General features: G+C 39.9%; 1 protein-coding gene across 1 annotated transcript; it reads left to right on the plus strand.

Annotated features, from left to right (window-relative positions):
• The first annotated feature begins 69,997 nt into the window (after positions 1–69,997).
• Positions 69,998–182,213, plus strand: LOC136864442 (organic cation transporter protein). Its single transcript, XM_068225764.1, has 11 exons — positions 69,998–70,089; positions 70,401–70,550; positions 82,016–82,259; positions 101,776–101,882; positions 113,554–113,708; positions 117,203–117,371; positions 121,951–122,107; positions 127,187–127,281; positions 147,706–147,920; positions 179,080–179,261; positions 181,740–182,213. Exons 1-11 carry the CDS (start codon positions 69,998–70,000, stop codon positions 181,893–181,895), a joined length of 1,722 nt encoding a protein of 573 aa, XP_068081865.1. The 3' UTR covers positions 181,896–182,213.
• Positions 182,214–288,358: the final 106,145 nt, after the last annotated feature.

Here is a 288,358-nt window from a genome sequence, read left to right on the forward strand (position 1 = left end):
ATGTCTCGAATGGACTCAAAAACTACTGGACCTATTTCGCTGAAAATTTCACAATTTGTTCTTATTACCCCTGGGAGGTTTGGGAAGTGGTTTGAACGAAATCTGATTGGTAGTTCGGCATAGGGGGTGAGAAGGGTGAAGAAAAATAGGGGATGGTAAGTAAACCGCATTACAAGTCTGATCAGCGGTTTGCCTAATCAACAGTGTGTAAAGATTATGACGTATTTCTTAAAAGTGATCTTTCTTCTCCTTCTTCTTTTATAAACGGTATATGAAAATGAAACGTCCAAGTTCAGTCCCCATTGTATAGGGGGTGAGAAGGAGTGAAGAAAGAAAATGTCGAATATGGCAGAGATTACGGGTGAATGTGTGTGTATGTTTCAGCATAGCTCTCAACCAAACTAGATACACATATAACTTAATACCTGAAAAAATTACAGGGGCAAGAAACCCCTAGCACCCGTACAAGAAGGGGTGAAATGTAAAAATTCGAAAAATGAACGATATTAGTGGCGAGTTCATAGTCTTTGGGGTAGCTGAGATGAACCGTGACACTCTGGATTCCGTTTGAGCCAAAGTTCATTCCCAATCGGGATGAGGGTTAGAAGGGGTGAAAGGAATGTCCAAATTGACCGAGATAATGGATTTACGAGTGCATATTTCAGCATAGCTCTAAACCAAACGTGATACTCCTATGACTTACTGTTTGGGAAATAAAACTGTAGGATAAGACACCTCTAGGGGCGAAGGTTGAAAGGGGAGACATATTAAAATAATAGAAAACGACCAATATTAAAAGTGAAAACGATGTATGCTAATAAATAGTTTTTCTTTTGCATTTAATTAAACGGTTTAGAAAAATGCGGGCGAAACCGCGGGCACCTGCTAGTCTCCTATATTTCTGGGATAGACTTAGTGAGAAACATTAAATAGGGCGAAATTTGGGTACAGTTTCACACCTTATTTTATTTTTCCGATACTTATGTGGCAGCTGGAATCCTAACATTTGGCTAACACATGACCACTGGTCGTGTCAATATGCGAACCGAATTTGATGATTCTATCTTTCCTATAAGTGCGTCAAACGATAAGATATACGTGTAAAAAGTACAAAATTAACTTAAAAATGAGAAATGCAGATCTATCTAACTTATAAGGTATTGAGATACGACAATGCCAAAGTTGTACATCTCTCCAAATTGAAAACTGAATGTACTCTCTTTTTTGTGATACGACTTACCGTTTAGCCACCAATTACTCCGAAACGAATGTCATAACCGTCATTGAAATTGCCTCCATATTTCGATATGTTCCGGGACCAAAATGTTATACATTTGAACAGCTTGGGATTTTTCATCAAAGGAAAGAGAGTCCAGGTTTCTGGATTAGCACTCGCATATATTCGGAGTAATTAAGGAAGAAAGTATTATAGTTAAGAAGGCTGAAATTAGTAGAAAATAGGTTTATAACTGAGGACAGTAACACAGGAGAAATTTAGGTGCAGGGATTCTTAGGTAAACAGATAAGAAGATGACTTATGGTGTTATTACTTAAGCCTAAAGAGACAAAGCATAGGCAAAAAATTAAAGCGGAAAACAAAAGTAGAAGAGAAATACAGTAAAAATTATGGCAAATGCCAGAGAAAACCTTACTGTGTGAAATCGTAGGCTATATTCCGCATTGCTGTTCAAATATTAACAGCCCCTTTAGGGCTATTCGAAGACGATTGTAACCTCCAACGGAATTCCGCAAATATCCCGCAGAATGGCAACATGGCGTCTCTCTCGCCTTCTACGCAACGAACAACCACGAGTTTACAGGAGTATTGACGAAGATGACATGTTGGTTCCCTGCTGGCAAGCAGCCAGAGACGTTGGCGTGGTAACCGATAGGTTCATCGTCGGTCGCTCAATGCAGAGCACGAAACCTGCAGAAAGTAGTAATTTTCTCGTCATTTGAGGAGTAAGAAAAATTATGCTCATAACAAAAGTTGTTTAAAATGAAAGGACGGTCCACACATAGTCCAAGGATTTTACAGAAAATCGACAGTATAAGAGAAAATGGAAGGAAACTCTTGTGGTTTCGTCATAAACCCCCAGTCTATTCAGTGATTTTACATCTTATGCTATTCTAAACCTTACCCTGGATGAGTATACCCTAAATATGAAGTTTGGTCGAGATCCAGCCGTTTCTCCGCGATGGTTGAACAGAGGGACAAACGAAAAGACGGACAGACACGGAAGCTAAAAGGCCACTGATAGGGACTTGAGTTGACCTAAATCGGATAAATATCTGAAAAATGTGCAATACAAACGAAATTACAGACAGAGGAACCCCTATAAGCTTATTTATATGGATATTAGGTACACAAAGTCGAAAATTGGTTGAGTTCAGTTTTCTCTGTTTGTTTGCGTGTTTACTTTTGTATATGCTTGTATCCATATCACGGAATAATTGACTGATCAGTATTTCCGGAAACTTGGACAAAAATAGGTTTAGGGATAGCCGGTGTGTATATTAGGATATATATTATTTGATTAGTATACAGTGACGTAGTAGCCGTGCGGGTAGGCCGTGGGGTTAGCGTCGCATAGATTGCATTCGGGAGATGGTAGGCTTGAATCCCACCGTCGGCAGTTCTGAAGATGGTTTTCCGTGGTTTCCCATTTTCATGCCGGGCAAATGCTGGGGCTGTACCTTAATTTAAGATACGGCCACTACCTTCCCAATCCTAGCACTTTCCCATACTTGCGTCGCCTTCCATGTGTTAATGCGATGTTAAACCACAAGCAAAAGAAATAATTTAAAGAAATGGCGTAGCAATATTAAGGGGAAAAGTAGAAAATGCCAAATTTTCCGTTAATATTAGACGTAGTAAAAACCCGAAATAAAATGTAACTCTTAGGCTTCATGAGTTTTTAGCGCGAGAAGAATAATAACGGAGATATTCGCGATTATTTTTTCATGAATTTTCAAATATTTCGGAAAAATATTAGTTCTCTTTAAATCGTTTGCATAGCACTTCTGCTGCCACTTATCTCTGTTAGATAGCTTTAATGCTGGAATTGCGAAGCGAAGCCCCTACGACGGGTACAGACTATGATATTTTTTGTTTGTACAAGTGTGCATCGACCGTGTGTCTGACAGAGGTACTCTTTCTTGTATCGTTTCAGTTACTGATCATCCTGCCAGTCAGCGCTTGTCCACCTGGATTCTTTGGTCTAGGGAAGGATTACATAAAATCACGTTTTCGAACAAAGTAGATATTAGAGAATAATGCCTGAACATGTAAGACAGGTGATCGGATAATAAAAGTGTACTGAGAACTGTCGATTATTGGAGTCTCTGGTTCTAAGAAGTCATAAGATGGCTCAGTTGCGTTAGAATCCTGCAATCGAACCTGGGACGTTCTGAGCCGAAGGCACTGACTATTCAGCCAAGGACCCGGACTGAATTGCACATTGCTGAATCAACCAGTCAAATTATATTATTGCAATTTTGATTAAATTGCTATCAATCCGTGAAATGTCTGATTTCCATGGCTGAGTTGTAACTGCTTTGGATTTCGTGGCTCAGTTTCGATTCCCACCTGGGTTCTGGGATTTTATTCGCAAATAATTAATTCCTTTTCTCAGAAATGGTGTTTGTACTGTTCCCTACATTCCTGAAACTCACACAACACTATCCTCCACTACAAGAACACGCAGTTTCTCATACACAGCAAATACCACCCACTTTCAACGGAGCGTTTGCCTTATGAGAGCTGCACCTGGCTGTAATACCCACACGGCATAATAATAATAATAATAATAATAATAATAATAATAATAATAATAATAATAATAATAATAATAATCTAAATTGGCAAACCTAATACGTGAAACCCTTACTGACACAATTTCAAAGGTGAAATTTATGGGTGAGATATCCAAACCTATTAAGATAAATACAGGGGTACGGCAAAGTGACGGTCTGTCACTCCTTCTATTCGACTATGTTCTAGAGAAAATTGTAAGATTTTGGAACGTAAAGCTTAAAGAGCATAACATTTTTCCGGTATATTTGGTGAGAAGAAACAAAGGCATTGAAATAAAATGCCTAGCATTTGCAGACATTTCGCTATATTATCAGAAAACGTAACAAGTGCAACACAAATCAGTCTCTTGGAAGAAATAGCCAACAAGACAGGTTTGAGATTGTCCGTAGAAAAAAACAAAATATATTACTAACATCAAGAATGCTCCAAAATTTTTGGCAACAGATATTGGTCCAGTGGAAAGAGTAACGAAATTCAAATATCTGGGTTAAATAAGGAAATGGTTTAGACAAATCTGCAGTAGAAGAAAGGGTACATAAGATGGAAGGAGCATATGGTATCACAAAGAATTTTTATAACGAAAAGTGTCTATCTAAAAATCTTAAAATAAGACACTGCACTACAGTGGTGAAACCGGAATGCTTATATGAAAGTGAATGCTTGGTACTAAACTATAGATTAGATAAACTTGAGGTACTAGAAAGGAGAATCATGATAAAAATCTTAGACCCTGTGAAAACAACAGAAGTATGGAAATTAAGATCTAATGATGAAATATAAAGGAACATAGAAAACATAACAGGAACCATAAGAAAAAGGAGATTGCAATTTTTCGGACATATTTACAGAATGGATGTTTCCAGATTAACAAAAAGGATTTTCAAGTACCTTTGGGACAAAAAGGCAACAACTAGCTGGATTCAAGAAGTAAAGAGAGATTTAGAAAGAAATAATATAAGAGAAGAAGAAAGTATGGACAGAGACATTTTTAGAAAGAGGGTACTAACTATGGAAAGATTCCAACGAAGATTGAACAAGAACGGCGTAGTGAAAGGATGAAAGAATATGGAAGAAGCGGAAGAGAAAAGAACAACGCACGAAGAACTTAACTGAAATTGGCATATGGTCCTTAGCAGGCCTCATCGGAAAGAAGAAGAAGAATAATGGTCGATAAATCAAAAAGATCCGCATCCCTTATAGAAATTGCTTGTCCAAACACTTCCAGTCTGCAAACAAAAATAGCCACAAGATATCAAAATACACAGAGCTGGCAATAGAAACTAGAATCAGTCACCACAGTTCCAACAGTAATATGTACCGGTGTTATTCCAGAAAACTTGCACAGCTCTCTGGACGCATTAGACCTGCATCGTCACACATACGTTGAACTACAGAAAGCCACCCTCCTGAGCACCTGCCATATTGTAAGGAAGTGTCTAGGAACGGCGTTTCCTCTGACTTATGCCAAACAGCATGAAGTTCCAGGCCGCAGTTCCAATAATACTGAAGAACAGATTCCCAAAACGGGGAGATAAGAAGTTGTTTAACGACAACACCTGTGCATATTTATTGTATAAATGTATATGTTATAATTATTCCTGTTGTAAATATTTGTAGATATATGTACCTATAGTTTCATAATCAAGAGGCCAAGTCAGCCCATTATGTTACTGGCACAAGCCGAGCCTTCCTAAATCGAAATATTAATAATATTAATAATAATAATAATAATAATAATAATAATAATAATAATAATAATAATAATAATAATAATAAAAGGATCATAGAGCAATGCTATGAAACTGGAAACTTGCTAGATGATTTTGTAGAAAGCACAGCAGTGCTGTTAGACAAAAGAAGGAGACATAACAGAAGGCTCGAATTATGTAACATTAATTCTTAATAATAATAATAATAATAATAATAATAATAAAAAACAGAATCAAGAGGAAAACTGACCAAGACTTGGAGGCTGACCAGTACGGATTCAGACCAGGTTTGGGAATCAGAAAAGCCATCATTGCACTGAAAACCATCTTGGAGAGAAGATTAGAGTTAAACAGAAATACCTACGTAGCTTTCGATGATTTGGAAATAGTGTCTGACAATGTCCAATGGAAAAAAAAAAACAAAAAAAAAAGAAACAAACTGTTCAGCATTATGAAACATGTCAACTTGCACTGGAAAGACAAAAGAGCAATACTAAACCTCTACATTAACCAGAGGATAAACATTGAGAATAATGAAACAATCTACAACATAAAAACCAGGAAAGGAGTGCGGCAGGGCTGTTCCTTTTCACCTTTTCTGTTTTAATCTTTGCATTGAAGCTGCCATTAAAATATTCAAAGTCATAAAATCGTGGAATATAACTAAACGGAGTAACAATACATTGTATTATGTAGATTTACAGATGAAATGAAATGAAATGGCGTATGGCGTATGCCAGGAGATTCCAGGACGGGTTCGGCTCGCCAGGTGCAGACCTTTTGATTTGACACCCGTAGGCGACCTGCGCGTCGTGATGAGGATCAAATGATGATGAAGACAACACATACACCCAGCCCCCGTGCCAGGAAAAGTAACCAATGGTGGTTAAAATTCCCGACCCTGCCGGAAATCGAATCCGGGACCCCTGTGATCAAAGGCCAGCACGCTAACCATTTAGCCATGGAGCCGGACATTTTACAGATGATAATACACTTTTAGCTTACAGCCAAAAGAATATGCAGATTATTCTGAATAAACTAACAATCTATACTATATATAAAAATGGATGTATGTATGTGTGTAAATGACCCATCTCCTCCTAAACCACTGGAGTAATTTAAATCAAATGTTGAACACTTATTATTTGCTATCTGGAGACGAGCACTATGGGGGTAAGCCACTTCTAGCCCCCTTAGGGTTGGGGGGTTAGGGGCGTCAGTTAAAAAATAATCGAAAATAATGTCGAATCCATAGTTTTTGGGATCGCTGAGGTGAATAGTGACACTTCCGGTTTTTTAAAAGTCAAAGTTCAGCTCCCATTTGGGTGGGGGCGAGGGGTAGTGATATATAAAATTAAAAGAAAATAGTGTCGAATACATAGTTTTCGGGGTCGTCGAGGTGAATTGTACACTCCGGATTTTTAGTATCAGGAGACAAACCACGTGGGGGTAAGACAGCCCAGGAAACCTTAAGGGGGGCGGGGGGGGAGGTGTCAGATACACAAATCAACGAAAATAGTGTCGAATCCATACTTCGGGGTCGCTGAGATGAATAGTGACACTCCGGATTTTTTAAAGTCCAAGTTCAGCCCTCTTCGTGGTGGGGGCGAGGGGGGAGTGATACATAAAATAAAACGAAAATAGAGTCGAGTACATAGTTTTCTGGGCCGCCGAGGTGAATTGTACACTTCGGATTTTTAGTATTAGGAGACAAACCACGTGGGGGTAAGGCAGCACAGGAACCCTTACGGGTAGGGGGGGGGGTGAGGGAGTCAGATATACAAATAAACGAAAATAGTATCGAATCCATACTTTTGGGGGTCGCTGAGATGAATAGTGACACTCTGGATTTTTTAAAAGTCTAAGTTCAGTCCCCTTTCGAGTGGGGGCGAGGGGCGAGTGATATATAAAATTAAACGAAAATAATGTCGAATAGGCCTACATAGTTTTCTGGTTCGCCGAGGTGAATTGTATACTCCGGATTTTTATTATCAAGAGACAAACCACGTGGGGGTAAGACAGCCCAGGAAACCTAAGGGGAGGGGGGGAGCGAGGGAGGGCGAGGGGGTGAGATATTAAAATAATCGAAAGTAGTGTCGAATCTATACTTTTCGGGCTCGCTGAAATGAATAGTGACACTCCGGAATTTTTAAATGTCCAAGTTCAGCCCCTTTCGGGGTGAGGGGCGATGGGAGAGTAATATATAAAAATAATAGAAAATAGTGTCGAGTCCACAGTTTTCGAGGTCGCTGAGATGAATAGTGACACTCCGGATTTTTAGTATCAGGAGACAAACCACGTGGGGGAAATACACCCCAAGAACCCTTAGGGGCAGTGGGGGGCAACGGGGCTGAGATACAAAAATCATCAAAAGTAGTGTTGAATCCATACTTTTCGTGGTCGCTGAGATGAATAGTGACACTCCGGAATTTTTTAAGTCCAAGTTCAGCCCCCTTCGTGGTAGGGGACGATTGGGGAGTGATATAAAAATAATCGAAAAGAGTGTCGAATCCATAATTGTCGGGGTCGCTGAGATAAACAGTGGGACTCCGGATAGTTTGTAAGTCCAAGTTCATGCCCCTTTGGGGTGGGAGGATGGGGGAGTGATATATAGAAATAATAGAAAATAGTGTCGAATACGTAGTTTTCGGGGTCGCTGAGATGAATAGTGACACTCCGGATTTTTAGTATCAGGAGACAAACCACGTGGGGGTAATACACCCCAGGAACCCTTAGGGGCAGGTGGTGAGGGGGCTGAGATATACAAATCATCGAATGTAGTGTCGAATCCATACTTTTTTGGGTCGCTGAGAAGAATGGTGACACTCCGGAATTTTTTAAAGTCCAATTTCAGCCCCCTTCGTGGTGGGGGAGATGGGAGAGTGATATATATATAAATCATCGAAAATAGTGTCGAATCCATAGTTGTCGGGGTCGCTGAGATGAATAGTGATACTCCGGTTATTTTATAAGTCCAATTTCATCCCCCTTTGGTATCGAGGGCTAGTGTCGAATACATAGTTTTCGGGGTCGCCGAGGTGAATTGTACACTTCGAACTTTTAGTATCAGGAGACAAACCACGTGGGGATAAGACACCCCAGGAACCCTTAGGAGCGGGAGGGGGCGAGGGGGCTGAGATATAAAAAGCATCGAAAGTAGTGTCAAATCCATACATTTTGGGGTCGCTGAGATTAATAATGACATTCCTGAATTTTTAAAAGTTCAGCCCCCCTTGTGGTGGGTGGCAATGGGAGACTGATATATAAAAATAAACGAAAATAATGTTGAATCCATAGTTGTCGGGGTCGCTGAGTTCATCCCCCTTTGTGGTGGTGGGCGACGGGGATTGAGATATAAAAATAATCGAAAATAGTGTCGAATTCATAGTTTTCGAGGTCGCTGAGAATAGTAACACTCCCGATTTTAAAAATCAAAGTTTAACCCCCTTTAGGATGGGGGTAGTGAGATATAATAATAATTGAATATACTGCCTAATCCATAGTTTGCCGGGTCTCTGAGATGAATAGTAACATTACGGATTTTTAAATTCCAACTTCAGACCCCTTTGGCATAAGGGGTGAGAAAGGGTGAAAAAATAAATTGTCAAAAATGACCAAGATAATAGACGTGTGTATGTTCCAGTATGGCTTTCAAGTATGACTTACTACCTGGAAAACATACTGTGGGAGTAAGTCGCCCCTAGAACCACTACGGAAGCGGGTGAAATATAATCCATATTAATAAATAGAAGCCAGTTTGGCGCGATCTATGTATACTGTACTATATATATAAATTAAGGCATAAAAATGAAAAGAGACGTGAATTAATGAGACCATTCTAAGCATCCCAGAAACTTAAAACTTGGTACCAGACAAGCTGATAACTTCAGGATCCCTAGAAAAATCTAAAATTCTCAAAGTTCTATGAGGGGGGCACGCTGGGAGTTTCAAATCTGCATAAGAACACAGTCGGTGATATTTATCCAGAATGATAACCTATAGGTTTCATGGGCTTAAAAGTTTCCTGAAAGTCCTAATTTTTAACCCCCTCCCCCATATCCAGATGGCAGCACAATCTCCCAGACGTGTTAGAAAATTGAAATTTGGAAAAATTATAGCTTTTAGCCTGTAACCGATGGACAATTTACGAGTTGTTTAAACATTTTATTTTTTACCCCCGGAAAATATCGAAATATGGATGCAATTTTAATGATGGTGCAGACCTTCCTTTCGGGGTATTTGATGGCTAAACGGTAATGAGCCCTTGACTTACCATTCCATCGTTGGTCAGCCACAGCTGCTACTCTTAAATCTTGGGGTCGTTGCGGGAAGAAATTCGGTCACGATCTTAACCAAACGATGGGGTTCAGAAGAGAGCTTAACTACTTGAAATGAGGAGCAAATATGTGCTTACTAACTTTTATTGAATTCTTAATGGCATAAAAAATTTTATTTGTATAAATTCTTGACAAAAATTAATTATTAATTATTAAATGTTTCAGACGCAGTCACATTGCATAGCGTTAATTTATTTCTTACAATATCGAAGAGTTTTCTTTGGAGAAAGTAGGAATCTCATAAATTAGTGGACAGCGAAACTGAAAAAGTGAAAAGAAAACCTGAAAAATCGGGCAACTATTAATCCAAACGATAACTGAAAATTAATCCACACGATCTGTGGAAAATCTGACCTTCAACAAGTAGAACGCCTGATTTACTCTCAATTAAGGTTATCCACCAGTCGAATACCCTTTCGGATATGGAACACTCGCCGAATGGGCCCTTAATCGAACCAAATTGACTATCAGTTGCTTTGGATAGGTTGCGAAATATTATTGTAAAGCATGGCGTTCGCTACAAGTTACCAGCAGCATTCACAATTGAAACAAAATTCCACCATGTATTTGTCATTTCCTGACACCCTTAAGTGATAAAATACTCCCGATGCTAAACGTGTATCACCCAAACAGCTGTTCAGAAGGAACCAACAACAACACGGTCCAGGGGGATCTTACGTTACGTCGTTCTGAAGGAACAAAACTGCGAAATGCAGGAAACACTTATTCATCATGCATTTAGAAGAAATGCCAAACACTGAAGTTAATTAAAAAGTGGTAAATCACTTGAAAAATATTATTATAAAACCGACTTTCAGGTTATGAACGGTTACGTTACGCTTAATAAAATTACAAGTCCACATGGTAACATAAAACAAAATTAAAGAATTCTTTTCTACTTAACAATGACTACCATCACAGATCCATCTACTTATTGTTTGTCCCAACACACTACCTACAAAGTTATCAATTGATCAAATTCAACTACATATAAAAATTGAAAGAACGACAAAGATTGAAAATAAAATATATTACCGGCTGATGAATCGAATCCGCATTCGTAACTCAAGTCTCATATTAATACGCTGAGTGTCAACATGCACACTGCCAAAGCAAAAATGGACATCATAACGACAAAACAATTAGGTCCGTAAAATAAAATAAAATAAAATAAAATAAAATAAAATAAAATAAAATAAAATAAAATAAAATAAAATAAAATAAAATAAAATAAAATAAAATAAAATAAAATACCGTATTTGGACTCAAACACGCATGGAGAACTGCAGTAAAATATTCAATCACCGTTAGCTCAGTACCCAATGTTGGACAACCCTCATATTAATACGCTTAGTGTCAGTGATCCCATAATCTTGAGTAAACACCTTCCAGCTGTTGAGGGCTGCGCGCAAGTTTGGCCTCGTTATTACCGAGCTAACACTCTTCACATTGCGTATACCACTGCAGACACTACCCTCGATCAGGTCACTTCGCAAAAACATCTAATCCAAGACTTGAGTATGTACAGCTGACATCCCAGACCTATCGTCGGGCCTACTTAACGTCTGACCGGGCGAGTTGGCCGTGCGCGTAGAGGCGCGCGGCTGTGAGCTTGCATCCGGGAGATAGTAGGTTCGAATCCCACTATCGGCAGTCCTGAAAATGGTTTTCCGTGGTTTCCCATTTTCACACCAGGCAAATGCTGGGGCTGTACCTTAATTAAGGCCACGGCCGCTTCCTTCCAACTCCTTGTCCTTTCCTATCCCATCGTCGCCATAAGACCTATCTGTGTCGGTGCGACGTAAAGCCCCTAGCAAAAAAAAAAAAAAACACTTAACGTCTGTACACCCTAACACTAACCTGTATGTACACGTACCTTCCTAATTCTATCGTTGAGCGTGAACTAGGACGTCTCATTATCAGTATACTCCTAGGATAACATGTGACGTCCTAAATCTATTGTCGGGCGGAAACATGGGTCGTATACGCTTCCCCTAGCCTGTCAGGCGAAATCGTAATTTCAAACACACTCTTAAATATTTCGGCTGAAAATCTGGTCGAAACTAATAACACACAACGAAACAACTCTTGCCACAGAACGAACGCAAGCCGGAAATGCAATAACTCTATCCTATTACTAAACGTGAACTTGAAAATAAATATCGCGTGGCGAACAATCCACGACTCAAACACGATCTCAGCATGCGCAATGAAGTTTAGGAAAGAATAACAGCTTCCAACACATGTCTAACATTTAGTGGATGTCGTAAAAATAATAATCATCACCAGCGCAGAAATCTATACTATAATTTTAGGGTGAGGCCCTCAAATCGCCTACCATCATTTTTCCAAATATTAATATCGATGACTATCCAGTGAAACGAAATTCAATAAATTTACACAGCCAAACATATTGCTTTAAAAACGTCCAATATCTCATCCCACAATGTTTCCGATTTAATGATAAATTACCGCCTCGTAATTTGTGTACTTTACTGATTGGAAACTTGTCATTACAGTCAAATAACACCAACCGTGTATTCGAAATGCTCTTCTATCCTTGAGGTCCTATTATTCTAATATTCATTATATTGACTTACGTAACTAGTCACTTGAATTTTTACTACCAAGAGTTACCATCTTCACCAAATCGTTTTTCACTTGGGATCTTATTTGAAATTTATTGTGCTTCACACAATAATTATCTCGAACCAACCTTCTCCAGGTCCCAGCTTTCGGATTGTTAGCGGAATATACTACAGCCTGCCTCATAAATCTCACATTTAATATACAGCCTGACTGAAAAATTCTTCCTCGGCAAATATAGCCTGTCTCAGAAATTCATTCTCCTCGCCTTCTCATGGCGGTATTACGTAAAATCCAGGCTCCCTTTTGCCTTCAACATTTCTACAACTCTTATCTCCACATATATAAATTCTTCGCTCTCAATCCATTTTCTTATATCTCAAGACTTTTTCAAACCTCCCTCTCGTGACAAACGACTTTTATAAAAGTACACCTTTTAATTTTACTGTTACTACAACTTTCGGACCTCGAGAATAAAACAACACACCGTGATTTTCCATATCATCAACATACACGATGTCTCAAATTTTTACTTACCATGAATAAAACATAACTTTATCAGATTTCACTGGACATTTTCTAGACGCCCTCAAACCTTGTAGAACATACTTGTTAAATCCACTCTTAACATAGGAAAATTTTATCCCGCGGTAGACATTATTATTATTATTATTATTATTATTATTATTATCACAAAAATTTTCTGAATTCAAACGATATTCTAAATTAAGACATTCACCACGACTACGTTACCGTTATCATCTTCCTAATTTTTCTCAATTCGGACAATATCTCAAAGAATATTAACACAAGATTTAAACGTCGCATTTTATAGTTCCTTGACGTGAATTTTACAACCTTAAAGATTTTCACGCGCTAACCAGAAATATAATACATTCGCCCGATCATTATTAAATACCAACCCGACACACGCCTTGAAATTTGGTTGGGACAAACAACATTCTAACTACAACATTGATTAAAAGGTTACAGACCTGTGATCTTAGCCGTCATCCTGGAGTTCTGGCTGCATTTAGCCAGCATTCCATGGCTAACGTATACATCTCCTTATATATATAACTTAAATTATACAGTACAACACTTTATAACGCACTTTCGACATGGTCGCCCTTGTGACGAGCTCGCTCCTCAAATGACGACTGACTTGTTCACCCTACTAAAAAGTCCAGGTGTTCCAACACATAAGAAACCAGACACTGTAGCTCTCATCCAGACTCTAAAAAATATTATACGCACGCACTGAATACAAAGAGGAACTCAATTACTTATTCACCAAATATCTAAACCTTCAAAGTTCCTATTAGCGGCAGCTCAGAAAATTTCTATCATCTTCCATTCTGACAGTATATTTGAACCATAGCCACGAACATGTAATAAGTTATTTGGAGATCAAATTTTCACACTATTCTGCCGACGAGGGACGTGGGCTCCGCCGCTCCAGAAACCAGACAGACACTGAGAAATATCCGGAGGGAGATTTCTTTTATACTCTATGGGATGACGCTACTCACACCATGAAGCTTGGTTTTGCAATACGGTATGTTAATTCCGCATCCAATAGACCGATTTTCCTGAAATTTGTTCCATAACTTCGGATAGACTTACGATTTATTTCTGTGTTAATTTCATAATTTTCCCATACTCGCAACAGGCGAAATAAATTATCTCTGTCCGGGCGTTTCGCGGGTTTTCTTCATTCATTGACCTTGGCACGTGTCGCTAGTCCGCGGTCGGACGCGGATTTGTCTCAAGGCTTAACTGCATTTATATTTACCCTGGGGGTTCTGTCTTCACGTAGGGTTTAAGAATAATTTAGATTCTTTATTTCAGGTTTTACTGTGTTGCCAAAATCTCTCGTTACGAAGAATTCCTTGAATTTGAAAAATTGTTGAATATTCTATTTTGCTATTTGCTTTACGTCGCACCGACATAGATATGTCTTATGGCGACGATGGGATAGGAAATGCCTACGAAGTGGAAGGAAGCGGCCGTGGCCTTAATTAAGGTACAGCCCCGGCATTTGCCTGGTGTGAAAGTGGGAAACCACGGAAAACCATCTTCAGGGCTGCCGACAGTGGGGCTCAAACCCACTACCTCTGTTGAATATTCGAAGTCCACCGAAGTGTCACGGTATTTCACGAGCTTGCGGCTCGGCTCGACACGGGGAGCTCGTTCCCACGAGACAGCCAGACTCATGAAATGCAAACATGGCCGCTCTCAAACAAGTAACTTTTATTTGAAATAAATATTGAGAAAATAAAAAAAATATAATTGTTTCCTCGTAAAATTATGGGTTCAGTAAGTCGTATCACAGGACGGATCGCACAATCTCCGTTCAATTTGGAGTGATCTACAACTTTCGTCCTATAAATATATAATTTCGTGTGGCTATTTCTAGCCGGGTGCAGCCCTTGTAAGGCAGACTCTCCGATGAGTGTGGGCGGCATCTGCCATGTGTAGGTAACTGCGTGTTATTGTGGTGGAGGGTAGTGCTATGTGTGGTGTGTGAGTTGCAGGAATGTTGAGGACAGCACAAACACCCAGCCCCCGGGCCATTGGAATTAACCAATTAAGGTTAAAATCCCCGACCCGGCCGGGAATCGAACCCGGGACCCTCTGAACCGAAGGCCAGTACGCTGACCATTCAGTCAACGAGTCGGACACTTTCGTCCTATGACTTTTTGTCGTATCTCTATCCCTTATGTTAAATTTGGCTCTATTTCTGGATTTACCTAAATTTTGCACTTTGTACACGTATAATTGATGGTTTGATTCACTTATAGGAAGATGTGATCATCAAATTCTACACGAATATTGGCCCACCCAGCCAAATTCTATGTTTAAAACTGTCGCATAAGTATCTGAAAAGTAATTCACTGTGTGAAAACCTTACACAAATTTCACCCTATCCAACGTTTCAAAAAGAAATCTTATCTTTAAATAGATGAGATACGAGGAAATATCATAGGGCCAGCCATTTAGATCGCTAAATGAGACCAGAGGTATCTTTTCTTACAATCCGTTTTTCAATATGAATGCACAGTTTAGCCGCAGTTATTCTGTAAATGAAGGTGAACATGCATATACTTCCGTATGTCGATCTACATTTATTAATTTTATCGATTAATAGCGATCTAGAAGGGGTGTGTCTGGCATTGTAATTAATACTTTACAAATCAATAGTGACTGTCAGCCGGGTGTCTGCTGTTGTAATCAGTACTCCTCACATCCACTTTAACTAGCAATAGGAATGGCGTCCTTCTCCCACGCCTGTGTACCATTGTAGTGTATAATTCCCTTCTTCATTTGACTAGCAGAAGGCAAGGGAGTGTGCATTTTTTTCAAAACTCTTTTACCTGATTCTCTTTGTCAATAGGTATATGTGCCCCCTTGCAAGTGTGCCTCCGATTATAAACAAATTTACCAATAAAAATGTGACTGACGTTACGCATAGTGAATTGCGTTAGATAAGTGGACCTGTCGTTATCATCACAACTCTGCAACTCGCACTTTACATTGTAAACTACGCCTGCGGACCTCCCTATGCTTTTTTTCGGATAACGCGAAGGGACATGCAATTAAACAATTCTTATTCACTTCATGTACAGTAATTTACTTCGATATCCGTATACAATGTAGAATACCGTAGCGAAGCACGGGTACAATTGCTAGTCATGTTATAAAAATTTCAAATCAATATTAATGTGAAAAAGTAATGTTATGGTTGTAAGCAAATCAAAAGAAAAGCAAACAACGTAATTAAAAATGGGAAAAAGCACAATACAGGAGGTGCATAAGTTCAGCTACCTAGGGTCAGTTATGACGAATGATAACAGATGTACTGCAGAAATACATTCTTTAAAAGGGCCTCTTAAGACAAGAAACTGTTCATAGTGAAAAAATAATTGTTCACTGAACAAACGAAAAATTTATTATCACATTCATTTGGGATGTGCTACTCTGCGGCTGTGAAAGCTGGACTCTCTTGAAAGAGGATGAGAAACGGCTACAGGCGGTAGAAATGTGGCTATGGAGAAGGACGAAGAGAACCAGTTGGATCGATCGTAAAACCAATGATGAAGTGCTTAAAGAAATAAACACTCCGAGGATTCTTCTGGCAACATTAAAGATGAAAACATCGGTATTTGGTTATATTCTCCGGCACAACAATTTCCTGCAGAATATATCTGAAGGTAAAGTACTGGGTAAGAAGCGTAAAGGAAAACCACGCAAGAAGATCATTAGAAGAGGTAGCGGAGATCATGAGAAGCCAAGGTTAAGGCCAAATGAAACGAGCTGCAGAGGGAAGAGATCAATGGTTGCAGCGACAAGTCGTAGCTATTAGGATAATAATAATAATAATAATAATAATAATAATAATAATAATAATAATAATAATAATAATATAATAGAGCCCTAGGATTGATTCTCGGTAACTCCTCATTCAGCAAAACTCGACATCTACAGGAGTTTCTTTCCTTCCGTAGTGGATAAAAATGTAATTAGTCGTATTCTTTTATTTCTGTACATACAATGGTCGAGCAGTAAACTAAGGGCATTACTTTTCAACATACTGTACTACATATCAACGTTTTTGATGACAAATTGCTAGTACGCGGAAATTACTTCCTACTTTCATCTGTATTCTATACCTTTTCTAGTCTTTATATGAGACGAATTTTCCACTGCAAAATGAATTATTGTAAAGATTGAATTTCTTTCAGTTAAACTTTCCGTGGACTGGTCTTGCCGTTTTTAAGTACACAGTTGTACGGGGAATTATCAAGTTGAGCGTTGTTTTGTTTAACTAATGGAAACGTCGAGTGAGAAGAAGAGGAAGCAACGCAAGGTGACTTTGGAAATGAAACAGTATTCATTAGCGACAAAGAAAAATTGTAAATAAAATTGCAATGGACTTAGTTGGACGAATCCTTAAAACCACATTTTCGGAACTGGTTACCATTTCAGTCCACATTAGTTCGAGTTTATGAGACTCTGTTATTATTATTATTATTATTATTATTATTATTATTATTATTATTATTATTATTATTATTATTATTATTATTATTATTATTATTATTATTATTATTATTATTATATTTCATTAATTTTTAAACGGAAAGCTCTGTTTGAAATAAATTTTCCTCCAAGTGTACTTGTGTTTATAAATACTGTTTTGGCCAGGAATACGGAGAAAATTTTGATTTGGTATTTCAACTGGACAAGGGAAACATTTTAAAGAACATCGTATGTCCACGGCTGATAGAAAGCAAGATTTTTGAGTTGATACTGAGAAAGGACGCCAATTTTTGCGTTCTACTTTTGCAAACAGGTTACTCCTAGTAACGAAGTCGATCCTGATATTGTACCCTTACTGGGCAATTTAGGGCAATATTACTTAATTTGGTTTCACAAACAGATGTATAGATGGAATAGTTGGATGAGAACCGCCAGAAGTCACTTACCAGGCTTGAAGTCTCGTCCTCCCTACCTTCATTGCGTCACCGGCTGAACTCATGTAGCATACGGGCAATGGAATGTTCGAAAAAGAAAAATAGGCACTACTAAAATATAATGAAAGTAGGATTCTATAATATGAGAGGAATACACTATTATTATTAAATGAGAAGAATCCTCGTTTAAATATTATTTTTCTAAACATTTATTATACTGATAGAAACCACACGAGATGATGGCGTATTTCAACACATGAGCAAAAAGAACAATTAAGACTGATACAAAATTATATACATGGTATGCCTTCATGTCCTTGTAGTTTGTCCTCGGCATAGTTGATCCTTGGCGTACCTCAAGTCATTTGATTAACACACACTAATACGTGATTTTATTTATTTATAACAATGATATTAAATGGCATCTATTGTTTTAATAAGTTGATCAAAAATTGATATAAATGGTATCCATTCTGGTGATTAATTAATTATTAATCCTCATTAATTAATCACATCCTTAATTAATTATTAATCATCATGATTTGGAATGAAAATCAAGTACATCTACTCTACACACGAGATTACATCGCCGCGTATCAAACACGTGGTCCATTTGACCACGACAATTATATATTTACCCTGAACTCATACGCATATCCTGGGTTTACCTAACAAAAAATATTCACAGAAAAATCAGCCAAAGCTGGAACCGAACCCATCACCATAGAACACTTTGGGAAATAATAAAACACGTAAACACATTACATAGAAAAATATCAACATATTTTACACAATACATCTTGAAGATATGGCTTAACCAAGCCCTAGTATCTGGTTAAATCCTTCGCTCCAACATCATCTGAACACACGGACTCCAGCTTCCAAGGTAAAAATTTTTAACTCCAATCAAAGGCTAATTTAATGCCTAAGCATAAGAAGGGATCTATCCTTCGCAAACTCAGAAAATTATCCGCATTACACATAATGTATCATTAGAATGGGATTGAGACTGCTTTGGCGAATGAAAGGGAACTCGCCAGAAACATTGAGCTTTGCTGGAAACTACAAAATCTCTCTCTCGACCCTCAGTCGGCTAGTAATATACCTGTCAATCATGACAACAGCTGTGTGACCAGCCTTGTGGCTACGGACACTTTGAAATCGTCGTTCTTCCTTTCTCTCTCGTTCTTTCCTTCATATATCATCGCAGCTTATTCTCAAGTACGTATTCATGTGAGAGCCGTCACTTATTATTCATTATCTGGCTATATACTCAGCCTAATTCAACATATCACAACAGCCATAATTATTATTATTTATCATTTCAACAACATGACATGTTACAGCTTCGCCCTTCCATATCATACCACCGCATCTCAATCCGTTCATTTAATTTACAGAGAAGACTCCATTCTTCCAGGTTATTTAATTCTTCTCACGTATTTATATAATTCATATTAATACCTCGGTTTTGAACATCATCCGTTCATCTAATATCATCCGGGATTTACAAATTCCTGAATCACCTTAAAGCAAACGTATAATTTGTATTCAAACTACTATGAAAATCTTTACCAGATTAAACATTACGAAGAAATATAAGTTTAGCTAAATCGCCAATCTTCCCAAATATGTGCTTCATATAAGCTAAGAATTTCTGTGATCTATATAATAATTTATACAACTGATCCAATTAAATATCAATGATTATCTTGAAATCATTTGATAATCCTAACTAAATAATAAATCTTTTCCCAGTCATACGCGCATAATGTTCCCTACATTTTTAATTATTAATTATAACATTATGATATTTACAAAATAAAAATTGCTACTGGCATGCAAATCTCGTGGTGACATATATTTAAATCATGTGTACTTATCAAATGATGGGTATGGTTTGCTGTCATCTCTGGGTACATCTTAGGTTTTTACACGACCATGATTAATGTTCTTCTCTCTGGCAGTCCTCGGTTCCTCTTCATACTACCACGATCGATGTCTCGAACTGTGGTCTTCTCAGTTGAGTCTCCGGACGCTCCCTGTAGAACTGATCGCAGGCACTTAGGCGCGATTCTTGTAGACTCTAGATCTCGGGTTCGATGACCACTCACGAACATACAGGAAAATGGGAAATCAGTTATTAAACACTGTTTATGTACTTTCAAAGGGAATCTACTTGTGACGAGATCCACTCTTAACTTCAAATAGATTAGTGCAAATAGTGGCAAGTATATAGAAATCACTGTTCATTTCCCCAGTAATCACATAGTCTATCACCACGAGGTCCATGGAGTATGCAAACGTTAATTTTATCAGGAACAGTTATTTAATTTTTCCTGAACGTCACTCGCTCTTAAATGCTTTGGATCGGTGATTATTAATAATTGCTGAACATAATTAACTGTCTCACCATTTCTAAATAACCTGACGCGTCTGCCCTTTCTTTGGTGATTACACCATGAGCCGCAACTGACTGTCTTTAACAATTGAAATGTTAAATGCTAAAATAAGGCTTCTATTCGGCAATTGTGTATATTAACTTGTACCACACAGCTCATTCTGCGATATATTTACATCACACTGATGTGTTTTTCTTCTATGGCACACCACTTCGTACACTGATATCCAAGTTCACTCCAAAGGTGTTAGTACTGCAGCTACACAGATGACAATGATATACTGTATCTAGGTCCTGGCTCTACTTATAGCATCCGGACAAAATGGTTAGGGGGGAGATGAATTATGCCCCTGCTGAAAATGAAGGTCCGGTAATCGGAGTCTTTCAGCGACGTGATAACAATCAAATTATAGCTTGTGACCTCTACTTTTTACTGAAGACATATAAAACTAAAGCGATCAGTAGGTCATTCATAATCTCAAAAGCGTCCTTTCAGAAAATCACGCGTTATGGTTCATCACGCAAGATCTCCCACTTTTTTCCACACGTTGTCAGATTTCAGCAGTCGTCTTTACTCTGCGTACTGCTATATGACAAGCGTCATTACCGATCCACTATTCAAGTATTGCATTTATATGCATCAACAATTAGCATTAAATACATCGGTTCGAATGAGACCTGACTCATAAATTTCCAAAAATTATTTCAGATGAAGGTGTTCTTCTTCTTCCTCTTTTTGGTAAGTTATAGTGAAGTGGCACCAGTGAATGCGGTGTTGAATTAGTAGAGGGCATTTATTTCTCAGGGGTTAACACACCTTAACTCAGCCCACTCTCCGACAACCTGCATCTCCATGCTTAGCGTCATCTCTTCTTCTCGCTCGCTCGAAAAGAGAGCGCGATTTCAAGGTTTAGCAATATTGCGCTATCCTTCTCTTGTTACAGCGCAGAAAACTGCTCCCTTCGGGTTGGGGTATCGCAAATAACACCCCGGTTCGGCATGTAGACTGCTAATTACTGCATTATATGTAACAGAATGTTGCGGAAAACGGCATATATAATTGACTAGACCTCCCAACATGCCTATGGCATGGTGATGAACGGTTACAATATAGACGGATGATTATGCCGAGATAATGTTACCGAAGTATGTAGCTGTGGCCATACAACAATAAATAATAATAATAATAATAATAATAATAATAATAATAATAATAATAATAATAATAATAATAATAATAATAATAATAATAATAATAATAATAATAATAATAATAATAATAATGTGTATTAAGTGCACATCTGGTGATTGTAAGTTAAAATGGTAAACGAGCAAGATTATTAATCCACATGTTATTATTATTATTATTTTGCTAGTGGCTTTACGTTGCACCGACACAGATAGGTCTTATAGCGACGGAATCCACATGTTATACAAAATATAGGCTACTATTAAGGTGTACGCAAATATAAAGTTTGTGAATATTATCAAGGCTATCGGTGTTTTCCTTGATCAAATTGCTCGGAGTGCAAATTCCCTCTGTGAATTTGTAGTAGAGTGTCGCCCTTTCAATATCAAAAATTCAAATCCGGCAGAAGTACTTGGATTTTTCAAGGGAAAAAAGATTGTAATATTTGCATTCCATGTCGTACGATGACTGCATGTAAAAGATATATTGTGACACATTCGGTGTTTATCCTACGAAATTAACTCAACCCATCAATAGGCCATCCAATAATGTGCTAGTTCTTCTGCCATCTTATAAAGTACTACCTTAAAATTACACGCATGCGGTGGCTTTTAAACGGTGTCATATGGCAATGTCTGCACATGGTAGCTGTGGCCATACAACAACAACAACAACAACAACAACAACAACAACAACAACAACAACAACAACAACAACAACAACAACAAATAATAATAATAATAATAATAATAATAATAATAATAATAATAATAATAATAATAATAATAATAATAATAATAATCACGTTTCCAGTATTAAATACATTCATCGATTCCTAACCAAGGGGAAATTATGTGAAACTTTCGGTAATAACTTAGAAAGGCTTGGACAAGCAGCGGGGAAACCTTTCTGGGCGGAAATAAAGTATCTTAGAAAGGAAGGAGCGAGGACAATGAATAGCGTATTGGGTTAATCTGACGAACTCAACGTAGTTCCTACGGATTAACTGGGCAGACGAAAGGAATATTTCTTGAATCTTCTCAACGTAAAGCAAATTTTTCTGTTGAAGTCACGACCAATGAAGTTCACGGGTAGAACGACGATAGCAGTGAAATTATATTGTGAGAAGTGGAAAGGATGGTAGTAATATTATAAACTACGGTGTCATAAAACAACAGGAATAGATCTGAAATGGTGAAATATAATATGAAATGGCTTCATACAGTGAATTGGCATGGAATGTGACTGTCTTCTCATGGATGAAAGCAGTAATTGCTAGTTGCTTTACGTCGCACCGACATAGATAGGTCTTATGGCGACGATGGGACAGGAAAGGCCTAGGAATGGGAAGTAAGCGGCCGTGGCCTTAATTAAGGTACAGCCCCAGCATTTGCCTGGTGTGAAAATGGGAAACCACGGAAAACCATCTTCAGGTCTGCCGACAGTGCGGTTCGAACGCACTATCTCACAGCTGCGCGCTCCTAACCGTACGGTCAACTCGCCCGGTAGCAGTAATTGCACACATCTACAAGCAAGGAAATAATTATTTTCGAGGTATTTCAGTGATGAGTTTACCAAGCAAAGTTTTCACAGATATTTTGGAAAGGATGGTGCGTCGAATGGCGGAGAGAATGTTGGGTAACAACCGGTGTAGTTTACGATTACAGATGGGGTGTCAGGACCAGATTTTCAGTGTGGGTCGAGGAACTGAAAAATGCTGCGAGAAGAATATAAAGTTATGTTTTGTAGATTTAGAGAAGTCATAAGACAGGGTACAAAGGGTAAAAACTGTTATCTTTACTGACCGCTATTTCCTGGGTAAGCTCAGCCGGTGAACGAGAGTCTCAATGCTGGAATGTTCGATTACTGGCTTCGCTTATTTTAGGGGAAGTTTAAAGGACAAGGACTGACGACAATGGATAAACAGTTTTAAACAAAATTCTGACGTTTATTTACATTAACATTCCAGTGAATAACAATAAAACAAAATTTGCAAATAAACTCTTGATGTGTTTTTAAAATTTCCTCTCATAAGACTGTGATAACATTCTGACTCCTTGGTCCTTCCACAACGAAGCCTGAACTACACTGAAAAGTGAATAAAAATAACAATTAGCCTTCACATGGCTCGAGGAGAAAAATCATAATTAGTGAGAATGAAGCTCATCTTAACAAAAATTGACTATCGCATAGTCCGTTTACAATTTAAGTATTAAAAAATGTATCTGAATCACAAAAGAATTGAAATAGTAATGGCGTGGTCCGCCTCTGTGGTGTAGTGGTTAGTGTGATTAGCTGCCACCCCTGGAGGCCCGGTTCGATTCCCAGCTCTGGCACGAAATTTGAAAAGTGGTACGAGGGGTGGAACGGGGTCCACTCAGCCTCGGGAGGTCAACTGAGTAGAGGGGGTTCGATTCCCTCCTCAGCCATCCTGGAAGTGGTTTTCCGTGGTTTCCCACTTCTCCTCCGGGCAAATGCCGGGAGGGTACCTAACTTAAGGCCACGGCCGCTTCCTTCCCTCTTCCTTGTCTATCCCTTCCAAACTTAGTAGGTGAGGCCGCTTGGGCGAGGTACTGGTCATCTTCCCCAGTTGTATCCCAGACCCAGTGTCTAAAGCTCCAGGACACTGCCCTTGACGCGGTAGAGGTGGGATCCCTCGCTGAGTCCGAGGGAAAAACCGACCCTGGAGGGAAAACAGATTACGAACGAATGGCGTGGTGAAAATCACACAAATAATGCCGAGGTATTTACATTATCAGTTATTCCTAATTGCTGGAAAATTCCTCTGATATTGAAATAATTTTGTTCAAAAGACTTGAATAGATTACTTTCTCAAAATATTAATTAACGTTATTTCAACAATTACGACTATTTAAGACGTCACCAACATTATTATGAAAGAAGCATGTTTTCCATGAAAATTCTTCAAAATGAAATTGAAAATAATTTAAGACATTAATGAATTAACGTTACACACGCCTTGGAATTTTTACAATATTTACATATATTTTCCTTAAAACATTGTTCGTACGAGGTTGAAACAATACGAGCCCATTCATTTTTAATAGCAAGTCTATGTACAGCTTTAGTTAAATATATAATAAAATTCACTAAACACCATTAATTCTGCACGCGAAATCAGCACAAAGAACGCCGAAATAACCTGAGCCCACCGTGGTGAACACGCGGTCAGGTTAGAACCGCATTTCAATAAATCACAGAAAATGATTTCGCTAACAACTGCATTCATTCACATTCACACCCATGATACATGACATTTATTTACATTATTTACAAACGAATCCTAGAATTTGATTTTTAGATTTAGATTTTTATCATAATCCTAGAAATGGATTGGTCAGATGACAGTGTCGGGTAAATCGTTATGTCCGACATTCAGTGACACGTGATTGAAGATTGGCACTCACTTATTATAGAAAATAACATGAATACTGCAACGTCGATCAGGTAGAAATTCATCACTGTGATATTTAGAAGAACTGGCTAACAATATCACGCACTATTATCATGGTTAAACATCAATGTCACCGGACACATGGTCAATGAGTCATGATAAATTTATTATTATCCTTAAATCTCATAAATATTACATAACACGTGCTCCAAAAATTCATGTAGCGGATGGTAATCCAATACACATGCATCTCCAAATAATCCATAAATTAATCCTACAGGATTGCCGCATTCCAGGCTCATAATTCATCAACAGAGCACATATTAACTATCTCGCAAAAACATCAAATATTATTTATAACTCATGATTTGTTTAACCCGGTCTTAAAATTTATTATTAATGTTAGTGGTGATGTTTAGTTCTAGATAAAACTGAATTTAGCTTTGAATTCGAAAACGCTATCCTGCATACATCCACAGACATGCTTAAGATGAAATGCACACTGAAATTCATCACATCAAACGCAATGCAAATTCTGTCCCACACGAGTTCCTAAATCTGAAATCGATTTAATTTAATTATCTTTTATCTGAGAGGTCTATTACTTTTAAATGTTCAGTTTAAGCACCCGAATGGGACTTGGAATAATCTCAGAAGACATTCGAGAACAAACAACACTAATAGAATCCGAAATTACATTCACACACAATGTACCAACAGTACCATGACACCAGAAGAATGAGGTATGAAAATATTGCAGTATTGCACTAGTCTAATAGAAATATTAATGTTAATGAAGAGGGTCGTACTACTTCTACTTGGGATGAGACTCGATCTCCTCCTGGATGGTGGTATCAGCTCACATGTTGATAGTCGTCCTGGTCACTTTCTCCCTCGTGCTAGAATGTGCCTACATTTAGCACGCCATGATAAGAGCAAAGTCCATTTCCTAAGCTGAATTATTTACTCCTCTTGAAAGTAGGCGAAGCATTCTGGTGTAGACGATGACTATGAATTGTAGAGGCCCTCTCTAACTTGAAGTTCGATGGTAGCTGAAACTGACACAAATGGCGTTAGAACATTTATCAGGTTAATCACGTCGTATAAATATCGTGGTGAAGATATGTAACTTGAGCTTACGAAAACAACAGTTGATCACTATTAGGTTACTGTTAATCAGTTTCAGAGGATAAGAATATCGCAGGGAAACACATTTCTTTTTCTTCCGGCTTGGCAATATCAGAGCATCCGAGGTCCAGGTCAGGCAGCCTCAACTAAGGAAAAGCAGGCAGAGGGCTATGCCAGCTCTTCTGGGCCGGGGAGGTAGAATATATGCACAGTAATTCCTGCTTGTTTGTTCGAGAGCGTGAGGTAGTAACCACAGGGTCCCTAGCGGAGTCTGGCTTTGTTTTCACTTACTTGTTCCCAACTCTCCTCTTTCATCTTTCCTATCCGTCCTCCCTTATTCAACTCTTGTTGTCTTTCGGACCCGATGGTATGAGGATTGTAAGGCCTATTAAATATTTAATTTGCCCTTCGTGGTTCTTCAACTTCATTTACCGACATCCTCCTTCTTCAAAGAGTCGGATCTGCTATATTTCTTCCTCTTATTGATGTGATATCCTCCTTCAAAAAGTCGGACCTGCTATATTTCTTCCTCTTATTAATGTCATATCCTCCTTCTTCAAAGAGTCGGATCTGCTATATTTCTTCCTATTATTAATGTCATATCCTCCTTATTCAAAGAGTCGGATCTGCTATATTTCTTCCTATTATTAATGTCATATCCTCCTTATTCAAAGAGTCGGATCTGCTATATTTCTTCCTCTGATTAATGTCATATCCTCTTCAAAAAATCGGACCTGCTATATTTCTTCCTCTTATTAATGTCATATCCTCCTTCTTCAAAGAGTCGGATCTGCTGTATTTCTTCCTCTTATTAATGTCATATTCTCCTTCTTAAAAGAGTCGGATCTGCTATATTTCTTCCTCTTATTAATGTCATATCCTCCTTCTTCAAAGAGTCGGGCCTGCTATATTTCTTCCTCTTATTAATATCATATTCTCCTTGTTCAAAGAGTCGGATCTGCTATATTTCTTCCTCTGATTAATGTCATATCCTCCTTATTCAAAGAGTCGGATCTGCTATATTTCTTCCTCTTATTAATGTCATATTCTCCTTCTTAAAAGAGTCGGATCTGCTATATTTCTTCCTCTTATTAATGTCATATCCTCCTTCTTCAAAGAGTCGGGCCTGCTATATTTCTTTCTCTTATTAATATCATATTCTCCTTGTTCAAAGAGTCGGATCTGCTATATTTCTTCCTCTGATTAATGTCATATCCTCCTTATTCAAAGAGTCGGATCTGCTATATTTCTTCCTCTTATTAATGTCATATTCTCCTTCTTAAAAGAGTCGGATCTGCTATATTTCTTCCTCTTATTAATGTCATATCCTCCTTCTTCAAAGAGTCGGGCCTGCTATATTTCTTCCTCTTATTAATATCATATTCTCCTTGTTCAAAGAGTTGGACCTGCTATATTTCTTCCTCTTATTAATGCCGTGTCCTCCTTCTTCAATTAGTCGGACCTGCTATATTTCTTCCTCTTATTAATGTCATATCGTCCTTCTTCAAAGAGTCGGATCTGCTATATATCTTCCTCTTATTAATGTCATATCCTCCTTCTTCAAAGAGTCGGACCTGCTATATTTCTTCCTCATATTAATGTCAATAGATGTTAGTTGCCCGATCGAACTCCCTCTTAAAACGATTATGATAACCACCACAGACACGGAGTTGATGTATTTAAACGCGCTCGAATGTCACCGACTTCAGTCAGGATCTAACCCGCAACCTTGGGTACAGAAAGACTCAAGGACGGTACCACTAACGTTGACAGTCAAACATTTTCACTCAAAAAATAAAATGCCGGAGTCGTAGCTTAAGTAAGCTTTCTTCCTCGTCGTCATCTCTCGCTGGGCTGAGAGGATCACACGATAGAAGCTCGCTCAGTCTGATGATATTTGAAGGTGCTCAAATACGCTAGTCTCGTATCATTAGATTCAATGGCACATAGAAGAACTCCCGCGGGTTAGAATTGCGGTACTTCGGCATCTCCGAAAACCGTATAGATAGTTAGTGGGACGTAAAACCAATAATATAATTACTTCAGAAATCACGTTGGGAATTTAATTGTTGATATAAAAGCTGTCTGTCTGTTAGGTCATCGGCTTAGTGGCTGGTTGGATCCTCAAATAGCACTACCGAAGGTTATGTGGTTACCGGGAAACCACAACAACCGATGGCGGCACCCAAATGAGGCATACTAGGCAAGATGCGGATTGAGGTAATTTGCCATTGCTTTCCTCACTGGGTCAGAAGGTTCCACTGCACCACGACCGACCCTTTCATAAAAATCAGACGCACTGGTCGTACTTTGAATGTCATTACTCAGCACCAATAGCTTCCATATTGTCACAGCCATGAATGAGACTGGGACTTCGGTGGAAGCTACACTTTGCTCTGGCCTGCGCCAAGAGACAGATGCAAAAGTACTGCATGCATCAGAAATGTCACTAGGTGGAATATAAAAGCTAAAGACAGGCATTTATACAATTGAAAGTAGAATCAAGAATCATTGACATTTTGATGTAAGGTCACTATTGTAGTGATGTACTCACATATCCAGTGAACTCCGTTTGTTTCGTGCGGTTGAAAGAGGTGCATGAAGGCCGGGCATGTGACGTGACTTGTACGTGATAAGGGCGAGGCAAGAAGTGGAGCAAGGAGGGGACTAGGATAAGAAAGTCGCCTGAAAGGCAGTCATTTGGGGCAGAACGTAAAACACCTACTTCTCTTTTTCCGGAACTCATAAATGCCGTCAGTGTAAAAAATATACAATGCTCAAAATACAGTGCGATTTACGCGCACTATACAGTTGTGATGGCAGTAGCCCTGGACCTGTAGCCAGAGTTGGAAAGTAATTGAGTAAAAATCGAATTACTTGTAACGATTACAGTGTTAGGCAAATCCTAATTTACGTTCTAGTGCAACGGTCGGCAGGAATGTCGCACTGATATGCTGTGCGATGGGCTGGCCCCATGCTTGGACATTCACTTTACAACGGTCGGTAGATGCAGAGGGGGGGCTGTGGTCCAACAGCTCTGCACTCTGATCGGCCGACCGAGCAGAGGAGGGGTGGCCACGACTCTACCGTGGCTCTACGCCTCTGCATTCGGGAGACGGGACAGGGCTGGACCTTACGGCTGGCCCCAATCGCCGGCTGCCCTGAGAATGATTTTCCGTGGTTTTCATTCTCCTGCACTAAGGCGAATGCTCGGACAGGTCCAAGTATAGGCCACGGTCGCCAACAGCCTCATCTTCTCCGTGCATCTCCTTCACCTTAACACATCTCCCGGCCTGAGAGACGGCGTTACCGTCTAAGAGGCCCGCCTGCCCCCTCAGGGGAGGAATGAAAATATTTTTGTAGTAGTAGTAGTTACCAACCCTCTGGGACTGCTCCTCCCAACGTGACCGACTCGACTTGCCACTCGGATGGGCAATACTGCTCTCCATCCCCACCGATTAACAGCAGTACGACACCCCAGCCATCTAGTCATAACAGTCATCCTTTCCGAGTCCGAAAATTTCACACCGCAAATTATTTTATTATTATATTTTTTATATTATTTTACTGTGATTTATACGTCATATACAATAAACAAATAAAAATCCATACGATATGTCCTTGTTTGAGTAAACTTGTGTCAATACATTATATTTAACAAAATATCAGTTACGAAATGCTATTGTATCTTATCAACGCTTTGTCGAAGAAATGATGAAACCAATGTCCGGCACAAATGTACGACACACAGACAAGCACAAACTGTTTCGCAAGTTTTCGTCAGATAATCTCGCACGCAATCGTGGCTTGTGAAGTTGCATTACAGAGAAAAACCTCTCACAAACATATGTTGAACCAAATATGGAGGGAGTTTCAGCAGCCTCGTAATGGAAGCGTGGCAAGTCTACTCGCTGGAAGTTTTCGTAAAATTCTTTTGTGCTTTTGACAAGGGAGAACATATCTCGAAGGCGTGCGGTAGACGGGAGGTCGGTAAGTTCCATCTGAAAATGAACAGGAGCATCATAGACTGAAATAGTGAATGACTTCGCAAATGTTTGTAGAAGAAGAGAAAGAATATTAATATACTGGAATCGTTCTGCAAATTGTTTCTTGATGTCTACGATTACTGAAACATACTCTTCAAATGCAACACATTCACGAACAGAGTTCAGCGTTGGAAAATGCGCTACGTTTCCACTCTAGGACTGGCTTCCCCAAAGTACAAATTTTCTATTGAACGGTTCGAATTTCTCAAGCATGTCAGATATTACATTGTTTCCACCTTGCATAGCAACGTTGAGAGCATTCATATGGTTGGCAATATCAACTAGGAATACAAGATGTGCTGTCCACTGGGGATGCTCTAATACTGACTCATGTTTGTTTTTCTCATTTAAGAAGTTAACTATCGGGAGTCTCAACTCAAAGAACCTGCTTAAAAACTTACCGCGGCTAAGCCAACGGACGCTACTGTGGTATATAGTGTCATCATACTCTTCGTTTCTTTCTTTCAGAAATTTCATAAACTGTTGGTGTGTCATACTGTGGGACCTTAGGTAGTTTACAGTGTGTGCAACAACTTCCATGACAACTTGGCTGAATCCGCACAAAGCGCTTGTTGGTGCACAATGCAGTGAGCGCCTGGCAACATGGTCACGTTGTGCCCAAGTTCATTTCGTAACAAGGCAATGAATCTCTTCGTTGTCTCGCATTGCAGGTGCACCATCCGTCGTAACCGATACCAGTTTTTTCCAATCCAAACCGACTGCATCGATGACGTCTTCTACGGCTCTAAGGATGTCTATTCCGATGGTAGTGTTGTTAAGGGACACCATATCTAAAAGGTCCTCAGTAAGGTAGAGGTTACTGTTCACTACCCGGAAAAAAATAACTAACTGTGCAGTAGCTGATATATCTGTGGACTCAACCAAGGCGATTGGAAAGGCGACGAAATCCTTCACCACATTAATTCATTTTTGACGCACATCACTAGCAATGGCATAGATGCGACGTGTCACTATTTGGCGGGAAAGACAAACATTTTCAAACTTGGTGGTTTCTGTGGGCCGCAGAAGTTTTGATGTGTCAACCAAGCACTCTTTCACCATTTCGCCATCCGCAAATGGTTGTCCCAATCTCGCTATTTTCAGCGCTATGTTGTAACCAGCTCTTAATGCCGGCGTGTCGAGATCATCTTCCTGAAATTAGGAGAAAAAGACACTATTGAATATACTGCGGTTGTGTGCCACAGAAGACTCGATTTTAAAATTCGTGTCATATTCGTCTTTGTGGACAGCGTGGCAGTGACACTCAACAGTAAATTTCCGGTGTCGGCCGGTAGTCCGATGGCATAATTAGCATTTAGAATTGTTTCCATCGGGCGTGAAAAGGAACTGCAATTTCCAGTCCCTTTCAAAGGATTGAAGATTTTTGCCACTTCTTTTCTTTTTTATGTGCTTTCCATAACGCAAGGCGTTTGCAACAGCACTTTCAAGGAACCGCCGTCCAGAACACGCCAACCAAGTTCTTCACGTGTGCGAAGACAGTGAGGGGTAGCTGTACACACTGTGAACTGTGCAGCGTTGTGGCACCGCTGTTCTGGTATCTGGTACATCACAAGGAAGCGTAAACGGGAAGGCATAAATGATGAAGGTAACTTTTTCAGTTCTACTACCAGAACCAGTAACCTCACGAGTTGTGGATGATGTATTTCCTTACCTCTCCAGTACTTGCAATGACATAGTATTTGTACCAACGAGTTTTTTAAAATTCAACGCAGGCATCTCTTGAAGTGCCCCGGGTGTCGTTTTAATAAATCTTAAGATGTACTTTCCCCCAAAGATTTTGAGGTTTAGCAATGAGAAAAGGACAAATTCATTTATTTGAAAAGTAAATGACAAATCAACTTGAAACGATAGAAGTCACTAACTGAAATAAAAACGATCGGAAACGATCATATCCAAGGCATCACGTTTTGTCTCACCTAGTGATAACCACTTTATGTCTCTACGCTAAATTAAAAAATGTAAAGGTCAACAGCACAAAATGAAGTAAAATCTTCTCCGTGACAACTTTGTGTTTCGACCTCGTTCGGACTGGTTCCTGAGAGCACGTAGTGCTAGAAACCACTTTCCGGTTCAAAAACATAGTAGGATGAAAAGTATTGAACTCTACATGCACTGGACACACGTGTACGTTATAATAATCCGCATAACACAGCTAACGGAATTGTTTCGTTATTTCCTTATCGTGTCCGCGCAACACATTCGATAGTTGTATGTCAGTGGTTGAACAGAGAGCCACTGTATTGATGCGGCAACATTTCCTTGGATAGTTAGGAAAGGGGATGGTCGCCCTGCCTCGGGAGTGGTCGGTCTCCTTCGTGCGATCATGTGGCCGAGCCCAGGCATGTCAGAAATCACACAAATTAATACAGCCATCTCTATCTTATTATCGTGCAAATACTCTTTAAAATTAGACTGCATTGCTACCCACGATTAATATACCAATCCAGGCATCTTAGATGATCCTACTATCATGCCTTTAGAAATATAAAGTTAATATTCCAATATAAGGAAAATATTAATTATACTGTTTGAAATCTTAAAAGAAACAAATCTACTCTTTACCCTCTTGATCTAAAGCACTCTCAACCATAGAATATTTAATCCTGAAATCATGGGCGTGCTTTGCTTTCGATTAAAAATTCTATATGCTAGAAATTATTTATCTCCATTATTTCCATTCCCATCTAGATTAACTTTACTTAATAAAACACGAAGACCACTATAAAGTTGCTCCCTAGATTAAAACAAATGCATTTTACTCTTATATTCTATCCTACATAATTTACATATTTACACAAAATTAACCCGCATTTACAAGAATACATAATATTTCAAATCAGTGTACTCATCGTAATGTTGGGAGATCCATGGCTCGAGCCTCGGAGAGGCCCCTGGTAGAGTTTAAACCATCATGGAGCTGGCGTGGATCACTGGTTCAAATCCTCTTGCGGTCATCCTGGGCACCTTCATCGTCCTGGCATCGCATCCACTGGAAAAAGGCTAGTGTAAATGACGTTCAATTAAATCCCGTCTTCCTTCGACACAGTTTATGAAACTCCAACTATGGTGGATTCAACTTACAATTTCCCCGACACAGTTTATGAAACTACACGTAGTGAAATCTAAATCACTTTTCACCCGCACAGTTTACAAAGGCGATACAGCCCCGCGGTCGTCTTTACAGCGATACGATCATCTGTTAGTCGAATTTTCACGTATTTTCAGTATTCTTGCTATATCTTTAAACTCGAAAATAGAGTACCAACCGAATACACACTTGTACTTCGCACAAAGAAAAGGCTGAGACACCAACGGACCGTGTGTCTGCCTCCAATACTTCACGACAAGTCATTCCTTCCTCAACATGACGGCCTCTTATATAATTTCACCCCGACACGAAGAACGGATGGTGGGTAGTCCCCACCACATTTTGCATATCACCCGTTCTACGAGTCCTCCGACTTCGGTGATGCGATCAAACGTGTAACTCAGAATTCTAAGTAACTTGGTTATGCTCGCAAAACAAATCGATCGGCGATTTATCTGATATTTACAATCAAATACGATGCCTTTTCAGGGATTCCCCGTCCGGAGTCTGTGTTCACTGCTAGCGTGGGTACGATACTGATGCTTATATAACCTTCTAGTGGCGTAGTTTTACACACGTTGGAATTCTATAATCAATTATAATTTTGGCAGATGTCTACTATTTGAACATATGAAATGCCGAGGTCCCCTTACTAATTAATGCGCTTTTCTAGAAATACAGTATTACGACTCAAATCAAGATCGCTCGTAGGCGTTACCGTGTTGCGGCCATTTTTAGTGGGTGGAGTAATCAACATGTGTTTTCCTTCCTTGTCCTTTTCATAGCTAGCGTTCTCTCTCTGGGGGTTCTTTCAGCTATGACGGACTTGTGTCGGCGCCACCAAATCGGAAGTGTTGTGCAATCATATACAACTTAACTTCGACATGGACAAAGAAGCTCGACAAAGGTCTCCATTCCCTTAACTAATTGCCAATTAATTATATGTATGACCGATACCGTTACAGTATGTATGTATGTATGCCTATGTATGTATTGTACTGGATTTGACCGTACATCAAGTATTTCATAAACGAAAATCCATAAAGTATTTATAAACTATTGGCGTGTGTATTCTTCAAGCGCTCATACGATCAAAGCCTCACATGGGCAAGTAGTCAGCCCGCATAACGCTACTTGCATCATCACCTAGCCAGCGCTGTGTCAAGGACAGGTTGCGTCATACGGTCTCGAAACATCCATCCAAGAAATTTCTCTTTATCCTAAACCAATTGAGGTATGGATTCAGAAACAATGGCATCTTGTAGTGCACATTTCAAATATCTCCTCATGTTAATTTCTCCAAAATCGATCCAGGGATTACGGAGATATTACAGATTTTATAAAACATTATGTCAGAGCTAGGTCTATATACAAAGGTCGCTATTCTGCGTACTGGAACAGCAGTTCAAAACATCAGTTCACACCGGGAAGATGGCGATGTTGGTTCGCTGCACGATAAGAAGCCTGCAGGGCGACGTTACGCCTAAATTGAGTGTGGAACATAGAATAATTCCGGTGTTTCGGTACTTATAAACTTTCAGTAAGTTGAACCTCGTTGAGGGACTTAACAAATATTGTAGAAGGTGATACTAAGACTTGTATAACTAACAGTTACGTGTGTGTTGGAAGCCATAATATTGATTTCACAAGTGAACTTGACTTAAACTTTAATATTATGGTGTAAATAACGGAATATTCAGAGACTTTACTTTTCGTACAACAAGCGTTTAACCATTCACTTAGACATTTTATCGAATGTGATAGTGAAAGTGATATGTTTTCATAGAATGCAGTAGTTAGGAATGGTAAGGATTTACGCGACATAGACACAAGTGCACACATAGACATTCATGAAATGCAAGTGAAATTTCCAATTGAACTGTGCTTCTAGTAGGTCACTACAAACATTCAGTTTCTTTAGAATTATAAATCTGATAGTTCAGTTATTCCATCAAACTTTCTATTTTCTCGACGTGAAAAGTAATAAACTGTGTGATGAGTTGCAATATAAGTGCAAGTATTAATTTGGAAAAGGACTCTAAGCGAGTGACAGAAGTCAAACTTTAGTTTTCTTTCATTCTTGTGGAAGGGCACCACAGGTTTCACAAATGCAAATAATTTTTGTAATTTTACTTTTGGGTTCTAAGCTAGAACCAAGTCAACAATTATCATTCACCGAGTACTGTGGTTTATGTGAATCATTCCGATATTCAGAGGACAGTTAAATGTGGACATTCGCGTAACATAATCAGTGGTTACCCCGCGCCGGGACCTTCAAGATTCAACGACGACCCATTGCTGCTTACAACAGATCGTGGTCCCATTGTTTGATTGCTGAACACGAGGGATCTTGTTTCCATGGTTTGGTTGCTGCCTGTAAGGGATCGTGGTTCCGTGATTTGGTTGCCGAAGACGAATGATCGTGTTTTCATGGTTTGGTTGCTGCCAATAAGGGATCGTGGTTCCATGTTTAGGTTGTTGCACACTAGGGATCGTGTTTCCATGGTTTGTTTGCTGCCAATAAGGGATCTTAGTTCCATGGTTTGGTTGTTGCACACGAGGGATCGTGTTTCCATGGTTGGGTCGCTGTTGATCAAGGATAATCTATGGAGACAACTTCACTGTAACCAGCACAGCTGTAAGGTGAACCTTACGTGAATAAATTCAGCTTAAATATATTGGAACTCATTGTAGTTAGGACCTCTCTCTGTACCCAGCTCCAGGTCTACACCCAGTGTTCCCTGTGATTAAGATATCTTTAATTCTCCGAAGTATCTAGTCTGGCTTATTATTAAACAATTTCCTGATACAGTATGTAGGCCTATGAATGTGTACAGGCCTATGTATGTGTATGTATGTATGTTAGTATGTATGTATTGAACCCTTTGGGCCACAAAGGTCATGGGTTCACAATGTATGTATATGTGTGTGTGTGTGTTCGTCAAACGCCGCACTCATGTAGGTAGGTTTTCCAGAAGAATTAATAATATTAAGGTTGTCATACAACACGGTAGTTCGATCGTCTCGTAATAAACGTGTACGTTTGTACCGGATAGCCGGACGCAGATGCAGTTCCAGAAATAGGCAACAGTAGTAACCATTTATGGTTTGTCCCTCAGGTACATCCGTAACAATAACACCCTCGTAGTCATATGCCACAATCAGCATTAGCTTCACCCGACTGGGTTCCTGTCGAAATGTGTGTGGACGTGGCGAACCTGGGTGATGCCATTCATTTCACTGACGCTTTAATTCCGTCTCGTAGGTTCGTGCCCACGTCTCATCAATGACGACAATACGCTGCAGAAATTCGTCTCCTTCGTTGCGGTATCTGTCCAGATGGAGGGGCCGAGCTCGATAGCTGTTGTCCCTCAAGTGCATTCAGTATCCAGTATTCGGGAGATAGTGTGTTCGAGCCTCACTGTCGGCAACCCTGAAAATGGTTTCCCATTTTCACACCAGGAAAATGCTGGAACTGTACCTTAAATAAAACCACGGCCGCCTCCTTTCCACTCCTAGCCCTTTCCTATCCTATGGTCGCCATAATACCTATCTGCGTCGGTGCGACGTGAAACAACTTGCAAATTGTCCAGATGGATGTTAGTGCCAGCCAGTGCATACGACTGCCATTTCTGTACGTCGGCGTGTTGATGTGGAACCCAACAGGACGCAATTTTCCTCATGTTAAGATATTTCATCAGTATGTGTCACACCGTTGATGACGGAGACCAACCTCTACGGATAATTCTTTCACAGTCCATCTATGGTCTACGGAAACGAGACCACTCACGATGTCGATCTGATCTTGAGGAATGGACGGCCGACCTGTGCGGTGCAAATCCGTACTTTCATTACGATCCGCATGATACGCCTGGACCAATCGTGCGACCGTTCTATACGATAATGCATTCTCGCTACAGGCTTCACGTAATCCTCGATGAAACTCTGATGCATTATTGCCACATCAAACCGCGATTTTAATCCTTGAACGCAAATCAAGTTTTGAAAAGAAGCTTTACAGCGGTGAAATCGACACTCTTCACTTCAACGCCACACAACAACAACAACAACGCTCCCAACTGGATGCCCGTCAAACACACACTGAACATCGACAACAGCGCCAGATGACCGCCTCAATATTATATTTACGCATGCAAACATTACAATAGAAACTAACTGGATAGCGTGCGTGAATGGACTGATTTTTAGGCTTAGTGTAAACACCGATTCAACTTAAGAAACCCTAGGGTTATTGAAAATGTTCCGCCAAGTGCCGAAGACTCACTGAGTTTTCGCGCCATTCATTTGTTAATGAAAATGATGAGCGCACCTGGACGCTTCGTCATTAATTGTGGACAGCGGAGGCTGCGTCAGCGACAGTTCGTGCCAGAGTTGCATCTGTCGGGAAGTCGGCACTTAAAAGTTTTCAACAGTGCTTGTTAGAACTCTACATTCTTCGTAAGATGTGGACAGGGGCTTAGCCGAATTTTCAAGAAGGGCTGTGAAGACTTATAATAATCATAATTGATGTGAGATTATGAACTCAATATTTTTCCTCAAGAGCGAGAAAAGACATAGGCAGATTTGTGTTGGTGTCCCAATGGACTTGTGAGATTTTTGCTTGCATATGATTGTGAAGTCTAACTTTCTCCATGAATTGAAAATAATTTGACTATGATTTATGTTGAGGTTTGGAAATAGAGCATTTTAGTTGTACGCAATTGTTTCATACAGAGGGTCAGTCTGTAGCCAGCGGAAATCAGTGTCAGTGTCTCGTGAGAACGAGGCGATATTGTTTCAAAGGAGAAAGCTTTATGTGATTGAGTATCTCACACATTTGCTGGCAGTGTATGGATATGTTTGTTTAAAAGAGTTGCGTGTGTTACAATCGCGGGAAGTGTCGTGAGTTCATTGTGCAAGAAGACGTTGTTTAACACCGACGAGTGTATGAAGTGTTGCGTGTTCTTTATGTGCTGTGTATGAAAATGTGAATCATTGTAATTATCCTCACGATGGATCTAAGGAACATATAAAAAGTATATTTCAAGGATAGTCATTAATACTGGAGTAAGCACTCCAGGATGGTCGGCGAGTTTGGGGAAAGGAAGTTTGATTCCTATATCAAGGTCTGTAACCCAATAAATATTGCATTTGAGTGTTGAATTTCATTGTAAGTGATGTTCTGTGTCATGGATCCAGCCAGGACTTTGTGGTGGCTTCTTCTGAGGCCATACAATGGCTAGAGAACTTAGATCTAACTCTTTGAACTCTTTTGCTTGCACGATTGTTTTCAATGTTATGTGTTTATCTTGTAATTATGTATATAATATTTTGTGCTGTATATTTAATCTTTGTATTGTTTTGTGTACGTTACCATACGCTAATAATAATAACGTCATATTTCAAGTAGTATAAATACGTAGATTCCTTTTAAGGGATAAAGATGCATTTGGTTGCTAGGAAAATGTTCCGGGCTTATCTGTGGAACGCAGATGTGAAAGGTGTGGGCTGGAATGGGTCTATCTGCAAAAGTCAAAGATGCTTTTAAAAGTTTAAAATAAAGGTTATATTTCTTTTCAGATCTCAAATTTTAACAAAATTCTCCACTTGGTGAAAGAACAAAATTTCAGGTACAGAGCAATTTTGGTACAAAAATAGAAAACACAAGGATTAGTAATTTACAAATTTTGAGCTTCATGCTACTAATTCACAAGTTTCCAAAGTAGCAAATGTTGCGTTTAGATAGATAAGGAGAGAAATCTCCCGAAACAAAATTTTCAAGAGCACTTTGCTCCAACGGTTACAAATACGGCCTTCCAAAGGCCCCACTCAATAGTACACAGAAATCTCTTACAGAACTTCTCTATTGCTCTACAATTTCTACCAACGAGACTGCGCTCCCAAACTCTTACGGCCTACGCAAGGCAACTTTGCACAATACCTTACAATTTCTGGCCTCTCTAGGCACAACCTACTATTTACAATACCTTTTAGTTTACACAGGCGTATCTAGTACCCATCCTACTCGGCCTTCGTGAAAACGAACAGGTTAAATTACTGTCCCAAACTCAAAAATGTATGGAGTCGTACACTTGCGCTCCTTGAAAACCAAGTTTAAAACCCTACTTGGGCTTGTGGCCCGATGATGCAGAGGCTAATCCCACACTACTGAGGTGACTAGGAGGATCAGTTAATTTGTAATTTACAGGCGAAAAACAATTACAAAATCGTTGTCACCTCAAGATGATCTGAAGGGGAATTCGAGAAGGTAACGCAGTCTCTATCACCGATAAGTTTAAGTTTCTAGGACTTGCACGAAATTTTACAAGAGAAAGAAGAAAATTTACATTTTTAGAAACTTGACGGTCACATAGTAAAAGATTAGAACCTTCCCCTCGGGTCAGTTTGCGGAGATAGCCACAGAGGTAGAAAACTGGTGGCCATTACCTGGGCAGATGTTCTGTCTGTCGAAGAATGAGGAATCTAACCTCCTTTCTTAACCCACACACTCAGAATTTCGACGATCTATCAGACAAGTTGAAAAAGCCGCAGTTTTTGTACCCAAGCGGAAGTTTCGAGAAGGCTCTGGACTAAATCCGGACACACCCTCTCACTTTATTGGATAATCAAAAGTTACAAGAAGCCTATGATTGGCTGAAAAATAAATATCGAAAATTTGTGATTGGTTAAATCCAACGCTAGCGGGATGAGAAGGAAGTGTTGCAAACCTTGAAGTATCAAAATAATGAAATTCAATTCAGTTGAGAAAACCTATAAATACAAAACTTCTTCAAATGTCTAATTATTCCATTTTGCACCAGAGTGCATGACCTCAGTTTTTTAGTAGAGACATCTATGGAGAAAAGTGCGAACTTCCCGTGATACACCAAAACAAAACAAGGAAATTCAGTCAGTTTAAGAAACTTTAAAATAACATATTACTCTGTCATTCAATAGTGACCTCTTCTGATCAATGTTCCAACTTCATGCACTAGCTGTTTCAAGTTTTGTGTGATAGATAGCGTTCCTTAAGGCGCTTCGTTTAAATGCACGGGGATGACGTGTTCCTCCTGGTACAGAAAATATTGGTAGTTGTAGCATGATAGTCATTTCGAAGTCAACTGTTTCCAAGAAGTGATTTTTTTGCTAATGTTAAGCATACTCCGAAAATTAATAATAAAGCGTAAAAAAAACAACGATAATTTTCACCCCGTAATAAAAGTGAATTTATCTTACGGAATGGCATAACGACAAATTTAGAGGAATATTGGAGTGTAAAAAGTGTATTTGATGAGTAAGGATAGATTTGAGGGCAGAGCATAAGCAGATATTTTTGGAATTTATATTCATCAGTACTGGACTGAGTTGTAGGTTGTTGGACGGTGGGACAGTCATTCAGGCGATTGGTGTTTTGTTCTACTGAGTGAAATGTGTCCAAAGTGCAGCCGAATGTTCCCCTTGTGGATTTAGTGATGAGATAATGATATGTTGATCATATGTTTTGGTCCAAGGATGTATCCAGAGCTAGCCCCTGATATTTTATGTGCTACGCGCAGTTTGTAATTTTGTCCAGGTGATGACGTTTCTTCTGTGTATTTTATAGATGTTTAAAGTGATGTTTGTTAAGAGTAATTTGGTTTCTTGATTCGGATTAAGTGGAGTTGTATATCCTGAGTTAAGTGGTATTTCCACTGTATCCAAGTGAAGTTTTCGAGTGTTAGGCATTCATTCGCCTGGAATATACTGGAATTTAGAAATGTGTTAAGGAAAGGATTATAAGGAGAGTCTGTCAATTTACAGTGTCATTATCGTGTCGAGTTATTTTATGCTAGAATGTCAGGTTTGGTTAAGGCAAGTGATTCCAACTGAGGTGCTCCCACGGCCCGGCCGGCCCCTGCAGCTGCCCCGGTGCTGTGCTATAGCACCGTTGAGGTGGTGGGGGAAGAAGGGGAAGTGGCAGAGGCAGAACCACAGGTCGTCAAGTCAGCGCGCAGCTTATGAAAACAATATTATATATGACAGTTCTGTGAACATATAAACACACAATTTATTCTGTACATACTTTGCGTTTGCCTTAATGTACATTTAACGTTTAAGTCGTTTGTTGACATCGTTTTGCGGCAACGAATTTACCAATAATGGGTACAAACGGTACAATGGGAAATTCTAAGTACAGCCTCTAAGTCCGCATCAGACAGAGAAGTCTTAGTTCTCCATTTACTTAAATTCCGAATTGAAAACATCTGTTCGCATGCATACGTTGTATCGAACATTGACGTAAATTTTTAAGGCAACTGTTTGAAGTTTTGGAAATTCTTATGGTTGAACACCTTTGTAAAAGGATATTAAACCACCGCTATAGTGGTAGTACCTGTTCTTTAGGATTGCGCCGCAATCTAGTCTTACCGCTCTGTTTGGAAATATGATGGTGATTTTTCAAGACGTGCTGAAAATGGGGTCATAAATATTTCAAGCTGAGGTGCCATATCATTCATTTCTTTGAATAGGGCATTAAGTTCAGAGTGCAAAGTCTGTAACGACGTCTGATAGTCTCCAAGATTTTCATAAGTAGACAATCCTAAGTTCCTGTACATGACGAGAGATGGTTTGTTTTGACAAGCTTATCGCCGCAATGTGAGCCACAGCGCGTGGACGCAGTACTTCCGAGCACTATTAAACATTCTTTTACAAATTCATCATCAGTAAAGGTCGCCCACTTTTTGCAATTTTCAGAACAACAATAGCCCATAACGTGCTCGAAATGCGCCTTCCAAATTGTTGGGTTCAAGTATCTGTGGAACAGGGAGATAATATAATTAAAATAATTATATTTGTGGTTTCTTTTGTCAATAGGTTTTATGGCGACGATGGGATAGGAAAGGCTAGGAATGGGAAGGAAGTGGCCGTGGCCTTAATTAAGGAACAGCCCCAACATTTTATTGGTTTGAAAATGGAAAACCACGGAAAACCATCTTCAGCGCTGCCGACATTGGGGTTCGAACCCATTATCTGCCGGATGCAAGTTCACAGATGAACGCCCCTAACCGCGCTGCCAACTCGCCCGGTGTTTTTTCTTAGCAGAAGATCTAAGTCTAAACAGTTCTTAATAACACAAAACCAAAAACGAAAACAGATCTCCTAAATTGCATGTAAAACAATTCCTAATCAGTAAGTTATTTCGTATCTCTGAAGAACTTGGCAATTCCGATTTTAACTTAGCAATTTGTTCGGTTTATTGTGGTAGTGTCGTCGAAAGGTTAAAGACTTTACGCTTAAAATGACACGACAAATTAAACATTGAACTTTCCCTTCGGTATTGAGAACAAAATATGAATCCACCCATGAAGGATTAAACCAACTGCTCCGCTGTCTGTTCTATCGAATAGATTCTACTGAGAATGACACACACACACACACACACACACACACACACACACACACACACACACACACACACACGCACACATACAGAGAGAGAGAGAGAGAGAGAGAATGATAATAAATGTACTTTCTCTTACGTACACATGTACCGACCACTGCGTGAAGTAGGTGGGGAAGGAGGGGAACGGTGCTGCTGAGTGCAGCGCTGGTGCGCCCCAGCACTAAGTGCTCGAGTTGGAAAGGCCTGGGTTAAGGTATCCGTGTGAGACGTCAGCATTGAATTTGAGTGAGGTTAAGACAATTTTTGTTAAATCATCCAGCAGAGTTTGCTTTTTAGTGATGGATTTTCCTGGGACTAGATTATGTGTGTGAGGCAGGTTGTTTTGGATCCCCGATTATGAACATCAATAGTGTGGATGATTCTAACAATTCACTATTTGACGTTGTTAAGCGGTTGAACATAGGGTTGTGAACATGACCTGGTGGGGAAAGCGGATCTCTGTGGCTTACTGCTATTCCTGAAGCGACGCACTATTTTTTCCTCGGCCGGGTGACTACTCATCTCTATCTTATCACTTCGCCGAGCCCAAGAAAGCAAAATTGGCTGGCACCGCGAAGGAGGTCGGCCTTCCCATCATGCTCTTTACCTGCGTCGCTCGTTCTGTCCCTCTTGAGCTGACAAACGACGCCATCGCCACGGCCCTCAGTCGATCCGAAGTCTCTCCTGCTCTTCGGCTTCTCAACAGCTCCAACTTCCACCCGTCTGGCGATGTCCTGCTTTCCTGCCGCACATCTTCTGATGTCTCTACCCTTCTGCAACATGGCGCCCGTATCGGTGATTTCGACTACTACGTAGAACCCACTTCGGATAGTCTTCGTGCACAGCTTCTGGATGACGAATCGCCTTTACCTATCACCACTGCTAGCCATACCGCGACATCACCACTTCCCCACCCTTCAACCCCGCCAAACGTGTCCTGCACACCTACTAGTACTACTCCTACCACTGCCATCAACAACTTCGCCCATACCTCCTCCCCGTCCCTAGTTACTACGACTATGTCTAATCCCTCCTCTCTCATGACGTCGTCTCTTCCTTTCCTTCCCTCCACTCATCTTACCGCAACTTTGAATACTGCACTTCCATTATCCACCGAGGGACATACATCTCCAACTCCGGCTGAGAACTTGGACACACCACCATCTAACGGCACTTCTACCTACAGCTGCGTAGTCTGTGGTGTGGCCCCAGCATAACACCAACTACCATCATCCATGACCTTCGCCGGACAGGGATTCCCGTGTAACGCGTCTTCCGGATATTCAACGAGGATGGTCCAACCTATCTAAACGGATTCATCTGCCTACGCTGGAAGATACAGAACGCCTCATTGCCAACGGAATCAACCTCCATGGCCGACACCATAGAATCGAACCCTCCCGCTCACCTCCTCGCACTTCTCCCCATCCCCCACCACATCGTAGTCGTCCGCGGCCTACCCCACCTGCCTCCCCACCTAGTTTTTCATTTCCGTATTTTCCACCTCCCCCTAGCTTCTTCACACTCCCACCGTCCTTTGACATCCTTCGCCTCATCCTTACCTCCCTGGTTCACTTCTCCTCCTTCTACCATACCATAGCCCTTCACCTCTTTCCCTCTAACTTAGGCTAAAACCATTATTGTCATTGCTATTTGTAGTTATGCCTTGTTATTCTTAATAAAGCATTTCATATTAATCAGCCCAGAGGTCGTCTTCCCCCCCACTTCTCCTTATTTCAACACAGCTTCAGCCCTCTCCTTCCTTGCACACTTCTCCTCATCCCCGTCATCTCTCCTGGCCAGAGAGAGGGCGTAACCCTCTATGTGGCCCGCCCCACCCCTTCAGGGCGGGGAATGAACCCTTTTCACGCACGCACGCACGCACGCACGCATGACCTGGTGATATTTTACGGTTTGTGAATATTTCACATTAGTTTTGAGTTTCGACTAGTGGGAAGGAGTTACTCTCACCGTGTAGTTTTATTTGTGGAAGTGTCTTTAACTCTGAGGTAATATGTTAATGGGGTCACTTGTTATGTCACTGTTGGCGTGTTGGCAGATCGGCTGGGTTACTCATGCCGATTATCATATCGTAACCTGGTTCGAGGTAGATAGCTTCGCCATGTGGTTTCAACAGTCCGTGGTTTTGACAACCCGCTCACGTTTGTGTAAGAATTCATTCTTATAATTCTTTGTTGTTTTTATTTTTCAGGTCATTGAGGTTTGTGACTGTCGTGTGTTTAGTACCTACTATCTCATAGGGTTTTGCATATTTCTGTAATTTGCATTTCTTGTTGTTTTATGAGTGTCAGTTGGACGCATTGGCAATGAAGGTGTTGTTTTAATTAGGAAACCACATGTAATAGAGATAAAGTTTGAGTTTATTTTATTACAGTTTTGGCAAAGATAAGGCAATAAGATAAAATATAATGTTAAATATTTTACATATGAACAAGTATTAAATGTGATTCAAATAAAGAGAAAGCTCAATTGCATACTTGTAGGTTAATTGTCAATTAACTTTTCTCGAATGACATGCCTTCGTTAACACTATTTAAAGATAACTTGTCAATGAACTAACTTATCACATTTATTAAACTTTGCTTGAGAATAATTTAGAGTATTTTCTATTTCTTTCTTTCTTTCTTTCTTTCTTTCTTTCTTTCGTGTCAACAAATTTATCATTATTGATAATATACCGAAGGATGGTAAGGAATCGTGAAAATTCTGTCCCAAAGAAACGTCATGTATAGAGAATATGATCGTTGAATGATCAGAAGCACTGAAATGAAACGGCGTATGGCTTTTAGTGCCGGGAGTGTCCGAAGACATGTTCGGCTCGCCAGGTGCAGGTCTTTCAAGTTGACTCCCGTAGGCGACCTGCGCGTCGTGATGAGGATGACATGATGATGAAGACAACACATACACCCAGCCCCCGTGCCATTGAAATTAACCAATTAAGGTTAAAATCCCCGACCCGGCCGGGAATCGAACCCGGGACCCTCTGAACCGAAGGCCAGTACGCTGACCGTTCAGCCAACAAGTCGGACTATCAGAAGCACTACTGACATAACAGCGGTATATGACAACTCGTGATAGCGAAGCGTACTGAATGTTAAAGAAGGAAACCGGTGGTCGTCGATCGGAGGTTTGAGTCCGCTCTAGGAAGAATATTTTCATTTCGTTGTTTCGTTGTTAATGTTCGTGTGAGTCGCGTTGTTGAAGACAAATATAAATCATTATCATTCCCCACATTGCAGGTACTCAGCAATGTCCGTTTTTAAGTAGCTCTTAAAAGAGCTATTTGCAGTAAAGTAAGCTATTAACGACAATGTCTGGTCTTACATTGCTGTGAGTAGCCAAGCTTAATATTTTTAGTTAGACAATAATCTGCGGGTTGCATAAAACTGAGTGAATAGGGGCATATGCACCAATCGGTATAACAGTACTAAAATACCTATAAAGTGTAAAACGGGTAGAAAGAGTAAAATGGGTAGAAAACATCGCTCACATCCAATTAAAATTTATCCTCTAGCAATAGGTACAAATAAAATAAGGATTATTATAAAATGCATGTATCCAAACAATTTCGGTTACAGTAAACCTATAAACTTTCTTCGCTCTCTGGTGTTTTCAAACAAGCAGAAGAGAGTATTGTATTAATTTATATACATATATTAGTGATTATGCTTTGGCCCTTTAATGTGAAGAATTCGGCGAACCTGGTTCACGCATTTAATATTGTTACGTAATAGGTCGAATACGTTGGTAATACTGGATTTACGTTGAAATATTAAAATGGATTGCCATTTTGCAGGCGTATCAACATGCACGGGTTTGCTGGTTGTTTGTAAATCCTAAACGAAACTAAGCAGTCGTAATAAAGTGGTAAGGTACGGGACCAGCAGATATACGTGGAAAACCGACAACTGCGACACGAAATTTTATTTTAAAAAATCTCACATCCTAATGCTCGGAATTTGAATTGCATTCACCCCTCACTTCATTCACTTCCTCAAGTTTTCTCTTGATTAGAGTAAGCCTTGTTTATTCCAGTATTTAGCACAAAATCCCCGCTCTTATCATTAGAGTAGGGACATCCTTGAAGTGCTTGGCAACCTTCGTGAGAACTTCCGTGGCACTTGCATGTTCTCGTTGCACCATTAAGATAATGGCTCGTGTTGTTCCACCAGCACTGATATTGACCAGTTGTCCACACGCGTTCTTACCACCAGTAGGGTCTTCAGAGGTATGTTCCTAGTTACGGTATTTGTGGTATGTCCATGTGCTTGAAGAGGGAGTGTTAGGCTACCATGTATTTGTGAGAACTATAGAAAGACATTAGTTATAAATAGGAACTAAGCTAACCCTGTCGACATTCGAAATATGTTTTCTTAAATGTTGTAGAAATAAGCCATAGTTGCGAAAATGGAGGCAGTTTTCCAGTAGCCATGCGGTTGGGGGCGCACAGCTGTGAGCTTGCATTCGGGAGGTAGTGGGTTCGAACCCCACTGTTGGCAGCCCTGAAGATGGATTTCCGTGGTTTCCAACTTTAACACCAGGCAAATGCTGAGCTTGAGCCACGGCCGCTTCCCTCCCACTACTAGCCCTTTCCTATCCCTTCGTCGCCATAAAACCCATCTGTGTCGTAGCGACGTAAATCAGTTCGAAAAAAATGAAAGTAAAAATTAAAATATCTGCAAATGATAATGAAGTGAGCCCACAACAATTGCGTTCAATGGTATTCTGTAAGGAACAAGTCAGCTCCTTGGACGAAACTATGTTTATACCGGTCTGGTTTCAGACCGTCTTTGCTGTACAGGATTGAAAGCAAGATAGACTCAGCATATCTTATTTATACGTTAGCAATAGCAAACATGAAAGTGGCGAAAATGATTGCTGGTACAAACCGGTAGGAACAATGGCAGGAGGGTGGTCGGAATGAGCAGATTAAGCCGAAGGTAGAAATGAACTCGATGTATGACTATACACAAATGATGTGAATGGAGCAGGGTAGGTTACCTAGGAGAATAATGGACTCGGGCATCGGGGTTAAGAGAAGTAGAGGGAGACTAAGGCAACCATGGTTAGATTTAGTTTTCAGTGATTTAAAAAGAGGTGGAGAACTAGACGCGGCCACAGAGATAGTTACAAATAAAGGATTGTCGAGGTGTTTAGTAAATTCACAGAAGATTGTAGACTGAACGCTAAAAGGAATGAGGCTATAGTGAAGATGTATTTGTGAGAACGAATTTTGTATTTATTGCAATCAATTCTATCTTTAAGGCATTTCTTTGTAATTATACTACAAAGGGAGTAGTATGACCTTTAGGTACTATTTGCAATTTTAAAAGGAATGCCCTCGATGAATGCAACATATAACTGGCCGTGAGTAAATGCTGGCCGTAATTGATAGATACCAGTACGAGTTTAAGTTTGTCGCTGAGCTTTGTTAATCGACATACAAAAGGAAGACGAAGGGAAAAGTTTCGTCTTTTGGATCAAAAGGGAAGTTAAATGTCTGATAGTGTTAGTTCGATTCTTGGAACCAGAGTCATTTGACGTTTTCTTTACACCAGTAATGATTTTCTGAAAATGAAATGGCGTATGGCTTTTAGTGCCTGGAGTGTCCGAGGACAAGTTCAGCTCACCAGGTGTAGGTCTTCTGATTTGACTCCCGTAGGCGACCTGCGCGCCATGATGGGGAAGAAATGATGATGACGACATATACACCCAGCCCCGTGCCAGCAAAATTAACCGGTGATGGTAAAAATTCCCGACCCTGCCGGGAATGGAGCCCGGGATCCCTGTGACTAAAGGCCAGCACGCTAACCATTTAGCCATGGAGGCGGACAATGATTTTCTGATCTAGTGAGTTTCTACAAACGTTTCATACAATTAATCGGGTCACATTTAAAAGATTTTAAGAGACATTTACACTTCTTTATAAAATTACATAGCACCGGTTTTTAATAATAATAATAATAATAATAATAATAATAATAATAATAATAATAATAATAATAATAATAATAATAATAATAATAATAATAATATTGACTTTACGTCCCACTAACTACTTTTACGGATTTACAAACGCCGAGGTGCCGAACTTTTGTCCCGTGAAAGTTCCTTTCACTGTCGGTGAATGTACCGGTAGGGGCTGACGTATTAAAGCACCTTCAAATACCACCAGACTGAGCAAGGATCGAACCTGTCAACTTGCGCTCCGAACGCCAGCGCTTTGACCGTCTGAACCACTCAGCCTTTGCATTAGTTTTTAATGCGACTTTATGTGATAGCAAACCGATTATTTCCAGACTGTTGGAAAATTCTTTTGGAAACGGATGGATATTTTTTGGGTAATTGAATTGTTCGTCCGCCTCTGTGGTGTAGTGGTTGGTATGATTAGCTGCCACCACCGTAGGCCCGGGTTCGATTCCCGGCTCTGCCACGAAATTTGAAAACTGGTACGAGGGCTGGAACGGGGTCCACTTTGCCTCGGGAGGTCAACTGAGTAGAGGTGGGTTCGATTTTCACCTCAGCCATCCTAGAAATGGTTTTCCGTGGTTTCCCACTTCTCCTCCAGGCAAACGCCGGGATGGTACCTAACTTCAGGCCATGGCCGCTTCCTTCCCTCTTCCTTGTCTATCCCTTCCAATCTTCCCATCCCCCCGCAAGGCCCCTGTTCAGCATAGTAGGTGAGGCCGCCTGGGCTATGTACTGGTCATCCTCCCCAGTTGTATCTCCCGGCCCAGAGTCTGAAGCTCCAGGACATTGCCCTGGAGGTGGTAGAGGTGGGATCCCTCGCTGAGTGCGAGGGAAAAACCGACCTTGGATGGTAAACAGATAAAGAAGCGGCCATGGCTTTAATTAAGGTACAGCCCCAGCATTTGCCTTGTGTGAAAATGGGAAACCACGGAAACCATCTTCAGGGCTGCTGACAGTGGGATTCAAACCCCGGTATTGGTAGACCAAGATATGAATATAACAAGCAGATTAGAGCAGGTGTAGGATGCAGCAGTTACGTAGAAACTCAAACAACATTTTCATAAGAGAATTTCTCCACTTTCCCGGATGCAAGCTCACAGCTACGCACCTCTAACCGCATGGGAAACTCGCCTGGTACATGTATATCAAATTCTAACTTATTGGCAAGTGTCTGGCAGCAAACCTTCTTCAGCTTATCCCAGTTATTTCCGGGTTACTGAGGCCACCTAGGCTCGTTTTGCTTTTGGTATGGTGTTTAAGGCCGGAAGCCCTTCCTGACGCCACTTATATTTTGAGATGAAAATCTCAACCCAAGATTGACTGGAATTGACCGGGATTCGAAACTCAACCTTCTGAGTGTACAGCCAGCACCTCAGCTACTGAGCTAATCACTATCTCCTGGGCTTGGCAATAATTTTTCTCTAAATATTTAGAGAAAGTATTAATACTGCCCCCATGAGCAACTTTTAAATAAAATTATATTACATTAATGTGTAACTTCGGCACGTCGTGTGAGTACAAGTATAAGTGTAACCCTGTCTATTTAGAGAGAGATTTAAATGATGTTCCAAATGGGAGGCATTCCACTCTGAATTGCAATTTGTAGTAATATTTTTACAATTTGCTTTACGTCGCACCGACACAGATAGGTGTTATGTCGAGGACGGATTAAGATAGGGAAAAGAGTGGGAAGGAAGCGACCGTGGCCTTCGTTAAAGTACTGCCCCGGAATGTGCCTAGTATGAAGTTGGGAAACCACCGAAAACCATCCTAGGCGTCTGAAATGTATGTGGCTTCCAGAACATTTGTGTTTCGTTAGTCTATACAAGTCTGTCAAGGTGTTAATATGTTTGTGCAGCATATTCAAAGGGTACATTTAAAATAAAATAAATTGATTTCGATAAATCATTTTTAATTAATTCAGTATTTTCACGAGTGAATTTTATTAAAATTAGATATTTAGCGCTTTAAATTGAAACATATGGACATGCAAATTAAATTTAAAATCTCCATGAATAGATTTGTTTCATTATTCCTTACTGATGAAATGACGAATGTGACACTGCAATTTACACAACCTTTAAGACTGCGAACACTGAATCTTAATCTCCGATAAATTTTGAGTCCCTTCTATCCACACTTACAGCCTCTAAAAAAGAGATAACGACTATAACTGGTGCGAATTTCAACTGTTTGAAACATTCTCATCTTTTCATTATCGCTGTGAATGACAGACAGAATAGGGGTTATATAGAATAGATCATAATCCAGCACCTCACACCTTACATAATGACTCACATATCCATTTAACAAGCAGAATTTGTTGCAGGAAAGGGAACGCAGCAACAAATCTTTAATGCGATGCAGATAATTGAAAAATCTTATGAGTTCTGTGTCCCTGTCCTAATTTGCTTCCTTCACTTGTAACACCCCTCGTGTATTTGGGCACCAGGAAACTAGGTTCGTGGTATATTGCTTACACTTAGAAGAAGATATACAGTAAATCTTTCCAACAAACATAAAAGGCTAGACACTTAACCACAAGGTTAAGGAAAGGATAACGCATGTATTCATGGGCCCCTTATGGAAAATCCACAAACATTTCAAGTTTCTTCCAGTTTAACACTGCTAAATAGGGCTGCCGGGTGCGAGCAAACATGAGGTTTGTCTATCGATAGGGAAGTCTGTGAGATATTTTGTTCCCTTTGCACATATTATATATTTCCCGCAGCTCTGTCCACATAGCACACACTTTCATTCTTTGCTCGGTTCATGAAGGCTCTTGTTATCGCATATTTTGTGGTGGAACCCATGGATTACTGTTCTTGTTGTAACGTGTCTCTAGACGATTTTAATGCCATATGTTGCGACGGGCGCCACGACCATTTTGAATAACTGCATTGCTGTTTTTTTTTAATAGAGTGGTAATGTTCGGGATATTGTATGAGGCTCTGATGGCTGCTGTTGCCCTGTCCTGGATATGCATACCAGAAGATTGTTGTCTGAAGCTTAACTCAAAGACGTGTATAGTGTCCTACTACCTGTAGAGTCTCATTGTATATATACCACCTTAAGACGTTGTTTTTCCACTGTTCATAAATGTCATTTGTACTGTCTTCTCTTTGTTTATCTGTCTGTCTGTTAGGTCATCAGCCCAGAGGCTGGTTGGATCCTCAAATAGCACCACCAAAGGCTATGCAGTTATAGGGAAACTGCAAAAACCAATGGCAGAGCCGAAATGAGGCGTACTAGGTAAGATGAGGAGTGAGGTAGTTTGCCATTGCTTTCCTCACTGGACCAGAATGCGCCACTGCAGCACGACTCAGACACTAGTGTGCTCCAAATGTCATTACTCAGCACCACCCATACCCCAGCAGCTTCCATATTGTCACAGCCATGGATGAGACTGGGACATCGATGGAAGCTACACTTTGCTCTAGCCTGTGCCAAGAGACGGATACAAAAATACTGCATCCATCAAGAAATGGCAACAGGCGGTCTTTGTTTATATCCATGTCATTTACTCTTGCCCAAGTCTGTAATTTGTGTAGTGCATTTTGAACATCCACTTTCTTCTTCCATCCTATCACCCTATCGTCTTCATATAGAAATATTTCTGCTGTTGAGGTTTTTCTATGATGTTTGTTACATCAGCTGTACAGATTTTAAGCAGTGTGGGGCTCAAAGAGACACCTTGCAGGACTCCGTTCGTTTGCAAGATTTTCTCGGAGATTTAAACATTCTTGTTTATCTGGATGAGGTTTCGTTGGAGGCAGGATTCAATAGTTTTCAGTATAGGATTTCTCTCGTCAGTCATTTGCTTCAGTTTTCCAATCAGTTTTTCTCTGTTCACCGAGTCAAACATTTTCTTGAATTCAACAAACACTGCGTAGTATTTTCCTACTGGGTGTCTCAGGATGTCTTCTGTTTGATCCAGTAAATATTTAACAGCTTGTAGGGTGCTCCTTCCCTCCATGAAACCAAACTGGCATTCCGGGATGCTTCCTTCAACGGTTGCTAGTCGTGAAGACTTTAAAGGAGATGTTTTCCAGCACCACTCTTCTGAATGAGTCCGGGGATGTCTTGTATCCTTTACCTTTGTAGATAATCTTGAGCGTTGCTGTTTTCCAACTTACCGTCTGCAAACACTTGTTCATCAGGTCTGTACATAGTTCCTCCATGATATCGAGGGAGTCTTTGAGATGTTCCATGTATATATTATGTGGGTCTGTCGCTTTCTTATTTTTTCTTCCGTTGATTGCTTGTCTGAGTTCCGTAGTAGTTATTAATTCAAAATTATGTATGGGCTCTTATCTCTTCCATGTCAAATGCTTGGTTTTTGTTTTGTTTATTCAGTGTCTTCGAGAAGTGTGTTTCTCAGTACTTCAAATGTATTTCTCCTGCTGTATGTGTGATTTTCTTCCTCATCGCTGTAAAAGGGTCTGTTTTTGCATCCTCCTCTAGTTTCTTGGCTTCTCTGTCAGTGTACTCCGCTCTTTTTCTTTTAAGCGTAGATTTTTACTCTTTTCTTTTCCTTGCGTAGGTTTATAGGTCTGTTTTGCCTCTGTATTTTTTGATATGCATAGTGCTCTCAGCGTTTCTTTCCTTTCTTTGTAGCATTCTCGATCGAACTATACTTGGGCTTGTCTTCTGTTTCTGATTTTTGTGTCTTTTAGCATTATATCCTTAGTAAGTCTCGTGCTTCTTCCAGTTTGTACTCTCCTATTAGGATCCTCACGTCTTTGTTCTGTTTGATTATTTCTTGGTCTATTTTCCTAGTGTACACAATTGGTCCATTTGCCTCTTTTCTCAGTTGTGGTATTTCAATGTCAAAACTTGTCATCATGAGGATATGTTTCCTTTTTGGGGCTGCCGATGAGGACCATAGTCCTTCTTGTTTTGTAGCTTTAGGTCTCCTTCCGTATAGAAGACTAGGTCTGTTATACTGGATTCATTATATAGTGTAGGTTGGTATTAGCGGATTGTTTGTTAGTCGGAAACCCCCTTCTTCTAGAGCCTCTAGGAGTTTGTGTGTTTTGGCGTTATGCTTGTCAAGTCTGCAGTTTACATCTCCTGCTAGTATTATATTTTTGTCTTTCTTTGTTTGTTCTATGGCTTTGTATACAGTGTCTATTATATTTTCAACGGGTATATGTGGTTGAATATATATACCTATCAGCGTTACTGCAGCGGTGTTGACTATTATCATATTTTCTTCCTTGATGATTTTTTCGAAGTTCCCTGTTGTTCCCTTTAGAAAACAAGTGACTCCTCCTGTTGGTCTTTCCGATGTTGATCATTAATGCTAAACCGTTATCAATCAAAGAGAAGGGATAGGAAACATATAAGGATTATGACTTTAAAAATACCACAGAGGATGAAATCCTTCAAAATAAGAAAACATATTGTTAACTTACCTTAGATACTGTTATTTATAATCAAACAAAATCCTTTGGAGGAAACCATATCACAAATATTTTAACGTTCTATTCCGGGTTATGTGAAGGTATTTCAGAAATTTGAAGAAGTTACTTGCAATTCTAGGCCCCAAAGAAGGAGGCGCAAAGTATAAAATTCATTAATTTACACCTAGTTTAATAAGGCTTTACGACCAGCGCTTCAGAATATATCACTAAAATACTAATAAAAATTTCCCTGGAAACCTAATATACATGGAAAGGAGGAGAAAGGGGACGGAAGTGATGGGTGACCAACTTATTTATACGATGCATATTTCCTAGTCTAGAAACGACTAGAAGCAAGGCTTCTTAAACTAAAATACTAGCATATAGAGCCAATTGCGACAAAAATAGCTGACAATTTCATGCCTTTGGCAATTCTAAGTAAGGCAGCGAACAGTACTGCATGTTAAAAACATTTAAGCTCTTTAAGTCTTTAGACTTTTTCAATCGTGAAATTATCAGCGTTTCGCTCCAGTGTAGCAGTGGACTCATCAGTTGGAATGCTACACCTTCCCGTTATTCAAAACGGCAAAACCAGTGAAAGACACCATGAAATAGCTTGGACGGGACATACTTCCGCACCCGCCGTACTGCCCCGACCTGGCGCCATCTAACTATCACGTCTTCGCATCAATGGGGCACGCGCTCGCAATTTCGGGGAAGTTTGAAAATAGCTCGACGAATGGTTTGCCGCAAAAGACAAGCAGTTTTTCTGGCGTGGTATTCATAACTAACCTGAAAGATGAGCGAAGTGTGTAGAAGTCGATGGTCAATATCTAGAATAAACAAAAAACGAATTTCCATTGAAAATGACATGTTTTCTTTACCACAAAAACCGGCAAAAACTTATGTATACACCTGGTATGACATTCCTTGTACTTTATTTCTTAACAATTTTCTTTACGTTGCACCGACACAGGTAGGTCTTATGGCGACGATGGAATAGGAAATGGCTAGAAGTGCGAAGGAAGTGACCATGGCCTTAATTGAGGTACATCCCCAGCACTTGCCTGGTATGAACATGGGAAACCACGGAAAACCATCTTCAAGGCTGCTGACAGTGGTGTTCGAATCCACTATCTTCCGAATGCAAGTTGATAGGTACGTGCGCAGCCAATTGCTCGGTGAATTCCTTGTACGATCACCATTTGGCACTACAGCAACTTTGAAATTTCACTCCCTTGACATTGCAAATTTAACTGGCCATGGCTGAAAACTGGCTGAGGTAAACTGAGACTTTCAAGCCCCTCAAGGAGTATTGATTGTGTTACAAAAAGTCAAGCGAGCTGCGAATTAATGCCTCTTGAAAAAAGTGGAAGTATTTTATTGGGTGTTGTTAAGTCAATTCAAGGGATTAGAGCTCCCTGTCCAGTGTTATCTCCGCTCATTATTTCCAAATCTAAACCATGTTCGTACATACTTCTTACAATTAGGCCCAAATCCGGTTCCGTTTAGGAGCCGTTTGGAAACGTTCAGATATCTAAGGAGCATAACTGTGGCTCCAGCTTTTAGAATTGAGAATATGTGGAGACAAACCATTAATTCCAAAGAATTCAAGGATTATATAGAACACTTAAGTTGCTAGCTTTCATCTTCAGTATTAATCTGTTGACGCTATGGTATCGTTTTTAACTACTGGGTATAAGCCTAATGACTTTCAAATTAATTAATTGCCATTATTAATTAATTAATTAATAATGGCAACGTTTGAGAAAATTATGAAATCCTTAGCAGAAGCAAACGTTTTGCTGTAAATTTCAATGACGATATCATCACGTGTTAATATTCTGGCTGGCATTTCAATGACAGTTGATCCACCACCATCTACAGGGAGGCAGACAAGTTCCCGCTTTCTCACAAAAAATCAGCGAATTCCAATTTTTTGTGTGGGTTTGCCCTCATATATGTAAGAACAATAATTTTTCCACCAGAAGGAATGGAATATCTCTATCTATTATATATATATATATATATATATATATATTGCTAGTTGCTTTACGTCGCACCGACACAGATAGGTCCTACGGCGACGATGGGACAGGAAAGGGCTAGGAGTGGGAAGGAAGCGGCCGTGGCCTTAATTAAGGTACAGCCCCAGCATTTTCCTGGTGTGAAAATGGGAAACCACGGAAAACCATCTTCAGGGCTGCCGATAGTGGGATTCGAACCTACAATCTCCCGAATACTGGATACTGGCCGCACTTAAGCGACTGCAGCTATCGAGCTGGGTCCAGTTATATATTTTAGAGTAAGATTCACGCACATAAATGAATGACTGTTTACCAATGGGGCTTTTACTGCGCAGTGCTAATCGACTATCGCCAGCTGATTTGAAATTTAATTTAATTCCAGACACCGAATTCTCATTAAAACTTAGAGGAATTTAGGATGTAATATGCACTGGTCAACCTGCGTGAACGTGATCTCACGAATATAAATGTCACATGAGAATTGGGCCAGATATTCAGGCAGTGTCTTTGGCAAATTTGAAGGGCCTTATATCAACTGTACGTTAGCGAAGTGGCAATGGACCTTGTGGTTCGGGGAGTAGCAACCGAGTCTTTTAATAAGGACATCGCTGGTTCAAGTCCGGCTTTCAGCCACATATAGCTGAAATGAAATTCCTACCCCTTCCTTCATTCATCGCGAATAGGGAAAGCTATACTGAAATACTACGCAGGCTACTCTGAAATTTGCTGAAAAATTAAATATGTGTAAAACAACAGAAACCAAAGCGTCATTTATTACAATCACACGTTTACAGTGAATCTGTAGTGTCGTAAGATGGTGGCGAGATATCACTTGCGAAATGCTATTGTATCTTATCAACGCTTTGTTGAAGTAATAATGAAACCTATATCAGGTACAAAAGTATGCCACACAGACAAGAGCAAGTTGTTTCAAAAGCTTTCGTCAGATAATTTCACACGCAACCGTGGCTTGTGAAGTTGCATTACAGAGAAATACCTCTCACAAACATACTGTATGTTGAACGAAATATTAAGAGAGCTTTAGCAGCCTCGTAATGGAGGCATGGAAAGTCTACTCGCGGGAAATGTTCGTAAAATTCATTCATGATTTTGACAAGGGAGAACTTATCTCGAAGGCGTGCGGTAGACTGGAGATCGATAAGTTCCATCTGCAAGTGAACAGGAGGAGATAGAATATTCATATCTTGGAATCGTTCTGCAAATTGTTTCTTGATGTCTACGAATACTGGAACATACCCTTCAAATGCAGCACATTCACGAACAGAGTCCAGCGTTGGAAAATTGCGCTGCATTCCCGCTCTTGAGCTGGCTTTCCAAAGTATAAATGTTCTATTGAACGCTTCCACTTTCTCGACCATATCAGATATTACATTGTTTTCACCTTGTATAGCAACGTTGAGAGCATTCATACGATTAGTAATATCAACTAGGAACGCAAACTGTGCTATCCATTGAGGATCTTTTAATTTTGTCTCATATTTGCTTTTCTCATTTAAGAAGTTAACTTTCGCGAGTGTCAACTCAAAAACGCTGCTTAAAAACTTAGCGCGGGTAAGCCAACGGACGTCACTGTGGCACATAGTGTCATCATAGTCTTCGTCTCCACCTCTCAGAATTTTTTTTAAACTGCCGGTGCGGTAGTTTACAATGCGTGCTACAAGTTCCATGTCGTCGCCATAAGACCTATCTGTGTCGGTGCGACGTAAAGCAACTAGTAATAATAATAATAATAACAAGTTCCATGATATCACCTAACTTGGTTTATTCACACAAAGCGCTTGTTGGTGCAAAATGCAATGAATGCCTGGCAAGGTGGTCTCACTGCGCCCAAGTTCATTTCGTAATAAGGCAATGCATCTCTTTTTGTTGCCTCGTAACCTGTACTCATTTTTTCCAGTCCAAACTGACTGCATCGATGACGTCTTCTACGGCTCTAAGGATGTCTATACTTGTGGTGGTGGTGTTAATAGACACCATATCTAGAAGGTCCTCTGTAAAGCTGAGTTTACCGTCCATTCTTCGGAAAGATATAACTAACTGTGAAGTATCCGATATTTCTGTAGACTTATCCAAGGCGACGAAATCCTTCACCGCATTAATTAATTGTCGACGTACATCACTAGTCATGGCATCGATGCGACGTATCACTGTTTGGCGGGAATGACGAACATTTTCAAAATTGCTTTCTTCTGTGTGCAGAGAAGGTTTGATGTGTCAACCAAACACTCTTTCAGTTTTTCGTCACCCGCAAATGTCTTTCCCAATCTCGCTATTTTCAGCGCTATGTTGTAACTAGCTCTTAACGCCGGCGTGTCGAGATCATATTCCTGAAAGTAGGAGAGAAGGACACTATTGAATAGCCTATAGTGCGGTTGTGGGCCACAGAAGATTGGATCTTAAAATATCTTTTTAAATTTTTAACTTACGTCGGAATCTGCCTGCTGACTGCGATTACGTGTATTCAGGTCACTAACCCCTGCTTCGCGTTCTTCGCCTACAAACGTGTCATATTCTTCTTTGTGGACAACGTTATAGGGACGTTCGGCACTAAATTTACGGTGTCCGCCGATAGTCCGATGGCATAATAAGCGTTTAGAATTGTTTCCGTCGGCGTGAAAAAGAATTGCAATTCCCAGTCCGTTTTAAAGGATTACACATTTTCGCCACTTCTTGCCTTTTTTGATGTGCTTTCCATAATGCAATGCGTTTGCGACATTTCCAAGGAACCGCCGTCCTGAAGCGTGTATGCTATGTTCACTAGCCGTCAAACTCATACGGCAGAGCTGGCCAACTCTACGGCCAGTGCTCCCCACCACCTTACGTGTCTCTCTCCTCGAGAGCGGACACGCCTACCAAGCTCTTCACGCGTGCGAAGTCAGTGTGCGGTAACTGTACACACCGTGAACTGTGCGGCGATTGGGCACCGCTGCTATAGATTTCTGGTGGCGCACTTAGTTCTTCTTCTTCTTCTGCCGATCTTTCCACACTTGTGGGGTCGCGTCTGCCGCTCTTCCAACACCTGTGGGGTCGCGAGTGCGACGGGGCGTAACAATAGGTTTTGCCCTGTTTTACAGCCGGATGCCCTTCCTGACGTCAATCCTATGTGGACGGATATAGCCATTATTGCATGTTTCTGTGATGGTTGGTGGTGAGGTGTGTTGTCTGAATATGAAGAGGAGAGCGCTGGGACGAACACAAGCAGCCAGTCCCCGAGATAGAAGAATGAATCAAATGCGATTAAAATTCTCGACCCGGCCGGAAATCGAACCAGGTACCCTCTGACAGTTCACCTAGGGAGTCGGACAGTTATTCTTATTCTTATTCTTATTCTTATTCTTATTTAGATACTTAATGCATAACTAAGAACTGGGTTTGGATTTTGGAAAAATATTTCTTCTTTTCTTCCCAGTATCTCTTCATTCATTCGCCAAGTGCCTTTCCGTGTTCTTCGTCCATCTTGTAGATTATCTTTTAGGTTTCTGTGCAAATTTATGTTTGCTTACTAAGCTTCTAAATTTAATTCTATCTTGAATGGTTTCCTAGATCTTCGTGTATTTCCACGTCTAACCAATTGTTGTGTTTCTTCAGCGATAGTGCTACGTTTAGACGTTTCTTTGTCAGCCTGTTGCTATCTGTTCTGTCAGGAGAACAATTATTTTCTAATTATATCTGTGATTTTTTGTGTGACTTGTCAAATTCCCTGTGGTTTCTTTTATATTCGAATTCCATTTTCGTATTTTGGTCCTAGGACTTTTCTGAAAAGTTTCCCCCTCTTGTTTTCCTATGTTTTTTGTGACCTTCCACCATTTAGTAGGGTTTTGGATGCATAAAGTACCTTTGATTTGATTACTCTGTTGTAATGTCTTAGTTTCCATATTTTGATGTAGAGATTTCGAGGAATGTTGTATCTGTTCCAGGTGATTTTATAAACTCTGTTCAGCTCCATGGCTAAATATTTAGCGTGCTAGCCTTTGGTCACAGGGGTCCCGCGTTCGATTCCAGGCAGGGTCGGGAATTTTAAACCTCATTGGTCAATTAGGATAGCTCGGGGACTGGGTGTATGTGTCGTCTTCATCATAATTTCATCCTCATCAAGACGCGCAGGTCACCTACGGGAGTCAAATCAAAAGACCTGCACCTGGCGAGCCGAATATGTCCCCGGACACTCCCAGTACTTAAAGCCATACGCAATTTCATAGTAAGATATTTGTAGTTGCTTCATCTTCACCAAAGCAAATGTGCTTGTTTATAAACAGATCCACGTGGTTTGTATACGCATGGCGGAACATAGTCCTGTATCGTGTAACCCACACATACTGATAACATTCACACCGCCCCCCCCCCCTCACCCTACTAGCCATATAAGGTATTCATTACCTTATTATTATTATTATTATTATTATTATTATTATTGTTCCGGGGTATGTGTGGAATGCAGAGAGGTGTAAGAAGGTACGGGTTTGAATGGGTATAAATACAATATCAAGAATTGAATTAAAATTTTGACAAAGGTTATATTTCTTTCAGTATCAAAAAACAAACTTAACAAATTTCCACTAAGTGAAATAACAATCAGGTACAATGCTAATCTTGAAAAGAGATTTGAAAAAATCCAAGATTCAGAACTTTAACAATTTTGGGCTTCAAGCCCCTAGTTTTACGATTTCTGAGCTACGAGCTCAACTTTACAACATTTCAATTCAAAATGAGGAACAATTTAGTCAAGGGCAGAAATCCCCTAATTCAAGAGCACTTGCTCCCTAAATACAATATCTAGACTTCCAGAGGCACGCTTTACTGTTACAAAACCTTGAAAAAGAGCTAACAGGCTCTCAGTTTCTTACAGCCCGCTCAAGGCAATATTACATGAAAATGTTACACTCTCTGGCCTCACAAGGCACGAATTACAAATAGAAATAGTTTTATACAGGGGTATCTAGTACCCAACCTAAAGGGCCTTTGCGAAAAAGAACAGGTTAAATAAACGGCCCGAACTCAACCAGAACGGAGGCATACACTGCGCTCCCAGATGATGAAATATTAAAACCTACAGGGCTCTCGGCCGATGAAACTGGAACTAGTCCCAAACTACTGAGGTGGCGCGCATGGAAATAACTGTAATACATTACAGGAAAGAAAGGTTGCAAAATCGTAGTCACCTCGAACCAAGATGAAGGGGAGCTCAAGAGGGTAACTCACTCTCTATCCCTGATTTACAGTTAAAGATTTAATGAAGTTTTACATTAGCCGATAGAAAATTAACATTTTAAAAATAATGTTATTTGCTTTACATCTCACTAACTACTTTTACGGTTTTTGGAGATGCCGAGGTGCCGGAATTTAGTCCCGCAGGAGTTCTTTCGAGGAAGTGGAAAAGGTGGTAAATAAACTCCATTGTCATAAAACAGCAGGAATAGATGAAATTAGACCTGAAATGGAGAAGTATAGAGGGAAGGCAGGGATGAAATGGCTTCATAGAGTAATAAAATTAGCATGGAGTGTTGGTAAGCTACATTCAGATTGGACAAAAGCAGTAACTGCACCTATCTATAAGCAAGGGAACAGAAAGGATTGCAACAACTATCGAGGTATCGGATGATTAGTATACCAGGCCAAGTATTCTCTGGCATCTTGGAAGGAAGGGTGCGATCAGTCGTTGAGAAGAAGTTGGATGAAAACCAGTGTGGTTTCAGACCACAGAGAGGCTATCAGGATCAGATTTTCAGTATGCGCCAGGCAATTGAAAACTGCTACGAGAGGAATAGACAGTTATCTTTATATTTAGTAGATCTAGAGAAAGCATATGACAGGGTACCGAGGGAAAAGATGTTCGCCATACTGGGGGACTATGGGATTAAGTGTAGATTATTAAAATCAATCAAAGGCGTTTATGTTGACAATTGGGCTGCAGTGAGAATTGATGGTAGAATGAGTTCTTGGTTCAATGTACTTACAAGGGTTAGACAAGGCTGCAATCCTTCAGCTTTGTTGTTAATAGTTCACATGGTAAATTTGCTGAAAGGTATAAAGTGTTATGAGGGGGGGAGGGGTGGAAGTGGAAATGTAGTAAGCGGTCTAGCCTAAGCTGACGACTTGCTCTTAATGGCAGATTGTTCCGAAAGCCCGCAGTCTAATATTTTGGAACTTGAAAATAGGTGCAATGAGCCTTTCGAAGACTAAATTGATGTCAGTAGGTAAGAAATCCAAGAGAAATGAATATCATATTGGAGATACAAATCTGGAACAAGTAGATAGTAATATAGTAAGTGAAATTTAATCAAGGTGCAGTAAAGATAATGCAGTGAGCTCACAGTTGCAATCAACAGTATTCTGTAAGAAGGAAGTTAGCTCCCGAACGAAACTATTTTTACATCGGTCTGTTTTCAGACCAACTTTGCTTTACGGGAGCGAAAGCTGGTTGGACTCAAGATATCTTATTCATAAGTTAGAAGTAACAGACATGAAAGTAGCGAGAAAGATTGCTGGTACAAACAAGTGGGAACAATGGCAGGAGGGTATTCGTAATGAGGAGATAAAGGCTAAGTTAGGAATGAACTTGATGGATGCAGCTGTAAGCATAAACCGGATTCTGTGGTGGGGTTATGTGAGGCGAATGGAGGAGGACAGTTTACCTAGGAGAATAATTGACTCTGTTATGAAGGGTAAGAGGAGTCGAGGGAGAACATGACGGCGATGGTTGGCCTCAGTTTCTAACGGTTTAAAATAAAAGGTATAGAACTAAATGTGGCCACAGCACTAGTTGCAAATTGACAGTTGTGGTGACGTTTGGTAAATTCACAGATCTGGCAGACTAAACGCTGAAAGGCATAATAGTCTATAATGATGTATGTATGTATGTATGTATGTATGTATGTATGTATGTATGTATGTATGTATGTATGTATGTATGTATGTATGTACGTTACTACGAAAAAGCAACTGCAAAGATTGTCCGCCTTTTAAATCTTCAATACTCCTGCAAATATTTTATTTACTATCACTCTTGGTACACTCATTGCCACTACATCTGCTTCATGGTTGGGGGTATGAATAGGATTATAAATCAATTTACTATCCTTCATCTCCTTGATAACCAACACAAAAAATATTATGTCGACACTAAGCTTTAAAGAAATACCGGAGCCGATGACCTAGATGTTAGGCCCCTTTAAACAACAAGCATCATCATCATCATCATCATCATCAAAGCAAGACCATTTTTGTATGTATGATATTTTAACTTAATTTGATCTTCGGTATGTACTTTGCGGGAATTCATAGTTTTGTTTCGATATTTTAGGAAGTGCGGTGCGTAACCTCTCGTTACGCTTGTTGCTATGACGAATCACTTTTAAAATACGTGGTTTCATTTCGCAGCATATTCATTTAAGATAAGGGTGTATTCTGCCCGAAGGCAGGTCCGAACCGCTGCAGAGGCGTGCCTGAGCCGGAGTTTACGTACGGAAGGGTGGCCAGTTCCAACAGAGCGTGGCAACCCATCCACTTCTTGACCACACCCAATGTTGCTTAACTTCGGAGATCTCACGGGATGCGGTGTGTCAGCATGGCTGCGGCCGTTGGCTATATTCATTTAAAACCAGTTAATATTAGTCTTTTTAGAAAAGTTCACTTTTTAATCCACTATTTTGAGAAGGTAACTGTAATATTAACCAAGAAATTAAAGTTTACATTTACAAACGTATTATGAAATAATAACGTTTAACCTCAATCTCAATGTCATCAACCAGCCAGTCAGATCTTAGTCCCGCCTTGACGCAATGCCCCCACTGTGACGGACGGATACTTCTGTGTTCAGAGATGAACTGTAGGAAACGGATCACAAACAACGCAAACATAAGATCAATGTTTTCATTCCCTCCCATGGATATAACGGAGCAAAGTCCACATCATCTAAACACAAATTTAAAGGAGTCTAAGCTCAATATTACAAGAAATAAAACATAAACTCGAAGATGATGCTGATAATATCACTTTCTCAAACTTTGTTCACAATTTCGGAAGATATTTGGCGATCGCAATAGATTCATTCCCCGGACCGAAGCATCCTGCCGGGTGATTCTAGGATGTACGGAAAAGCAAAAAGAACTTTAATATCCAGCGAAAGTGCTCACAGTCCGCAAACCCTGATCGGCATAAAGAGAGGGATAGGGAAAATAAGAAAGCAAATTACTTATATCAACTTAATCAGTTCTTTTACTATAATCAAAGGAGGAAAGCAATTCGCACTGTCTGAAGTAACAACCAACCGCAATGTAAAATTCCAATCCGAGACCTTGAAGAATATTTTTCTTACCAATACTCAACCAGTAATGACTGCGTACGGAATCAATATCCTACAGTAATTGCCGATCTCGAGAGAATTGCCCCAGATGACTCTTATCCATCCATCATTTCCTCCAAACCCCACGGCACTTAACGCCCTTGAAAGGGCTTTGGCCTGCCCAGCGACCGCTGTTCAGCCCGAAGGCCTGCAGATTACGAGAGGCCGTGTGGTCAGCACGACAAATCCTCTCGGCCGTTATTCTGGGCTTTCGAGACCGGGGCCGCCATCTCACTGTCAGATAGCTCCTCAATTCTAATCACGTAGGCTGAGTGGACCTCGAACCAGCCATTAGGTCGAGAGAAAAATCTCTGACCAGACCGGGAATCGAACCCGGGACCTCCGGGTGAGAGGCAGGCAAACTACCCCTACACCACGGGGCCGGATCCATCCATCATTACCAAGCAAGGAATAAGTTCAACAATATTGAAAAGATTGCAGTTGATACATCCCCCGGTCCTGACCACGTCTTAATGCGAGTTATGAGAGAGGACTCAGTCGCTGACGTCTTAGCTTTAATTTCTACGAGAATGTTGAAAACATTACAAGAAAGAAATGAGACACAAATCGAGGTTAATCATTCTGCAACGAAGGCCATTAAATAACTGAAAGGTGTAATGTAAGGTTCACCCCTTTCGCCCGCTCTATAAATTTTTGTTACAGACCATATTCTCAACGTGCTCCCCGAAGAAACTCTAGTAAACAAGTACGGGTTTTCACTAGCAGCTGGTCTGAAACCGTTGAGAGTCCTCGAATTTACTGACGACACAGTAATTATCAGAAAGGACAAGGATTCTGCCATGGAATTGACAAGAACGGCCTTACAAGGATTTAATGAGATTGGACTTGAAATCAATACATTAAAATCCGGATATATACACATTGTTAACGGATAGCTCATTGAAGACCATCTGTCAACTTACCAAGGTGACATCAAAAGCATATCTTCAGAGGAATCCATAAAATATCTCGGAGTTAACTTTCATAATGTAATCTCTTTTAATCCTCAAAGCACAATGCAGAAATTGCGCAGTAAGAGGAATTACTTACTTCATCCCCTCTGTTGCATGACGATCGGAAATTTTGCACTATCAACACTTCTATTTGTCCAGCGCTCGTGTACCGTTTCCAAACTGTTCCTATAAATGTAATCCCTGTGAAATTCCATGTCGACCTAGATAAATTGATAAAATCGAATTTGAAGGAAATCTTTCAGTTACCAGCCGATTTCCCAGATGGCATGATATACTGTCAGAGCAAATTTGAGGAACTTGGCCTATTCTGTTCACAATGGGAGGCATTCCTACAGCAAATAAACGGTTCGCGGATTCTCAAAAGATATTGGAACCCCTACATCCTCAGTACAAGAAACGTAGAAGAAGAACGCAAAACTTGCCTAACAAGACTCAACCTGGTGAACCCCGAAGATGGTTTTCTAAACTCTCAGAAGATCAGGGAGATATTAAGAGACCTGGAATTTGAAAAGTGGTGCGATCTCCTTCACAAAGGTAAAGGAGTTATCCTTTTCAGGGAAAATACAGCTTCTAATAAATGGGTCAGCCACCCCAAGGTTTATCGCACAGCGAATGGAGAGACGCCCCGAAGATGACGGGGAATGTAGCAGCAGTTCGTGTTGTGCCTGGCAGATCCATAGACAGTAACCGTTGCCTCAACGAGATTGAAACACTTGCACACGTTCTTGGTACCTGCCAGCACGGTGAGAAACTCTGCGCATCGCTAGGCATCATCAAATAAGAATTACCCAGGTCCTCAGAAGAACCGGATTCACTGTCCATGACGAGATCCATGGTTTGGCAGAGAATGGAAGCACTCGAAAGATCGATATAATTGCTTACAAAGACAACAATGTAGGATATATTATCGATCCAACCGTCCGCTTCGAATCCACCGCGAGTCAACCTGACGATGTTATCGCGAGAAGAAGAAAATATACGAGCCCACAGTTCCGTTTTACAAGGAAGAATACCAGATAAAAAAGATCGAAGTCATGGGCTTGCTAATTGGGAGTAGGGGCACGATACCTAGAAAATTCCTTGAGCATTGATATTTGACTTTCTGCCTTAACATCATCAATACGTATTTTAAGAAACCACCTTCAGAGATTTGCTTTAACATTCAATAGGCTTCTATGTATTTTTCTCTGTTACACAATATCAGTTGGTATTAAGTATACTTTGTCTTTTAGACAATCTATAAATTGAGGAAGTGTTACTATGTAATAAATATATATTGCATATCTAATAAGTAAGTCCGTGCCACCCTTGTAAGGTTAAGGTTAGAGTCGAGTAAGGCTAAGCTTGCGGCATCACACTTGAGCCTATACGTTTGGCACCTCATTGTCATGTTAAGCGACGTCCACATTTCACATCTCACACACTGTCATTCATACCTCCAACAATTCCCGCACATGTGCACTCTTTGCCCACAGGGGTGACACACTTGTAACACTTGTAACACTTGTAACACACTTGTAACACACCTGTAACACACTTGTACGCCTGGAGTCGAGTAAGGTTAAGCCTGCACTCTTCTAAGCATCTGTCAGGTCGGCAAGCCTTGCTCAGTTCCCGCGCTGTCGCCACCCTACTTTTCACATCGTCCGCCAGGTAGCATCACCATCGCCCCAGCCACGTTGCACCACACCTATAGTACCTCGGGCCGCCACTTTTCAAATGTCCCTTGCTGTGACGTCACAGTCACGTGACCGGCAACAGGCAACCATCGCTTGAGCAATCTGGAATATTAGACCCCTACTGGTAACTATTGCTTTTTTAAGAGCGTAAACGTGATTATCTGCCACTCTTAACAAATTTAATAGAAACTAAAATAAAATAAACATCAAGTTCAAGTTAAACGTTTCGCGGTCATGAATATTGAGAGATAACGGCTGAGAAATTTCATTGAATGAACCCTTATTTTACTGTAAAGCGTAGAATCTAAAGACACTGAGAAAAATAGTATTCATAGGATTGCCGACGTCAATTTTCCCAAAAGATTTTCTTCTTTTCCTGCGCTTAGAAGTTTTAGTGTCCTCAGATAGGAACCATGCTACAGCTGAAGCGTTGTCTGAATGACTATCTGGTTCCATGATACTCCACTATACTGCACCGTTCACCGTTATTCTAAGGTCCTCCTCTAAGAACCGTGTGGTAGCTGAAGTGAAATCTAATGGAGAGAAGCGCAATTCCGTAGAGAAGTTGTTAACAGCTTGAAGCTTGTTTATTACTAAGTTATCATATTGATCTAAAAATATATTACCATGACAGCTTAGGGACGTCCGTGGAGACTCGGCCGATCATACAGGGATACGTTTGGTGCTTGTGTTCGTGTTTATTGTTTTCAATGTACCATCGTATCGTAACATTTATCAGAAATGGAGGAGGTCCGATACGTCGAAGAATGATGGCATCGGTAAAAGAACGGGAAAAGCCACGAACGGTGTGATTATGGAAAACTACCTAATTTACGTAAATGTAATACCGCTTGGGCTGGAAGAGAACAAGAATTGACCAAGGGAAGCCGTATAGGAAAGATAAAAGATAGGAGCCTGACGTAAGTCGAAGCAATGTCAGACTTAGCTACGGAAAGCGTGGTCACTAACCTACGCTCCCAAGTTGAAAGCCTCTGGTGTTCATTTAAGTCGCCTCTAACGACGGAAAGAGGATACCGTAGATGTAGTCTACCACCCCCAACCTAAGGATCAAGAGATTCATTGGAGAGAAATAGAGCACAGGGGGTTTAAATTGCTGCATATATCACCATAAAGAAAGGGATTGCACCACCCTGGTTTTTTCCAGGCAGTAACCCGCATGATTTGTTACAGATCGCTGCATGACACTCGACAGAGTGTACAGTAAAGAAACATAATGTATCGCAAATATAAACATACAGAACGGAAAATAAAGCTAATCTCTCTGGAAGCAGCTCTCTTGCAACTAATACTGAAATCTCAATACCGAGTTTCACCTCCTCTGGCATTAATGCAGGTCCACAGCCCTCGAGGCATGCTGTCCACCAATTCATCTAGGCGTCCTTGGTCCAGTCTGTCCCATTCTTTAACGTAATTCCTACGGATGTCCGACAGTGTATGTGGAGGGTTTGTGTGGCCCCTTATAGTCCGTTTCAACTGGTCCCAAGCCTACTTAATGGGATTCTGATCCGGGAACATGCACGCCACTCCATCTGAGTGATCCTGACCTCCTGGGCATTGCCAGTTGCCAGGCTTGCACTGTGCACTCTGGAGTTTTCGTCCTGTGGGCGGAACCAGTCATCAACCTGTTGGTGGGAATGCAGCACAAATGGTTTGAGGATGGTTTTCCTATACGTTTCTGCCCGCAGGTTGCCCTGAGCAGTAATGGGTGGCGTCCGGTGGCCATACATGATTACGGTCCAAACGACGAGAAATCCTCTTCTCTGTAAGACCCGTGAGGCAGGGTGACGGAGGCATTCGGTTTTCCAGGCCGTCTCCATACACTACTCCTATGATTTTTATGGTTGAGGGTGATCCTACACTCATCCGTGAAGAGCACATATCACCATTGATTCAGGGCCCAACCATCGTGCTCCCTCGCTTACTTGTCCTGGGTGCCATGGTGCTTCGGGGTGACTGGAAGTGATCGCCATGGCTGCCTAATATTCAGATTCACATCCTAAAGACGATTGCGAATGGATTGTGCTGTAATAGCCGTGCCAGTGACCACCAGAAGGTCGTTGCTTAGCTGCGTTGCGTTGGCACCAGGGTTACTGAGAGCTCTACTCTGAAGCTATCGGTCCTGGACGGTTGTCATTGACCGTTGTCATTCTAGAAGAGGAAAACTGTCGATACACCCAGTTTTTTGGAAGCGATTCCAGATATGATGACATCAGAATGGTTCACCCCGAATACTTGGGTTACGTTCCGCATGGACAGCCCTTGCTCACGCAGAGTTACAACATAGGTCCGGTCGAATGGTGTAATCGTCGTACGAGGCATGCTGACACACTGACGGGATCATCCAGTTCGACGTGTACTTCCAACCTTCGGCGCGCAAGAGTGCGCTAGTGTTTGCATGAAATATCCAAGAGATGGCGGTGCCACCTGCAGCCCTGCTTCCTTGCACGAGAGTTGTATATGCAGTTGCATGAGGAAAAACTATAAAGGAACCCCAACGTTATGGGCATTCGTGAGAGGGTGGTGGTGAAAAACTTGTTTGACGTGTGTATACCAGAAAGAGCTAGCACAATTTCGTTCGTAGAAAACCATACGAATTAAAGATTCAGAGGTCAGCCCGTTAAAAGAGGAATTCCCAATAGCATTTCACTGAGCGAGGTTATTAACTTGACACTTTTTTCAATGTGTTTCGTTATTCCGTAACAAAAAAGTAGCATTCGCTACACGGGACACTAAACATTCAGAAATGAATTATACAGCAGCAGTTCAGAGGGAAACATGATTCTTGAAACTTGGAAATCCTGAATCAGATCACTTTCAATCATAGAGAGAATGACAAGATCAACAGGAATGTGCCATCGACTAATGCGAGATCGAGTATATACAGTAGGTTAAGGCTTCGTCCGATGTTAGAGAAATTCACGCAAGCAGTGAGGCAAGTGATCACGGTGAAACTGGCTCCACGAGGACACACTGGAGAGTCTTTCCTCCTCAGAATGTAAGAGTGCGTTGATCTTTCATGACCTATTCTCAACCTGCATAATACTGTATAATGGCCTTCCTCCGAGAAGGCTGAAATGAGGACCGCACCACAACACTTGTCCTTTTAATTGCTCACAATTTGCTGTATGCGTATCTCAACATAAGAAATATTCTACTTTGCACCTGCTAAATCGTAGAAGAATTATTTTCATCACTACTCTGTAAGACATTGATCAAACTTCACTAATACAATATTATATGCTCAGTTTTATGGCAATGTAATGTAATTAGTTTATATTCTGAGGTTCTGATTTTGATTTCTTTTAGCATGGCAATCGACTACGATGTTATCCTTCAAGAGCTGGGGCAGTTCGGCACCTACCAGAAGTACATCTACATCTTATTCGGATACATGGGATTCGTACTATCCCTGAATGCCATGAGTTACGTTTTTACAGCTGGTGACCTCCGCTACAGGTAAGTGGCTACAGAAATTCTAACAGTTGCAGTGACGTGGCATATCACAAAACTCCACGTATATCACAATCAGTTTTCTGTCATGGTTATTCCCAGTTACTTGATGCAATCCTGAGAGTCCACTAAAATCTAAAGCCACTCCAATACCATTCACAGTGTTCTTAACCAATTGCTGATACAGTATATCATAAACCAAGTGTCTGAAAAACACGTTACTTAATAATATAATTAAATGCCGAATAACTTTGACAGTATTTCACGTATCGCTTTTGACAAATAGTAGAATTTATAGTTTTATCGAGTCAGAGTATGCACCCTTCGAATTCAATTTAACCCTTAAATGCATATCATTGCATACGTGCAAAGTAGAATATAGTTGCTTGTTATATCTGCTTTATGATTTTACAGGTGTCCATTTACTTCTGCCTTGCAGACGAACTCGCTAGGGGTCACTGTGTATTAAGAAAGAACAATCTTTTATATTAATGACTTTTTCTTGCTGATAAGCTGAAGTGGTGTGAACTTTAAACAAATAATATAAAACACATAAAATGCTGTTTACCACAGAGAATTCGTGAGCCAGTACATCCCTAAGACTGAAGTCTGGCAGTAGCTACACTAATCGCACAGCTTTTCGTATACCGGTGCAAAAAACACACAAAAATCTTAATATTTTGACTGATCCAAATAAATAAAAATATATTAATTCTGCCAAATATTTTTTAAAATATTTTTCTGGTAACAATCTATTACTTTTTGAATGAAAAACCGTCGTATTTAAAATAAATAATAAATTGCGCATTTAAGGGTTAAACTACAATTTTTCAACGAGCTGTTCTATGATACAAATGTATGGGCACATTTCTCTTAGATGAATCCATTCGAAAGCTGTCAAATTCAGTCCTTGGATTTAGAGACGAGATTATCAAACTGTCTTTCGTGAAGGTAGTGATGTCATGCAGCTGAATAAACTATAGTTGGCGAAATCACTCTACTGTATGCTAGATGAAGAAGATATCCGATTCCACCTAATTCCTTGACTTCTTCGTAGCGTTTGTCGTTCTCAATGTGTAAGGAGCGTTGTCTTGCTGAAGTATAACGTGATTTATGGTAGGACTGGATAGTGTCGCCTCGAAATATTTAAAACCCGATCCAGTTAAGAATAAAACTCAACGTCAACCGTATGATTATGTGGGACTGATTCGATGTGAACATCAATTAACAGAACGCTGGGTAGACCTCGACGAACTACTGACTGAGGTTCTCTTTTACTGGGTATCTAATGACTTCTCTTCTCAAGATTTCAGGAAAGGAGCAATTTTTCACCTCATATTTCCAGAATCAGTCACGTAGGGTTTTCTGGAGATAGTTTGCACATATCGGCTCGTATTGGACATAGCTACAGTATATTCATATGCATGCATTCTTTGACATTCTTTTGAGAATTGTGGCAAATATGGCTTTGGAAATGTCAAGGTTCTCAGATCGTTAAGGGTGCTGACAAGCGGCTGTTCATTTTGTACGATGCCCAGACTTTCATTCTATACAACTAAAGGTCATCCTAACCGAATCTTGTCTTCAAGGCATCTATGTGAATCTTCTGAAATAATTAGTTGTTTTTCTAATGCTAATCTTTCTTTCATCTTCTGCTTCATATACCAGGCGTCGCGAGCGCCGTACTTTCAGCTTATAAATGTCCCGTATGCACTGGTGATGAATGGGATATATACTAACTGATTTCCACAGGGGCACTATTGCCAGCAGGCTGGTTACGTCAGAATATGAAGAAATAACAACCGGACGGTCGCTCTCAGCATGTTTCTCAGCGCTACTCGTCTAATGCAAACCCTTGCTTTAGCAAGCCTCGTTTTCGACAGCATAGTGCTAGTCTGTATATGGTACAGCAGCACTACATTTGCTGTCTACATATCGTCAATGGCTACTATGTTCATCAACGACGAATACATAGACATAATTTTAATCTATGGAGAATCTGGTCGGAATGCAGCCGAAGATGCACAGGAGTTTCCAGACTACCTTCTATACAGGTATTTGGCCGAACAAAGCTGCAGTTAACAGCTAATGGATCGTGCAAGGCACATACCAGCAGCCGGGACAGACCCGTCTATGGCAATGCTGACGTTATGCAGAATGTACTGCAAGACTTTGAACGCAATCCTTCACACGGTAAGCTGAACTTAACCTATGTGATGAAATACTACTACTAATACTAATACTAATACTACTACTACTACTAATAATAATATAAACTATAATTGTTACAATGTATACGCGTTGAATGTTACTTAGAGCAAAGACGAGCTGCAGATGGGCCGGAATTATCACGAACGTCAATACAAGGTTACTGAAGGAGAGGAAATGGCACCCATGTAAGGTGCACCTAGCCTACATCCGCAACTCTATGGAGACGATTTTGATCGCAGGGTAACATATTGCAAAGAATGGCCGCGGCATTACAGCACCATCCAGTGATAGATGTTACTTTCCGAATGATTCCATCGTCGAAATGTCCATTATTGGGCTCCAGCAAACCCTCACTGGGTTCAAGCAGAGCATATGCAGCTCCAGCAGGGGAGTTTATATGTATTGCGGTATTATAAAAGACTACGTCATTGGACCCATTTTTATTGCCCTTAGGCTCAACAGTAGGCATTATCTGAAATTTTAGAGATCGATGTGTCTCTAGGAAACCTTATAGAAGATATTTCACTGCAGCTAGTACTGCAACATTGGTTCCAGCATGATGGTGCACCATCTCACTACTTTCGAGCCGTTACGGAATATTTTAACGCAAGATATCCTGAACGGTGGATAGGACGGGGTGAACCCTGTCAGTGGCCACCACGATCGCCTGATTTCACCCCACTGGACGTTTTTCTGTGGGGATATGTCAAATTCATTCATTAATTCATTATTTATTTATTTACCACAAACCATAACAGTATCTATGTAAGACCCTACACGTAGTGACCCTTGACCTTTGAAATACCTAAATCCTAAACTAAAACAGTTATATACACTATTTACTGATAAAGTAACAAAGTATACCTTAATGTATACATATTCTCATTTACACAACCTTTCACTCCCTGTTCATTCTTCCACATATTCGCATGCATTTTCTCATCGCATGTGATTCCTAACACAACCTTTAACTATATTTACATTTCTACATTTAATGTTGGCGGGGATATCGTTTCAAAGCCGCGCTGAGCGAGCAAAGAAACCTAGTTTGTAGAACTTAGGTCGTGCAAAGGGGGCTATAAGACACAGCCCTTTGCCTCTACGGACGGAGCTGTAGGATAAGGAGAGTCGAGGGAATGGTGAAAGGTGAATGGCCCCTGTGAGGGACTTGTATAAGAAGGTAACGTCGCTTTGTTTACACAAGGATGGAAGGCAGGCAGCTGTTCTTGTTAGTGCGTTTGCATTTATCTCTACGCACCAAAGTACATTTTCAACATTTGTTTTCCATCTTACATAAGTGATACTGAAATCGAACTCTTCAAGCTTAATTTTCCAACGATAAATCTGAAACTTGGGTCCTTCAGAGTGATGGGACACTGTAGTGGTCTATGATCAAATTCTGGTAGGAAATGTCCGTAAAATAAGTACGGTTTGAAATGCTTGCAACTATCTACTATAACGAGCAATTCTCTTTCGATATGAATTATATAGAGATTTTACACAATTTCTTCCTACGTTAAAATGTCGAAAATTATCAACACCCGAAGAAACTGAAGGGACATTCGCATCAATTCGATGATCTCTTGACTTGAATGTGTGTGTATATTATAACGTTGGATCAGACGATAAACAAACAAGCAAGAAAACAAACAAATAGAGAAACTAACAAACAATTTGGGAGGTATAAATATAAACTGAGAGTACCATATCTAGCCCTGTAGCATTATACATTTAAAACCAATAGGGCTCACTCAAACATGCCTCTACGTTAAGTATGGTTGGGAGATATCTGCATTTTTTACATGTTTTAAAATGTTCTGATGATCACTTTGAAAGCAAGTACAGACTGGGAAGACAGTTCCTACCTACTTAGGAATATTTATAACACAATGTTTCTTTTTCTAGTTTCCCTTATATATGAATCCAAAACTTAGAGATTCATCCTAGTTTCAGATAGGTGTGTCTCTTTCAATTGTAAGAAGGGTCATCAAGCACTTTCCTGTCAGTCTCGTATCAAGTGTTAAATGATTGGTAATTAGAATATCTTCAATTTCTATTCATTTACTTTGATGCCCTCAGGTTGGTAGTAAAAATTCTCATAGCTGGAGGAGGACCAGTATGCTCTGCGTTATAGAACAAAAGTGAACTCCCATCCCAGTGGGTGATATCACTGCGGGATACGGTATGGGTGTTGTTCCACTCATTATCTGAACGTCACTGCGTGACACGTTAGGGACGTTCTAGATTGAAGGTTGTAATGCCCAGACCCATCTCTGCTGCCACTGGAAACAGAAGGCTGAAATCGAGAAAACCTCCTACTGCAACATCACAACAATTCATAGACACAATTTCCTATTTACCATAAAGTGGACAAAAAAATGGAAAGCAGAAACAATGCCTGCACTTCACAACTTCCTAGATACGAAGAAGAAGCCCCGGAATTTGAGCAACATTGAAGAAATTGGACAACTCTAAACAGCGTGAGGATAACTCTTGGAAGATTTGGCGTTCTTCTACGTAAGTTGGGCAAAATACATTCATCGGAATGCAATTTTGATGCAGCTCGGCTGACTATCTGACAAACAGTGACCGAATACCAACAAAGTTTATACCATGGAGATGCGGGTGACTTTCTGATGGCTATAACAACTGAATTATAAATTTTAGTGTAACAATTAAAGTAATTAATAATAGTAATAATATTAATATTGCTCAGAGGGCGCACTTTCAGAAATGAATAAGACAGAGCTTTATGTGTGAATTAAGACAGATGTGATGATCCAATGGGCTTTAAACTAGAGGAATAAACCCAAATATGCCTATCAAGCACATGTGGTAAAACATTGAGGACAGGAGAATATTACAACATACAGAACTTTTGTTGTCCTCGAGACATGCCACATAGTATGACGCTTCATGAACAACTCAAAGGACATGATGATGATGATACTTTTTGTTGAAAGGGGTCTAACATCTAAGGTCATCCGCCCATTTTAAGGACAGATATACTTGATTATTAATGTGTACTTCATGACACAAACCATCTATATGAAATGAGGAAAGGATTGTTTATAATAATAATAATAATAATAATAATAATAATAATAATAATAATAATAATAATAATAATAATAATAATAGTGCGTACAAAAAACTTCAAGAAATAGGAATCACACTCGAAGACATCCAGAAACATGCTCCTCTCCAGGAAAAGCTCCAGGGATATAAGAGGTTCCAAGAAAGGCCAAAGTTGAAAACAGGCAAGCAGTGGACTGATGAAAGAAAGGAAGCTCACAGAACGAGAATTCGTGAGTACTGGGGAAGAATTAAAGCTCAAGGATGCAAACGGTTGAAATAACGTGGTCCACAGCAGGCCGAAACGAAGGAAGAAAGAAGAAGAATAGTGCGTAAAAAACTCACATTTACAACCTCCTCTGTTCAACCTTGTGATGGGCATTGTTGCGGCAGACCAGCAACATTATACCGTGGGATTTTCTCTACGTTGACGATGCCATACCTTCCACCCAAATAAACTTGTGCCCCAACACAAAACCCGAGAGCGAAATAATTAATTGGCACAGTAGAGAGAATTGGACAGTTCGACGGAGTCTACAGTGTAGATCGGTGTAGATCGCTCGGCTACGTTAAGCTAAGCTTACCTCACACATTGGTTAAGCTAAGCTAACCTCACATTAGGCGTAACCTCACTCTGGGGCCTAACCTCACACCCAGTCAGGGGCTGAACCTCACACTTTGGCGGGGTCTTAACCTCACAGTTAGGTAAGAGCAGTGGTTTAACCTCACACTCTTGCTAAGAGTAGGGGTCTAACCTCACACCTTGGCAAAGACTGCAGGCTTAACGTCACGCTTACCACGCGTTAACCTAATCCACCCAACCCAACCCAACCCAACCCAACCCAACCCAACCCAACCCAACCCAACCCAACCCAACCTCGTTTAACACTAACTAAAAGTGCAGGCTTATCGTCACGCTGACCATGTGTTAATCTAACCGGCTGCCCGTCAGCTTATTGTTGGAGCTTTGCAACATCGCGCTTATCAGCGCAGATAACCTGTGCTATTTCGATAGTGTATTAAAATATACTAGTATTAGGGAGGAGCGTGAAAACAAACCTTAACTAAAAAATTCAATATCTCCTGAACCGATGGTGCTAGAAAATGGATTTTTAGCTTAAAATTTAACAACATTTATCCTCTAACGTTAGTGTAGATTTATTTATCCTCGGCTGTTTCTTTCTATGGTTTTGGAGTAAAAATAACTTTTGACGTTGAAGAAGTGTAGGAGGATACTTTAAATGACATCTACAGCAGTAAAAAGTATGTTGGGGTGAAAACAACCCTTAACGTAAAAAAATTAATAACTTCTAAACCGATGGTCCCAGAAAATTTAATTTTAGTTTAAAATTGATCAAAAATGAACCTCGAATGGGTGAAGATGACATACAATTGTTAATGTTAAACTGTAGAAGTATTTTAAGAAAGCAATAAAATTAAGTAATTTAGTATGTATACCGACTGGTTCACCAGCCCCTTATGTGTAGGAGATGGGCAACCCAAATAACATAACCGAAAGATCCTTATACTTTAGTTTATGAACACCAAATAACTTGAAATTTATGCTAATGGTCGAGAGGGCTTTCCCTACCTGTGTGTCATCACTGTAAATTGATCCATGGACCTAGCAAAGGAAAAACTACAATACACAATTCCAGGCCAAATACTAAGATCCATTCCGCAAACATGTAATTAATTGCGACTTGAAATAACACCGGTACCCGTGATGCGATCGAATAAATAGATTATGCTACGTGCTATGCAATGTAAAGAAGTTAAATTAACACTGTAAACCATAATTAAAGTTTAAGTAATAGAAATAACACTGCCGCTAATGATTTCTACAATATTAGGGAGCATTATATAAACGGTATAGAGTTGAACTTAGGCCATAAAGAAGCATGTACTAATATTTTTAGGATGCCTATGATATAAGCATTAGTTAGGTTACTTACCTCCGAAGAAAATAAGGGGCTGGTGAACCACCCTGTATATACCAGGCGGCTCGCGGTCGCCGTACTTTCTACTAACAACTGTCCCGCGTGCACTGCTGATGCATGGGATGCATAATCACTTGATTTCGAAGGAGTGCTACAATGTGCTGTATTGTGGATGGTGTCGTTTTACTACACACGTTACATAACAAGAGTGCATTTGTAAATACGCCAAAGGTGCAGAAAAGAAAATGTAATAACTTATTAATTTATACATGTGTAGACATTCCACTCTATAAAAGAGTTGTTTGTATGAGACAAAAAAAAAATACGGTCCGGCGAAATACATGTGTAGAAGACAGACCTCTGTTTGGAGATTCGGCTGCATTTTCACCAAGTTCTCCACAGATTAAAATTATGTCTGTGTATTCATCGTTGCTGAACACACTAGCCGTTGCCGATATGCAGACAGCAAATGTAGTGCTGCACACTAGTACATACACCAGTCTAGTACTATGTGGTCGTAAATGAGGATTACTAATCCGAGGGGTTGCATTAGACGGGTAGTGCTGAGGAACATGCTGCGAGCGACCGTCCAGTTGCCATCTCTTCATATTCTGACGTAACCTGACTGCTGGCAGTAGTGAAAACCAGTTAGTAGACATCCCACTAATCATTCGTACGTGTGGGACATTTACGGGTAGAAAGTACGGCGCTCGCGATCAACCTGGTATATATATTTACAATCTGCTTTACGTCGCACCGACACAGATAGGTCTTATGGTGACGATGGGATAGGAGAGGGCTAGGATTGGGAAGGAATTGACCGTGGCCTTAATTAAGGAACAGTCCCAGGGCTGCCGACAGTGGAGTTCGAACCCACTATTTCCAGAAGTTTAATAAATATACATTTACCAGATATTGTAACAGATATTGTGGATGTGGGCATTTTCTCAAGGAACTGGAGTATTTATCGTAGTGACAGGATGGAAACGGTAGGGGGGAGAAGTATTCATACCGGTGGGAGAGGAATTTGTAAGGATGGTAAACACGAAATTCTAGGTGTCAAGCTCATCTCTAAGGATGATAGGCAACTTGATGTTTTTTGGGGGTGTACAGAGCTGTGAATGGTTGCACTGGCGTTGATGTGGAATTGTAATCAGCTGTGTTTCGAAAGACACAGAAAGGAATGTGGTTGTAACAGGTGATCTCAATTTAACAAACGTTAACAGGGAAGGTGAGGCAAAGGACAGAAATAATGACCAATAAATGGTAAATGAGTTAATCTGAGAAGGAAAGCTGAATCAGAAAGTGATGGAACCAACTAGAGGGAAAATATACCAGTCGTGATGCTAACAAAACCAGACACACTGAACTGATAGATGATATAAGTAATCCCGAAGCTGTTTTTGTCGTAGTTTAAAATAAATGCAATAGAAGGGAAGGGTGTAAAAGTAGGACTATTAGAAAATACCATTATTTGATAAGCGAGGCACTGGGGGAGATTTTAAAAATCAATTATGGTCAACAGAAAAGATAAATAAAAATGTAAACACCCCGTGGGATTGTTTAAAGCAGTTGTTGAAGAGTGAGAAAAAAGGTAATTACTATTAAATATGGTAGGGAATGAGGTAGACCCACTCTATTATAACAGAGAAATAACGATATTAAGAAGGAGGTGACAAAAGCATGATGGCAAACATAATTGTCAGTCATACCAGTTTTAGGAAAAATATAATGTATAGATACTTTAAGGCAGAGAAAGGTTGTAAGAAGGAAATTTTGGGAATCATTAATGAACGAGGGGAGTGTACATGCGAGGATTTAGAAAACGCGTAAGTATTCAGTCAGCAGTATGTTAAGATAGTTGGATATAAGGAAAATATCTAGGTAGAGGAGGTTAAAGGTGTTGGCGACATACTGAAATAACTGACAGTGAAGTTATTTGTAAAAGGATACAAAAGTTAAAAGCTAGCAAAGCAGCTGGGATTGATATGACTTATTGAGATGTACTAAAGGCATTGGTTTGGGATACAGTACTGTATGTGATTACTGTTTACGTGTAGCAGGTATACCAAATGAATGGAGAGTTGCTATGTTAGGCCCAGTGTACACGGGAAAAGGTGATAAACATAAAACGGACAATTACAGCCCAGTCATCTTGACATGTGTTGCATATAAGCTCTGAGAAGTCATTCTTTCTGATTATATCAGACACGCTTGCAAATGACCAACCAGTTTCATGGAAGGAATTTCGGGTATCGGAAAGGCTATTCCAGCGAGGCTCAGCTTCTACATGTAGGAGATATTTTAGATTCAGGAGATCAAATGGTCTGTATCATTAGTGACATTTCCGTGGCTTTTGATAGGGTAGACAATGGGAGACTATTGACGAAAGTGTGGGCATTGTACTAAACAAATGCGTAGTTAATGGGGGGCTACATTCCTAGAAAATAGAATTCCGGTAATTAGAGTAGGTAAAACATTATCAGACATTATATGACCCTGTAACGATTAAGAGGGCTGTCCTGCAAGGCAGTATTATTAGACCTGCATATTTTCTTTCGTATATAAATTATACGAATCAGGAACTGAAATCACAGATGAGGCTTTTCGTGGATGATGTTATGTTGTATATAAATTAGTTACAAGATTGTGAGCGCCTGCAAACGACCTCGACGGTGTTCTGAGTGAGATGGAAAACCGACAATAGTATGAGATTAAAGATCAGGTTGTATGTTTCACTAAGAGGACAAGTTCTCTCAGAGTTAATTAGTGTTGATGGGTTGAAAGTACTTCACGGGGATCACTTTAGGTGTTTTATAATAAATTACCTTAATAACTCCACTTTCCCCAACTGTTTGCGCCATAGATCAAAGAGGTTTTAAACAATGTTTAAAGGCCTCTTCATATGATTATGAGAGTATTTGTTAGTTGTAGAAAGGATGTAAAGGAGTAGTTTTATAAGTCTCCGGCAAGAACCCAATTAGTGTGGTTCCAGTGTATGGGAGTCACGCCAGGATTGCTTGATACATGAACTGGAAAAAGTCCAAGGAAAAGCAGCTCGATTTGTTCTGGGTGATTTCCGATAAAAGAGTAGCGTTGCAAAAATGTTACGAAGTTTGGGCTGGGGAGACTTAAGAGTAAAGAGACGAGCTGCTTCACTACGCAGGATGTTCCGAGCGGTCATTGGAGAATGGCATGGAAAGACTTTAGGAGGCAAACAAGCTTGAGTGGAGCTTTTAAATGTAGGAGAGATCATGATATGAAAATAAAGTTGAAATTCAATTGGTGCAAATATTCATTTATAGGAAGAGGAATTAGAAAATGGAGTACTTATCAATTTATAAATTTCCAAGTTCTTTAAAATCATTTAAGAAAAGACAAGCTAACAACTGATAGTGAATCTGCGGACAGTCCAAAATGCTGATCAATGATGACTGTTGATTGATTGATTGATTGATTGATTGATTGATTGATTGATTGATTGATTGATTGATTGATTGGCTGATTGACTGGTTGGTTGGTTGATTGTTTGATTGATTGATTGATTGATTGATTGATTGATTGATCGAGTTCATTCCTGAGTTTTTACTAATTCATTCCTGCCATTTTCTCCATTTGTTTGTGCCATGTTTGAAAGATAATCAAAACAGAAAATACCAAGTTATATATCATATTAGGCAAAGAGTGGTGGGAGCTGTATTACGTCCATTGAAACGATCTATATCCACTCGCCTTTTATAAAATTACACCATTGATAGTTAATAATAGAGCTCATTCAATGTATTAATGTACTATTTAAGAATAAGTACGTGGTGTGCTAAAACTAGTTTATGTAATTCATTGTTATCCTAATATACTTATAGAAATATTCAAGTAATATCAATTAACAGTATTAGCAGAGTCTAGCATATCATTATGTGATAGCGCATTCATACGAAGGAAGAAAACCTATCGTATTTGCTAATTGATACAGATTTGAATGTCTTACAAATCAGGTTCTTACCTATATGAAGAAATTTAAAGTAGAAAGATAATATCTACATTTATTTTAACAGTACAGAGAAATGTTGAATTTTCGTAACTTAATTTATTATTTCATCAATTTTTGTTTTGTGCTCCATATAAAACATTTAATAATTTTTTTGGTTGGCTGTCGGTAGACGAGGTCACAAATGTCTCTCAGATACATTGTTACCGGTACGTTCATATACTGTACATGTGTAAATTGTTATATTTTGTTAACAGATGTCACATCGAAGAGTGCGACAAACCTGGAACAGAGTTCCAGCCTGCCTGGCTGAAGAATGCGGTACCTATGGAGTACCAGAAGGAGGAAGTGGTTCCTAGCAGATGTTACAGGTATCAGCAGGCAAACTCCACCCTTATGGAACATGACAACAGCTCCTGTCCGTCAGCGTGGTTCCTCAACTCCACCGAACGGTGCTACCACTGGGTGTACGAAGGACCTGAGGAGACAATTCTCAGCGAGGTAAATTAAATTCTTTGTTCAGGTACATTGGGTACGTTCATTAGCAACTTGCTAGAAAATGTATTCGCTACAACCAAATTCGCTCTCCACCATAATCAGGAATTTGGTATACTCTTGGGGCCATTCAAGCGCACTAGCCATAGAAGTGAAAATTTATCTGGATAGAGTGTTTACATTATTTATAATAAGGTATGTTTAGTACGTGTATGATTGCTTAACGATTAATATTGTCTGGCGCAAAGGTCATGGGACCCCAGGATGCAGATGTTTTAAGGGGAATTACAACTGGGCAGCCATCCTCACGTAACACTAATTCCAGGAAACATGAACAGTTCCGACCCTTTGAAGAATGAGGAGGTCGGCAAAAGAAAGAGAAGGTCCAAGAAAGGTGTGAAATTGAAATACGCCCTAAGCCTGTCTGGTTGTCAACCCACGCTCGCAGAATGAAGAACCCTGAAGTTTTCCCTTTTAGCCACAGCTTACGATAGGCAGGGACATCATGGATGAATTCTACCGTCCCCACGCACAGTGGAGCCTCAGGATCTCACAAGGCACTTTAATATGTGAACCCCTTCCAGGGACCGTTCATTTACGTAACAAAACGAATATATTAATGGATACACAAACTTCACGTAGCTTCAATCTATAGGATTTGTTTATTTGTGGGAATACTATAATTAATTGTATTTGCTCAGATCTTGTTTGCAGTGAGTATGTATACAAATAAAATATAGTTTGGTCTGTACACTTTGAATGCAGTATTTGCCTCATGCTTCGTTTTTTTAAATATCTCGGATTGGATATACAAATGTCCAAAGTTGGCTCAGTTTTGTTTGTTTGTGTCGACATCACGGGGAAACGCCTGAACGGAATTTCTCGAAACTTGGTAAGGAGGGCCGGGGCGTGCACTAGGCTGTGTATCATTTGAGTAGTATAAAGCGGTGCAGCTAGGCCTATATTAAAGAGACAAAGACAGGAAATGTCAAATTAATCAGTTAATATAATTTGTATCGGAAACCTGTTGATAATAAAAATTGTTAAAAATATAATCTCCATTATGTATTTTGGGCTTTTTGTAGCGTACGAGGAATAATAACGAGATATTCGAGTTTATTATATTTTCACAAACTTCTACATTTCTTCGGAAATATTAGCTCTATCTAAATGGGCTACTTAACAATAATGATAGAAAATCCAATTCACAACGTCTTATGTCTAATATCATTTTATAAGTCGAGCAATAATAATGCAGATATTTATGAATATAGATTTTTGGATCATTAATGGCGAGCAATGTTGATGTTGAAATATAGTGTTCATTCATCATGATTGTGAACTAATTGGTGTTGGTGAAATTTGTTGTCGTGTTTGTTTTTCTCATCTGCAAAAACACGTGGTTATTAGCTCCTAATGATCGGAAAGATAGTGAGGATATGTATCGAAATGTGAAGAAAGACGGGAAGGGCCATTACTCGAAGAATGAGGGCAAAAGGAATCATAAAGGAGGGGTGGGGAGAGTGGTGGTGGAAGGCCAGTCCTCGAATGCCCTACCATCGCAGAGCCTAAAGAAAAGAAATATATGGTGGCCTACTACTTATGTATTAATCCTCAAAAATTTATCAACAATAACTCTCTGACTATTGTTATAATATACTTCTTATCTTGAGGGATCATTAGGGCACTTTCTTCAGAAACTTTAATTTGTGTGTGTGATGGGTATAGCACGTCTAAAATATTAAGCATTAGAATTTAACTTGGATGGAATGGCACTTCATCACTGGCATGCGGTGAGCATAAAAAATCCAATATTGCAACTTAATTATGGAAATGTATAAGACTTTATTGGTGACACCGAGAAAGTGGCTGAGTGGTTTGAGTCACGTAGCTGTCACCTTGCATTCAGGAGATAGTGGGTTCGAACCCCACTGTGGGTTTCCCATTTCACGTCTGGCAGATATCGGGCCTCTACCTTGATTAACAACACGGTCACTTCCTTTCCTCTCTTAGCCATTCTCTATCCCATCGTCGCCGTAATACCGACATGTGTCGGCGCGAAGTAAAACAAATTATTATGTCCGGCTTGAATGTGTAATATAATAAATATGAACATGTTGAGAATTAACAGAGATATTTATTGGCGGTTTGTTTCTACAAGTACAGAAAATTGGAATTTTTTGCATACCTAATATACCTCTATATGCGCACCATTAATGGCGCGACAGAAATCCACATTTTATTCCACCTCTCTCCATGTTTTTTGCAGCATTGCAGATCAATAGCTGTTCGGATGCTGCATTTAAATGTGAAAATTACATTTAACGTGTGAATTTTGATTAAGTAAGTATCCCAACACACAGCTGGCCTCCGAGGTAAATGTCCCATTTGTCTGTCTTCTTTGAAGTTTAGGCAGCTCAGACGGCTGAGCAACACAGCTCGCGACCCACTGGCTGTCTATTAGGCTTGTTCAATGTTGTTTTCCGTTGAAACATCAACGGCAACTAAGTGAACATGTTCCTCACATACATATCAATCGGAAAATAGCACAGACGCCTTCGGGAAATTGGCAGATCGCTTTCGATATCGGGCCAAAACACCAAGCACCCTGGCGGGCGGGGGGAGTGCAATAGAGATCCGGCGTCTGTCGTACCACTAATACTGCTCATGTCGAGGTGTATTATGTATATAAAGAACCATTTTGAGTTTTTTTCTACTTGTACAACTAAACCGTTCTATTACTTCTCAATATATTGATTTTTATTTTATTATACATTCAAGCCGGACACACTGTATGTTGATGACAATGTATCCTTACAAGTTTTCCGTATGATTTATTAAATGTAATTGGGAATAAATTGTAGAAAATAATCACGAAGGACATTTTCATTCTTAAATATATTAACAGAAAATAGCCCTATAAGAAAATCAAAAATATTTAACTGAATAGTACAAAAGTAAATTGGAAGCATTCTAGTGTATTATTTGAAAATAATTAGGAATCGAATTTTAAAAATCACTTCTGATTGTTACCGATGCTAAAGGTAAAGGAAGCGGAAATTGTTATCAGTGGAATACTATGTAGGAGAGATACTGACTGGAAGGTGATTGGGAACATAATTACTTACTGAGACTATGCAGTGGGTATGTGTGAAACTGGGAGTGATATTTCTAGATCCTAAAGGTGCGTAGGAGGTAGGGATCTACCCTCAGATGGTTTTCACTTAAAAGGCAATGGTACGTATAAGTTACGAAATTTGCTTTTTTAAATTTGCTTCACGTCGCACCGATACAGATAGGTCTTATTGTGACGATGGGATAGGAAAGGGCTATGAGTGGGAAGAAAGTGGCCGTGGCCTTCATTAAGGTACAAGTCTGTACATCTAAAGATGGTAAGGAATAATAAACAAAAGTAAAGAGACTAAGAAGGAAGTGCAGGCTGGAAAGAAATGGATTGAGAATTGGCTGTGGAAGTAAGGAGAAATTGAAGGAACTCTTGAGTTAGTGTTGTATAATGTTAAATAATTAATGAGTGGAAATGAGATTAATGTAAAACCGACTTTAACATAATTCAAACAAATGATGCATTTGTGCTCAGTTGAACAATAAGATTTGGAAGATGTAACGGAATGATTAAATAAAAGAATGGATGCGTAAGTGGAACTTTCATGTCAATTGACCCTGTGATATTAGCAATGACTTTTTTTAATATATAGTGCTTTATTTTCTGTTGTACTGCCAAAGTTTTAAATAAACTTAATTTTGCAAAGAGTTCTCATTCATAACATTTTTACTTTTTTTACTCTTTGTCTTTCCTTGCCCATTAATTTAGGTTTTATTTTCATTTTTAAATATCACCTGGGTTCACCAGTATTCGACCCTGTGATGAGAAGGCTGGAAGAGTAGATTAGTAAGACCATTCCTAATTCGGCCAGTCCCTGTTATAAATGGTGTGAAAATGCCGGTCATAGGGTCGGTTGGTGCATGAATTTCAGTGGTTTTGGCAGACTGGTATGTAATAGCAACTTCTGGCTCAGTGAGAAAAGTAATGGGAAACCACGTCACTCCTTATTCCCTAACACGTGACGCCTGGGCCACCTAAGACGCCGAGCACTCAGGGCTTAAATTAACACTTTACCCTTCGCAGTACATTCACTTCCACAGAATTCACTAAATAAATGTACAATGAAGCGTTCCATAATGAAATTAAATGAAACTTATCCCGATCCAGTGATAATACCATAATGAAAACACACTTGGGATAGTAAATTACAAGAGCAGAACGCACATCTTAGAATGTAACAATCTCGAACGGACCTTTCGTAGAAAAAAATAAACTTTGTTACAGAAGATTTTCAAAATGTACACCATTATCAACAATACAATGCCTCAGCACCATCAGAGAAAATTCTCTTCGACCGGGTTCAGTACCTGCTGGCTTGGACTGAGGGCGTGAGCACCTGCAAATGTTTCAACTGTATTATCAGGTGAGGGATTTTTTTGTCAGGTTCATACTGAAGATCAGACATCGTTTTCGCTGTAGTACAGTATGTTGGAATAATGGCTTTACCTCCAACAACGTGCGGTACCGTAGGCACATTGTGAAGACTGTGATGTAATACGTACATTGGTCCATGCAGTGTGCGGTAAGGTAATTCATTGCTCATGTGCGGTAAAATAACTATTACCTCACAGTGTCCAGAAAGGCCTACTTTTCAAATGCAATTCTGTTTAGATAAAACGTAGTTTTGTTGTGGTAGTAGACAAAATTAGTATCAGTTCTGCTGGTAGAGAAATATTGGAGGCTACTGTACACAAGAATACAGTACACCCATTTGTGTCGTATTATGTTCCGAAGTACATGTTATTGACTACCCTTTTGCGATTATTTCACATACAAGATAGATACACACTTGAGCTTTATCGGAGGTTTTAGACTTGTTATACAAACTAGTCTGTATTTTCCCCTTTTTTAGAATTTATTTGGAACAGTACACACTTTTTCCTTGCACGCCACTGTTACTTATAGGCATATGACGCAATAACTTACCTGGCACCGTACAATTACACTGACTGACAGAGCAAATGCAACACCAAGAAGGAGTGGTTCGAAAGGGATGAAAGTTGGGGAAAAAACAGAGACGGCACGGACGAATAATTGATGTTTATTTCAAACCGATATGCAGGTTACACAATGCGCACGGCATCGACTCAGTAGGATGTAGGACCACCGCGAGCGGCGATGCACGCAGAAACACGTCGAGGTACAGAGTCAATAAGAGTGCGGATGGTGTCCTGAGGGATGGTTCTCCATTCTCTGTCAACCATTTGCCACAGTTGGTCGTCCGTACGAGGCTGGGGCAGAGTTTGCAAACGGCGTCCAATGAGATCCCACACGTGTTCGATTGGTGAGATAATCCGGAGAGTACGCTGGCCACGGAAGCATCTGTACACCTCGTAGAGCCTGTTGGGAGATGCGAGCAGTGTGTGAGCGGGCATTATCCTGCTGAAACAGAGCATTGGGCAGCCCCTGAAGGTACGGGAGTGCCACCGGCCGCAGCACATGCTGCACATAGCGGTGGGCATTTAACGTGCCTTGAATACGCACTAGAGGTAACGTGGAATCATACGCAATAGCGCCCCAAACCATGATGCCGCGTTGTCTAGCGGTAGGGCGCTCCACAGTTACTGCCGGATTTGACCTTTCTCCACGCCGACGCCACACTCGTCTGCGGTGACTATCACTGACAGAACAGAAGCGTGACTCATCGGAGAACACGACGTTCCGCCATTCCCTCATCCAAGTCGCTCTAGCCCGGCACCATGACAGGCGTGCACGTCTATGCTGTGGAGTCAATGGTAGTCTTCTGAGCGGACGCCGGGAGTAAAGGCCTCCTTCAACCAATCGACGGGAAATTGTTCTGGTCGATATTGGAACAGCCAGGGTGTCTTGCACATGCTGAAGAATGGCGGTTGACGTGGCGTGCGGGGCTGCCACCGCTTGGCGGCAGATGCGCCGATCCTCGCGTGTTGACGTCACTCGGGCTGCGCCTGGACCCCTCGCACGTGCCACATGTCCCTGCGCCAACCATCTTCGCCAAAGGCGTTGCACCGTGGACACATCCCTATGGGTATCGGCTGCGATTTGACGAAGCGACCAACCTGCCCTTCTCAGCCCGATCACCATACCCCTCGTAAAGTCGTCTGTCTGCTGGAAATGCCTCCGTTGACGTCGGCCTAGCATTCTTAGCTATACACAGTCCTGTGGCACACGACAACACGTTCTACAATGACTGTCGGCTGAGAAATCACGGTACGAAGTGGGCCATTCGCCAACGCCGTGTCCCATTTATCGTTCGCTACGTGCGCAGCACAGCGGCGCATTTCACATCATGAGCATACCTCAGTGACGTCAGTCTACCCTGCAATTGGCATAAAGTTCTGACCACTCCTTCTTGGTGTTGCATTTGCTCTGTCAGTCAGTGTATAAGAGAGTATTTCTTCACAAATTAAAAACCAAGCTAGTTGGCCGTGGGGTTAGCAGCGCGCAGCTATGAGCTTGCATTCGGGAGATCGTGGATTTGAACACCATTGTCGGTAGCCATGAAGATGGTTTTCCGTGGTTTCCCGTTTGCACACCAGGCAAATGCTGAGGCTGTACGTACCCACTCCTAGCCTTTTCCCATCCCATCGTCGCATCGTCGCCATAAGACCTATCTGTGTCGGTGCAACGTAAAGCCAATTGTTAAAAAAATAAAAATTAAAAACTGTTCGTTCGTTCGTTCCTCGCCACACTATGTGAAACCCATTTTAAAATATAACTCGTTACACAGTCGCACTTAAAAATAATTGACGTTTTTTATGTTGAATTGTCACGGGAAACAAACTGAAAATTCAGATATGTGTCCATTTAATTGTTGATCTGCATTTCCTGTTTCATTCTCGTCTTAATACACCTAAGATCGTTTTCTGACTACAAATAATTTCTTCTTTTCTGCTGTTTTCCTCGCGTTAACAATAGTGCATGTACCTGAGGGACAACACAGCTGGAGGAAAACAAGTGAACAACTCTGTTGCTCGGGCTACTGAAGCATTCGTTGAGTGCTCATTCGGAATGGGGAAGATTCGAGAAGTTTAATAATAACTAGCAAATGTACCCGTGCTTCGCTACGGTATTCTACATTGTATTCGAATATCGAAGTAAATACTGTACATACAGTAAATAAGATTGTTTTAAAATGGCATGTCTCTTAGCGTTATCCGAGAAACAGCATAGGGAGGTTCCCAATACGGTGTTTCCAATGTAAAGTGCTTGTTACGGATTTGTGATAATAACGGCAGGCTCACTTGCCTACTGCCATTCACAATTGAGTGTGGACGTTTTCATTATAATTGCAGGCCCCATCGCCTACTGCGCTGTCACAATCGATTTGGGAGTTTTCGTTACAATGGCAGGCCCCCTTTCCTACTTCCAGAGAGATTACAGTTTTCATTAGAATGTTTGGCAACTTCCCTACTACCAGTCGAAATTGAGTTGTGCAGTTATAATTATAATGACAGGCATCTTTTCCTACAGCCAGCCAGCTTACTACCAGTCACACCAAGTTGGTGAGTTTCCATCAAAATAACAGGCCACTATGCCTAATACCAGTCACATTTTAGATGGATACATTTGTTTATAAGGGCGGGTACCCTTGCCTACAGCCAAACACAATCGGGAAGGGGACTTTTAAACAACAATGCATGCTCCCTTGCCTTCTGCAAGTCAAATCGAGAAGTGAATTATTCACTACAATGGTAGGCCCTCCTTACTAATGCCAGTTACACAGGTGTTGGAGAAGGACCCCATTCCTACTGCCAGTCAAAGTCGGTGTGGGGTGTACTGATTACAATAGCAGACACACCCTTTCTCGATCGCTACAACACGACATCAGTGAATATACATAGGTCGACATACGAAAGTATATGCATGTTTAAAATATTGCAGACCTTCATTTACAGATTGACTGCTGCAAAACGGACGTCATATCGAGAAACGATTGTACCATAAGACGTCAGATTTAGCGGCCTAAATGGCTGGTCGTATGATATCTGATCTATTCATGGGTCAGATTGAGTTTGAAACGTTGAATAGGGTAAAATTTTTGTAAGATTATCTCACATTGCATTACTTTTCAGATAATTATGTGACAGCTACATACATAGCACTTGGCTCACATATGGCTACTGGGTGGGCCAATTTTCGTGTAGGGTTTCATGATTCTATCTTTCTTATAAGTGATTGAAAGTATGGATTATGCATGTGAAAAGTCCAAATTTACTTAACATCGAGAAATAGACAAAAATCAAACGTAAAAGAGATACAGATACAACAAAAAGTCATAAGACCAAGGTTGTAGATCACTCCAAATTTAACGGAGATTGTGTCTACCCTTATGTGATAGGACTTCGCGAAGATCTGCACCATCATTAAAATTGCCTCCATATTTCGATATTCTTTGAGGAAAAAAGTGAAAAATTTAAAGCTCTTGGAAATGTTCTGTCCGTTACAGGCTAAAACGTATAATTTTGCCAAATTTCTGTTTTCTTGTTCGTCTGGCAGATTATGCCGCAATGTGGATTTAGGGCGAGGAGGCTTAAAATTAGGACTTTCAGGAAACTAAACCAAAAAATTGTGCAGATGGTTGTTATTATTACCCCTTAAACGCGTAGCTGTGCGAACATTTCGCCATAATAGTCAATGTACAGGCACACAGTCGTTAGGATTTTACTTATATAGATAAATAAGGAATCTGCTCCACGTACAATACCTTTTGGTCTATGTCTGCTGGACTTACCCTGCAAAACCGATCATTCATGATATCTCCCTTATTAATCTTTCTGTCGAGAAAATACACATGAAAAAAGTTTTAGAAATGGATTTCCAACAAATTTGGTCGATTTCCAGTCAGGTTGGTCATGTACTGTATATATTGTGGAAGAGTGAATTCACCATTTCGGTTCCCTATAAACCGCCAGTCCATTCCAGGAACAGGAAATGTTATTGACCTTTAAAATCTACCTTTGAAAAGGTTAATGCTAAATATAAAGTTTGGTTCAAATATCTTCAATAGTTTTCAAGTTGTAAGAAATACGCTCAACACGCGCCCGTTCTTAAGTTAAGTCCGGTTAATAATATCTCCCTTATAAATCCTCTTACCGAAATGATGCACATGAGAAAAAAGGTTTAAAAATTAATTTACATTAAGGCAGGTAGATTTCTATTAAGTTTGGTTGTGTACATTTTGTGGGAGTGCAAAATCACGGTTTCGGTTTCGTATAAACCTCCCAGTCATTTCATGGATTTAGAAACAGTATTTGCCCTGAAACCTACCCAAGGACAGGTGGATTCTAAATATGAATTTTGCTGGAAATATATCCAGTAGTTTCCAAATTATAGACAAAAAAACCCACAGAAAAACAGACACCAAAGCTAAAAGTATGCAGATGGTCATTATTACACCTGAAACGGATAACTGTACAGAAATGTCGCCAATATAGTCAATGTACAGACACACTCTAGAAGTGCAGACCTTTATTTCGATAGTTACTGCTTTGAAGCTCTGTGACATATCTGCAAACGGACCTCACCATCAGACGCCTCTTTCAGTGTTCTACATGGATGGTCCCATGACATCTTCTCGTATCTCCTATATTTATGGGTTAGATTGAGTTAGAATCATTGGGTGTGAAATTTTGTACAGTTTTCGCATACTACTTTATATTTGTGATACTCATGTGACAGATAGAATCATAAAATTTGGCTATCACATTGCCACTGGTCATGCCAATGTGCGTGCCGAATGTCATGATTCTATCTTTTCCATAAGTGTGCCAAATTAATGTTAACAAATACGTGTGAAAGTACAAAATTAACTTGAAATCGAGAAATACAGCTCTATTTAACGCATTAAGAATAGAAATACGATAAAAAGTCATAGGACCAAAGTTGTGGATCTCTCCAAAATGAAAGGCGATTGTGCTTTCTGATTTGTGATAAGACTTACAGATTAGCCACCAATTATCCCGAAACGAAGGTGTGCACCGTCGTTAAAATTGCATCCATATTTCGATATTTTCCGGGGCCGAAATTTATACATTTGCATAGCTTAGAATATTTCCTCAAAGGAAAGAGTGTCAAGCTTTCGGGATTAGCACTCGCATACATACGGTGTAATTAAGGAAGAAAATAATTCAGTGAAGAAAGTTGAAATTAATAGAAAATGGATTAAAACTGAGGACAGCCGGATGACGACAAATATGTAAATACCAAGTGAATGTATTGGAAAATCAAATGCCCCTCAATAAAATATGCTGGTGTGAGTTATAGATATAAGAAAGAGGTAACAGGGGAGAAATTTAGGCGCAGGCATTCTTAGGTCAACAGATAAGATGACTAATGGTGTTATTACTTAAGCTACTCGAGGACGGTTATAAACTCCAACGATATTCCGCCAATATCCCGCAGAATGGCCGATTGACGCCCTCTCTTGCCTTCTACCCAAGGAACAACCATGAATTTAACGGTATGATGAGGAAAATGGCAATACGTTACTTCCCTGCTGGCAAGCAGTCAGAGACGTTGCCATGGCAACCTGTACGTTCGTTGTCGGTCTGTCGGTCACACACGCAGACCATGATACCCGCAGAAAATAGTAAATTTCTCCGTCATTTGAATAGTAAGGTAAATTATGAACATAAATAAAGTTGTTTATAATGAAGAGACGTTTCACATACGGTCCACGGAGTTTACAGGAAATCAATAGTATAAGAGAAAATGGAGGAAAACCGTTCTGGTTTTCCTATAAATCCCCATCTAATCAAAGATTTGAAAATGAAATGCATATAAAAACCTTCCTCGGGGTGAGTATACTCCAAATATGAAGTTTGGTTGAAATCTATCCAGCCGTTTTGCCGTGATGGTGGAACAAACAAACAAACAAACAGACACGAAAAGTAAAAACCACCGATTCGGTCTTGAGTTGACCTAAAACGGATAAATATCTGAAAAATTGGCAAAACAAACGAAATTACAGACAGAGGACCCCCTACAACTTTATTTATAAGACTAGAATGGCGCCACTACATAGCCACTGCATGCTTTAGGCCTACATATGGGTATAAAATGACTGCGAGCAGGTAGATCAGTTTATCTATATACAGTAGAGTCCCGTTAATCCGAACCCCGTTAATCCGAAAGTCCGGTTAATCCGAACTGAAATATTCATTTTTTTTTTAAGTTGTCCTTATTGAAATGAAAGACCCTATTATAGAATGAAGATTTACTTGCACTTTTAGTCATATTTTACTAGAATAACTTAATGTAAACATAATTACACATCATAAACCATCAATCACTGGACGTTCATCTTTATAAAGTCTGTTAGTTTCTTTTGCCGTGGTGATTGGAACCTACTCGAAGATGCAGTGTTAAACCAGAATCTCATAAACATCACATCAATGGGCGTAGTAGCGGAGTGTTGCTCGACGTAGCGTACGGCAAGTTCTAGGCGGTCGCGGCATCTGAATATGAGACTAGTGTAAACCGTTACCGTATTTTAGCAGTTTTAGGAGACAACTTTTAACCTAGTTTTAGTCGTTTTCTCCTCTATGTGTTCTTAACTACCCTACTGTAATTTTATACAGCTTTTTTTATTAATGTAGCTGCTAAATAATGGGCTTTTCAAATTACAGTATATACTGTACTGTATTATATAGAATATTTTCCTCACACGGTTGAGGCGCTGGCCTTCTGACCCCAACTTGGCAGGTTCGATCCTGGCTCAGTCTGGTGGTATTTGAAGGTGCTCAAATACGTCAGCCTCGTGTAAGAAGATTTACTGGCACGTAAAAGAACACCTTCGGGAGAAAATCCCGGCACCTAGGCGTCTCCGGAAACCGTAGGAGTAGTTAGTGGGACGTAAAAACAATAACATTATTATTGGAAAATATTTTCCGGTTAATCCGAAAATTTTGTAATCCGAACAGACTCCGGTCCCAATTAGTTCGGATTAACGAGACTCTACTGTATATATATATAAAATAACTTGTCCTGACTGACTGACTGACTGACTGACTGACTGACTGACTGACTGACTGACTGACTGACTGACTGACTGACTGACTGACTGACTGACTGATTCATCACCGCCGAGCCGAGATGGCAAATTTTGGGGATACATTCATATTAACATGCAGGTGCTCGCTAAGAGACGATTTTTGGATATTCCGTCGCTAAGGGGTGAAAAGGGGGGGTGAAATTTTAAAATGAGTGTATCTATATCTCAAAACTTTAAAAGTTTACAGATGTAAAAATTGGTACTTAGAATCATCTTTAAAAATGAGGAAATACATTTTTTTGTTTTCGGAAAATCCCAATAGGAGGGGGTGAAAAAGGGGTTGGATGTCTTTAATGATCATACTTATGTCTCAGAAACTGCAGATATTACAGACCTGAAAATTGGTATTTGGGATCTCCTTTAAAAATAAAGAAACACGAATTTTTTGTTTTTGGATTATCCAATTAATGGGAGGGTGAAAATGGGGGTGAATTTTTAAAATGAGCGTATCTATATCTAAAAACTTTGGAAGTTTACAGATGTGAAAATTGATATTTAAAATCTCCTTTAAAAATAAAGAAACACGTACTTTTGTTTTCGGAAAATCCCAATAGGAGAGGGTGAAAAGGGGTGAAAAAGGGGTTGAATGCCTTTAATGAAGATACTTATATCTCAGAAACTGAAGATATTACAGACCTAAAAATTGGTATTTGGGATCTCCTTTAAAAATAAAGAAACACGTATTTTTTGGTTCTTGGAAAATCCAATTAATGGGATGTGAAAAGGTGGTGAACTTTTAAAATGAGTGTATCTATACTCAAAACTTTTAAAGTTTACTGTTGTAAAAATTGGTATTTAGAATCTCCTTTGAAAATAAGGATACACGTATTTTTTGTTTTCGGAAAATTCCAATAGCAAGGGTGCAAACGGTTAAAAAGGGGTTGAATGACTTTAATGAGGATAGTTATATCTCAGAAACTAAAGATATTACGGACCTGAAAATTGGTATTTGGGATCTCCTTAAAAAATAAAGAAACACGTACTTTTTTGTTTTTGGAAATCCAATTAGGGGGGGGGGAGGTGAAAACGGGAGGGAATTTTTAAAATGAGTGTATGTATATCTCAAAACTTTTAGTGTACAGATATAAAAATTGGTATTTAGAATCTCCTTTAAAAATAAAGAAACACGTATGTTTTGTTTTCGGAAAATCCCAATAGGAGGGGTGAAAAGGGTGAAAAAGGAGTTGAATAGCTTAAATGAGGATACTTATATCTCAGAAACAGAAGATATTACAGACCTGAAAATTGGTATTTGGGATCTCCTTTGAAGACAAAGAACACGTAATTTTTGTTTTTGGAAAATCCAATTAATGGGGGTTAAACAGGAGTGAGAAATTGGGGGTGAATTTTTAGAAATAATATATCTACAGTATACCTCAGAAACGTAAAATATTACAGACGTAAAAACTGGTATTTGGAATCTCCTGTAAAAGTAAAGAAACATAGGTGATTGTTTTTTGGAAGCTCCACTTAAGGGGAACTGAAAGGGTGGGGGGTGTGGTGACATTTTAAAATGAGCATTTCTACAGCATATCTCAAAATCTTAACATGTTACCGAAGTGAAAAATATAGTTTTTATCTCTATTGAAAATAAAGAAACATGTATTTTTTGTTTTCTGATAAACCACTTGGGTGGAGGGGTAAAAGTGACTGAAAATGGGGTTGAATTAGGATACCAAACGTATATTACAGACGTGAAATTTGGTATTTGGAATTTCCTTTAAAAATAAAGGAGTACGTATTTCTTTTCGGAAATCCACCTAAGGGGGGAGGGAAATTGAAAAATTAAATGAATTATTTGTATGAGGATACTATTATCTCAAAAACGAAAGATTTTGCAGACGTGAAAATTGGTATTTGGAATCTGCATTAAAATTAAAGAAACACGTATTCTCGGAAAATCCCATGAAGGGTGGGGGAGATGAAAGAATTGAAAAAATTAATTGAATTAATTATATGCGGATACTTACATCTAATGAAAACTAAAGTTGTTACAGGCGTGAAAATTGGTAATTGGATCTCCTTTAAAAACAAAGAAAAAACCGTTTTTGGGGGGAAATCATCTTGGGGGACAGGTGTGAAAAGGAGTTGAATTCCTTTTATGAGGACACATATCTCAAAACCTGAAGATGTTAGGGTCGTAATAATTGGTATTTAGAAGATCCATTATTATTAAAGAAACAAATGTTTTTAACGTGAAATTCACTTAATGGGACTGGAGGGGGGGGGGGAGTGAAAGGAAGTGAAAAAAGTGAATTCTTTTTATGGGGGATACTTATATCTCAGAACTGAATGTAGCAGACGTGAACATTGGTATTTGGAATCTCCTTTAAACATAAAGAAATACCCCTTCTTTTTTGGTGGGGGGCGGTGCGTAAGGGGGAATCAACTTAACGGCGGTGGGGTGAAAAAGGAGTTGAGACCAATTTATTTTACTGTTCATAATGTACTTATTCTGATCATAAACTGATCATTATTAATCTTTCCTGGGTTCGTTTTCAAGAACCATCTTTTCCTTTGGAGAACATAAAGTTAGATTACAGTAGATTCTACTGGCATATAAATAAAAATTTAAACACATTTGGAATAAACGATAGGAATGACATTGACCGTGCAATTGTTCACCTCTATAATAAGGTCAATAATGCACGGAAGTATATCATTCGTATCGCCAGAAATCTCGCGCACTTGCCTGCGAGGGACGATGGTGCTGGTCACATTTTCAGCAATGACAATGGTAGCAGATGTAATTTACCGCCAAGTAGCGGTCTTGCATCTTGGTGTGGGTTCCAGACCATCAATAATAATAATAATAATAATAATAATAATAATAATAATAATAATAATAATAATATTCTGGACCGTCGTCAAAATGTGCGGACCGCGCTGGAAACGGGTCGTGGCCGGGTAATGACTAAGATTACAGTCCGGCCGCGGGCTCAGTACCGCCAAGGCACCCAAGACGACACCACGCCGGATCTCCTCAAGGATTTGATCCATATTAAAAATGTTTATAGGAAAAGATGGCAAAGATTTAGGGACCCAGCTGGCCGGGTAGAATATCTGGACTTAGCCCGGGAAGTACGAAATCGATTGCTGGAAAGAAAGATTGAAAAATGGGAGGAACTTTGCCGTAATCTCTCAGAAAACAAGTCAGATCACGAATTTTGGCGGATTCTCTCAGAAATCGAGTTAGATCGCGAATTTCGGCTGATTATATGTAAAACGTTAAGCATTCAATTATAAATTTCATTATAATACCGTAGCGAAGCACGGGTATCTTGCTAGTTATTCATATTACAAGCGTCAAGGAAGTTTACTATTATTACCTCTGTTAAATTTATATCGAGTTACTGGCGCCCTTGGCATTACAAAACGGCACCCCTGAGTTTCATTAGGCACATTTTATAAAGCTCTGGTGCAGAGGATCAGAAATACCATGATGTACTTCATCGAATTGTTCATTTTCTTTAGTACAAGGCCTGTTCAAAATTAAAATTATGTACAAAATACATTAAAATTGTTGAAATATTTTCCTTAATGTCATAGAAATAAAAACTGTCAAATTTATATTTACAACTTTTACAACTGATCTGCATTTAGAGCTGTCGCCCAGGTTACAGATTTCCTATCAATTTTTTATCTAGTATCTTCCTAAATATTTATCGAACATCTCCCTTTGTAAATTATTCAAATACCTAATTCCTCTTCCTATGAACGAATAATTGCCCGAATTAGTCCTTTTGAATTCCAAATTTACCTTCATAATGCTCTTTCCTACTTTTTAAAAACCCCAGTCAGTCTTAGGCGAGTACGAATGTTATTCAAGGTCTTCTCTTCACTGACATCTGACAGTCTAGCATCTTCGAAATCTGTGGGGAAGCGCGGACGAACTGTGTTGCACTTGTGGATTTGGCCCTCTTTTATGGCCGGATGCCTTTCCTGACTCCAAGCGTATATGGTGGGATATAATCACTATTGCGTGTTCCTGTGGTAGATGGTGGTGTAATGTGTAGTCTGAATATGAAGAGGAAAGTGTCGGGACAAGAACAAACACCCAGTCCCCGATCCACAAGAATTAATCAGACGCGAATAAAATCCCCGACCCGGCCGGTAATCGAACAACAGGCTCTTTGAACCGAAGGTCTCAATGTTGACCATTCAGCCAATGAGTCGGACGAAAGATTGTAACATACGTTTGTCTGAAAATGTCCGGAACAAATCGTGCTACTTTCCGTTAGATCTTTTCAGTTCTCGAATCAAGTACTGGAAACATACCCTAATTGTAATCTTACCAGTCGTTAATTCAAACCCTGAATACCCTCACATTCATATGAATAGACCTGTAACCCTTACTTACAACCTCATTGATGTGACTACCCCAATGGAGATCTTTCCTTATGTTCTTACTATTTGCTTTACGCCGCACTAACACGAACAGATCCTATGTTGACGATAGGCTATGAGTAGGAAGGAATCAACCGGGGCCGAAATTAATGTACAGCCCCGACATTTACCTAGCGTGAAACTGGGAAACCATCTTCAGGGCTGGCACTATCTCCCGAATGCAAGCTGACATGTACGTAATTCAAACCCTGCAGCCACCTGCTCGGTTTTCCTTATGTTCTTACAGCAGTCTCCATGAGATTCATTGACTCCATCAACATAGTAATTAAAACTGAAGAGACTTTTCCTCTTGATGAAATCATGACGAAAATAAGAACAAGTGCGAGGACTCCTCGAGTTCAAGCGCGCCCCGCCAGGCAGCGCTAGAGTAGGCAAGCTCCACAGTTCCACAGAACCGATCGGCTGGTCTTAGGGATGAAGCCAGAGGAAAAGTATTACTCCGTAACTGGTAAGTATATACACTGTCTTTTATAAAACAATGATAGATCGCAATTAAATACCACGGCAGGGTACAATGAAAAAAAGTCATTCGTGTAAATAAGAGCTACGGCCTTCATCACATGTTGCGGACAGCACAGGTTACTGGAGTGTACATATACAGGTAAATAGGACATAACTCCCAGCTACAACAAACACCCATAAACTATTTAAAGGCAGTACTCTACTTACCAACTCAATTTGTCGGTTACTGGACCTCCGAAAGATTGCGTGAAAATTTTGCGGATGTACGAGATTGTAAATCTCGCCGGATTTACTTCGTTGTGAAGAAAAATCGGCACTTCAGATAATGATACACAAGTCTGAGGATTATACCCATGACATGTTGAAGACAACAGCCAGCTCCTGAAGGATCAACTGAATTTTTTATATGGAATCCCCACACATCGATTTTGAGTTCAGTTTTCCATTAATTACTTTCTCGGCCTGGAAGAGAATATCACATGCACTTTTCGAAGGACGTGTTAAAAACACTTCATTGTTGCTTAAATCATAGTCTTGTAAATCGGTGGTAACTGAAAATTTACTTTGATTATTCTCACGTAGAAAATGGGCACAGGGTGAGAACTAGAAAGTAGACTAGAATGACCCAAATTTTGATCAACCTTAGACTGAAATTTAAATACCACATTCACTGCTGCACTCTCGTCTTCAATCTTCTTTTCCTGATTGTGTCTAGGTTCCAGTTGGGAGTTTCACGAGACTTAATCTCACTTGAAGGGTATGTCGGCAAATTAGGGAAAATATGAGGCACTGCTCCTGGACATAATTTCCATCTCACACGAGAGACAACCACTTTTTCACCAATCACTATAAAATTATCTGATTTTATCATCAAATCGTCAGAGAAATGAACATGACAAATTCTGCTATTACGTGTTAACTCAGTATTATTGCATGGAATAGCTTTGGTCCATTTTTCGAATTGATTTCTATCCTTCGGAGGTGAAAAAGTCGCATATCATCAACTACTCTTCCATAGTCTGACTTACAGCTAGGCACAAAACTGTACGGTATGATGAACTATTAAATTAATCAAAGCCATATAAGATACAAGCTTGAAGTACAAAATACACAATGAACTGAGTTTAGGAACTGAAAGCAAAGAAAATCCAATTTATTTACTAAAATATCTCGCACAGTAACGTCTCCCGCATTTTTCTATACCCGGCTTGCCGGAACTGCTGGAGCACGTGTTGGATAAAACCGCTTGCAGTGGCGGGACCACGAACTACCATGGCTGAGTCCTCACACTTGGTCTTATATTTCGTCATGGTGAAACTTTAAACTCGACTTTTTACTCCGTTTATAAGCATTTCATTGTTTACCATCCATCACAGAACTTTCTCGAGGTCTTTATGAAGTTGCTCACAAATCTGTAACTTATTTACTGCTCTACATATAACATCATCCATTAAAAGCTTTATCTGAGATTCCAGTTCCTTATATATATATAAGGAAAACGAAGGTCTAAAATACTGCCTTATGGAACCTTCCTCTTAACGATTACAGGATCAGATAACGCTTCACCTAGTATAACTCTCTGAGTTATAGTTTCTAGATATGTAGCTACCCATTTCATCACTCTTTTGTCTGGACCTCATTTTCGTCAGTAGTGTTCCATGATCTACCTTATCAGATGCTTTGTATATGCCAATAGCATTACAGGCCATTAGACCACGTGACTCTAAAATATCTGCTTTGTCGGAATCCTGTAAGTTGAGCCTCACTGGAATAACCTTTCCTAAACCCGAACTGCCTTCTATCAAGCCAGCTGGTTTTTTTTTTTTTGCTAGTGGCTTTACGTCGCACCGACACACATAGGTCTTACGGCGGCGGTGGGATAGGAAAGGCCTAGGATTTGGAAGGAAGCGGCCGTGGCCGTAGGTACAGCCCCAGAATTTGCCTGTTGTGAAAATGGGAAACCACGGAAAACTATCTTCAGGGCTGCCGACAGTGGGATTCGAACCCGCTATCTCCCGGATGCAAGCTCACAGCCGCGCGCCCCTAATCGCACGACCAACTCGCCCAGTGTTGGTAATTTGACAAACGCATTAAATACAATCAGATATAATAATACAGAATAATATATAAATTTTTCTTTGTATTTGAACGGAACGATATCACCAATTTCATGATGTAGACACACTGTGAAGGCCGTGGATCATGGATCATGAAGTGTGTGGTGAAGTTATTTCATCCCACATAAACGGTAAAATAACTATTATTTTACAGTGTCTAGAAAGGTCTACTTTTCAAATTCAAAACTATTTAGAAAAAAGTTTTTGTTGTGATACTAAATGAAGTTGTTCGTATTGCAGGTATTGGTTCTGCTGGCAGAGAAATGCTTTAAACATTTCCAACGAAATAATGGAAGCTATTATACAAAGAATGCAGTTTACCAATTTGTGTTGTATCTCCGAAGGTATGCACATGTAAATACTGCTATTTCTTTGCAGTGGGACCTGGCATGTGACGAAGTGGGATGGCGACTGAGCCTTGTTGGAACTGTACACGCTATAGCCTATCTACTGAGCGTGCCAATTGTCGGCTACATCTCGGACAGGTGAGTGCAATCTTTTCCGAATTAACAAATATTGAGAATAAAATATCTAAAAGGAAAGGAATAAGACACTTGTAAATAGAAAGTGAAGGAAACATGACTGCACAAAATAATACAGGTTATTCACTGGTACCTTAATTCAAGAGTATATATAACCATTATTATTTTTGTTTTTCTCTTTATTAATCACATTCTTTTGTTTTTATAATTTGACCTTACATGGAACAGACTGTAAAGGAAATGAAAGAGGATTTTTTTTTTAAAGAATCACAGTCGAAATTGAAACTTCGAGATTTGTCGACGATATTTGATATTATCCGAGTCTGCAAAACGTCAGGAAAACGAAGTCAAGGGGTGCAGGCAAAATGAAATATTAAATGAAGCAAATGAATATTGTTTCTTAGAAGAATAACAGTAATGACCGCATAATGTCACATGGACAGATGCCTGTGCCAGGTCTTTCCAGGTATGATATGATTTACGCAGGGGTGTAGTCAGAGTGGGGGTGGGGGTGGGGAATTGCTGGGGTTTAGAAACCCCCTTGGAATTTATACAAAAAGAAAATGAACAGAAACTGACAATAAACTAAATAAACATTCAGAGACATAATTTTAGAACCAACAGATCTATAATTCACTTATATCAGTGTCCTTGTAATGACAAGTCATGCATGCACCTTCATGGTGTTCTACCATCATTTTGTAACTATAACCCACCCGCAATACCCATCGGCCGACCCTGGCTACGCTACTGGATTTACGCTGAATCTCCATGGCTAAATGGTTAGCGTGCTGGCCTTTGATCACAGGGGTTCCGGGTTCGATTCCTGCCAGGGTCGAGAATTTTAACCACAATTGGGTAATTTCTCTGGCACGGAGGCTGGATGTATGTGTCGTCTTCATAATAATTTCATCCTCACCACGACGCACAGGTCGCCTATGGGCATCACATCAAAATACCTACATCTGGCGAGCCGAACTTGTCCTCGAATATTCCCGGCACTAAAAGCCATACCCCATTTCATTTCCACCACTTGAAGTGTCCGAAATACAAGGCTAAGATAATCACATACACAGATTTCAAAAATTTGAACGAAGAGGCCCTTACTGAGGACGCTTTGAGCACACCATGGCACATAATTCAGTACACAAAAGACACTGACGGAAAAGTATCTCATTTTAATGAACTTCTCTTTATTCGACAGACATACCCCATTACGTACTGGTCGAGTAAAGCGAGCCTCTAACCATGGGCTCAATCAGGAAATTCGAGACCAAATGACGCAGCCTATAAATATTATGCGAAACATCCAACATAGGGCAATGCTCATAAATATAAAAGACTCCAAAATAAAGTAACGTAGCTGAAAACAAACGCTCAAACACTAGTCGTACGAAATGTTAAATACACAGAACTCTATTATTGTATGGAAAACTCTCCGCGATATGGATTTAAGCAAAACAAAGACAAACGATAGTAACTTTAATGTACCTTTGGACGACGTCAATTCTTATTTTACCTCAAGAACCATCCAAACGAACGGATCTATCAAGAGTGCTATTATTGACAGAATATCTTCAATGACTGAGAAACTTTCTACTTCTCTCATGTGACTCCGGGTGATGTAAACAGCGCCTTCAGTGACATATAATCGGGGTCTGCTGGACACAATGGAATATACCTGTCCATTCTTCCTAACATAACGCACCATATTAACACCTCTGTTATGACAGGAGTCTTTCCCGGCAATTGAGAAAATATCATCATCCGAACCCTGCAGAAAAATAGTACACCCCGCCCCCTTCGCGCAACCCTTGACGATTACCGCTCAGTTAGTACCCTCCATACACTAAGAAAAGTACTGGAGAAAGTGGTACACAAACAAATGACACACTATCTTTTACATCTTAATTTACTTGACAGATATCGTTCGATCTGTAGTACAAATTGCAGTACCACCACAGCATTAGTAAAAGTAACAAACGACATACAGATATCAGTGGATTCTAATTCTTTTTTTTTTGCTAGGGGCTTTACGTCGCACCGACACAGATAGGTCTTATGGCGATGATGGGATAGGAAAGGCCTAGGAGTTGGAAGGAAGCGGCCGTGGCCTTAATTAAGGTACAGCCCCAGCATTTGCCTGGTGTGAAAATGGGAAAGCACGGAAAACCATCTTCAGGGCTGCCGATAGTGGGATTCGAACCTACTATCTCCCGGATGCAAGCTCACAGCCGCGCGCCTCTACGCGCACAGCCAACTCGCCCGGTATTCTAATTCTTCTCCACCTTAAAATGCTGTGTAAACGGAGACATTTTACTAGCCAAATTAGAAAAGATGACATTTCCTATCTCAGTGGATGTCAAGAATGTGTGTCAGTGGGAGATAATATGTCTAGATACCGAGCTCGATAGCTGCAGTCGCTTAATTGCGGCCAGTATCCAGTAATCGGGAGATCGTGGGTTCGAGTCCCACTGTCGGCAGCCTTGAAGATGGTTTTCCGTGGTTTCCCATTTTCACACCAGGCAAATGCCGGGACTGTACCATAATTAAGGCCACGGCCGCTTCCTTCCAACTCCTAGGCCTTTCCTATCCCATCGTCGCCATAAGACCTGTCTGTGTCAGTGCGACGTAAAGCAAATAGCGAAAAAAATAAAAATGTCTAGATGGTGAGACCCTGTGATGGAGGTAGCACAATGTGGAGTTTTTATCACCCCTTCTGTTATCCCCAGACATGAATGACCTATGAGAACAACTGACGAACTGTACACATCACTTATACACAGACGTAATATTATTGTATATTCATACCAAGCCGAATGGCATGCAAGAGGCAACCATGAAATTAAGCGAAGACCTAATGAACATTAACCAATGGACTAGTAGCCACTGCTTGAGCGTAAACTCTTTAAAATCACAAGCAATCAAAATAGGATCTAACAAAGTGCATGTCCGATTAGGAAACATCAATATACCACCTATCAAGATCAATGGAACATCCAACACTGAAGGACTCCGTTAAGAACCTTGAAATAATTTTTGATAAGTATTTAACTTGGTCAGACCACGTAACAAACATTTGTCAACGTGCCTTCGGTTTATTACACTCACTATAAAAATGAGGGAATTCCTATCTGTCAAGACCAGGAATTTGCAGGTTCATGGAATAATACTACTAATATTTGATTGTGGTCATGTAGTCTATAATACCATAAGTTGTTCACTTGGCTCTAAAATTCAACGGGCACATAATGACTGAATTCGAGTCATTCTATGTTCCACTTCATTTCAGCATCAGCCCATTTCTCCACCAGCCATCCTGGTTTAGTTTATAGACGTAAGTACCATGCTGTTTCTCTTCTCCATAAAGTACTGCCAACAGGCAAACCAGACTACCACACAGTAGATTTCAGCTACCACTCCCCCTCAGGTAGCGCACCCTCAAGGTCATCTTTGCTGTCCATCACAGCAGTACGTGCAACAAACAATGCAATTTCACCAGGGAGCATACGTTACTGGAATTCTATTCCGGCTGAAATTAGGGACATAAGTAACCTAAAGCTAATCAAAAGAAAGTGTTGGAACTTGTACCTACACTGAGATTAATGAAACCAAGAAGCATTCTCAAAAGAGGTTATTAAATAAATATTGTGTAAATGGACGGTTAGTAATACTACAGTTTAAATTTATAAAGAGTTTTTAATCATAGTTAATACTGTATATTCATTTTCATAATTTTAAAAGGAGTTTCTATGATAATTTAAATGTAAATTAAATTCCTTTTTACGTTAACTTTTAATTGTATCAGATTTAATTTTGAATAGTTATATTGCTCAGTAAACTCTGTTTATACAGTTGTATAATTATACGGTTTGGCATAGCAGCAGGCTTTATAGCCTGAGCTCTGCCATGTACAGAAATAAATAAATAAATAAATAAATAAATAAATAAATAAATAAATAAATAAATAAATAAATAAATAAATAAATAAATAAATAAATAAATAAATAAATAAATAAATAAACTGCGTCCGGTCCTTCTACGATAACGTTAGTTTGCATATTTTTTAATTGTGTGTTCCCCTTACAACATGAAGATAAAATTTGAATTTCACAACATAACTACGTCTATGATTCGTCCGAGTACCTCATGCGCCGTTGTGTAAATTCTGGAAGTAATCGGTGGAGGCGTGTAGATTTGTATAATGAACAAACAAAATTTTGATTTTATAGATATTGTGTCATGTACACTAAAGCACTTAACATGATTTTTCAGGTTATAAGTAATCATCGTAACTGAATTTGATACCTAATATTATTTTTTGAATGAATTTCTAAAAGATCACTTAGACTAGACACATACACGTTTGAGATATTGATACATATACTGACGAAACACTTTCTAAAGTTAAGTCATTACTAATTCTAAAATATTTCCTACGCACGTTTCACATATTTCTTTCGAAACAAGGAACATTATATCAAGCACGCATCGTTACGCGTCAGTAAATATAGTATACAATCATGAAACATCACAATAATGAATACATGGTTTTAAATAATTTAAAACACGAAATTCTTCACATCCCATTTAAAAACATGTTCACAAACATTTAGAAAGGACACAAATATAAACAAAATAAAATGCAGAAGCCTAATCCAATTAAATCCCTATATTTCACATATTTACATAAACAATGTTATAAAGAAAGGAAATTTCAGGTAAATACAGTACAACAGAGGAGCCAGAGAGAAGATCAGGAAAAAACTCGAAGGAAACAATGAAGCTAAGTTATGTAAGAAATATCTTGTATTCCATTGAACTAAATACAAATAAATGATCATTACGAATGTGCTATGATAGAATAATTTATTTGCATTGCATGTCTTCTACTACTACTATTGGATCCTCGGCTGTCACGTAGACGATTTACTGTTTATTCTCTGCAACTCGTCACAAGGTACAGTAGAAGAGCTGGTTCCATAACAGTCACGTAGAATATTTTTAACCAATACATTTTTGTTCGTCCGCAGCCTCTTCTGCCTTCAGTTCTAGTTTGTATGATAATCTGGGAGTAGTTGATATTTGTTGTTTCTCATCCCGTGGCCTAAGTAAATTTTTTAAAGTGTGCATGACCTTCAGTTTTTCGTATAACAGTACCAATCATTTTTACAAGCCTCCACTAAGTGCTCTGCAGCAGAGAACTGCCACTTCCACTGCGAGTTCGAATCTCAAGGTGCTATTTGCTACCAAATATTCGTATTGAGTCGAGTCCTAGACGTTGATTAAAGCCAGCATGAAGAAAATTTGAAATGTGGGGCTACCGTTACATGCTTTGAATCAGTTGGGTGGACAGAATGCTAAATGAGGGCATTGACCAGAATAAAGGACTCTGTAAGGCTGTTAAGCTCAAGAGGCTCCCTTACTACGGGTAAATCATCCGGAGAACTACAGCCTGCTGCAGTTTATAATACACGATAGATCGAGGGGAAGAGAGGTCCTGACAGATCCGACACTTCTTAGCTTGAGAACCTGAGGCAGTGGTTCGTACAAACGGCCATCTCTATACCCCGCAGCCACCAATAAGACTATGGTAGGCAGAATGGTCGCCAACGTTCGATGACGGACACGGCTCTAAAAGAAGAAAAAGAACTGAGTAAGATTGAAAGCATCGTCTTCCGTGTTGACGATTCCCTAATTTCAATAACAGGCCTTATGGGGATGTTCCACCTAATAAACACTGTACAAGTTATGTTAAAACTCCTATTTTATTATTAGGACTGTTTTTTGTCCTTTCTGGATGGTATGTATGTTGGGTATTCAGCCCGAAGACTGGTTTAATCCTCAACAGCTCCATCAACAGCTGCCATAGATAGCCTACGTGTTACTGGGGAGCCATACTAGGGAAATGAGGAGTAAGGAAGTTTCCTGTTTCTTTCATCACCGGGCCAGTAGTTGCTAGTACATCTCAGTCTGCCAAGACCACTGAAATGCATGCACCAACCGACCCTATGAGCGATATTTTCACATTATTCATAACAGGGACTAGCTGCAAAAGGAATGGTATTACTAGCATCGCTCATAACTCGGTCACTGTCATATTGTCAAAGCCAAGGATGAGACTGATACAAGTCAATGAAAATAACAAATTTATTCTACCCCATACCAGAATACGTAGTACACTGCAAACACTCAGTCTCGTCAGCAAATCTTCAGCTAATCACACTTCAAATATCAGTGAAGTGTAATTTTTAACAAATTTAATTTTTTTTTGTATGTGCCTATACTGTTCATAAGTTTTTAAGTTCAATGTATTGCTCTAGGTGAAGATGGTCCAAAAAGAATCTAAACTTGTCCTATGATAATAAAATAGGAGTTTTAACTTAATTTATACATTGTTGATTAGGTGGAATATCCCTATAAGGCCTGGTATTTAAATTAAGATCGAAAGTTCAGTAATGTTGTAAATAGAGCCTATTGTTCATATTCATAAAATAAATCTTGAAAATGTACAAAACAATAAACACACTGCATGAATCACTGATTTGTGCAGTTGGGAGCAGAGCAACTCGAAACTTCAACCTTCAAAATAACATTAACAGGAGCATCAAAAATGCAATATTTTTCTGGTGTGTGGCACCATATTATTTAACTAACAGTTACCCGCGGCTTCGTTCGCATGGATTTCGTAATTTGATAAAAGTAATCGTTCCTCGGTACTGTACTATGACATTATCTGAAAAATCTAAAGTATAAAAACTCACAGAAAAATTGAATTTCATTTACCCCAGAAACTCTTTGTAAACTACGTTTGTAGTACTGCCGTTTGGGGCTAAGATGACCATGTGACATAGAACTGTACACGTGAGAAACAGTCTTCTCTCAAGACGAAAATAACATGTTTCTTTATTTTTAATGAAAATTACAAATACCTGTTTCCACGTCTGTAACATCTTGAGTGTTTAAGATATAAGTATCCCCACAAAAAGAATTCAACCCATTTATCAGTCCTCGTCCCACCATCACCTACGTGGATTTTTCGAAAACAAAAATACACGTTTCTTTATTCTTAAAGTAGATTCCATATACCAATTTTCACGTCTGTAACATCTTAAGGTTTTTGTACCACTGGCATTACCAAACAGATGCACGGGCATTAAAAAAGTAGTATTTTAAACAGATCAATAGGAAACTGGGAATATTAAGATTTGCAATACCGTGGAACTGAACTGCTTTTAAATGCTGGAGCAACGTTGTGTGCTTTTAAATGCTGGAACAATATTGTGTATGTGCAAGTTTTAACTCCGCGAAACTGTATGAAACTGTTGGACGAAACCTTTCCCTTGCTGAGTTAAGGAGCATGATCAATCAGTTTTTTTTAGGACCACACTCACAAAAACCTACCAGTATATGACTCAATTCACTAAGGCAGATCAGCAAATGATGCTGATTTACTACTGATGGACATATTGAGTACAAGCTTTCATTCGAAGAGGATTTTTGGCAACTTCTATGAAGACCACGCCCTGTCAGTGTTGGATTTGAGGCTCTTCATTTGTTTAAAAAGCCCCTCAAAATAACATTGATGAAATATCAACAATTTGAGGGTCGTCAGGCCCAGGTTTGTCATGTCAACTTTATGTCTACCTGTTGTCATTCTTTTGTACCGGCAAGGCCATATTGCCCTGTATACTACCGTAATAAATTAGTGTGTTACGATATTTCACAGCTATTCATTGTCCACACATGTAGTTAACACCTAGGCCTTTCGTCTGTATATGTCACATTTTCCAACCGGACTGGTTTCTTCAAGAGAAAATATTTGCCATGACTTCTGCCGCAACACTCGTATATTATTACTACACTTACTAATTGGATAAGATATAGAACGGACACGCCATCATTTCAGCTGCGTCAGAAAAGGAAAAATAGTTGCCGAGATAAACGAAATACGCAAATATTACCCGTTCTAAAAATACGGCATAATACCCGTCATACAACGTAAAAGAGAGGAATCTCGACGTAAAATAAGCAAAATTTGAATAAAGTACGTTCCCCAGTTGGACCGACAAGGAGCCAATACGACACGTCGAAAATTCATAAAAATAGAGCTTGGAGGACAGAAAAATAGTCAAGAATCAATTCCAAGAAGAGAAATTAAGAAATTCATAAGCCTTTTTTCGTAAAAAGTATAGATTAAAATAATAAGGCAAAGTTAAAATCGAAGATACACTGAACACAGTGTAAAATATTTGGCAGAAATCATATTAAAAAGGAAAACACGAGAGTACTGACATGATATTTTAATTTTAAGAAGCTCCAAAATGAACTTTTACTCGGAATTATTTTCTGTTAATACTAGTTCAAGCAAGAAGATGACCATGACTTGCTAATTTCAAGGTGGACCAACCTGGAGATCAATATGTAACCAACCAGCTGACCAGACCTGATGAAGGAGAGTACTTCAGCTAACCCATAGATCCAGCCAGCTGAGGACCAGAGATGTAGCACGGTGAGCTACAAAAATTCTCCATACCCGCTGAATGACAACCTAAGTTTGCTAAATTATTGTTCTTAAGTAAGGTAGATGTTTTAATCTCTCAAAATTAATAAGTGTGAAGTATTTAAGATAGCAAGTGACGCTGTGAAGTGCAATGTTTTGAATTATATCTTACAAGTTTAGTTGAGACAAGATCTATATATCTCGAAGAAGTGAATATACATATGTTGACCATATTAAGATAGCTAATGTAATTATGATTATTTGTGAGGAGGAGTGTAGATTTCACACATCAGAATGAGAGTATTTGCGTGCATTAGATTTCCTAAATGGGTTTTGAAGCCGAATATGCTTATTAAGCGTCATTATGTAATGATATAAAAAGGAAGTGTAATTTATATGGGTGATTCCTTGTCGAGGTACGTCATGATGCGGTATTGCGTAATGCTAGAGATTAAATATTATTCTCTGTGAAGAATTATGATCCAATGAAGAGAATATAGTTGCAACGAAGTTTAATACGTCGTGGGAATTGTGTTAAATATGAAGAGGTTATGATATGAAGAAAAATGATTATGTTGTTGTTATAATTGATTGAATTGAGAGCGATATATAGAAGTGAATGGAGTTATATGAAGGAATTGAAATGAAGTTTTAGGAAGGTAGTTGCAATCAAGACGTAATGAAGGATGTTAAATGTTAATATTCAGATTATGGATCGAACATGAGAAACAAGTACATTGAGTAAATAATACTTCGAGGGAATAACGTGAAACAAGGTATGCATGACAGACCCAAATGAGTATATTAGAGTAGATGGTTTCTGATATATCGAAATACAGCTGTGTTGTAAGGAAATATTAATAGCAAATATTATACAGAGGTAATGCATGAATTGAAGGATGAAATGAGTGTGTAGCTATGTAGAATAACACCGATGTCAGAGATAATATTGAGCTATCATATTTAAAGTTGAGAGGCGACAGTTCAACTTCTCACTGCGAATAAGACTTCATGTAAAGTCAAACACGTAATGAGAGGATATCAGCAAGATTAATTAAGAACTACTTTAGTTAGTAATGAGGTTTAGATTATTTTTATTTTTGAAAGTTACTATATGATTTTACAAATACGTTAATATAGTAAGATTAGGATGGTAGGTGCCAAGATTATAGATGGCAATAGGGATTAGTAACGTTAGCATGTCATTCAACAAAAATATGAAAGAAGATGCGACATACATGAAACAGTTTAGATTACGAGGCTTAAAAGAAAACATTTAAAGATGAATTAAGTACATATTAATCAGTGATATGATTGATTTTTATCTTATTGGCTGCGTGTACAGTATTTTACTTCGATATCCTTATACAAAGTAGAATACTGTAGCGAAGTACGGGTACATTTGCTAGTTTTATATCTATATAGTTGTTCGAGGGCTGAACGTGTTACGGACAATGGCTTCATGGTAGCGTTACGACTTTGCTGGTTGATGTCAATGTTGTCAAGGTAATCGAAAAAGCTTTAATCGAATATTTCTCACAGATAAAAGAAGTAGAGTGTATCTGCGGCTGAACAATAATTTTAGTAGAGGAACCCACTCCCGGAGACACTTTGTGTAGTAGTTAAGAGCCATAACGAAACATGTCATTCTTTGTGTAATAGTGTGTATTTACAGGTAAGTTATAATGTTATAGTGAGATTTTTAGACCGACTGAAAACTTTAACTAAGTCGACACTGGAAAATATGGCCCCTTTCTTATCAAAATGTCTAGATTTGGTCAGAGAACAGGACTGACCACGTCATGTATGTACGAAGCACACTCATCATTGTCCTTTGAGTGAACATTCAGTGTGTCTAGTTTATTGTCCCGTACACATAATTCTGAGTATGGTTGATTAACGACATATGCGAACATGCGAAAGATTTCTCCGCTCATACGCACGTTTATAGGCACAAAAGGAAACGCTGCCCAGAAAAGAAACGACTCTCATCTCTGAATACACTACTTTCCATTGACTACTATAATAGTCTTTCCGGACATGAATGAATACTCGTAAGTTCTTTAAGGTGGCACTACGGGAACACGTCAGTCGTGGGAACCGTCTGCCTCTCATCGCCTCCACCACAGATCTACCTTCAAAAAATCAGTGCTTTCTGACCGTGTAGATGCTGGGAGTTACCATTCGCCCTCATTGCCTGTCAGGGTGGCCTTATCGATTTCTCTTTCCAGATGTTCGTCAGTGTTTCGAGGTGGCAATACGGGAGTATGTCACTCGTGGGAACCGTCTGCCTCCCATCTTATCCGCAACAGATCGAATTCGATACATCAGGATCCACCTGAAATACAATTCTGTGTAACGCCAAGCCGGCCTCGCGTAGAAAGTAACTTAATTTGTTCAATATGTGTTTACTGTCATCTTCTTGTCACTGTAGATACACACCGTGATTCACACCATGGAGTCTCAAACTGAACTTCACATTTCTTATTGACAGACGACCTTCTACAAGTTACTCTATCACGTAGCTAAAGGCAGTTACGAATGTGTTATGACGTTCAGAATACAGTCAAAACAAACAAACAAACAAACAAACAAACAAACAAACAAACAAACAAACAAACAAACAAAAACAAACAAATAAACAAACAAAAACAAACACACACACTACCTCTGTGCTCTGAAACCCGTTCCGATTGGTGTCCTTGAAAGCACTTGCACCAGTGTTATTTGTCATGAGGTTATACAGATCTCATTTTGTGAATTGATCAGTTTCCGTCTTACTTAATATGAAGCAGAGTCATGTATCCCAATGGCCATCACAAAACAAGTATTGATCATATTCGGCGAAGAGTATGCAAGGCAATCAGAGCAAAAGTAAGATCATATATGTTGCCTAACTTGCTGTTACCATAGTACACAATGCCTCCTTTCACAAAAGTAAATTACCGAAAGCCTTGAAACACTCCGTCATAAAGGGATCAAAATGGGATATGCTAGTAAAGAATGAAGCGTTAACCAATAAATTGAAAGAAAAGGGATGTTAAATGTGTGCTATCTTGTGGGTTATGAACTGTTATCAACGCTGTTCATTTTCTTTGCTGAATAATATTAAAAATACACTCTGATTGTAACACAGCTGTACAATACAGATGACTCATGCTTGTGCTGCAGGTTCGGAAGGCGGAATGCACTGCTGGTAACGCTGATACTGTCCACGGTGGTCGGGGTTGCCCGCTCCTTTGCCCAGAGTTACGTTCAGTTCATCATCCTTGAAGGGCTGAGCGTGCTGATAGGATCAGGCGCTTATGCTACCACCTTCATTCTAGGTCTGTATCTAGCAGAAAACATTCACAAAGTGTCTCTACAGATATTAATGTAATATATTGCTATTATAAAGAAAGAAAGTTGGAGTTTGTTTGCGAACCACTCAACCGATGTCAGAAATTATTTGCCGTTAGATAGCCTATTTGTTCAGGATTGCCTTAGACTACATGGTAGTTTATCAAGAGTTAGTCGGAAAAATATTCCGGGACCATTTAACGTGAATACATTTCCTGATCTATTAGTTCTATTGTCCTTAAAACTCGAGGTAAGAACTGTACGTAGAATTATATTTTCTACAAAAGGGTTTTGCATTTCTTTCCTTAGTTCAGAATTTCTCTAGAAAATCTTTTCTGTGTTTTGACGCATGATTCATCCGATAAAGTTGAAATAACGGGTAAACTATCAATCTTTCAAACATAAGGAGCACACTTACAGGATTTAGAATTACATTACCCGTAAAAATGTTCATAAGCAGCTTTTTTTGGAATTCTATTTACCAGAAAATTGTATTATACCTTTTACAGGAGGATTTATGGCATGCAGCCCATTGTGCTGAATCGTCCAGCGGCGAATCGGAACATATTTAGCTATAATGCATGGACCAATGTAGTAAGAGCCTCCAAAATCTTCTGAAAGTGAACTTCAGGGTAAGGATTTAATAAGGGTTAACAATACATGTTTCAGCATGTACTTTCTGTTAGTAGAATCGCTTTAGGAAATGTTTAGGGGACACATGCACGGGGGATTCAGGTCGCCTGCATGGGGCTAAGGAGGCAAGGAGCGAAATAAAATTTGCCCCTACCCCTTACTTGCATGGTGAGAGAAGTACAGAGTTCGGAAGGTAACCCTCGAACTTCATGCACTTCTTTCGGCTGTCCGCTTGAGTGGCAGTCATTGCCCACAACTAGTCATCCTGAGTAAGAGGTTACTTGTGGAAGGGTGGCCAGTACATCTCAATTACGCCAATAGCACCTGGGCTACCCATCCAACTTGTTATCAAGCCCAATATTGCTCAACTTCGGATATATCACGGGATATGGTGTTTATACATATCTACGATTTTGGGGGAGAATACTATACGATTCTAAAAGTTACAGAATGGTGCCAGAAGAGGATGATCTTAAGGTATTAGCGAAATTCAAAAGAATATTATGATTAAGGGGAGAATTTACGTGACAGAGAATCACCCAGAGTGTTGCTTGTGATGGTAGTGGTGGTTGTTTTAAGGAGTGAGCAATAGATTCTCACTAGTGCAACCTAATGGAATGGAAACGTTCATGTTCTGCAGGTACCAGCTAAAGAAGAGGAAAGTTAATTATAGGCAGAAGAATAAAACAATCTTTAGACTTTCCAGTTCTAATACATTCGGCGTAGTAAAATAATAAGGTGACGTGACTTTTATGACACTTGCATGGCAGTTGGGGTTAATGATAGTTGATAGATATGACGGTAATTTCAGAGAGTGTCACTTGCACTGTTGGTAAGGTCCGAAGTTGATGGAGTTTTGGAACCTTTAACCCATTCTGAGAACTCTCCTACTCATCTTTATTGCTATGTCTATTCTAGTTAGTTTACAACGATGGAAGACGGAACTATAGCATCTGATACACGAAAATTTATTAATATCAGATAGAAAAAATGACACTTTCTATTGAAGAAAATACGAAACAGTTCAGAAAGTGAAAATTGTGGGGATTATATTGACAATTGATGAACTTCCTAAACTCTATAAATGTTTGAGGGCTGTCGTTCTCTAGAAAATACATAGTGTTGGCAAAGGTTTTCTGAAAATAGAATTAATAATAATAACAATATGTTTCATTTATTCTGGCAAAGATAGGGACGTACTCCATTTTTTACACTTAACCAGTCTTAATATAGAACACTCTTAATAATAACTACTGATGGCAATAATATGAAAACCATATTAACAATACATCCTTTATCAACTTCCGTTCCGAAGGGAACTTTGACCTTGCAATGCCTAATACTCCAAGAGTAACATATAATTTCATTTAGCTATTCCGGGAAAATATTGGCAATACTAAACCATAATTTATATTCTTGTCATTAGATAACAATATTACATTTCTATTATCCTTGTTTTCACCCGCAATTGCGAACGGATGCCTCTTTTATTGATAATAGATAAAATAAACGAAGTTTATGAGTCAAGATCATTATCTGAGGAACTGGTCTTTGTACAAGTATAATTCCGACATCTGTCACTTCGTGCAAGTGTTCCAAACCCGGAGACATGAGGGGGAGTATGCCGTCTGTAAGGCTTCTCATCAAGACAGCGGTGCTTCAAATCGCAGCCGATGAACTTGGAATTTTTAAAATCTAAAGTCAGTACACTCTGATTCGTATTTCGTGTGACGAAATTCACATTTATGTAGAACTATAATATTGTTTGTTTCCTTTCATTGTGATGTTGGTATTTAATATCTTAAGGGGATTTCCTTGGTCCATGCCAGTTCTGAGACGATTGTTGAATTGTTGCTGATGCTAGCGGCTGCAATATCCGGGGAACGACTGTAAAGTTCCAACGCACATCAATTGACATTAACAGATCAATTGACATTAACTCGCATTGATTATTCCGTATACATTATGAGATAACAGTACCGTCTTAACTGCAATCCAGAAGAAAGACGAAGAAGTATTACCATTCGAAGAATTACGATATAGCTAAAGAAAGGGGAAGGGGAATAAAAACCAGAAAAATTAAAGACTCTCACCTCCTCGCAAATCTAATACCGTCAGGGTCGGACCTAGAGATAGATGAAAATGCTGAGACCGGCACATTTCAAGGGAAGCTATACCGAAATCAGCTACGTGTGCCGTGGTCGCCAACTCATGTTTCTAACTTGAGAACCCCTGGAAGCTTGCCAGTATGCTCGTGAAAAGCCAATGTGACTTCGTACTTGACATATTCAATCAAAAATCTTGGCACAAATATATGTTTGATTTTGAACCCGAAGGCTGGTTATTTCCCCAATAGCTCTATTATTAGTTGTCATAAAGAGACTAGGGGTCACTGAAGAGGCGTACAAGGGAAATGAAGGGTAAGAGTTTCCCACGGCTTTCCTCATTGGTCCAGGCTTTCCTATTACATATCAGTTCACCAAGGCCACTAAATCGCACATATAAACCGATCCTACAGTCGAAACCTTCATACCATTCATAACAGGAGCTGGCTGCATAAGGGATGATTTAACTCCCATCTCTCACATATCAGTCACCTTCATATTCTCAAAGATAAACATGAGACTGAGAGAGGTGAATGAAACTAATCTGTTCTTTCACAAGTAATAGGAGGGAATGTTATGTTGATACGGAGTCCTATGATCACCTCAGATGTGACAAATTATGTTCTGTACACCAGTAAAGCAACAAAGACTTGAAGGCTGTAGAGTTTAAAAATAGCTTTTAATTTATTATTTTAGCGTACAATTCTCTAAAGGTATGTCATATTTCGTTGCATATGTTATAGCTCTGGAGATGGTCGGAGCTGACAAACGAGTGATGGGAGGGACGATCATCCATTTAATGGACGCTTTAGGCTTTGCGTCTCTCGGTGTACTGGCCTGGCTAATACCGAACTGGAGAACGCTCATTCAAGTGATGCACATAACTGGGATATTCTTCGTTGCCTACTTCTGGTAAGGACTTTAACTGGTAGACACTACTCCACTTCAGCTCTTATAGTGTGGATTACTACCGGTGTGAACTGTAATATAAGTGAAGCTGGGTATCAATCCGTGAATCTGCAGACTCAGTTCATTCATTTGAAGACTATTTCATTCATTCTTCTTCTTCTTCTTCTTCTTAGCATTCATCCCGCTTAATTGCAGGGTCTGTGTCCTACACTTCCTTTTCCACTTGATGCAGTTTTGTGCATCTTCAGGAGAGACTTTCGCCACATGCATGTCCTTCCGCAGAGTGTAGAGCCAGCGCTTCCTTGGTCGCTCTCGTGGTCTGCGGCCTTCAGGACTTACGTTTAATGCCATTCTCGCAACTGAAGAACCATTTCTGTGTAGCAGGTGACCATATCATCGCAAACAATTATCTCGCATTTTCTCAGGGATTGCGACCACACCAGATGCCAGATGCCATCCGAACATCCTCATTTCTGATGCGATCCAGTCTAGTGAGTCCCGTTGGCCAGCGAAGCAGCTGTTGTTCGTGTCTCTTTGTGAGTGGCCAACACTCGTCTCCATATTGTGCCACTGGTCTAATGATGGCTCCATATATATATGGGATTTCAGATACATTGGCACCCTCCGATCGAAAATGACCCCTGTGACTTGGTGACACTTCATCCGGACAGCATTGATTCTGCTTCGAACATCAGGGAGCATGTCACATTCTGATTGGATAAGTGATCCCAGATATTTATATTGAGAGTGTTGGAAATCTCAGCGACGTCGATGTTAATTGACCAATCACTTGGTACTCAGTCCTCCCGACGTTTAGTCACAGGCCGTATCTGTCCATGGAGTTTTCCGACGTTCGAATCGCTGTTGCAAATCTTGACGAGATTCATAGGCAACTATAACATCATCGGCATAGAGTAGAGTCCACGGGTGTGGTATTAATACTTCCGTGCTGATGTTGTCGAGACAGAGGATGAAGAAAAGTGGAGATAGAGCCGATCCCTGACGAACACCAACTTGAAAGCGAAATGGTATAGACATTCCAGCAGCACATCGGACAGAGCTGGTAGCATTCCGATACAGAAGTTGGATACATCGAATATATACTCTGATACACCACGCAGCCTTAGTGCATGCAAATGTCTCATGCCACACGCCAAAGCAAAACTTATCTATCACTAAATTCTATCTCATTTATGGTTGGAAGGTGGTGGATGGTGTTTCATAACGACATTCAGAGCACTGATATTGTGTACGAATACTGCGAAAAGTGTTACTCATAGGTCGAAAGTGCTGCAACAGCACGTTCGGGCTCATTGCGGAAAGCAATTGCAAGTTACTTCACTCCTCGACTTGCCTGCCACTCTTGATTACCTTTCTCCCAACTGAAAAAAATATTTTGTTGATTTTTACTTCAAAAATACATCTTTGGGATATGGTGAAGGTCTGGTAAAGAGAAACAATACTAAAAACTTCTTTCTGTCATACCTGAGACAATCGTGATGGTTATGTGCTTACTGAGCACGTTTTCCCACTATTTGATGCAAAATTATTGTAAAGAATTTTAAATGGCTTGTAACTACTTATTTGATGAGAAACTTACAAATAACGACAACAAATAATACTGCTGGTCATTTTAACATAATTGGAATACTTTATATGAGAGAGATTCTGTGAAATGTTCCATTTAATCTGTTTCTACCCGGTCATTTTTTAACATTACCCACGGGTGTGGAACATTTTAAAACTGCCATATTACTTGAAGAGGCACGGGTAGACATTACACTTCACACGGCGAGTTTTGGTTCTACATTTCCACCGAAACATTATAGGACTGGCACTCGCTGGCCAACCACAGCAAACAGCGAACACAATAATTGTAGTTCGGGTTGACGCGATAAAAGCGACTCATTAACACATCAGGACTTTTGAAAGGAAACCTATCACGTGGGAAAGTGTTTTTGCGCCCTCAGCAATTTTTGTGGTTTTTCGATAACAGTGTAACCTTCGGAGATGCTCCTTGAGGATCCAACCGGTCTTCGAGCTGATGACTTACTAGACAAATCATAACTGAGCCGATACTGGTTCAGCATTGGTTCATTATTTATTGAGTTGGTGTGAAATGCTGTTAACTGGCAGTTAACTGATTCTGTATAGATAGCATCTCAAGATTACACATACATTGTTTAATTTTTTACATGTGTTTGCACATAATTTCGTGTGTATTAGTTCAATATTTCGTTGGTGTAACGTCATAATGCTGAATGTTTTCTATTTCTCTAAGCGTTAGTTCCATTTGTTCATTATTTTGCAGATCTATCTGCCTAAAGGCTGTTCACATCCCCAAATAACACCATAGATATACGATTTGATTGCTTGAAAAGTTGTGGGGACTACTTCGAAAAGAGCGTTGATGGTCCTTCGGCCACTCGAAGAGAAAAAGAGAGTCGATCGTCCATAGGGCGTGTGCTCATAGGGAAGTTTGTGTTATTTTGGGATGTGCTATTCATGCTCCGATTACTTCTCACACTTTTGGGAGCATCTTGTATAACATTTCTCTTCCAAGTGGCTCACATTTTATGATATGTATATTAATATGACCTTTACAACGATACAAAACACTAAGGAAATACTACACGACATAGTTCACTCATGTTCATAAAATACAAAGCACCTTGAAGGACTAGAGATAGGAAGTTCATATTGACAGAACATGTTCATTTGTATGTTCTGCAAAATCGATTAGCATTTCAATTACCTAGGTTCAGCATGTGTCCTGTTGCCTAGTAGGCACTCGGTCCTCCATGGGCACTGATAACTTGTTCCATGCTTAATGGCATCGACGCTTATAAGGCGCGAATGGCATCCTGGGGCATAGCCATTCATGCTGCATTCACCTGGTTATATAGTTCATCTTTAGCGGTTGGTATTGGGTCACAGCGCCGCACTTGTCGTTTCACCATATCCCACATATTTTCGATTAGCGGCAAGTCCGGTGATCGGGCGATCTAGGAAAACAGTCTGACATCCTGTGACAACAAGAAGGCAGGTGTTCGTTCAGGAATATGTGGTCCTGTATTGTCCTGCTGAAATATGGCTTCTGGGGTGTCATACAGAAAGGATATGGCTACGGGTTGCAGGATGTCATTCACGTAGGTCAAACTGGTCACAGTGCCCTGCACACGCACCAACTGTGATTTGTGGTTGTACCCCAATAGCACCCTACACCATAAGGCCTTGAGTTGGCGCTGTATGTCTTGTGCGAATGCAATCAATGTGATGCCTCTCCCCCTATCTGCGGCGAACCAAAATGTGGCCATCTTGTTCAAGCAAACAGAACCTGGATTCGTCTGAAAACACTATCCACTGCCATTCCTGTCTCCCAGTGACGTCGTTTCATACACCATTCCAGTCTAGCATGTTTATGCACATTAGTCAAAGGTGGGCGGAGAAGTGGACGACGCGCCGGTAACCCAGACCGTAATAAACGGCAACTGACTGTCACTCCTGATAGTGTACGATGTGTTACACTGTTCCACTGTTACGCCAGAGCCGAGGAGGATGCAGATCTATCCTGCAATGCCATTCGGATGAGGTATCGATCTTCTCGGGGGAAGGGGGGACCTGGGTGGTGCGACCAGACCCATCTCGTCGTGTTCTACGACCTTCTGGAATAATTCTGTACACACCCGTTGCACTGCCGACACACTTCGACCCACACGAGCAGCAAATTTCCGGATGGATGCATCATGTCCTCTCATGCCAATAATGCACCCTCTTTCAAACTCACTCATTTAAAGGTACTGTTCTCGCATACGTCTGCGAGGGATCCTGCACGCCTGTTCAAGTCACACTGATCCATTGCATTCGGATTATAGCGACAACGAGAGCCGTAGGCACATTTTACCAGTCGGTGGTGGTGTGCAGAAATATCGATGTGGACCTTGAACCTGAGGACCGACATGGTGCAAATTCTCAACATTTCTTCAGAACATACTAATGCGCATGTCCTATGAATATGAACTTCCTACCTCTAGTCTTTCAAGGTGTTCTGGTTTTTATGAACATACGTGTAATTTAGACCCGATTAGAAACACCCGCCGCAGAAACCCCCTTTGGTAATATTGCATAATGGACTCCAAGTGACTGCCTTTCACATGAACGTTTCCGCTTTATAAACTCACCCTCTGGCATGTTTTCAAGTACTTTTCACCAGCCTTTAAGGAGCACACTAGACATACACAATCGTACATGATGAACTTTCTAGTTCAGTATTATGCGTATTATTTGATTAAACACATCTGCGGTCCATACAGCACTAACAGCAAAGCTTAGCTAGTGTTGACTGGTTGTGACGGCGACAAGCTAGTGTACTATCGACGATCGCAGTCATATTAGAACATACTGTACCTAATTTTTCAATGAATGCTTTTCAAATTTTGGTTAAAATTGTCAAATGTGGAAATGTTCCATTACATACATGCTTTAAATTTCAACCTCTACCCGGTGTTAAAATGTTAACAATCGCTATAGCATTACGATAATATGCTCCTGATGTTGTTAATTCTTCGTTTTCCTCCTACAGGTTTCTTCCAGAGTCTGTGAGGTGGCTTCTTGTTAAAGGACGGTTCCAGGAAGCAAAGGAAATCATCTTCGAGATTGCTAGAATAAACAAAGTGAACTTATCTGAGGCAACTCTTAATGAACTGGATGACTCTAAGTTCATCCCTGTTAAAAACATTGTAAGTGTTTGAATTATAACTATGACCCATAATATTATGACCATCTACTTGATTTTATCAATCCTGCATGTGCCACTAGACACATCTGTCCTTGATCATTACGCACTGTGGTCCTAAAAGTTATTCTCATGTCTACTAAGTGGAAGAGAGTAGGTAGTTGACAAGTTTTGTAAGTTTTGCGAGTTTTCTGATACCAATAATAATTGCTGCAGTGTTTGGACCTGAAGATACAATGTATGGACCTCAGAAATGATAGGAAATTCAACTTTGGCAACAAGCAGGTTGCTCTTGGTTAACTCGTCCAGCTTTATAAATTTCTACATGGATTTTCTCTGTCCTAGGACGTACTAAAGGCTGGCAATAATCTGGTGCCTCCATAAGCTGGTTTACCCTTCCTGAATACCAAAAGGACATGGAATATTAACCCCCATATTCCCTACAATGGGTTGAAACATGTACCCCCTGCATATATTATTGTATATACCAACGGAATATTCTATAGTTGATGCCACTGCGCGTATCGCTTTAAATACGTAGACTTGTGTGTAATTGGTCATTCAATATATGCGTTTTGCACCAATTTTTAAGACTTTTTTTTAGAATTTATTTTACGTCGCACCAACATAGATAGGTCTTATGGCGACGATATGATAGATAGATGGGTATGGTTTATTTTAACTGACAAAGTTAGGGACATGTGTCCCTGTCTTACACTTAACCAGTGAATTGCATAAATAACATTAAATAAAAATATTTGAATACTGAATAAAAAAAGGGACAAACAAATTACAATGCTACTGTGCTATCCATCTGTACATAAAATATCTATTGTAAAACACGATATGAATTAACATTTCATTTCCTAGGTATAATAATATAATACCTGCGAAAAAATTAATATGCAACAAATTGCAAACTAATAATAATAATAATAATAATAATAATAATAATAATAATAATAATAATAATAATAATAATAATAATAATAATAATTGAGACAAACATACTATTATTTACAATTAATTTGTCCAATTCCAGAAATATATCACACTAACTAATGTTACAGTTTTCGTGCTTTTATTGTCTGCGAAAAGGATTACAAAATTGGGATCGGGATACGATTAACTGTGCAGGGAAACACATCTGAGTACTCTCTAACACTATTGATGAATGATATAATAATAATAAGAAGAAGAAGAAGGAGAAGAAGAAGAAGTAGAAGAAGAACAAGAAGGAGAAGAAGAAGAGGAAGATGAAGAAGGAAGGCCATAATAATAATAATAATAATAATAATAATAATAATAATAATAATAATAATAATAATAATAATAATAATAAATTTGTGACACTACGAGCTCGTTTCAAAGATATTTTGAGCACATACTTTTACATCTTCCGTGGTTTGATATCCTTATGACCTCCTGCGGAGGGAAGTTCCATTCACGGCTGGCCACAACAGTGAAGGAATTGTTTTTCTTTCTTTTCTGCTATTGGCTTTACGTCGCACCGACACAGATAGGTCTCATGAAGACGATGGGATAGGAAAGGCCTAGGAATTGGAAGGAAGCGGCTGTGGCCTTAATTAAGACACAGCCCCGGCATTTGCCTGATGTGAAAATGAGAAACCACGGAAAACCATCTTGAGGGCTGCCGACAGTGGGATTCAAACCCACTGTCTCCCGGATGCAAGCTCACAGCCGCACGCTCCTAACCGCACGGCCAACTCGCCGGTAGGAATTGTTGTAGGTTGAGGATTTATGCATAGGAATAGCAAGCAATGTCGATCTCAGCGCTCTGTTTTTTTTTATCATGGTGTTCAGAAAGGCTATGAAATCGTTCATAGGAAAGGGCTAGGAGTGGGAAGGAATCGGCCGTGGTCGTAATTAAGCTACAGCCATAGCATTTGCCTGGTGTGAAAATGGGAAACCACGGAAAACCATCTTCAGGGCTGCCGACAGTGGGGTTCCAACCCACTATCTCCCGGATGCAAGCTCACAGCCGCGCGCCCCTAACCGCACGGCCAACTCGCCCGGTATTTGCAAGGTTTAATTCTACATTTCATTCAAGTTAGGAATATTATTTTGGAACAATTGTATGTGACACATCAGAACGTGTAATTTTTTCCATGTGTATGTGGTAGTATGTAAGCCTGTCTTCAACAATCAAAACTGGAATGTAAAATTTAATTGGAAGATGAAACTGGAATATTGAATTGAACATGTTAATGTTTCTATCTTACGAACAAGTTATACTTTCCATCTTACATGCTTGTCAGTTGTACAGAACCGTGCAGGTATTGCGAAATTTCGTTAAGAACCATATTGAAAGTAGTTGCAGATGGGAGTTGTACTTGACATTTATGGATCTGCGAACTCCTGAGAAAGCTACATATACTTGTCCATGACTAAACAGCGGAATGGAGAGATTTGATCCAACATTATGTAAAGTTGATGAGGAGGTTGTGGGTTCGGATCCCACTAGTGTCCGGTTGGCCATATTTGTTCTGTACTTAACATTACAGTACTTCAACACGCAATATGTACATATAACACGGCCTAATAGGTTGAAAGTAGTTTTTGTTTATCTGTGTGACTTGTAGCTTGTGACAAAGAAGGCTGAATTTAGAGGAAATTACCTTCGTTCAAGTACGAAAGATACATTGGAATTTCCAGATCTATTCTTGAAATAAAACACGTGAATACTTTCGTCTAGCTTTACCGCGGTCAATCTCATTCCGCGACACTATCCAACATCAGAATATAGATTGCGGAATATTACGACGCATCCTTCATTAAAGTCTAACTTGTGAGGTTGCATGCCTCAAGGTTGAAGAAAGTTAAGAAATTCAATAGGATACTGCACTACGGTACCTCATAAACATTGTTGCATTCTATGGCATCAGTTATAATGTATATAGTCACCGCCAACCCAAAAACGAATGAGCACATGTATACTAACTACCTTTCTTGGATCGGTCAAAACTGGCTAATAACTGCCAGGAGCTGAATACGGGCCTCTTAGACTAACGGTCAAAGTCTAAATGGCATGTCTCCAAAACAGAGAGACAATAACGTAGAACAGAGGTCAATACAAATGAATTAAGTTTATTAGGATTAAAACAAAGGGAAGCGGTCTAAAAATTAGCATAAAAATAAGTTAATGGGGATACAGAGTGTCAAATACTCACATACATAATGTGTAACGATACTCCAACCGCAGTAAAAATCAGTTGACTTATGAGTCTGTTTTCTTTGTATCTGATCCTAAGTATTTCTTTCTTAAAATGGGACTATTCACCATCTCGAGGTGAAAGTAACAGCCTTCACACAGCAAGAACCTACAGCCCCCAGATAACGTCAAGGTTTTATATATATGGCTTCCGACAATCCCCATAGAGATTACAACCCTATAAATCAAAGACACCAATGAATCAAGACTGTCAGAGAACTAAACAAATATGGAATACAGGAGGGTAAGAAAGAAGTAGCCGTAGTTACAGAAACAAATAAACAGGAGTCAGAAAGCAAGTAAAATGAGGGAAAAATCCCGAAATATACATACTAATCGGCTTAAGAAGCCGGAAACAAAAGCAAGATAAAATAAGAATAATCACAAAAACAATTATCCATAAGACACTGAAAAGTACCACAGGTCTGATAACCACACCACATCGACACACACTCAGAGACCAAGCATGTGAAGCAGTGGGTATAAAAATATAATAGCAAGACACGTTACGACAAAAATCGTAACAGCATGACATGGTTCAGTCAACGGCTCATGAGCTTGACCTGAGGGTACAGATCAGAAACCTGGGTCGCCACAAAGAGACCTGGCCCACTCAGCCTAAACACATAACGTAAATAGCTTGCACGCCGCATAACACGTATTCATTTCGCACATCTAGGCGAACATGAGTCGTACGATATCAACGTTAAACCACAAAGCAGAACATAAGCTTGAGCCAAAACGTCGAAGACACAGAGAACTAAAAGGTCTCCAATCAAAACAACAAGCAAACTCATTACACACACCAAATAATCAGATCGATGCCACCTTTCCCTCAATTGCAGGAACGAGTACACATAAGCAGGCATGAAAAGAAAGGAAGGACAGTGAAATAAGTCTGCAGCAAAATTATAAATAATACGTTAAACAAGGGATCTCTCAGTAAACAAACTAGCATAAATATGACAAGCCAAGAAAGGATAAGTATGATAAATACCTCGAAATAGAAATAGTCATATTCACGACTCTGAACTCAGAGAGCCATTTAAAATAACGTTTCAATCTTTTATAGTATCATTTGTACCAGACGAAAGCCATCTCGCAAGTCAACGTCTCCATCTTTTACCAAACTTATTGTTGTCAAACGACCAGAGATAACTCGAATCAAAGGTAAGCTAGAAAAAAGCTTTGGCAATTCTCTGTTACATGAGGTGGCATATAAATAATCAGGATGAACTACCCCTCAAGTCTGGCATAGAGAAAACAAAGCAGCTATAACAAACTGACCTGTAATATTGTAAAGAGGAGGTGGATCCATGTTTACTCTCTGATTTGCAGTAATTGCTAGCTAAATCAAATCCTCAAAAATTTATCAACTTAGGTTGTTCCACTCTGAGTTAGTGTTCTGAAAGCGCTGACACCTTTAAGCAATAAATTCCGTTCAACATAGTGTATTTATATGATATATTGGAATGTAAGATATACACACATGCACACAACCGATGTATAACTATAGTCATCATAGCAGAACGTGAGCATTCCCTGAGTTGTGCAGTTACAGAAATTACCTTCACCAGTTCATCTCGTATTAACAGTGTGATATTCCAGAAGTATTTTCTATCATAATATGAATTTAGACTCTTTTACTTGAGAATAATAATAATAATAATAATAATAATAATAATAATAATAATAATAATAACAATCACCATCATCATCACTCTTGACAATAATTTCCACATTCAGTACAGCAAATTGGAGTATACTGAGGAGGTCATAATGTTTTATTCCATCAATGTATGAGGGATACATTAAGGAATACTCTAACTCATACGATTGCATACATTGCAGGCTGACGACGACGAGGAAACCCTTCTTGGATCTCTGAGGGAAGTTTTCCGGTCACGAATACTTCTGTTGAGACTTCTGAATTGCTGTTTCTGCTGGTATAGTAATATATATATATTTATAATAGCATATTTTGTAGTTTAAAGCGTTATGTTCGTGTATTGTCGTTTACTTAGTTGTTTAATATTAGATTTAATATTATATCCGAGTCCTTGGCTGAACGGTTGGCGTACTGGCCTTCGGTTGAGAAGGCCTCGAGATCCACTCAAACCACGTGATTACAATATGAGGAGCTACCGGGCGTTGAGTTAGTGGTCTCTGTCTAGAAAGCCAAGTCTAACGGCCGAAGGATTCATCGTGCTGACCACGCGTCATCTCGAAATCTGCAGGCCATCGAGTTGAGCAGTGTTCGTGTATGAGGTGAAAGTAACTAATGGGACATCACTGCAAGTACCTAAGTGTAAATATTGGAGTAGTCTCATTAACGGGATTGTAAATAAAGGTTACAAATCTGTTTATATGGTTGTGAGAGTATTTAGGAGTTGTAATAAGGATGTAAAGGGCAGGGCATATAAATCTCTGGTAGGACCAAAATTAGAATACGTTTCCAGCACATGGGTTCCTCGCCACCCCAGTGTTTTGAAGCGTTCCATATTTTAACATTAAGTTCGTCTTTAAATTACTCTTGGGATGCCTATAGTTTTGCACTTCCAAAGCCGGAAATATACATTTGCCTTATATTTTCTAGAAGAAATTTACACCTAAGTGACTGAAAAGAACAAATACGAGCTTGCATTTGGGAAATGGAGGATTCGAAGACCACTGTAGGTAGCCCTGAAGATAGTTTTCCATGGCTCCTCATTTTTACACTAGGTGAATGAAGAGGCATATTTGCTATCTACCCAACTACAGTCCTTTCTTATGTCACTTTTTCCATGTTCTATCGGTGAACTGCTATTCTCAAAGAACACATCTAATAGACAGTGAGGAAACACAGATAAACTTTCGAGTTTCTTAAATGAGGTAAATCCTCGTGAACTACCTTGTAACTTTCAGCGAAAGACGACCAGAAACGTTGAACAAATACGTACCTGAAAGTACAAGCGTCGGGATTTGTGTTTGATGATAATTCGACTGCTTGGCTGTACCTTACGACTTTTCATGTTATAATAAACGTATCAGAGAAACAGAAACTCCACTGTGTGACCTACTGGTGACTTTTAATTAATTTTATCAGATAAACTCAGTATTTTACTAGAGAGTTTTCTGTATGCCGACTTCGTGCGGTTTGGATATCGATTGGACAATATTACTCCCTTAAAATATACGACTACCTGCATTAAGTTAGAACCCACGATCTTGCAGTGTCAAAGAAGATAGTTCCATGGATCCACGGGAGGAGCTACTTTGTATATAAACATATGTTCAGCATAGATATGCACGAGGAAAATAGTAAAGAAACGTGGGTGGGAGATGTTGGAGACTTGAAGGCAAAGGGCACGATTATAATGTCATGTGCAATGTCAGTATGAACAAGCCAGCTTAGAAAGAGTTAAATAGTAAACTAAACCCTGCTTAAAGAGGATATATTATTTACGTGAAATAAAAGGTACATTGTATCTAAATTTTTATGTTGTACCAATTCGCATGCCTCGACTAACATCCGCCGGAGTCTACATGAGTTAGTCCCAGAAGTCGTGAAGTTTCTGATACAGACGTAGTGAACAGCTATGTATTCGTTATGGATTCTCTCTCAAATTGTTCTTTGCTAATCTTTGTAGAATTCGGAAATAATGATACATATGTACGGCAATGAAAGCAAACTACCAAAATAAGAACAATCATTATTTGGAAAATGTTTAAGAATAATTTATTCATGAAGAAAAATTAAATCCGAAAAGAAATCCAATTTTGGGAAAAGTATGAATAATAATCTATCTTAAAGATTCACTAATTGGAATTGTATGTGAAATCGAATCTATCACTTGATGAAGTCAAAGGTCCATTAAAAATAACTACATATTGAAAATTGAAATTCTGCTTGGACATTTATTCAAGTCACAATAAAGAAGTACCTCGTTAATGGAATGAGATTCCGAAGATATTATGTAAGTTACCTTAATTGGTTTCATATTCAAATTCTAGTAATAAAATATTGAGTTAGTAAAGTCAAAATGCTGTTTCTAAACGTTAGTGATCAAGTACATATGTTTGGAAAGAAAAGTGTTTAAAATTACGTAAAATGCAATTATATATTCGTATACTTTATCAAATATGCGAATTTATTTTATATTTCAGTTCGTATTTTCCTTACAGTGCAATTAATCAGTCGTCTCTTCCTCGCAATAATTAAATTTTCAAACTTTTGTGAAAGTCCGCCTATAAATGCTAGTAATAGTATATTAAGATAAATGAAATGATATCACGAAGTCTCAAAAGCCATATTTTACTTATAATGAAGTCAAAAATTGCTTCATAACCTGAATATAGCTCAGATAATTAAGTTTCTGGAAAAATATCCTTCACAAAAAATATTGATTACTGACAAACATATTGAAATTTGATGATAAAGAAGACATTTATATGATCTACAATAATTAACAACTTTAAACATATCTAACTATTGCCTTCAAATCTACCATTTGACACATGCAACTCATTTCGATGACCGTAATTGCGAATGAACATCCCTATACTGTCTTTCAAATATGTGTGGAATTAATTTTGATGACTCAAATGTTGTATTGTGCCTTCATTACTAACATAAATTTGTTACGATGACCCTAAGTTACGCATGTAAACGAGTTAGGAACGAATTGGTAATGAATATTTAACGTTAGAAAGTCTGTCAGAGTTGCTATAATAACACATTCCTCTCAACACGTCATGATACCGTGGCCTGCACATAATGTTGAGACGTATTCATGAATAATAGCTCAGTTTCATATTAAGGCTTTCTTTAACTTCGGAAAAGTAAATTACTGCCTGAAAGAATTACATGTCAAATCTACTAGAACACTTTACAAAGCATTTGAAAAATACGAAGTGAAACTTATCTGTAGTTGATACGATCAATCATCAGGTGATACCTTCCTTCCATTTGTACGTCCCGATCCAGTAGACATTTTATTGATTCATAGAACACGTCATCTTGAGAGTTCTGACACTGATTTTATACATTTTTCAATCTAGCTTAAAATATAACGATATAAACACGTCTTGGACACTTGGTAATGATATTCAGTTACTCCAATGCACTCGCTTGGAATGATGTATTTTATATTTATGTTTCAAAAAACTGGCGGACGATATTAATAAATGACTATAAGGTGCCCTGAAAATATTAGGGAATATCGCGGAAATCGGAGGTTATCTAGGAGAAGGAGATGAAAGAAGATATTCTACATGCAGTAAGTGTGATCAAGACCTGTTTCATTGATATGAAAACAGTTCTACACGTTAGGAATGATGAAATTGAGTATACCCGAAAATTGGTTAGGAGAAGTCAAATTGTTTACATGCAAGGAAATGAGAACTCATCTACAGGACAGGTTGCGTCATCTCTGTCAACATCATGCAGCAGTAGCATAGCCAAGATTTCAGTCTGGGGGGGCCCAGTCATACAGAATTTTTTTATGTGTCCAAACTTCCAGAATTTAAGTGGTGTAGAATACCTAAAAAGAAAATGAGTGTCCTTGGATCCAAGTAAGAGTGGCGGATTCCGGAAGCTAATAGTAGTCTTCTTCTTCTTCTTCCCCCGCTTTTCTCACATCTGTGGGATCGCGGGTGCGAACTGTGCCGCACATGTGGATCTGGTCCCCCGTTTTACGGCCGGATGTCGTTCCCGACGCCAACGCCAACCCTATATGGAGGGATGTAATCACTGTTGTGTCTTTCTTTAGTGGTTAGTAGTGTAGTATGTTGTCTGAATATGAAGAGGAAAGTGTTGGGACACACACCCAGTTCCAGAGCCAGAAGAATTAATTAGATGCAATTAAATCCCCGACCCGGGCTGGAATCGAACTCGGGACCCTCTGAACCGAAGGCCTCAACACTGATCATTCAGCCAATGAGTTGACTCCGGAAGCTAATATTAATATACGTTATATATAAAATGCTTAATAAAAGTACACTCGTTAAAACTCCTGGGACGACAACAACCCCCCCCCCTCACCCCGGCTACCTCTGTTACTCCCATCCCAACATAACTGCAGCATTTCATATATTCCGAGTACAAGTGAAATGAATGCAAGAAAAAACAGTTTGAGTAAAGATGCAATATTCTGGTTTAAAGCAAATTCGGTAATTTTATTATAATAATGGTCATGTGATAAGCAATAAAGAAGTGGCATTTTATACAAATTATGCGGCAAAGAAACACACACACACACACACACACACACACACACACACACAAACACGTCAAATACAGGTTTTTCGCCCTTCTTGTCCAACGCTAGATGATAAAGCCAAGAGAATGATGGCCCAATGTGACTCGTTATTTTGACATTATAAACAAATCATAAATGACACCGACTTCGAATCTTAAAGCATCTTAAGAAATCGCAGAAAGCAGTTAATCAGAAATAAAAAAATGTATATATTTCTGGAATTTAGCTAACAACTTAAATTCTAATCGCACATGGGACCAACTTAGAGCTCTGGGAATAGGAAAACATCAACAGAGACAGACAACTCCTGACATTCCACTTGACGAACTGAAGGATTACTTTAGTGCCGGTAGAATAAATATTCAACCTACCCCAAGTAACTGCACCGACTCACCGCCCTCTCCTCCAGCCAATCCACCATTCACATTTCACAGTGTCACAGAAAATCAGGTTAAAAAGGCTCTGTACTCGATTAAATAAAATACTACAGGTGTAGATGATATTCCTATTACTTTTATACCTAACATTATGGGTGCTGTCCTGACTGTACTGACGCACATACTGAACTACTGTTTACTAAACGGAACATTCCCTCCTGTCTGGAAAACATCCAATATTACACCGGTACCTAAGAGTTTAGACCCACAATCACCCTCTGACTATCGTCCTATGTCCATACTCCCTGCGCTTTCTAAAGCCCGTTTAGTATACAAGCAAGTTATGGAATACCTAAATAAAAATTCTCTTTTGGACCCTTGGCAATCTGGATTTAAGAAGGGTCACAGGACCGCGACAGCACTTTCGAAGGTTACTGAAGACATTAGAAACGCTATGGACAAACGACTGCTCACTATACTTATCCTGCTTGACTTCAGTAGCGCCTTTGAAACTATAGTAATTTCGACTATGATAAAAAAAAATGGTACTGCTAAATTTCGACCTGGCTGCGCTTAAGGTTTTTAGTTCTTATTTGAGTAACCGTCAACAGCGTGCAATAGTAAACGACAAGGCCTGTAAATGGAAAATGAAATTTAGTGGTGCCCCACAGGGCAGTATTCCAGGGCCCTTACTTTTCTGTATTTATATCAATGACATACCATATGTGACAGGAAATAATACACACCACTTCTATGCTGACGATCTTCAAATATATCGACACTCCAAGACAAGATATTAACAATGACCTCCGACGACTCAGTGTATATGCACAACGAAACTCTCTTATACTAAACTGCACAAAATCTCAGGCAATCATAATTGGGTCACGAAAATTACTGAGCTGCTCAAACAATGTCGTAATCCCACCTATCCTACTGAATGGTAACATTATTCTCTACAGTACAACGGTTAAAAATCTAGACGTAATGATGAATGAAACAGTTGATTTGTCTGATCACACGAAAGAAATACGTAAAAAGATTTTTGGAGTTCTTCACACTCATAAACGGCAGAGGGCTGTATTTCCATTTGAGCTACAGGCCAAACTAATACAGACACTCATTCTCCCCATTCTTGATTATTGTGCCGTTGTTTTAGTTGACATGACGAGAGAAGAAACACTTAAACCTCACCGAGCACTGAATTACTGCCTGCGATTTATTTACAATATCGGGTTCATATCACCCCATACTATCAGGCTGTCTCATGGCTGATGTCTGATAAACGTCGGCAGCAACACACTTTAACGATGGTGTTTAGAGTGGTAGCTGAATATCAGCCACTGTATATTACTTCTAAATTCATTTTTTTATCATCATTTCACAACTGAAACACACGTTCTAGATTCATTCTTTCTATTCCACTGCACCGCACAAATGAAATTAATAGATCATTTGTGGTGACTGTCGCCAGATTATGGAATACCCTGCCAGCTCAGGTCAGAGAATCTAGATTTTTAAATCACGATTTAAGATCACCTGCCGAGACTACCTGCTGAGGACAGCTGACTGAATGGTTGAAGTATGAATGTGTGCATGTAATCATTTTTAAGAGTTTTAAATATGAATTAGTTTTAATACTAATTTAATTAGTAATTGAAACTTATTTTCAACTCTAATTAATGTATGTAGTTTTAACTATTTCAAGTATCTCAGTATTTTATTTAAGATTCTGATTAGTATGTGGTTAAGTGTACGAGGGGGCCTGGAGCCCTAACTTCGCCACTGTACAGAAGGCACCAATAAATAAATAAATAAATAAATAAATAAATAAATAAATAAATAAATAAATAAATAAATAAATAAATAAATAAATAAATAAATAAATAAATAAATAAATAAATAAATAAATAATAAATAAATAAATAAATAAATAAATAAATAAATAAACAAATAAATAAATAAATAAATAAATAAATAAATAAATAAATAAATAAATAAATAAATAAATACATGTAGAATGCAAAGCGTATGGGTATAGATATTTTGTTAGGTGGTAAAGAAAAATACACGTCACAACATTTGTTATGTAGGGTTTACCTTGTCCTATTAGTTTCCCTCGTGGTTAGGACCACGCAGCTGTGAGCTTGTATCCGGGAGATAGTGGATTCGAACCCCACTCTTGGCAACCCTGAAAATGGTTTCCCGTGGTTTCCCCCATTTTCACACCTTAATTATTAAGGCCACGGCCGCTTCCTTCCTACTCCTAGGCCTTTCCTATCCCACCGTCGCCATAAGAACTATCTGTGTCGGTGCGACCTAAAGCAAATTGTTAATTGCTTTCCCTCGCAAGCCCGCGATACAGAATATAGTACCGTAGTATAAAGTTACAGTTTTGTGACGCTAATATTCGTATGTATAATTTTTATTAACGCGCCAGAGACCAACGACACGGAGCTGTTGCCATTTCAACACCGTTTTAAGGGCCACCGACCCAAGCCGGGATTTGAACCTGCGAACTCTGACCCAGGACAGCGAGTCAACCAACTGAGCCTCACGAAAAGGAGGCGTTTGTGGTTATTGTTATAAATATGTGCAGTTAGTATCTTTACAAAGGTTTTATGTGGAGCATTTATTAAGGCGTACGTTTTCCAACTGTCCTAAATGCACGAGGCCGGACAGAAGAACTAGCTGGAAGCTAAAGAGCCTTGCAGCGGTGTCGATTCCTTCTCTGTTCACTTTTCCAAACCAAACTCCATGGTGTAACAGCCCCGAAAGGCCATCGCCTACCAAGCGACCGCTGTTCAGCCCGGAGGCCTGCATATTACGAGGTGTCGTGTGGTCAGCACGACGAATCCTCTCCGCTGTTATTCTTAGCTTTCTAGAACGGGGCCGACATCTCACCGTCAGATAGCTCCTCAATTATAAACACGTGGGCTGTGTGTACCTCGAACCAGTCCTCAGATCCAGGGAGAAATCGCTGACCTGGCTGGGAATCGAACCCGGGTACTCCGGTAAGAGGCAGGCACGTTACCCCTACACCGCGGGGCCGGCTGGTTACTTTTAGGATCCTTATTTTATAATTTGAATTAAGACATCCTGCATTCGATTCCCGGCACTGACACAGTTAAGAAAGGCATGGGATGGGGGAAGATACAGCCTTGTTTTTGGGAGCAGTAGAGTTGGCCTTGAGTCTCCCGTAATCGAAATATCTACGATCTGGAAGGTAGTCACCTTCACGGTGTGTAGTACCAAAGTGGTTCCTTTTTATAAGAAGACAAATTAAATGAAGATTCTACTTCCTCACAAACGAAGAACGATATTACCAATTTTACGGACAGTTTCAATAATGCAGACGGTTTGTGTTAAGAGCACAGAAGCTATGGTTGTACATGGTAACAGTCAAAACCATCAATATCTACCGAAGATCCGTCACCGCACTCGATAGGACCGCGTTTCCTTTCATATCCACCGGGCGAGTTGGCCGTGTGGTTTGAGGCGCACAGCTGTGTGCTTGCATCCGGGAGATAGTGGGTTCAAACTCCACTGTCGTCATCCCTAAAGATGGTTTTCCGTGGTTTCCTATTTTCACACCAGGCAAATGCTGGAGCTGTACCTTAATTAAGGCCACGGCCACTTCCTTCCCACTCGTAGCCCTTTCCTTCCTCCATCGTCGCCATAAGACCTACGGTGCGACGTAAAGCAAATTCTAAATAAAAATGAAAAAAATCTTTTCACAGCCCCTTCCAAGGAAACGTTATATCCACGCTACTGGCCTGGACTTATACCCCACCCACTGAAGTTATTTTTTGGGTACACCACTGCATCCACTCACCACTTAAGGTACAATGTAAACCCGATGAATGGTTGGATACTCAAAATACACCACCATTTGCGGTTATGACTCAAAAGTATAAAGATAGGTAAGGGACGGGATCTAGTGTTTTAAGTAGAATCCGTATCAATATAACGTGACTTCCCATTTTAAAATTGCCTCATGGATCGACTGCGATTCAAGCCTGGGCCGTCCTGATGAGAAAATAGAACCATTGGAACTTAATTATCACGCCCGCCAATTACAAAATAGTTTTGATGGTGCCATTTGAGGTTCCAATCAGTTTCCTAACCTACCTGTAGGCCTACCTGTCAAACTTAGGCACGATCCGCGATTGTCTTGCTACATTCCGGCCCCCTACTGAGTAATCCCTTACTAATTACTCCTTTCCTCATGCCATGATATTTGCCAACACACGGTTGCATTCCCAATACTGAGGCCTCTACAGGGAAATATCCTCACGCATCACAATCCTAAGTGTTTTCCTTTCATTAAAGCAGTACAAATATGGAGAATTATGTATGGCCGTATTGAGCCTTGCTAGTAGATTCTTTGTCGCTACGTTAATTTAATATTTCGGCGTAAGTTTTTAAGTTGTTCGTACCGTACGTAAAACAACGGCTGATCCTCGCTCTAGTTTCAGGAAACATTTTGGGGGGTTGGGTGGCCCCCCTGGGCCCCCCCTTGGCTACGCCAGTGTCATGCAGCAACAAACCAATGGAAATCAAAGTCTATCGACTTCCGTTGGTCGTCTGTTTCAGACGCAACATTCAACTAACTCGATACAGATGACATCAGCTATGAAATACATAAACACAATTAAAGAAAAACATGACATACCATGCATAAAAAGGATATACATTTTACAATGGACTTTATGTAAAATAAGCTAAACGTAATAATAGAAGGTAAAGTCAATCAATTTCTAAACAAAAATACGTTGAAAATAACTGATATAAAAGCACGAAATATCAATGAGGAGCCATTTCATGCAAACAACGGGAAAAGTTATCACAATATCGACCAAAGAGATTTACAAGATACAACAGCATACACCCGAGGAAGCAAAATAAATTTTAATCAAGTACCAAATACCATCATCGGGATACAAGTACTAAAAACAATGATCTTGAATCTGTGGAAAAGAAGGCATGGCTATATTTAGGTAACCTAAAGGAAAACACAATTATAGGAAATGTAAGACGTTACCTTGAGAAAAAAATCAAAGATAACATTGATTGCCAAGAACTACTCACCCAGGGAGACAAAAAGGCCTTCAAAATAGGATTTATGTTCAGTTTCCTCGCGGACACAGAACGACCAGATTTTTGGCCAAAATAATTAAGGGTAAGGAGAGTTCGTTCTCAAGAGATTCGATACAGCAGTGGTGTAGAATTAAAATAAGCACGGAAGTGTTATATTATGGAACATCGAAGGTTTACTAAACGCGATACAGTTCATCCCAACAGAAGCATTAACAACATATGACGCTATCTGCACCACCCCCTTCCCTACCGATGACGTGAGACGTAAAATGATACGCACGTTGGGGAAAAATTAGGCGTGGACCACGACTAGGAAAGGCCAGGAGAACGCAGCCCTGAGCTGAAAACGTCCCTCATTATTGATGAATAAGGATATCAATCTAATACTACAGCAATAAAACCCCAATAAAACTTGTATGGGGGTTTATTGGAAAGTAAAGTTGAAACAGGTAAGCAGAACAGTGATGTCAATAACTTAAAAAGGGAAAAGGATTGTAACATAAGCATTCCTCGTTCAATGGATGTCAAAACATTATAGCGTGAGCGCGGCGTTATTACACTCCAAGATACAGATAACTATTGTCAGAAGCTCGCCGCCTCAAATATAACCTCGTTACATCATGTGAAGGTATTAATACAGCTCACACGGCCCAGTTAGGTCGTTCTGTTTACGAGATTGACTTCTTTCAGGAATATGTATTCTTTTTGCTCATTATCCAAACAACAACAATAGCCATATCTCTACGAAAAACCTCTCCGCATCATGGAGAAGAAAAGGCAGGTAAAACAAATATGAAAGACAATATCAAGCCTGAGAGAGGAATGTCTCTGGACCAAAGATGTGTATTTAAAATCAAAGGAGAAAACACAGGCTCATGCATCACCCATATGAATGAAAGTAAACAAACATGGCTGCCTCACGGGCAAGCAAGCGCCCGAGACAGAGACCAAGACAAAAATAAGTGATACTGTATCGAGAGCAAAAATAAGGTACAGAAACTAAATTAAAAACGAAAATAGAACTGACCGGTGCATCATCTTTCCACTCCCCTCACTCACGCACACACACCCGAACTCACACACATATGCCAGCACGCAGGAAATACGAGCGGTCGCTCCAATTAATAAAGTCCAACACCAATCCATATAGGGTGACTCATCTGGTTACGAATCGCAGGTCTCTCGTACACCAGATAGCAGTGTGCACGACCCAAACAATATAACAACGAGATCGGAAGAATCCCGTACTCAAAACCTCCATGTCACGTGCCTCGTACGACGAGAATGGAACTTCCAGTCGACACGGGGAGCACATTGATGGCGAAATACCATACGATGGAGTGCACATAAATGGAATAAATTGGGGGTTCAGTTATCATCATGGCATAGTCACAAACATACTAACAAACACACGTCCCATTCATGCTGTTTGGGGCGGAAGACGCATATCGATTAGCCGTAATCAATAGGGCCAATGGTGATACTAAAGAACTGTAGAACCAAAGTTAAACAAGAATTAACGTATCTGCGATACGAATAATCAAAATAATAAGATGCATGTTAATATGAGCAAGGTTTGAATATATTAAACGCTCATTTATAAGAGAGGAATGCAGCTCTGCTCTGTGTGGGCTCCATTGTTAATTCATCTCCCGTAAACAAAGAAAAGATACCCTTTAGAGAGATAATACTTCTCGTCTCGCAAAAGGAACGATCTTCCGTGTTTATATCATACAGTGCTGCCCTCACCAGTACACTGTCAGAAACACATAAGCTATTCGAATTGAGGCCATGGGAAGCCATTTACATATTGAAAAAACGTCACATTTACGAACATGCCATTAGGCATGGCTCATATCTTACTAACAGAAACCTTTCTAAGAGAAGAATGTACTATAAAATGATTCTTTCGAATCTACTCGTTTGCTCGTCAAAACTTAGGTAGACAAGCGGGAGATGTTTCCATTTTTCTTAAACCTTCTCTAGGATAAATAAAGGAAGTATTAAGATATGAAACTGCAATTACAGTTAAAACAAATTATATTACAATATTAGCAATTACAATAATAGTCACACATTCTCAACACAGATGACTGTAGATTATGTCATTATGTCATTGTGTGACGTACCCACTTGGCCCACAGATGTATGACAAATTTATAACGTGGCGGGTCACTTTAATATTAAAATAAATAAATGATATGTCATTGTTTCTCCATAAACAGTATCCCAAGGGCGCCAGTCTTCAAGCTTGTGGCTTGAAAACAAAAGTAGATTAATAATAATAATAATAATAATAATAATAATGCGTAATGAGACTCAAAAAACTCCCAGGGGTGAGGTGAACGGAACACAAATCATTAAGTACACTAACTTGGAATTTAAGGATCATTAATAATCATTTCATAAAATACAAATTAAAACAGCTATTTATTAAGATGAAAAATGTGACGTAACGGCGTTTTAACGACATCTGAACTTACGGAAGCAAAAGAAAAATTGAATGAAATTAATTTTAAAAATGAACTGTTAAGCGAAGACTTGCAGTAACTTATGCCATAAGCTCACCATATGTAGACTCTGTTGTCTTGAAGCTGATGATATGTGGATCTCGTACTGGCTGCCTTCTCTGTTGTTGGATTCCAGTCCTACTTCTACATTTCCTGTCCTTAACACTTCCTACTGTACTCCTTACATAAAGTCGTAATGAGTCCTAATTTTAAGTGCAAAACCACCATGGGTTATGTTCATGGACAGAATACATTTGTATTCTTCCGTATTACGGAATAGTAGCGTAGCTAAATTCATAATAAAAGCTCTCCTCCCCTATACCAGTCAGAACCGGTCTCCCGTTGACTATCTCTCGTCATTGAGATAACAAGTCCCAATGAGAGTAACTTATGAGTAGAATATACTCAGATGCGAAGTGAACTAAGTTAAAATCTTCTCCGATGTGTAGACGTAGAATCGTAGTAAGAGTATCTTCCAAGCGTGAGAATCAGAATCATAATGTCCGAATACAAGTGACAATCTGCTCACGAGTAAGAATACGAGTATGAATGTGAAAACGACTGCTAATGCTAATAAGAATCTGAATGTCTTCTCCAGCTCTTGTCGGTGGTATATATCGGTTCAAAAGTCTCCTTCCATCAGCCATATCCCATGGTCCAGTAAGGTTCGAGGTCTCATCCCTTCTCCGATGTATTGCTGTGAATCCATCACGTTGCTTCATTACGTCCATTCACATAGGCTGAACTTTCCCGCTGAAATAAAGCGTCCCGAAGCGGAGTTTGAAAAGTGGGTGTTAATAATATATCAACTGTCTCTTCGTGAGGTGGAGAGGGTAAGGTCTCTCGTAACCTAGATGACATACTTTTCCTGGAATTGGGCTGAAGTTAGCCTGCTGACTCTGGTCACCTCACAACGGCTATTGGAAAATTTACTGCAAGTTATAAATATGCATGATGTTGAAATACTTTACCCAATAATTTGTTCGTTCAGAATACGTTATAGCCGCGATACAAAGAAATGAAATGATGATTGAAATGGATGATAAAACTCTATATATACATACACATATTAATTTTAAAATGACCTATCAGTGATTAAATATATACATCTTATCAATTAAATATATAGTTCAATAATTAAAAACATTCAGTGATGTCCCAAACATCACAATTGAACGAATAACGGAAGCTTTAACACGTACGATGATTGATGAACGAGTAATTTTTGCAGTTGACCCCAATGTACAAATTGATAAACCGAGCTATAAAATAGCTCTAATCCTCGATAAACTAGAAGAAAGAGGATATAGCCTCATTAACAAACCTGATATGGTAACATACATAGAGCTGAATTGCACTAGCGCGATAGACCTTGTATTATTCAGAGAAGAAGGCATAAAAGTAATGAAGGAGAAAGGACTTTGGACATCAGCAATAACCAAAGACTTTAATATTACTTATCTAGACTCACAGAGCGCGCTGATGCTATGCGGAATATTGAACACTTTCGCGCATCGCCATGTTGCCGGCGCTTCAGCTTCGACTGGATGACTAGCACGTTGTAATGTTTACAGCCCCTTGCATGTTTTCGATTTCATTTGAATCATGCCTGTTAGTGGATCTGTTTTAGTATTATATGTGACGGAGTGTTAATATATTGTCCAATATTTTCAACGAATGTGGGAGCTGATTTATTACAGTAGTTTCGGCAATATTAGGCCTAAAGTTAGGCCTTACCTGTAGAATGGAAAGATATTCACGAGGGTGAATTCGTGTGCAGCCTTCATTTGTACAGGTTGCTATCGGAAGGGATCTGGTATTTCTTTTCATATGTGAGTAGAAATAGAACTATTATAAAATAACTTTAATTTACCATAATCGAGAACTAAACAGGTTATAGGGTGATTGATTCAGAGAACGCATGGACATGACATTTAGAATATTTAGGTTTCTTCTTCTTCTCTTTTGTTTGCCTTTTTCCAAATCATCTGAGATAATTGTTTAGAACTAAACAGCTGTTATGAAAAAGGCTACATATTTTTCACATAAACTGTGTAGCGGTATTACAAATTTGATAAACCTGGGCCTAGAATCCGTAAGATATGATTGATACAACTTGATGAAACCTTTTAATATTAGGGTAAGGTATTGCTTCAAATTATCAGTTATCTAAAAAATGATTTATTAGTATCGTATGTCTTCATTTCTCCAATTTTTCCCATTTGCTTTATAATAAAAGAATACAATTGTTAATACGCTATTCACCGAGCTCGATATCTGTAGTCGCTTAAGTGCGGCCAGTATACAGTATTCGGGAGATAGTAGGTTCGAACCCCACTGTCGGCAGCCCTGAAAATGGCTTTCCGTGGTTTCCCATTTTCACACCAGGCAAATGCTGGGGCTGTACCTTAATTAAGGCCATGGCCGCTTCCTTCCCATTCCTAGGCCTTTCCCATCCCATCGTCGCCATAAGACATACCTGTGTCGGTGCGACGTAAAGCAAATAGCCAAAAAAAAAAAAAAAAAAAAAAAAAAAACGCTATTCCAGTAAGATCTGACAATATAAAGTCTAAATAAAGCTCATTACAGTCTTGTCAATCCTAGTCTGCAGTAGAAAACGCTAATCAAAATAACGGTTCACTATGATATTAATCTTTTTGTTTGCATGTGCTTTACTTTCAGTTTCACCTATTTTCATTCTGGTGTAAATCATGGTGCTCATATTAGAGAAAAATTACTTAAACCTAACCGGGCAAATTGGCCGTGCGGTTAGGACCGCGCAGCTGTGAGCTTGTATCCGGGATATAGTGGGTTCGAACCCCACTGTCGGCAGCCCTGAAGATGGTTTTCCGTGGTTTCCCATTTTCACACCAGGCAAATGCTGGGGCTGACTTTAATTAAGGCCACGGGCTCTTCCTTCTCATTCCTAAGCCTTTCCTTTCCCATCGTCGCGATAAGACCTATCTGTATCGGTGCGACGTAAAGGAAATTGGTAAAAATAAAACTTAACCCTAAACCACGCAGATAAACTCAAACTAACCCTAGACATTCATTTCATTTTAAGAAATATATAACAGAAGACTAGCACTAGTGTAACAAATGTCAGGCAGCATTTACCTAAATCCAAATCACACAATAATGATACAGTAACAACTTCTGCTCATCCAGTTACGTTATTTCATATCCAAACCAAACCAAATCCCATGGCACAAAAGGCCCGAAAGGCCATGGCCTACCAAGGGACCGCTGCTCAGCCTGAAGGCCTACAGATTACGAGGTGTCATGTGGTCAGCACGGCGAATCCGTTCGGCCGTTATCTCACCGTCAGATATCTCCGTAATTGTAATCACGTAGGCTGAGTGGACCTTGAACCAGCACTCAGATCCAGGTACAAATCTCTGACCTGGCCGGGGATTGAACCCGGGGCCTCCTGGTAAGAAGTAGGCACGCTACCCCTACACCGCAGAGCCGGCATTTCATATTCAGAAAATGATAAAACATGTATCTGATTGTTTTAGAATGATTTCTGCAGTCATGTACTTTTTAAACAATGTATTCAGAGAATGGAGTAAAATTTGCTGTAGAGATGAATCGTAAGCTATGTTACCTTTCATAGAAAGATTTTATTTCACAGGTTTCCTTTTTTGTTGATATTGAAGATTATTATTATCGGTACAGGAGTTTATAAATATTTGTGTTCTGCAGTCTGCTGAGAGACAGACAATTTTCATTTCACGATATGTAATCATACTTAAGTTGTAGACTGCACTTGGAACATGTCTTCTTATTTTCAATAAAGCTAAATTGTAGAGTCTGGGTTTCTCAAGAGACAGATTGTCACGTGGTCCTCGTCCTTTGAGTCTGGCCTTCTTGCGATACGTACAATGTTCGAACAAATTAGTTACAAACATGACCCTTATACAGTATTAAAGTGAGCGACGTGATAATTTTCGAGGTATTGCTAGTGTATTTTTCAGTCTTCTTATTGTCTTACTTTTTTTAGGTGCGCCACCTATGGGCTATCCAAAGGATTTGTGTAGATTGTTCCGTTTTTATAGAGAAATATATTTTAATATTACCACAGTCTTCATACCATGTATATTTATTGCGTGTGTACACGGTAGTCGGTGTAGGCTGTCATTAATTTTGTAGGGTGGATGTTTTCATGAGCACGTATTCCATACGATCTTCACGTCAAGCTGAGGAGCGCCCGCAACATGGCGGTACGCGCATGGACATGTCTTCCCCAGTCATACGCTACTGTGGGGCCTTGGCAATAACACAAATAAGAAAACATATACCAGTTATAACAACTTTTTATTTTAGTCAACCATTATCTTCAATCAAACGTGTAGCAACCAGAATATCTAGGAAATGAAATTTGGAAAAATCAATGAAAATTTGGGAAAAATAGAAACAACAACACGTCTACAGCAATATAAAATAATAGAAGTAGTAGAACTATGCACAACTACTGTGCAATCATTTCAAACACAGATAAAGGACAGAAAATTGCAACCATGGTTTGACAAAGAATGCTATGATGAACGGCAGAAAACCCTATCAGCACTACATCAAGTCAAAACCACAATGCAAAAACATGATTTATCATTATACGCCCAACAAAGAAAGTTATACAAAATTTTAATTAAACAGAAAAAACATACCGCATAGATATAGATGCTAGAAGACAAGCAGAACTTGCTCAAAAAGATCCTTTAACAGCGCTCAGAAAACCAAGATCACCTAGAATAAAAGGAATTTTCATGGACACATGGAAAAATCATTTTGACACCATTCTAAACATCAAACATAAGGACACGGCATATGCATACTATCCTACGTAAACAACAGAAAATATCACCCTGATTACGAGATAGGAAATAATCCATTCGATCACAAAAGCAAAAAACAAGTCTTCAGGACAAGACGGAATATATACAGGACATCTCAAGAATCTTACCATCTGATAAAAGATTCTTGGATAGAATTATTCAGTATATGTTTGAGCACAGGAAAAATACATGAACAATGGAGATCATCAACAATAAAAGTTATTTCGAAAGGGAAAGGGAAAACCTTTAACCCAGACTCAAACAGATGGATAGCCCTCGAAGACACTTCCTTCAAAACATTCATGAAAATTTTAAACGGCAGGTTTACTGATGGAGTAAATGTCCTAATACCAGAAAACCAATTTGGTCTCAGAAAGGGGAGAAGCACTCTCCACGCCGGAACTGTTTACTAGAACATGTTCAAGATACAATAAGACACCCAGGGACGAAAGTATTTTGTAGTCTTCATGGATTACAGAAAGGACTTCGATTTCATAAATAGGGAGACACTCGTCCGAGAACTCAGTATGTTGATTGGCGAAGCACACAAAGTAATGAAAATACTTTTAGACATCTTAAAATCTAATTTCATCCAAATATCTGATATCACCTTATCCAAGAGTTTAATTTAAAACAATGGTGTTCTACAAGGAAATCCGATTAGCCCATTACTGTTCAATGTCATGACATCAGACATTACAAATATCACTAAGCACAGTTCAGCAATAATTCTACTCTATGCAGATGATATGGTATTAGCTTCAGAAGACAGAGAAGAGCTCCAGAAGCTACTAAACAGAAGGTACTTCATGGGCCCTAAACTTGACTTGCAAATAAAATTAAACAAAATGACTCTCAGAAGGGATGGTAAACTCTCTCCAAAAGATACGTTGACCCTTCAAAATAAATCTCCAGAAGTAGTACCAAAATTCAAATATCTCGGAGTTACAATTCATACAACTGGCATCTTTTAACAATCATATCAAAGAAAGAAATATATCAGCAATACAAGCAATTTACAACATTAAACCACCACAAAAACTTTCAACATAAACAGCAATGATAATATTAAAACAGCTATAGCACCAATAGCAAATTATGGGACTCATTTATCTGTGATAAACTTAAAATTAACGACCTGATAACGCTAGAGAAAGTTGAAGCTTGTTATATGAAACGAATCCTGGGTATAGGGAAGACAGCACCATCAAGACTGATCTATGTCCCATTAAAAGAAAATTTATTCATAGAAATCATCAGAATGCAGATACACTTACCAAACATTAAAACCTACGAGAAAACATTCCAAATTCTCATAGAAATACGCAGCCATATCTGGAACGACTTTTATTCAACAGACGCAATAATAACGGATGACTGAAAACAAGCAAATTACGAGTTTCCACACGTAATAACGGGATATGCAACACATGGATTTCATCATAAGTTTTGCCAAAATGACAGATTTCATCACCCGAATGAAAATACTGTGAAAGATATCATGTAAATATCTGCAGTAAGAGATAAATATCAATAACACAACAAGGACTAGAGTTATGTAATATATTTTTTTCGTATTTTGCACATTGTGCGCATTTTCATTAATAATAATTATAGTTATATACCCAATTGTCTGTGAATTTAATTCACACAACATAACTATTAATTCTGCGTTTCTAGATATGATTCTGCCCCGTCATTTTGCCGCAAGTATACGCGCCATTTTTGTTTCTGTTGTGAAATGTTGCAATGTGACAGTGTTGTATTTAATATATTGAACTAGTCAGTGTACCTCTTTCTTTACAGTAAATCATACCGTTGAAGGTATTGCAAATATTTAAGTTTCTATGTTTGTCTCCTAATTATTATTACTATTATTATCATCATTACTAATATTATTATTATCAAAGATGTCACGATTTGGAAATATCCCGGTGGCAATGATCACTTACAGTAGTCGATAATAAAGTACAGATGAAAAATAATTACACAATCAAAACAACAACTACAACAAGAACAACAAAAACAACAACAACAACAACAACAAGAGTATAACAAGCAAAACCATGGAAGGACAGTATTAAAAGAAATGCTGTTAGTTTAAAATTCTAAATCCAGCATCATCATATACAAATTCACACACAACTTAAGTATTTCCAGTGATTAACATTACGGCTTACAATACTATAAGCTGAACTCACTACTAGCTTAACATTACAACACCTTCTTATACAAATTCACACGTACCTTAAGTATTTCAAAATTTTACAGAACAACAACAACAACTACTACTACTATTACTACAAACCAAGTGTACAATAAACAATTGCACGGAAAGAAAATATTACAAGAATTACTACTAATTTTTATATTCTACTGATGTTACACTACCTGTAATGGAGTACCTCAAATTCTATTTTGTAATCATTGAGTGAATTACAGAGTGACTGCCTTGTAATTTTGTTACACTACTCGTAAGGATTATATAATTAACATGTACACTTTGTTTCTTCTTTCATGCGTTTCTTGCTTTGGTTTATTTTCTTCTAATATTGTGTTTCTGTATATTTGTTTGTTGTCATTTCTAGTTGATATGAAATGCAAAGTTGAATTTAATTTTGTTGCTACACGACTGTTAGGAGTCATTACCAACGAGATATCTCCCAATAACAAGGCATTTTATAATAATAATATCACCGAAGCTGAACATTTATTTTTCGCGACCACATTGTACTTCAGATAATGTTGTTATTAGCTTTAAGGTCATGTGGAATACATAAAATCAGTGCCAGGGACATGTTTACAGACGAAGAGAGTTCGGCTCATGTAGCTGTAAGCTTGAATTCAGGATATATTGGCAAACCGCACTGTCAGCAACCCTGAAGATGGTTTTCCATGATTTTCCATGTTCACAACCTAGCAAACTACCTGTATCTTAATAAAGGCTACGGTCATTTCCTCCCCTGTCCTAATCCTATCCCATCGTCACAATAAGGCCTGCCTGAGTCTGTGCGACGTAATGGCAATGGAAAGCAAAGAGATGTTTACAACAGAGCAAATATAGTCAGGGGGACACCAGCGGGACCCAAACCGCAGCCTTCAGCTTTCGCGGCAACGGCGGCCTTGGAGTTTGGCATTTCTGTTCTGGTTTCATCTATAAGTCTGTATTCACATTTTCTTTGAAATTTATTATATGTACTCGACATGAAAAAGCTGACATGTAGTTGGAATCACATACTAAAAATATTCAAGTAAAATTGCTCTTGTTAAATGACCTATTTTCTTCATGGTTTCCCATTCTCTCACCAGGGCTACGAACACTTTTGTTTATTATGGATTGGCGCTGAACTCAGTGTACCTGGGAGGCAACAAGTATGTGAACTACATCCTTACTACTCTGATCGACCTGCCAGGCTTCACACTCTCCTACGTTGCCATGAACACTATTGGACGAAAGAGGACGATCGCTGCTTCCCTGGTGGCAGCAGGCCTTGCATGTCTGGCATTCATCTGTGTGCCGCCTGGTAAGTGAAGGGAAACAGTCACCTCGCTGTCATGATAAAACTCTCCCTCAGAGAGCTCGTAACTAGAGATATTGTGCCCTTTTTATGCCATGTGTGGTGGTGATCCTCTTGTAAATACTTGCCTCGTCAGCTGAAAAGAAAATTTACTTATCGCACACGTAGAATCTTTCCTCAGGGCTCGACCGTCCAAATGCTTTCTCGAACTAGGGCCGACGGGGCATACTAACAATTACTACGGGTCAAACTAAACCACATAGAACGTATCCCAGACTGATTGAAGACCAAATTACAAAACATGTATTGACAAAAACTTCAAATATAAAATCAAGCAACATTATAAAGTTAACTGAAGTTAGAAAAATTGGAAGAACTTTACTATAGTTCAAAAGAGCGCAATTACAATAAAATAAAAACAATATCCTGAATTCTAGGTCAAACTCAACAAGAAAAATCTTGTCACCTGACTGAACTTATGAATGACTGAACATTAACTTAAATTAATGAATTAAACACACTCTAAAGAAGTTGATAAAAATATTTAACAGTCAAGAGAATTGACACAATTAATTCCTATGTCCAAGAATGGTCAATAAAATGAGATCATTACATACTGTTAAACATGTGAAACCATTTCGCCCATGAACACACACTCTATCGTCAAATGAAACAAAATTTCTTTCGTTGTTATTATAGACACACACTATTACCAAATGGCTGATTTTTGCTTGTCATGGCTGTCTTTAAATTTAATACAGTGAAACGTAATACAATAATTTATCAGCCATGACAAAAATATAAACTTACTCACTGTGATATTCATAGGACAATTTAGCAACATATACATTTTTGTTCTGCCATTGGTCAATTGAACTCGCCTTTTTACACGTATCGAAATTATACCGCTAGTAAGTTTTGAGCAAACTTATGAATATACCAAAATTTGCGTTATGTACAGTGGCGATAGGTTTCCACACCCTTAATCTATACTTTGCGGCCTTTACTATTACACTGATTCATTTATTAAAGTCGGTTCAATAACATGACATGATTCCTTTACTTACCTTTATGGTTGTGACATTTATTTGTTCGCTTTCAATGTCTTTTACTAAGATAAAGAGAAATGTTACAATTTATTGACGATGATCACAGGGCTGTGCTTCTATGATATTATTTAAATTTGTGGGATCGAAGCGCCCTTGAAATTGTATGTACACATTCTACGCAACACTGTCAAAAACATAGCATAACAAACGCAGAATTACCTGGATTATAATATCTACATTGAATTATTATAAAATAATTTGATATTCACGCACCTTCCTACACGTGTATGTTGATCAAAGTCATTTAAGTCTTTACTTTATAGTCAAATGATAAATAGCACAAGTTACCACGACAAATCAAACATAAATTAGATTACAGTTTATAATATAGTCTCCCACGCGGTTACTAATTTTTATTGTCACTCTGAAGTTCTACTGTCGGCAATCAATCCATAAGTTATTATACTCCTATCATGTTATTAAGTTCATCACATAAATTAACTTTTTTTTTTACATTACATCTTTATTACCCACCATTGTTACAAACCATTGGTATAAGAAAATAAAAGAAACAATATTACATATCTAGACTAACTACTTCACTACAACTAAAACTACAACTAATTTACTAACTGCTTAACTACAACTAAATCTACAACTAATTTAATCAAAACTTCATACTAAGCGGACCCCTACACAGGCGGTCATTCTACATGCAAGGGCCCACCCTGCCACCCTGTAATCTTACAACTAACTTGCCCTCCATCCCACACGGGCGGAATACGAGACACCATGTAAGGCACCACCCCTAACTAAATCTACTACTGGGCCCATGACCTTCGATGTTAGGCCCCTTAAAACAACAAGCATTATCAAATCTACTACTAATCTAAAATAACTGGCTGGTCGTAGTATCCCCGTTGTGAGGAAAACTGCCCGTCCTGCCCGTGACACCACTCCCAGCCACGCCTCGTGGGTTAGATGTTTTTCCCCACCGACAGCTAGCTGACAATGTGTTTTCCTCCCATTCTTTGCGTGGCAGATCACATGAGGCAGAAGCCAATAATAATGTTGTTGGCTTTACGTCCCAGTAACTACTTTTCGGTTTCGGAGATGCCGAGGTGCCGGAATTTAGTCGCACAGGAGTTCTTTTACGTGCCAGTAAATCTACCGACACGAGGCTGACGTATTTGAGCACCTTCAAATACCACAGGACTGAGCCAGGATCGAACCCGCCAAGTTGGGGTCAGAAGGCTAGCACCTCAACCGTCTGAGCCACTCAGCCCGGCAAAGAGGCGGAAGCCAATCCATCATGTGACCCGTCACGTTCTTATCTAATGACCAGCTTGTTTTTATACTAGTCGCCTTTCTTTCACATTGTCAGCACCCATCCTTGCTTCTCCTGTTTCCCCACGTGCGGACATGCTTAATCTTTTTAACCTTGGGGTAGGTCCGTCCCACCCCACCCTTTCACTGCTTAATTAACCATTTAATCAACGTCACAAAATTCCTATCTCATTGCTGTCTTGATTATTGATCTCGTATCTTAATTGGTCCACATTTGACTTCACTATAATATATACGAGCACATTCGTTCATTTAGTATCTAGTTATCCCTGTTAATTACTGGCATATTCAACACGTCCTTTTGATTTTATCTCATATTTATCAGCGTAAACTTGGGCTCCAATTCATCGAGCTAATCACATCATATTCATATGTCGTGTCCTATACCTTAACGACGAATTTCATTTTATTCTTCACGACGTGGTCATTCGAAGCTCTAGCTTCTTATTTCACCTATAAATTACAATCAGGGATATCATTTTATGCTCATGATCGTATATTTATACCTCTCACTTGTACTTCATAGTAGTATGCATCTCAATCATGATCATGATCATGATCATCATCTGCAAATTAGCAATGAATTCCATATTTACCAATGCGGCATTACTCCTATTGTACTCAATACATGATTGCCTACACAATATATTTTCGGTTCTACACTTCAAATTTTCGGATAATGACAAATCAACACATTTAAATTCTGATACAGGATTGCTATCATCAGTTTCAAAGATAAAGTATTATACTTTATTACTTAATGATAATACGCTACCTCAGCTGAATTTATTATAGGTTCATAGACAGACATAGATTGTCACCGTGAACAAATGTAACAAAGCACCTGCTAACCATACATAAATTGTCTGTTATGACAAACTTGACTTGACACTTTCTTCTTCTCCTCATAGTTATTATTATTATTATTATTATTATTATTATTATTATTATTATTATTATTATTATTATTATTATTATTATTATTATTATTGTAGTAACTCTCTTTCGAAGAAATTACTATTATGTTGAATCAGATGGACGTCGGATCTCGCAGATTATATGCACAAATATGAGAATTGACACCGACACACATAAGAATGGTCTTATTCACGATGCGAGCTTAAAGCATTTAAATCCCGATCGTAAATCTGACTTATCCAATCTCTAAAGTGGACTATGATCCTAAAATATTGTATTATTATTATTATTATTATTATTATTATTATTATTATTATTATTATTATTATTATTATTATGTGCGCATGGACCCAATGGATCACGCAAAGCTCTAACGATTCTGTTTTCTGAGTTGCCAAACAGCTCTCATCCTTTCTCCGTGGATCCTTTTTCGTTCTCTCCACTTTGTTCCAGTCTTCTTTTTCACTTCGTTCTCTGGTTGCACTTTCCATCCATTCACTTTTTTCCTATAGAGGTTTCTGTCCGCGGTGTCAGTTGAGTTCATCTGGGATTTTTCCAGATCCTTCTTCACTTCCAGTACCCATGGAATATTTTTTAGATGTTCTATGTAGGTGAGAATCTTGTGTGTCAGTCTACTTACCGGCAGTCTGCGGACGTTCCCACAAACTTTCAGATGTCTTTTGCGGATGTCTGCTGCAATGTTGGAAAGCTCTTCTGTCACTTTGCGTGACGTCAGTCTATAAAAATCTTCTGTTTTTCTGGGGCCGAGAATTTTCCTCAGGATTCTCTTTCTTATAAAATGTTTTCTAGGTCACCTTTCCCGTTTAGTGCAAGGGTCTCGCTGGCATATAGGTCTTCGGGCTTGATTACTGTATTATAGTGTCTGATCTTTGCATGGCGGGACAAGCACTTTTTATTGTATATGTTGTGAACCCTATCGTAGGCTTTCCGAAATTTTTGTAGGCGAATTTTCTGGGTAGTCTTCTCGCCTCCCATTGGTTCAAGTATTTCTCCCTAGTACCTGAAGTGTGGTACTCGGTTGATTTGCCTATATGTCGTGTTCAAATTTTGGGTGTCAGGTTTTGAGCAGAAAATCTTGGTCTTTTCAAAGGAAATTTGTAGGCCAACCTTTCCAGCACATTCGCTAAGGGTTTCACTTTGTTTAACGGCTGTGACTACATCATCTGTCGGTACGGCCAGGTCATCTGCAAAAGCGAGGAAGGATATCTCACTACCGCCTTTGGGTCCCCTAGTCGAATGGGGCACCAGTATCCCATATCCTCCAATGTCTTCTCCCACTCGCGGATGACTTTGTTTAGGACGAGGTTGAAAAGAAGCAGAGATAGGCCGTCACCCTGTCGGACGCCAGTTTTAATCGGGAATAGCTCAGAGATCTCGCCCATGAATTTAACTTCGGAGATAGTGTCAGTGAGTGTTGCCTTGATGAGGCTGAGGGTCTTGGAGTCAATCCCCAGTTCCTCAATACTAATGAAGAGAGACTGTCGATCAACTGAGTCGTACGTTTTCCTGAAGTAAACAAAAATGCAGATGACAGGTTTGTTCCTCAATGTTTTGTATTTTAAGTGTTGCCTTCAAGTTGAATATTTGTTCTGCACACGAGCGACCAGGTCGGCACGTGAATTCAAATATTACCTTATAACTAATCTGCATTATTCTAACATACACGGACAACGTTTTGCTCACCGTCATTATTAATTACGAAGATAATAAATTCAACATTTTCCCAGCCATATTGCCGGATCATTGGTTGCAACTGCATTCTGTAGGCCCCCGCTTCCATAGCGAAGTTATTCCGTGGTGGACAGCGTAATCACGTTATAAGACGAGTAACATATGCGGATTGAATGCATTTTAAATACACAGATCACACGCACTAATTTCTTCTCACGCTTTCTTGATAATTGTCCTATGGTACATATTATTTTCACAAATAATGATTTTAAACACTTAGATTATGACCCAAGTTTTTGTATTTGGAATAAAAAGATACATCTAACGGACATTATCCTTTGCCGCTCAGCTGTTCACCACTCCCGACTCTTGTCATTTACTTGTAAACAGGATTAGTGGTCAACTAAAAAAAGAGGGGCCATGGAGTATGTGAAATGACTCCCTAGGCATCACAAGCCTAATAACGGAAGAGATCAAGAGCTGACGTACTATTCTTTGAGGGGTTAGAAGTCTTTTTCTTTTTGACCTGACTCCGCAGGTCTGCATGCGCAGAAAGTTGCCGTTGCGAAGATCAACTTATTAATTAATCACAGTCTGTTCAAATGTAAACGATGTATTCTGTATTCCCATATCGCAAAGTAGTTCAAGGGCTCAGTTAATGCCACAAACATCAATTAAGAGTGCTTTCAGCGCTTGTTTTCGCCCACTCATTATATTTTACAGCACCGGAGATGATGAACGAGTCTACCGATTTAAACGATTCTGGTCTCATTCTGTTAGCAAATTGAGAGGATAACAAAAGCGGAATTGTAGTGAATATAAGTCCAGTATAAGTGATTGAGAAAATTGACTATTTTTAACAAAATTGTTCGCGGTTTCTTTATCAGTAATCATTCAACACCCGCCAATTAATTAAAGGAAGTGATCATTTTTTTTGCTAGTGGCTTTATGTCGCACCGACACAGATAGGTCTTATGGCGACGATGGGAGAGGAAAGGCCTAGGAGTTGGAAGGAAGAGGCCGTGGCCTTAATTAAGGCCCAGCATTTGCCTGGTGTGAAGATGGGAAACCACGGGAAACTATTTTCAGGGCTACCGACAGTGGGATTCGAACCCACTGTCTCCTAGATGCAAGCTCACAGCAGAAGGACCCTAACCACACAGCTAACTGGCCCGGATGAAGCGATCTTAGCAAGACAAACATATGGTGAATTAATGCTTGCCTTGTTCTACTCTCTCTTAAAAAATAATGGCAGTAGTACTTGTATTTCGAATTCCACTTAAAATGGAGGTCCCGTGGCTATGATCACGGTATCAACAGTCACGTAAAATTACAAGCTTTCTTTTTTAAGTGCTGCCTCTATGTTAATAGGATTCACAATGAGATATTCAGAAATTATTCATAGTCCACAATACACCGTGAAACATGAAACGTGAACTGGAAAGTACGCACGGAATTGTTCCGAGAAACTACGCTACTGTATATATTACCACCAGTCAGTAGGCCTAATATAACACATTTCAAATCATTGAAGAATATCTGCTATTAGCCGACTGATTACAGAATACGAATGTTTATAGAATATAAGCTGTCACAAAATTATCAATCGCGCCTGAGCAGGAATGCGCGCTTAAACGAGTTGCCGTGTTTTCTTATATATACTAATACCCGTTAGCCAATCAGAAATTCGCTGCACTTCCTTTGGATTTGCTGACTGTTACTTTTGTATTAGGATCTACTGAGGAACATAATATTTCAGGAACAGCTTACTGTGGTACTGTGATGGAACAGGATACATTCTCATGTTACAATAATGTAAGTCTATTTACAGTTGCTCCCAACTCTACATTGCAGTGTAGATTTCATTTATGGGGTACATGCTCTTATCAGGCAACCATCACAACACACTTGTTCAGCGGGCGTGTATCATCACGGGTGGGATGAGTTGATATTGACATGCCACTCGCCCTTGTACTACTACTTTTTTGACGTGACGACGTCTTTTAAATTAGGTTTCATTCATTCGAAATAGAATTTGATGAAATAATGTTCACATAATAGGGATTATAGCTCCGAAACTAAAGAACCTCTCATAATGCTTTATGTATCGCTTGATTGAAAATCTGGGGTATGTGAGGAAATATGGCTCTCGGTCTGCCTCAGTTAAATGCGGTGGACGGGGAAATTGAAATAAAGCGACGATTTTGTCGTGTACGATTTGGTTTTCGATTATTAACTTTGAAACAAAAATATGTAAGTAAGATAGAAAATATGACGCATTAGAGTCGCATACCTAAATAATCTGAATTCCAAACGAATAACACGACAAGGAAAGGGTCCAAATTTGGAATTAGAATTTTTTAATCGGCAATTTGACTGTATAAATATCCATGTCGATCTCTCATAAAGGATAATTTTAACAACATTTTTGTAGCCGGGACGATAATACCACAACAGTGAGAAACAGTACTCTTTGGGACAAAGTCACATGGGGGCCGAAAATGTGAGAATTTCCTAACTTTCTCCTTATCGACTTCTGATGTGAAGTTCGACCCATGAGTGTGTAACATTGAACCATTGTGGTACACTAAGGGCAATTAGGGAATAAATCACAAGTTCGAAAATAATGAGATGTTTTGCTACATTATTGTTCGTTATCATTAGAATTAGCAATTCGAAAAATGCGCCGTAATAAATATTCTTAGACTTTAATTTAAACAATTATACCCACGTGGAATCAAACGACTTACACAAGAGTACGCATAAAATTGTACGGAATGTAGTATATAGTATGGCTCGCAGATGCTCGGGCGATGTAATTAATCATCAGTGTCGCTAGGCGACTAACTAGATAAGTTATTTTGCAATAAATAACATAAAAAATATAACAGCCGTAAAATCACATTTATTTATTTATTTATTTATTTATTTATGTATTTATTTATTTATTTATTTATTTATTTATTTATTTATTTATTTATTTATTTATTTATTTATTTATTTATTTATTTATTTATTTATTTATTTATTTATTTATTTATTTTACTGGGACTGATGGTTCTTACTCATATATAAATGTATGTATGTTGGGTTTTCAGCCCGAAGGCTGGTTTGATCCTCTACAGTTCCACCAACAGCTGTCATAGATAGCCTAGGTGTCACTGAAGAGGCATACTAGGAAAGTGAGGAGTGAGGTAGTTTCCCGTTGCTTTCCTCGCTGAGCCAGAAATTGCTATTGCATATCAGTCTGCTAAGCCCACTGAAATGCATGCACCAACCGACCCTATGAGCGATATTTTCACACCATTCAGAACGGGGACTGGCTGCGTAAGGAATGGCATTACTGGCAACGCTCATACCTCGGTCACTTTCATATTGTCAAAGCCAAGGATGAGACCGAGACAGGTCAATGAAAGTAACAAATTTATTCTAGCCCATACCAGAAGACATAGTGCACTGTAAACACTACATCCTGCCAGCAAAGGCAACATATATAAATAATATACTGTAAATGGCCGGCGCGTCTATCAGAATCGTACTATTACCTCTCCAAGACCTTTGGCAAGGAACATCTTGCCCACTATGATGCCACTCGTCTCTTACTCAAATTATTATCTGGCAGTTGAAAATACAATTGTATTGCATATATTATTTAACGTGTCTTTTATTTCAGACGACATCTGCGCTGTTGGCACGAAAACCCAGCAAGAGGGTCCTTGACCTGCCCCACCCGTGTTTTTAATTTTTTTTCAATATCTTGGGCATTTGACATACAGCTTATATTAGTCCAAGTTTAGTATGGTTAAATAGTCGATCATTATCAGAGTAGTCCTAACACCGGCCATCGAGTACAGAGACCCATGTAATCAGTCTGTCTCAAAACGTACTTTTTTCAGTACTAAATAAAGGTTCTTTACCTCTGGTATCAGAGAAGCACTGCTGACGAGGTCCTTAGGCCGTTGAATTCGAGAGTTAAAATGCTTAAGTTATAGAAACTGGAAATCGTGGACTTTGAAATAGACACATATACTGCACTTCGAGTGAGTTGGCTGCGTGGTTCGGTCACAAAACTATGAAGTTGCATTCGGGATGTGATGGGTTAGAACTATACTATCGGCAGCCTTGAAGATGGCTTCTCATGGTTTACCACTTTCACACCAGATAACTTCCTGAGTTATGCCTTAATTAAGGCCGCGGGCACTCCCTTCATATTCGATGCGCTAGGGTAACGTTAAATCATTAGCGTCTTTCTCCACCCAACCCCCTCCCAGCACACATGTTCCATTCCCAAGCGTTTTATTAAAACGAGATAGCAGCTAAGGCTGGCACCACGTTTGCACGAGTACACGACTCTCATCCTTCCATAGTTGAATGGTCAGCGTCTTAGCCTTCGGTCTTTGAAACCCCTGGTTCGATTCCTGGATGAACCGAGGAATATCAATCTTAAACGGTTAGTTCTCTTATTTCTTTGGCTCGTGGTTGAGTTGTTATTGCAGTCCCAGACATACCCGAAACCCGCACAACACAGAAAAGACTATCCTACACCACAATAACATGCAGCTTACTACATATTGCAGATGCTGCCCATTCTCACCAGAAGGTCTGCCTTGAAAGGGCTGCACCAGGCTAGCAATAGCCACACGTAATAAAATATTTAAAAAACTCTTGTTCCCTATCTGAATGGCGACACGTTACAGTAATAGTGATGAAAATAATGTACAATATTATTATTAGTATTGGATTACTTTCATCTTCCTCAATAACACATCGTTTGTGTTATAGGTCTGTGGTTTTCTGGACGTGTTGTGACCAAATGGATGGTTGCGAATCAGGTGTTCATAGTCTTAATGCTCCCTAACTAGATACTGGCATAATAAGAACCACTAATGCTGTCTTATACGGCATTTCTGGCTATTTTTCAGTACGTATTTCAAAGCTGACTGTATAAAGAAAATCTGCATCAGCCAAAGCGTAGGATTTTATTTCCTACTTACTAGGCTGCTGGGAAACTGCTTGAAACTGCGTACTAACTTTTATCAAATGCCAGATGTCGTTCCATGCAGCATCTTTATCGTGAGTAAGTGCCACTTTATCATATTCCAAACTTAATTGTCAAATCAGGAAAATGAATAAACCAACGCACTAAAGAATGAATTTGAATCTTAAAAGAACTAGCAGCTAGAGTATTTTATCAGCATCATTTTATTTGAAAGTGTGATGTTTGGACTTGATAGATCCGGCTAAGAATAACAAACCAATATCTGCCGTTCTGTTTTTCTTGCCTCTACATTTGTCTCAGTGATCTCCTGTATGATAACAATTATATGATCTGCCGTAATCTTTATCATAGTATCATTTATGAATAATAGAAAAGAATCGAAGAGACACACAACACTCTTATATGAACGTTCCACTTGAGTTGATATATAACTATACCCTATCCCATCTTACGGACAATGAGATGTCTGGTAACACATTTAATTGGGTGATAACGTGGTACCTGTAACTGACGTTTCTCATCGGAGTTGTCACTTCTTCCCCTTCACTCCTCATCAGGAGACAAAGTTGAAGTTTTATCCGTATCTGTTGCGTCTTGTTTCTCGCTCGTAGTGCCATTTTGATCTTCTGACTTTTACCGAATCTGTGTGTGTGTGTTCTCTCTCAATAGCTATGTCCTCGATAGGACCTAGTGCCGAATCATGTGCTGGTTATTCTTTGGTCGTGCCAGGTCTGGTGATCTAGCACAAGGTAGTTGGTTAGCCTCGTAAGTGGGTATTTCTATCAGAGGCTGTAATTGGTCCATCCATCAAATTGAATTATTTCCTTAGGTCCCCATTTCGTTAACCTTGATTTTTTCTCTATGCTACCAGATTCACGATTTCAATTGAACGTCATCCTACGTTGGATGTCATGGAACCCAAATGAGCAAATACCGGGAGTTCAGAACCTAGCGCCACGCATGTTACACCGGGTGCGGCCCTCCCTACCTAGCGGACAGAGCGGGTGGACTGGTCGAGGCAGCAGCTAAGGGGAGCGGCCGCAATAGCTTCCTGACTGTGAACTATTTTACTGGAAGTTTATTCTTACCCGTTTTCACAGGATGTGCTGAAAGTGGTCACCATCTTATCCGAGATACAAGTTGCGGAGTGAGCAGAAGGTTCTGGAAGGTACATTGCTGTTCATCTTCTTTTATTTTCAGTATAATGTTTGTGCTCTCTTCCTCAAGAGCCCGAAGAGTACGCGGGTCGTTCCTATACACTTTCTATAAGGTTACTCCAAAATATGAGTCACAAACCCTTAAGTCCGCGGGTAATTTCCCGTTCATCGAAAAATCTCACGAACTGCTTGTAGTGAATATGCTGATGCCAGTGTTGTTGTTCAATCCTGTTGTAAGTAACCGTACTATTTTGCATTATTATGTGAGAAATTCAGTCAATGGAGGCAAAATGTTAGTGGCCGATGACCTAATTGTTAGGCTCCTTTAAACAGCAATCAATCAATCAATCAATCAATCAATCAATCAATCAATCAATCAATCAATCAATCAATCAATCAATCAATCAATCAATCAATCAATCAATCAATCAATCAATCAATCAATCAATCAATCAATCAATCAATCAATCAATCAATCAATCAATCAATCAATCAATCAATCAATCAATCAATCAATCAATCAATCAATCAATCAATCAATCAATCAATCAATCAATCAATCAATCAATCAATCAATCAATCAATCAATCAATCAATCAATCAATCAATCAATCAATCAAAAAATCAATCAATCAATCAATCAATCAATCAATCAATCAATCAATCAATCAATCAATCAATCAATCAATCAAACAAACAAACAAACAAACAAACAGACAGACAGACAAACAAAAATGGAAGGCATATTGCAGTTCATCTTCATTTATTTCATTTATTCGAATTCATTGTGTCTTGAAAAATATAGGACCGATTATCCGTTTTGCATCAATCGGGCACTGTACTCCGACTTTTTCCGTCGTGCAAGGGATCTTCGTGGACTGGGTAAGGATTTTCACTGTCCCAGTACCGACTAATCACTAAGATGAAACCAAGATTCATCACTCACAGAAAGAAGTAGATATCCACAAGTTCGTCGTGTACAGACTGTGGAGTATAAATCAGCTGCAAAAGAGCGCGCATCCGCGTCAGTAGTACGATTTATTATTTATGAGCAGCAAATATTTTGTCTGGGTGAAACTTGGTCGTTTTAAGGACGTTACTGGCAGAACCTATAGACAAGCTACATTCTTGAGAGAGCCATCGGGTCGATATTTCTCAGACTCACTTCCATCCGCGCTCGGATATCTTGAAGCCATTCTTCGGTGGGAGCCCTTTTGCGACACTGCTTCTTCCTAAGGGAAACAGATCATGTTTCTCTCCACTTCTTAAATAACCACTCCTTCCGATCAGAAATAATGTTATTGCCTTTTTACGTTCCACTAACTACTTTTGACGATTTTAGCAGAGGTGCCGGAATTTTGTCCCGCAAGAGTTCTTTCTTTTACGTGACAGTAAATTTACCGACCCGAGGCTGACGTATTTGAGCACCTTCAAATACCACCGGACTGAGCTAGGATCCAGCCTGCCAAGGTGGGGTCAGAAGGCCAGCACCTCAATCGTCTGAGCCACTCAGCCCCGCATCTCTTGATTTGGTTTGAAGTCCTACTACGCTGAATAACATGGAGCCCAAATACACGCATTTCTTGATTTTGCTTTTTGTTCATTGTTCTACATCACTCCGGCACAGACAGGCATTAGTGACAAGAAAGCGGCCGTGGTCCTAACTAAAGTTCACTCCTAGCATTTGTATGCTGTGAAAATGGGATACCACGGAAATTCCTCTTCAGGACTGCCGACGGTGTGGCCCGAACTCACTATATCCCGAATGCAAGCTCACAGCTACATGAGCCAAACAGAGTAGCCAACTCCCTCGGTTCGATTGATCACTGTGTGGAAAGATTCAACGAGTGAACAACAATATATTGTTGTTCTTATGAGCTTAATTCATTCCTATGAAACTTAGCATTGAATATTAAATACGTTACTTTACAGCAAGATACTGTTTCTTTTAAAGAAGAAATCCATACTTTCCAGTATAGACTTAGTAAAATCTAACTTAAAAAATGTTCAGTCTATCGAACACTCAAGTTCAATAAAAACAGTGTGTATTTTTATTCCATGTTTAATAGTGTGTTTTTATACAGGTGTGTTATAGCGAAACAGTCAGGAAAGCTTTTGGAAGTTACCTTTAAGATTCGCATGGGGTCAATCTTAGTCAGCATCCTGAATTTATTTATCAGAGACTAGATTCAACGGGCCAATCTGAAAGAGAAGAATCAGGGTACGATGGAATAAAATGTATATAACACAGAATTTCTGATCAGTTTATGGTAGGGACGAAAATAGAAGTAGTTTTCATCTGCGTCTTAGGTTCTGCATTAGGCGATGTGAATTAAGCATTATCATATTTTAAAAATGTACTCCCTAATACTTTATCGATTTTCCAAGTGAAATAATGTTTGTTTGTGGATTACTGTAGTCACGTCCTAGTTCGTGAACCATGGGCAACGGCTGAGTGGCCTAGTAAGTGGTCCTGAGAGTCGGGATACCAGTTGCTATGGAATGGGAGTGGGCATCTCGGACATATTCTGAGTCGTGGCCCTCCTTGTGCTCAGGCGGCTAGGACTATACAATTCACCGGTTGTCCATAACCCGTTAGAGGAGAGATCCTCACTTGGACTATGTGCAAGTAGGGTAGCATCCTGCTTCATGAATTTACCGAGCTCTGAACACTTTAAGCAAGCCTCGGACCTATGGGAGTATCGGAGTCCCACTCCCATTTGACAGGCGAGGGACTCCTTGGAAACAACTTGGCGAACAAAATGGAATTCGATGGGGAGCTATCAATATTAATGGGGCTTATGGAAGAAAGAAGGTAGAACTGGCTGAGTCAGCAAAGAGGATGCATCTAGATGTGCTAGGAGTAAGTGATATTCGGGTAAGGAGAGATAAAGAGGAAGAGATAGGAGATTATAAAGTGTACTTGACGGGTGTTAGAAAGGGAAGGGCAGAGTCTGGGGTAGGGCTCTTTATCAGGAATACCATTGCGCGCAACATAGTTTCTGTTAGGCACGTAAATGAGCGAATGATGTGGGTAGATTTGTTAGTTGCAGGAATTAGGGCTAGACTTGTGTCCGTGTATTCACCATGTGAGGGTGCAGATGAGGATGAAGTTGACAAGTTTTATGAAGCATTGAGTGACATCGTGGTCAGGGTCAACAGCAAGGATAGAATAGTGCTAATGGGCGATTACAATGCGAGAGTTGTGAATAGAACTGAAGGATACGAAAGGGTGATTGGTAAATGTGGGGAAGATATGGGAGCTAATGGGAATGGGAAGCGTTTGCTGGACTTCTGTGCTAGTATGGGTTTAGCTGTTATGAATACATTCTTCAAGCATAAGGCTATTCACCGCTACACGTGGGAGGCTAGGGGTACCAGATCCATAATAGACTATATCTTAACAGACTTCGAATTCAGGAAATCTGTTAGGAATGTACGAGTTTTCCGCGCATTTTTCGATGATACAGACCACTATCTGATCTGTAGTGAACTAAGTATCTCTGGGCCTAGGGTAGAGAAAGTGAAATCTGTCTGCAAACGAATAAGGGTAGAAAATCTCCAGGACGGGGAAATTAGACAGAAGTACATGGACATGATTAGTGAGAAGTTTCAAACAGTAGACAGTAAGGAGGTTCAGGATATAGAAAGTGAATGGGTGGCATACAGGCATGCTGTAGTAGAAACAGCAAGGGAATGCCTATGAACAACTGTGTGTAAAGATGGGAAAAGGCGAACATCTTGGTGGAAATATGAAGTGAGAGCAGCCTGTAAACGTAAAAAGAGGCTTATCAGAAATGGCTCCAAACAAGGACCGAGGCAGACAGAGATTTGTGCGTAGATGAAAGAAACAGAGCAAAACAAATAGTTGTTGAATCCAAAAAGAAGTCATGGGAAGATTTTGGTAACAACCTGGAAAGGCTAGGTCAAGCAGCAAGGAAACCTTTCTGGACAGTAATAAAGAATCTTAGGAAGGGAGGGAAAAAAGAAATGAACAGTGTTTTGAGTAATTCAGGTGAACTCAAAATAGATCCCAGGGAATCACTGGAGAGGTGGAGGAAATATTTTGAACATCTTCTCAATGTAAAGGGAAATCATCCTTGTGGTGTTGCGAACAGCCAAGCTCATGAGGAGGAGGAAAATGATGTTGGTGAAATTATGCTAGAGGAAGTGGAAAGGATGGCAAATAAACTCCATTGTCATAAAGCAGCAGGAATAGATGAAATTAGACCTGAAATGGTGAAGTATAGTGGGAAGGCAGGGATGAAATGGCTTCATAGAGTAGTAAAATTAGCATGGAATGTTGGTAAGGTACCTTCAGATTGGACAAAAGCAGTAATTTCACCTATCTATAAGCAAGGGAACAGGAAGGATTGCAACAACTATCGAGGTATCTCATTGATTAGTATACCAGGCAAAGTATTCACTGGCATCTTGGAAGGGAGGGTGCGACCAGTCGTTTAGAGGAAGTTGGATGAAACCCAGTGTGGTTTCAGACCACAGAGAGGCTGTCAGGATCAGATTTTCAGTATGCGCCAGGTAATTGGAAAATGCTACGAGAGGAATAGGCAGTTGTGTTTATGTTTCGTAGATCTAGAGAAAGCATACGACAGGGTACCGAGGGAGAATATGTTCGCTATACTTGGGGAGTATGGAAATAAGCGTAAATTATTAAACTCAATCAAAGGTATTTATGTTGACAATAGGGCTTCAGTGAGAATTGATGGTAGAATGAGTTCTTGGTTCAGGGTACTTACAGGGGTTAGACAAGGCTGTAATCTTTCACCTTTGCTGTTCGTAGTTTACATGGATCATCTGCTGAAAGGTATAAAATGGCAGGGAGGGATTCAGTTAGGTGGAAATGTAATAAGCAGTCTGGCCTATGCTGACGACTTGGTCTTAATGGCAGATTGTGCCGAAAGCCTGCAGTCTAATATCTTGGAACTTGAAAATAGGTGCAATGAGTATGGTATGAAAATTAGCCTCTCGAAGACTAAATTGATGTCCGTAGGTAAGAAATTCAACAGAATTGAATGTCAGATTGGTGATACAAAGCTAGAACAGGTCGATAATTTCAAGTATTTAGGTTGTGTGTTCTCCCAGGATGGTAATATAGAAAGTGAGATTGAATCAAGGTGTCGTAAAGCTAATGCAGTGAGCTCGCAGCTGCGATCAACAGTATTCTGTAAGAAGGAAGTGAGCTCCCAGACGAAACTATCGTTACATCGGTCTGTTTTCAGACCAACTTTGCTTTACGGGAGCGAAAGCTGGGTGGACTCAGGATATCTTATTCATAAGTTAGAAGTAACAGACACGAAAGTAGCAAGAATGATTGCTGGTACAAACAGGTGGGAACAATGGCAGGATGGTACTCGGAATGAGGAGATAAAGGCTAATTTAGGAATGAACTCGATGGATGAAGCTGTACGCATAAACCGGCTTCGGTGGTGGGGTCATGTGAGGCGAATGGGGGAGGATAGATTACCTAGGAGAATAATGGACTCTGCTATGGAGGGTAAGAGAAGTAGAGGTAGACCAAGACGACGATGGTTAGACTCGGTTTCTGACGATTTAAAGATAAGAGGTATGGAAGTAAATGAGGCCACAACACTAGTTGAAAATCGAGGATTGTGGCGACGTTTAGTAAATTCACAGAGGCTTGCAGACTGAACGCTGAAAGGCATAACAGTCTATAATGATAATGTATGTATGTATGTATGTCCATACAATGGTGAGGTATAAGTATAACCTCTGATCCACCCCCTATCAATATAGAAATATCATTTAAAATGTCCTTCTCATGCAGCTTACATTCTTAAAATACGCAGCTTCTCAATTTATACTTTACTTTAATATGAAGTTCACTTTTCTTGGGTTTTACCGAAGTTTGTTTCACTTATCACTGTTCAACTTTCTCATTCCAGAACATTTTTGTTTTGCAAATACATCGTTCACAGGGACTGAACGATCAAAAATCATTTCGATAAATTACGGACTGCAGATATTCTAAAACAATGACTCCGTCGTTACTTAGCTGGTAGTCTACGAGTTTTTCAACACTCCTTCGCAGTATGAATTCATTGTTCAATCGCTTGTGGTCATTTACAATGCCTGTAAAGTCATCGAAGGTCGCTTAAAATTTCGCCTTCGGTACAGTGAATTTCGTTTAAGGTCTTGAAACTGAATCATTTATTTAAGTAATAATCTAAGCTTCTCTGATAAACATTAGTAGCATGTTTCTTACATGTTTCCATAATAATTTCTTACATGTTACTTTTTAATGAAATTCCATATTAAATAATATGTCTCTTCTTTCCATTGAGGGAGAAAGTAAAATCGGAAATACGTGTCATTCACAAGGGAATAGATAATAACACAAAAATTAAGGTGTATTAGGGCGTTCGTACATTATTTTATCGATGCATGGACACATAGAAAATATGGACCGATTACAAAAAAAAAATAATAATAATAGGGACATGTGCCATCCTAACAGAGAAATATTCTTAACCGGCATTATTGACTGATTTTTCTTTCTTTGGCTTCAAGGTATACAAGGTAAGCAAAATACAGCATGTGCCAGTTACAATGATTGAAAAAAATAATTATGATTTCACTTGAAGGAATCCCGGGCGAAGGAAATATATCAAGGGGCATTTCTTTGTGAGTGATAAAAATAACTGAAGTGCTATTGGTTTACAGTCACACTTACACAACGGAGGTTTTCGGTGACGTAAGGAAGGGAAAGGGCTAGGAAAAAGAAAGTAGCGGCCGAGGTCTCAATTAAGATACAGCACTAACATTTACCTGGTGTGAAAATAAGAAACCACGGAAAACCATATTTAGTGCTGCCGGCAGTGAGATTCGAAGCCATCATCTACTGAATGCAAGCTCACTACCACGTGACCCTAATCGCACGGCCAACACGCTCGGTGAGATATCTTACAATTGAATACACTGATGCAAAAAATATATAAACACCACGAAATAAGAAATGTAGAATTCGGAAATTTTAGCAATATATTTGTCAAGGTAACATATTTAATTGATTAAAGGTACAAGACTATAGGTTAATATCCGCCCGAGAAAAGCCATCGTGAATGTCCCATGCTGGTCCATTAATAACTGGTGTAATCGCCTGACTGTTGAATGTAGGCATACAAACGTACATGCACTGTGTCGTGCAAGTACCGGATGTCAGCTTGTGGGATGTAATTCCATGCCTGTTGCACTTGGTCGGTCAATACAGGGACGGTTAATACCGGTGTGGATGACGCTGGAGTTGTCGTCCAATGACGTCCTCTATGTGCTTAATTGGGGACAGATCTGGAGATCGAGAGGATCTAGGCAACATGCGACAGTCTGTAGAACACGTTGGGTTACAACAGCGGAATTTGGGGGAGGGGAATGCATTATCCTGTTGGAAAGCACCCCCGGGAATGCTGTTCCAGAATGGCAGCACAACAGGTAGAATCACCAGACGGGCATACGCATCTGCAGTTAGGGCGTGTGAGATAACCACGAGAGTGCTCCTGTTGTCATAGGAAATTGCTCCACAGACCAGAACTCCCGGTCTAGGTCCAGTGTGTCGACGCCTCAGACAAGGTGGAATGCAGGCACTCACCTGGCCTACTTCTAACCAACACACGGCCATAACTGGAACCAAGGCAGAAACGAATTTCGTCGGAAAACACAAATGAAATGAAATGAAATGAAATGAAATGGCGTATGGCTTTTAGTGCCGGGAGTGTTCGAGGACAAGTTCGACTCGCCATATGCAGGTCTTTTGAATTGACGCCCGTAGGCGACATTCGCCTCGTGATGAGGATGAAATGATGATGAAGACAACACATACGTCCGGAACCCGGTCTTCTTGCGAGCGTACCTTCTCGTGACCACTGCTGCCTGCACGCACGCACAGTGGTGACATTCCTGCCAAGTCGTTCTGCAATAGCGCGGAAGGAAAATCCACCTTCACGTAGCCCTAACACACGGTCTCGCTCAACCGCAGTGAGCTGTGGATACTGGCCTCTTCGTCGTCGTAAAGGCATTCTTGACCCGCTCACAGTCACTCTGTCCAATCCCAGAGGTAACTAACGCTCTCGCACAGTACAGCCCGTATTCGAAGCAAACCTGATGTGCAGTGTCATGGAGCCGCTATTAGCGCCACGTTAATGCGAAATATAAGTCATCTTTCAGATGTATAAACACACCTACTAACGTTCCTTAATGTAGCACAACCCGTTCTTGATGTTTGGATAGTTTTTCCGCCAATGTAGGCCGGTATACTGAGAGAGAAAAATGTAAAACAAGCACATTTCTTGGTTCTGATAACAATTTATTCGAGTGTCTTATACTTGAAAGTGTACGAGGTCAGACAAATAGAACAAACACAATCCCTTTGTTAATGATAAAAATAATTTTAATGGAGTGTTTTGCACTTGAAATTGAGTACATTGGACAACAAGTTTGAAACATCGTGGGGAATACGTAATAATTGAAGAGTGTCCGTTCAAAAGGCGCTATTTCCACTCGAAGAGGGTTGTGAAAAAACGCAAGGAAACGTACAATAAAAGGCACATGGAATGTACCCGTGATCGGGTATGGTACTATTTTTAAGGAATTATTTCTGGTCTGGATTTCCCACGGCCTTCGAAAGTACTCAACTTTACTTCAAGGCATATGGACGAAATACTAAAAATAATTGAAGTGGAAATAGCACCTTTAGAAGAGACCCTCCTCAGTTGTGTTTGTTCTACGGCAGAGGCTCGTATGCGGTGTACAGTCTTGCCCAAGCCACGGACGAGTGAGGTCGCATTGAGTGGAGGGTCCCGGGAGTGGGAGGTGTGGGTGAAAGTGCCGAGAGCTGGAAGGTTGTGGAGAAGTGTGCCGACAATGATTAGTGTAGAGCAGTACAGGGCGACGGTAGGAAGATGGCAGGGAAGAATGAAGAAAGAAGAAATGAAATTAGGAATGTGTTATATGGATTTGGAGAGAAAAGGTGAATTACTGCTATCAGCGGCGGTGATTATAATTTTGCTATGTATTGGGGGGGTCGAGTTGAACCCAGGCCCGACCCCTAGTAGAAATGAAGGGAAAATATGGACGCATTCAAAAGAGCCGTAAAAGAGGTGGTGGAAGAAGCTGGCCCTTTTGAGCAAATTAAAAATATGATTAAGGTACAAACCAGGGAATTTGAAAAATGGAGGTATGGTTAAGAGAAACAACGGAAGATATAACAGCACAAGTGAGACATAACACTGGAGAAGTTGTAGCATTAAGGGAAAAAATAGGACGATTAGAAAAGGAGAACTTGAAGCTGAAAGTAAAAGTGGAAGCCAATAGTTTATATCGAAGAAAGAAGTGCTTATTTATCTATGGTGTGCCTGAAGAGTTGAGAGAAGACAAAGTACTGACAACTTACAAAGTTGTGGACTTAATACGGGGGAATTTGAAACTTAATTTTAGTGAAGTAGATATAGATGATGTGCAGAGGGTGTGAAAAATTAGGGGCAAAAGGCCTATCAAACTAGAACTGTTTTCTACGTTGATGGCTGATGCTGTGATAAGAAATGCGAGTAATATGCAGAGAGAGAAAATATGGATCAAGAGAGACGTGGGATGGGAGACGATTAGGAACGAGAAAATACTTAGAAAACACAAGATTTGTGCAATAAACCAAGGTTTGAGAGCGACTATTAAAGGGCAAGAGCTAGTGGTAGCAGGCAGAAATTGGAAGAAAATCTGGACTGTAAATGGAATGATTGACTTAGACAGGAGGATAAAAGAAGACGAAGAAAAAGTGAGTAGTGCAACGAAAGGTGGGGAAGTGAGGAGAGATATCAGTATCAGTGTGCAGTGTGAAGAGGGTCAGGGAGAGACGCTAAGTGAAAATGTGATCATAAACAGGGAAGAAGCCCAAGTTCAGGAAGAGAGGACAAGTGAAAAGGTGACCATAAGAAGTGAGGAAGAAAGGCAGGGGAGGGAAAGCAGTGAAGAGGGCAGGCAAGGAAGGGAAAGCAGTGACTGAGAAGTGAAAACAGTAGAGTAAGCAAGATCAGGGTAAACAAGTAAGGACAGAGGTAACCCGGCAGAGGCTCGGGCAGAATTTCGATCTGAGCCGGGGCGGACAGAGAGATAAAGACTTTAGGGCCATGTTGGCAGCTATTTATAGCAAGAAGAAATAACAATAATAAAGCGAGTAAGTAAGTTATTAAGGGCATGATTGTCGAAGAAGTAAGAGATGTAGGTGGTGTTGTGGAGTTGGAAGTTATGATGGTATTATTTGTGAAGGCTGAAATGTGGTGATGGAGAAGTAAGTTATGACGTGTTATGGGGCTGAAATGAGGTATTGGAGAAGTGATGGTATAAGATGGTGGAGGGCAGAAGGAGAGTGTAAAGAAGTCGAGGTGGTATTTGAGGTGGAGATGGTGTTAGATTGCTGAAATGTGGTGTTGGAAGTTTTTGAGGGCTTGGTATGTATGAGTATGTGTTATGATTAAATTAGGAGGTGCTATATTGTTAAAATGAGGTGTTGGAGAAGTGGTGATATAAGATGGTTGATGCAGAAGGTGAGTGTTATTGTCGAAGCATGGATGAATATGTAGGTAATGAAGTGTGTTTAGAAGGAGAGTGTAATGGTCGAAGAAGTAGAGGTGGTATATGAGGTGGAGTTGGTGTTATATTGCTGAAATGTGGTGTTGGAAGTTTTTGAGGGCTGGGTATGTATGAGTATGTGTTATGATTAAATTAGGAGGTGTTATATTGTTGAATTGAGGTGTTGGAGAAGCGGTGGTATAAGATGGTGGATGACAGAAGGCGAGTGTTATTGTCGAAGCATGGTTGAATATGTAGGTAATGAAGTGTGTTTATATTTGGAGATGGAGGAGTGGTGGTACACGTAATAGCAGAATTTAAGCGTGGAAAGGGATGAGATTTGAGAAGTGGTGTTTTGTTTGAATAATTGTCTTGAGGTGTTTTATTGGGTGGAGTTGAAGTTGTAATAGATGTGTCTGTATAGTGAACTTGACGGTGAAGGTGGTATGTGTTGGTATAAGAGGTATAATAGGTATAGGTAATAATGGAGTAAGTTGAAGTTATTTGCATGTGAATCTGTGCTGGTATGATATAGGAACAAAAGTCGAATGTAAGATACAAAGAAAATTGGTAAAGTAACGAGTGTATTGCTATAATATGTGAAAGGTGGTGTTAGAGAGGCGGTAGATATGAGTGTTTGGTATTTATAGGTGAAATTTTGGTTTGGTGGCGTAATGTGGAAGAAAGCTTGGTAGGTAAATCTGATCATTTAATTATGATTACAAAAGAGTAAGATGAGGAGCTATTTTGAAGGACGAGATGGTATATAGTGTGGAGGCAATAGTATTTGTGAGTGGTAGGGAATTTTTGGAGGTGGTGAGGTGATTTTAATGCGGGTTGGTAGAGATGGTTTTATCTATTGCTGAAACTTTTGGATTAGGGAGGTGATATTATTGCCTTTGTGTTTGGTATGCAAGTGCTGAAATGATGATTGATTAGTTGTATAGTGATGTAAGTGTGGAGTGAAATAAGGACAAATGAAGAATATGGGAGTAAGTATGTGTAAAATGTATGTGAGTTTGTAAGAGTGAATACGGGTTGGCAAATGGTGAGTCATTGATGTATTGTGTAATATACAAATCTATTGGTGGCGAAATTGTGGAGACGGAGGGGTGTAGGAGATATGCATTGCTAAAGGACAAAGTTAAAACAGGTGAGGTGTGAGGTAAACACAGTTATGGCTAACGAGGCAAGGTCTGCCTGAGCACAGCAATGCAGAGTGGGTCATGTAGAAAAACAATGGCTGTGTGGAATGTGCAGTGTCAACAAGGACACTTGGTAGAAGGAGTTGTCTGGCTCCGGGATCGCGCATGTGATATTATATGTTTATATTGGCAAACGGTTCATAGAGGGAATCAACCGTTCGCCAGCTGATTATTAATGGTATTATTATTATTATTATTATTATTATTATTATTATTATTATTATATTTAGCTATTCATTTGTTTATTTGATAGTTGTAGGGTGGCTTAGGTACAACTCTATTGTGAACATGTATTGGGGCTAAACGCCTGTGTTGTTCATTAATAAATTCAAAATTCAGGATACTAGGCTCGTGGAGACAGGTACGATTCACCCGCCTGCCGCGCGCATTCTTCAGTATGCGGTGTAGTCCAGCAAACAGGCAAGTGGACAAGAGCATCGTGTCTCACACTAGTCCTATTGATTGTCAAGTACTACTTCATTGTCTTATAGGATAGGTGCAACAACGGACTGGCAGAAAGGCGTGATTGTACTTGGGCAGTCGATAGGACTCAGCCTACAAGAGAAGACAGACATTGGCGGTGTGTCACCCCTGCAGCAGAGCTTTCCAAAGTAGCAGCCGCGGAACCCTGGACTGCTGTGTTGTAATGTCAAGTGTGCCATGGAGTTGACGACAAATTTACGGCAAAACTAATAGCGAGCTCCCTTGATGCTCAGAGTATTAACAATAAACTGATCTATTCTCCGGACCACCTTTTGAGCAGACTAAAGCGGAAGTGAGTGTATAGACCAGGGGATGGCGCGGGCGACAGGGGCAGCGCCTTCGGTGTTGTCACACGGTAGGTGAGGGGGCAAGAGGGGTGCGCTACTCAGAGCGAGTTTTGGCAATGTTGCAGTCAATGCGGAGCTGCCATACTTACTCACTCAGTGGATGTCCTGAACACGTGTGCTTCGCTTTTACAAAAACAGTGCATGTGCGTATTGTGTGCTAATTCATAATTCTTGTAGTCTCTTGTACGTTTGTAGGTTTCTTCTTACTCGTTATTGGATATTATTGTGCGATGGATCCGAACAAAAATTCACCAGACTGTTATCAATTGAAGAAGAAACGCAAGATTTTTACTTCCGGCGAGAGAAATATGATTTTGTCTGTTTATAAGCATTTCCGAGCGAATAGTATTGACGACGGGATTAGTTTACCTCGTGTGCTGACCCCGGTTCTGATTCTGACTTGGGTGTGCAGCCACTCGATAGTGACACAGATTAATTACTGCGGCACAAGGTAAGCTAACGCTGAAACCTCCTGCATGATAATAATAATAATAATAATAATAATAATAATAATAATAATAATAATAATAATAATAATAATATGTAATAATATTTTTATAAAAATATATTTGTAATAACTAATTTATTGAAATTGTACTGGACAAAGCGGAGGTGGGACAGGTTTTTGCCTGGATCCCCAACTTCATCAGTCAGTTCCAAGTTAATTCCAGTACGAGTAGGCCCATATATGGATGCCGTTATGCATCAGTAGACTAAGCGCCATTTGACGAAAATTGAGATTTTAGCGCCAACTTGTAGAGGAAGGCTTGAACTATTTATAAAAAATTCCCCACTGCATTACAAGAGGCCGTTAGTTGTTAGTAAACAGAAAACCTAAGCGACAAAGCGGGAATCAATTAAAATGTAAATTGCATCAGTAGACTATGCGACGTTCCAGTTTGCATCATTAGACCAAGCGCCACATTCCTCACTTTGCGCGCGGATGACAGCGAGGGAGCCCGCGTTTTCGATAGTGCTGACATTTTTACGTGGTGATACAATGAGTGGTTTATCAAGTGACGAAGTTCAGCGATGTATCAAGTACTTCCAAAAGTAAGGAGAAAGACAATGCTACTAATGCAGCTTGCTACGAAGGTTGAGTCTGAGAATCATTCTCTAGAATTTGATGGTGAATCTCAGGAAGTAAATCTAAGTCAAGACAGGGACGACCAGGGGGAAAGCAGAGTTCCCTTTTACCAGGCATTAATACCTTTGTGGCCAAAAGGAAAACCTATCTCTGAAGCCAAACTAAGAGACATTAGTTCGCTGATGCACCTAATACCTGCAGATGCCAAACAATTTTACCAGAATCTTCAAGCAGATTCTGACATCGTGGATGACGTAGATGGATTTAATGGAGGTCCTGATTTCGATATTGAATGAACTGAGAGCAACAGTCGTATTACCTGTCCAGTGTTTTGTGTGTATTTATGAGAGAAAATATCTTTAATCACATTTTCTGTCTCAAGCAGAACAAAACTTACCCTTAGGCTTAAAAATATCACGTCAATACTGTACTCTCAGAATATAATAGGCCTATCGTGAAGGAAAATCCATTCAAAAATTGTATAGACTACAATGTCTTACCATTTGTATTTGACTCAGATAAGTTGAAATTCCTCAAATCAGTAAGTCGTTATACCAACGACTTTAGAGAATAGCTTCCCTTATAGAATTTCTCCAGCCGGGCTGAGTGGCTCAGACGGTTGAGGCGCTGGCTTTCTGACCCCAACTTGGCAGGTTCGATCCTGGTTCAGTCCGGTGGTACTTGAAGGTGCGCAAATACGTCAGCCTCTTGTCGGTAGATTTACTGGCATGTAAAAGAACTTCTGCGGGACTAAATTCCGGCACTTCGGCGTTTCCGAAAACCGCAAAAGTAGTTAGTGGGACGTAAAGCAAATAACATTATTAGAATTTCTCCATGTAAAACTTAATGGATCAAGCACTTAGCGGGCCTTTTCAGACAGTAGGAGAATCAGTTTTTAATCATGGCTGCCGCCACGTTATATTTTTTGAAGTTTTACTCAGTAGGTACTCAACAGTTAGGGGTTATTTGTGTAGCATCGTGATACATTATTCAGAAGTGAGAAAATCTTTAAATTGCATCAGTAGACTAAGCGCCATTTCTTCAAGAAAATCTATGAAGTGCGAGTGTAAAAATGTTAAAATTTGGTGAGAAGGTACAATCTATTATCCCACAACACCAGTAATACCATATTTAGCAAAATTATGTTCGCTCGAATTTACACATAGAACCAAATTCAAACGCGATTATCTCGCAACCAACTTTTGGCGCTTGGTCTAGTGATGCATAACGGCATCCATATAATCCTCACTTCTCTCCCTTTTTCATAAATCGCTCGTGAGTAGCAACTCATTTCAATCAGTAATCAGGCCATATATTTAGATAATAATAGTGAATAATAAATAATAAAATATTATATATATATTTATTGATAATAATAATAATAATAATAATAATAATAATATGACATAATACTTTTATAGTCCGCCTCTGTGGTGTAGTGGTTAGCGTGATTAGCTGCCACCCCCGGAGGTCCGGGTTCGATTCCCGGCTCTGCCACGAAATTCAAAAATGGTATGAGGGCTGTAACGGGGTTCACCCAGCCTCGGGAGGTCAACTGAGTAGAGGTGGGTTCGATTCCCACCTCAGCCATCCTCGAAGTGGTTTTCCGTGGTTTCCCACTTCTCCTCCAGGCAAATGCCGAGATGGTACCTCACTTAAGACCACGGCCGCTTCCTTCCCTCTTCCTTGTCTGTCCCATCCAATCTTCCCATCTCTCCACAAGGCCCCTGTTCAGCATAGCAGGAGAGGTACTGGTCATTCTGCCCAGTTGTATCCCCGACCCAAAGTCTGAAACTCCAGAACACTGTCCTTGAGGCAGTAGAGGTGAGATCCCTCGCTGAGTCCGAGGGAAAAGCCAACCCTGGAGGGTAAACAGATTATGAAGAAGAAAAATAATATTTTTATAAAAATATATTTGTAATAGCTAATTTATTGAAATTGTACTGTGAAATTGTACTTAGTACATTAAAATTGTGAAAGCCTCCGTGGCTCAGGTGGCAGCGCGTCGGCCTCTCAACGCTGGGTTCCGTGGTTCAAATCCCGGTCACTCCATGTGAGATTTGTGCTGGACAAAACGGAGGCGAGACAGGTTTTTCTCCGGGTCCTCCGGTTTTCCCTGTCATCTTTCATTCCAGCATCACTCTCCGGTATCATTTAATTTCATCTGTCAGTCATTAATCATTGCCCCAGAGGAGTGAAACAGGCTTCGGCAGCCGGCTCAATTCCTGTCCTCGCCGCAAGATGGGGCTTCATTTATTCCATCCCTGACCCGGCCATTGACTGGAAAACAGATTGTAGTTTTTCACATTTAAAATCTAATTCAGTAAATTAATTGTTTAAAGTTGTAAGCCGTTAAAAAACTGTATGGGATTCTAACACGCATACGTTAATGTATTAATTATCTTAAATTCATTCGAGGTTCAATCCGTGAGCTGTGCTGTATTGTAGTGGTGGAGTACTACTTTGAATCGCGCGCCGGGTCATTTGGCAACCACGGCGAGTGTGACGAGACAATGACGTCACTTCCGCTTTAGTCTGCTCAAAAGGTGGTCCGGAGAATAACTGCATGTAGCTTTTTCTACCAATATCTAGGCACACAGCACATTTCAGTTTTAACTGACGACACTAGAGAATTTCCCATGCATCCTACAAGGTGTGCCACCATGTGAACATCGCGAATCTTCACATTCCAAACCGGGCGAGTTGGCCGTGCGCGTAGAGGCGCGCGGCTGTGAGCTTGCATCCGGGAGATAGTGGGTTCGAATCCCACTATCGGCAGCCCTGAAGATGGTTTTCCGTGGTTTCCCATTTTCACACCAGGCAAATGCTGGGGCTGTACCTTAATTAAGGCCACGGCCGCTTCCTTCCAACTCCTAGGCCTTTCCCATCCCATCGTCGCCATAAGACCTATCTGTGTCGGTGCGACGTAAAGCCCCTAGCAAAAAAAAAATTCACATTCCAACAGAGTGTGTATCGAATGATACGCTAGCGTCAGAGTTACCCACTTGTGTTCCTCCAGTTGTGCTTCTTCTCAATTGTGTGTAGTATTGTTAATGTGTATAAAGCGGCGGAAATGGAGAAATTTGTGTTAAAAAGTGAACTTTTGTCAATTTTGTGCAGCAGGAATTAAGTGGAAACACACCCAAATTGTCAACTTATTTATGTCACAATGCAACAGCAAGAACTCGAAAGTACGGCTGGATAATAATGCTTGTATGGTACCGGGTACGTTATTGCGACATATGCGTACATAATACAGTGACTTGCATGACAGAAGAGTGGGCTATTTCAAAGAAATCCTGAAACAGAGAAGAAAAGACTATTTAGTTTGTTCAAAATATTCAAGACCTCCGACAGAGCTCAAGAATGTACTTATTTTTTGAAAGAATTGAAAAAATATGCTACCGCACGAGGTTATAGAGAGAATCATCATTCCAACATGCTGTGCGATATTGAGAACCGTGTTTGGTCCTCAACATGAACCTGACATAACCAAAATTCTCTTAGCTGATAACACAATTGAAAGACGTATTGACTATCGTCTGAAAACATTGAAGATATTGCTAGAACTCGCATTGGTCAGGCAAATGCGATTCCTGCAATTCAACTGCATGAATTCAACGATATCAGCAAGCTTGCTCAACTCCTTTGTTTTATTAGTTTCATTGTAAGAAGACAAAATTGTAGAAAAATATCTGTATTTCAAAAATTTCCTTCTACCTCTAAAGGAAAGTACATTTTTATAGCAAGAAGTGAGTGCAGAGAAACAATACTTTTCTCGTGACATAACTGCGTCCAGACGGGCACAGATGGCGCACCGACAGTAAAAGGATTCGTCTCACTGGCGAAACAGAAAAACGAAAATCAAACATGATAATACATTGTTTTCTACATAAAAGCTGGTGACAAAAATACTGAAGAAGATTTAGAGTCAGTTTTGGACATTATTGTTCAGATGATGCATTTTATTAAAACTTGCGACCGGTAAGGATCCTCCTCGATACGTAAGTACAGTGGCTATCCAGATGCCGAGTGTTTAGTCGTAAATAAAATTTCAGAGATGCTATGTTGAAATTATTTGAGAAAGAAAATAGCATTGACAAATGAATTAAAAGGCGACCTATGGAGTTGAAAGCTGGCATATTCGGACATATTTGAAATCCTCAACAAGACAAATAAGGTCATATTGAAAATCTTCTGACAGCCACAGGCACAATGGCAGCTTTAAGAAGTAAAGTAGATATTTGGTTAAGTAAAGTGCTTGACAATGATTCTGAAATGTTTTAAACGACGTCCAAATGTCCAATGAGAATCAATGGTGATTTATGATCCCTTACTACTATCGAAAGAAAAATTGAAAGGGTACTTTCTACAATAATTGATATTCACCACTTGCGAACGTCAACTTAGTGAAAAGAAGAGTTTATGGACTTGAAGACAAACCGTACATTACAACAGAAGTTCGAGTAATCGGATTTGAACACTTTCTGGATATCGATTCGAGAAGAATTTCCTCTACTGAGTAAACGTGCTTTCATTATTTTGCCAGAGTTTTCTGCAACATATAGGGGTTGCCTGGCTGAAACGTAATGGGGTGCTCGGTTGACCCGGAAGGACGCGGGTTCGATTCTCCGCCAGGAAGTCGAAAAATTTGAGAAACGAGATTTCCACTTCCGGAGGTGCACATGGCCATGAGGTTCACTCAGCCTACACCAGAAATGAGTACTAGGTAAGTTTCTGGTGGCAAAGCTGGCCGGGCGTAGAGTTAACCTCTCTACCCCACCAAGTGCCGAGGTTACGGATAATGGAAGCCTTTACCCTCCACCTTTCCAAGGGCCTTCATGGCCTGTACGAAGATGACTTTGTTTCTTTGTTTTGTTTTTTACAACTAATAGGACACATACAAGCACAGTGAAATGTGAGAATGTTAGATGAAGAAATGCTTGGATTTTTGCCATACACCTGATCTGATACAAAAAAGATTTGTAAAATTCTCATGCTCATGCAAGTCATTAAACTTTTCTGCAAACATAGCACTTAACTTCTCAATGACATTAGGCCTACTCTTATGAATGTGTAGTGTTGTAGGTCTTCTTAATGATGTTTAATGCTTTAAAATTACAAATCATGAGAGTGTCGCGAAGTGTCTACTTACCAATTCGTAACGAGGAAATAGTTGCTAGGCATCCTCAGAGATGGTCCACATACGACGATTTCAGAGTGTACACTACTCGAGGGATTGCATTCCTTAAATATTTGGAGTAGGGTATACTGCTTTTAACATCTTTACACAGAAAATCACAACTACAGCGGGCTGAAAGTCTCAAGAACTTGACATAAGAGGGATGGAATCAGGTCATCTGGTCCTACGAGTACCATTTCTGTCTTTAAATGAGCAAATTCCTGACGTCTGAAGGTCCGTCTTATGTTTTGGGAACATTTAACTTATTCCAAATCGAATCCTCTTGTCGCAGTCGATATTCAGTTGAACCAACCAGGCTAAATTCCACTTCTCGACGATGTACGTACTATACGCAGGTCAGTGTGGCTTTCTTCCAACGCCCTTCACGCTACTTGCGTATTAGCTCTCTCGTTTCTCCCCATGCGATTTCAACCATATCTGCTCTGCCACTAAAATTACGATATATCCTAAAATATTCAAACAAATTACATGCTGTAAGAAGTATTTTTATTCTGAATAAGATTGTTCGCTTTTAGATTAAACACATTTAATTACATATTTGTAAACTTAATAAGTATCGTATAGGACGAGTCTCTCTATGGAAAAACACGGCAAGTACACTACTATTGTTTGTTAAATACAGTTTGCCAAATTTGGAGGAGAATACGCATCGTGTTCCATAGCCTCTAGAAAGTGATACAGGTATACTCAAAGTGACTACTGAGGGAGCTGCCGATCTCGATCTTGTGTCTCGTATGGCTCAACGTAGCCCCTTTTACATGAGGCGCACTCATCACCAGTCTGCCCCCAGATTGCAGTACGGGAAGGTCTGGTGCACTTACGCTTTAATTGCGTATGTTATGAGGAGTGTTACTGACAGTTGCTCTAGCGTCATCACATGCAGGCCTGGACGCACAATTGCTGCCGTAGCAGCGTAAAGTTGTTCTACAAGAACGATAGTGAATTGGACTGTACATCTCGGTTTGTTATCTTCTTTTTAGCATCTGAATCATCTCCTTGCTTTTTGAAGTTGAGGAGAGACTCGCCCCATATATTTGGTTGGTGTATTATTCCTTTACAATGTAAGTTCCTTCTTTTTTCAGATATGCCAGGATTTATTCTCACATTGTTCTTGCTGGGCAAGTTGGCAATTTCTGTATCATTCAGCACACTGTACGCCTTCACAGCTGAAATATTCCCCACGAGTATTCGTAACTCTCTGCTGGGCACCTGTTCAATGGTGGGACGTATTGGAACTATTCTGGCTACCCAGACACCTTCTCTGGTAAGAAAATTCAATTGTTCAACTTAAAAATCCATAATGTACACTGTTGTACTTATTACACTTACAGATCATTCCTTTCAGTTTAACCAACATTTTTTCACACGATACCCCAGCCACGATGTACCTCGATTATTTGAATTAATTGTAAAATTTGTTGATCCGGATTGCAACGACTGCACATCCCCCCTGATTTGTAGCAGGACCTTCACCTACCGTCAACCAACGGCATCACTTCAGTAGACCTTACTTTATTGCTTAAAGAATTTCATTTTTGACTTCGCTCTTCTTTTCCAACTCGAGTGTTTTTATTCCTGTCATTTTTCTTTCAATGCTCTTGATTTTATTTTCCAGTTGCATATACCTCCTGCCTTATAGAAGTCTGATGGCTTCGTTACTGTCGGTTTTGTAACTCAGCACGAGGAAACATCAGTTATGGAGTAAAAATGGCGTCGTGAATTACTTTCCAGGTTACTGATATCTCAAAAACTGAAGATGTTACGGACGTGAAATGTGATATTTGGAATATCCTTTAAAAATAAAGAAATACGAATATTTTTGTTTTCGGAAATCCACTTAAAGGGGGGTGGGGGGTAGAATTAAAAATTATTTGAAATATTTGTATGAAGATATTATTATCTCAAAAAGAAAAGACGTTGCAGACGTGAAAATTGGTATTTGGAATCTGCTTTAAATGTAAAGAAACACGCATTCCTTTGATTTCGGAAAATCCTATGAAGGGAGGTGAAGGATTTGAAAAAATAATTGAATTAATTGTATGAGGATACTTACATCTCATAAAAACTAAAGTTGTTACAGATGTGAAAATTGGCATTTGGATCTCCTTTAAAAACATCTCATAGAAACTAAAGTTGTTACAGATGTGAAAATTGGCATTTGGGTCTTTAAAAACAAAGAAAAACGCATTTTTGGTGGAAAGTCATCTTGGGGGGCGGGGGTGAAAAGGAGTATATTTCCTTTCGTGAGGACACATATCTCAAAAAATGAAGATGTTACAGTGGTGATAACAGGTATTTAGAAGATCCTTTACTACTAAATAAACAAGTATTTTTTCCGGAAAATTCACTTAATGGGGGGAGGGGTGAAAGGAAGTTAAAAAGTGAACTCTTTTTATGGGGTAACTTATATCTCAATACTGAAGGTAACAGACGTGAACACTGGTATCTGGAATCTCCTTTAAGCATAAAGAAACACGCTTACTTTCTTTGGGGGGAAATGGGGAATCAGCTTAACGGCGGTTGGATGGAAAAGGAATTGAGACCAATTGATTTTACTGTTCATAATGTACTTGATTCTGATCATAAACCGATAATTTTTATTCTTTCCTGGGTTCGTTTTCAAGAGCCATCTTCTCCTTTGAAGAACTTAAAGTTAGATTACAGTAGATTTTCCTGTCACATAAATAAAAATTTAAACACAGTTGAAATAAACAGTCGGAATGATATTACCAGTGCAATGGTTCACGTCTATAGTAAGGTCAATAATGCACGGAAGTATATCATTCGTATCGCCAGAATTCCCGCGCAATTGCCTATGCGCGACATAGACATGTGCTGGTCACATTGTCAACAATGACAACGGCAGCAGCAGATGTAATTTACCGCGAAGTAGCGGTCCTGCATCTTCCCGCGGCGTCCAGAACATCAATAATATTAATAATAATAATAATAATGATAATAATAATAACCTAAATTTAATTAATATCACCCACCATAATAATAATAATGATAATTTTCTGGACCGTTGTCAAAATGTGTGGACCACACTCGGAACGGGTCCTGACCGGGTAATGACCACGAATGCAGTTCGGGCTCGTCTTCAGTACCGCCATGGTACCCAAGACGACACCACGCCGGATCTCCTCAAGGATTTGTCCATATTAAAAATGCTTATAGGAAAAGGAGGCAAAGTTTTAGGGCCCAAGTGACCGGGCGGAATACCTGGAGCTAGCCCGGGAATTCCGAAATCGATTGCTGGAAAGAAGTATTGAAGAATGGGAGGAACTTTGCCGTCAGGTCGCGAATTTTGGTGGATTCTATATAAAATGTTAAGCATTCAATTAATAAATTCAGTATAATACCGTAGCGAAGCACGGGTATCTTGCTAGTACAATTATATACAAAATCACAAACGCGGTGAAAAATACGGATGACGGTGAAATATTGACAGCAATGTAAAGAAATGAATGACTTTGTGGCAATGAAGTAAGACAGTAAGGAAGTACATTACCAAGTGTGATTGTCGTACCTAGGTAGGATGCATGGTCACTCTAAATTACGAACAAATGTTAACATGTAACGAATAATGGGGGTACGTGGGTTAAATAATGCATTTTATAATCATAAAATATATTTATTCGTAGGGTACATACAGCAACTGAAAATCTGACATATTTAATGTTTGAGATACCATGTATATTCTTCTTCATTTATGTCGTGACTTTCTGTTCTGTGATTTCAGGGGAGGTACATGGGTGCTCTACCACCTATTCTATTTGGCACGGTCTCTATCATCGGTGGTGTACTGGCTTTGTACTTCCCAGAAACAAAGGGCACAAAGTTACCTGACTCCGTGAAGGCATCCATGGAACTGAGTTCAAATTGTGAACATCACTAAACAGTCAGGAAGAAGACTAACATCGTCTACACTGTGGACTGCAGTCAAAAAGAGTACGTGACGTAGAGTCACTATTTTACCGAAGTACTGATAACATAATCCACGACAAGTTTTGAAGCGCTGGAGAGTTCTTAGGCCGTGTTTTGTTTCCTGAAGTTTGAATAGCTATCACAAGTGACATTGTTAGAAACTCTTCACTTCTAGTACTTTCTCTTCATAGTTGCAGAATATTTCAGGACGATTTCAAACCCTATCCAGTTTGTTCTGTTTTTATTCTATTTTTTTGTGAATTTTGAGGAAGGTAATAAATGTATCGAGAATTTAGATGGTCAGATATGCTAACATACATTTCCCAATTTAATTTGTATTTTTTGAAGCAAGTTCAAATCGCTTAATTCTCCTTTGAAGTAATCTTCATCTGATGACATGGAGGGTTATTTTTTATTTAGTTTGCTTCCTTAATTTCCAGGATGCTTGACAGACAAAACACACTAAAAACATAGTTTCAAATTTCACTTAAATGTACACGTAGAAATGACGTCGATAATTTAGGATGTAATGGTTATTCGAAAAAAAATTTAAATGAGAAAAGGACAACCAAAGAGACCAGGGATAATATATAAATCCTCATAACTGTATTAGTAATGACTAATGGCATATAATGGCGACGGATCACTTCATCACTGATCTTTGTCTTTGAATATACTGGACGGGATGCCAAGCTTTATGCAGACCACACATGAAAAAGCATGGAATGGTCCCACGAACATCAATCCGATTACTTCAATTTGGCTCAGGTTATGTTTCTGTTTGTAATATGGTCCAATAGGCTCACGCATGTCTCTTCTTTTCGTCGACATTTGTAGGCCGTTCCGAGTCAACTTCAAAACTCACGGCTTAATCCAGAATGTATCCTTTAGTGGACCCAGGTTTACGGGCTATTATGTCGATTCACCTGCGTAAATCTCTGGGTAGCGATTCCTGTTACTTATTCATGTGTGTTGTATCAAGTCTTCTGAAGAGAGACCGCTGGCATGAGAATGATGTGATAAGGAATGTTCCGCAAGACATCCCCATGTGGGCAGAAACCGAAGACGTGAGGTAGGGTTAAAAGTGGTGTAGTCCACAGACTGAGCAATGTTTCACATACATTCAGTGCATGTAAGATATATTTTTGGAAAATTTTAAGTATTATTTTTGAATTCGCAAAGCTTGGACTGAACACATTCTGGAATCACATCCTTCAGTTGATATATGGTAGCTTACGATCATGTAAAGGTAAAGTGCACGTGACACCGTCAAACAGATCTAGCCTTTTTGGGCACAGAATCTCATTAGCTGGGAACAATCTCTTTATGTGGAAAAATGAGTTCTTTTTCACATTCACAACCCTAGTTCCGTGACATTCTTAGTGTAGGAATTTCCAGACATGAAACCAGAATGATACATGGGCTGTGGTACGAGATTTTTCTCTTTAAAAATAACTTTCATAAATAGAAATGAACTTACATGTAAGAAGTAGCAATAATATTTCAAAAATAAGGTTCCTAGATGGAAACCATAATTTAGTTTCATTAATTGGAAATGTTAACAAAAATTAGCAATAATATGAATAAAGCTTATGTTGATATTTCCACGTTCCGGTTTAATTAATTTAATTGCAAAATATACACTCATCGACAAAATTTTTTTGTGTTTGACGTAGTGTACCCGACAGGGGCATGATCTAAGGACCTTTGGCTAATACTGACCTTCCAAATTACAGATGCAATGCTATCTGAGAAAAGGGACATCGAAATGAATTAATATCCGCATCATTACGATGTATAAATTGAGTCTTCAGAATTTATATTACAGGATTTCTTTGTTTGCGACGTATTGCGCAATATTGTCCTTTGTGTAGTTGGAACTCGGGGCAGGAGCCAAGCCTACCTACACCCAGGAGAGGTTATGAATGAGGATTCCCCATGACATCACTCAAGAGAAGACATCCCTTCCTCACGACTGAGAGAATGAGCGGGGACAGATTTTTTCGAAGCGGAATACCAGGGCCATCTTTATTTTGGACTAGCCAACTTAATTTTCTACGAGATAAAATTTATTCAAATCTGAATTCTGGAGTCGTTCTTCACTTTAAAAGAGACAACTATGATTGAGCCATTTATTTAGAGTCGCTAATGTCATATTACATGCTAACTTTTCATACAAGAAAGAATACGGCCTCAGTTATGAGTGGAAAGTTACCGAAGGCCATCTGGTTATCGTCACCGCCCACCCATCAGATGGGAATTCACCAGAGCAGAGAGGGGGAAGCTGGACAGACTTTAATTAATTAAAGGAAATCTAATGAAGGATAATTGGGCGGTTATGTCTCGATCACATCAGGCGGTTGCTGGTCACCTGATCGTCGTACTATTAAACCTCAAGGTGCCGTGTATGGGCCATATGCAGATTAGGGGTGGGAGAAATGATCCCTTTGTATAAACCACTGCCGAGGGCGCAGTCACTCACTCGGGATTTTCAGCTTGGTGAGGGCGGAGCTATATTCGCTACGCTCGCACTAGTACTTTGTTCCAGTGACTTAAACTTAAATTTTCAAGTGAAGTCAAATCATTCGTCTAAAAAAATGAAAAGAGTTAGTCTCCGTGACATCTACGTGAATATTTAATGAGCAGTGTCGTATCGCGAACTTACAGTGCAGAACGTAATAACAGTATTATTATTACTGTAGCACGGCAGTGCCAACGAGCAACAAAGGCTAAAGTAGCTGTGATAGACGGAATTCGGTACTGAATCGCGAGTGACGGGATAGTATTCAAAGTCGGGGTTGGGGTTCATGTGGTAGGAGGTTTGGAAGAATAAGAAATCGAGAGAGCAAGGGGTGCTTTCGAGGAGGATTAGAGATATACAAAGGCAAAAATGATTTGAAGAATGTAGACAAAGAGGACTGCTTAGTGTTTTTAATAAAGTTATGGAAGTAGCAGAGATAAATATTAGACATTTAGGTAGGTTAAGTAGAGGAGGGTTATTATGGTGTCTGATGGGATTATACAAGAAGAAGGGTTGGTTAAAGGGTACAGATAAGACATAATGCGTATTATGTGGGATAGCAGGAAATGATGTACACGTAATTGGCAATTGTAATGTGACGGGAAAAATAAGTAAACAATTGAGTGCCAAACATCGCGAATTATTAGAAATAGGAGAGGAGCAGAAAATTATAAGGTGGATTATCAGAGAATCGGAAGACGGAGGGGGTTTAAACAGGTATTTATGTGCGATAAAGGGAATTTGTGAAAGGAAGTTACGAGAAGAAGGTGCATAGAAAGAATAGTTAAAGAGTTAAGCGAGAAGAGTGTGTAAGAGTGATAAAGTATACTGGTAAGAAAAAGATTTGTAGGGGTAGAGTTGATTAATGTGGTTAAGGGTGAAATGTGAGTAAAGGCCTGCTATGTGCTAAATTTGGAAATACCTTGATAAGTTCAGGTTGGTGTAGTGTAATTAGGATAGGGTAGTGGTTTAGTGACTGCAATTATAGAAGGTGTAATCGTTATTGATAGGGCATGACGTTATGGTTCTGATAAAACATGCATGTGAAAAAATTGATCTTAGTTAGATAATTGGCAACATGATGTAATTGTTGACTAATAAGTGAACTGGAATCTATCTGTAACAATGTCAGTGCATATATGAAGAAGTGCTACGTCAGGAGGCGATCAAGTAGGCAATGGGATGAGGCTAACGAAATGTTTAAGTCAGCGGATCTGAAATCCAGTGCACTGTTGTAATAACTATGTGGAAAAGTTTAGGTGTGAGAGATCAATGGGTAGGACTACACTTAATATTTTTGTGTTTTTGATTGTCTTATTTTTATTTTTTATTTTATTTTATTTTATCTTATTGTATATTATGGGAACATGTAGTTGGGCAATTGCCTGTTATAAATAAATAAATAAATAAATAAATAAATAAATAAATAAATAAATAAATATATAAATAAATAAATAAATAAATAAATAAATAAATAAATAAATAAATAAATAAATAAATAAATAAATAAATAAATAAATAAATAAATAAATAAAACAACTAGGAAAAGAACTGAACTTACCAGTATTTACAGACAATGCTGAAAGTGATCTCCTTCAGCTGCAATGCAAGCTTCACATCTTATAATGAGATTTCGAAACACACTTTGTAGTTGTTATGTTCAGCCAAATAAATTACTCAAATTATAGATACGATAACTTTCACGCGGTACTCGAGAACTTGCTCCGAATTACACTACACCAACCTGAACTTATCAAGGTATTTCCAAATTTAGCATATAGCAGGCCTTTACTCACATTTCACCCTTAACCACATTAATCAACTCTACCCCTACAAATCTTTTTCTTACCAGCATACTTAATCACTCTTACACACTCGTCAGTACTTTGGGCGTGCTGTGAGTATCTGGCGCGCTTAACGAGAGATAAGCATAATATACAGGGTGAATAATTTAAAAGTTCAGAGCGGAGTGCCGAGGATTAGGCACGCTCGGAAGCAGAGACAGCCAGCGCAGTGCCCGCAATGACGAACAGGCATAGTCGGCTCAAAGAAGCGGCATGATTACGCCTATAGAAACTAAACGAAACTGAACTCACCGGCTATATAGATACTCTGGACAAATAAGTAAATGAATGAACAAATAAATAAATCAACTAGGAAATTAAACTGAACTCACCAGTAATAAATAAATAAATAAATAAATAAATAAATAAATAAATAAATAAATAAATAAATAAATAAATAAATAAAACAAGTAGGGAATTAAACTGAACGCACCAGTATTTACAGACGATGCTGAAAGTGATCTCCTTCAGCTGCAATGCAAGCTTCACATCCTGTAATGAGGTTTCGAAACACACTTTCCAGTTCATGGACAACGATATAACGCACAATGTTCCTAATTTCAGTCTTTAATTCTTCTGCAATTCCAGGATTGTTCCTGTAAACTTTTCCTTTAAGATTTCCCCATAGATAAAAATCACATGTGCTTAAATCAGGCGAACGAGGGGGCCATGAGCCTTTACTAATGATCTGATCATCATCTAACACTTCCCGTAACCGTCGCATGGAACTACGCGCCGTATGGGCCTTTGCACTATCCTGCTGGAAATAGCCGTACCTTTTCTCTTCTTCGGCCAGTTCAGCAAAAAATGGTTCCAGAATGTTGTGAATATAAAGGTCAGAAGTAATCGTATCCTGAAAAAATATCGGACCGATAATTCGTCGGGCACTGATAGCGCACCAGACACCCACCTTCACATCGTGCAGTGGTCTCGGCTGTAAAATGTGCGGGTTGTCTGTATCCCAGATTCTATCGTTCTGTGAAGTGACATATCCACTCAAATGAAACCAGGCTTCCTCGCTCATAAAAAGAAAGTTCGGATCCACAATACCGTCGGGAACACTATTCATTAGCCAATTGCAAAATCGTATTCTTGCATTGAAATCTGTAGGTAGTATGTTATGGACTGAATGAGTCCTATAAGATCATAATTGTAACAATTTTGTTGCATTACTTGCTGAAGAAGGTGAAATACCACTTCTTGAGCTACTCTCCGAAGCGACTTATGTTCACTGATCTGGAGTCTTGCCTGTATATATTCTAACCTCTCCCATGTGAGAGCTGTTCTCCTTCACTTCTTTTTCTTATTGCTTACGGAACCAGTACTACGCCACTTGTAAACGAGGTGATGCACGTAACGTTTTGATTGTGCTGTCGCACCTGGAAATTGTCTACGGAATTTTCGAAAGTACCTTTTAACGGGTTTCTTCTTCTTGTACAAATAACACTCGACCAAAACTATTCTTTGCTCTATAGTGTATTTAACCATCATGATAATAACCTCACAACATACCTGAAAAGTCCAATAGTTTCTAGCGAACTGAGGGACAGAGTGCTAAACGGCTGTGCGCTGGCAGTGAACACTTCGTATCTCGCCAGTGTTGACACAAGCCATATGGGGCTCGCTCAGGAATTCCCACGACATGCGAGCAGAAGTCTGAACTCTTAAATTATTCTCCCTGTATTTTGTGTGAATATAATCTTCATTCTTCCATTATCCATTTACCCCAGTCCTCAATAATAAAGGTAGTATTAATATTACAATTATTGCGTGTGAATGCACATTTGTAATGTAGGGATGAATGATAATATAGCACCCTGTAAACATATTACTTATTCCTCTTGCAGTAATGAAAGGAACATATACGGTAATGCACTGTCCTGTACTATTCAGATGAACATGTAGAGTAAAAAACATATATGCTTAATAATAATTGTTACAGGGTTACCCGTGGAGCAGAAAGAGATTAAAGAAGGTGCCGGGGTGAATGGGTCTATCTACAATATCAAAATTAATTTAAAACTTGAACTGAAGGTTACATTTCTTTTAGAACTTCAAACTTAACAATTTTTCATAACAATGAACATCAGGTACCATGACAATTTTATAAATTGGAAAATTCAAGATTCAGACCTTGACAATTCTGGGCTACAAGCCCCCAGGTTACAAATTTACAATTGAAAGTGGTATTATGTAGTTAAAAGCAGAAATCCTCTAATTCAAGAGCACTTGCTCCCTAAATTACAATATTTAGCCTCCCAAAGGCACACTTTACTGTTACAAAACTTTGAAAAAGAGCTAACAGGCTCTCAGTTTCTTACGGCCTACTCAAGGCAACATAACATCAAAATTTACAATCTCTGGCCTCACAAGCCACGAATTACAAATGGAAATTGCTTAATACAGGGGTATTAGTACCCAACCTACAGGGCCGTTGCGAAAAAAGAACAGGTTAAATAAAACGGCTCGAACACAAACAGTGCTGAGGCTGTTACCCCGACAGAGCACTCGTTGCGATGGAGCAATATTCCATAGAGCTGAGACTCTTACCCCGACAGAGCACTCGTTGCGATGGAGCAATATTCCATAGAGCTGAAGCTCTTGCCCCGACAGAACACTCGTTGCAAAGGAACAATTTTCCAAAGAGCTGAGGCTGTTACCCCGACAAAACAGTCGTTGAGATGGAACAATGCTCCACAGTGCCGAGGCTGTTACCACGCCAGAATACTTATTGCGATGGAACAATGTTCCATAGAACTGAGCTTGTTACCTTGCCAGAACACTCGTTGCGATGGAACAATGTTCCACAGAGCTGAGGTTGTTACCCCGTCAGAATACTCGTTGCGATGAACAATTTTCCATAGAGCTGAGGCTGTTACCCCGACAAAACAGTCGTTGAGATGGAACAATGCTCCACAGTGCTGAGGCTGTTACCTCGCCAGAATACTTATTGCGATGGAACAACGTTCCACAGAGCTGAGGTTGTTACCTTGCCAGAACACTCGCTGCGATGGATCATTGTTCCACAGAGCTGAGGCTCTTACCCCGACAGAGCACTCGTTGCGATGGAGCAATATTACATAGAGCTGAGGCTCTTACCTCGCCAGAACACTCTTTGCGATGGAACAATTTTCCATAGAGCTGAGGCTCTTACTCCGACAGAACACTCGTTGCGATGGAACAATTTTCCAAAGAGCTGAGGCTATTACCCCGACAAAACAGTCGTTGCGATGGAACAATGTTCCACAGTGCTGAGGCTGTTACCTCGCCGGAATACTCATTGCGATGGAACAATGTTCCACAGAGCTAAGGTTGTTACCTTGTCAGAACACTCGTTGCGATGGAACAATTTTCCAAAGAGCTGAGGCTGTTACCCCGACAAAACAGTCGTTGCGATGTAACAGTGTTCTACAGTGCTGAGGCTGTTACCTCGCCAGAACACTCATTGTAATGGAACAAGCTGAGGCTGTTACCTCGCCAGAACACTCATTGCGATGGAACAAAGTTCCACAGAGCTGAGGTTGTTACCTTGCCAGAACATTCCTTGCGATGGACCAATGTTCCATAGAGCTGAGGCTGTTAAACCGACAGAACAATGCTCCACAGAGCTGAGGCTGTTACCCCGACAGAGCACTCATTGCGATGGAACAATATTCCATAGAGCTAAGGCTGTTACCTCGAATGAACACTCGTTGCGATGGAACAATTTTCCAAAGAGCTGAGGCTGTTACCCCGACAAAACAGTCGTTGCGATGTAACAGTGTTCCACAGTGCTGAGGCTGTTACCTCGCCAGAACACTCATTGCAATGGAACAAGCTGAGGCTGTTACCTCGCCAGAACACTCATTGCGATGGAACAAAGTTCCACAGAGCTGAGGTTGTTACCTTGCCAGAACATTCCTTGCGATGGACCAATGTTCCATAGAGCTGAGGCTGTTAAACCGACAGAACAATGCTCCACAGAGCTGAGGCTGTTACCCCGACAGAGCACTCGTTGCGATGGAACAATATTCCATAGAGCTAAGGCTGTTACCTCGAATGAACACTCGTTGCGATGGAACAATGTTCCACACAGCTGAGGCTGTTACCCCGACAGAACAATTGCGATGGAACAGTGTCCCACAGAGCTCAGGCTGTTACTTCGCCAGAACACTCATTGCGATGGAACAACGTTCCACAGAGCTGAGGCTGTTACATCGCCAGAATACTCATTGAGATGGAACAATGTTCCACAGAGCTGAGGCTGTTACGTCGCCAGAACACTCATTGCGATGGAACCATCTTCCACAGAGCTGAGGCTGTTACCTCGCCAGAACGCTCTTTTCATTGGAACAATGTTCCACAGAGCTGAGGTTGTTACGCCGCCAGAACACTCGTTGCAATGGAACAATGTTCCACAGAATAACACAACGAAACCTATTAGGAAGCGCGCTTCCGTTGTTACCTCAACAGAATGCTCGTTGCGATGGAACATTGTTTCAAGCTCACGGGAAACAGGTATAGCTCAAAATACCGAATGCTACACATGGGCTGATCGAATAGGAGGAAGGAGAATGAATAATGAAATTAGTGATAAGATCTATGGGAAGTTCCTTGTTTTCTCCAGTGGAAATCATATTATAATATGGATAAAAATTGATTCAATCAAGAACCATGCTAAGTCGTAGTGAACTAAAATAAGTAATTATCAGGTATTATAGAATGACGAAATAACTAATGGAATAATAAAGGGTTGAGGAAGAACTGCTACCTGTTACAAAAATAACAGGGTTAGTTGAGTTACATATTATTCTGGTAACATGTTCCCAAGCCGGAACACTCTTATCTTAACTGTTACGTTAAATACCTCGCATCTCTAGTTTCTATTGTTGTTTTTAATGAGAAAAACGTCAATTTAGTTTTTGAGGGAGATGTTCAAAACCACTGCTGATTGAATTGTATGTACCACGCCTAAATGACATGTTTTTACTCAATACGAACCAAATAGTCAAAATGAGAATTATTGAATTTATTCAAGGTGGAAAGTTATCAAATGAACGTACGGCGAACCTAATGTTAACACTGGTATAATGTTAATTCGCTCAAGTATGAATAACAGTCACAAATGCAACGGGCCGGCACTGTTAACGTTATCGTTACATGTTACGTTACATGTATACAACACAACGAAACCTATTAGGAAGCGCGCTTTCGTTGTTACCTCAACAGAATGCTCGTTGCGATGGAACATTGTTTCAAGCTCACGGGAAACAGGCATAGCTCAAAATACCGAATGCTACACATGGGCTGATCCAATAGGAGGAAGGAGAATGAATAATGAAACTAGTGATAAGATCTATGGGAAGTTCCTTGTTTTCTCCAGTGGAAATCATATTATAATATGGATGAAAATTGATTCACTCAAGAACCATGCTAAGTTGTAGTGAACTAAAATAACTAACGTAACATTTTTCGAAAATTTTTCAGATATTTATCCGTTTTAGGTCAATTCAAGACCGTATCAGTGGTTTTCAGCTTTCATGTCCGTTTGTCTGTTTGTCTGTTCCACCATCACGGTGAAATGGCTGGATATATCTCAACCAAACTTCATATTTAGAGTATACTCATCCAGAAGCAGGTTTTGATATGAATATTATTTAAAACTACGGAATAGACTGGGGATTTATAGTGAATTCAAACCAGTCATTTGATATTTTCCCATACGCTATTGATTTTTATAAAATCTGTAGACTATGTGTGAAACGTCCTTTCAGTTTAAATAATTTTTGTTATTTGCATAATTTCACTTACTCTTCAAGTGACGGAGAAAACTGCTAATTTCTATCGGTTTCACGCTCTGCGTCGAGTGATGGACACCCTAGTAGACCGATAAAGAACCCACTTGTTACCATGGCAACGTCTCTGGCTGCTTGCCAGCAGGGAAGTAAGGTAATGCCATTTTCGTCATCATTCCTGTAAACTCGTGGTAGTTCGTTGGGTAGAAGGTGTGGGAGACGTCAAGCTGCCATTCTGCGGGATATTTGCGGAATACCGTTGGAGGTTACAATCGTCTTCGAATAGTATTATGCGTGGCTCTTAATATTTCAAGAATACTGTGGAATGTAGCCAATTATTTCACACCGTAAATTGTTTTCTGGCATTTGCTATAATTTTTACTGTATTCGTCTCCTACTTCCGTATTTTGCTTTAATTTCTTGCCTCTGACTTGCCTCTTTAGGCACAAGTAATAACACCATAAGTCATCTTCTTATTTGAATACCTGAAAACCACTGAGCCTAAATTTCTCCTCTGTTACTGCTTCCTTAAATCCGTAACTCGTAACATCAGAATTTAGTAAGTGACATTTCATTTTTTAATACATCCACGTGATATGTACGTATTTTTCCCATGCGGCTGACCGCAGTTATTACCCTATCTTCAACTGATGTCAATTTTCTTAACTAGTTTACTTTCTTCCTTAATTCCTCCGTATGTACAACACGAGTGCTAATTACGAAATCTGGTCTCTCTTTCCTTTGAGTGATACTGTGCACTGTTCCTTTCGTGCATTTTCTCCTTCGCAGTCTGTGATTTCACCGATTAAGACGCATAACGCACCGTTAACTGGAACTTATTTAGAGGCAGTAGGTAGGTAGGTAGGTAGGTTTTGACACTTTTGAGAGCTGATAGTTGGCAACTAAAGAAACGAGCTGCCCTTGGAAAATCTTAGCTCGAATCTTAGAAGTGAAGCTTCCACGGTGTGAAGAATTAGTTAATTTAATTTCCGGGTTGAACCGTGTTGTACTTGTACGCATATCGCGTACAGTTTGCCGACGTTTCGAATACATTGCAGTATTGCCTGGGAGACTGATTACCTCGGATCGAGTAAGGGTATTTTAGTCGCCTTGACAAAGAATACTGCAATGTATTCGAAACGTCGGCAAACTGTAAGTGATATGCGTACAAGTACAACACGGTTCAACCCGGAAATTAAATTAAATAATCTTAGCTCGAAGTCTAAAAATACCAAGTCATGTCTAGGGCGTCTGAGAATGCTTCTGAACGTGATGTCGGTTTGAATGTGGTCAGATTTAGGAAGACATTTGGGGAACGGTGGTGATAACAGGGCAGGTTCAGCTCACAGAGAGAACGTCATTGAAAATGTAGGGTGTCTGAGGCTGTTTTTAATAATGTTGCTTTACGTCCCAAGGTTTCCGAAGACACCTAGGAGCCGAATATTTTGTACCACAAGAGTCGATTTATGTATAGGTGGATCTACCGACAAGAGCTTTGTAGATTTCCAGATTCCCACGAGCTTCACATGCCATCGAACTACGGCAGGATCAAACCCACTACCGGTTTTGAAATTTGGGGCTCTTCGTAAGAATGCAAATATTTCTTTCACCCAGTGGGGTAATTTCCCAAAGCGATGACGTACAGTTTTCATGGGCTCAAACGTTTCCTGAAAGTACTCATATTTACCCCCCCCCCCCCCCTCAAATGAAGATGATCGGTCGAGTTGGCCGTGCGGTTAGGAGCGCGCAGCTGTGAGCTCGCATCCGGGAGATAGTGGGTTCGAACCCCACTGTCGGCAGCGCTGAAGATGGTTTTCCTTGGTTCCCCCCATTTTCACACCAGGCAAATGCTGGGGCTGTATCTTAATTAAGGGCCACGGCCGCTTCCTTCCTATTCCTAGGCCTTTCCTCTCCCATCGTCGCCATAAGACATACATGTGTCGGTGAGACGTAAAGCAACTAGAAAAAAAAAAGAAAAAAGCAAATCAAGATGGCTGAAATAGTCTGCCAAACGAGCAAGAAAATTGCAATTTGGCAAAATTATAGCTTTTAGCCTGTAACAGACGGAATATTCCAAGATGTTGACATGTTTAACATTTTACCCCAGAAAAAATATCGAAATATGGAGGGTTTTTTGCTATTTGCTTTACGTCCTACCGACACATAGGTCTTATGGCGATGATGGGACAGGAAAGGCCTAGGAATGGGAAGGAAGCAGCCGGGGCCTTAACTAAGATACATCCTCTGCATTTGCCTGTTCTGAAAATGGGAAACCACGGAAAACCTTTTTCAGGGCTGCCGACAGTGGGGTTCGAACCCACTACCTCCCGGATGCGAGCTCACAGCTGCGCGGCCCTAACCGCTCGGCCAATTCGCCCGGTGAGGCAATTTATAGACGGTGTAGACATTCGTTTCGAGGTAATTGCTGGCTAAACGATAAGACATAAGCCTACTGTTGGCGTGTTGGAAGATCGGCTGGGTTACTCATGCCGATTAGCATAGCGTAACCTGGTTCGAGGTAGGTAGCTTAGCCACGTGGAATCCCATTCAACTGTCCGTTTGTGTAAGAAGTCATGATTATAATATTTTGTTGTTTGAATATATAGGCCTGAAAATGTATTTGCGAAACTGTTTGCGAAAAATCGCGAGAAAGCTTACTATGAAACCAGGTACCAGTGAGCATATCACTGATACAAGTGTATTGATATGAAGGCGATAACCTCTGTAAAAGTTCCTTATATCAAAAGCATCCCTTAGTAAATGATCTTACCTAATTGATCTCAGGTTTCTAACAGGCCAATTTCAAGAGGGCTAAAAGTGCCAAAGTTAATCAAACGTCTTATAGAAGTGAAATGAAAACTTAATAGTTTTGTTTTTTAATTTGTGTACATCATTTTAAAATGCAATAGGAATCTGACTTTTGAAGCATTCTACATTAAACTTAGATGAATTTCTGAAATAACGATACTCTGCATATACCTATATGAATAAAATAACTCCGATTGAAAGCGTTACAAAATGTTACTTAAAATGTTACATATTTTGTCATCTTTTCTATATACCCATATACTAACAAGCAGTTACGGGGCTAGTGGACGAAATTATCTTTACTCCACTTTTTCGGGACTGATTTTGCTGTACGGAAGTGAACAATGGATGGACTCAGTATTTTATTCATAAGTTAGAAGTAAAATACATACTGTACATGTAGTTAGAATGATTTATGGTACAAACAGACAGGAAGAAAGACAGCAGAGTAGTCGAAAAGAGAAGTTAGGAATAAGTCTGATGATGAAGGTATCAGCTGGCTTCGACGATGAGATCATACGGGTGGATTGGAGGACTCAGTTTTTAATGATTTAATTATAAGAATTGTGGAAATAAACGACGGGTACACTCCGTTATGCTTCGTGAAATTATACATTTTTTAAATCGCATAATAGTTTAAAATGAGATGGTATCTTTTCATTTTTCGCTCAATCATACCTAACCACTGAATGAACTGAAGTAAAGCTTGATGTGGAAATACTTCAGATATATGTCTACCTCTTAGTTCCGTTCCCTGATAAGGGGTCGGGGGTAAGATGAAATTATATGACATATTTACGGCCGGATGCTCTTCCTGACGCAAATCTCAATTGAGGGGCTAATGAAGATGGAGTTGAAATTGGGTAAGTGGATGGGAGGAATCGACTGTGGCGTTTGAATAGTAACAGTCTCGACATTTGCTTGGAAATGAATATGGGAAACTACAGAAATCGATTCTCAGGACACTGGACGGACTTTTATGTGATTTCAGGTGGAACCTAGAGGATTTCATGAGGAAGGTTTTCGTGTATAAAATTTTGAACTGTACTCAAAAAACAGAGGAGTAACGATTTCTGGGGAATAATTTTAAGAAAATTACCCCAGGCGACAACTTTATCGGCTTACGCTACCTAAATCATTAAAAATATTCACAAACTAAACGGATACGAATTGTAGAGTATAAATGGTACTACGGAAAGTACGAAAGAACACATCTCTACAATTAAAATTTGGTCCACAATAACAGTTTTTATGTTTTATAAGAACATAAATTCTACGCTAGGTTGGGAATAACACTGCATAACCAGAGAATGAGCTTTTGTGCAATTTTCTGCGATGCCTAGAAGATCTCCAGAATAAGGTTTTCATGTCTTAAATATTGAACTGTGGAAGAAAGAACAGCAACGGATTTTTTGAAACAACTCGAAGAATGTGATGGAACGGCGAACATTTTCTCGGTGTAGGTTGCGTAAATCGACCAAGACAACCAAAAACTACATGTGTAATGATTGTAGAGCATGGCAAACTGTTTAAACTAGTTCCGAAAGACATACCTATTCTTGAAAGGTCGCGCACAATAACAGATTTTATACTTTGTTAGGTAGGTACGGAATAGATCAGTAGTGATTGATTGATAATATCTCACAAAGCTCCGATTTAGGCCCACCTTGCTGTACAGAAATAAATGCTGGGAAGATAAAGGTGAATCAGTTTAGCTGGTAGGATCAAGTAAACCAAGGGAGATGTTCAATAAATTTCCAATTTCTTTGCAATAATTTAAGAAAAGGCTAGGAAAACAACAGATAGGGAATCTGCCACCTGGGCGACTGCCCTAAATGCAGATCAGTAGTGATTGATTGAGAACACTCCTGACACTCGTATTAATGCTGCTTAAACCTTTAAAGCGATCCTCAGCCTGTGTCTGTACTAATTATTTAGAATAAAATGTTCTGTGAAAACTTTCACGAGACCACATGTGTATAAGAAGGTCCTCATCTACGTATTTCCACGTCTTTGACCATTTGAACCAAATTAGTTCTAAATCTCTGTTTTAAAACGATGTTAGGGGCAGAATCATTGTTTCCATGCAAGTTAAGATGAGCACATAAGCTAATATATTACCATTCCTACTTCTATATCTTCGGAAATGTAACAATTGATCACTGAGTGACAAATAAACACGAACAAAAGCAGCTGCGTATATTTAACTCTAGTCAGTATTGTAAGTAGGTTTCGTTTAACCTCCGACAGTGAAGGTTTACCCAAGGTTCATTCAAATCTATTTCACTAGAGTGAATAAAATTGGTAAACTTTACAGTTCCACTTAGTGATGTTTTATGTAACTCAAGGGTCACAGACGTTCGGTTTCGCAAAACTTGGTTCACGCAGGCGGAACTATGGGTAATGTACATTTCATGGGCGGAAGTGTTTCATGTATTCGTTTCGAAATAATTACTGTCGTAAATAACTCAAACGTAAAACTTCACTTTTAGCTACTGTACAGCATCTGAAACTGTCCTCTCTCTCTCTCTCTCTCTCTCTCTCTCTCTCTCTCTCAGACACATACACACTTGGAAGTCGAAGAACAACGATACTGAAGGCAGGTATAAAATTAATGAAACATCCAGATATTACTTTAAGAAACTTCAAAAACTTCGTGGGGTACCAGAAAACCTCATATCCCCAAAGTCCCTAAAAAACAGTATGAGTACACAAGCACAAGCATTTTTTCATTCACTGGCGAAACCATGTAGAGCCGGCCCCGTGGTGTAGGGGTAGCTGCCCGCCTCCTACCCGGAGACCTCGTGTTCGATTCCTGACCAGGTCAGAGATTTTTACCTGGATTTCAGAGCTGGTTCGAGGTCCACTCAGCCTACTTGATTACAGTTGAGGAGCTATCTGACGGTGAGATGGCAGCCCCGGTCTAGAAAGCCAAGAATAATGGCGGAGAGGATTCGTCATCCCGACCACACGACACCTCGACCAGCAGGCCTTCGGGCTAAGCAGCGGTCACTTGGTAGGCCAAGGCCATTTGGGAGGGGGGTGAAACGATGTGCATAGAAACAAAATATGTGTATTGACAATGTAATACACATATTCAAATATACGCATCTTACTGAATGTATTTTGGCCCTGTATCTTGACGTCGGTCTTTTTTTTGCTAGTTGCTTTACGTCGCACCGACACAGATAGGTCTCACGGCGACGATGGGACAGAGAAGGGCTAGGAGTGGGAAGGAAGCGGCCGTGGCCTTAATTAAGGTACAGCCCCAGCATTTGCCTGGTGTGAAAATGGGAAACCACGGAAAACCATCTTCAGGGATGCCGACAGTGGGGTTCGAACCTACTATCTCCCGAATACTGGATACTGGCCGCACTTAAGCGACTACAGCTATCGAGCTCGGTGACGTCGGTCTGTTGCAGTGTCCTGGAGCTTCAGACTCTTGGTCGGGGGATAAAACTGGGGAGAATGACCATTAATTTAATTTTTAAAACATTTTTACGATATAATGGAAATATGTAGCATAGGAAAATAAAAAAAGCATAAAATAGCAATTTAAATAATAGACGGTGGGATACATCTTTGTCCTAGGATATAGCTTTCTATATATATCAAGTGGAACAGGCCAGAACAAAATATAGCTTCCACTGGGGTCTCAATATTTGTGGCTGTGATAGTATGGGAACTCATGAGTAATGCCATTCGGAACGAGACTAGTGTTACGAAACGTGCTTTAATAACATTTCGTGGCCCAGCAAAGCAATGGCAAACTATTTCACCGTCCATTCTGACAAGTACACTTCATATGGGGCTGCCATACAATTTTACGGTTTACCATAACCGCATAACCTTTGATGGTGCTGTTTGAGGATCCAATCAGCCTTGTGGCTGATGACCTAACAGATAATTTTTATAATCTGATGGACTTGAATCACTTGTTTATATGTAACACTATGCAATCCATTGCTAAAGTACGTCTATAGTTGAAACTTTTCTTAAAATTAATTGCGATTTGAACATGTAGCGAAACGCATTAATTTAATTTTTAAAACATTTTTACGATATAATGGAAATATGTAGCATAGGAAAAAAAAAGCATAAAATAGCAATTTAAATAATAGACGGTGGGATACATCTTTGTCCTAGGATATATAACAGAGTGTCCGCCTCTGTGGTGTAGTGGTTAGCGTGATTAGCTGCCACCCCCGGAGGTCCGGGTTCGATTCCCGGCTCTGCCACGAAAATTTGAAAAGTGGTACGAGGGATGGAACGGGGTCCACTCAGCCTCGGGAGATCAACTGAGTAGAGGTGGGTTCGATTCCCACCTTAGCCATCCTCGAAATGGTTTTCCATGGTTTCCCCACTTCTCCTCCAGGCGAATGCCGGGATGGTACCTAACTTAAGGCCACGGCCTCTTCCTTCCCTCTTCCTTGTCTATCCCTTCCAATCTTCCCATCCCTCCACAAGGCCCCTGTTCAGCATAGCAGGTGAGGCCGCCTGGGCGAGGTACTGGTCATTCTCCCCAGTTGTATCCCCCGACCAAGAGTCTGAAGCTCCAGGACACTGCCCTTGAGGCGGTAGAGGTGGGATCCCTCGCTGAGTCCGAGGGAAAAGCCGAACCTGGAGGGTAAACAGATGATGATGATATATAACAGAGTTTAACATCTAGGTCTAAAATTACCTATAAAGTGTAAAATGGGTACAAAACGCTACTCAGATCCAAGTAAAATTTGTCGTGTAGCAACATGTACAAATGGACTAACAAGGATTATTATAAAAATGAATGTATCCAAACAATTTGGTTCATAGTAAACCAATAAACTTCCCTCGGTTTCTAGTGTTCTCGAAGAGGGGGAAGAGAGTATTCTACTAATTTATAAACATATTTTAGTGAATATGGTTTCGCCCTTTAATGTGAAGAATTCGATGGACCTGGTTCACGCATTTATTAATATGGTTATGTAATACTGTCCATTACGTTGGTAATATTGGATTTCATCATCATCATCATCATCATCATCTGTTTACCCTCCAGGTTCGGTTTTTCCCTCGGACTTAGCGAGGGATCCCACCTCTACCGCCACAAGGGCAGTGTCCTGGAGCTTCAGACTCTTGGTCAGGGGATACAACTGGGGAGTATGACCAGTACCTCGCCCAGGCGGCCTCACCTGCTATGCTGAACAGGGGCCTTGTGGAGGGATGGAAAGATTGGAAGGGATAGGCAAGGAAGAGGGAAGGAAGCGGCCGTGGCCTTAAGTTAGGTACCATCCCGGCATTCGCCTGGAGGAGAAGTGGGAAACCACGGAAAACCACTTCCAGGATGGCTGAGGTGGGAATCGAACCCACCTCTACTCATTTGACCTCCCGAGGCTGAGTGGACGCCGTTCCAGCCCTCGTACCACTTTTCAAATTTCGTGGCAGAGCCGGGAATCGAACCCGGGCCTCCGGGGGTGGCAGCTAATCATGCTAACCACTACACCACAGAGGCGGACAATATTGGATTTACGTTGAAATATTTTCTTAAAGTGGATTGCCATTCGTAGGTTACCAAAGTGCATTGATTAGCTTTTTTTTTTGCTAGTTGCTTTACGTTGCACCGACACAGATAGGTCTTATGGCGACGATGGGACAGGAAAGGGCTAGGAGTGGGAAGGAAGCGGCCGTGGCCTTAATTAAGGTACAGCCCCAGCATTTGCCTGGTGTGAAAATGGGAAACCACGGAAAACCATTTTCAGGGCTGCCGACAGTGGGATTCGAACCTACTATCTCCCGAATACTGGATACTGGCCGCACTTAAGCGACTACAGCTATCGAGCTCGGTGCATCGATTAGCTGGTTGGCTCTAAATCCTAAGCGTAACTAAGGATTTAGCAGTAGTAATAAAGTGATAAGATAGAGGAGCTTCCGTGGCTCAGGCGGCAGAGCGCCTGCCTCTCAACGTGGGATACCGTGGTTCAAACCCCGGTCACTCCATGTGAGATTTGTGTTGAAAAAAGCAGAGGCGGGGCAAGTTTTTCTCCGTGTACTCCGGTTTTTCCTGTCATCTTTCATTCCGGCAGCACTCTCCACTATCATTTCATTTCATCTATCAGTCATTAATTATTGCCCCAGAGGAGTGCGACAAGCCTCGGCAACCGGCACAATTTCCTAACCTCGCCGCAAGTTGCGGGCTTCATTCATCCCATCCCTGACCCGGTCATTGATAGGAATACAGGTTGTAGGTTTTCATTTTCAATAAAGTGGTAAGATACGGGACCAGCATATATAAATATATATATGGAAAACTGACAACTGCGACACAATTTTATTTTAAAGTATCTCTCATCCTAATGCTCGGATTGAATTGCAGTCGCCTCGAGGAGAATCTTTCGATTTAATAACCCAGTTCACAATTAATCAGCTCCAAATTTTCTCTTCTTTAGAGTAATCCTTGTTCATTCCAGTGTTTAGCAGAAATTCCCCTTTTTATCGTATTGTGGGAATTTATACGCAATAGTAGAGGCATCCTTGAAGTGCTTGGCAACCTTGGTGAGAACTTCCGTGGCACTTATTTACGTTTTCGTCCGACTAATGAGATAATAGCTCGCCGTGTTCCACCAGCACTGACATCGGCCAGTTGTCCACACGTGTTCTTACCAGCAGTGCCTTCAGAGGTATGTTCCTAGTTACGGTATTTATGGTATGTTCGTGTGCTTGGATAGGGAGTGTTGGTCAACTGAGAATGTCATAGAACTAAGTTACCAATTTAGATATCCTAGTGTAGTATTTCTAATAAAAAGAAAGTAGTGTTAATTTTACATGCCTAGTAGTAATGTGTAGCCATAGGATTAAATAAATAGAAACTGAACTGACCCTGTCGAAAGTTGAAATATGTTTTCTTAAATGTTGTAGAAATATAGCATAACTAGCCAATGTACATGTGCTTCGCTGCGGTATTCTACATTGTATACGGATATCGAGGTAAATTACTGTATAAGCAGTGCATAATAATTTTTAAAAATTCCATGTCTCTTAGCCATATCCAGAAACAGCAGGGGGAGGTTCCAATACGGTGTTTCCACTGCAAAGTGCGTGTTGCGGAGTTGTGATTATAACGGGACGCTCACTTGCCTACTACCATTCACAATCGAGTAGGTAAGTTTTCATTATAATGGGAGGCCCCATTCCCTGATGTGCGGTCACAATCGATTTTGGAGAGTTCTCTTTACAATGGCAGGCGCCCTTTTCTTCCTCCATACAGATTCCAATTGAGCAGGTTTTATTATAATAGCAGGCACCTTCCCTACTGACAGTCGAATTTTAGTTGTGCTGTTATCATTATAATGACAGGCCCCTTTTCTTAATGGCAGTCACACCGAGTTGGTGAGTTTCTATCATAATAGCAAGGCCACTATGCCAAATGCCAGTCACATTTTAGATGGGTAAATTTGTTTATAACGGCGGGAACACTTGCCTACTCCCAAACAAAATTGGTAGGGGAGTTTTGAACAAAATTGCATGCTCCCTTGACTTCTGCCAGTCAAATCGAGAAGGGAATTATTTTGCAAAGGTAGTCACTCCTTACTAATGCTAGTTACAAAGGAGTTGGAGAAGGATTCCATTCCTACTGCCAATCAAAGTCGATGTGAGAGTAATGATTACAACAGCGGACACCCTCCTGCTGGGAGTCACTATCGATGTAAAATATTAATTATAATGGCAAACGCACCTTTTTTACATCGCTACAAATCGACTTCAATAAATATATGTAGATTGATATACGAAGAATACGCATGTTTACAATATTGCAAACTTTCATTTACAGATTAACTGCGGATAAACGACACATCATATCTACAAACGGATTCTACCATAAGACGCCTCGTTTAGTGGTCTAAACGGCTGGTTTTAAGATATTTTCTCCTGTCTGATCTATTTATGGGTAAAACTGAGTTACAAACGTTGAATAGGGTGAAATTTGGATAAGGATCTCTCACAATTCATTACTTTTGGGTACTTATATGACAGCTACAAACATAGAACTTGGCTCACGTATGGATACTGGATGGGCCAATGTTCGTGTAGAATTAGGTGATTCTGTCTTTCGTATAAGTGATTCAAACTACGAATTATATCCGTACAAAGATCAAAATGTAGTTATAATCGAGAAACAGAGACAAAACTAACATATAAGGTGTAGAGATACGACGAAACATCATAGGACCAAAGTTGTAGATCATTCCAAATTGAACTCAGATTGTGCTATCCGTTTTGTGATACGACTTACCGTTTAGCCGCGAAATACCTCAAAACGAAGATCTGCACCGACATTAAATTTGCCTCTATATTCCGATATTTTTTCGGGGGTAAAATGAAATAATTTAAGATCTTGGAAAATTTTCCGTCGATTACAGGCTAAGGCATAATTTTTCCAAATTTCAATTTTCTAGCTCGTCTGGCAGATTATGCCTCAATCTTGCTTTGGGGGTGGGGGTTAAATATGAGGACTTTCAGGAAACTGAAGCTAACAAGTATGCAGATAGTCATTATTACACTTGAAACTAATAACTGTACAAAAATTTCGCCAGAATAGTCAATGTACAGGCACACGGTCGTTACGATGTTATTTATACAGATAAGGAATCTGCTCTACGTACAATGCTTTTTGAGCTATGTCCACTAGGATTAGCCTGCAAAACCGACCGTTCATTATATCTCTCTTATTAATACTCCTATCGAAAAAAAAAATGCACATGAGAAAAGTTTTAGAAATGGATTTCCATCAAGGTTGGTAGATTTCCAGTCTGGTTGGTGGTAGGAGATTAAAATCACTATTTCGGTTCCCTACAAATCCCCAGACCGTTAAGGGAATTTGAAATGGTCTGCATCTAAAAACCTACATTTGAACTGATGGATGCTAAATATGAAGTTTAGTTGACATATCTTCAGTAGTTTTGAAGTTAAAAGAAATACGATTTACACGCACCCGCTTTTGGGTTAAGGCCGGTGGGACTTGTACTGAAAAACCGTGCGTTAATGATATCTCCCCTATCAATACTCCTACCGAAAAATTGTTCATGAGAAAAAGTTTTAGAAACGGATTTCCATCATGGTTGGTCGATTTCCAGACAGGCTGGTCTTGTATATATTGTGGGAGAGTAAAATCACTATTTCGGTTCCCTATAAATCCCCAGTCCATTCCGAGAATTTGACATGGTGTGGACCTCAAAACTTACCTTTAGACAGGTGGATGGTAAATATGAAGTTTGATTCAAATATCCCCAGTAGTTTTCAAGTTATTTAATGATATTTCCCGCATTAATCCTCGTATCGAAATGATGCACGTGAGTAAAAAGGTTTAGAAAATGATTTCCATTAAGGCAGGTAGATATCCATTAAGTTTGGTTGTGTATATTTTGTGGAGGTGCAAAATCACGGTTTCGGTTTCGTATAAACTCCCAGTCAGTTCAGAGATTTAGAAACCCTACTCAAGGACAAGTGGATTCTAAATATGAAGATTGGTAGAAATATATTTCAAGTTATAGACAAACAGACACCAGAGCTAAAAACGGATAACTGTAATAAAATTTCGCCAAATTTGTCAATGCACAGACACACGGTTGTTACAATTTCATTTTCTGCAAATGATAATACAGTGAGTCCGTAGTTGCGTTCAATGTTATTCTGTAAAAAGCATGTCCGCTCTTGGACTGTGTTTACAGCAGTCTGCTTTCATACCGACTTTGCTGTACAGGATTGAAAGCGGGGTAGACTCTGCATATCCTATACGTTAGAAATAGCAAACATGAAGGTGGCGAAAATGATTGCTGGTACAAACAGGAGGGTGCTCGGAATGACGAGATAAAGGCAAAGTTAAAAATGAACTCGATGGATGGTTATACACAAATGGGGCGAATGGAGCAGGATAGGTTACCTAGGAGAATAATGGACTCAGGCATGGGGGTGAAGAGAAGTAGAGGGAGACTAACGCAACGATGGTTTGATTCAGTTTTTGGTGATTTAGGAGAACTAGACGAGGCAACAGAGATATAGATTGTGGAAGAGCTAAGTTAATTCACAGATGATTGCAGACTGAACGCTGAAAGGCATAAGAGTCTATAATAAAGTAAGCTTGTCTTCAACCCGAGGTGGTGCAGATACTTTCACTCATACTCCCAAAGGTGAGTTGCATGTACATTTTAAACACATACCAGCCCTCCTGTCTTTCATAAATTTCTTGCAGTACCGGGAATCGAACCCTTTGGTTCAGTCTGAAGACGGCGACTAATAGTGCTGACTGTTACGATACGGAGGCGGACAGATTCTATAATGAATATGAATTTATGATAAATAACGCATCTCGTATTTATTACACTCAATTCGCCCTTTGAAGCATTTATTTTTCTACTACTTTCTAGTACCTGTAGGTACTGTTTGTACTTTCAAAATATAGGAGGAACGCCCTCGATTAATGCAACGTATAACTGGCATGAGTAAATACTGGCTGGTGTTGACAGGTACCAATACGATCTTAAGTTTGTCGTTGAACTTTGTTAATTAAAAAAAAAAAAAAATGAGGAAGACGAAGAGAAGAGAAAATTGTCGTCTTTTGAAAGGAAAGGGAAGTTATATATCTAATAATGTTAGTTCGATTCTTGCAACCATTCTTTTCACCAGTAACGATTTTCTGGGTCTGCCTGCGTGGTGTACTGGTTAGTGTGATTAGCTGACACCCCCGGAGGCCCGGGTTCGATTCCCGGCTCTGCCACGAAATTTGAAAAGTGGTACGAGGGCTGGAACGGGATCCACTCAGCCTCGGGAGGTAAACTGAGTAGAGGTGGGTTCGATTCCCACCTCAGCCATCCTGGAAGTGCTTTTCCGTGGTTTCCCACTTCTCCTCCAGGCAAGTGCCGGGATGGTACCTAACTTAAGGCCACGGCCGATTCCTTCCCTCTTCCTCGTCTATCCCTTCCAGGCTTCCCATCCCCCCGCAAGGCCCCTGTTCAGCATAGCAGGTGAGGCCGCCTGGGAGAAGGTACTGGTCATCCTCCCCAGTTGTATCCCCCGACCCAGAGTCTGAAGCTCCAGGACACTGCCCTTGAGGCGGTAGAGATGGTATCCCTTGCCGAGTCCGAGGGAAAAGCCAACCCTGGAGGGTAAGCAGATTAAGAAGAAGAAGAAGAATGATTTTCTGGTCTAGACAGTTATCACACACATTTCGTACAATTAATCATGTTCCATTTAAAAGACTTAAGGAACATTTACATGTCTTTATAAAATTACATATCACTTCAATCTTCAATATTAGAATTCATGTGAAGAAATCGAGGCAGTACCACAAGACATGCTCAAGCGAGTCATGCGGAACTTCAGGGAGAGGCTTCAGAGGTGCATCGAACAGGACGGTTGGCATTTGGATGACATTATTTTCAAAACCTAGTGTGTATGTGACGCAAATGGCAAACACTACTTTTTCCAACTGTGCAATAAATCTTTAAATGGCTTGTTGCGTTGCCGTGTTATTTACGTTTGAAATTCATCAGGTATTTCTGCCTCACCCTATATGTTGTATGGGTTTGTTTGATAAAATTTCTAGCGATGATGTTGCGTTATCTCTGCTTATTGCTTCTTTGATTGGTACAATTTTCTTGGCGTCTTTAGGCTGGCTGGTTTCCAAGTCTTGTTAAGCATTTAGGATGGAAATAACGCGTTTTATGATTATATAATGCTATATCTTTCGTTTTACCAAAGTATTATCGTAGCTAATATGTGCTTATCAAATTCTCTTCTTTTCTTGATATTTTTTATAATTCGCTTCTTACCTGCGACACGTCAGCCCGCTAAGCTTGTCAGTCATTTTGTCATTTTTCTACAGAGTTGGGTTTTTAACAATGCGAATCCCTTGTTTTTGTCTTTTTCACTGCCATCATGATTATATACATTTCGATATTGCGTCAATTTGAACTTCTGTGATATACCATGAAATTATTCATTCTGCTTAATTTCGCTGTGGATAATCGTGTTTACTCAGGTTTGATTGAATTTTCACTTCTGGAATAGTGTAATGGCACAATACCGATTTCATTAAATTATGTTCACCCATTATCTTGCGGTTCGGCGTTGATATGGACTTCGCAACAAAAATGTAATTCACGAATATCTATCTTATCATAGCTGGTATGGTAAAAATGTATAAGACATAAATGATCGGAAATTTAATTTTATATAACTTTAGAAAAAATGTCTTCAGCCATTTTCTTGCAATGCTCATACATACATACATACAATGTACAGACAAAACTCTTATTTGAGACATATAAAAGATTGACAAGAGCCTCCGTAGCTCAGGCGGCAGCACGGTGGCCTCTCACCGCTGGATTCCGTAGTTTAAATCCCGGTCACTCCATGTGCTGGACAAAGAGGAGGCGGGACAGGTTTTTCTCCGGGTACTCCGGTTTTTCCTGTCATCATTCATTCCGGCAACACTCTCCAATATCATTTTATTTCATCTGTCAGTCATTAATCATCGCCCCAGAGGAGTGCGACAGGCTTCGGCAGCCGGGACAATTCCTATCCTCGCCGCTAGATGGGGGCTTCATTCATTCCATCCCTGACCTAGTCGAATGACTGGAAACAGGCTGTGGATTTTCATTTCAATAGATTGACAAATGTGTAGCAAAAAACTTTCTTCACCTAATCCCAGTTATTTCTGGGGTCACTGTGGCCACCCAGGTTCATTTTGCTTTTGCTCGGGTGTTTTGAAGCCGAATGTCGTTCCTGACGCCACGTGTTTTTGAGATGAAAATCTCAACCCTGGATTGACCGAGATTCAAACCTCAGCCTTCTGGATGTGAAGCCACTGAGATAATCACTATCCTCTGGGTTTGGCAAGTGTCTGGCAATATACTCTCTAAATATTTAGAGGAAGTATTAAATGAACCACTTTTAGATAGTTGTATTGATGTGTAACTTTGGCACGTCGTGCGATTACAAACATAAGTGTTGAGGCTGTCTTTACCAAAATTGTAACCCTGTCCAGATTGAGAGAGCTTTAAATGATGTTCGAAATGGGAGGCATTCCATTCGACACTGCAATTTCTCGCAATGTTTTTTACAATTTGCTTTACATCGCACCGACAGATATGGGTCTTATGGCGACGGTGGAGTAGGAAAGAGTGGGAAGGAAGCGACCGTGGCCTTCGTTAAGATACTGCCCCAGAACTTGCCTAGTATGAGTTTGTGAAACCACGGAAAACAATCTTCGGCGTCTGAAATGTAGGTGGTTCCCAGAATATTTGTGTTTCGTTTGTCCATGAAAGTCTGTCAAGGTATTTATACATTGGTGCAGCATATTCAAAGGGTACATTTAAAATTAATTTACTTCAATAAAACATTTTAACTTAATTCAATATTTTCGTGCGTGAATTTTATTAAAATTAAACATTTAGTGCTTTAAATTGAAGCATATCAACATGCAAATTAAATTTAAGACGAATGTGGCACTGCAGTTTACACAACCTTTAAGGCTACAAACACTGAGTCTTAACCTCCGATAACCTTTAAGACCCTTCTATGCACACTTACAGCTGGTTAAGCCTTTCCGCTTACGACCTGCAATTTGTCGCAGTATCTTTACACTTTAACTGTTTACCGATTGAAGTAGTGAAGTAACCACCGGGCGAGTTGGCCGTGCGGTTAGGAGCACGCAGCTGTGAGGTTGTATCTGGGAGATAGTGGGTTCGAACCCAACTGTCGGCAGCCCTGAAGATGGTTTCCCATTTTCACACCAGGCAAATGCTGGGGCTGTACCTTAATTAAGGCCGCGGGCGATACCTTCCCATTCCTAGGTCTTTCCTATCCCATCGTCGCCGCAAGAGCTACCTGTCCGGTGCGACGTAAAGCAAAAAAAAAAAAAAAAAAAAAGGAAAATGAAGTAACCTGTATAGAAGAAAAATTTCGTCTTTCAAGTTAAACTTACATTGGACGAAGCTACTCCAAGTTTGGAGAACTTCGGACCCAATTTATTTACCTTAAAACCAGCTAATGGTATGCAACGAATTTCTATCCGTTTGTTCACATGAAGAAGACATGTGTCAAATATCATCCATTTCATCCAAATTCAATTTTCCTGTTATATTCGTATCAGAATTTCTAATAAACCTTGAAATGTGGCGGCAATTATCCCAATGTACAGTAACAGCCCTCTACATGGGCATCTGGTTGTAAAACTAGGCCACATCAACATGTAGTGCCGACTCCAAATAACTGGGCGAAAAGCCAGGAAGGGGACTCCAGTAGACTCATAGAAATATCTCCACAAGTAGATAAAACAGACAAACAGAGAAGAATGAAACCACGGGAGTAGTTGATCATTATTAGAGAATTCGATCCGACACTTATTTCTAATCCCGGGACTTCGGGATAATACTTAGTCAATCCCGGGATCCCTGGCTTATTGCGGTATTGAGGGTTATAAATAAAAAATAGGATATTCTTGCCGAAATTAGCTCTTGAATAAATAAATCGAAATGTAGACAAAAATCAACGTTCAGTGTTTTACGGTAAGGTAATCTAATCACTCTAACTAATCAGACTTAGAGTCAGATTAACCAGACTTAAAATAACTCAGTCTCATGTATCTTTTGTTAGAAGTCGATGGCCATTCATCAATGCTAAAACTAAAGCGCTGGCCTGCATTTTTTTTAAAGCAGTTAAGTTAATTCAGCTTTTATATGCTTGCTAATTCTGTAGCTGTAATTGACGACACGGTTATGAACTGCTGAAGCAACTTTCGCTAAATCTGAATAACCCTTAGATAACAAGAAGGCTACCAAATCTTTCGAGGTTACAAAGACACTAAAACGAAAGCCATCTAAGGCTGTCATTTGTATACAATGCAGAATACCGTAGCGAAGCACGGGTACATTTGCTAGTCTGTCATAAATACCTTTAAAGAGATTAATCTTCATTAGTGCAATATAATTACCAATAAACTAAAGCAATAAACGATGTTACTCAACTCACGTACTAAGAAGCGCAGTTTTTCACAAACAACCTCTCAGTCAGCTGGCGCAAACGTTACTCAAATCAGCTGGCAAAAGAAGATGGCTGATGTCATTGACAAATGAACAGATAATATGAGATGGCTGATACATTGACAGGTAAAACGCACTGAAAGTTCCGCTTTAAGCGATCTATTTTGCAACTTTTTAAAAAAATGATGTCAATCCCGAAAATTTTAGGATCAGGAAAACTTAATCCCGAAAATTTCGGGATTGAAAAGCGGTCAGGATCCCGGCGGGATCGAACCCTCTAATCATTACACACTTTCTCGGATACATAAACAAGCATCAGTTTAACATTAAATGAACACACACACAGATGCCCCTTATAATACGTGAAAATACGCTACGCATATAGTGTTCTCAGTTCTTAGGGTCTATATTGCTCTGCTTGCTTCCCATTTGTTAGCAATGTAAAACAACCCTACCCTGCACGGGAAAGACGATCATATTAAATTCTTGGGCCAAAATGAAAGGTCTATTCCTCAAATATGTTGTTTACATCTTCCTGTTACGTTATAATGCTCCGGTCAAGGAAACGAAGAAGAACGGCCGAGAGGATTCGTCGCACTGACCACGCGTCACCTCGTAATCTGCAGGCCTACGGGCTGAGCAGTGGTCGCTTGGTAGGCCAAGGCCCGTCAGGGCCGTAGAGTCATGGGGTTTGCTTGTTTACGTTATAATGCATGTACTGGTGATACGATATTGTAGCGTAGGTTGTGCGAAGCGATCTGCTGTGATACACATTAAAAAATGAATGCTGTATAACATGAATCGGAGATATTCCATGGGAATTAAATGTCCAGGTGGAAGGATGCACTTCTTGGAATTGTGCAGTTTTATATCTGTGGCTGAATTGGCACTGAGATCTGAAAGAGAGTTGACGGTCCGAATCTAACCCTACATACTTATGTACTACAAAGTGGCTTCCTGGAAACGATAACACAGTGATAAGTACAAAGAGCACTAGGAAAGTTTTGCAATACGCAAAAACGGTTGGCTGGGCACCCCTGTTATGGTGAAGGATGAAAAGAGGGTTGAAAACCAATCTAGGAGATAGCAAGGCGCAACCTTCACACCAGTTGTTACCAAGCAGTGGGATTGAAAGCAAGTTAAGATGTCAGTGTGGTCTAAAAACGAATATCGCGCAATTATCCGCTAATTTTGCTCGTGAATTAACTGTTGACTGGTGCTTGGAGGAAATGACTCCTGTACTGGGAAAAGACTGTCCACATCGGACAACAATTTTCCGCTGGTACAAAGAGTTCCAGAGGGGAAATTTTGGGGTTGAAGACGATACTCGTTCTGGGCGGCCGTCTGAATCAGTGACTGGGGAAAACATTGAAGCTGTGAGGAAAATGTTGCAGCAAGAGAGGTGGTTGACATATCGGCAAGTAGAAGAGATCCTCCACATCCCTGCACCAGCTATTCATTCAATTCTACACGACCATCTCCATGTTAGAAAGGTTTGTTCCCCTTGGATGCCCCATTCATTTTCAGAGGAACAAAGGGCACAACGAGTGAAGTGGTGCCAAAAATGCTAAAACAGTTTGAAAATGGGACTTCGCGTAACGTCAATAGCATCGTTACAGGCGAAGAAACTTGGCATTATTATTAAGATGTCCCAACAAAAGCCCAAAACAAGGTGTGGCTGTTTGAAGATGAGGGTCCTCCTGTGTTTGTGCGAAAGTCAAGGTCAGTGAAGAAAAGGATGATTGCAGTTTTCTTCACTAAACGGGGCATCATGACTCGGGTTGTGCTAGAAACTCAAAGGACAATTACTGCGAAGTGGTACAGTGAGACTTGTCTGCCTCAGATCATCCAGGCTCTCAAGAAGCTCCATCCAAGGTCACGGCTCAACACTTGGCTCTTGCATCACGACAATGCTCCAGCACATCGTGCTAATGTAACAATGGATTTTCTTGCCAGATCAGGGTTGAATGTGCTTGATCACCCTCCATAGAGTCCTGATCTTGCCCCATGTGACTTCGCACTCTTTCCAGAAGTGAAGATGAAGCTTAAAGGGCAGCGTTTTGCATCCGACGAGGAGTTTCTGGCAGCATGGGATCAAGAATGTGAAAATGTAACCGAAGAAAAGTGGCAGAGTTGGTACAGTGACTGGTTTCGACGTATGGAGAAGTGTATTGAGTGTGGTGGAAATTATTTTGAAAAAAGTCTAAAGCGTTCACTCACATTGCAAAACTTTCCTAGTGTCCTTTGTATGAACGCTATCTGAACTCCACAGCTATGAATATGGTGACAACACGAAGCTTAGGCCTATATGTAGTGGCACTGGTCACAGAAGTGGTCAACCTGTTCTACCGTCTCCGAAAACCGTAAAAGTAGCCAGTGGGACATAAAGCAAATAACATTTTATTATTATTATTATTATTATTATTATTATTATTATTATGATTATTATTATTATTATTATTGTTGTTGTTATGAACATGATGAATTAATAGATTTTAATGGTGTAAAAGTAACAGTGATTTTAGAAATGAAATGAAATAAAATAATTTATCTTCCTTTTTATTTATTATACATAGACAAAGTAGAAAGTTATTAGTGGCAATTATTTCCTGTCGATAAAAAACTAAAAATAATTTAAATTTGCCTAAAAAGGACATAGAAATAGATATTATAGTTGGAGAAAGTTGGATCGATAATAATGCCTATTTGTATTTTACTTTCGATGCAACTCATGCTGATGGATCTGATTATACTTATCATGAAGGGAAATCAAATGTGAAACTAATTGACTATTTTCCCACTCAGTTATGGCAAACAGTAACCATAAAATCGAGGATATACTATCTGTCGAACTGATCATCCAAATATTTCTTCAACAGTTCTTTATCGCCTAACTTCCAGTCAAAGTGATAATCTAGTGTATGAAGCCAATTTTATTAATAATAATAAACTGCAGAAAAAATCAAACGAGGTCTTATACAGATCAAGAATTTTAGGTGGATTTTTTAAACATTATAATAAAATTATGTGGGATGGCGAATTAACTGTTACTTTTACTTGGAGCCAAAATGCGATAGATGCTTTATATAGATGGTTCAGTAAAAATGTCGAGGGAGCTGATATCGCTGGAACTCGACCTGCTGAAGGAGTAAATTCAATAGAGTCCGACCCCGCGGTGTAGGGGGCAACGCCTCCGCCTGTCACCCGGCGGCCCCGGATTCGATTCCCGGCCGGGTCAGGGGTTTTTAATTGTAAATGATTAATATCCCTGGCCTGGGGACTGGGTGTTTGTGTTGTCCGTAACGTTCCTTTCCTCAAATTCAACACTTTACACTTCCGCAATTTCCAAATACACGCACGCTCATAATATATGGTGCAAAGTAGGGGCAAAAGATCTTTCTAGGTCGACGCCCCGAATAAATAGCATTTTAAAAAAAAGTCAATGGAAATAAGAATACCAGTTGTTAAATACAACCCAGATTATGATCTAGAATTAAGATCAGAAATACAAGAAAAACCTAAAATATCTATATCATTCAAGGATCTACAAACTCAAGAAATTTCTGGCATTAGTGGAATAAAGAACTTCGAAATAGATATTACAAGTGACTACAATTCAATGGAATTTGACATGCCATATTTTATTTTTGTTGTGTTTCAAACTAATAGAAAAGGTAATCAAGTTCTAGATTCTTCTAAGTTTGACCATGTTCAACTTCAAAATATTTGCGTGAAAAATGGAAGAAGTGAGATATTTACAGAAGAAATGTGGAATATTAAACCTCCTAACACTTATCGCAAAGCCCATGATGCTTTTAGAGAATTTACGAGTAAAACTGGTTTAAAAACAGATCTTTTTGTTTATCCCCGGGTGTTCATTAATTATTATCCCATGTATGTTGTCAATATGAGAGGCGAAGAAATGTTGCTACACCTCAGAAAACTAATATGAAACTCTGTGAATATGTTAATATTCCTGATGACACACTTGCTTATAAAATTATGCATGGCAAAAAGAATTTAACTTATGATGCTAAACATGGAATAGTTACTAAAAAATTTTAATAATAAAAGACTAAAAAGTTGAAAGAATTTCTTGAGTTAATTATTGTCTGTTTTGAATTTTAAATAAATTGTTTAAATATCAGAAATAATAATAATAATAATAATAATAATAATAATAATAATAATAATAATAATAATAATAATAATAATAATAATAATAATAATTTAAAATATTTCTTAATATAATGCGCTTGTTAATATGAAGTTCAATAAACTTTATTTCATTAAAATCTATCCATAAATGGTTGAGTTATAGGCATTACAAATTCTTACTTGCTTTTAGGATCGATATTGGAAAACACATACATGATAATAATCATTTTTGTGGTAATAGAAATTGAGGCTTGCCAACTTTAGCACTGATAGCTGGCGGACATGTCCAGCCTGATAAGTGACAGAGCAGCTGTCTGATAAGATAGCACGACTATGAGGAAAGAATGAGATATCCGGATATCTCCACGCACGCACTTAGAGATGTGCTTAACCGATATTTCAGAATATCGGTGACAGGCGTATCTGGGACACAAAAATATCTGTGACTTTTATCGGTGATTCTGTCACAGGTAGCACGGGCATATGATTATCGTCACGGTCACTCTTGTTCGCAGGCGGGCAGTATGGAAATACTATACCGGTAGTTGATATGATGACAATGTCGGTCAGTATTTTTTCGGAATATTCGGGGCGTTAGAAGTGGGAAAACTAATATTCACCTTTATAATTAAATTTTTTTAATAATGCACAGGGAAAAGGTTGTTAACATGATGTGTAATAAATTAACAAACGGAATGTAATTACCTGTGTCATGTCTCCGGGATACCAATTGTTTACTGTATTTTCTTTAATACTTAAATGTAGGTTTAAGAATAAAATGACTAACTTTTATGGCGAGTGTTTATCATACAATATAATTTCATACAAGTACAACATACAACAGAAAAAATCTTAACCTTATTTATGTTATACACCTACATTACAATACCTAAGTGCAATGAAGATTGAAGAAAATAGAACTGAAAATCTGAGGCATATTATATTCAAAGTTTCTTCGATAACAACGAATAAGAAATTGTTCAACTTAATACAAAGATTCCTCCCATATATATGGTATTTATCATTCAATACTGTGTTACAATGTAAACTGTTGCACACTTATTAAAGCAAAGTACTGTAACAAACTTTCATCAGCTTACAATTGGACACACTCGCTGCTCTGCATGATAATTTAAGTCCTTCCAGAAACCAGTTTCTCTCTTTATTTCTCTATAATCCAACAACATTTACAGATACTCTCTCTTTGCTTGTTAACTGTGCATTTCCTATAGGCCTATGGGGCCTACTTTATCACAGAAACAGCCTAAAACGCAGTCCTAACACCAATTAAATTGAAAATTCACTGTACTTTTCATATACATCTATGGATTGTAATAAACAAATTAAAATATGTACTTATTAAGTTATAACACTGTACAATTTTAGCAAGTACTGGGAATTAGACTTCCCCCTTAGAACCTGGAAGAAATTGTTCAGCCAGTTTTACTCCCTCTTGCATTTAGTTCTGCTAGGGGCTTTACGTCGCACCGACACAGATAGGTCTTATGGCGAATTTAGTTCTGCAACATAGGGTTTATTTGAATGGAAATAAATGTTTTATAATGTAGCAACTAACTAAAAGGATAACATGGTGCATAAATGCACGAAACTGAATTTGCACTTGGAAGTTGCTACTTTACCCTTGTAAAATCAGAATATAGCATTACACAATAAGACATATTCTTTATGAACTGAATTTCAAGTATAAGAAACAAATAACAATCAAGATCACTCTTTGAGAAAAATAACACACATACTGTGAGAGGTTGTGTTCATAATTAAAAAGCGTATCAAGGATAATGCATATAGTACATGTCCGTATTTACAAATGTACACAAAGCCTAGGAAGAACACTAGCAGGTTTCATACTCTTCTTCATAACACTTTCTTCAAAATGACAAAAGCAGTCACTGAAATAGTTGTTTTACTAATCTTGCAAAACAACACCTAGCTTCACAAAACCAGTAGCACAACAGCAAAGGTGCTGCTGCAACAAGAAACCACCACAACCCAGATGAACTGGGCAACAAACATTGTGATCGTTACCACATCATGATGTGTGAGAAAATACAAGTGTCCATAACTGAGTTATGTACAAGAGACTAATGAAAACATTATTTACAAGCTTATGTACATTGTGCAAATTTCTTCTTCTTAATAATAACTGAAGCATAGGGAAATGAATATACAAGCAAACATGATTTTATAGAATAAAATAAATATGAAATGAACACACTCAGAATATAAACATTGATTATCTCATACTTAGTAGCAAGTATAAAATACATTGAAATATACACATTAGGAAAGAGAACTGCGAATGTAGGTTGTTGCTGGGTTTGGAAGTTGTATGTAGACGTACACAAAACAATGAAAGAACCCTTTTCTACACTCCAAGGTTTGTTATTGAGGAACAAGATTTGTTGTGCCATGCAGTCTCGTTCTTCTGTCATTGAAGACTATGCTCCTCTTGGAGAAGATTCGTTCACAGGGTACCGAAGTAGATGAAACACACAAAATTTCTTGAGCTATATCACTCAAGAAGGGAAACTGAACTTTGTGTTCACACCACCATTTTAATGCTTCTTCAGTTCTACTTATAATATCACATTCTAAGTGTATCTGGACTTCAATAATTGACCTGGATGTAGGAGTCCTTTGTGGAAGTGCTTGAGAAAGACATTTGTCTATTAGTGAGCATGGTGAAAATTCATCTCTGTTCTCAACAGTGGGACTTTTTGGTTTGTCACTTTCCGGAGACATATCAGATGTAAGGCTTTTCAGGCGTTTGCTCTATTAACCACCGTTTCGTCTTATGTCTGACACCAGACTCGTCAGAGTGGGACGTGTCAGACCCTACCCACTGACTCTTCGTCACAGCGACCCCGAAAAGTATGGATTCGATACTATTTTCGATAATTTTTATATCTCAATCCTCCTCGGCCCCCACCACAAAGGGGGCTGAATTTGGACTTAAAAGTCTGGGTGTCACTATTCATTTTAGCCACCCCGAAAACTATGGACTCGACACTATTTTCGATAATTTTTTTTATATATCACTTCCCGTCAATTTCAGTTAAAGGGGCTGAACTTGGACTTTTAAAAATTCCGGAGTGTCACTATCGATCTCAGCAACCCCAAAATTATGGATTGGACATTAGCTTCGATTATTCTTATATCTCACCCCCTTCGCCCACCCCTCTAAGGGTGCATGGTGTGTCTTACCCCCGCGCGGTTTGTCTCCTGATACTAAGACAGAAATGTACCATGTTTGGCTGAAATCGCTCCAGTGGTTTAGGAGAAGATGTGGTACAAGCCCGCATACACCAAAGTCTATATACACCTTGGCATACATACAATTACTTTCATGCATATAGATTATTACTAGCAAATATACCTGTGCTTAGGCAAGTAAACGCCATAGGGCGATGTAGCACGATAAGAGAGAAAAATACAAGAATAGAATACAGCAACACAGGAAAATGACCTACCAGAACATGCGTGGAAGTAAGAAATGAAATGAAATGGCATATGGCTTTTAGTGCCGGGAGTGTCCGAGGACATGTTCGGCTCGCCAGACGCAGGTCTTTTGGTTTGACTCCCGTAGGCGACCTGCGCGTCGTGATGAGGATGAAGTGATGATGGAGACAACACACACACCCAGTCCGCGTACCAGCGAAATTAACCAATTATGATTCAAATTCCCGAACCTGTCGGGAATCGAACCCGGGACCCCTGTGACCAAAGGCCAGCACGCTAACCATTTAGCCATGGAGCCGGACCGTGGAAGTAAGAATATTGTGGTGAAAGACCCATACCCAAAAAATAAAGGTCTAGGATCTACAGGGATTACTGAACTAGTAACCCAAAAAAACTCATAACATAACACCATTTTTAGAAAAGAATCTATTATAACTAGAATAATATTTTCATGAAACAAGGTTAAAGGAAAATGTTAACATATAAATAAACAACTCTTGATTGATATAAATAAAATCTTTTCAACCAAAATGAACAATGAATTTAAAATAAATGTAACATTTTAATAAATATTATGCATTTTCTTAACAAGTAGGTAAGGAGCTCCTTAAACTTAAAAAAATTCTTTACTCATACCAAACAAGGAGTTGACTTTGAGTGTCTTAGGACACTTCCCGGTGGAAGAATCTTACACCAGAACCGGGTGGGAGTACATAGGTGACTAATACATCACACGAAATTAAAATAATAGAACATCCCGACGAAAAATATCTAACACATAAACAGGCCCAAATTAGAACAATATAAGTGATCAAGATGGCCGTGAGCAACGAACACGCAAAGCTTTATAGCTCAGCTGAAAAAGAAATCAAAAACATATTTAAAGTTCTAAATAGTGACAAACGACTGGATAAAAAGTGGAAAGAAAATATTACTAACTCCGTGAGTATAGTTAAATCAGTATTAGCAAACATTCATGAGGAATTGATCAAACTGGAGAATACCTTAACCTCCAAACCAGATCAACACGAACAACAGATCAACGAACACGAACAGCCGCTTTATTCTGACACAGTATCTCGCACTCATATAAATAAACAAAATATTAAGAAGACTAGAAGTGTGGAATTCATCTCACCAAAGAACAAAGACACGATAAAGAACTCCGAACAGACTTTACGCCTATTGCAAGCTACAACTAAATCCAGTTCTCTAAATGTAGGAGTACCTAAATAAAGTGAAGAAAACTAGAAATGGAATGTTATTCGAATTAAGGAATCATGATGAATGCACGAACCTAGTCAGTCGCATTCAAGAAACTTCCCCGGACCTGACGGCTATAATACCAAAACACAAAAATCCTAGACTCATCATTCATGGTATTGAACCGGACTTTCTGGAGGAGGACCTTGTGGACGCCATTAAAAACCAGAACCGTGCATAAAACAGTGCCTACTAGATCGTACGCAAGTCTTGGAGAAAGGATTTGTGAAGAAAGCTCGGAGCGCCGACAGCCAGTATGCAGTGATAGAAGTGACGCCTAAGATCTACCATGCCGTGATGAAAGAAGAGAAGCTATATATTGGCTACCAAAGGTGCAATATTAAAGACTATTTCCCTGTCATACGTTGTCACTCATGTTGCGGTTATGGACATTTTGCAGCAGACTGTAATTCGCAAAGATGCCCAATCTGTTCAGAGGAACATACTGTAGATGTATGCCCCCGAACAAGAACTAAATGTGCGAATTGCAAATCATATAACCAAAAAAAAAAAAAATGGGGAACAGGACATCTTTTCAAGCCATAGATACAAATCACACAGCAAAATCCTCACAATGTCGGGCCTATATTAGAATCTTAAACATAATTAAATCCATAACAGTATATCAATATAACTTACACAGATCTCTTATTCCTACACAAGAATTACTTATTGACGCCGGAAATATATCAGATGCACAGCACATCAAGCTTTTGTGCATTTAAAAACCATACACTCGAAATAATGCTGTTAAGGGTCTAGACACAAATTTGAACATTCATTCTGCTGATCCATCGAAGCACAAAGTAAGAGATGCAATAGCTACAAATTATCCCAATGTTTTGAAGTTCTGTTGCCATGACTGTGTTGTAGTGTGTGAGTTAGCGGAGCACAACCCTATGTTTGTGTAATGTTTACCCCGATCCAGATTGTAACTTTGACAATGCTTTATGTAAATTGGATCTTATATGTAAGTCACTAAACGGAAGTCATTTACTGTTACTAGGGGATATAAATGCGAAACACCAAACATAGGGGAGCCCCATTTCAGATGAAAAGGGAAAGAAGTTCTATGATTTTTGTGGTACACATCGTCTTCATATACTAAATGACGGAACTAGGCCAACCTATAGCCGTGGCAACTCCGAGATCTTCATTGATTATCACCACCTACAGTGCTACGCTCTTTCCATTTGTTTCTGATTGGATTAACAAAGACCCAACGACTGATCATGGGCTAATTAAAACCGAAATTAGCGATACAAGATGTCCTACGGTTATTCCTGAAAACGTTTATCATACACATAAATTCAAAACTCAAGATGTGAAGTGGCTCCATTTTGAATTATCTGCCAAGCGAGTTCTCCAAAATTCAATTGAGAACTTGGAGGCTATCTCGACTGCACAAGAGTTAAACAACTTTACGCAAGATATCACACAACATATTGTAAATCTGTGCATCTCACACCTTCCTAAACAGTCACACAACCACCCAAAGAACTACTGGTGGACACCTCAACTTACAGCACTCCGAAATCGCTTCTTAGCAGCTCAGAGAAGATACAAAAGATGCATATGTGACACTCTCAAGCTTGCATATGAAGCCTCGTATAAAAGTATCAGAGAACTATATAGAAAGACAATTATGCAAACTAAATTAAATAGCTGGAAACAGTTCTGCTCCTCGGAATCAACTAGAAATCCCTGGGGGAAAATTTATAAAGTATGTCGAAAACAGGTAACCTCAACACTACTCTGCACACTATTGACACTGGCAATGGATTCACAACAACACCATTAGAAACTGCAAATGCCCTAGTAGAGACATTTTTTCCTAGAGACGATGCTGATAATGAAAGGCAGGCTGCACTTCGAAAGTAAACCATGCTTGCACCAGAAACAGAAGATGAAAAGCCTTTTAGCATGAAAGAAGTTAATCATGTGATCTCGAAGTTAGATGATAAGAGAGCCCGAGTAGTCCAGTCAAGATCTACATCCGTGCTTGCAAAAGATCCGGTCGTTCTGAATTTTTCATATGTTGTTAGGGCCTAAACCAATATTAAGAAACCAGATTTTCAATTTCTAAAGTGCTGTGCGAGCGGCGGTGTACCCAAAAAAAACCATAAAATTTTCGGAGTTTTTCACATTTTTCTCAATATCTCAGTGAAGGAATGGTTTGACCGGTATCATCACTCTATATACTTTTAAAGTAGACTAAATTTGCTACAATGTGAGATCAGGGGGAGCTCTATACGGCCATTGGTTTCCAAGATACAGTTAATCGAAAATAGGCAATTTTTCCAAAAAGTGAAATTTTTTCGAAATGGTCATTTATTTTGTGAAATATCTTCTAAAATACGCATCCCACGTCAAATATTATATGAAATGAAGTTGTAGAAAATTTAATTATCTTGCATTTGAGACCAATTTAGTACCTATAGGTTCAGCGGTACTCTCAAAAATGGCAGATAACCAAAAACAGTCATAAGTGGGTTTTGGGGGGAAATGCAAATATACTGTTCTCGGGTCTTTTTATGGTTTTATTTATCAAACAGTTAATTTATTATTGTTAAAAATTGTTTGATGAAAAACGATATAAGATAATATACCTATAGGGAATTACTTCATCATCAAACATTGTTATACGGTATATACTCGTACCTACATACTAAAATGCTTGTACGAACATCATGGTACTTACTATAAGGACAAATTACATTTACACAAAAAATTAAACACATACATCATGCGGGTATTGTGTTTTTCCTGCCCCGTGGTGTAGGGGTAGAGTGCCTGCCTCTCGCTTGAAGGCCCCGGGTTCGATTCCCGGCCAGTTCAGGGACTTTTCTCTCGACCTGAGGGCAGGTTCGTGGTACCCTCAGCCTACGTGATTAGAATTGAGGATCTATATGACGGTGAGATGGCGGTACCGGTCTCGAAAGCCTAGAATAACCGCCGAGAGGATGCGTCGTGCTGACCACACGACCCCTCGTAATCTGAAGGCCTTCGGGATGAGCAGCGGTCGCTGGGCAGACCAAGGCCTTTTCAAGGGCATTAAATGCCGTGGTTTTTTTAGGTATTGTGTTTTGGTTGCAAAATCATGCCTTTCTTTTTATCTTAGATGTCCCGGGCTTGGACTCGCAAGAAGATGGTGTCTCGATGGTTGTGATGGACGCTGGGAGAGGCGCTCAGTCGCTAGTTGGGTCATCTTCATCGTCCAAGGATTTCAGCTGCACATCCGGGACGTTAAAGCACAATTTGCCACCGCATGACTGGCAGAGGACTGAGCAGTGGATCCCAGCCTTCTGCACGAGCAGCTCCCAGAGCACTCTTTCTTGCATTTACATGAAATTTTTCGCAGAAGGGCAGGGGGTGCGGGATCCATGGTAGTGGGAATGGGGGAGAGTCCCTGAGAAGACAGCTTCCACCCCCAATCAATGGGATTCAAGTTGACTCCCCGCCACTTCTGCACGTGGAGGTAGCACCTTGCTGCACGGTGGCCTGCAGCATCTGCCGTCGGTGGCAAACGGGCGAGGATTACGCTCATTGAAGTGACAAACGTCTTATACCTCAGAAAATCCAAAGTATCCCTCGCGATGTAGAGTCACAAAGCAGTTGATGCCTGCTTCTCTCATGGCTTGCGGGGTGGAGTCTGGCCGAAGGAAGTCCTCCACTTGCTCAGCAAGTGGTTCACTCTTGCTCAGGAGTGTAGTGATTTTGGTCTTTCCTTGGCCAATCGGTGCTGAGGGGGTATCGTACCCGGTAAACGCATGGGTGAATAATACCATCCCTGGTGATCGCTGGGAGTCCTGGTGGTTGTAGGAGGTCGTAGAGTAGTGACAGCAACCAGCTTCGCCCTTCGTACTCTTCTGAAGGTAGATGTTGTTCTCTTCAGCGCCTAAACCATTGAGAAAACGAGCAGGTCGACGTCTTCTCCAACTATGACGACTCAATCGGCTACTGCTCTTTTTGAAAGCGCCGTCATGACGATATCTCGATCCGCATCTTCTTCGGCAACAGCCACTTCTATTCCCTCCTTCTGAAACGCGTCTCAAAGAAGAATTATTAGGTATCTCTTATTGTTCTCATTGTCCAATACATTCTCTTGAGCAATTTGAATTACTTTGAATTCATCGAACGTCAATTTGTAGCTGGAATGAGCTGCGTAGCGCCGGAGTCGTTCCGCTGTTTTGGTAGGGTTTTTTTGGTAGCATCTTCGGGGTAGCCGTCATAAACGATGGAGACGTCCTTCCTAAAGTGGTTACGGACGTAGGTGGTATAACGCGCCAAAAGTGCAGGAACTGTTCTCTTCCGCTGCCACATGACCTTGTGCAAGAGGCAGCCACCATCCAAAACATCGTGAGTACTGGCATCTATCGGCGTGTGTCTGGAAAGAGGAGTGGAGGCAGAGTACAAAGTGGATTTTGTGCCCTTGCGCATCCCCTGTTCATTGAACAGACACATCGGGAACGGGGCCAACTCATACTTGAAGTCATCCTTTATATCCTCAGGACCTATCGGTAAACCAATACTGATAGAAAGTAAACTGTCTGTTTCGGGAAATGGAGGGTGGAGAGGAAACCAGTTTTTGAGTTTTTCCACACCACTTATCTCGGACGATTCGAGAAGGTCTCATGTCTACATGCTGCTCTCCAGTAGGATATGAGATGCTGCAAAAAAATTCAAGTTCTTCACATATGTTCACCATAAACACCAATCCTATTGTCAACCTTGCCAGCACACTGTCGGAGATTCCCCTTCCTTGGGTCAACCCACCGTAGGTCTTCATGGATCGCATCAGTTTCTGTTTAATTGTTAGGCCTGACCACAACCCAGGCCAAAACTTGGCATAATGGCGAATGGTGAAAGATCCTTTTGTGAACATGTCGTATTCACTTTTATCCATCCGATCTTGAAGAGGTGCGCGCTCTTAACGTACAAAAAATGTCCAGCTGCGTGGACAAAAGGAGCATCTTGTGGACAGTGTACGAATGAAGGTTCCAATATAAAGTAAACCATAAAACCATAACAAAGACGTGAGAACAGTTTATTTGCATTTCCCCCCAAAACCCACTTATGACTGATTTTTGTTATCTGCTGTTTTTGAGAGAACCGCTGGGCCTATAGGTACCAGTCTAGTCTCAAATGAAATCTAATTAAATTTACTACAACTTCATTTCATTAAATATCTGATGTGGGATGCGTATTTTAGAAGATATTTCACAAAATAAATGACCATTTCGAAACAATTTCACTTTTTTGGAAAAAAATGCCTATATTTGAAGTACTGTATCTTTGGAACTAATGGCTGTATAGAGCTCGCCTTGGTCTCAAATTGTAGCAAATTTGGTCTACTTCAAAAGCGTATAGAGTGACTAGACCGATCTGACCCTTTCTTCACCGAGATATTGAGCAAAACCGGAAAAAGTCTAAACGTTTCATGGTTTTTTGGGTATACCGCCGCTCGCACAGCACTTTGGAAATTGCAAATCTGTTTTTTAAATATTGGTTTAGGTCTTAACAACATATAAAAAATTCAGAGCGACCCGACCTTTTGCAAGCACGACCCCCTTTTCATGTTTAACTTGACTGGACTACAGGAATTGATGCCATATCTGCAAATATTGGGAAACATATTCATAGTGCCTGTCCTGACTTTCTCCTGAAACTGTTCAATAAATGTTTAGAACTTTGTGTTTTTCAGGACTGTTGCAAGGAGGCCACGATAAAAGTGATCCCTAAACACGGAAAGCAAAATAAATATACAGCCAATTGTCTACGCCCAATAAACCTACTCCCTGTGTTAGGAAAAGTCTTAGAGAAACTCACAATAAAGAGAGTGATGTTTAACTTCGCGATAAAGAACAGTTTACATGAAAACCAATTTGGGTTTATGCCATCAAAATCTACGGAAGATGCAGTACATATGGTGACACAATGGATAAAATCTGTCTACGATTGCAAAGAATTCGGACTATTGGTATCTTTAGATATCTCCGGTGCTTTCAACTTTGCTTGGTGGCCTAAAGTGTTGCATCAGCTGAAAGTGGAGGGTTGTCCAAAAACATTTATAGGCTAATGCAAAATTACTTCACAAATAGAAAAGTGCACCTGACCATTTGTGGCACAACTGTGTCAAGAAACGTAGATCGAGGATGCCCACAAGGCTCTGCTTGAAGCCCGGCTCTCTGGAACATACTCTATGGCAGGGCCTCTCAGGGTGCATGCGCTTGGTGCAGAACCCCCACTTCTCTATTTGGAGCAATAGCGCTGTCTCTCTCTTTCCTCGCGCCTGTCTCGCTCGCTCTCCCTATCTCCCTCTTCCACACTTGCTTCGTAGCGCTCCAAATCCAAGCTGAGTTGCGCCGAGTAGAGCCGAGCTTAGCCGAGCTTAGCCGAGTATCCCAGAGACGAAACGTTGTTCCGAGCCAAGCCGAGCGGGATCGATGCACAGTGCACGGAGCTCTTGCGCCTCGATTTGCACGCGTGAGATTTTGGGCGTTTGAGAGGCCCTGCTCTATGGTGATATTCTTCAACAGAAGCTTCCCGATAATTGTTCGCTAACTGCTTATGCAGATGATGCATTACTACTAGTTAGGGGTAGAACAACAAATACATTAACATCTGCAGAAAATGAAGCACTCGACATACTTCTAAGGTGGGGACAGAACAGCAAATTGAAATTCAAGACTGTTGCTATGCTAGTCACCAAGAAAAGGAAATTTGAGACACCGGTGGTTAAACTGGACGGCCAAAAATTAGATATTGTAGATAGCATGACATATCTAGGAATAATTTTAGACAGCAAACTTTTATTTAGACCGCACTTTCAACATTTGGAACCAAAGCAGCCAAATTGTATAGGAACCTGACATGGTAGCACGACCCACCTGGGGACTAAACTCGGAAATTTTGAAGATTGTATATCGTGGAGCTGTTGAACCAATGTTGCTTTATTGTGTCACTGCTTTCGAAGATGTTCTGCATAAAAAATGGGCGCAACAGAAATTGTCTCAAATTCAAAGAGGTTTCGTGTTACGCATCACACGCGCTTACCGTACAATATCGACAGACGCTGCCCTTATTATTTCTGGTATAGAACCTCTGCATCTGACAGGACTCAGCATGTCAACTTCTGTCAACAGTAAGAAGAACAGAATACACCCGCGGGATTTGGAGGAAGTGGAACTTGAACTTCCTGCACATCATACTGCCGCCGGACATCCAGCAGATTATATGAGCTCTGTATTTGACCAACTATGCACCGGAGATCACAGCCATTCAATATACACAGATGGGTCTCGTATTTCCAGCAGCGGAACACTAGTGGGCTGCGCCTTCGAGGTGTATGAGGGTGAAGACGAAGTTCGTTCTGAGAAAATAAAACTAAAGGAATACTGTTCCGCGTTTCGAGCCGAGTTGCTTGCAATATTGAAAGCAGTCGAGTGGTGCATAAACAAAAATACGTGTGCGACTATACTCAGTGACTCACAAGCGGCGCTGAACTCCATAAAAGATAAATATAACTTACACAATTTGGCAGTACATGTAAGAGAGAATATATCAAAGTACAATAAACATATATGTTTCGGTTGGGTGCGAGGTCATTCCGCCATAAAAGGGAACGAAAGAGCTGACCAATTGGCCAAAGAAGCTTGTAATTCTAACTTGTCAGAGAGTTATACTAAATGCCCAATTTCTTTTGTCAAAAGAACCGTAAAGGATGAAATGCTCCCTCGCTGGAATGAACTGTGGGTAGCAAGTAAAAATGGCTCAGTAACCAAAGACTTGTTTTTTCCAAATGTATGTAGTAGGCTGGGATGTAAATATATAGTGTGCAACTTTCACTTAACTCAAGTGCTATCAGGTCATGGTAAATTCAATGCTTACTTCGAGCGATTCAAAATTCCAACACAAAATGGCTCACTGTGCTTCTGCACTGAAGACATTCAAACTGTAGAACACATTCTGTTCAACTGTCCTGCTTTTGATAGAGCACGTTTTGAACTTAAGATGCATTTGTTAACATGCAGTTGTTATTTTGAAAAACCACTAAATTTCATATTTTATAAAAAATGCTGCACTTCTCAATTTTCAGAATTTATTGACTATGTATTTAAACATATATAATTTGATACTGTCTGCTTATAAACTGCTTAAGAAATGTATTGTATATATTATGATCTGGTATTTTTAAATATTAGTACGGTACTCTTAGTATTAAGGATTGTATATATCATACTTTTATTTTTCCATTTCTGTTCATATCTATTTTGCTGTTTATGTATTTTGAATTTTATCAGAGAAATTGTATATTTTGTATAAACTACAACCCTAACATACCTTATGGTAAAATAGGGTTCACAACACTTTGGAGATTAAATAATAATACTAAATTAGAACAATATTAAGACAGAAGAATTAACTCAAAACTCCCTTAAAATTCAACAGACAAGAAAACCAAGAAAATTAATATTCTAGCCAGTACAATCAAACCAAGTCAGGTCAGGTAACCCAATGCGTCAATTTATCCACAGAGTTAAAACGAACTCCGCCAGAACCAAAACAATAATTATCATCAGCGGTGCTACGCAAGTACAGAAGCAATCCCCAGATAAGACAATAATGCCACAGTCAAGTAAAGCCCACTGAGGGATAAGATAAAGCAACATTGACACAGTACGCGACGCCCAGTGAGAGGTAAGATAATACAACCATGTGCCGAAAAGGCAACGATACCGAACGTTAGGAAATCCTCTACGAAGGAAATGCCTAAAACCCACCAAACAATATATGTTAAATAAATAATTTCTTGAGACAATTGTGGGTTGGATCGTACGATAGTACACAGCATCGAATTATCGTACATGTACGATAGAGATCGTACGTTTGGCAACGCTGAGTAGACTTGATGCCTTCCCGTCTGTGCGTACGTAGACTGTTTTCTATTAGTAAGTTATTAATAAAGTTCTGTCATCTGTTGAGTATATTTAGAAGCTGGGGAAGGTCAGAGAATCAAAAAAAATATATAGCACAGTTTCACTCAAAGTCATCAGTAAGGATGAAAATAACATGTATCAAAATATTAATGAAAGTGTTAGTCGCTTAACAACCCGGTAAGTACAGAATGTATTGCGGGTTAAGGTAAATCTTCGCCTGCAATTATTATAGTGATCATTTAATTTGATTTTATCACTACTCAAAGTTGGCTGAATTTAGAGACCTATCAATGTCTCATGACTCACCGGGAGGTGATTCCGGAGAAAATAAAACAAGAAAAAAGCAAATCGATCCAGTAGAACAGACTGACGGATATGCCAAAACTGTTTAGTAAACACTTTTAATATATAGATAATAATGGTACTCCGCAGTACCGCATGACTCACCGTTATGCTGAGGTCCTCCGCTAAGAACCGTGTTGTAGCTGAAGTGAAATCTAGTGGAGACGAAGCGCAGATGCGAAGAGCACTTGTTAATAGTTTGAGTCTTGTATAATATTAACATGTTATCTTGATTATCTAAAATTATATAGCCATGACAGCTTAGGGTCGACCGCAGAGACGCGGCAGATCATACAGGGATACGTTTGGACCGGGCTGAATGGCTCAGACGGTTGAAGCGCTGGCCTTCTGACCCCAAATAGGCAGGTTCGATCCTGGCTCAGTCCGGTTGTAATTGGTGCTCAAATACGTCTGCCTCGTGTCAGTAAATTTACTGGCATGTAAAAGAACTCCTGTGGGACTAAATTCCGACATTTCGACGTCTCCGAAAACGGTAAAAATATTTCGCGGGACGTAAATCAAATAGCATTATTATTAGATACGTTTGGTGGTGGTGTTTATTGTTTTGAGGGTACCATTGTCTTGTAACACTAATCAGAAATGGAGGAGGTCCGATCCTCCACAAAATGATGGTATCGGTAAAAGAAAGGGAAGAACCACGATCGGCGTGATTACGAAAGACTCCCTAGTTCACGTAAATGTAATGCCGTCAGGTTTGGAAGAGAACAAGAGTTGACCAAGGGAGGCCCCATAGGAAAGATGAAAATGGGGAGCCTAACGCTAGTAAGTTGAAGCAATGCCAGACTTAGCTAGAGAAACAGTGGTGACTAACCCACGTTCCCGAGTTGAAAGCCTCTGGTGCTCCTTTAAGTCGCCTCTAACGACAGGCAAGGGATACCGTTGATGTATTCTACGCCCCAAACCACGGGAGCGGTTATGAATATTGTGAGAGAACGGCTGGAGCAATTTCAGTGAATGAAACCTTATTTTAAAGCGTAGAACCTGTGAAGGTACTCGGAAAAGTAGTTTTTATAGAATTACCGATGTCAATTTTCTCAAAGAATTTTCTTCTTTTCTTGCGCTTAGGAGTTCCGGCGTCCTCAGATAAGAAACACACCACCACCAAACGTATCTCTGTATGATCGGCAGAGTCTCCACAGACGACCCTAAGCTGTCATGGCTATATAATTTTGAGAGAAATAGAGCCCACGGTGGTTCAGTTGCTAAATATATCACCATCAGGAAAGGTTTTGTATTACCTTGATTTTTGCCAGACAGTAAACCGTATGATTTGTGAGAGATCGCTGCATGACACTCATCATCATTATCTGTTTACCCTCCAGGGTCGGCTTTTCCCTCGGACACAGCGAGGGATCCCACCTCTACCGCCTCAAGGGCAGTGTCCTGGAGCTTCAGACTCTCGGTCGGGGATACAACTGGGGAGAATGACCAGTACCTCGCCCAGGCGGCCTCACCTGCTATGCTGAACAGGGGCCTTGTGGAGGGATGGGAAGATTGGAAGGGATAGGCAAGGAAGAGGGAAGGAAGCGGCCGTGGCCTTATGTCAGGTACCATCCCGGCATTCGCCTGGAGGAGAAGTGGGAAACCACGGAAAACCACTTCCAGGATGGCTGAGGTGGGAATCGAACCCACCTCTACTCAGTTGACCTCCCGAGGCTGAGTGGACCCCGTTCCAGCCCTCATACCACTTTTCAAATTTCGTGGCAGAGCCGGGAATCGAACCCGGGCCTCCGGGGGTGGCAGCTAATCACGCTAACCACTACACCACAGAGGCGGACTGCATGACACTCGACGGAGTATACAGTAAAGAAACATAATGTAATCCCAAATATAAACAGAACCAAAAATAAACCTCGCCTATCTGAAAGCTGCTCTATTGCAACCAATCTTGACCCATCAATACCGAGTCACACCTCCTCTGGATTTAATGCAGGACCACACCGTTCGAGGTATGCTGTCCACCAATTCATCTAGGCGTTCTTGGTCCAATCTTTCCCATCTTTCGACGGTATTCCTACGGGCGTCCGGCAGTGTATGAGGAGGGTTTGTGCGACCCCGGATAGTCCGCTTCAGTTGGTCCCAAGCCTGCTCAATGGGAACCAGATTTGGCAACATGCAGGCCACTCCATCTGGCTTTGTCAACCTGTGGGCGGAACCACTCGTCAACGTGTTGGTGGAAATGCAGCACAAATGGTTTGAGGATGACTCGCCTGTATGTCTCTGCCCACAGGTTGCCCTGAAAAGTAATGAGCGGCTCCCGGTGGCCATACTTCATTACGGCCCAAACCGTGAGGAACCCTCCAACGTGCTAGACTTGTGAGGCCCGGTGACGGAGGCGTTAGATTTTCCAGGTCGTGCCAATACACAACTGCGATTATTGTTATTGGTGAGGGCGATCCTACACTCATCCGTGAAGAGCACACATCGCCATTGATGCAGGGTCCAACCTTCGTGATCTCTCGCCCACCTGTACTGGGCACCATGGTGCTTTGGAGAGTGTAGAAGTGATCGCCACGGGCGCCTAGCATGCAGACTCACGTAATGAAGACGACTGCGGTTGGTTTGTGCTGTACCAGTGACCACATTAAGATCGTTGTGTAGCTGTGTTGCGTTGGCATCAGGGTTACTAAGAGCACTAATCTGAAGGTATCGGCCTTGAACGATTGTCGTTGACCGTGGTCGTTCTGTAAGAGGAAAACTGTCGAAACTCCCTGGTTCTTGGAAGCGATTCCAAATCCTCACTGCAGAATGGTTCACCCCGATCACTTGGGCTACATTCCGAACGGACAGCCCTTGCTCACTCAGAGTCACAATAGGGGTCCGTTTAATTGGTTTAATCGTTGTACGAGGCACGTTGACGCACTGCCGAAATCATCCAGTTTGACCTTCGGTGCGCAAGAGTGCGCTAGTGTCCGCATGAAATATTCAAAATGTTGCGGCACCTGTATATCTGTTTCCTTGCACGAGAGTTGTATATGCAATTGCCTATGAAGGAAAACTATAAGGGTTCCCCAATGTTACGGGTATTCGTGACAGGGTCTTTCTTTATGTGTGCATAACACAAAGAGCAAGAGCACAAATTCACACAAATTCATTCGTAGAACCTCATTCAAATTAAAGATTCAAATGTCACCAAGTTAAAAGAGGAATTCCCAATAGGATTTCACTAAGCAAGGTCATTAACCTGACACTCTTTTAAATATAATTCGTTGTTCTGTAGCCAAATTCGCTACACGGATCACTGACATGTTTAGAACCGAATTATAAAGCAGGACTTTAGAGGTACACAGGACTCTAGAAATTTGGAAATCCTGAATCGGTTCCCTTGCAATCATAAAGCGAATGACGAGATCAGCAGTAATGTCTCTCTATCGACTAATATGAGATCGAGTATATCCAGTAGGTTAAGGCTTCGTCTGATGTTAGAGAGATTCACGCGTTCCAAGGTACGTAGAATACAAGGTAGGGATCATGGGGGAGTTGCGCAGTGGCAAAGCAGAGCTGTGACGACACGCAGGACCCTCGCGCTGAAGCTGCCCTGAATGAGGTACAGCTGCTTTGAATAAGAATCGCTGTACACACAGAAGCTAGGAGCTAATAGTACACGATAGTAACATATCTGTAGTGTATAAGAAACCATGTGTGTTTATTTTATGTGATAACACGTAACAAGCAGTAATGGTGTACACTTTTCAGTATGGTTTGTTGTGTCATTGCACAAATCATATCAGGCACGCGAAAGAACGAAACATACACTTTCATGTATTCCCTAAAGCAACTGACCTAAATAAATGGTGGCAGTGAGAAGTAATCAAGACATTATTGAAAGCTATCTTTCTCAGCTTCGAGGGTTCGGAGGACTTTATGACCATCCTTTTCCGACAGCTGTGACGCAAAGGGTGAAATCATTGCTTCTCAGCCTCAATACTTCCGAGGCGATAAGAAATTCCAACTGTTCTCCGGAAGATTATGAAACATTACGTCCAAATATTATATGCTACTGATGAAGTCGATCAAACTCGGATATCATGTGTCAGTTTAAGGTCAGCGTTGAGCCTAAAACACCCTATTCTTTGCTGGAGGATGAGCAAGTGTTCGTTAAAGCCCTTGAAAAGCTAGTGGAACAGTTTGAGGACAGTCGCGAAACCAAGTATCGTGATGAGCTGCTTGAAGACTTCACTTGCTATATAGCTTTTAGGGTAAGGAAGAAGAACCTCGATAAAGAAAGCGATTATGGAGGGAAAACAGGTAAACCTACATGGGGTGAAAATTAGATTTCAAAGACATCTGCATTCTACAGAGAGATGGTACACCACGGTAGCGCAGATGTGGATATCCTGAAGAAGAAATTCCCCGATATTTATGAGTTTGCAAGTTGCTTCGTGAGAAGCCGATATTTTATTCAAATGAACGCTTTAAACAAAAGTAAGACATTCAAAAGACCTGGTTTCAGTTAATACAATACCGATAAAGAAAGAAGAAACGTGAAGAAATTCCACTGATGCTATAGACAATCATGTTTGATAATACGTTTTTTAAAAATGTCAGCATTATTCTTTGTGTATAACACACCTCTTATTATGAAAGACAGTTTTTATATTGTATATTAAACCAGTGCTAAGAATTAATTGATATAGCCTATCTAATGTTAACGTGGACTTTGTCAGTTCCTGGCACTTGGAGGAGAACATTTACTGTATGTGTTGTGGACAGTTATAGTTTCCTAACATTTGCTGTTTGTGTTGTTGAGAGTGTATATAATTTCCTAATATTGTTTGTAACAACGGACATACTTCTTGCGGTCATCAAGCTTTAAGTTCGAGTTCTGTAACAATTAGAACCCCCTTGTTAATTGTTATCATAGGTGTTGAGAACATGAACACATGGAATGGCCATTCCACTGCGATCACAGTCTTAGCATTGTTACAACATTTTATACAGATCGAAAAACTTCAGAAACGCTGCTTGATTCACATTGTATTTGATCTCCTATTATTACTCTAATGTAATAGTGAAGTAGAACGCCTTTTCTGAGGTGATGTTAAAATATCACTGAAGTTCTCTTATCTCTAACTTGTTGCTAAAACAGAATAGCTCACAGCTGTGTATTGCCTCATAGGAAAAGGCGCTGAGGGTGCTCGATGACGCCACCGACGGCCAAGCGTTGTGGGGAGACCTGCGCGTGATCCCTACCTCTTACTCTACCTACCTTGCACGCGTTCAGTGAGGCAAGTGACCACGGTGAAACTGGCTCCACAAGAACACACTGGAAAGTCTTCCTTCCTCAGAATGTAAGAGTGCATTGATCTCTCATGACCTACTCTCAACCTGCATAATACTGTAAATTGGCCCACCTCCGTGAAGACTGAAATGAGGACCGCACCACAACATTTGTCCTTTCAATTGTCTGTACTTTGTTGTATGCGTATCTCATCAGAGAGAGAACTCTATTTTGGACCTGCTCAGTCGTGGAAGAATTCTTTTTATCACTAATCTGCAAGATATTGATCAAACTTCACTAATGTTATATAATATGCTCCATTTTATGGCAATCAATTGGAATATGCTCAGTTTATTATCTGAGGTTCTGATTTTGATTTCTTGTAGCATGACAATCGACTACGATGCTATCCTTCAAGAGCTGGGGCAGTTCGGCACCTACCAGAAGTACATCTACATCTTATTCGGATACGTGGCATTCGTACTATCCCTGAATAGTATGAGTTACGTTTTTACAGCTGGCGACCTCCGCTACAGGTAGGTGGTTACAAAAATTCTAATAGCTGCAGTGACCTGGCAGATCAAAAAACACCACACCTATCACCATCATTTCCTTTCATGGTATTCCTAGTTACCTGATGCAATCTGAATATCTGATCCCGAGAGTCCACTAAAACCTAAAACCACTCTAATTCCATTCAAAGTATTCTTAACCAAAAGCCATTACAGTATATCTGAAAAGGCGCGTTACTTACAAATCAAATGGAATGCTGAATAATTTTTACAGTATTCCATGTAACTCTTTTAATAAATTGTAGAATTAATAGTTTTATCGAGTCAGAGGATGCTCCATCCGAATTTAACGCAACTACAATTTTTCAACGAGCTGTTCTATGATACAAATTTGTGGGCATATATCTCTTAGATGCATCCATTCAAAAACAACTGATAGTGAATCTGCCACCTGGTCGACACTACAAAGTGCAAACCAATGAATGACTGATCAATTGATCGATCGATCGAGTTCATTCTTAAGTTTTCCCTCACTCAGACTACCTCCTCTCATTTTCCCCAAACGTTTGCGCCACAGATTATGCTCGCTACTTTTGGAAGACAATCAATAACAGAAAATACCAAGTTTTATATCACATAAGGCAAACAGTTCTGGGTGCTGTATTACATTTTAACGACCTATATCCACAAGTCATTTTTAAAATTACACCAATGATAATTAATAATAGAACTCATTCAATGTATAAAATCAGACGTGGTTAACCAAACCTGTCTATATCATTCTCTGTTATCCTAATATATTTACAAAAATATTAATATAATATCAATTAGCACAACATAGTAGAACATGTCATTATGTGATATCACATTCATACAAAGAAAGAACTACCGTATTTGCTACGTGATACAGATTTGAAGGTTTTAAAAATTAGGTCCTTATCTATCTAAAAAAATTGAAGTAGAAAGAAAAGATCTCAAGTTAATTTCTATAGTACAGAAAAATATTTAATTTTTACAGCTTAATTTATTATTTCATCAATTTTCTGTTTTATGCTATGTAAAGTGTTAGATTATTTTTGTCGTTTCTGAACTATTGAGCTCTTATTTAAGTGCTCATTTAATTTATCATTCATTTATTGAGAGTACAGTGAATATTTCATTTCATTGAGTCTTGCAGTGGCCAAGGTGTGGGTTTCACAATTTCAACAGGAAGCTTGGAGACGAAGGTCTATTTGTTTGCAAGCTATATTAAGAAAGATGGGTTCCTACATGACGCAACCGACGTTTACGTGCTTGCTTTAGAACAAGGAAATGATGAAGGACAATGGTGTGGACCAACGGACCACATTTTGGAAGCCCGGCACGAGGGTAGAATGTCATATGACATGAGTTTAAAGGGAGCGTCGATGACGCGATGATTGTCACCAATGAAAAAGTAGCAGCATTCCATTATTGGATATTCATTGGTTAAAACGGGAGATGGCCCTGAACGAGCGTAGGGCAGCGTCTGTGGAGGCGAATTAATAAAAGTGACCAGCGCGTGGGATAGCTACCTTTAATCGGCCAGAGTCTTCGAAGTAGTCAAGTTGTGAGAAGAAGTGTGCTCTTATGGCGAGTGCGGAGTCAGATATTATGCGTCTTGATCGTGTGGGGACTTTATAATATTTAGCTCAATACGCTCAGACTTCATAAAAGTACTCATGAAGGAGAGACCATGATATAAAGATCAAGTTGGTTTTCAATTAGGGCAAGTATTCATTTATAGGACGAGAAATTAGGAAATGGAATAATTTATAAAGGGATAAATTTCCAAGTTCTTTGAAATCACTTACGAAAATATTATATAAACAACTGATAGTGAATCTGCCACCTGGTCGACTAACGAATGCACTAACATTTCTGGGTGGAATTGAAATTTGATAAATTTGTATTTTGATGCCTTCAAATTTCAGACGGAAAGAACAGTCTCAGTATGTAATAAAAACTTTCCAGTCTGTCAGACACACAAGAATTTCAAATGCTAATTAAAACACTATGAGCATACCTGCAAAAATCACATATTATATAAGTTACAAAGAATGGCATGTTTCGTTCTATAAGAACATCCCCAGATTCTATCGAATTCCTTGAATTATGTGCATAAATGTACAGTATAGTTTACGTAGTGCAAACTTGTCAACGATATGGAGTTAGGTGATAATATGAACCGTGTGTGAGCAAAAAAAAAAAAAATATTGTATGGGAAACGACCAACACCGTATTATGAAATATTGGTAATTATCTACACTGTGAATAAACGTCTGTTGTCACCTCACACTATAACAGATCTGTGATCCTGGGAGAGGAGGGGTTTTGAGCTTACCAAACAGTCCCTCGGGGAGGGACAGAGGTAGGGGACGGGCGCGTGTAACGATGTGGATCTTTACTATTGGTTGGAGGAGTGCCGGTTGATACCTTCCTCCTAAAGCTAGTAACAGTAACCTGGAGAGAAGTGGGGATGGGGTATTAGGGGTGTAGCGTTTTGAAACTTTTCAAATATCTTCTTCCGGAGCACTGAGCTAATGCGCAACCATCACCACCACCGTGTAAGAACTTAGATTGCTCAAGGCTTGAGACAGCGTGGATGGGAGGTGCACGAGGAGTTTCACTGCATCTCTACCGGAGACGCTAATCGGAGAGCTGGCATCACAGCCATCAACGGAAAGGACGTTAAAGCAATGGTCTTGTATCCCACCATTCGCTTTGAAAGAGACCTAAATCAGGCTCGGGATGCGGACCTAGAAAAGCAAGCTAACCGGGCGAGTTGGCCGTACGCGTAGAGGCGCGCGGCTGTGAGCTTGCATCCGGGAGATAGTAGGTTCGTATCCCACTATCGGCAGCCCTGAAGATGGTTTTCCGTGGTTTCCCATTTTCACACCAGGCAAATGCTGGGGCTGTACCTTAATTAAGGCCACGGCCGCTTCCTTCCAACTCCTAGGCCTTGCCTATCCCATCGTCGCCATAAGACCTATCTGTGTCGGTGCGACGTAAAGCCCCTAAAAAAAGCAAGCTATTTATGTTCCGTGCTTGGCTTACCTGTCATCTAAGTATAAAAAACCTATTATACACTATTGGTACATGTGTAATTAGATAAGTTGAGTGGGTACGGGGTTATAAAATTTACCTGTCGTTCCTGTCCTTTCTGCACCTGGCTTGTAGTTGAAGAACGCGTGTACGGTCCTGTGGCCTTAATAAATATAACTAAGAGTATGTTAAAGATCTAATTGGACAGGAAACGTCGTTGTGTGAGTAAATGAGGAACAATGTAGGATAAAGAAGTTTTAATGAACGAAAGCACAAATTTAAACAACAAAAAGAAACTCAAAGTTACATAATGCGTTTGCAGTAAAATACAAGTTAAATTATAAGCCATGAAGTGGCAATCAAAGATCAAATGCATGGGGACCACGTGATAATTGCTTTTGCCTTGAGAAATTACGATAAGTTTGAACAGGCCTTTTGTCTAGAATGCCAAGGCACAACGTTACTGATTTATAATATTAGGGGCAGTAATACTTCACAGATCTATAAATGATCACTATTATAAATTCCCTTACATATGGGTATATTTACACATGTACATGAAAAGAGGACTAAATTATTCCCTCCAAAATCACAGAAATTAAATGTGAGTCCGAATCTCACAGAACTCAGAATGGGGTTGAACCCACAACCACTAGACAGCTTTCATGCTATGTCACTTCCTAACCAACAAACCATACGACAATACAACAGAAATAAAAACAACACAATTAGGAACACAATATAACAACACACGGTAAAACAAGATACTGCCACACCTGAAAATAAAACGTGCTAAATGGAAAGAAACACACTTCATTCGTAGTCTTCTTAAAGAAAGGATGTCACCCTCTCCTGGGTGCTGTGCTGTGCTGTGTAATCGACCGTTGACAGAGTGAAATGGGCAAGGTCGTCTCGACCCGAACAAACAAAAACAGACCCTTACTACACGCCCTAGTTCCTCACAGCTGACACTATTTCGACGAAATGGGACGTTAAAATCATCTGCTTCTCTAAAAGCAGGTATTCTTCTGGCTCACTGGGCCTCTCTATAATTCGCATGTGAACATTCTTTTCTTATTCACATTAAGGCCTATGTGCCTGACCTCTTCTCGGGTCTACTTCATCAAATAAAAACACATTCATGTGCCAATTCTTCACATAATATACGGAGTATCATCCGTGTAATGCAACACTTTGTCCCTAAGTCCCCGTTTCAGATCGAGTGCACAGTTGTGGAAAACTCGGCCGGTAAATTTAGAAAATCCGTACTGATTCGACGTTGCAAATGCATACACACTGCTTAGGCCATATCTCTGAAATGTATGCATCCACATAAAATCATGCCAATCCTATTTTTATGTTAACTCACTCTTCGTAATAAATTCCCATTCAACATTTTAAGGTAACAGCTTTCCATTGTGAAGATACTAACTGTACAACTAACTATATTAACATGCATAAAAGAATAAAATGAAATATTTACATGGTAACAAACCTATGTTATACCTATATCGCTCATTATCCATAAAGCAAAGCTAAAAACACAACCTACACATGAAATAGTCCTGTATAAATAGACTGATTGCCAGAAGGGCTTAATCAACATCTTATTTAGATAAAACAGTTGCCAGAAGGGTTTAACCAACAACTTACTTTCATAGAAAAGTTGCCTGAAGGGCTTCATCAACATCCTATTTGCATTAAAAGAAAACTATCTGCGAAACATTACTATCCCTAACACATGACAAAACACCTGTTTACTTATCTCATTGCTGATGACCTCCTGGCGCCTCAATTGCGGACACGGCTATTCTGTTTAGCCCATCATCAGGCTGCCGTCATCCTGGGTTGACAGTTCGGGTTTCAGCTCCTTGGATGGCTTCATGGAGATGTCGTCTACTTGAGGTAAATGTAGGAAGGTCTCGTGTTCTAACAGCTCTTCACGTGGATTCCAGGTCCTAACTGCGATCAAATGCCGAATTAGTCTACTGCTTTGCACAAGGAATGCTCATATTCAGTCTTGTTGACATTAAAGCGGAAATTGGCGGTAAGTTAAGCCAAGAATAAATGTAATCTGTCTACTGCTCAACCGCACGCGAACTTATTTGTGGAATGACTTCATCTGAAGGCAGATATACTAACCTGGTTAGTTGAAACATAAAATGGTAATGTCTCGTACTCAACCGCACACGCATATTGATCTGGCGGTAGTAATATTAGGTATTCCAGTCTAAGTTTCTAACTATGCTCCACATGCACATATTTACATAGTTTGCCCATACAGCTCCCATGACGAAGTCTTTGTATACGGCGTTATAATCGGTCATACAGTTACTCGCGACCGCAGTGTGAAATGTTAGAACGGACTAGTTTAATCAACCTGTTCTTACAATGAGTTCATCGCGCAAGTATCGTCCGAATGATTACATTCAAGACCGTACTGAAAAATATTAAGCCTTTGTTCACTACAAAGTTTGTGTATGTGTGTATGTATGTTCAGTCTTCAGCCCTCAGGCTGGTTGGATCCTCAACAGCTCCACCATCAGCTGTCATAGATGGCCTAGGCATCACTGAAGAGGCGTACTAGGGAAATGAGGAGTGACGTAGTTTCCCGTTGCTTTCCTTACCGAGCCTGAAGTTGCTATTACATGTCAGTCTGCCAAGCTCACTGAAATGCATGCACCAACCGACCCTATGAGTAACATTTTCACACCATTCATAGCAGGGACTGGCTGCAGAAGGAATGGCATTACTAGCATCGCTCATACCTCAGTCACTTTCATATTATCAAAGCCAAGTATAAGACAGAGACAGATCAATGAAAGTAACAAAATTACTCTAGCCCATACCAGAAGACATAGTGCACTGTAAACACTAGGTCCTGCCAGCAAAGGCAACTACAAAGTTTATGGAGCAATTTCTTGATCAAACCGACATAGTTACGACCGATCTGAAGCAGATCTTGAGAAGGAATGAGATGCCTCCCTTCAAATCTCTCAGTTCTTATAAGGGGTAGCAAGGTACGCCACGCCAGGGAGTTCACAAACAAACACACTTGAGATTGGTATGTGGCTAGTCATCTCGTTTCCACGGTGCACGCACGAATACTGTTTTATTGAATTTGTAATTTATTAATGTCTCAAGACACATCATGACGTTCGAAAAATTACGAGGATTATTGCTATGGTTTTATTTTCTCTAATAACTCTCTGGGAGAGTAGATATGGCTTGATTTTCTCGCCGTGACAAGTCTGCTTCTTGCCGCTTTAAGTTTTATCAAGATGGCATGGTGGTTCCCCAAAACAAAATCCAAGTACCTCTATTCCTTTCTAACACATTCCCTCTTACTCACATTTGGTGCCGCGCCCGTCTCAGGGACTACACACCAACTACAGCGTCCAACATGGCTTCGCGCCAATTGAGAATTGATTCCTATGGTGCAATACTCTCATTGCGTTAAATATCAATCTTTCACACCATGAACGATACGGTTCACTATTGATCGGTGGATTATCAGAGGCCTACTATTCAGAGCAAGAGGCACCCTCCCTAGTCAGACATCGACCTTCCTACATAATTTGAAAGTTCCATTCTGCGAGTTAGAAAAAATAGCAATACAGGTACTGAGGGACTCTCTGCAAATCATTCATTTCCATGTATACCTGAGAACGTGATTAACATTCCTCCCACAATAACCCTAGAAGAAGGAAGATAACAACATTAACGATTAAATGTTCATTTTTTATATTTTAAAACTCGATTGAAATTGTAACTGTATTCCGCATCCGAGTGGCCAACCTCATTTGAGGACGGATGATTTATTTTTTTAATAAATCTCTCTCAGTTTCAGTATTATATTTTATGAATAAATGCAAGTTTATGTTGTGGGTTTAATAAATTAGGTATTGAAATATTAGACGTTATTTTTAATGTTTACTCATGTTTTGACTATATGAAACATTAATTTTATTATTGTTTATATTTAATATTATTATTACAGTGTTATAGGAGTGTTTCTGTGAGTTTTATCTAGTGATTTTGATAATCTATAAAAGATCGTCCTGAGCTTGCGACGGACGGTGCGTAACTTAGGTGCACTTACTACAGATATGAATATCCTAACCCACATTCCAGACCCTTAAGTGGGATTCATTAAACGCTAATGTAGAAGTGTAAGCGTTGTCCAGATGTTAATTAAATAAGGTGAATAGAGGGAATTTTAAAAATAAGGTATGTCCGTTCAGATTGTTTTCATTATCTTTTTCCGCGATATAAATTTCGATGACTTCCTAAACATTCAAAGATTTACTGTTAATTTCCAAGTGTAAGATCTTTAGATCCATGTTGATGTCTGTGAAATGGTGTGAACTGTCATATATATGCTCTCCGAAGGCTCCGTCATAGGATCTGTGTTGGTGCAACATAAGGCAAATTGTAAAAAACAAAACAAAGAAACATCCATTCCGCTATCCAGAGGATTAAACCGAACACAGTTAAAACCTCCGACCAGTCCGGAAATCTGAGTCGGGGCCTGTGAACCGAAGACCACAATGGTGACCATTCAGCTGAACAGCCGGGCTTAGTTTAAATAATTAATTAATTATTATATCGGTATAACGTATGTACATTACTTCTGTCACGAATAAACAAATAATACTCTAATCGTGTATTGTTTTGGACTAAGACGTTGCCTGATGAGGCCTGGCTATCACTACACTTCACGACCTGCAGGTAATGATAGGGTTAAACTTACAATTTGTCTTGAAAAGTTGAACATTAAGACATATCCACAGTACTAAGCACACAATGGTATGTTAATAAACTTACAAATATAACAGCTTTTGCACTGTTTTCCCAAAACTGCATCACACCTATCCGTTGTAAATTCAACGCACTGATACGCTCTATTGCACTACAATGGCATTGCCAATTTTGGATATAAGACAACTCATCGTAACAGTTCCTCGTAGTGGCTCTCAGCTTACAGTGGGAATTATTTTGTTATTCAACCCAGGTTTAATGTAATGTGACTCGATGCAGTAATTCTGTTTGGCGATTGCTAGCCTCGTGCAGCCCTAGAAAGACAGACTCTCCGAGAAGGGTGGACAGCATCTGCCGTGTATGGGAAACTGCGTGTTATTGTATTGGAGGATCGTATTGCGTGTATTCTGTGAGTTGCAGATATGTTGGGGATCTTACAAACAGCTAGTCCCCGAGCCAGGCCAGTTAACCATTTAAGGTTGAAATCTCCAACCCAGACGGGAATCGAACCCAGCGTCCTGTGAACCGAAGGTGACTACTCTGGAATCAAGGAACCGATCATGTGACTCGATGAAAATAATTTATACAACACTGCACCGACTATGTCTGACATTCAGGCCTACCTTCATGTGTTGCTAACTATAGAGATAATTCAACGAAGGTTGCATATTAAAGACAAATGATAAGAGAAAAGAAAAAGAAACCTGATGGTTCTAGAGGTGTGATGGCTCTTCGACTACCAAGCGATCGTTGCTCAGCCTGAGGGCGTTCAGATTACAAAATTACACGTGACCACTATGACGAAACCTGTGGGACATTATTCTTGCCTTTTTGGACCGCAGGTAGGTTGAATGGACCCCGAAGCAGCTGTAAATCGAACCCGGGTCCTCGAGGTAAGAAGCAGGCTCGCTACCCCTAGTCCGCGGGTCGGCAGGAAAAAAATAAGTCTGCCGGTTATACTAAATTTAATGTGGAGAATTTTCCTGCCAGGCTGTCGGTGGACGATATCTCAAATGTCTCCGTGAAACTTTGTTACTGGTACATACATCTACTGTTCATGTATGAAGGGGTATATTTTGTCAACAGATGTCACATCGAGGAGTGCGACAAACCTGGAGCAGAGTTCCAGCCTACCTGGCTGAAGAATGCGGTACCTATGGAGGAAGAGGTACCCAACAGATGTTACAGGTATCAGCAGGCAAACTCCACCCTGATGGAGCATGACAACAGCTCTTGTCCGTCACGGTGGTTCCTCAATTCCACCGAACGGTGTTACCACTGGGTGTATGAAGGACCCGAGGAGACAATTCTCAGCGAGGTGAGTTAAATGTCTTTTTCAGTAACACTGAGTTCATTAGCAACTTGCTAGACGCTGTATTCCCTGTAACCAAATTCGCTCTCCACCATCATGAAGAACTTGGTATATTCTTTGAGGCACTCAAGTAATAATCATAATAATAATCGTATGGCCTCAGCGACCGTGTGCAGATATTTCAATTTGACGCCATCTGGCTGTCTGCTCGTCAATTTCGACGTTCCGTTTTACTCTAGGCCCCCACTAGATGGCAGACCGAGTAAACCGAAACTCTCTTGGGCGTCTATGGCTGAGATTTAATGAATTTTGTCAGGTAAACACCAAATGTGTCACCAGAGATCTTTTACATGCCGACATCGTACGACATGGAGTGTCGAATGGACTTTTTTCCGTCCTTTAAAAATCCGACTACCTCTGCCGGGTTTGAACCCGCTATCTTGGGATCCGGAGGCCGACACTCTACCGCTGATCCACAGAGGCAGCTAGCCACTCAAGTGTATCCGCCATACAAATGAAAATTTATGTGGCAGAGCACATGTATTATTGCTTAATGATTAATACTCTTTGGCGCACAGGTCATGGGACCCCAGGATGCAGGAGGTGGTGATGGTTACTGTTTTAGGAAAAAGTACAACTAAGTATCCGTCCTCTCTTAATACTAATCCGAGGAAACACGAACAGTCCCAACCCTTTGAAGAATGAGGACGTCGGCAAAAGAAAGAGAAGCTCCAATAATGGTGTGAAATTGAAATACGCCCTAAGCCTCTCTGGTTGTCAACCCACGTTTCGCAGAAAAAAGACGCTGCAGTTTTCCCTTTTAACCACCCCTCACGACAGACAGGGGGCACAGAGGATGTATTCTACCGTCCCACCTGCAGGGGCACCTCAGGATCTCACAAGCCACCTTCACATATGAACCCCTTTTAGAGAACGTTCATTTATATAATGCAACTCTTATATAAATGGATACGTAAATTTCGCATGGCTTATTGGGCTGTCTGTCTTCAGTCTATAGGATTTTTTATTTGTAGGAATACGTATAATTAATTGCCATTGCTCGGATCTTGTTCGCAGTGGGTAACTTACGTATACTGTAGATAAGAAGTATAATTTGTTCTGTACACTTCAAATGCAGTATTTGCCTCACACTTAGGTTCTTTTATTTATTTTTAGGTCGGCGGATGCCGAGTGAGCTTTGGCCTATAGGTGGCCTCGACTGGTCCGTGGTTCGACGGCTGCGCATTCCGACCGACCACCTGAACAGAGGAGGGGTGGCCGCAGCCCTGCCGTGGATCTACGCCTCTCCATTCAGGAGACAGAGAAGAGCTGGTCCCTACCGTCGGCTGTCCTGAGAATGGTTTTCCGTGGTTTTCCATTCTCCAGCACTAAGGCGAATGCCGGGACAGTTCCTAGTCTAGGCCACGGCCGTCAACCCACTCACCTCCTCCAAACATCTCCCTGGCCTGAGAGACAGCGTTACCGTCTAGCAGGCCCACCGTCCGCTTCAGGGACGGAATGAAATCGTTTTAGTAGTACTTCGTTTTTATCTCGGTTTGGATGTACACAAGTCCACAGTAGGTCAGTTTACCTTTTCTTCTTATTTGTGTCGAAACCACGAAAAAACGTCTCAGCAGAATTTCTCTAAACTTGGTATATCAGTTCAGGGAAAGCCGGGGCGTGCCCTAGGCTGTGTATCATTTGGTTAGTGTAGAGCGGTGTAGTCATATTAAAGGGACAAAGACAGAAATGTCAAATTACTCCGTTAATATTAGCAGTACCGAAAACCTGTTCAGAATAAAAATTGTTCAAAATATAATCTCAATTATGCATTTTGTGCTCTTTTTACCGTACGAGGAATAATAACGGGATATTCACGTTTATTATATTTTTCACAAATTTCCAAATATCTTCGGACATATTAGTTCTATCTAAAGGTGTATTTAAGAATAATGATAGAAAATCCAATTCGTAGTCTCTTAAGTCTACTATCATTTTATCACACAAGCAATAATAATGTCGATATTCATGAATTTATATTTTTAGTCCATCAATGGCGGAAATATTGTGGAGCATGTGGAAATAATTATAATATCATTCATCATGATTGCGAACTAAGTGGCGTTGGTGAAATTCGTTGTCGTGTTTGTTTTTATCATCTGCAAAACCACGTGGATATTAGCTCCTAATGATCAGGAAAATATTGAGGATATGTATCGAAATGAGGAGAAAGACGAGAAGGACAATCACTCGAAGTATGAGGGCACAAGGAATCATAAAGGAGGGGCGGGGAGAGTGGGGGTGGAAGTCTAGGCCTCGAACGCCGTACTATCACAGATCCTGAAGAAGAGAAATACGTGATTCCCTACTAATGATGCACCAAGTCCCTAAAAATTTATCAACAATAACTATTTGACTATTGTTGTAATACTTTCCTTAACTCGTGGGATCATTAGGGCACTTTCTTCAGAAAATTTGTGTATGTGATGCGAATAGCATTTCTAAAATATTGAGCATTAGAACTTACCTTGGACGGAATGGTATTTCATTACTGGCATGCAGTCGAGTATTAAATGAATAAATCCTTAATTATGGAAATTTATAATTCCTTTATTGATGACACCAGGCAAGTGACTGCGTGGTTTGAGTCACGTAGCTGTGAATGGATCGAACTTCACGGTCGGTAGCCCTGGAGACGGTTTTCCGTGGTTTCCCCATTTTCACACCAGGCAAATGCTGGGACTGTACCTTAATTAAGGCCACGGTCACTTCCCTCCCACTCTTAGCACTTTCCTATCCCATCATCACAATAAAACCTATCTGTGCGGGCGCGACGTAAAACGAATTCATATACAGGGTTGTCCAAAAAGATGTTGCCACTTGTATGGTAGGCTACTAAATGATCTTACATCTTTTCTTTTTTCTTTTGTTGTAGACGAATATGGCCACCCGACTTACTTTGGAAGAGAGACGGAAGGTAGCAACTTGGATGGAAATGGAAAAGTACCAAACACATTTAAGAAATTGTTTGTAAATGTTCCCCCAAGCCGTCTAACTATCCGTCGACTGCGTGAGAAATTTGTACTCACTGGGTCTGTGACCAATGACTAAAGGAAAGAGTGGAAGTCCCAGAAGGATTTTTCCCCTCTGCATCTAACGTCAGGTTTCTTCCAGCGAGTCAGATAGTCCACCACCCCATTTTTCCATAACGGTTCGACATTTCTTGGAAAAAACATTTGGTGAACGCTGGATTGGAAGAGGTGGACGTGTGGCTTAGCCAGCGTGGTCACCAGATTGAATGGCATGTGACTTTTGATTATGGAAGAACGCGTGCATGCTACAAGACTTGCTGACATTAAGTTAATGACCTTCAGGGACGCATAACAACAGTTATTCGCACTATACCTACGGCAATGTGTGAACGAGCTATGGACTGTATGGTTCAAAGTCTCCACACGCATTGAGAACAAAGGAGTGCAGGTTGAGGGAGTGTACTAGCTTCAATTGGAATTGTGTCCGACTCGTTGGCTGAATGGTCAGTGTACTGACCTTCGGTTCAGAGGGTTCCGAGTTCGGTTCCCGGCCGCGTCAGGGATTTTAACCGTCATTGGTTAATTCCAGTGGCTCGGGGACTGGGTGTTTGTGCTGTCCCCAACATTCCTGCAACTCACACACCACACCTAACACTATCGTCCACGACAATAACACGCAGTTACCTACACACGGCAGAAGCCGCCCACCTTCATCGGAGGGTCTGCCTTACAAGGGATGCACCCGGCTAGAAATAGCCACACGAAATTAAAAATTTGGAATTATTTTTTGCTAGGGGCTTTACGTCGCACCGACACAGATAGGTCTTATGGCGACGATGGGATAGGAAAGGCCTAGGAGATGGAAGGAAGCGGCCGTGGCCTTAATTAAGGTACAGCCCCAGCATTTTCCTGGTGTGAAAATGGGAAACCACGGAAAACCATCTTCAGGGCTGCCGATAGTGGGATTCGAACCTACTATCTCCCGGATGCAAGCTCACAGCCGCGCGCCTCTACGCGCACGGCCAACTCGCCCGGTAATTTGGAATTTGGTACGTAGTGTGTTATTATGCTTATTGACATCAAAGCCAATCCCATATAAGTGGTAACATCATTTTGGACAACCCTGTATTTATATATGCAGGGTCTCCGGCTTGAATGTGTAATATAATAAATATAAATATCTTGAGAAATAATAGAGATAAGTATTGACGGTTTACCTCTACAAGCAGAAAAACTCTTTTTTTTTTTTTTTTTTTTTTCCATACCTTATATACCTCGACATACGCACCATTAATGGTGCGACAGATGTTCAAATTGTATTTCACCTCTCTCCATGTGTTTTGTTGCATTGAAGATGTAGCATTTGCTATAGCTGTTCAAATGCTGCATTTAAATGTGAACATTGCATTTAACGTGTGAATTTGTAAATAAGTGAGGATCGCAACGTACAGCTAGCCATCCAGATAAGTGTCAGCTCAGACGGCTGTGCAACAGAGCACGCGTCCCGCAACATGTCTGTTAGGCTTGTACAAGGTCGTTTTCGGCTGGAATATCAACTGCGACTATCGTATGAAGATGAAGTGTCATAATCCGTCACTTCGACTACTACTAAGAGTCATAATCCGGCATTTTATTCTAAGTTGTTCTTTTTCTTCTACCGCATTTCTCGCACCTGTGGGGTCACGGGTGCGAACTGTGTATTTGGCCCTGTTTTACGACTGGACGCCCTTCCTGACAGCAACCATATATGGAGGGATATAATCACTATTCCGTGTTTTTGTGGTAGATGGTATTTTGGTGTGCTGTCTAAATATGAAGCGAAAAGTTTTGAGACAAAATCAAACACCCAGTCCTCAATCCAGAAGAGTTAATCAGATGCCATTAAAATAGCGAACCCGGCCGGTAATCGAACGCGAGACCCTCTGAACCGAAGGCCTCAACGTTGACCATTCAGCCAATGAGTCGTTTGTCTGAACAAATCGTGGTGCTTTCCATTGGGTGTTTCCAGTTCTCGAATCAAGTAATCCTAGGTACTGGAACCATACCCTGATTGTAATCTTACCAGTGATTTGTACGCCTTCTACTTTGTGTCTTTTCTTCAGACCCTAAATACCCTCATAATCACATGAATAGATCTGTAACCTTATTTACACCCTCATTAATGCGATGGTCCGCCTCTGTGGTGTAGTGGTTAGCGTGATTAGCTGCCACCCCCGGAGGTCCGGGTTCGATTCCCAGCTCTGCCACGAACATTTGAAAAGTGGTACGAGGGCTGGAACGGGGTCCACTCAGCCTCGGGAGGTCAACTGAGTAGAGGTGGGTTCGATTCCCACCTCGGGCATCCTCAAAGTGGTTTTCCGTGGTTTCCCTCTTCTCCTTCAGGCGAATGCCGGGATGGTACCTAACTTAAGGCCACGGCCGCTTCCTTCCCTCTTGCTTGTCTATCCCTTCCAATCTTCCCATCCCTCCACAAGGCCCCTGTTCAGCATAGCAGGTGAGGCCGCCTGGGCAAGGTACTGGTCATTCTCCCCAGTTGTATCCCCCGACCAAGAGTCTGAAGCTCCAGGACACTGCCCTTGATGCGGTAGAGGTGGGATCCCTCGCTGAGTCCGAGGGAAAAGCCGAACCTGAAGGGTAAACAGATAATGATGATGATGATGATTAATGCGATTACCCCAGTGAAGATCATTCCTTACTTTCATACTAATTGCTTTATGTCGCACCGGCCAAAATAGATCTTACGGCCACGATGGGCTAGGAGTAGGAAGGAAGCGACAGTGGCCTTATTCAATGTTCAGCCTGGTGTGAAACTGGAAAACCACGAGAAACGATCTTCAGGGCTGCCGACAGTGGGGTTCGAACATGCTGTCTCGCGAATTCAAGCTGATAGCTACATGATCCAAACAGCACACCCACCTTCTCGGTATTCCTTATGTTAAAAAATTAGGTTCCTACAACAGTTCCCATGTAGTATGTTCACTCCTCAGCACAGTAATTAAAACTGAAGGGACTTTTCCTCTTGGTGAAAATTCAGACTTGACTTTTCACCCATTTATCACTATTAGCGTACATTGTTTGCCGTCCATGTCAGAACTTCGTCGAGGTCTTTTTGAAGTTGCTCACAATACTGTAACATGTTTATTACTCTATACAGTACAACATTATCAGCAAAACGCCTTACGTGTGATTTCAGTTCTTCACTCATAATATATGTATAAGGAAAAGTGAAGGTCCAAAAATACTACCCGCCCTCCCCCCCCCCACCTTCTTAATCTTACAGGATGAGATAATCCATCGCCTACTCTGATTCTCTGAATTATAGTTTCTAGAAATGTAACTATCCATTTAATCACTCTTTTGTCTAGTCCATCATCCATCATTTTCGTTGCTAGTCTTTCATAATCTACCCTGTCAAAAGCCTTCTATATGTCAATAGCGATAGAGTCCATTTGACTTACCGCCTAAAATATCTACTTTGTCAGAATCCTGTAAGTTGAGCCTCACTGAAATAATCTTTGCTTAGCCCGAACTACCTTCTATCAAGCCAGTTGGTAATTTTACAAACGACTTTAATGCAATCAGAAATAAATAATACACTATAATGTATTATCTGTCCGCCTCTGTGGTGTAGTGGTTAGCGCGATTAGCTGCCACCCCCGGAGGCCCGGGTTCGATTCCCGGCTCTGCCACGAAATTTGAAAAGTGGTACGAGGGCTGGAACGGGGTCCACTCAGCCTCGGGAGGTCAACTGAGTAGAGGTGGGTTCGATTCCCACCTCAGCCATCCTGGAAGTGGTTTTCCGTGGTTTCCCACTTCTCCTCCAGGCGAATGCCGGGATGGTTCCTAACTTAAGGCCACGGCCGCTTCCTTCCCTCTTCCTTGCCTATCCCTTCCAATCTTCCTATCCCTCCACAAGGCCCCTGTTCAGCATAGCAGGTGAGGCCGCCTGGGCAAGGTACTGGTCATACTCCCCAGTTGTATACCCCGACCAAGAGTCTGTAGCTCCAGGACACTGCCCTTGAGGCGGTAGAGGTGGGATCCCTCGCTAAGTCCGAGGGAAAAACCGAACCTGGAGGGTAAACAGATAATGATGATGATGATGTATTATCTTCTCTTTTTATTTGAACGGGACGTGATCATCAATTTGATTATGCAGACACATTGTGAATGCTGTGAAGCCTTGAAGTGTGTGATAAAGTTCCTTGATCGCACGCGAGCGCTAAAATAACTGTTAAATGACGGTGTCCAGAAAGGCCTACTTTTCAAATGCAAAACTATTTAGAAAAACTAGTTTTTGTTGTAATAGTAAATAAAGTTGCTCTTATTATTAACTATGCTGGAAGAGAAATGCTTTAAACATTTCCAACGAAATTAAAGCGAGCTTTCATGAGCCAAGTCCGGACTGCAGGTGCAAAAGATGCGGCGAACTTTGTGAACGCTATCACGTACTTCAGTGTAAACTGAGAGTAGAATCCTTAACAAAATTCTGTACAGACGATTGCTCATAAGAAGTTTGTCCATGCACATGTGTGCGCAATAAAACATTTATAAAAATTCGTGTTATGTCTCTCATATCATGGCGGGAAAGACCTGGCACAGTCATCTGTCCATGCGAAAATATGCGGTCATTATTGTTATTCTACTATCTAAGAAACAATATTAATCTGCATCATTTAATGCATTTCCTAAGCTAATATTTACTGCATCCCTTGACTTCGTTCTCCCGACTTTCTACAAACTCGGATGACTCGGATATTTTCGCATGGACAGATGCCTGTGCCAGGTCTTTCCCGCCATGATATGATTTACGCTGCATACTCGAAGGACATGTTATTGATTACAGTGCTTCATAAAATGTTGTATGTACACGTAAATACTGCTATGTATTTGCAGTGGGACCTGGCATGTGACGAAGTGGGATGGCGACTGAGCCTTGTTGGAACTGTAAACGCTATAGCTTATTTACTGAGCCTGCCAATCGTCGGCTATATCTCGGACAGGTGAGTGCAATATTTTCAGAATTACGTCTTAGCAAACACTAAGAAAAGGAAAGGCATTTGTAAATAGAAACCGAAGGGAACATGACCGCATAGAAATAATTCAGGTATTGGTATAATTAGTGACAATGATATCTTAATTTAAAAGAGTAAAAATAAACATTGTACTTTTGTTTCTCCCTTTACTCATCTAATTATTTTTTTAATTTATAATTTCATATTATTCAATATTTATATAGAAAGGACTGTAAAGGAAATGAAAGAGGATATTGTCATATTATCCGAGTCTGCATAAAGTCGGGAGAACGAAGTCAAGGGATGCAGTACATATTAGCTTAGGAAATGCATTAAATGATGCAGATTAATATTGTTTCTTACATAGCAAAATAACAATAATGACCGCATATTTTTACATGGACAGATGCCTGTGCCAGGTTTTTCCCGCCATGGTATGATTTACGCAGCATACTCTTTGAAGTGTCCGAAATACAAGCCAAAAATCACATGCAGGGATTTCAAATATTTGAACGAAGAATCCTTACTGAGGTCGCTTTGTGCACACCGTGGCATACAATTCAGTAAATAAAGGGCATTGACGGAACAGTCCGGCTCCATGGCTGAATGGTTAGCGTGCTGGCCTTTGGCCACAGGAGTCCCGGGTTCGATTCCCGGCAGGGTCGGGAATTTTAACCACAATTGGTTAATTTCGCTGACACAAGGGCTGGGTGTATGTTTCGTCTTCATCATCATTTCATCTTCATCACGACATGCAGATCGCCTACGGGAGTCAAATCAAAAGACCTGCACCTGGCGAGCCGAACTTGTCCTCGGACACTCGCGGCACTAAAAGCCATACGCCATTTCATTGACGGAACAGTATCTCATTTTAATGAACTTCTCTTAAGTTTGTACGACAGACATGTCTCATTACGTACCGCTCAAGTAAAGCTACCCTCTAACCATTGGCTCAATCAGGAATTTCGAGATCAAATGAAAGACAGAGACGCAGCCTATAAATATTATGCGAAACGATCAACATAGGACAATGTTGATAAATAAGAAAGACTCCGAAATAAAGCAACGCAGATTATAAGAAACGTTCAAATATACTAGTAGTAAGAAATTTCTTTGGGGTGGCGGTGGGGGGCAAGGGTTGAGTGATATAGAAAAATAATCGAAAATAGTGTCGAATCCATACTTTCAGGTGGCGCTGTGATGAATATTGACACTCCGGATATTTTTAAAGTAGAAGTTCGGCACCCTTTGGGGTACAAATATTACCTACTATCTGGAAAAAAGTACTGTGGGGGCAGGACGCCCCTAGAACCCCTAGGGAAGGGGATGAAATACACTGACTGACAGAGCAAATGCAACACCAAGAAGGAGTGGTTCGAAAGGGATGAAAGTTGGGGAAAAAACAGAGACGGCACGGACGAATAATTGATGTTTATTTCAAACCGATATGCAGGTTACACAATGCGCACGGCATCGACTCAGTAGGATGTAGGACCACCGCGAGCGGCGATGCACGCAGAAACACGTCGAGGTACAGAGTCAATAAGAGTGCGGATGGTGTCCTGAGGGATGGTTCTCCATTCTCTGTCAACCATTTGCCACAGTTGGTCGTCCGTACGAGGCTGGGAAAGAGTTTGCAAACGGCGTCCAATGAGATCCCACACGTGTTCGATTGGTGAGAGATCCGGAGAGTACGCTGGCCACGGAAGCATCTGTACACCTCGTAGAGCCTGTTGGGAGATGCGAGCAGTGTGTGGGCGGGCATTATCCTGCTGAAACAGAGCATTGGGCAGCCCCTGAAGGTAGGGGAGTGCCACCGACCGCAGCACATGCTGCACGTAGCGGTGGGCATTTAACGTGCCTTGAATACGCACTAGAGGTGACGTAGAATCATACGCAATAGCGCCCCAAACCATGATGCCGCGTTGTCTAGCGGTAGGGCGCTCCACAGTTACTGCCGGATTTGACCTTTCTCCACGCCGACGCCACACTCGTCTGCGGTGACTATCACTGACAGAACAGAAGAGTGACTCATCGGAGAACACGACGTTCCGCCATTCCCTCATCCAAGTCGCTCTAGCCCGGCACCATGACAGGCGTGCAAGTCTATGCTGTGGAGTCAATGGTAGTCTTCTGAGCGGACGCCGGGAGTGCAGGCCTCCTTCAACCAATCGACGGGAAATTGTTCTGGTCGATATTGGAACAGCCAGGGTGTCTTGCACATGCTGAAGAATGGCGGTTGACGTGGCGTGCGGGGCTGCCACCGCTTGGCGGCGGATGCGCCGATCCTCGCGTGCTGACGTCACTCGGGCTGCGCCTGGACCCCTTGCACGTGCCACATGTCCCTCCGCCAACCATGTTCGCCACAGGCGCTGCACCGTGGACACATCCCTGTGGGTATCGGCTGCGATTTGACGAAGCGACCAACCTGCCCTTCTCAGCCCGATCACCATACCCCTCGTAAAGTCGTCTGTCTGCTGGAAATGCCTCCGTTGACGGCGGCCTGGCATTCTTAGCTATACACGTGTCCTGTGGCACACGACAACACGTTCTACAATGACTGTCGGCTGAGAAATCACGGTACGAAGTGGGCCATTCGCCAACGCCGTGTCCCATTTATCGTTCGCTACGTGCGCAGCCGGTGCTGACAGGTGTGAAAACTACCGCACTATTAGTTTAGTATCTCATGCCTGCAAAATTTTAACACGTATTATTTACAGAAGAATGGAAAAACAAGTTGAAGCTGAGTTGGGGGAAGATCAATTTGGCTTCAGAAGAAATGTAGGAACACGTGAAGCAATCCTGACTTTACGTCTGATCTTAGACGATCGAATCAAGAAGGACAAGCCCACGTACATGGCATTCGTAGATCTAGAAAAGGCATTCGATAATGTTGATTGGACCAGACTATTTATGATTCTGAAGATGACAGGGATCAGATACCGAGAACGAAGAATTATCTACAACCTGTATAAAAATCAGTCTGCAGTGATAAGAATCGAGGGCTTTGAAAAAGAAGCAGCAATCCAGAAAGGAGTGAGGCAAGGCTGCAGTTTGTCCCCTCTCCTTTTCAATGTTTACATAGAACAGGCAGTAAAGGAAATCAAAGAGAAATTTGGAAAGGGAATCACAGTCCAAGGAGAGAAAATCAAAACCTTGAGATTTGCGGATGATATTGTTATTTTATCTGAAACTGCAGAAGATCTCGAGAAGTTGCTGAATGGTATGGATGAAGTCTTAGGTAAGGAGTACAAGATGAAAATAAATAAGTCCAAAACAAAAGTAATGGAGTGCAGTCGAACGAAGGCAGGTGATGTAGGAAATATTAGATTAGGAAACGAAGTCTTAAAGGAAGTAGATGAATATTGTTACTTGGGTAGTAAAATAACCAACGATGGCAGAAGTAAGGAGGACATAAAATGCAGACTAGCACAAGCAAGGAAGAGCTTTCTTAAGAAAAGAAATTTGCTCACTTCAAACATTGATATCGGAATTAGAAAGATGTTTTTGAAGACTTTTGTGTGGAGCGTGGCATTGTATGGAAGTGAAACATGGACGATAACTAGCTCAGAAAGAAAGAGAATAGAAGCTTTTGAAATGTGGTGTTACAGAAGAATGCTGAAGGTGAGATGGATAGATCGAATCACGAATGAAGAGATACTGAATCGAATTGGTGAGAGGAGATCGATTTGGCTAAATTTGACGAGAAGAAGAGATAGAATGATAGGCCATATCTTAAGACACCCAGGACTTGTTCAGTTAGTTTTTGAAGGAAGTGTAGGTGGCAAGAACGGTAGGGGTAGACCAAGGTATGAATATGACAAACAGATTAGAGCAGATGTAGGATGCAATAGTTACGTAGAAATGAAAAGGTTAGCACAGGATAGGGTGGCATGGAGGGCTGCATCAAACCAGTCTATGGACTGATGACTCAAACAACAACAACAACACGTGCGCAGCACAGCGGCGAATTTCACATCATGAGCATACCTCAGTGACGTCAGTCTACCCTGCAATTGGCATAAAGTTCTGACCACTCCTTCTTGGTGTTGCATTTGCTCTGTCAGTCAGTGTATAATCTATATTAATAAATGGAAGTCGGTGTGTAACGATCTATGTATACGGTACTGCATATATAAATTAAGGTATAAAAATGAAAACAGATGTGAATTAATGAGGCACATCCAGGCATTTTGGAAACTTAAAACTTGGTACCAGAAAGGCTGATGACTTCAGGATCCCTAAAAAAACCGATAATTCTCAAGTTACCCTGAGGAGACCCTGCTGCGCTGGGAGTCTCATATTTGGGGCTAAATGTAAGAACGCAGTCGGAGGTATTTATACAAAACGATAACCTCATTGCCTTAAAAGTTTCCTGAAAGTCCAAATTTTTTACCCCCCCCCCAAATCAAGGGGGAAGCAAAATCTGCTAGTCGAGATAGAAAACTGAAATTTGGCAAAATTTAGCCCGTAACCGACGGAAAAATTACCAGGTGTTTAAATTTTTAATTTTTACACCAGAAAAATGTCAAAATATAGAGGCAATTTTAATGACAGTTCAGACCTTCCTTTCGCGGTATTTGGTGGCTAAACGGTAAGTCGTATCACAAAACGGATGGCACAATCTCAGACCAATTTAGAATGATCTACACGTTTGTTCATATGACTTTCTGTCGTATCTCAATCCCTTATACGTGAAATTCGGATCTATTTTTGGATTGTACATAAATTTTGCACTTTTTACACGTGTAATTTATATTTTGAATGACTTACGGGAAAGATAGGATCATCAAATTCTACTTTAACATGGGCTCACACAGTAGCTATACGTGAGCCAAATTCTATGTTTGTGGCTGTCACATAAGTATCCGAAAAGTAATGAAATTGAAAAAACCTTACCCATATTTCACCCTATTCAACGTTTCTAACTCACTCTTACCCAAAAATAGACGAGATACTAGAAAATATCTTAGGACCAGCCACTTAGACCGCTAAATGTGGCGTCTTATCATACAATTCGGTTGTCGATATGATGTACCGTTCATCAGCAGGTAAATTTTAAATGGAGGTAAACATGATTACACTTTCTAAGTCGATCTATATTTATTCATTGAAGTCAATTTGTAGCGATCTAGAAAGGGTGTGTGTGCCTTTGTAATTAATACCTTACACATCGATAATTGCTGTCAGCGAGAGGGTGTCTGCTATTGTAATTAGTACTCCCCACGTCGAATTTCACTGGCAGTAGGAATGGGGTTCTTCTCCTACTCTTGTGTACCATTTTAATGAATAATTTCCTTCTCAATTTTACTGGCAGAAGGCTAGGGAGCATGGACTTTTTTTCAAAACTCCTTTACCGAATTGTGTTTGGCAGTAGGCAAGAGTGCCCCCCCCCCAATTATAAACAAATTTCCCCGTCTAAAATGTGGCGTAGTTGCCTGCTATTATAATGGAAACTCACCCATTCGGTGCTACTGGCATTAAGCTGACTGGCATTAGAAAATGATCCTGTGATTATAATTATAACAGCACAACTCAATTTTGACTGGCAGTAGGGAAGGTAGCTGCCATTATAATACAAATTCCTCAACTGTTATATGTCTGGAAGTAGGAAATGTGGCCTGCCATTGCAACGAAAACTTTCCAAATCTATTGTGACCGCGTAAGTAGGCAATGGGACAGAGAAGGCAAGGGAGGAGTATTATTGACATAGTAATGAGCTCGGAAGGCATGTTAGAGAACATCAAAAGTATAGGGGTTGGATGACTGGATTGCATCGCACCACCCTCCACTATGGGTTAGATTAGTGAGAAGCAGAGAGGAATTTAAGGAGGGAGGCAGAAAAAGGTCATTAGAGAGGGGTTGTGGCTATTCTAAATGTATATGGACAAAGAACGCAAAACGGGACCATTAATTAGAATTGGATGGGAAAGGGCTCTGGAGGAAAATAACATAGATAGAGCGCTGGAGTTAATAGAATATCCCATAAGAAGAGTGGCACAGACAGTCCAAGGTAGTAGAAGGAAAAATATGGAAGGTGAAGGGTGGTATAACAAGGAATGTGAGGCTCTCAGAAAGGCAGTGATGAGAGCGATAAAGGAATATAGAGTAAACGAAGGGAGCAAAGAACTAGAAGTCTTTTTCAGATCGAGGAAAGAGTACAAACAAAAAATTGCGGAGAGGAAGAAGCAGTAGATGAAGGACCAATCAGAGGTAATAAATAGGGAATGTAGGACGAATCGAACTGGAAGAATATGGGAGAGAATAAATATAATAAATAAAGGAGGGAAGGGATATCAAAATTAATATCGATTATGATCAGTGGGTGACATATTTTAGCGAGCTATTAGGAGGAAGAGACGAATGGGGGTATAAGGAAAGAAGGCAGGTCATATGGAGCAATATGGATGTAAGTATACATGAACTAGATAAGGAATTTACACTAGAAGAAGTTCAGGGGGTGATAGGTAAACTTAAGAGGAGATCGACAGGGGGGGGGGGGAGGAATGGTATCAGCAATGTATTTTGGAAATAAATAGTTACAGTCAGACGGGGGAGGGAATTGTAAAATTATTTAACAGGATTTTTGATGTGGGCAAGGTACCAAAAGAATGGGAATATGGGATTATTTGCCCGATATATAAAAACAAAGGGAATAAAAACCTCCCTAACAACTACCGAGGAATAACTCTCCTAGACTCATTGATTAAAATTTACACAGGATTCTTGGAAAATAGATGAAGGGATTGGCCTGGAGAGAATGATATAATATCTAAATATCAAGGAGGATTCATAAAAGGGAGGCAAACAATATATGACATCATGATTGTGAAGATGATAACAGAAATACATGGTTAGGAAAAGAGGTAGCGTATTTCTTGCAGCGATCGATTTTGAGAAACCTTTTGACACTGTGAGTAGAAGAGCGTTAACAGAAAAATTAGGGTGGTTGGGAGTTTCTTGGAAGATGATCCGAGAGATTGAGGCTTTGTACCAGAAAGTGTATAGTAGCATCAACCTAGAGAATAATTTAATTAGCAAGCCGATAGAGTGCAAGCTCGGTCTAAAACAAGGATGCAAATTATCGCCTATATTATTCTTATAATTTTTTAATGATATACTGGATGGGCACGGAGGAGAAAATTGGGCTGTTCCGACAGTGGAAAATATAGAGATACCAGGTTTGATATTCGCAGACGATACATTGTTAATGACTCCAACAAGGGGGGAATTGCAGAGAAGTATGGATAAATTAGTGGAATATGAAAAGAAGTGGTCGTTAAAAATGAATTGTAACAAATCGAAGGTGATGATTATAAGTAAGAGGAAGAGGCCAAAAAAGGAATGGAATGGATGATTAAAGGGGAAAGAATTGAGGAAGGAGAGAGATTAAAATACCTAGGAGTGCTGCTAAATAGCAGAGGAGGGTGGGATGATCACATCACCGAGTGTAAACTGAGAGAAATTGCAGCTCTCGCAGCAATAAAAATTCTAGTTGCTAAATACCAGGGTTAAGCTACAAAGTACCGAGGTTAGTGTTAAAGACATTAGTCCTAAGTAGAGCTCTATAACAGGTAGAATTATGGGGAATGGAAAAGAAAAGAGTTAGTTTGAACCAAATAATACACAAATTTAGCAAGAGAGTTATGAGATTATCGCAATTACAGCTAATGTGGGGGCATTAATAATATGCGGAGAGTATATAGAGGTGGATTGCGTTAAAATAGTATTGAATTATTGGATGAGATTTAGAAGGGGAGAAGGCGGTATTTTGCTGCAGGAAACATTCAAACAAGAATTGAAAGGAATGTATGATGATTGTTGGCTAGCAAAAATTAAAACCTATGTTGAGATTCTGGGTTTGGCGGGAGATATGGAAGGAAAAAGACAGCAGAACCCAGAGGGTCATGATAACGAGAATTACTGATATACAAATGAAAAAATGGTTAGAAGAATGTAGGGAAAGGCCTTCGCTCAGTCTATTTTATAAGGTCTTTCAAATCTGTAAGTTAAACATAAGATTCGGGGAAGGGAGATTGAATGGCGGGATATTATGGTAGCTGATGGTATTGTATAGAAATAAGGGATGGATTAGGAGTAAAAAGAGCTCACAGTGTATCCTATATGAAGAAAAGACTGATGATTTGCACTTACTATGTTCTTGTACAGAGACAGAGAAATTGAGGGCATTGTTGCTAAGCGTGAAACAACAAGAAATGTGCAAGCAAACTGATGAACGAAAAAGTTTATTGTGGATAGCGAACCAATGGAAAAGTGAAGATAACTTGGAATTTTTAAGTTCAGTAAAAAAGCTATGTTTACGGAAAGTGAAAGGTAATGATGAAATTAAGCAAACGTATAGGTGACCTGGAATGTAATCGGTGAGGTGGCAAGCATAAGTAGGTTAGTAGTTGATTGGCACTCAGCAAATTTAAAATGTTATGATAACGTCAGAGTGTAGTGGTAAGTGCTACCAGACACGCTGACAGGGTAGGATGAAAGTGTAGAAGTAGGCCTACACATGGTTGCATAATATTTCCTGCTCTACTATCTTTCGTCTTTGTTATTTTTGTTACATAACATGCTGACTGGTCACGTCTTATTTGCCTTTGTTCTTTCCTTATAGTTTAAGGCATTTAGTTGTATTTATTTTGGAATGTGCTCTTTTTCTCACTATTTGTGTATAGTAAGAGATTGTAAGGAGAGATTGGTAAGTGGAAGGAAGGACATAACCGTAAGAGGACGGGGTAGGACGGGCCTACCCCAAATATGTGCAGAGAACCTGAAAAAAAATGATAGAGGCATACGTGAAGCGAGGAGAGAGGGAGAGGCGGAGCACATGAGGAGATCGGTTTCCGCCTCATGTGGCCGGCCGTAAATGGAGTGGTGAGAAATCTGCACTGTCAACTGGTAGAAGATTTTGGGGTCTTCCTTTTGGGCCCACGGATAGGGCCGGTCGTGTTATCACTGGGGGTGTGGCCTTTTTTCTCACCAGGGTTGATGACACGGCCGGACAGTAGTAGTAGGTCGTATTATTATTATTATTATTATTATTATTATTATTATTATTATTATTATTATTATTATTATTATTATTATTATTACTATCATTATTTCTTTTGTCTTGTTTTCTTAAAATCCAGTAGAAACGATGGACGTGGCATGTAGGGACTAAGGATGGCTGTGGTGATCCTCTCTAGGGAGTGTCACGTTTCCTGGGTATCTGATGGACCTCATGGCATGGCCAAGGAGTCTCGCGTTTTTCTTTTCGTTGTAAGTTGTTTGTGCATGTAACCGGGCATTGTGAACATGTATCTGGGCTAATTGCATGTAATGTTCAATAAGTACTAAATACTATTTTATTAAATATCTCTCTTAATCTTCAATGGATTTCTTCCAAACTTGGGAACAATGATGGCAAAAAATTGGTCAACATGATGACGTTGTTCATTTAATCGTGCTCTAATCCAAACAAAAGTTATTAATGATAGAACATTTAGAATGTTCTCTCGGCTGACGTAATTTAACCTTGACAGAGATCTGAAGGACGTGACGTCACATGCTGCACGTTGCTCGCAGTTGACGCTTTTTGTAGCCGGCTGGGTGTTAGCGCACGGAGCGGAGTTCGACATTAAACATCGAAAACTCTGTCTTGGACCAGCATTCCTGGTACAATATATACTAGCGAATGTACCCGTGCTTCGCTACGGTATTCTACACTGTATACTGATTTCTTCGTAAATTACTGTAAAGATAGTGAGTAAGATTATATTAAATTGCATGTCTCTTAGCGCTATCCGAAAGAAAAACAGGGAGGACGCGATACATTGTTTCCGATGTAAGGTAGGTATTGGTGAAGTTTTGACAATAATGGCAGGCCATATTCCCTAATGCCATCACAATAATAATAATAATAATAATAATAATAATAATAATAATAATAATAATAATAATAATAATAATAATAATAATAATAATAATAATCTCGTAAATCATGATACCACTGGCGGTATTTAGTCTATACAATACTACTGCAATACTTCTTTCTGACTGGCCAACGTACCAGCGCAGCTAAAGTCTGTTTTCCTGCTTGCTCTCGCTTGCTACCTGCTGTAGTTTATAACACAAGATAGATCGAGGGAAAACGAGGTTCTGAGAGATCTAACACTTCCTAGTTTGAGAACCTGAGGCAGTGGTTCGGACAAATGATAATTTATATACCGCGCAGCCACCTACAACACTATGGTAGGCAGAATGGTCGCCAACGTTCGTTGACGGTTACGGCTCTAGAAGAAGAAGAAAAATACTTGAGTATGGTTGATATGTTAAGAAAACCTATTTATTATATTAGGACACACACACACACACACACACACACACACACACACACACACACACAAATACTTAAAATTCGTTAAAATTCACACTTCAAATACCAAATATCAGTTAAGTAGGCAAAGCAATCAGAGCAAATATTGAGACCGTATAATGTTGCCTGTTACAATGACTCATCAATCTAGGAGGTTGTGGAATGTCTTCTTTCACAAAAGTAAATTACCGAAACATTTAAAAGAACTTTCTGTCATAAAAGGAACAAAAGAGGAAATGGTACTAAAGAATCAAACGTTAACCAATAAAAAGAGATAAAAGTGAAGTTAAAAGTATGCTATATTGTATGCGAGGAACTGTTATCAAAGCTGTTCAGTTTCTTTGCTGAATAACATTAAAAATATTCTGTGATTGTAACAAGAGCTCTACAGTATAGATGACTCATGTTTGTGATGCAGGTTCGGAAGGCGGAAGGCTCTGCTGATCACGCTGATACTATCCACGGTGGTCGGAGTTGCCCGATCCTTTGCCCAGAGTTACCTTCAGTTCATCATCCTTGAAGGGCTGAGCATGCTGATAGGATCAGGCGCTTATGCTACCACCTTCATTCTAGGTCTGTATCCAGCAGAAAACATGCACAAAGTGTCTCACAGATATTAATGTAATATATTACTATTATAAAGAAAGAAAGTTGGAGTTTGTTTGCGAACCACTCAACCGATGTCAGAAATTATTTGTCGTTAGATAGCCTATTTATTCAAGAATTGCATAGGCTATATGGTAGCTTATGAAGAGAAAAGTTAGTAACAAGTCTGAAAATAATATTCCGGGACCCTTAAAAGTGAATACACTATTAGTTTTATTGTGATTAAAACTCGATGCAATCAGTGTACTTAGTGTTATACTTTCTACATAAGAGTTTTGCATTTACTTTCTTAATTCAGTAACTTTCTAGGAACAACCTTTTCTTCTTGTGTGTGTTTTGACGAATGATTCATCCGATTAAATTGAAATAACGGCTAAACTATCAATCTTTCAAACGTAAGCAGCACACTTACAGGAGTTAGAATTGCATTACCCGTAAAAATGTTTAAAAGCAGTTTTTTCGTAACTCTAACGAATTATCAGAAAATTGTGGTATACTTGTTACAGGAGAAATTCGAGCATGCGGCCCATTGTGCTCATTCGTTCAGTGCGGAATCATAACAAATGTAGAAAAAATGCATGAACCAATTTAGTAAGAGATTCCAAGATATTCTGAAAGTGAACTTCAGCGTAATAATTCAATAAAGGTCAACAATACATGCTTCAGCATGTACTTTCTGTTAGTCGAATCCCTTTAGGAGGTGTTCAGGGGACACATGCACAGGGATTAATCTCGCCTGAATGGGGCTAAGGAGGCAAGGAGGGAAAGAAAATTTGCCCCTACCCCTTACTTGCATGTTGAGGGAGATACAGAGTTGGAAGATAGCCCTCGAATTTCATCGCATTCCTTTCGGCTGTCTGCTCGAGTGGCAGTCATTGCCCTCAGCTAGGCATCTCGAGTAGGAGTTTACTTGCGGCAGATTGGCCAATTTATTTCCATTCCGCAAATAACACATGGGCTACCTATACAAGTTGTGACCAAGCCCAGTATTGCTTAACTTCAGAGATATCACTGGATCTGGTGTTTCTACATGGCTTGGCTGTTGGAGGGGGGTACTATACAATTATGAATCTTGAAACATGATGCAAGAAGAGGATGCTGTTAACTTGTTAGCGAAATTCAAGAGAATATTTTGATAAGGTAGAGAATTTAGGAGACAGAGAGACAGCCAGATTGTTATTTGTCATAGAAGTAGTGGTTGTTTCAAAGGATGAGTAGTAGATTGTCACTATTGTAAGCTAAAGGAAATATAACGTTTACGTTCTGCAGGTACCAATTAAAGAGGGAAAGTTCAATATAGACCGAAATATGAAAGAATCTTTAGACTTTCCAATTATAATACTTTCGGAGTAGGAAAAGAGTAAGGTGACATGAAGATTATGACACTTGAATGGCGGTACAGTTTAGTGATAGTTGTCCGAATGAGACAATGTCCTAACAAGAATAAAATAAAGGTATTTTCATACAGTGTCACTTGAACGGAGGTTAAGGCCTAAAGTTGGTGGAGTATGTAAATCTTAACACATTATGAAAACCCTCCTGCTCGTCTTTATTGTTGTCTACTCTAGTTATTTTACAATGATGGAAAACAGAAGCATAGCATCTGATACACGCAAATGTATAAATATCAAACACAAGAAATGATAATGTATATTGAAGAAATACGAAAGAGTATAGAAAAGAGGGAAAGACATGAGAATTATATATTGAAAATTGATGAGCTACCTAACATCTGTAAATGTTTGATGGCTGCTGCTGTCTGAAAAAGGCCACGAGTCTCTGAAAATAGAAGAAAAATTTACATCCTTCATCAACTTCCGTTCCAAAGGGACATTTGACCCTGCAATTACTAATACTGAAATAGTAAGATATAATTGCATTTAGCCACTTCGGGAATGTGTTGCAACCTCGTTTATGGGTCAAGATTATTATTTAAGGAACTGGTCTTTGTATAAGTACCATTCCGACATCTGTCACTTCGTGCAAGTGTATCAAACTCACGGAGATGGGGGAGAGTACGACGTCAGTCAAGGGCTTCTCATCTAGACAGGTGTGGTTCAACTCGCAGTCGATGAATTTGGAATTTTTAGAATCAAAAGTCATAACCCTCTGATTCGGATTTCATGTAACTAAATCAACAGTTATATAGACCTGTATTATTGCTCCTTTCCTTTCATTGTGATGATGGTATTTAATATTTCAAAGGGATTTCCTAGGCCCATGTCCTTTCTGAGACGAGTGTTGAATTGTAGCTGGAGAGAAACCAAGCGCTAGCGGCTGCAATATCTGGGCAACGACTGTGAAGTTCCAAGGCAGATCGCATTGATTACGTCCATACATTATGAGATAACCGTCACGTATTAAGTGAGATCCAGGATAAAGACGAAGAAGTTTCACTATTCCAGGAAAGAGAAAGGAGAAAGGAAATTAAAACCTGAAAAATGAACGACTCTCAAAGCTTCGCAAACCTAATGCCGTTAGGGCCGGACCTAGAGATAGATGAAAATGACGAGTCCGGCATATTTCAAGGGAAACGTTTCCGGAATCACCTACGTGTGGTATGGTTGCCAGCTCAAATGTTTCTGACTTGAAAAGCCCTGGAAGTTTTCCTGTTTGCTCACGATTAAGAGACGTCGGACAGGGCATAATAAATCAAAAATCTTGGCACAAGTAAATGTTCGATTATGAACCCGAAGGCTAATTATTTCCCAATAGCTCTATTATTAGTTGTCATAGATAGACTAGGGGTCTCTGAAGAGGCGTGCAAGGGAAATGAGGGATAACATCGTTTCCCACGGCTTTCCTCATTGATCCAGGCGTTGCTATTACGTATCAGTTCACCAAGGCCACTAAATCGCACATATAAACCGACCCTACAGGCAAAACTTTCATACCATTCATAATAGGAACTGGCTGAATAAGGAATGACGTAACTAGCATCTCTCATATCTCAGTCACTTTAATATTCTCGAAGCCAAACATGAGTTTGAGACAGGTGAATGAAAATAATCTGTTCTTCCACACGTAAGGGGAAGGAATGATATACCAAGATAGAGCCCTATGATCACCTCAGATATGATAAATTGTGTATAATACGCCAGTAAATCAACAAAGAATTTAAGGCTGTAGTGCTTAAAAATAGCTTTAATTTTATTATTTTAGCGTACAATTCTCTAAATGTATGACATATTTCGTTGCAAATGTTGTAGCTCTGGAGATGGTCGGAGCTGACAAGCGGGTGATGGGAGGGACGATCATCAATTTCATGGACACTTTGGGCTTTGCGTCTCTCGGTGTACTGGCCTGGCTAATACCGAACTGGAGGATGCTCCTTCAAGTGCTCCACATAACTGGGATATTCTTCGTTGCCTACTTCTGGTAAGGCATTTTATTGGTGGATATTACTCTATTTGAGCTCTTATCGTCCGTGTTACCACCAGTGAAGCTGGGTATCAATCAGTGATTCTGCGGGCTTAGTTCATTCATTTGAAGACTTATTTCATTCTTATTTTCTTCTTCTTCTTCTTCTACTACTGCTTAGCATTAATCCCGTTTAATTGCAGGGTCTGCTGTTCTACACTTTCTTCTCCACTCGGTAAGGTCTTGTGCATCTTCAGGAGAGACTTTCGCCACGTGCATGTCCTCCAGCAGAGTGTCGAGCCAGCGTTTCTTTGATCGCCCTGGTGGTCTGCGGCCCTTAGGGCTTACGTTTAATGCCATTCTCGCAACTGAAGAACTATTTCTGTGTAGCAGGTCGCCATACCATCACAAACGATTATCTCAGGGATTGGAGCCACACGAAATGCCATCCGAACATCCTCATTTCTGATGTGATCCTGTCTAGTGAGTCCCGTTATCCAGCAAAGCATTTCAATGTCATGCAGCTGTTGCTCGCGTCTCCTTATGAATGGCCAACACTCGGTTCCATAAAGTGGCACTGGTCTAATGATGGTTCTATAGATTTTGGATTTCAGATTCATTGGCACCCTCCGATCAAACTTGGCGCCACTTCATGAAGGCAGTGTTGATTTTGCTTCGAACATCTGGGAGCGTGTCACCATCTGATTTGGATAAGCGATCCCAGATATTAAAAATGAGATTTTTTGAGAACCTCAATGCCATCGATGTTAACTAACCCATCACTCTGCACACCACACTCTAGGTACTCAGTATTTCCGACGTTAAGTCGCAGGCCATATATGTCCAAGGATATTTTCCAACGTTGGACTAATTGTTGTAAATCTTGACATGATTCAAAGGCCACCATAACAACATCATCATAGAGCAGAGTCGAACGGTGTGGTGTTAATACTTCTGTGCTGATGGTGTCGAGACGCAATGAACAGAAGCTGAGATAGAGCCGATCCCTGATGAACACCAACATGAATGCGAAATGGTGCAGACATCCAGCAGAAAATCGGACAGAGCCGGTGGCATTCCGATAAGAAGCTGAATCCATCGAATATATGATTCTGGTACACCACGTAGTCTGAGTGCATGCGTCTCATATCACACGCCAAAGCAAAACTTAGCTATCACTAAAATCCATTTCATTTATGGCAGGAAGGTGGTGGAGAGTGCTTCATTACGACATTCAGGACACTAATATTGTGTCCGGATGCTGTAAAAGGCGTTACTCATATGTCAAAGGTGCTGCAACAGCACGTTCGGGCTCATTGCGGGAAGCAATTGCAAGATACTTCACTCCTCGTCTTGCCTGGCACTCTTCATTACCTTTCCCCTAACTGAAAAAAACAGTTTGTTGATTTTTACTTCAAAAATACACCTGTGGGATGTATAGAGGATCTGGAAAAGAGAAACAATACTAAAAACTTCTTTCTGCCATGCGCGTGCTGAGACAATCGTGCTGGTTACGTATTTATTTGGTAAGTTTTCCCACTAAACAAAAAACCAAACCGTACGGCACTGAACGCCCTTGAAAGGGCTCTGGCCTGCCCAGCGACCGCTGCTCAGCCCGAAGGCCTGCAGATTACGAGGGGCCATGTGGTCAGCACGACGCATCCTCCCGGCCGTTATTCTGGGCTTCCGAGACCGGGGCCGCCATCACACCGTCAGATAGCTCCTCAATTCTAATCACGTAGGCTGAGTGGACCTCGAACCAGCCCTCAGGTAGAGAGAAAAATCCCTGACCTGGCCGGGAATCGAACCCGGGGCCTTCTGGCGAGAGGCAGGCACGCTACCCTTACACTACGGTGCCGGCATAGATTCACCTAAATATCACTAAAATATCACTCGCCCGGAGGCCCCGGGTTCTATTCCCGGCCACGTCAGGAATTTTTCTCCCGACCTGAGGGCTGGTACGAGGTCCACTCAGCCTACGTGATTATAATTGAGAGGCTATCTGACGGTGAATTTGCGGCCCCGGTCTCGAAAGCCCAGAATAACGGTCGAGAGGATGCGCCGTGCTGATCACACGGCCCCTCATAATCCGCAGGCCTTCGGGTTGAGCAACGGTCGCTGGGCAGGCCAAAACCCATTGAAGGGCGTTAAGTGCCGTGGGGTTTTTGGTAGGTAAATCTACTGGTAGACAATCATAGGTATTTATATACATAGTTCAATTATGTACCTGTAAGTTCATAATTTTTCAGATCGGTCCGACAAATTATCTGCCTAGAGGCTGTTCGCATGACCAAATAGCACCACAGATGTAGGATGCGATTGCTTTAATGTTTGTGGAGACTACTTTGAAAACTATCATGTTATCAACGGAGTAGTAAACACCTGCGAAAATTATCAGAAACATCCTCTGTTGACCAGCATTTAAATTATTTAATGAAGTAATATATTGTTTTCTTAAGATGAAACAGCGTTGATGGCCCCCCGGCCACTCGAAGAGAAGGGGAGAGACGATCGTCCATAGGACGTGTGCTCATAGGGAAGTTCGTGTGTATTTTGGGATGTAATATCCACGCACCGATTATGTCTCACACTTTTGCGAACACCTTACATAGAGGCAAAAATCACATTAGTTTTCCAAGTTGCTCACGTTTTACTATATGTATATAAATATGAACTTTACAACGATACAAACCACTAAGGAAATACCACATGATATAGTACACTCATGTTCATGAAAAACAACACCTTGAAAGACTAGAGATAAGAAGCTCAGATTCACAGGACATGTCCATTAGTATGTTCTGCAGAATCGATTAGCATTTCAGTCACCTAGGTTCAGCATGTGTCCTGTTGCCTAGTAGGCACTGAGTCGTTCATGGACACTGATAACTTGTTCCATGCGTGATGGCAACGGCGCGTATAAGGCGCGAATGGCGTCCTGGGGTATAGCCATCCATGCTGCATTCACCTGGTTCCACAGTTAATATTGGCGGTTCTCATTGGGTCACAGCGGCGCACCCGTCGTTTCACCATATCCCACATATTTCCGATTGGTGACAAGTCCGGTGATCGGGCGGGCCAAGGCAACAGTCTGACATGCAGTGACAACAATAAAGCACGTGTTCGTGCAGAAACATGTGGTCGCGTATTGTCCTGCTGAAATATGGTTTCTGGGGTGTCGTGGAGAAAAGGTATGGCTACGGGTCGCAGGATGTCGTTCACAGATTTCAAACTGGCCACAGTGCCGTGGACACGCACCAGCTGTGATTTGTGGTTGTACCCCAATAGCACCCCACACCATAAGGCCTTGAGCTGGCGCTGTATGTCTTGTCCGAATGCAGTCAATGAGATGCCTTTCCCCCCTATCTGCGGCGAACCAAAATGCGGCCATCTTTTTCAAGCAAACAGAACCTGGATTCGTCTGAAAACACTATCCTCTGCCATTCCTGTCTCCCAGTGACGTCGTTTCACACACCATTGCAGTCTAGCATGTTTATGCACATTAGTCAAAGGTGGGCGGAGAAATGGACGACGCGCCGGTAACCCAGACCGTAATAAACGGCAACTGACTGTCACTCCTGATAGCGTACGATGTGTTACACTGTTCCACTGTTGCGCCAAAGCCGAGGAGGATGCAGATCTATCCTGCAATGCCATTCGGATGACGTATCGATCTTCTCGGGGAGGGGGGTCTGGGTGGTGAGACCAGATCCATCTCGTAATGTTCTACAGCCTTCTATAAACCATTCTGTACACACCCGTTGCACAGCCGACACACTTCGTCCCACACGAGCACCAATTTCCCGGATGGATGCATCACGTTCTCTCATGCCAATAATGCGGCCCTTTTCAAACTCACTCATTTGACGATAAGGTTCTCCCATACGTAGCGAGGCATCCTGATCGTCTGTTCATGTCACATTGATCCATTACCTTCGGTTTATAGCGACAACGAGAATCGCAGGTACATTTTACCAGTCGGTGGTGGTGCGCAGAGATATCGATGTGGACCTTGAGCGCTGACATGGCTCAAATGCTAATAATTTCTTCAGGGCATACTAATGCACATGTCCTGTGAATATGAACTTCCTACCTTTAGGCTTTTAAGAGGTTCTAGCTTTTACGTACATGCGTGTATTTTAGATTCGTTTAAAAACCACCCCCTCCCCACAACCCCCGTTTTTAATATTACACATTGCACTTCAAGGGACTGCTTCTCGCATGAAGAACGTTTAGACCTTATAAATTAACCCTCTGGCATATTTATCAAGTACTCTTCGCCATGTAACCGGTTCAGTCGTTACATTAGCACACTAGACATACACAATCGTACATGATGAACTTTCTATTTCAGTATTATGCTTATTATTTGGTTAAACACACTTGCCGTCCATACAGCATGAACATCAAAGCTTAGCTAGTGCTGACTGGTTGTGACGGTGAAACACCAGTGCACTGTTGACGATCGTAGTAATATTTTAACATACTGTACTTAATATTTCAAAGAATGCTTTTCAAATTTTGGTTAATATTGTCAAATATTGGAATGTTCCATTACACACATGCTTTAAATTTCAACCTCTACCCTGTGTTAAAATGTTAACAATTGCTATAGCATTAACATAATATGCTCCTGATGTTAATTTTTTCTTCGTTTTCCTCCTACAGGTTTCTTCCAGAGTCTGTGAGGTGGCTTCTTGTTAAAGGGCGGTTCCAAGAAGCAAAGGAGTTAATCTTCCAGGTTGCTAGAATAAACAGAGTGAAGTTATCTGAGACAACGCTTAAAGAACTGCATGATTCTACGTTCATCCCTGTTAAAAACATTGTAAGTGTATGAATTATAACTATGACAAAAACATTATGACCACCTACGTGATTTTATTAATCCTACATGTGCTACCAGACATATCCGTCCTTGTTCATTACACACTGTGGTCCTAAAAAGTATTATGATGTCTACTAAGCGGAAGAGAACAGGTAGTTGGTACATTTTGTAAGTTTTGCGAATTTTGTGATAGTAACAATAATTGTTTGTCGTACTGGATAACGTGAAACTAAAGTACTTTAAATTAAAGTGCTGCAGTGTTTGGACTTAAAGATCCAAAGTATGGTCCTCAGAAATGACATGCAATTCAACTTTGGCGCCAAGCAAATAGCTCTTGGTTAACTCAGTCTGCTTTATAAGTGTCTGCATGTATTTTGTATGTCCTAGGACTTACTAAAGGCTGGCAATAACCTGGTGCCTCCATAAACTGTATTACCTTTTCTGAATACCAAAAAGGCATGGAATATTCCCTAAAATGGGCTTGAACAAGTACCCCCATTACATATTATTTTATATACGCATGGAATATTGTATAGTTGATACCACTGTGCGAATCGTTTTAAATACGTAAATACTTGTTTGTAATTGGTCATTCAATATATGCGTTTTTCACCAATTCGCATTTATTTTTTATTTTTAGAATTTGTTATACGTCGCACCGAGACAGATAGGTCTTATAGCGAGGATATGATAGGAAACAGCTAGGAGTGGGAGTGGTTTTAATTAAGGTACAGCCCCAGCATTTACCTGGTGTGAAAATGGAAACGGCGGAAAACCATCTTCAGGGCTACCGATAGTGGCGTTCTAACCCAGTGTCTGCCGGATGCAAGCTCACAGCCGCGCGCCGCTAACCACACGGCCAACTCGCCCGGTGTTTGCAAGGTTTAAATCTACAGTTAATTGAAATTAGGATTATTATTTTGGAGAAAATTGTATGTGACACATCAGAACTTTCAATTTTTTCCATGTATATAAAGTCTGTCTTCAACAATCAAATTTGGATAGTAAATTTGGAAAATTGAAATGAACTTGTAAATATTTCTTAGTAAAAGTTATACTTTCCATGTTACATGCTTGTCAACTGTACAGAATAGTGCAGGTCTTGTGAAATTCCATAAGAACGATATTGAAAGTAGTTACAGATGGGAGCTGTACTTGATATTTATGGATCTATGAGCTCCTGAGAAAGCTACATATACTTGTCCATGACTAAACAGCGGAATGGAGAGATTTTTCCCAACTGTATGTAAAGATTATCGAGAGGTTGTGGGTTCGGATCCCACTGGTGTCCGTTTGGCCATTTTTTCTGTACTTAACACGCAGTACGTATAACACGACCTAATAGGCTGAAAGTCGTTTTCGTTTATCTCTGTGACTTGTCGCTCGTGACAAAGAAGGCTGAATTTAGAGGAAATTATCTCCGTTTAAGTACGAAAGATTCATTGGAATTTCCAGATCTATTCTTGAAATAAAACAGTAGAGTCCATCGGAATTTAAGCATGAACAATACTTTTGCCTAGCTTTACCGCGGTCAGTCTCATTCCATTACATTATCCGGCATCAGAATTTAGATTGTGGAAAATTACGACGCATCCTACATTAATGTCTAACTTGTGAGGTTGCATGCCTCAAGGTTGAAGGCAATTAAGAAATTCAATAGGACAATGCACTACTTCATAAATATTGTCGCATTCTATAGAATCAGTTATAATGTATATAGTCACCGCCACCCCAAAAACGAATGAGCATGTCCATCACATTTAATAATTCGTCACTCTTACTATTTTTTTTATTATTATGAAAATATAATTCATCTCCCACGTAGATACAAATACCTGTGGTTATCGACGATAAACATTATACCTATATCTTCAACTGCCTCTGATAAAAGAGTAACTACGAGGAACATATAGAATACCGTACCCTCTTTCTGTTTTTGTGTGACTGTACCTTATTTTATCACCTTTAAAAACGTTGATAACCCGATGGTTAATGACGTTAACTTCTTCTGCTACTTTTGGAAAATAAATAAATTCTCATTATGATGTAAACAAAACCCAAACTAATTTGTACAGTATTTTGTTTTGAAAAATCTCAATAATACCATTTTGGCTTAGTTCTCCATTGCTGAGTTTTACAACCCATTTACTGTATTTGGAATCGACAGGAATTTGCATTCTTCCTTTTTTAGTTTAAAAATCATTTTTCTCTAAACAGAAATTTTATCACTGTGGTAGGGAACAGCAATGATCTTTGTGGGACTAACATTTGAGGTCATATTGTGTGGTTTAAGACATCGGCAGCTTACTGGATTGTTGTTTTCATATTCCTGTGGTGTAAATGTAAATTTCTGATTTTCTTTCCTAAGTGCATGTCTTCTTTTTATTACAACTCCTTTCAATACCTCAACAACCTCTAATCATAATGATAAATTATTGCACTTGCTCTAAACGTAGTAAATGTATCCATAATAGAGAGCGACCGGTATACAATCAATCAATCAATCAATCAATCAATCAATCAATCAATCAATCAATCAATCAATCAATCAATCAATCAATCAATCAATCAATCAATCAATCAATCAATCAATCAATCAATCAATCAATCAATCAATCAATCAATCAATCAATCAATCAATCAATCAATCAATCAATCAATCAATCAATCAATCAATCAATCAATCAATCAATCAATCAATCAATCAATCAATCAATCAATCAATACTGATCTGCATTTAGGGCAGTCGCCCAGGTGGCAGATTCCCTATCTGTTGCTTTCCTAGCCTTTTCCTAAATGATTTCAAAGAAATTGGAAATTTATTGAACGTCTCCCTTGGTAAGTTATTCGAATCCCTAACTCCCCTTCCTATAAATGAATATTTGCTCCAGTTTGTCCTCTTGAATTCCAACTTTATCGTCATATTGTGATCTTTCCTACTTTTATAAACGCCATTGAAACTTATTCGTCTACTCATGTAATTCCACGCCATCTCTCCGCTGACAGCTCGGAACATACCACTTAGTCGAGTAGCTCTTCTTCTTTCTCTCAGTTCTTCCCAACCCAAACTTTGCAACATTTTTGTAACGCTACTCTCGTGTCGGTAATCACCCGGAACAAATCGAGCTGCTTTTCTTTGGATTTTTTCCAGTTCTTGAATCAGGTAATCCTGGTGAGGGTCCCATAAACTGGAACCATACTCTAGTTGGGGTCTTACCAGAGACTTACATGCACTCTCCTTTACATCCTTACTACAACCCCTAAACACCCTCATTAACCATGTGCAGAGATCTGTACCCTTTATTTACAATCCCATTTATGTGATTACCCCAATGAAGATCTTTCCTTATATTAACACCTAGATACTTACAATGATCCCCAAAAGGAACTTTCACCCCATCAACGCAGTAATTGAAACTGAGAGAACTTTTCCTATTTGTGAAACTCACAACCTGACTTTTATCCCCGTTTATCAACATACCACTGCCTGCTGTCCATCTCACAACATTATCGAGGTCACGTTGCAGTTGCTCACAATCTCGTAACTTATTTATCACTCTATAGAGAATAACATCATCCGCAAAAAGCCTTACCTCCGATTCCACTCCTTTACTCATATCATTTATATATATAAGAAAACATAAAGGTCCAATAATACTGCCTTGAGGAATTCCCCTCTTAATTATTACAGGGTCAGATAAAGCTTCGCCTTCTCTAATTCTCTGAGATCTATTTTCTAGAAATATAGCAACCAATTCAGTCACTCTTTTGTCTAGTCCAATTGCACTCATTTTTGCCAGTAGTCTCCCATGATCCACCCTATCAAATGCGAGGTTTTGGCTCAAATAATATGGCGGCCTTGCGAGTCCATCTGCTTCAACTATGGAAGCACATACAGTATGTACTATCTTATTCTGTTCTCGTTGGCTGGTACTGATGGTATTGTTGATATGTAACGGGGACAAAACTCGGTTTCAGTGAGCGAATGCTTTGCAGTATGTGTTGCCCTCTGTCTTTGTCCACTTGTATGAAGTGCCACGAGGACCAAAGAGAAGGCCATGTACCTACCATGTAAAATTATCTACGGATGATCAGACTTCGGCTGCATGCCAACACGCGAAGATGCTCACGTCAATATAGCGAATATGGCACAATCAAATATCTGAAAGCAATGTATTTTTTAAAAGTTCATAAATCATGAACCTGAGAGGTTCGTTATATTTTTAATGTAAATGGGAGGTAAGAATACATATTTGGTGGCAATTTCAGCTGCTGAAATGATGCCGTTTTCTCAATATCACTGTGAATGACGACAAAATAGGGATTATATATACAAAAACATTTTGATACTGAACACGTCTTAAAGCTACGAGGGGCGTTCAATATGTAGTGAAACACATTTTATTTCTCGGCCAATTTCCCTTTTAAATATTGTAATTTTGTTTGGGACATCTTTGAATATTCTTGCTTCGTTTCGCAGAGCTTCATTAATTTCCGTAGATGTCTCGTCTGTAACGGAGGTGCGTACCAAACAGAGAACAGTTATTGAGACTATTTTGGCGGAAAACCAAGACATCACAGATATTCATAGGCGCTTGCAGAATGTCTACGGAGACCTGTCTGAGGTCAAATCACGTTGGGGTTAGGCGTGTTTCATTACATCACCGACAGGAGCCACAAAATATCAGTGGAGTGTTCTTCCTCATCCAGCCTACAGCCCGGATCTCGCACCTTATAACTTCCATCTGTTTGGCCCAATGAAGGAAGCACTACGTGGATGATAAGGAAATTACCGATGCAGCAGGACGTTGGCTCCGACATCGACCAGTCGAGTGGTACCATGCAGGCATACAGGCCCTCACGTTACGGTGGCGTAAGGCCGTAGCAATTAACGCAGATTATGTTGAAAAAGAGGATATTGTGTCAAAAGGATTGGGGAATAACATGGTGTATTTGAATCCTCAATGAAATCAACCTGCTTTTAGAAAAAAATGTTGAATTATATATTGAACTCCTTTCGTATGTTATATAAAACAAATAAATCGTTACGTACATTTCATATTATGATCTTACAATTACAACTTTTAATAAACTTTCGGCGATATTTAGATATTCTTCCACAGAATAAGTACACTGGTATGTCAGATATGTCTTTAATAACTTTCATATGTCTTTATTTTGGGAATAAATTCAATATCCTGTGATAGTTTGTTGTATAATTAGATCCTTATTTGACATGCCCCTTTTTGATACTTATGTGTGTTTGCGTGTAAATTATTAATGATTTGTTTTTGCCTAGTGTTATGTCATGAATGCAGCTATTCAATTTTAAGAAACTGGCTTTATTCATTAAATTCTTTTTAAAATACTTTAAAATACAGAGATACAGGATGTTGGGAGGATGTTTAAAGTCTTCAGTAGAGGTCTGTAAGATTCTCTCGGTTTAGCAGTCATCATAATTATTATTGCCCTCTTTAGAATCCTCAAGGAACTAAAAACATCACAATATTACTACATTTCTTAAGTGTGCATGAACATAATTTAAGTATTTAATTCTTAATACTTGTACAAGATTTCAAAGTGCATAAAGCAAACCACATTGTGCTCAGTATGGAATTCAAATACAGAATATGCTTTTTCCACTTGGGATCACGCTAAATTACAATCCCTAAAAATGTTGTTTCTAAGTTATTCTCTATCTGATGGTCATTTAAAATGATATCTGGAGTTGCAGGATTCCTATTCTGAATTGCATGGAAATCAGAATATACTATTTTCTCCATAATTTATTTTTAGATTTGTTTTGAGACAATTCAGATAACTGTTCTGCAACAGCATCAGGGGACTGCTACAGAAACTCATTCGATTCGCGTTTTATTTCAACTGTTGTATCGTCGGCAAACAAAACCTTGTGAATGAATCAATATTCTGAGTTATGTCATTTACACAGTAAATAAAAGGAATAGGACCATGGAACGACTACTGCGGAATTCCAAACTTAATGATACCATCGCCAGATAACTGTTGATTAAGTGGTGTGTTTCCACCACCATTGTATTTTAGGGTAACAATTTGTTACTGCCTAACTAGATACAATTCAATTCATTTATTTGCTATACCCCTAATACCATATTTACCTAGTTTCACAAGAATTATTTTGTGATTGACAGCATCAAAAGACTTTAAAAATCCAGGAAATGCCAGTTACCGCTGGGTCCCGTGGCTAAAATCCTGGTCACTCCATGTGAGATTTGTGCTGGACAAAGCAGAGGTGGGACAGGGTTTTCTCTGGGTACTCCGGTTTTCCCTGCCACATTTCATTCCATCAACACTCTACAATTTCATTTCACCTGTCACTCATTAATCATTGCTCCAGAGGAGTGCGATAGACTTCGGCACTCGGCACAATTCCTATCCTCGCCACTAGATGGGGGCTTCATTCATTCAATTCCTGACCCAGTGGAATGACAGGAAACAGGCGTTGGATTTTTCATTAATGGATGTTTGTCTTGAATTCCCAGTCCTGAATCCTTCTTGTAAGTCTGATAGTATATTTTTTTTTGTAAAACTGACTAGTGTATTATACATTATTTTTGACTATTTTTTAAATGAAAGTCGGTCAAGTATTGGTTGATGGTTATCTGATTCATATTTTGGTCCATTTTGTGCTCTGGAATGTCTTTAGAGAGCTTTAATTTTTCAGGAATAATTCTGGTAAGAGGTAGTGAGGTGACGGATAAATTAATATCACTACCTTTGAATACTGCATCATGCATCAGGGATGCCCTCGATAGTAGTACAGTTATTATTATTTAGTCCCTTTATAGCTATTACTACCTTATCCATTGTGATACATTAATTAGAAACGGAGATTCACAGAGAATATTTATCTTATTATTTCCATAAATTAAGCCCAATCGAATTGAGACGAATGCGATCACTAGTAATGAATTTATACACAGCGAATAAATTATATAAATCGCCAAGGAATTTGAGAGTACCGTGGTGGTGGTGGTGGTGATTATTGTTTTAAGAGGAAGTACAACTAGGCAACCATCCTCTATTAACACTAATCAGAAGGAAAAAATTGAAGGATCCGACACTTCGAAAAATGAAGATATCGGTCAAAGGAAGACACGGGCCACGAAGGGCGTGAAAATTAAATACTCCCTAGCCCTCGCAAACCTAATAGCGTCGGGGTCGGAAAAGAACAAGAGTTGACCAAGGAAGGTCGGATAGGATAGATGAAAGTGAGGAGCCTGGCACAAGTAAGTGGAAGCAATGCCAGGACTCAGCTGAGGGGCCCGTGGTCGCCAACCCACGCTCCACAGTTCAGAGCCCCTGGGGCCCCTTTTAGTCGCCTTTTACGACAGGTAGGGGATACCGTGTGTGTTATTCTACTGCCCCCACCCACAGGGGGTAACTCGAAGGATTGGATGTATTCGGAGCAAGAAGCTGCATAAACCATATAAGGAATTAATAACGGGAGAGGAATTTAAGGAAATAAAGATACTCATAACGTCTAAACAAGAATATAATAGAAGAATATATAAAAGGATTAAATAATAGGAGTAAAATATTAAAATACACAACCTGTAACTTGATTGGCAGCGGCATAGAAAAATTACAAAGACACTAGAAAAGCCATTCTACACGAAAATAAAATTGAAATATTAGCAGATATATTGGAGATCTAATAGCAATTGAGATTATAAGAAGCAATATAAAACGGAATCAAGTAGTTAAATTATGTTAGAAGGCTTTGAAAACGATAATATGTCACAGCTGATTGCATCAATGTATTTTGTCTTTTCAACCGAGCTTTTGAAGGAAACCATGCATATCGAAGAAGATCTGAGGTCGACTATCTGGATGATTCCGAGCTGGACCTACATGGCAGAGATGGTACCCGATGACATCACGATGACCGGCCAAGCAGAATGACAAGAATCGAGAGCTGTGGAGGGTGACCAAATGACAGATATCATTCGGGAAAGCGACGGAAAAGGATAAGTTTCTTTAATAAAATGTACATATCGTTAAATAGAAACAAAATTAGTATTTGGTAGTTTGATCTCACAGTAAAAATATGTGTTTAGTGTCTTCAGAATGATTTAAATGATATTAGATTCTCGCGAGTGATTTATATGTGCCGATGATATAAAAGAATAGGTAGTCTTCATCAGAAATAAGGCAAACTCCAGTTAGGGAAAGCAATACATTGACACGATTGTTTCAATGAGAGAAAGGAATCCCAATTAACCATATTATACCGTATCATATGTGAAGTGTGAACTAGCACATTAGATCAGTTATTGATATATTTGGGAAAATTTGAGAATGTTATTACCTTGTTAATTACGTCCAATGATGATTTGCGTTTATTAATGAATTAATATCAAACATGATAATGGTTAATAAAATAATTTAATATAAATAGAAGCAAAATTGTGTTGTCGATAGAGAAACATATCTTGAAATGCTACCAAACCAAATATTAATAGTTTTCAAGCAAGCTTGTCCTAAGCAATAATCAACAAAAACTGATGTGTAGAATGATCTTCCAGATCAATTTAACCAATAACTTCCCATGCTGAAATGCATTTTATTAATTTATTTATGAATGCTTATTTAAATATGAACAATAACTCATTTCAATTGTGATAACAATATTATCAATGAAAATAATATGAACCTAGATGGTTAGTACATTCCAGAAGAACAAATATCAATTAATTTCCAACCTTAGTTTCACATTTTGTTTACCTACGTAATTATTTATTGAATAAATGTTAATAGTTAAGATTTATATGATGTGTTATTTGAAGTTTTCTGTTATAATGAAGGTCAGCTAGGATTTAAGTTGTTGAATTATCGGTTCTCTTGCAATTTAATGATATGTCACATGGAGACGTCCATCAATTCTGATGATAGAACTATTTAGCGTTCCAGCATTGTCTGGATCCCACGTTAAAAATATTAATGAAGATTGAAAGAATGAACCCTGAGATGTGATCGGGATTTCTTTACGTCACCTATCCTGGACGCGGGAAGGGTGTAGTACCTAGATGGTATTTCCCCCGTAATTTTTCAGGAATCTCCAATACATACTTGTTGAAAGTATTAGAAACTTCTTCAGAGTTTTTAATCTCTTCATTATCGCACAGCAATATGATATTTTAGTATATTTCTGAAGTTTTCCTTGTTTCCCGTTTTATTATATCCCACATAGCCCTATTCATATTAGATGACCTGGCAGTGAATTTATCATTATGAATTTCCTTGCTAGTCTTATTACTTTCCTTAGTATGCTGGCGATTTTTGTAATGTATGTGGAATTTAGTATTGTGTAGTTTTGTGTATATGTTCTGGGTAGTAATTTATTCTTTCTACATGATTTTTTAATTCCTGGGATTATCCAATCACAAGTTCTGTAATTTTTTATGCTTAATGTTTTAAGAGGAAATGCTATTTCATTTTTAATATGTTGGCGAACGTATTAAATTTATCATTTATATTTTCTAATATATAAGCATCAGACCAAATTCCTTTTCTTAACAAGTTGTTAAATTTGCAATATTTGATTCAATGAATGATCTGTGCTGTATTTTTGTTGAATTTTCATTATTAATTGATTCAGTTACATCAATGGTCAATATTTGTGAGCGATGGTCACTAAATCCTGGACTATAAATCTTTATTGTATGATAATATTTATAAAAAATTGATCGGGGTTGTTTTACTAATTTTTGTTATTCTCATAGCTTTTTCTGCCTTTGGATTAAGCCCATATGAACTTAGAAAATTGTTTTAATAATTTTCTACCTTTAGCATGTTTCAAGATGTACACATTTACATCCCCGCAAATAATTATATCGTACCTTAATAATAACTATAATTCTTCTATGAATAAAATACATTTTTCTAATGGTGAACGGTATACACAAACCATTCTGAGCTTTAATTTCGGGATCTTTACGGAAATGAAAACAAAATACTCATCATTAATAAGATAACTGTAAGCTGTAAAAGCTTCATGATCAATATCATTTGTGATTTAGAAACTCGTGCTTCCCTGTTTACTCTCTGATTTACGGTAATTGCTAGCTGTAACAAATCCTGAAATATTTATCAACTTAGGTTGTACCACTCTGAGTTAGTGTTCTGAAAGCATGGTACTGTGACATCTTTAAGCAATAAATTCCGTTCATCATAGTGTATTTATATGATATATTGGAATGTAAGATATACACACATTCACACAAATGATGTATAACTATAGTCATCATAACAGAATGTGAGCATTCCCTAAGTTGAGCAGTTACAAAAATTGCATTCACCAATTCATCTCGTCTTAACAATGTGATATTCCAGGAGTATTTCCTATCAAAATCCGAATTTAGACTCTTTTACTTGAGAATCATCATCATCATCATCATCATCATCACTCTTGACAATAATTTCCACATTCAGTACAGCAAATTGGAGTATACTGAGGTGGTCATTATGTTTTATACCAGGAATGTATGAGGGATACATTAAGGAATACTCTAACTCATACGACTGCGTGCTATTGTTCCACATTGCAGGCTGACGATGACGAAGAAACCCTTCTTGGATCTCTGAAGGAAGTTTTCCAGTCACGAATACTTCTGTTGAGACTTCTAAATTGCTGTTTCTGCTGGTATAGTCATATATACGTATATTTATAATAGCATATTTTGTAGTTTAAAGCGTTATGTTCGTGTCTTGTGGTTTACTTAGTTGTTTAATATTAGATTTAATATTATACCCAACTCCTTTGCTGAATGGTTGGCGTACTGGCCTTCGGTTGAGAAGGCCTCGAGATCCACTCAGCTCACGTGGTTTAAATTTGAGGAGATACCTGACGTTGAGGTAGTGGCCTCAGTTTAGTATAAGGACCGAAGGATTCATCGTCCTGACCACGCGTCGCCTCGTAATCTGCAGGCATTCGAGTTGAGCTGCGTTCGTTTATGGGGTGAAAGTGACTCATGGGAGAACACTCCAAGTACCGGTACCTAAGTGTAAATATAGGAGTAATCATATTAACGGAGTTGTAAATAAAGGTCACATATCTCTTCATATAGGTGTGAGGGTATTTAGGAGTTGTAGTAAGGATGTAAAGGACAGGGCATATACATCTCTGGTAAGACCACAATTAGAGTACATTTCCAGCGTATGGGTTTCTCACCACACCAGTATTTTGAAACGTTCAATTTTTTAAGGTTCAGCTTTTCTCTATCAAATGACTCAAGAGACCTATGATTTTGTACTTCCATAACCGGAAATATACATTTGTCTTGTCTTTTGTATAAGAAATTTACACCTAAGTGACTGAAAATACAACTACGAGCTTGCAGTTGGGAAATGGTGGATTCGAAGACCACTGCAGGTAGCCCTGAAGATAGTTTTCCTTGGTTTCTCATTTTCACACTAGATGACTGGAGAAGCATGGTTGCTAATTACGCAGCCACAGTCCTTTTTATGTCGCTTTTTCCATGTGCTATCGGTGAACTGCTAGGCTCAGAGCAGACATTTAATAGACAGTGAGGAAACACAGGTAAACTTTCGAGTTTCTTAAGTGCGGCAAACCCTCGTGAACTACCTTGTAATTTTCAGCGAAAGACGACAAGAAGTGATGAACAAATACGTACCTGAAAGTACAGGAGTCGGCATTTGGATTTGACGCTAATTAGACTTCTTGGGTGTCAATTACGACGTTTTAATTTATTTGTTTTCTTTAATTTTTTTATACGTCGCACCGACACAGATAGGTCTTATGGCGACGACGGGATAGGAAAGGCCTAGGGATAGGAAAGGCCTAGGAATATGAAGGAAGCGGCCATGGCCTTAATTAAGGTACACACCGGGCGAGTTGGCCGTGCGCGTAGAGGCGCGCGGCTGTGAGCTTGCATCCGGGAGATAGTAGGTTCGAATCCCACTATCGGCAGCCCTGAAGATGGTTTTCCGTGGTTTCCCATTTTCACGCCAGGCAAATGCTGGGGCTGTACCTTAATTAAGGCCACGGCCGCTTCCTTCCAACTCCTAGGCCTTTCCTATCCCATCGTCGCCATAAGACCTATCTGTGTCGGTGCGACGTAAAGCCCCTAGCAAAAAAGAAATTAAGGTACAGTCCCAGAATTTACCTGGTGTGAAAATGGGAAACCACGGACAACCATCTTCAGGGCTGCTGACAGTAGGGTTCGAACCCACAATCTCCCAAATACTGGATACTGTGCGCATTTAAGCGACTGCAGATATCGAGCTATATCTAAATGTCATTGTATGTATGTGTTGCATCTCCTCCTAAACCTCTGGAGAGATTTTCACGAAACTGGGTACACTTACCACTTAGTATCAGGAGACAAACCGCATGGGGGTAAGACACTCCAAGTACCCTTAGGCGAGGGGATGACATATAAAAATATTCGAAAATCGAGCCGAATCCATACTTTTCGGGGTCGCTGACATGAATATTGACACTCCGGATTTTGGTTAATTCCAATTTCAGTCCCCTTTGATTAGGGAACGAGGGTTGAGTGATATATAAAAACAATCCAAAACAGTGTCGAGAGTCGCCGAGCTGAATAGTGACATTCCGGACTTCTTAAATTCCACGTTCAGTCTCCTATGGGGTGGGGGTGAGGGGGGAAGTGATATATCAAAATAATCGGACATAGTGTCGAATCCATACTTTTCGGGATCGCTGAGATGAATAGCGACTCACAGGGTTTTTTATAAGTTCAAGTTTAGCCCTTTTTGAGGTGGGGGCGAGGGGAGAGTGAGATAAAAATTAATCAAAAATTGTGTCGAATCGGTAATTCTCGGGGTCACTGAGATGATTAGTAACAATCTGGACTTTTTAGAGTCAACGTTCAGCCCCCTTTAGGGAGGAGGCGAGGGGAGAGTGATATATAAAAATAATCGAAAATAGTGTCGCATCGGTTGTTTTCCGGGATGGTGAATAACTAATTTCACTGCGGATTTTTGATAAGTTTACGTGCAGCCCCCTTTCGTATAGGTGTGAGAAAGGGTGAGAAAATAAAATGACCAAAATGACCGAGATTATGGATGTATATGCATATTTTCCAGCAAAGGTGCTAACTAAATTTGGTGCAAATATTACTTACTATCTGTGAAAAATGTTATGGGGGCAAGACACCCCTAGAAATCCTATGGGAAGGGGTAAAAAATAGACAAAAATGATCAATAGTAGCATCGAATCCGTAGTTTAAGCACTAATGGAGTGATTTGAACCTAACTTGGTACACTCATGACTTACTAGCACGAGACTAACCGCGTGGTGGCAGGAAGCACCCAGCATATTTAGGGGTAGAGGTAGGCGTGATATGGTTGGAATATAAAAATAATCGATAATGGTGATAAATACATCGTTTCAGGGGTCGCTGAGGTGAATAGTAACACTCCGGATTTTAAAATCCATGTTCAGGAACCCAGGAGCGAGAGGAGAGTGATATATAAAAATATTCGAAAATAGTGTCGAATCGGGTTTTCGGGAATGCTGATACAATTAGTTTCCCTCCGGATTTTGTATAAGTTCAAATTCAGCCTCCTTTGGGGTGGGGGTTGAGGGGGTTGGATATATAAAAACATTCGAAAATGGTGCCAATCCATAATTTTCGGGGTCGCTGATGAATAAAAACACTCCGGATTTTTTATAAGTCCAAGTTCATCCCCCTTTCTCAGGAGGAGAGGGAATTCGAAAATAGTGTCGAATCCATACTTTTCGGGGTCGCTGAGATGAACAGTGATATTCGTATTTTTTAAAGTTCAATTTAGCCCCCTTTGGCACAAGGAGATGAGAAGGTGTGAAAAAGAAATTATGCAAAATGACCGAGATAATGGACGTAGCCCATGTATGTTCTAGCGTACCTATCAACCAAAACTGATGCAAGTATGACTTACTATATGGAGGAAGTACTGTTTAGGACAGGACACCCCTAGAACCACCATGGGAGGGGTTGAAATATATATCAGTAACTAAAAATGAACAATAATAGTGTCGAATTAATTTTTTGGGACTACTGGAGTGATTCCAACCAAACCTGGTACACTTATGATTTACAATCGGGAAATAAACCGCGTGGGGGTATGGCAACCTTAGCACCCCTAGGGGTAGGTGTTAGAGGGGGTGAGATATAAAAATAATCGAAAATAGTGTCACATCCATCCTTTCCGGGGTCGCTGAAATGAATAGTGACACTCCGGATATCATTTAAGTCCAAGTAGAGCCCCAATTGGCAGGCGAGTGAGAAGGAGTGAAGAAAAGAGAATGTCTAAATGACCGAGGTTATGGAGGTTTGTGTGCACGTTCCAGTATAGCTGTTAACTGAACTTGGTACAAATACTACCTACTACAAGTACTGTGGAGCAAGACTTCTCTAGAAGCCCTAGGAAAGGGGGCGAAGTATAATTATAACTAAAAGTGATCTATATTAGTGTTGCATCCATACTTTTCGGGACTACGGAAGTTATTTAAACCAAACTTGGTACACTTATGACTTACTATCAGGAGACAAGCTGCGTGGAGGTATGACAACCGTAGCACGCCTACGAGGAGGTAAGATGTAGATATAATCGAAAATAGTGTCGAATCCGTTATTTTCGGGGTCGTTGAGATGAATAGTGGCGCTCCGGGTTTTTTAAAAGTCCAAAGTCGCACAGGGGTGAGAAAAGCTGAAAAGTTAAATTTCCAAAATGAACCAGGTAATGGACGTATGTGAGTATGTTCCAGCATAGATTCCAACCAAAATTGAACTTATTGTCTGGAAAAATACTTTAGGGGTAAGAGACACTTAGCCTCTAAATTAGCGGCGAAATGTAAAATTTAACCGAAAACGACCAATATTTCTGTCTAATCCATAGTTTTCAGGGTCGCTGAGATGAACTGTGACACTCTGGTTGCCGTTTAAGATAATGTTTAGTGCCAGTCCGCAGGGGGGTGAGAACGGGTGAAAAGAAAGTATGCAAAGTGACCGGGTGTAAGGACTATGGCGTGCGGATAAATAAAAAAACTCAGAAAGACCGGTGAAATATAAAAATAATAGACAACGTCAAATATTAATGTCGTCGCTGAGGTGAATAATGACACTCCAAATATAGTTATTCAGCCCCCATCATCTTGGAGATGAGAAGGGCTGGAAAATAAGTCTTCAAAATGACCGACATTACGGATGTATGTGTGTTTATTCCAGCAGGGCCCTCATACAAACTTGGTACACATATGACTTACTATATGAAAAAATACTGTGTGAGTAAAAAACCCCCTACCACTTCTGGGGAGGTGGTGCAATATAAAAATAAACGAAAATAACTTATATTAATATCGAATATATTGTTTATGAGATCGCTGAGTTGAACTGTGACACTCTGCATGGTTAAGTCATACTTAAGCTGCAAACAGTATGGAGGCTGTGAATGTAAAAATAACCGAGATAATGGCTTTATGTGGGTAGGTTCCAGAATAGCCCTCAACGATAACTTACTTGGTAGGTCTACACATAATGACTTACTATCTGAAAATAATAATACTATGGACATCAAACACCACAGCCTCGCTGGGGGGGGGGGGGGAATTGGAGGGGATGACGTGTAAAAATAATGGAAAATAACCGATATTTATGTCGAAACCATTGTTTATGTGTCGCTGATACGAATTTTGATGCTCCAAGTTCATCTTCGATTGAAACGGTGGGTTGGGGAGTGGATGAAAGAGCCTTTATAGTAAATAGTCTAAATTGAACAAGATTAGTGTTGTATCCACTGCTTTTGGGGTCTCAAGCCTGATTGTTGACAGTTTCAATAACTGTTGAAATCGTGTACATTATATCTGTAGCACGACGGGTAAATGCGTATAGTTATCACTTATTATCTTTTTTAAAGGATCAAATTCGAGCTTCCACAAGGACAAAGTTTTACTCAAAAGTTAAATAATCAAAAAGTTTAAATAAAACACATCCAAATAGCTATAAAGCTGCATAATAGATCGTACAATATCAAACAATATTGGCTTCACACATAACTAACTGGTAGTACAAATTTTTAAGGTAAACATTCAAAAAATATTCAAGCAACGCCGGGTACTACAGCTAGTCTTATAATAAAAATGTCAGAGAAACCGAAACTCAACTGAGTGACCTACTGCTGGCATTTAATTCATTTTATCTGATAAACTCAATATTTTACTAGAGAGTATTTTATATGCCGACTTCGTGCGGTATGGATATCGATCGGTCAATATTTCTCCTTTTAAAATTACAACTAGCTGCATCAAGTTCGAACCCACGATCTTGCAGTGTGAAAGAAGATACTGCACCATAGATCCATAGAAGAAGATACTTTTACATAAACATATGTTTAGTACAGATATGCCCGAGAAAAATGGTAAAGAAACTTGGATGGGGGATGTTGAAGAGCACGATTATAATGTCATGTGCAGCGAACAAGTCAGCTTGGAGAGAGTTGAACAGTCGAGTAAGCCCTACTTAAAGAGGATATATTATTTACGTGCAGAGAAAGGTACATTGTGCCTAAATTTTTATGTTGTAACCGTTCGCATGCCTTGACTAACATTCGCCGGAGCCTACATGAGTGTACAGCTATGTATTCGTTATGGATTTACTCTAAAATTAATCTTGGCCATTTTTGTAGAATTGGGAAATAATGAATAGATATGTAAGGCACTGAACGCAAACTATCAAAATAAGAACAATTATTATTTGGAAAATGTCTAAAAACCATTTATTCATGGATAATAATTGAAAACGAAAAGAAATCCACTTTTGGGGAAAGTATGAGTAATAATAATCTATCTTAACGATTCACTAATTGGAATTGTAAGTGACGTCGAATTAATCATTTAATAAAGTGAAAGGTCCATTAAAAATAGTTATCCGTACCATATTATGGTACATTAAAAATTGAAATTCTGCTTGGATACTTATTCAAGTCACAATAAAGAAATACCTCCTTAATGGTATGAGATTTCCAAGACATTAAGTAAAAGTTACCTTAACTAGTTTCATATTCAAATCTATATAGGCCTATATAAAATAAGAGTTTTATCTGTACATTGCTCAGAATTTGAAAAGAATGGTATTTGTGTATCGGACATGTCCACAGTAACAAGGAAATGCACTTTTCACTTTTCCGTAATTTGTGTGTTTCTGTCTGTCTGTCTGTCTGTCTGTCTGTCTGTCTGTCTGTCTGTCTGTCTGTCTGTCTGTCTGTCTGTCTGTACACGCATCACGAGAAAACGGCTGAAGAGAATTTCATGAAAATTGGTATATAAAGTCGGGGAATGAGCCACTACAATCTAGGCTATAAATTATTTTATTCACGCTGAGTGAAATGGTAGTTTAGGGGAAGGTCTAAAATTCAATTCTCAAATTTTTATATTATTAATGGCCCTCTCGATAAATATTACATAACTAAAGTTACATAATTAAATTTCCGATCATTTATGTCTTATGCATTTTTAACGTACCGGCTATGATAACACACATATTCATGAATTTCGATTTATGTTACTAAGTCCATATCAACGCCGAGCCGCGAGAAAATGGGTGCAGAATTTAATGAAAATCGATATATATAATCGGGGAAGAAGAAACTATAGTCTAAGCTATGAACAATTTTACTGACCCTGGGTGAAATGGTAGTTTAGGGGTAGGAGCCTAAAATTTAATTTTTAAATACCTATGTTATTGGTCCTATAGAAAAGTACTACATAACAAAAGTTATAGAGAATACAATTTCCGATAATTTATGTTTTACTCAGTTTTACCATACGACTATGATAAGAGTAGTATTTCAGAGTCGGAAGAAAACTAAATATGAAGGCCTACAATATGGAAAGCGCATAACATTGATCAACAATAACATTACATTGACCACTGTTTATTGTGATGTTCTTTGCTTCTTATGGTGCCCTCAACTGTGATATATGGGATTACTGTTGCGTACCGAGTATAACAGCCTGACTGAATATTGGCGGGAAATAGCTGGGGAGTTAGAAACGTTTTTTCTTTACCATGCCATCCCCCTGGTTCATACATTGTCTGATACTGCTGGTACGTAACACACTGGTTCATCATAGTATTCTAGCTCTTCGATCTCTACTCTGACGCGCTGTTTTGAATGAGCAGTGTGCACAT

The sequence above is a fragment of the Anabrus simplex genome, chromosome 1, assembly GCF_040414725.1.
Source record: "Anabrus simplex isolate iqAnaSimp1 chromosome 1, ASM4041472v1, whole genome shotgun sequence".
NCBI lineage: Eukaryota > Metazoa > Arthropoda > Insecta > Orthoptera > Tettigoniidae > Anabrus > Anabrus simplex.

Coding starts and splice junctions, on each gene's coding strand:
- LOC136864442 (XM_068225764.1), top strand. CDS start 69,998: ATGTTAGAGAAATTCACGCAAGCAGTGAGGCAAGTGATCACGGTGAAA. Junction 70,090..70,400: donor GAGTCTTTCCTCCTCAGAAT/GTAAGAGTGCGT, acceptor GATTTCTTTTAG/CATGGCAATCGACTACGATG. Junction 101,883..113,553: donor GTCGGCTACATCTCGGACAG/GTGAGTGCAATC, acceptor CTTGTGCTGCAG/GTTCGGAAGGCGGAATGCAC.